Genomic DNA, 288,358 nt, shown 5'->3' on the forward strand with positions numbered 1-288,358 from the left:
AAATATATTACTAAAGCATGGTGTGGTATCACACTGCCATTTACAGACAACACATTTTCCATTGAAATGACCTCTAAATTGGCAGATATATAGTTTTACTGATAAAACTATATAGTGAACAAACGATAATGTATGGTAATTAGGTTTCAGCAAATATTTGTCATTTGCACCTCATCAAGTAAAGTATTTTGATGTTTGTGTCCATCACTCTTCAGAATTAGGAAAACGGGCATCATTTGTGCTTTCCTAACTATTTATTTTATTATGAAATATTTGTACTGGCCATTTTTTGGTATTTACATTTTGTTGTGTGTTAGAAGAAAACTACAGCCTACAACTTTTCTTTTCACACCAGCAAGATTGTCAGTGTTCACTTTATAAAATCCTCACACTTTGCAGTAAGAGAAAGAAAACACTAAAATTCAATGTTAAGAGAATAAGGAATAATTTGCCAGAAGACTAGACTGACATTTGACCTCTGTGTTTGAACACACAGCAAATGCAACAAGATGAAAACACATTTTAAAGCCATCTTTAATGCTCATTCACCTTTGTAACTCCAGCATGGTTATTTTAGTGTCAATGGCTCAAAGGACTGTTGTAATCGGGCCCCCTTCCACCTCTTGGCCCCCATGCATTGCACTGGCTGCTCCCTTGGTAGCTTATATCAAAGACCCAAAAGGCAGCTAGGAGCTACTAGAGTCACAAAATTAGGACTCATCCGAGGTAATCAGCAGAAGAAACCACCACTTGTAGCAAAGACCCAGCACGGACTGCAGACCTGAAAGGACAGGATATTCAAAGAAGGCATCAGAACTGCAACACCAGGAAACTGAAAGAGCAGGTGGTAGCCTGCAGAGGGCACACACCCTAAAAGAGGGACAACCCAGAGGCACCAATCCATTGTAAAAGGCCCCCACATACAAGAGGTGAGGTGTTAACGGAGCAAGAAGAAAAATTATAAGATAAAGAAGCCTACATCATACTGCACATCCTGAGTCAAAGAACAACAAGAGGAGGAAGCAAGAACAAGCTATAGTGCCCAAAAAGGCGAAGCCCCAAATTCCAGGGACGCCATAGTGCCCCAAAACCCCAACCTCAAGGAAGAAACTCATTCTCGTACCGCAGAGGGGGTCCCAAGCGAGCAGCCTGCAGGATAGCGTCTCTGTCTCTGAAATTCAACACCCTGGCAATCATTGGACGCGGGGGCACGCCAGACCTAGGTCGCCCTCCCTGGACCCTGTGTGCACGCTTGATGGTAAAGAAGTTGCCCAGTCCCTTGGGCTTGAGGTGTGTGAGGATAAGTTCTTCAACAAACAGATGTGGGGCCGGGCCTTCAGACTTATCGGGCACTCCCAGGATACGTATGTTATTGGGCCGGGCTCTTCCTTCGTACTCATCCAGTTTACTCTTGGTCAGTTCTTGGAAAGATTTAAGTTCCCGCACTTCCTGTTGGACCAACGCCAGGTCATCGGTCAGACTGGCAGTCTTTATATCTAGCGATTTAACCTTTTAATTAACTTTAGTGAGGTCTGCGCGTATAAGATTAACTTCAATGGTGACTGTGTCCAACTTGTTGTCTAGCGACTCCATTTTCTGTCCCAGTGACGATTTAACCCCGTCTATTGCTGCCATTACATCGAGCAACGTCGGTTCAGATGATGGGCCCGAGGAGTCTCCCACCGCCAATTGAGTGTGTAGGAGAACCCTTGGGCATCGTGTAAGAGTCTAATTTGTTGGTCTGGACCTGTCTCGCCCCTTTAGCTGTCCTTGGCTGGTGCCTGTCAACATCTGGTTTGGTCGCCTCTGGGGATCTATTTTCGGGGCACGCCGGCACTGCTTCCCCCTTTATCTGCGCTATTTCGGAACCCGGACGGATCTTTCGTGGCAGGCTTTCTGTGTCTCCACTTCTCTGCCGGAGTCAATTCGAATGGGTTTAGACTGGGGGCACACAGCGCACCTTCGCAGTGTTGCTGGTCCGCCGCTACCACAGTGTCCGAGACTGTCCGATGTGTGACGAAACTGGTGTCTCCCTTGATCAGAAGCATCCCCCTGAGACTCCATGCCCCACAGTAGGTCCAATCAGCAGCCGCCGAGCAAATTAGCAGGCCGCTCGGGAACCGAAGCCTGTCCTCCCTGTCAATGATATGCAGGTGGAAGGAAGGGGAGGGGGGCCAGTACGTAAATAACAGCTCCCTACTCACCCCCAGACCTCTTCAGGATTGCCTTGCTCTGGCTTCTCCGCCACCCCGCAGCCCGCACCAGGGTCACAGCGCCTCCTTCGCTCTGCCCGCACTCCAGAGACCATGCTCGAAGGGAAAGGGAGGCCTTTCTAACGGGCCCCCACTTGTCCCCTCAGCCTTCAATGAGCCGCCGCAACTGCTGCCGAGTCGATTACCGGGGAATGGGGCAGGACCGGCGACTTCCAGTCCGCAACCCCGGTGTTGTTGAACTTTTCCCCAGCCGCAGCCCATGTCCGAGTCCCCGACTCCGGACTCGATGGATGCCGCAATGTCTGACTGCTGTAGCTCCGGCCCCCGATGTCACAGGAGGGCTGGAGTTGCCGCAGGGAGCGTCACCTTTCCTCCGCAGTCGAGCGGTGATTTCAAAGGTCAGGATATTTTACAGGATCTCGGGCTGGGATATGGCTACTGCAGAGCCAAGTTCTTACGCGGCCATCGTGAACTGGCGAGTGGCTCCTGAAGTTTTCCCGTTCTTTAGGCTAGCAGCGTTGGCAAAAGCAGCCCATCGATCATTTAAAAATGTGTCCTACCTGTGGGATATGACCAGCTTGTATTTCTGTCTGACCTACTTAATTAAAAAGGGGCACCTTGGGTTGGTTGATAGGGCCTTCCGTTGATATCTTTTTAGCGCTGAACACTCTCTATTAAACCATCTGGGTCCATGCTGCTGAACGGCAGCAGGGTTTAATCCCTTCCATGCTGCCGTCGGCCATTGGCCAACGGCAGCACTACCTGCCCAGTGCTGCCATCGGCCAATGGCCGGCGCCCCCCGTTTTGCGGAAGTGCCGCACTTCCACAAAATCACAGGCGCATGAAACAGGTTAATAGAGCAGATCTTACAACCTCACAAAGTTTAGCAAATGCGCTGATAACCTCAGGATTGGGTTTCCATCCGGTCGAACTAGAGTAAAAAAGTTCCAGGTTATCTCTGACCACCATGTGGAACAGATGGGTGCTATTAATCCCTCACCACACTAGTCTTAATTTGTCTGTTGAGGGTACCACATCCCTAGCACCACATTCTATTTTATACGTCAGGCTCGTGGACAGTTTACACACTGTGGGAACGGCCAAGGCTTACACTAAAAAGTCTTCGAGGGCATGGGAAATAAAAATATAATTGGTGGTGGTTGCACTCCCCCTTCCTCTGAATGTTAGCGCAGGTGGGTTGTTATCATTAGTTACGGCGGCAATGTCCATTACATTACTCAAAGCGTGGTTCCGCCAATGTTCCTTTAACTCCACACCCCTGAGGCAGATTTGTCCTCTATTTCTTAGCCTTCGGGCCACTGTGTCTTCACTGGGAATCTTAGCATTAAAGTCTCCACCCAGACAGATACCAGCTTTTGTGTCAGAGCAATGGCAATTCTTTAGGGTAACAACAAAGTCAAATAGATGAGTAAAATGTATGTTAGGTGAATTATATAAATCATTGTTATAGAAATTAAGTAAATAAATAGATTCCCCACTTTTGTATGATAAAGCTTAGAATTTGTCGCTATAAGTGTGTAGGACCTTAATGCTGCCCCCTGTGCCAATGTTTACCCAAATAGAGAGACCACCAGATGGTCAACCAGATTTAGGAATTGGGGACAGGACATTAAAGCATTCAAACCCTTCAAGGTATATATATTTTGTAGCCCAAGTTTCTTGGAACACCAAAATGTCCTGCTGTCTAACCTATTCCAGCCAATCTACTAGGTCTATTTTTGATTGTAGGCCGCGACGTTTCAGCTGAGTATAGTCAGATCTCGATTGACACAAGCCTTGAGGATAGTTGTAGTGATGTGATCGTATAACTCAAAACAAACAGCGCTCAAATAATTAATGTTCCCAATTCCAGTACTCTGTCTTAAGTAAGTTTACTTTCTTTTACTAACCACCATCATCTGTCCCCCACCCGTCGAACAGAGTGCAGTGATTACTGTCACTGCCTTGTCTTTAGAAGCCATGCATTACCATTAGCATAACTTATTTTTTTACCTCTGCTGACAGCATGCAGCCAGGCCGAATAGTGTTCTCTGCCGTTACAAAAGTGAGCATGCTCACTCCTTGCCATTTGATGCATGTGCAGTGAGACCTGAGCAGTCCGCCCGCAAGTGCTTCAGTGGATTCTGCTGCACAGAGTCTCACTCCTAAAGCTGAGAGAATTCAGACAAGACTAACAGCAAGCTTTTGATGCTGGAAGAGAGCCTGTGTCCTAGTAGGCAATGGTGGTGGAACATCTTTCCAGAATGGGGGTGCTGCCATCAAAGTTAGATCACTGAATTCACAGGAATTCTGAAAAATCCAAGCATCAGACAGAGGACAAATGCTTCAAGTAAGCCACGCCCATTGAGCAGGTGTAGTGCTAGAGGCACGCCTATGGTCTGACACCACTTGATGACATTTGACTACCATTATTTTAATTGTCTTTTGACCCTAGCCTGAATGTACGATGTCCTGCATATGCCTTGTTTCTCTTGAAGATTTCTTCTCGTAGTTTTGAAGTGGAAGCTGTCAAAATAGAACAACCTTGCCAAGAACAGAACTGTGGAATGTGCATTTGCAAGCATGAGAGAGAAAGAGAGGAGTGGAATGTACTTTTTGGTCTCAAAGTGCAGTGTTATGAGCAGTGGTGCACACATGTGCATTGTGTTGTACATTGGGAGATGAAGTGTGTGATGCTATAAGCCGTGGTGCACAAATGTGCATTATGTTGTACATTGAGAGATGAAGTATGTGGTGTAGGCAGTGGTGCACAAATGTGGGCAGTATTATGAAGTTCTTACTATTGGCTTTGACATGGCCTCAGGTCAACCTGAATTCTGACTCTGCCTTGCTTGAGCTTTTCTGTGCGCACAGACAGGCCCCCAGAATATTTGCAAGTTGCTTGGCTTAATCACATTCAAGGTTTGTTTTGTGAGAGATTGTTTAATGTACCCTGGAAGGCTTTTGTAAGCTTCTTCAAGATAAAGACTGGAACATGTGAGAATGTAGAGAGAACGTGGGAACTCCTTTTGCACTGGAATGCTTGCATGGAAACTGGCCAGTTCCAGTAAGTTTCCATGACGCAGAGGGAAAGACTCTCCAACCTTCTATTGTGTTTTGAGACTATAAAGCTGAGGGTTGTTGACTTAGAAACCGGGCTTTTGGAATACGAATGGGGACGGACTCGTCTACTTCAGCATAGCAGTACCCCTGTTGGCGAGGCTCTTATCCCTGGCTGTTGAATCCCCCGGTCTGGATTGGGCTAAGATGTAGGGGCATATTATCAAGACAATTATCGCCGCCTTAGCGGCTGTTTTTGTCCGAAAAGCGGCAATAATACTATTGCAGTATTAACAAGGACACGCTAACAGGCTTTAGCGTGTGTTTCCTTGTGTTAGCACCCGTTTCCCTAACGCCTTGCATCTCATCGCTAATGAGATGCAAAGTAGGCGTTCCTCACATTCGCTACATAGGAAAACATCGCTAACGCAGCTTTGCATTATTTACAACGGTGGACCATACCCGCATAGCGACAATGAAAATCGTGCTAAGACCCCATTAACGCTAGATTCTAATGTCAGAAAAATGTCTGACTTAGCTATATTATCCTATTGGAGGTGGATTGTCAGGCTAAGTCCACCATGGTTTATCATCTAGGAATTCCATATCGCTGAAATGTTATCGCTGGATTACCAGCGATATTCCAGCATTTAGCCGCTATCGCTGGAATTTTTATCGCTGTGGAGATAGCCGTTGAAAATAACGCACTATCTCAGCGATAAATTCCAGTGATAGCCGGTGATAACTAAAATCGTGCTAAGCACGCTTAGCTATATTTATCGCTGTCAGTTGATAATATGCCCTGTAGTGTTTGCACCAGGTGAGGTGTTTGAGTTTAGATTATTGCCATTTTAATGTGTGGCCAGTGGCTGTGGTCATTTGAGGTGTTTTCTTTGTGATGTGTGAGAGAGTCAGAGTGCACATCCAAAGTAATCATTTGATGTATTTAGTGTATATATCTTTCTGATTTCTTGCAGGACGTCCAGTATTATTTGCTGCTTGTTTATTCATTATTATTATTCATGCATATAACTATTGCATTTACCAAGTGTGTTATCATTGTTTGCATATAACTATATATATCTTTATATACATTTGAATGTTATTCATTTGACATCTGGGAAAGCCTTTCTGTTAGAGAGCATTGCATAAATAAAACCCCAAGCCTCATTCTAAAAAGAGAGTCTATGATGTGTTTCATTTTATAAAGTGAAACACCTTTTCTAGGTGGTGTTGTGTTTTATGTCTCCTGCCTCGTCGTGTTTGAGCCACCGTGTGGGAGTGGTATTTTGTGGAAATCTGTATTATCTCGAGGGCGAGGCAAGACAGCAGGAGGGTGTTAAGGGTGTAGTAAGAACATGATGTTGCATTTAGAAACATACTGTCACAAATATATTACTAAAGCATGGTGTGGTATCACACTGCCATTTACAGACAACACATTTTCCATTGAAATGACCTCTAAATTGGCAGATATATAGTTTTACTGATAAAACTATATAGTGAACAAACGATAATGTATGGTAATTAGGTTTCAGCAAATATTTGTCATTTGCACCTCATCAAGTAAAGTATTTTGATGTTTGTGTCCATCACTCTTCAGAATTAGGAAAACGGGCATCATTTGTGCTTTCCTAACTATTTATTTTATTATGAAATATTTGTACTGGCCATTTTTTGGTATTTACATTTTGTTGTGTGTTAGAAGAAAACTACAGCCTACAACTTTTCTTTTCACACCAGCAAGATTGTCAGTGTTCACTTTATAAAATCCTCACACTTTGCAGTAAGAGAAAGAAAACACTAAAATTCAATGTTAAGAGAATAAGGAATAATTTGCCAGAAGACTAGACTGACATTTGACCTCTGTGTTTGAACACACAGCAAATGCAACAAGATGAAAACACATTTTAAAGCCATCTTTAATGCTCATTCACCTTTGTAACTCCAGCATGGTTATTTTAGTGTCAATGGCTCAAAGGACTGTTGTAATCGGGCCCCCTTCCACCTCTTGGCCCCCATGCATTGCACTGGCTGCTCCCTTGGTAGCTTATATCAAAGACCCAAAAGGCAGCTAGGAGCTACTAGAGTCACAAAATTAGGACTCATCCGAGGTAATCAGCAGAAGAAACCACCACTTGTAGCAAAGACCCAGCACGGACTGCAGACCTGAAAGGACAGGATATTCAAAGAAGGCATCAGAACTGCAACACCAGGAAACTGAAAGAGCAGGTGGTAGCCTGCAGAGGGCACACACCCTAAAAGAGGGACAACCCAGAGGCACCAATCCATTGTAAAAGGCCCCCACATACAAGAGGTGAGGTGTTAACGGAGCAAGAAGAAAAATTATAAGATAAAGAAGCCTACATCATACTGCACATCCTGAGTCAAAGAACAACAAGAGGAGGAAGCAAGAACAAGCTATAGTGCCCAAAAAGGCGAAGCCCCAAATTCCAGGGACGCCATAGTGCCCCAAAACCCCAACCTCAAGGAAGAACCTCATTCTCGTACCGCAGAGGGGGTCCCAAGCGAGCAGCCTGCAGGATAGCGTCTCTGTCTCTGAAATTCAACACCCTGGCAATCATTGGACGCGGGGGCACGCCAGACCTAGGTCGCCCTCCCTGGACCCTGTGTGCACGCTTGATGGTAAAGAAGTTGCCCAGTCCCTTGGGCTTGAGGTGTGTGAGGATAAGTTCTTCAACAAACAGATGTGGGGCCGGGCCTTCAGACTTATCGGGCACTCCCAGGATACGTATGTTATTGGGCCGGGCTCTTCCTTCGTACTCATCCAGTTTACTCTTGGTCAGTTCTTGGAAAGATTTAAGTTCCCGCACTTCCTGTTGGACCAACGCCAGGTCATCGGTCAGACTGGCAGTCTTTATATCTAGCGATTTAACCTTTTAATTAACTTTAGTGAGGTCTGCGCGTATAAGATTAACTTCAATGGTGACTGTGTCCAACTTGTTGTCTAGCGACTCCATTTTCTGTCCCAGTGACGATTTAACCCCGTCTATTGCTGCCATTACATCGAGCAACGTCGGTTCAGATGATGGGCCCGAGGAGTCTCCCACCGCCAATTGAGTGTGTAGGAGAACCCTTGGGCATCGTGTAAGAGTCTAATTTGTTGGTCTGGACCTGTCTCGCCCCTTTAGCTGTCCTTGGCTGGTGCCTGTCAACATCTGGTTTGGTCGCCTCTGGGGATCTATTTTCGGGGCACGCCGGCACTGCTTCCCCCTTTATCTGCGCTATTTCGGAACCCGGACGGATCTTTCGTGGCAGGCTTTCTGTGTCTCCACTTCTCTGCCGGAGTCAATTCGAATGGGTTTAGACTGGGGGCACACAGCGCACCTTCGCAGTGTTGCTGGTCCGCCGCTACCACAGTGTCCGAGACTGTCCGATGTGTGACGAAACTGGTGTCTCCCTTGATCAGAAGCATCCCCCTGAGACTCCATGCCCCACAGTAGGTCCAATCAGCAGCCGCCGAGCAAATTAGCAGGCCGCTCGGGAACCGAAGCCTGTCCTCCCTGTCAATGATATGCAGGTGGAAGGAAGGGGAGGGGGGCCAGTACGTAAATAACAGCTCCCTACTCACCCCCAGACCTCTTCAGGATTGCCTTGCTCTGGCTTCTCCGCCACCCCGCAGCCCGCACCAGGGTCACAGCGCCTCCTTCGCTCTGCCCGCACTCCAGAGACCATGCTCGAAGGGAAAGGGAGGCCTTTCTAACGGGCCCCCACTTGTCCCCTCAGCCTTCAATGAGCCGCCGCAACTGCTGCCGAGTCGATTACCGGGGAATGGGGCAGGACCGGCGACTTCCAGTCCGCAACCCCGGTGTTGTTGAACTTTTCCCCAGCCGCAGCCCATGTCCGAGTCCCCGACTCCGGACTCGATGGATGCCGCAATGTCTGACTGCTGTAGCTCCGGCCCCCGATGTCACAGGAGGGCTGGAGTTGCCGCAGGGAGCGTCACCTTTCCTCCGCAGTCGAGCGGTGATTTCAAAGGTCAGGATATTTTACAGGATCTCGGGCTGGGATATGGCTACTGCAGAGCCAAGTTCTTACGCGGCCATCGTGAACTGGCGAGTGGCTCCTGAAGTTTTCCCGTTCTTTAGGCTAGCAGCGTTGGCAAAAGCAGCCCATCGATCATTTAAAAATGTGTCCTACCTGTGGGATATGACCAGCTTGTATTTCTGTCTGACCTACTTAATTAAAAAGGGGCACCTTGGGTTGGTTGATAGGGCCTTCCGTTGATATCTTTTTAGCGCTGAACACTCTCTATTAAACCATCTGGGTCCATGCTGCTGAACGGCAGCAGGGTTTAATCCCTTCCATGCTGCCGTCGGCCATTGGCCAACGGCAGCACTACCTGCCCAGTGCTGCCATCGGCCAATGGCCGGCGCCCCCCGTTTTGCGGAAGTGCCGCACTTCCACAAAATCACAGGCGCATGAAACAGGTTAATAGAGCAGATCTTACAACCTCACAAAGTTTAGCAAATGCGCTGATAACCTCAGGATTGGGTTTCCATCCGGTCGAACTAGAGTAAAAAAGTTCCAGGTTATCTCTGACCACCATGTGGAACAGATGGGTGCTATTAATCCCTCACCACACTAGTCTTAATTTGTCTGTTGAGGGTACCACATCCCTAGCACCACATTCTATTTTATACGTCAGGCTCGTGGACAGTTTACACACTGTGGGAACGGCCAAGGCTTACACTAAAAAGTCTTCGAGGGCATGGGAAATAAAAATATAATTGGTGGTGGTTGCACTCCCCCTTCCTCTGAATGTTAGCGCAGGTGGGTTGTTATCATTAGTTACGGCGGCAATGTCCATTACATTACTCAAAGCGTGGTTCCGCCAATGTTCCTTTAACTCCACACCCCTGAGGCAGATTTGTCCTCTATTTCTTAGCCTTCGGGCCACTGTGTCTTCACTGGGAATCTTAGCATTAAAGTCTCCACCCAGACAGATACCAGCTTTTGTGTCAGAGCAATGGCAATTCTTTAGGGTAACAACAAAGTCAAATAGATGAGTAAAATGTATGTTAGGTGAATTATATAAATCATTGTTATAGAAATTAAGTAAATAAATAGATTCCCCACTTTTGTATGATAAAGCTTAGAATTTGTCGCTATAAGTGTGTAGGACCTTAATGCTGCCCCCTGTGCCAATGTTTACCCAAATAGAGAGACCACCAGATGGTCAACCAGATTTAGGAATTGGGGACAGGACATTAAAGCATTCAAACCCTTCAAGGTATATATATTTTGTAGCCCAAGTTTCTTGGAACACCAAAATGTCCTGCTGTCTAACCTATTCCAGCCAATCTACTAGGTCTATTTTTGATTGTAGGCCGCGACGTTTCAGCTGAGTATAGTCAGATCTCGATTGACACAAGCCTTGAGGATAGTTGTAGTGATGTGATCGTATAACTCAAAACAAACAGCGCTCAAATAATTAATGTTCCCAATTCCAGTACTCTGTCTTAAGTAAGTTTACTTTCTTTTACTAACCACCATCATCTGTCCCCCACCCGTCGAACAGAGTGCAGTGATTACTGTCACTGCCTTGTCTTTAGAAGCCATGCATTACCATTAGCATAACTTATTTTTTTACCTCTGCTGACAGCATGCAGCCAGGCCGAATAGTGTTCTCTGCCGTTACAAAAGTGAGCATGCTCACTCCTTGCCATTTGATGCATGTGCAGTGAGACCTGAGCAGTCCGCCCGCAAGTGCTTCAGTGGATTCTGCTGCACAGAGTCTCACTCCTAAAGCTGAGAGAATTCAGACAAGACTAACAGCAAGCTTTTGATGCTGGAAGAGAGCCTGTGTCCTAGTAGGCAATGGTGGTGGAACATCTTTCCAGAATGGGGGTGCTGCCATCAAAGTTAGATCACTGAATTCACAGGAATTCTGAAAAATCCAAGCATCAGACAGAGGACAAATGCTTCAAGTAAGCCACGCCCATTGAGCAGGTGTAGTGCTAGAGGCACGCCTATGGTCTGACACCACTTGATGACATTTGACTACCATTATTTTAATTGTCTTTTGACCCTAGCCTGAATGTACGATGTCCTGCATATGCCTTGTTTCTCTTGAAGATTTCTTCTCGTAGTTTTGAAGTGGAAGCTGTCAAAATAGAACAACCTTGCCAAGAACAGAACTGTGGAATGTGCATTTGCAAGCATGAGAGAGAAAGAGAGGAGTGGAATGTACTTTTTGGTCTCAAAGTGCAGTGTTATGAGCAGTGGTGCACACATGTGCATTGTGTTGTACATTGGGAGATGAAGTGTGTGATGCTATAAGCCGTGGTGCACAAATGTGCATTATGTTGTACATTGAGAGATGAAGTATGTGGTGTAGGCAGTGGTGCACAAATGTGGGCAGTATTATGAAGTTCTTACTATTGGCTTTGACATGGCCTCAGGTCAACCTGAATTCTGACTCTGCCTTGCTTGAGCTTTTCTGTGCGCACAGACAGGCCCCCAGAATATTTGCAAGTTGCTTGGCTTAATCACATTCAAGGTTTGTTTTGTGAGAGATTGTTTAATGTACCCTGGAAGGCTTTTGTAAGCTTCTTCAAGATAAAGACTGGAACATGTGAGAATGTAGAGAGAACGTGGGAACTCCTTTTGCACTGGAATGCTTGCATGGAAACTGGCCAGTTCCAGTAAGTTTCCATGACGCAGAGGGAAAGACTCTCCAACCTTCTATTGTGTTTTGAGACTATAAAGCTGAGGGTTGTTGACTTAGAAACCGGGCTTTTGGAATACGAATGGGGACGGACTCGTCTACTTCAGCATAGCAGTACCCTTGTTGGCGAGGCTCTTATCCCTGGCTGTTGAATCCCCCGGTCTGGATTGGGCTAAGATGTAGGGGCATATTATCAAGACAATTATCGCCGCCTTAGCGGCTGTTTTTGTCCGAAAAGCGGCAATAATACTATTGCAGTATTAACAAGGACACGCTAACAGGCTTTAGCGTGTGTTTCCTTGTGTTAGCACCCGTTTCCCTAACGCCTTGCATCTCATCGCTAATGAGATGCAAAGTAGGCGTTCCTCACATTCGCTACATAGGAAAACATCGCTAACGCAGCTTTGCATTATTTACAACGGTGGACCATACCCGCATAGCGACAATGAAAATCGTGCTAAGACCCCATTAACGCTAGATTCTAATGTCAGAAAAATGTCTGACTTAGCTATATTATCCTATTGGAGGTGGATTGTCAGGCTAAGTCCACCATGGTTTATCATCTAGGAATTCCATATCGCTGAAATGTTATCGCTGGATTACCAGCGATATTCCAGCATTTAGCCGCTATCGCTGGAATTTTTATCGCTGTGGAGATAGCCGTTGAAAATAACGCACTATCTCAGCGATAAATTCCAGCGATAGCCGGTGATAACTAAAATCGTGCTAAGCACGCTTAGCTATATTTATCGCTGTCAGTTGATAATATGCCCTGTAGTGTTTGCACCAGGTGAGGTGTTTGAGTTTAGATTATTGCCATTTTAATGTGTGGCCAGTGGCTGTGGTCATTTGAGGTGTTTTCTTTGTGATGTGTGAGAGAGTCAGAGTGCACATCCAAAGTAATCATTTGATGTATTTAGTGTATATATCTTTCTGATTTCTTGCAGGACGTCCAGTATTATTTGCTGCTTGTTTATTCATTATTATTATTCATGCATATAACTATTGCATTTACCAAGTGTGTTATCATTGTTTGCATATAACTATATATATCTTTATATACATTTGAATGTTATTCATTTGACATCTGGGAAAGCCTTTCTGTTAGAGAGCATTGCATAAATAAAACCCCAAGCCTCATTCTAAAAAGAGAGTCTATGATGTGTTTCATTTTATAAAGTGAAACACCTTTTCTAGGTGGTGTTGTGTTTTATGTCTCCTGCCTCGTCGTGTTTGAGCCACCGTGTGGGAGTGGTATTTTGTGGAAATCTGTATTATCTCGAGGGCGAGGCAAGACAGCAGGAGGGTGTTAAGGGTGTAGTAAGAACATGATGTTGCATTTAGAAACATACTGTCACAAATATATTACTAAAGCATGGTGTGGTATCACACTGCCATTTACAGACAACACATTTTCCATTGAAATGACCTCTAAATTGGCAGATATATAGTTTTACTGATAAAACTATATAGTGAACAAACGATAATGTATGGTAATTAGGTTTCAGCAAATATTTGTCATTTGCACCTCATCAAGTAAAGTATTTTGATGTTTGTGTCCATCACTCTTCAGAATTAGGAAAACGGGCATCATTTGTGCTTTCCTAACTATTTATTTTATTATGAAATATTTGTACTGGCCATTTTTTGGTATTTACATTTTGTTGTGTGTTAGAAGAAAACTACAGCCTACAACTTTTCTTTTCACACCAGCAAGATTGTCAGTGTTCACTTTATAAAATCCTCACACTTTGCAGTAAGAGAAAGAAAACACTAAAATTCAATGTTAAGAGAATAAGGAATAATTTGCCAGAAGACTAGACTGACATTTGACCTCTGTGTTTGAACACACAGCAAATGCAACAAGATGAAAACACATTTTAAAGCCATCTTTAATGCTCATTCACCTTTGTAACTCCAGCATGGTTATTTTAGTGTCAATGGCTCAAAGGACTGTTGTAATCGGGCCCCCTTCCACCTCTTGGCCCCCATGCATTGCACTGGCTGCTCCCTTGGTAGCTTATATCAAAGACCCAAAAGGCAGCTAGGAGCTACTAGAGTCACAAAATTAGGACTCATCCGAGGTAATCAGCAGAAGAAACCACCACTTGTAGCAAAGACCCAGCACGGACTGCAGACCTGAAAGGACAGGATATTCAAAGAAGGCATCAGAACTGCAACACCAGGAAACTGAAAGAGCAGGTGGTAGCCTGCAGAGGGCACACACCCTAAAAGAGGGACAACCCAGAGGCACCAATCCATTGTAAAAGGCCCCCACATACAAGAGGTGAGGTGTTAACGGAGCAAGAAGAAAAATTATAAGATAAAGAAGCCTACATCATACTGCACATCCTGAGTCAAAGAACAACAAGAGGAGGAAGCAAGAACAAGCTATAGTGCCCAAAAAGGCGAAGCCCCAAATTCCAGGGACGCCATAGTGCCCCAAAACCCCAACCTCAAGGAAGAAACTCAAAACCCTGGCATAATCCGGCTAGAACATCAGGAGCAGGGAAAGATAAGATGTAGCATCCAGTAAAGCAACATCTTTTGTGAGAAATTGAATTGTCTTTTATGCCTTTGTAGCAGAGGGTTTCAATGACTGCTAGACCATGTGTTTTGGGCATAATGAGTAAAGTGGTTTGTATCTTCTTTCATTGTAACACATACTGGGCAGATTCATTGATGGCCACCTTTCCACTAGCTAGAAAAAGCTTAGTTGCTCCCTTTAAACACAAGGCTAACACCTTTTGTGTCAGCATTACGTGCACCAGTGCCATCCAAATGGAAAAACAAAAACGTGAGGTTGGAATGCTTGAATTGATTGCAGCAACTGGTAATTACTTAGGCCAGCTTTCCAATCTATCAATTTTTTGGCCAGCAAGCTGCCTCAAACAGGAACCAGCTGTATGCAAATCATCCTTGGCCCCACTCCAATAGGAACAGTCCAGTCACAACTACCAGACCAGGTCCCCTCTGTACTGGAACCAAGATGATTGTCAAATGGCCAGTTCCAGTCAGAAGTGGCTGTTCAGCATCAGCAAAAAGAAAACAAAATAGCTGCAGATGCTGAAGAGCATTTGCGAAAAAAATAGTCCCAACTTTCTCAAGGTACAATTGTGCATGCATCATCGCACATGAAATTGTAGGCATCATGACGTTAAGGTGACCCAGCATAATGATATATGTGCACATGCACATGCACAGACACAGACGTGCTACCACACAAGCGTGTTCTTACATCATGACCCAGCAGCCATTTTTTTCTCATTTACCATTCCAATATATTGAACGCCAGTCTTGGAGTGGCAAAAATATAAAATGCATGTGAAAGCTGATTTAGGGAGATGATCAGCTCAGTAGCAAAACCTTCCCCTCTGCCGAACACCTGCACTTCCAGATCCAGACCACCCGAAAGCTACACCGCGAGGAACCCTCGTCTACAGGCCCCCCGGCCCCAAGATACCCTTTGCCACCACCATCACCAACTTCATCGGACCCCACGCCATCGCCTCAACAAACGACATACTCATTGGAGACCTGAACTTCCACCTCGACAACCCCAGCGACCCCAACTCCCCCACCCTTTGTGACAACTTCACCAGCATTGGACTCATCAACACACCAACCCACAGAGCAGGACACACCCTCGACCCCATCTTCACTGCAGGAAACAGCATCCACTTGAGCCACACAATGCAACCACCATGGACCAACATCACTGTGTACACTTCACCGTCGACAAACCCAAGGCACCCAAACCAGCCCCACGCCCACCACAAAGAAACTGGAACAAGGTAACAGACGAGCAACTTAACTCCATCCTCACCCGAGATAACCACACCTGGGCATCCCACACAAACAACGCAGCCAGTGAACTCCACACCTGGATCTCCAACTGCACAGACGATCTTGCCTGCTATGCAACCCCGACATACAACGCCCCAGGAAAGCCGCCTGGTTTACCACCACTCTCCAAGAAGGCAGGCGCACCTGCAGATACCTGGAGAAGAACTGTAGAAACACCAAGATAACCGAAAACCACACCCCCTACAAGGATGCCATGACGGATTTCCACAACCAAATCAGAGCCACCAGGAGGAACTTCATCCACAACAAAATCCTCATCAACTCCACAAACTCCAAGGAACTTTTCAGCATCATTCAAGAATTCACCAACCCACGCAGCGAAGCCACAGACATCACCCCATTCCAAGACCTCTGCAACACGCTTGGAAACTACTTCCACCTCAAAATCAAAAACCTCTACGACAACTTCGTCAATTATCCACCAGGCACCACAGACAGCCCCCGGCCCCCTAGAGACACCACCCAGCCCACCATCTCCAACTGGACACCGATCATGGCCAAAGACACCGCCTCGACCATGAAAGGCATCCACTCAGGGGGCCCCCACTGACCCCTGCCCCCTGCCCCCTCACATCTACCACAGAGCCACAGCCGTCATCCCACCCGAACTACAACGCACCAATCAACGCCACCTTCAAAACAGGCACCTTCCCAGATGACTGGAAGCGCGCAGAAGTCAGATCTCTGCTCAAGAAGCCCACAGCTGACCCCACCGACCTCAAGAACTATCGGCCCATATGGCTCCTCCCCTTCGCAGCCAGAGTCGCAGAGAAAACAGCCAACAGGGAACTGACACGATTCATCGAAGACAACGCCGTCCTCGACCCATCCCAATCCGGATTCCGAAGCAACTACAGCTTAGAGACCACCCTACTCGCCGCAAAGACAACATCTGCACCCTCCTGGACCAAGGCCAATCCACAGCCCTCATCCTACTCGATATATCAGCGGCCTTCGACACCGTCTTCCTCTGCACACTAGCCACCAGACTACCCAACGCAGGCATACAAGGAACAGCCCTGGACTGGATCCGATCATTCCTCACTGGAAGAAGCCAACGTATCAGGCTACCACCCTTTCACTCCGACCCCACAAAAATCACCAACTGAGTCCCACATGGGTCTTCACTGAACCCGACCCTCTTTAACATCTACATGGCCCCCCTCATAGCCATCATCCGACAATACGGCCTAAACATCGTATCCTACGCTGACGACACCCAACTCATCCTCTCCCTCACCAAAGACCCCACCACAACCAAACTCAAATTCCAGAAAGGAATGCAAGGCGTCGCAGCCTGGATGACCTACAGCTGCCTGAAGCTCAACGCTGAGAAGACAGAAGTCCTCGTCTTCGGTACCACCCCCTCAGCATGGGACAGCACCTGGTGGCCGACCACCCTCGGCAGCCCGCCTACCCCCGCAGACCACGCCAAGAACCTCAGCATCGTACTCGACTCATCACTCACCATGAACCGACAGGTCAACGCCGTCACTTCCAGCTGCTTCAACACCTACCGCATCCTCTGCAAGACCTTCAAATGGATCCCACCTGAGTCAAGGAAGATAGTCACCCATGTACTTATTACTAGCAGACTGGACTACGGAAACGCACTCTACGCCGGCATTAACAAGTCCCTACTCCGCAAACTCCAGACAATACAGAACACCGCCGCCAGACTCGTCCTTGGCATCCTCCGGCAACAACACATCAGCTAGCACCAATGAAGACTCCACTGGCTCCCTGTGGAGAAAAGAATCACTTTCAAAATCCTCACTCACGCCTACAAAGGCCTACACAACAACGGACCCAAATACCTCAACAACAGAATCAACTTCCACGTACCCAAAAGAAACCTCCGATCTTCCAACCTCGCACTGGCGAAACCCCGTGCATCCACAGAGACAGAGCAGGCAGAAGATCCTTCTCCCACATTGCTGTCAAGACCTGGAACGAGCTACCAGCAGACATCAGGCGAGCCGCCTCCCTGAACACCTTCAGGAAGACCCTTAAGACTTGGCTCTTCAGCTAGACAGATCTACGGACCCTCCCCCTCAGCGCCTTGAGATCCTCACAGGAGAGTAGCACGCTTACAATTTCCCTGATTTATTGATTGATTGATTAAATGTTCAAAACTGCCCAACTTGCAAACATTGGCAACCATTTTAGCTAGCTAAATTTCTGATGGGGCCACTTTTATTTTGGTACCAGGGCCTATTTTCTGTCCCAGTCCGACCCTAATCAGAAGTGTAATGTTTTATTGTCTGTGCCATTAGCATCACCTCTATAACAACCAGTAGCTTCACTGTGTTCAGGATGCCCAGCTCTCTTATTGTCTTGATTTTGGAACAGAAGGCATGGACTCTGATATTGTCACCAGCACACTTTATGTGGATGAATGGTTGTGCACTTCATACACTGACCATCCCAGACCATCCAGACCATCTAGCTATGCTTTCTGTTCCTATAGATCACATACTGTCTCTCTCCGCTCATCATTACCTGTCTTTGTTAGCAAACGGAGCCAAGCATCTTCCGCTTCCTCTCGTCACTTCCTCCAGTGAAGCAGCTAGCCGAACACCCCCTCCTCCCTACCCCCACTCTGACTATCTGTCAAACTGGTCTCTGCCTCATATTACTTCACCCCATAATGTTGTGACATCTGTCTTTTCCTCCTACCTGGTCAGGGTCTATGTAGAATAAAGAGCCATGTTGTTGAAGCCAGCTGGTTCAAGCCAGCTTAAACACCCCAAAGTCAGAACCACCAAGCACAACTGCTGCCAACTTGAGAAGCGATTATTCATCACTAAGAACCCCATCGACAGAGCTGCTCACAACACAGCCCTCTGCAACTACCCCCTGTGCATCAAGTAAGCCAAGAGAGCATCCATCACTGCCTGCATTGATACAGCGTCAACCACATGAAGGAAGTCTTCAAAATAGTCTTTGAATTCCCCAACCTGACAGTCACAGAGAACACCATCCACCCCTCCCAAAAACTATGTGTTATCTTCTCGGACTACTTCCACAGCAAGATTGCCATCATCTACAATAACTTCGACCCCGACTCACCACTCTCAGCCTCTACAACCTCAACCAATCAGCGAACACCAGCCAAATTAATATCTCCAGGTCTCCGCTCACCACTAAGACCACCACAGCCATCATGTTGTTCATCCACTTGGGGCTCCCATCAACTCCTGCCCCACCATCTCTTCAACTTCATAACCAACCCAATAAGCAAGGAACTCACCAGCATTCTCAATGCCTCCATCTCCAGAGCAATCTTCCCGGACAGATCCTAACATACAGAGGTCAGACCCACTCCTAAAGAAACCCTCTGCTGACCCCAGCTATCTAAAAAATTACCGACCCATCTCCCTGCTCCTCTACCCAGCCAAAGTACTTGAGAAAGCCGTCAAGCAACAGCTCACTGAATAACTGGAACAAAACCAGCTACTCGACGCCTCACAATCAGGATTCCATGTCAACCACAACACTCATCAACAGACTCTACAACATCAGCATACAGCAAAATGATGCCCTCAAGAGGATTGCCTCCTTTCTTACAGGATGTACCCAGAGCATCCAACTTTCTACCTTCACCTCCGCTTCCCAAGGACATCATTTGGGCGTTCCCTAAGGATCCGCACTCTGCCCCACCCTATTCAACATCTACATGACTCCCCCTCGTAGATATCATCAGATCCCATGGACTCAACATAGTCTCCTACGCAGAGGACACTTAATTAATCCTGTCACTCACCGAGGACCCCTCCAACGCCAAGACCAACTTCTGCAATGCTATGACCAACATAGCCAAATGGATGAGTCAACTGCCTTAAACTGAACTCCAACAAAACAGAAGTACTGATTTTCCGGATGAACACTTTCACATGGGACCATTGCTGGTGGCCCGCAGAACTCGGACCATCACCCACAGTTACAGACCATGCACGCAACCTTGGCATCATCCTCAACAGCCAAATGATCATGAAACAACAAGTCAACGCAGTCACTTCCTCCTGCTTGCACACCTTCGCATGCCCCACAGAATCTTCAGATAGATCCCAATCAACACCAGAAAAACCATCACACAGGCCCTCGTCACCAGTTGCCTCGACTACAGCAACACTGTCATTGGAATTTCCACCCAGCTTCTCAAAAGATTCCAGACCATATGGAACATTGCAGCTAAACTCATCCTGGACCCCTCCAAATGGACACACATCACCCCACCTCAGAAACCTCCACTGGTTCCCCATTCAGACGTGATGTTGGTTCAAGATCCTCAAGCGCACCTACAAAGATGTACATGATCAAGAACCATCCTACATCAACCATCGACCTAACTTCCATCTGCCCGCAAGACACCTGCGCTCCTCCTCACTCGCACTCACCCCCCCTGCATCCATCGCAGCAACAGCAGAGGCCGTTCTTTCTCCTACGTCACCGCGAAGACCTGGAACAACATGCCCCTCCACCTCCGAACAGCACCCTCCTTGGCGGACTTCAGAAAGAAACTCAAGACCTGGCTTTTCAACTGAGACATTGCACCTTCAGCACCCAGATACCACCAGGGCAAACAGTTCTGTGCTTTACAAATGCTAATTGATTGATTTATTGAAATAGGAAAGATGCTTCTGTATTAAACTCCGCTTTACCCTTGTCATAGCTTATGGAAAAGATAGGCTTTGGTTTCAGAGACAATACAGTGCTTAATTTGAGCCAATGCTTGCAGGTGCGGCCGACTTGCACTCTTTTTTGGGAACCTGGACATATTTTTAATCTTCAGAGTTCGACCCAGAACAAGGAAGAGAAACGCAGCAAAGTGTGAAAAGAGGAGGAAGAGAAAAAGAATGAGAAAGCGGAGAAACAGTAATGAAAAAGAACCTGCAGGAATGAGATAAAGGAGCAGGAAGAGTATGTTGGTGGAAGAAAGAGGCATGGGGTGACCTATAGCATTGGTGTCCTCAATCCTGCCATTCAGCAGCATTGCCTGTGGACCTCTGAGTAAAATTTTGGCCCGGCACTTATTTTTTTACAAATTAAGCACTGTTTACAGATAAAGTCAGACTACTAACACGATCGTAGATGTACTGTTTATTTTGTGTAATTGACATGCTATCATGTCATTGGATATCAAATAAAAAGGGTTTCATGATAGGTTGCCGGAATACAGGTTTCAAATACAATCATCACAGGGGATGGTGGTCGACCATAAAATGTTATACTCTTCTGCAGAAAACACAACAAGGAGCAGGCATCAAGGAAGTTAACTGCGGGTTGTAAAAGAAAACTTTGTTCTTTTATTCCAGCCATTTAGAGTGTAAATCTTGCACAAAGTGTACTGAATACCTGCACTAAAGTTACATAATTCAAACCCAGCCAAAGTACTTGAGAAAGCCATCAACCAACATCCCATCAAAACAATCTCTATCAGCCTATTTTACATTAGCTATTCAAACAGAGCATCCTTGTAAGTGCAACAATTGACAAGAACTGACAAAACAGATCGTTGAACTGTTTCCGAAGCATCAGAAAATTCTAATTCGTTCCGATCTCCAAAAGTGTAGTGGAAGTTGTGCATCTTGCTGCTGTCACTATGCATCAAGTGCCTCATTTACTTATTTTTGGCGTAGGTTAGAGCAGCAAGCCTTCCTGCTGCGCTGCCCTACGTCAAAATAAAAGGGCAGGAATGCACTGTATTTATGAGATACTGCGCATTTCTGTCCTCTTTTACTGAGCTGGTGCACAAACGACTGCCTAGCACCAATGCGGGCACCCATGCGTCATGGTGCAAGGGTGCCTGCATTGAAATCAAGTTGTTTTCTGCAGGAAGGAGCACCTTCCTTCACAAAAACAACTGTTATGCCACCCATGGGGGACATAGGCTATTGGCGCATTCCGAGGTTTACAGCATGTTGTAAATCTGGGAATGTGTCAAATGCAATGGTTGTTACATGTGAACACCCACCATAATGCCCATAGCATGCCTACCTATAGCAGTGTGAGGCAACACAGCGACTTCCGCTGCGTTGCCTCACACCATTTCTACAAGGCTATGAAAAGCCATGCAGGATGGCTTTACATGACCTCGTAGATATGGCTTTGAAGTGTGAACAGCCGGAGTGACGTTCTGGCGGCGCCTACGGCTGGTAAATGAGCCCAGGAGTGCACATGTGTGCTTTCTATTGCACCCACAGCCTTTTATTCCCTTACTGTCTCATCCCACTCTCATTCAGTCCTTGAGTGTTAGGCACCAAGCACTGCTGTGGCTCGATGCAGCTCTCACGTTCTCCCCTTCTTTGCCTCTTGCTCCCCTGTTCCAACTTTCACTTCACTTCCCCCAGCTTTCACACACTTTCCTAAACCTTTCCCACCACCTTTTTTTTGTCCACTCTCTCCCTTTACTCCTTCCATTCTGAATGCAGGCCGTCTCGATTGCTTTTGCCAACGACTGATGCTTTTAAAATTGCTTGTATTGGGCAAAGCCATTAGCAGAAACCAGCCATCTTGAAAGACTATTTTGCAAGCTTTTTTTCATGGTTGCCATGTTGCTTTATACAAGGTGGTGACCATCTTGAAAGTATAGAACACAATATTTTCTTATACTCTAGACAGTTTCCATGTTGCGTAACGCAACCACCTACCTGCCTTCTTTAAAGTATAATAATGTATTCATACTTTCAATATGTGTCATGTCACATTCAGTCACATAAGCTGGTGACCATCTTCAAAATACAAAAACATTATCTATACTTTCAAGATAATGGCAACCACCTTGAAAATAAAAGTTATAGACTTTGCCTATACTGGCCCTTTTTAAAAGCCAGGCAAAGCCAAAAATGGTGGCCACAAATCGTTGGCAAAGCAAGACCAATTCCCTTTGCCAATGCATGTTTGGAATATGTGGAAGGAAGATGGATAAACTGCATGACCTGTGGGACAGATAACAAGAGAGCGAGCCATGGAGAGATAACTGTGGCCTGTGGACCATTCCCCACAGCGCACAACCTTCCTTGCTTCCACACAATATTCTATGTGTTAAACAGTTTCTACTCTTTAGGTATTTGACAAAGAGAAAACATTGTGCAGAGACCCGATTTCAGGTGATGCTGATCAAGGGAGTGGGCCTGTGAAAACCATCCCTGTGCCTCAGGAAAAAATAGAAGGCACCTTTTCTGCAAAGAGCTGTTTTGTCTAAGCCAATGATTTATAACCAGGGCCACAGCAATTATGGCATTGTGTAGCTCTGCGATGTCCGCATAATTAATAATTTGCCACATATGCCATCACCTGACACATAAACTGCAGATTTTAACCCCAAAAATGTGTTTCTAGCGCAAACGGTTAAAAAGTTACTAGAAATGCAGCAACACTTGTTGCCACGTAGTGGAAGGCCCTTTGCACAGCTGGACTTGTAACCTTTCTGTTGCTTATTGCTAAATTTGAGTGTTAAACTTGTATGAACGAGGTGCAACCAATGCCCAGATAGTGTTATCAAATTTAAAAGTGACAAAATAATGAAGTATTACTGTTACAAAAGGTGTCTCATTATGCCGCATAATTTGCCTTTTCCTGCCGCATTATTTTCTCAATCCTGCTGAATAATTTGGCCCTCTCCTGACGCATAATTCCAGTGGTCCTGTTCATAACCTTATTCTTTCACTTGTTTGCCCTTTGTATGATAAAGGCAATCGATTAACCTGTTTCTCACACACATATTCCATTCCATTCCTCTCCTCTCCTCTCCTCTTCTCCCATTCCCTTTCCAATCTCTCACTCTCATTCCCTTTCCAATCTCTCACCCACACCCACTTTTTTCTCTCCTCCGCTTTATCTGTCTCTCCTTTTCTGTCTCTCTCTTTCTATCTCTGCTTCTCATCCTATCTTTCTTTCTCTCTTTCTGTGTCACAAATGATTCTTGTTATGGCAAAGTCGAGTCCCCAAAGCCAATGCAGTTGGGCCGCTGCAATAGCTATTGTTAAAGATGGGAGGAATTGAAACCCCACCCCACACATATTTTCAAAAGGTCTGTTGTGACAGCTTGGTTTTAGGCAAAAATCCATGAAATCAGAAAGTACTCCCCAAGCCGTTCAATGTCTCATTGCTCATCCAAACAAGCAATCGTCAGTCCATTTATTTGTCAGGCGGTGCCCGTTACATTTTTAGAGGATCATTTTCATTGGTTACTAAGGCAACCAACTCCTTAAAGAAACTTTAGACTCTGATGCATGACTTTTTTTTTGCTGCATTCTCCTGCTCTTGGCATAGCTCTTTTGTGTGGAATATAAAACTCATGAGCAAGTGGCCGACATATTCCTTTACAACCCTCCTGACACCCCTATACAATTGAGTGCTATTCAAGGGTGCATATATTTATTATAGGAATCCGAAAACATCGTCTACAGGTTTGGAATCACATTATCTGTAGATTTATTCTTGAAAATATTAATGTTAGTAACCTTTACTATGTATCTCTTAAGACTTGAAAAATGTGTCATATCGCCTTCCTTCCATATTTGAGATTCGTGCATCCATATTTATAAGATGTATTGGCTGTTTAAATGAGAATGGGTATTTTTTCCTTGACAAAAAGATGCATTATAATGATTTTAGTTGTGAGTATGTTTTGCATGTTATTAATCATGTGCTAGATTTTTTGATAACTCATTTCTTGTACATGGACAGACCGGATGTATTCCTCATTAAGACAGTATCCTATTGTCTTTCCATCCTCCTCATGTTTTCAACTCCTTCTGTTTTCTCCTCAAGATATAGGGTTCCGAGGTATGAACATTTAGCAAATTGCTAACCAGTGGTAAATTGGTTTGCAAATGCAAAAACAGTAGGATGCTATTTTCCAGGCCTAAAATAAAAAAGTTTGCGAATTCTGCATAGCGAACCAATCAAATTGCAAATTACAAAAAAAAACACATAAAATAGAAATTACCTAGTGCAGGAAAGTGCCCCTTTTTGCATGGTCGCCCCCCACTTTTTGCCTAATGTTGATGTACTTTGACCGAGTGTACCTTGGGTTCCTGCCAACCAGGTACCCAGGGCCTATGTTCTTTCCCTACACTGTACTGTTGAAAAACCCAATTGGCAACTCTTTGGCCACATGTACACCCCTTGTAAATGGTGCCATAGGTACCAAGGAAACAGTGATCCGGGAAGACCTTTAAGGGCTGCAGCACTTATTGTGCCACCCTTAGAGGCCCTGTACCTTTACACCTACAAACTGCCATTGCAGGCTGCATGTGTTGGTGCAGAACAAAGTGAAGAGTCGGCATGGCACACATCCCTGTGTGCCATGCCTACAACCCACTGCCCATGCATAGGTAAGCCACCCCTGTAGCTGGATGCAGTATCCCAGTGGTGAGGGTACATGTGCATTAGCCCTGTACCCCTACAGTGTCTAAGTACATTCTTAGCCATTGTAAGTGCAGTAATGCCATAAAGAGTACACAGTGCTGGGAGTTTGTCATTACGAACTCCACAGCACCATAATCGCTTCACTGAAAACTGGGAAGTTTGGTATCAAACTTCTCAGCACAATAAACCCAAACTGATGCCAGTGAGGGATTTAATGAAAGATGCACTCAGAGGGCATCTTAGAGATGCCCCCGAAAAACAACCAAATTCTAGTGTCCTGACTGAGTGGCTGCTCTCCAGCTGCCACCACCAGACATGTTTCTGGACCCCTGGGTCAGGAGCCTGCTCTCGGGTCCTGAAACAGAGCACATCCTGGGACGAGGAGCCAAGCCTCCTCCCCCAGGATGGACAGGATCCACAAAGGGGAAGCTTCAAAGGCTTGCTGCCTTTGTGAGCTCCCCAGCCCTTTGCTGCTCCCAGCAAATGGTTCCCACCTGTCCTGACCCCAGCTTAGGGTTGGAGAATCTGCTAGAAAACCAAGTTAGGATGAGAGGTGTTCTCACCTTTGCCAACCCCATCTCACAGGTAGGGGTGGCGAGGTGAAGCACAACTCTCAGTCTCTGACATTTTGCAGATGGGGGACCCAACCAACCAGAGTGAGGCTTATGCTCCCCTCCCACTGGAGGGTTGCATAATAGGGGGTGTACCCACCCCAAGGAAGGGACCCATTGTTCCCAACCTGTACCTGTCTATAACACCCCTAAAATCCCTATTTAGGGACAACCCTGACCCTTGCCTCCCCAAACAAGAAGAAACAAGAAGAAGAAGGACCGAAGAGCTGTACTGAAGAAGAGGAGGACACCAACTGACATGGCCCCAGCCCTACCGGCCTGTCCTGACCTCAACCTGCTACGGCTAAATCCCGGTGTGTCCAGCAGCCTGCAGTCCCCATGAACCTGCCCTGTCTTCCCAAACCAGACTTTGTCTCCCGTAGGCACCGGATTTGCTCACCTACAGACTCTGGCTCTGTATAAATTGCGAGTCTGCACTCCTCTGCACCCAACACACATGGCCCGAGTTCGAATAGTCCAACACCACAAAGAGGTCTCCCCAGTGATCCTGACCTGGTATCTGGTGATCCCTGACCTGCCCCAAGTCCCCAAACGACGCCGGCAGCCCCTTTCTGGAGGATCACCCCGATCGCGACCGGAGCTGGTAACCCCTGCACCTTACGTCCCACGGCCTTAGGTGGCCCAACTGATGGTGTCCCAGCATCCCCAGGCATCCCAACTTACCTCTCCAACCAGTGGTCACCTCCAGAAGATGTTCGCCCCAAGCCTGCAGAGTTTGTTGCAACCGGAGAATCCCCATTGAAATCAACTGGGCACCTGAAGCCAAAACAGCACCCTGCACCCGGCCGCTCCTGTACCTCTGTGGCTGCATCTTGTATGCTAAATCGGTTCCCCTTTGCCATGTGCCTAACACCAGGAGCTTTGCTCCCACAACCTTGTGGCCTGCTGGTGAGCAGCCACCAACCAGATGGCCCTATCCCCCTTCTGGACAACATTGGGCTTCAGCACTCTGCACTCGGCTGCCCTAGTGGCGCTGAGGATGCTTTGAGAGTTCATCCTTGACCCTGGGGGAACCCCAGAAACCCAACTCCTACAACCAAGTACTTACCTGTAAACCGATGATGTCATTTCCTCCCATAGGATTGCTTTTCTGAGAAAAATCTTCAAAGTGTGGGGTTTGTTTGTATGAAACCTTGAAAAACTGTAACTGTGTAAAAACTGAATTACATACTTTTTCTCTAGGAAATGATGCAGTGTAATATCTAGGCATATTACACTGAGTAGAAAAAGTAATTTATAAAGTAATCAAAAAAGTAACTGTAAAGTTCTTTTGACTGTTGACTTACCTGTAAACAGACCAGCTGCATCCAACTGCATTTCAATTGTATTTCACTGCATACCTTTGGGGTTCCACTGGACCCTGTGCTCACAATACCTTACTTTCGTATAGTATATGCAGAGCCAGCTTCCTACACTTAGTTCCAATCTGAGAATGTGAATTATGATACATTCATAATTTGCGGAGTCACTAAATGGATTTTGTATTTACAAATTACCACCAAGTATAATATGGTGGCAACCAACTGCAAACTATAAAAGCTGTGCCAGAAAATAGGGAGAGACATGCACCCACTCACAAACGCGTAAGTCCAATGCTCATCACAAACTACACTTCTTCAGTAACTACAGCCAAAAAGCATCCCAAACAGTCATAAATATGCTCTAGCCCATACCTGGAGGGAGCAGCACCACCCTTGGCCCCTCCCAGGTATTGCAACGCTGTCCCCAAGAAAATATTGGAGGGAGGGATATAAATGACAACTCCATGGTACCTAGAGTTTGAACGAATTGATTATTTAAACTGTTTAAACATATAATCAAATTTTAAAGAAAAAAATTCTAACAATAAAAGCTATTTTTTTTTTATTGTTATTTTAAACTATTATATCTTAAAAGAATTAAGGGCCTTAATATGATGGCGGTGGGACGCCACCATTAGGCTTTCGGTGGGAGTCCCACTGCTATCCAGCCCATTTGATCCAACCGCCGTATCTGGTTGCAGGTGGTCGGATCTCAGCTGGCAGGGAAAAGACTACTGCGTCCGACAGGATCAAGGATCCCATCAATGCATTGGTTGGACTCTTATTCCCTGCATTGGTGCAGTGCCTGCTCAGGCACTACCATAAGGATTAGGATGTCCCTTTCCGCCAGCCCTTTCATGGCGGTTAACTCACCATGAAAAGGCAGCGGACAGTGAATTTACCCCTGCCCCAATGCTTTGGGCCCTGGGGGCACCTATTGTGCTCCCCTAAACATCCCTGCACCATATGGCAGGCACCACATGATGCCTGCCACATAGTGCAGGGCTATTTTGTACTGTGGCATGTGCTGCAGCCGGCAGTACATGCCGCAATGCAAAGTATACACATTGCGACCTCCGTGAAGGTGGGAGCCTCGTAATGCGGGCAGCAGGACTGCCAAATTCTAGATGGGCAGTCATGCTTCCGCCACGGAAAGTCCGACCAGCATCGTAATCAGGCCCAAAGTTGCTGGTCATTTTTCGGTACACCACATTGAATAATTTTAACTGTAAAATTAAGTTAATAATAATGTAGCATTGTATTCTATTATTCCAGCTTGGCAGTCATTTCTAAATATGGTGGGCAGAGTAGCTTCGACCGGGCGGACAGGAATTCCTCTGCCAGGCCAGCGGGATTACTCCATTTGCCAAAAATTTAAACTGGCCCTTAGTCTTCACACATTGTTTGTTTGGACTGTAAGTGGACAGAAAGATTGAGTGAACCCTGACATTTCTGGATTCTCAAGTAGATTTCCTCATGACTAAGGGTAGGAAGTTACAGAAGGAGAATGGCACTTTCCTAAACCACTTGCTTTTGGCACGTTTAATCGCAAGCAGGTTCAGGCTGACTTTTCCAGAAGTCCTTTGCAATCTAGGCATACAGGTGCTTGGTGAAAAGCTGTAAAATAGCTGCTTCTTCTCTGCATGTCCAGAAGCATTGGAAACATCCATACTTTACCACAATTGGCGATCTGGTGTAACTGATCGAAGATGCCGTTGCCACTGGATCAGAGCACAGCCCTTTGGACCCTGAGTGGCTTTACAGTTTAGCACCATTACCATCACTCTCTTGTGTTGTCAAGGTGGTCATTGAGAATAGGCAGGCTCCAAAACAATCTCCTTGCCCATGGTCCCTTAAGCCTTAAGATGGTGAAAGAACTCAACAGGTGTTTAAACTTTTAAAAAAATGCAAGTTCCCATCAGCATCCCACTGGAAGGGGTATAATGGAAGTTGTTTTCTTCTCCCGGCACACCTTGGGTTAGGTTATAGACAGGATGTCACAATAGAGGCTTACAGATAGATTCATGAAGCCAAATTGCGCTCGCAATGGCTGCGAATTCGCAAATGCGAGCGCAATATGAAGGAAAGGAATTCTTGATAGCGAAAATTCTATAATTGCGAATTCGCTAAAGAAAAATTGCGAGTTCACAAATAAAATCGCAGAATCCTGGAAGAAGCCCATTAGCGATTCGGAATATGCAAGATACCATGGATTCTGCGAAAAAATTTGCGAAATCGCAAATTAATCGCTAACGCTATTCAAGAAAAATCACAAAAAGCGAAAATCCCAAAAATCGCAATTTGCGAGGCGCTATTTAAGGAGAACCCAAACCAGGTGGTAACCATTAAGGAAAAAAAAAAAAACTTTACCAAACTACCAAACAGGTGCAGCTCTGACCAAACACACATAAGGGAATGCAGCTGGAGCATGACGACTCTCACAATGCCAGGACTCTACATGGTGGTCAGGCGGCGAAGGCTACAGCGAGCAGCACAGAATAGACGCAGGATCCAGGAGCGAATATTCCGCCAGCGGGTCACCCTTCTGGGCCAAACTGATGAGCAAATTTACTTTAAGTACAGCCTGAATGGGGCAATGATCATCAAGCTGATCCGGGATCTAGACCCCCTGATGCAGCACCCAACAAGGAGGACCAATGCCGTGCCCACCCATGTGCAGGTATTGTGCAGCCTGCACCTACTGGCCTCCGGAAGCTTCCAGGGGATAGTCGCTGTTGCAGGGGGGATATCCCAGCCCACCATGTCCCGCTGCCTAAGGAGTTTCCTGGAAGCAATGCTGACCCAGCTACACCACTACATCTCATTCCCCACCACCCAACAGGACTTGAATGACACCAAGCTGAAATTCTACAACATTGCACAATTCCCACATGTAATTGGATGCATTGACTGTACTCACCTCCACATCTGCCCACCAGCACAAACGGAATACATGTACCGCAACCGCAAGTCCTACCACTCCCTCAATATCCAGATGGTGTGCAACGCCAAGACTATCATCACGGACATAGTGGCACAATATCCGGGGAGCACATCTTACGGCACAGCGGCATGCACACACGACTGGCCAGGGGAGACTTTGTCGAAGGACACCTACTAGGTAAGTACACATGCCCCCAAATAATACACTGTGATCATGTATCTGCGCAGAACAGGCACTCACCCTGTGCTTCTTACCTTCAGGTAACAGCGCCTACAGTCTACGTGAGTACCTCCTCAATCCATACCTCAACCCTGCCACACCACAGCAACGGCGTTACAATGCTGCACACATACGCACAAGAAATTGCATTGGGAGGACATTTGGCCTATTGAAGAGCCGTTTCCGCATACTGCACAAGACTGGTGGGGCCATCAAATACACACCTGAGGTCGGCTGCCGCATCGTGGCCGTGTGTACAATACTCCACAACATTGCTACCAAGCGCAGGATACCAGTGGGGATATCTGGCAGTGAGTCGGAAGGGGACAACCGCCCACCTCCACATGTGCGTCATGCACGCGGAGAAAATCCTGCTGAAGGACACAGGCGCCGCAACCGCATCACTATTAACTGTTTCTAGTGCACCCATTCCCCTCACAAAACACTGCACTCATGCATGACAAATGTAATAATGACATGAGTTTGATTCAAGTCAGACCATAAATCTTTATTATTAATGCACAATAAATTGACCTTTTGTTATTTTGGTGTCAGATGAAGAGAGTATTTCTTCATACCTCCCCATGCTGGGGTAGAGGGCTTGCAGGGGTGTCCTGCATGGCCTCCCTGAGAGTGTCTAAGTTCTCACTGTCGGTTGCGATGAGACGCGCCAAGTCGTCTATCTGGGTCCAGAGGGACGGTGTTGGCCCGAGTTAATGCTGTCGGCCTGCTGCAGCGGCGACGTACAGGCACAGGCGGCAAGGATGCGCTGCTGTTTGTCGACGCTACCTCGCTCACATCGTCAGGCCCCCCTGGTTCTCCATGGGCAGTGGGCTGGCTGCCGAGCACTGCTGTTGTTAGCAGATCTACTGACCTGGCCACATGGAGAAGTGTGGCTCACCGGTTAGAGGCGGAAGACCCAGAAGCAGAGGTCGGCCCGGGACCAGGGTTCAATTCCCGACGCGGCAGGGTACGGAACCAATGTCAGCGGGCTCGATAAATCTCGCCTCGGTGCCTCTCTAACCATGGGTCCCACGCTGCAACTCTGGGCAATAGCTTGCTTAATCTCCACAATGGCCCCCTCGCTGCTGGGGATGCCTGGCTTCACCTTGGGGATGCCCAACAGGGACCATCTCACAGGGAAAGCCAGGACGAGTTCCCCAGCGGCACACAGCGCCAAGAAACCATGCGGTGAACGTGCGCTCTACAAATTCAGACTAACATAACATAGCATAACACATCCTGGCAACAGTGTACCATCTGGCCCTGCATGGCAAGTGACCTGCGTGCCAGCTGTGATGTTGCATTACCAACAATGTGGTTCGACCTGGTGTAGGCCGACAGGCGGGCCAGTATTTGGCGGTGGCGGCGGTGGGTCATGTCCTGCTGGGCTACCAGCAGCTGGCTGTTCTCTCTGACAGCAGCGGTCATCTGGGCGATATTTTGGCCAGTCGCATGCAGCTGTGAATTGCTGCCAGGTGACGCGCCTGGGTACAGTGCACCGCCAGCATGCGGCGTTCAATGGCCAGGCCAGGATCAGGAAGTAGGAGTGCCCTGCCCGTGCCTGCTGAGGCCTGACGCTGCTGGCGCCTCAGTGCGCTGGTGTGTGCTCTTGCTCCAGGTGTGCGCCTCGTCTGCCTCCTAGGCGCTGGTGGTGGGGTCTGTACCACTGCTGTGGGTGTCTGTTGGGGTGTTGGCTGGACACCTGTGGCTGCAGGGGTGGCCCTGTCCACACGGGGTGGTGGTGGTGGAAGCACTGCAGGTGGCTGTGATGGACCAGGTCGTTGGTTGGACTGGCCCTCACCCTCAGTGTCCTCCTGGGTCTCGGCGATGTGCAGGGCCTCGCTATCTGTGCGGGTTGCTCAACAGCACCTGTAATGTAAAAGGGTGCATGATTAGTGTTATGTATCTTCCACAAGCCTCTGGCACCCTCCGGGAGTCTTTGCCGAAGAGGCGTGCATGGTCCTTGGTGACCCCCTCAATCAAATACTCGAGTTCAAGTTCTGAGAACTTGAGTTTTCTCTTCCTCTCCTGCCCACTGCTCCCTGCTGCATCCTGGGACATGTTGAGGATTTGTGTCCTGCTGGGGTGCTGCACAGTCAAAGGTTTGGAGCTCTTCAGAATCCTGCTTCCACTCTCTGGCTCTGTGTTCTGTTTGTGGGTGGGGAAAGCCTACTTCCTGGTTGTGATGTCATCAGTGGGCTCGAAATGCGACTTCCCGTTTTTGCGATCTCGCAATTAGCGAGATCGCAAAATGCGATTTCGCTAATTGCAAGATCGCAATTTCTACATGGAAAAATGCCGATTATGCGAAATTTAAGCGGTTGTGGCAAAATCGCAATCGGCAATTGCGACCGATAGCGATTCGCTTTTTTCCATCGCATTTCTACATGAATGCCTTTCTGCGATTTTCAAAATGCGAATCGCAATTTCTCGCAAATTGCTAATCGCAGAATGGCACCTTCATGAATCTGGGTGATAGAGAGGTAGTGAGAGAAGTATAGAGAGATGCCAACTACACAGAGAAAGTGATGTGTTCTGTGGGGAAGAGAAAGGTAGAAAGAGAAGTGTGAAGGATAGATGAGAAAGATGTGTAGAGAGGAAATGTGAAGTAGATTGACTGCAGTGAGGCAAATAAATAGAAGTGAGTTAGATATAGAAGTAGAGAGCGAGAGAAAAAGGTAAGTAGAGAGAGGTGCAATAGAGGGAATTTAGGGAGAAAATTGAGAAGAGCGAAAACGAGGTGAAGTAACACACTACTGGTGAAGTAAATTGAGTGGACACGTGTGGAGAGAAAGGTGGAGTAAGTCAGATGAGGTATTGAGATATATTAGGTAGATACAGCTGAGGTAGAGAATAGGGAGTTAGGTAGAAAGCTCTGAGGGAGGTGGAGAGAGATGGAATCCAGAGAAATGGGGACGGGGTTAACAATTGAGGGAAAGAGGGAAATGAGTTGTAGAGAGGGATGGTGCAGATGGGGAAAAAACACCGGGAGGTGACATAGAAACAAAGCACTGAAGTGCAAACAGAGCGGTCAGGTAGGGAGAGAGGCAGAGATGTAGAGCTTAGCCCAGGCAGTGTAAGAGACCGCGAGGTTAGACTGATAGGGAGAGGTGTATCAGTAAGAGGTGAATTGAAAGAGGGGTAAGATGGGCGTCGGAGTGTGGTATATAAATAAATAATACCGGATCTAGGTTTGACTGGACATAGTAATAACAGATAGCTCAATAAATAAGAGTCAAGATTCGAGGTAGTAGGAGTTTGCAGGTTTAATACAGCATAAGGACAGGAACAGGACAACCTGCACAGGAATAGGATGGCAGCGCTGCCGGGGGCAGGATCGGAATCGGCGTAACATTTAATAACAGTGCACAAGCATATATACTAAAACAATTGCACTACAATACATACGATAGGCGGAGCAGTGGGTGTGATCAATAGCAGTCGCGAAAGATAAGGGTGAAAGTGGGTGTAACAGGAGGCGTATACATAGACATGTGATGTAAACGTAACAGAATATGTCATAAATGGGGCGGAAACATGGAGGGGGCTACCTAAGGAGCCGGGACCTCTAACCTAATGGTGCGCGCAAACTGACAATGACGTGTTACTAGGAGAAGCTGGGGGCTATGACTTCTGCGCTAGGAGCAGAGACTGAAGTCTGGAGAGTCAGGGCGACATGTACCTAAACACTATCTAGTATCTGATGTTTAGAGAACATGTTGATATAATCCAAAAGTTATCAGGGTAAAGGCTAACAGACTCTAAGACTGGTGCATGCATTATTCTACATGTAGTGCGTGTTGAAGAATATTAAATGACCATTAATACAGTATTTCTCTTACATGGAGACGTAAAGACTAGACGATGACGGAAACTATTGATGCGATTCAGTAGCTTAGGAATGCAGAGAAGGAGGGCTGGACTGATAACTAGAATCATAACATACTTTTGGCAGACTCAGAGGCAGAGCCAGGCTGAGCCGGGCACTGTGAGGCAGGAAGTAAGTGAAGGGTCAGGAATAAAGGTGGGGGCTGTATCGCTCCTCAGCGAGGGCTCAGGAGACAGGAGCTGAATCTGGTGTCCGGGCCCTTTTGAGGCCTAGAAACGGGAACTTTTCAATGAAATAACGTGCACACTGGGAAACGTGGCAACGTAACTTTACATAGGCCTAATACTCGTAGCTTTCACGAGAACTGGGAACTGGCATACTAGAGATGGACACAACTATAATTGCGTCTTTAATCGAACATGGGGAATACATATGCATATTAATCATGCACACATAACATAAGATGGGGAACACGTAGGGACACAGAACATGGCAAAATTTACTTTTCCACATTCCCTCCTTGTCACTACGTTTCCATCAGGAAACATCAATATTCATGATACCATCTATCATTTCATACAGTATCATTTGCTCGTCTCGAATTTTCTTGGAACGGGATTTAGAACGGGACTCGGGACTAGGAATACAAGAGGTAGCACAAATGCCGCAAATCGCAGGGCCACATTGTATACAGAGGCAGCAACTGAATATGATCGCTACTGCAATACCTAGAAAGGACAATACTTTCCATCCCCAGGCGGAAATTATATTCCAGAACCAACCGGACCATGTCCAGGTGCCTGGATCTTGGTGTAACAGATGGGCAATTTTATGGAGTCTGGTTATAGCTGAATAAACAGACGGCGCGTTATTTGGAATGAAAATGCAGCAACTAGATCCGATGACTCTACATGCCCCGCCCCTATCGGCCAGTATGACGTCAAGGACGAGACGATTCTGGAGCACGACAATTCTCATAAAGGATTGCTCTTCGGTTAAGTTACCTAGAGCAGAGGTAGTCTCAATCACTACTGCTTCAAGTGTTCTGGTTAATCTACGTATCAGTTTACTATTCACGACAGTACCTAGATAGGGAAAGACACCTTTATTGATATCTATGTATTGTTCTAGAGCAGTTTCAGTATAATCGACAATCGGGAGGTCTCTCTTGTGTCTAGTATGTACTAGGTGGGAATTCCTATGATAGTCAGGTGGGGCTAGAAAAACTGGTGGCAGTAGGAAGGCAATGTAACAGGTTCCCTCCCAATCGAGGGGCAGACGAACATATGCGGTCTGACCACAAACAAAATAAGAATGACGTGAAGCTTTGAAAATAGATTTCCCACTGTCACTATACTTGACAATAGTAGTACAATCACTATGTCCTACATGTACGGAACCATTCTTTCTGACACATAATTCACCTTTGACTGGTAATACTGACATAGCAGGTAAGTCTGGAGTAGTATCAGACTGAACATTCAGGACCATGAAATTCGAAGAATAATTACCTAAATTATAAACTTCATTTTCTAGATCTAACCCTGTTCTGTGGGGAAGACCTTGCTTGTCTGGAAAACATGTACTGTTAAGAAAAGACATATCTGTTGAGGATGACGTTAACGTGGACCATGCTCCACATGAACCATTATGTGAAAATGGATAAGGAAAGAGTGGCAGAACTCCCTTCGGTGTCTGGAAAGGGGGGAGTCGACCACACACCCAACAATTAGTGGCATTGCTGGTCTGGTGTGAATAATGTAACATGCGGATAAATGAATTATTTCGCATAGCAAGACGATAAGAAAGTTCATGAGGAGGCAGATCACTAAACGTGTGCTCTACCGTAGTATTAGAAGACTTATTTACATGAGAAATAGGAAAACACAAATAAAAAGCATAACTTGTGCAGGTAATCATAAGGCTGAAAAACAATATGAAACTTAGAAAAACGATATATCGGATTGAGTTTTGACTAACTCTCTCACTATGGGGGTCTATTTCATACATGTCAGAAACCGGTCTAACCGTTTCACCTAGGGGAGGACTTAGACAATCAAACTGGCTGACTTATTTTACTAGACCTTAATTTTAACTTATACTCCTGTTGCGGAGTTTTCTCTAACAGGGAGGGATTTGTATCATTGTCTTTTGCGGGACAGTCCTTGAGAATAGTACTTTGGCAGTCTTTAAAATCCTCGGGAATGTTCTTGGAAACAGTCTTTAGTCCATAAAATTTCTTTACATGCGACAAATGCACCCAGCCCTTCCTGCCTTCCAGCTTGACGGCAGTACGGGTGGCCAGGAGTACTTGTTTTGGCTCCTTCCAGCGAGGCTCCAGCGGACTTGAACGATCAAAGTTCCTTACAAGAACCAAACTTCCGGGAACGATGTCATGCGGTGCCACCTCGGTATTGTCTGGAAATGCGGCGGAAACCTGTGAACGACAAGAGTGTAGGGCAGACATCAAGGAAGCTAGGTAATCTGTCAGCATATTACTTGAAACATCTGTAATACTTCGGGGTCTAGGTGTACCCCACATATTAGGGGGGCGGCCGAATACGACCTCGTACGGGGACAGACCTGATCTGGAATGTGCGACCATGCGCATATAAAACAAAGCGACTGGCAGAGCTACTAACCAGTCTACACCTTTTTCTTGACAGACTTTGGCAATGCGGATTTTCAGGGTCTGGTTATGTCTCTCTACGAGACCGGCTGCTTCAGGATGGCGTACACAATGGAACTTTCACTGGTACCCTAACAAAAGGGAAACGTGTTTCATGAGCTCAGAAGAGAATGGCTGGCCGTTATCAGAATATACGACCCTAGGGAGTCCATAACGGGGGAAGAATTCACGAACCAACTGTTTGGCAGTGGTCGCGGCTGTGTAATCTGGGACTGGATATGCCTCTGTCCACCTGGACAAAGCGCATACAACTACAAGGACATACTTGAAACCTCGACATCGCTCCATCTGAATATAATCCATCTGGAGGACTTCAAAAGGGTGGTCAGGGGGCTGGAATCCACCTTGTTCCACCGGGACACTTTTACCTGGATTAAACTGGCAACATATCATACAGGTACGGACTTTCTGCTTGGCTGCAGCTCGTAAATGCTTGTTGAACCAAATGTTCTGGATACTGTCTAACATAGCTTTTTCTCCTAAATGTGCTGGACTATGTGCGGTATTGATAATGACTTGAACCATTGAGTCGGGGAGAAACCATGTGGCTCTACCCTTCCTTACCCATCCCTGATCTGTCTGGACCCCTCCTTGTTCGGACCATTTCTTGATTTCATCAGGAGTAGCATGTAACTGGATATCTATGACATCTTGAGTAGGGTCCTTAACTGGCATACAGGTAGTCGGATCTGGAATATGTGTCTGTGTCGGGTTAACTGACATGTCTGGAGTCTGTGCTGTAAGCTTGGCTGTGCGATCTGCTAGATCATTACCTTGGGAAATAATGTCAGTAACTTTCGTGTGTGCTTTGCATTTCATGATAGCAATAGATGTTGGTAAATGTATGGCATCTAACAGAGCTTGAATAAGGAGACCATGCTGAATCTTGGTTCCATGAGAAGTCATGAAACCTCTCTCCTGCCAGAGCACTCCAAAGTCGTGTACGACTCCGAATGCGTAGCGTGAATCTGTGTAAACATTAACTTTCAGGTTCTTGGCGTGTATGCAGGCTTGAGTCAGAGCAACTAGCTCTGCTGCTTGAGCAGACAGGGTGTCAATACGGTGTGTTTCAATAACTTCAGTGTCAGTGGTCACTGCATACGCGGCTACTAGTTCTCCTGTACTTGTTCTCATACATGAACCATCCACGTAAAGTGTCAGGTCAGGATCTGGTAATGGAATATCTGTCAGATCTTGTCTTGGCTTAGTCATAGTGTTAACTACTTCCACACAGTCGTGTGTGGCAGGATTTGAAGTAACTGACGGTAACAGTGTAGCAGGATTTAGAACGTTGCAGCGTCTGATTTCTATGTGTGGCTGGAACAGTGTCAGTTCATAACCTGTTAAACGTGCAATTGTCAAGTGCTGAGTCTGTGTTCGGTTTAAAAGAACTTCCACGGAGTGTGGAACTTGTACTGTCAGGGAGTGTCCTAATACTATGGAATCACTTTGTCTGATAGCTAGTGCTGTGGCTGCAACTGACTTGAGGCACGCAGGCAGAGCCTGGGCTACTGGATCTAATGTGCTCGAAAAATAAGCACAGGGCTTGTATTGTCCTGCTTGATCTTGTGTGAGAACAGATAATGCTGTACCATCACGTTCTGTGACAAAAAGTGTAAAAGGCTTACTGTAGTTCGGTGTAGCTAGAACAGGAGCTTGGCATAAAGCTTTCTTTAACTCATTGAAACTAAGTGTATGTTCAGATGTCCAAGGGAGGACAGTCGATACGGCTGCCTCCTGTGTCGTTAACTGTATCAGTGGTTTGGCTAGAAATGCATACTGAGGAATCCATTGTCTGCAATAAGAAGTAAGGCCGATAAAAGCACGTACCTCCTTCTGGGTCTTGGGCTGAGGAAGACTCGCTATTAACTGGATACGGTCGGGTGTCAACTGCCTACCCCACTTGGACAGTAAGTGGCCTAAGTAGATCACTTGCTGGACACAGAATTGAAGCTTCGAAGGGGACACCTTGTGCCCCATCTCGGCAAGGAAATACAAGACTGTAAGTGATGCTCGCTCGCAAGCACGTTCAGAACGGGCTGTGATCAGTAGATCATCGACATACTGGAGCAGGGCAGTGTCTGTTGGCATGTGAATGTTGTCTAGTTGTCTCTTAAGTGCTTGACTGTAAATACTAGGACTTTCTGTGAAACCTTGAGGAGCTCGTGTGAATTTATAGCTCCTTCCATTTAAACAAAATCCGAAAAGAAACTGGCTGTCTGGATGAATGGGGACACTGAAAAACGCGTTCTTGAGGTCTATGACTGTGAAAAATATTGCCTCAGAATCAATGGCTGTCAATAGGGAAGAGATATCTGGGACAACAGGGTACTGGGGAATAATACATTTATTGAGTTCTCGAAGGTCAATCACTAATCGATATACTGGAGGTGCATTTGGATCAGTACGTTTCATGACTGGAATGATCGGAGAATTACATACATTGGAGTCAGTTTCTACAACTACTCCTTGAGCCATGAGCTCGTCAATAATTTTGGATAAGGCTGCTACAGCCTCAGGTGGTAATCTGTACTGTCTGATTCGTGGTAACACTACACCTGGTTTGAGAGTCACACGATGGGGTGTGATTTGCATGAAGCCAACATCAGTTGGACCTTGCGCCCATAGATGCTGCGGAACATTAGACAATCTCGGATCAAAATCTCGTAATACATAGTGACCCTTGAAGTCACGTAAAAACAAACGTATTCCCTCGGGGGAACAACATATGACTGCACCTAATTCTTTCAATGTCTTAATGCCTAACAAATTTTCTGGACATGACTTCGTAAGTAATAGATCAGTAGTGCGGGACAATGGACCTACTTCTAGAGTAACTGGCTTAGATATCTCGTTTACAATAGGCTTTCCTGAAAATCCAAGGGAAACATTTCTAGAGCCTGAGAGCGGAGCCCCTGGAACTTCGGCGTGACTTATAGTGGTCCTACTTGCCCCTGTATCAATCAGAAACTTTCTGTCTTTCCCTAGTACTTGACTATGAACATAGGGACCTTCTTGATCTACAGGAATCTCGATGAGAGGCAAGCCTACCTCCCTCTCTAGGCTGTTTCATGAGTACTGTTGATACTCTGGATACTCTGTCTGAGCATACTGGTACATCTGCTGTGTAACATGCTGTGTTGCAGCAATAGGCTGCGGTGCTGGAACTGTCTGTTGTGCATTCTGTGACTGAGAAGTCTGTGAAACTTGTTCTTGTCTAGGCGGACGTGGTCTTTCTTTAGTCTTACCAGTAGCTATATTGTGTTTCAGAACTGCACACTCGTTTATGAAATGACCTGGCTGTTTACAATAATTGCATGTCCCTTTAACGGGAGCTGCAGGATGACTGGCTTGATTCGGACCCCTCTTCTGACTGTCTTGAGGAACAGATTGTGCAACTAGTACTTTCATTTTCGTGTCTTTCATACGTTTTCTCTCGTGTTCTTGCTCTTCTCTGATTCTATTCTGGTGGTACTGGAGCATCTGTAACATCTGGGACGGGGTACTAGCTTGCCATGTACTTTCGACTTTCAAAACTCGATTCTTAACTTGTGGACTTGAATTCTCGACTAATTTAGTAACAAAAAGATGAGGGTATGACTCGCTACTCGTCTTCAAGCCACTGTTTATAATGAAACATTTCTCGAATCTAGAATAAAAATCACTAGTATCTTCATCTTGTTTCTGTTTACAGGCTGAGATTGCATCCCAGTCTTCCTTTTTAGTGGCTAATAATCTGGGCAAAACTTGTATTAACAGTTCTGGTAATTCTTTACATTTCTCTCCAAGACCGGTACCTGGTACTCGTATCTTATCTTCAGCTTCTAGAACTGCCCAATCGATCTTTTTTTCTCCCACCTCCCATTCTTTTTCCTTGAGTTTTTCGTATACCCCTGCGGGCAATAGGACTTTTAACATTTTAATAATATCTGGATACGTGTATTCTCCCATACGGAGCATGTCTTTTAATTCTCGGTGGAACCCTGCTGGATCTTTGTCATGACAAGGAATTAATTTCTTCATCTCTAAGAGTTCCATCTTTGTAATCGGGGTGTAAACAAATACTCGTTGCATTTCACCATCTGCTGTCCTGACTGGGTGTACTTCTCGTAACGGATTCTGTCTATCTATGTAAAACGGTTTACTTTCTGGAGGTGAGACATGAACAAAATGCGGATTCAGGAACGTTCTACATTTATGGCGCTGTTCTAGAATGACACTAATTAAATCGGTACCTAAACCTTTCCATCTATACTGGAGTAACTCGTTCAGGACATCATGTAACGGACCTGGATCAGAATGTTGACCCTCATACAATGTGATGAGGTGCTGAATCATATACATACCCACCAGTCGCTGCTCGGCTGGGGGCAATTTCAGAAACATTTGTGCCACTATTTCATCTGGAAAAGTGGTAGAATCAGTAGTCCATCGGACTGCTGATCGGGCTAGTTCTTGTTCATGCATAGTACTTAACTCACTATAACCGATTCGTGATTTCAAAATGTGATCGGTAGCTTGAAATACTTGTTCTAGAGAGCCTTGTTCTGGTGCTGGATGATGAAAAATGTTCTTGTGTTCTAGGCGTGAATGGCGGTCTGGAAATCTAGATTTTCCTACATACGCTATTCTGGCGGGATTCTCGTCCTCTACCTCTTCTGTAGGAGAGTCATTCTCTTTCTCGCTTACTTGTGCTGCTTTACGTTGTTCGTGTAACCTTATTATTTCCTTACGAATTTTCTTGTACATACTCTCTATACTACTGATAGTTCTGTGTTTACCCTCGGCTATATTATCACTCCACCTTGTCAGGATTCTCATTGCTGTCGGATCTTTGGTCGGATAATCTTGTTCCCTTATTAAACAATTAATCAGAAACTTTAATATCATGAGCTGGATCTCAGCTTTCCTTTGAGACATGGCTTCGCCAATACTTTCTGGATCATCCCCTGTACGGATGAAACAATATATTCTGTCTAGATCTTCTTTCATGTCTGGTAGGGTGTCCAAATACCCGGTCACCCGTCTTACACGTATGGAGTATAAAACCGTACTATCATCGCCTATGACTGGATCATAGCGGCATTCAGTAAGAGCTCGTCGGATGTCTGCAACGGACTTATATTTGGGCGTACGCTGTAACGCACGTTCATGTAACTCGACTGACGTTATACGTTGGTGTGGTGGCGGGGTACCAGGAGGACCTCCTCCTGCGGCCCCTAAACTGGAATCGTCGACTGATACTCTTCGTGCTGGCAGAGTGGCTGATGTGGCGGGAAATTGTAATGTAGGCTGGACCGGGTGTACCGTAGCAGGTACTGCAAAGGGTGCCCCGGTGTCTGGAGGAACAGGTATTGCATGATTTACAGGGACTGGCGGAACAGGATTTGCATATTCTGGGACTGTGTCGTCCAAATAGGACGAAATAAAAATATCAGCTGCGGTCGGTTTGTGACGTAGCTTGGTCGGAACTAATGGTGGCGGAAAATTACTGGATGCCTCCGGGGTTGCTTTTGGCAAGCCCTCGGCAAGAAGAGGATACATACCCTTTATGAGGGCATTCCTCTGTCTGTCTGACTGTTCGGTTTTAACTCGCTCACCTATCTCGATTAATTCCCTTTCTTGGGCTCGTTCTAAGGATTCTCTACTTAATTCTGACTTTCTGATTTCTTTTTCGGTTCTTTTATGAGATTCTTTGCGCCATAACTCGATGGCATCTTTCTGTGACTGTCTGGCTTTCTTTTTCCATAATGCTTCTTCTACTCGCATGATGCACTCGGCATCCCACGTACCTGATACGGGCCATCTATACTTTTCTTCTAACTGTTTGGTGTACTCCACCCATAAATCTAGATATAATATGGCACTTATGCCATGCTTCTGATACATAAAATGACCTGGACTGTCCCTAGGCGGGACAGGAACTGCTTCTTCTAACAGACCTTTTCTAGTTCTTAACTGACGTAGTTTGGAAAACAAAGGCATGACTGGACTGTAATCTAGACACAATACAATACACAATGAACACGATAATTACACCACTTTCATACCACGACATAAAAATACATGAATGATATTTAAAATAACAGTTCGAACAGAATACTACCTGGAATACTGAAAACAGAATACATGAACTTTCTCGAGAACAGAACTGACTAGAACAGAGACTAGATGCACTGCTGAAACAGTACGAAACTTACCGGTCTCATAAAGAGACACGTCAGGACCCGCATCCACCGAAGTGGACACTTCGTTTTGGGTCTGTGTACCACCAAACCCACGGACCAGAGTCAATTAAATTGACCCTGTCTAGATACTACCCCAGCAACGGTACTCACCGGGCAGCAAGAACGGAAGGCCTCGGACTGGACTGGACTGCTTCGACGCCGGACGGACGAACTTCGGACTTCTGTTACGGGTGGGCCTCCGGATACCTCGGACATTGGACTCTCGGCTTGGGCTCTGGTCGGGACTCGCCGCGTTCCTCCACCGCCTCGTCTGGATGCTGGACCGCAACCTCCGTCTCCTCCGTGGGCCTGAGGGATACTTGAAGCAGAAATATCTGCCGGTGCGCAGAAGAGTTCCGTCACGGCTGCAGAGGGTCAGGGGGCATACGTGGCTTCACCGGCGCGTGGGGAAAGGGCAAGTCCCTATTCGGGCGCCATTATGTGGTATATAAATAAATAATACCGGATCTAGGTTTGACTGGACATAGTAATAACAGATAGCTCAATAAATAAGAGTCAAGATTCGAGGTAGTAGGAGTTTGCAGGTTTAGTACAGCATAAGGACAGGAACAGGACAACCTGCACAGGAATAGGATGGCAGCGCTGCCGGGGGCAGGATCGGAATCGGCGTAACATTTAATAACAGTGCACAAGCATATATACTAAACCAATTGCACTACAATACATACGATAGGCGGAGCAGTGGGTGTGATCAATAGCAGTCGCGAAAGATAAGGGTGAAAGTGGGTGTAACAGGAGGCGTATACATAGACATGTGATGTAAACGTAACAGAATATGTCATAAATGGGGCGGAAACATGGAGGGGGCTACCTAAGGAGCCGGGACCTCTAACCTAATGGTGCGCGCAAACTGACAATGACGTGTTACTAGGAGAAGCTGGGGGCTATGACTTCTGCGCTAGGAGCAGAGACTGAAGTCTGGAGAGTCAGGGCGACATGTACCTAAACACTATCTAGTATCTGATGTTTAGAGAACATGTTGATATAATCCAAAAGTTATCGGGGTAAAGGCTAACAGACTCTAAGACTGGTGCATGCATTATTCTACATGTAGTGCGTGTTGAAGAATATTAAATGACCATTAATACAGTATTTCTCTTACATGGAGACGTAAAGACTAGACGATGACGGAAACTATTGATGCGATTCAGTAGCTTAGGAATGCAGAGAAGGAGGGCTGGACTGATAACTAGAATCATAACATACTTTTGGCAGACTCAGAGGCAGAGCCAGGCTGAGCCGGGCACTGTGAGGCAGGAAGTAAGTGAAGGGTCAGGAATAAAGGTGGGGGCTGTATCGCTCCTCAGCGAGGGCTCAGGAGACAGGAGCTGAATCTGGTGTCCGGGCCCTTTTGAGGCCTAGAAACGGGAACTTTTCAATGAAATAACGTGCACACTGGGAAACGTGGCAACGTAACTTTACATAGGCCTAATACTCGTAGCTTTCACGAGAACTGGGAACTGGCATACTAGAGATGGACACAACTATAATTGCGTCTTTAATCGAACATGGGGAATACATATGCATATTAATCATGCACACATAACATAAGATGGGGAACACGTAGGGACACAGAACATGGCAAAATTTACTTTTCCACAGGAGAGGTAGAGAGAACTAAGATCGCCTGTGAACTTGTAGGTGTCTGAAGATGGCAGAAATATGTTGAGGGAGATAGAGAGAGAGAAGTAAAGATATAAGGGTGATGGAGAAGATGTAAAGAAAGATGAATCAGATAGAAAGATATTTTTAAATTTCGTTGCTGCCGTATGCCTAGGAGTATGAAAGTAAAGTTTGTGAGTTCTATGAGGTTTTCATGCCCAGCAGTCAAATTACAAAATAATCTATTTTATGCACACTGTTGTTATAGCAAGACTTCTGAATGTCCTGTTCACATTTCCACCAGATCCATTGAAAATGGGGTACCTGAGCACGTGCCCATTTTGTCCATGCCTTAAAACTGCTTTGTGATGGTGCCTGGGCATATGAGGCTGTGTTCTCCTATTATTCATCAATTGCTATTTTGTTTTAGTACAAGCTGAAAAGACAAAGACTACACCTGTAGAGAAGGTAAAACTACAATACCCCAAAGACCTGGGTCAAAATGACTGATGTACATAATACTGGTGCATTTTTAGTCCAGTATACTTTTTGAACTAGTCCAGTCAAGAGATTCAACAGAAAATTCTCCCTATTTGTTGCTGCACACAGCAGTTTCATAAGAGCATTTTCCTTTATTTAATTTCTATTGTTTCTAAGCATTGAATATTATATTAGGTCTTTTGTACATAGTTTGTCACTTCATTGATATACCTTTTATTTCTTTTTTGGGAGATATTGGGCTGTTTTTCCCTCCAAGCTGCTAAACTATTTTGAGTTTGCGTTCAGCCTTCGCCAGGGCAGTTACACGTGCTTGTTCATGATTGAACCTAGTTGCACTTCTCAACAATCTTATTAGTTTCAAATTATTACAAATTCATACCATAGATGTTGAACATGCCCATTCCGAGTTCTGCCTTTCTTCAGTTCAGGTTGCTTGTGTGCACACATCCTTCGATAACTTGTCTCATGCTGTTGGAGTCTCTTTTTTTTTTTTAGGACTGATAAGTCTACCGGTGTATTTTTGTCTGAAAACTTTATTGATCACTGACTCTTGGTTATTGTTTTTTTTTATATCCAGTTTACAATTGTTATAATGAGTACACCATTACATTTGTTTTCTCAGGAAGATGTGGGAGCAGATATTGGTGTCAGTGGAGAGGTTTTTAAGGGAAACCTCAGACAATTTATACGTAATTCATTAGAATTAGCTTTTTCGGTCCCAATGTCCAATTTGAAATTGTTATAATGAGGGAACCTATACATTTGTTTTTTTCCCAGGAAGATGTGGAAGCAGATATTGATGTCCATGAAGAGGTTTTTTAAGATAAACCTCATACCATTTATAAGTAATTCAGTGCAATCTACTTACTCAGTCTCAGTGGGGCTATATTACTCAAGGTATTTAAATAAATGTCAAAGACATTATTGAGGAGCAGATCCAGCCAGATGATAGCAGCTGGCCTTTCTATGTACAGGAAAGGTCTGAATGTTCTGAAGAAAAATATGTGGTGGAGTTTCCAAGAAAACATTTAAAAAATATTTTAAGCACCAGAGAAAATTTAAGCACATGAATTCTGGTTTAGCTTATCCTGCTGTTGTGTTGAATTCCAACTCTATCAGAAAGGGATCTGAGAGAACACTTCTCACAGTTGAAGTTGACTGCCGGCCAGAAAGCAGACCTTCTTCCAAAGTAAAGGCTTACATTCTAGAAGGAGATCTCATACAACTTTGATCAAAAGGATGCTGATTCACATGTCATCATATGTTCAGCAGATACAAATGCGGATCACCAGGATGGCTTTAATCTAAACTCGTTGGCCCTTACAAATGCAAACTGCATCATACATCGAAATGTAGCAATGGGGATACTTCTCCGATACACATTGTAAAAATTTGTATCAAAATGTTTGGAACCTTTTTTTTAAACAATCTTAATTTTTTCACTCTTTATCAACTGGATGGTCCACAATACCTCATGTAGTGAATTTCATACGGGCAAGGATAGGAGTTGCTCTAGAAAAAACAGGTTGGAGCTGATTGAAGACAAAGTTCCCTGGATTTAGGATTCTTTCTTCTTGACTACTCTATCTGTTGATAAAAGATAGTAGGGTTTTTCAGAAACTATGGCAAGGACAGAAAAAAAGGAATAGATCACGCTTGGGCCTCCTGCCAAGATGAGCTTCTCAACAATATGGGTCCTATTGCAAAGAGTTCTGAAATGGTGGAACAAGCCAGTGAGAGTCATGTAGCAATTTATTGGACTGAACTATCAAACTGGGCTCAGCATGCTTTCTGTTTATGAGCATGTCAAATGCTGCTATCATGCCGAAAAAGATTACTACTAAATTCTATCCAAATTTGGCTGAATTGCCCTCTTTCAGAATTAGATCCTTAAGCCCAGGGTATCCTCTTTGAAGACAATACATTTACTTTGATTGATAAAGAACAGTATTTTTACAAAAAGGTTTTCAGCCCACCTGTTTTGTCCAGGACTGGCAGAAAAGGAGGCCTATCTGTTGGATGCTTCCAGTTCTATAACAGGTCCCAGATTTAATGCAAAAAAAGGAATATTTGCCTATCAAGTGCGCTAACCAACCTTTTCCCCTCAAAGACACAGGGATTTCCACGATCAATTTTCCAGTGGTCAACCAAGAGCCAGCATTTCTAATGGTGAGTGTTTTACCCGTTCTGCCAATTCTAGAGGGCGGCATTGCTTTATTCACAAACAAATGGGGAACCTATGTCTTTGGATCCTTGAATATTACAAACAATGACAGTCTATCACAATCTTTTTTTTTGGTGCTACAGTTGAAACGTCTTTTCCAAGCTCTTTTCTTCTTTCTCAAAAGGGGAAACTATTAGTTAACCTAGAAATTCACAGTCTTCTTTCAAAGGGAGATGTAGAACTCTCCAAACTATAACAAAAACATTTCCTCAGCAATAAACCTGAGGCAACTGAAAGCATTTATTTAATACCACCACTTCAAGATGGAACCTATCCCACATCTCAGAGATCGCATGCAATATCAGACTGGCTAGTCCATCTAGTTCTAAATGACACGTACTTCCAGTTCCATTACAATCAACACAGAAAGTTTCTCCAATTTTATAAGCAGCAGAGTCACTGCTTTACTATTTGGTCTTTCTTTGGCTCCTTGATGTTTCATCAGAATACTAAATTTACTCAAATGCTGATATACTTAGACATGTTAACAATGGCAGAAAATAATAATTCGGATCCTGTCCCATCTTCAATCTCTCTTCTAAAAAGTTTAGATGATTGTTGTAAAACAGTTAAAATCTTGTCTTACTGCAGTTCGGTCTTTAAAAATACAAGGTTTTATAGTGAACATCACATCTTGTACTTTACAGCGTCCAGATTACAAAAAATTTGAAAGAGCTTTTCTACCTTCAATACTGTTCTCATCTATCGCTAACAACTTGCAAGGGTAGGAGTTGTATTGGCTTCTTTTATCCAAGCAGAATTTCTGAGTCCTCTCCATTACAGCAGCCTCTAAAAACTAAAAATCTCAGAAAGGTCTTAGTTATTCAGATTTTATCCTTTGTATATAGAAACCAAAGGAGAATTAGATTAGTGTCTGGAACACATTCACATTTGGATCTGCAGAATAATTTTCAATTTTGCCGCAGATCTTCTTTTAGAATCATATTCCTGTTTGTCCAAGAAGTGGTTAACGAGTTTAGTAGCCACCTTAATAACCAACTAACTAAGATAGGTACGAGCCCTACCCTGTCAACTCATGAGGTAGATCAGTAAGATCTCCGGGTGATATACCTTAATCTTCACTCCCTAGTAAAACACCAGGCTGACATTTTCTACCTCCTGGAGTCCCAATCCCTGGACATATTGTTACTAACAGGGACATGGCTCTCGGAGGAGTCCTCACCAGACATACTCTAGGCAATTCCCAATCAGTATTATATTCTGTTAACTAACAGGACCACCGGAAAGCGGGGGGGGGGGCGTTGCAGCCATTATTAAGAAAATGTGTTGATTTGTTAAAATGACGCCTCTCGCTTTACCCTTGGTGGAGAACTTGGTCATCAACCTGGAGTCCTCAACTTTGTCCCTTACATTGGTACCATTATATAGACCTCCTAAGTACATGCAGGAATTCTCTCAGGCCATTGCAGGATCAATTACACCTCTAATTATAGATAAGGCTAGTGTCATTCTGATAGGAGACTTTAGTTACTGGGCTAATGAGGAAAATGGGGGCAGCAAGCTAAGGATCTTACCGTGGCCCTTAGCGATTTAAACCTGGAACAACTAGTAAACCTCCCAACTCACATCAAAGGACACATCACGGATCAGATGTGGACCACCAGGTTCACCGTGAGGGACTTGTGCATAGCTCCATGTGGTTAATCTAATCATCATCTGATTTCCTTTTCTTTGCTTCTGCCTAACTGTAATAGCCACCACACCGGACCGGCCATTATTGCAAGAAATTGGGCTCGGGTCAACCTCTCGGCCTTCTGCCAGGAACTAAGAAGGTATTTGCGTGGGCCTAAGGAGGATATTGAGGTTTTTGAGCATGATATCATGAGCTGGCTGAGGAAGGCCAGCAATTAACATGCTCCACTCTATAGAACTAGATCATCAAGAACACATGAGGCCAATAAATGGTTTTCGGACGATCTGAAACTAGCTGAACTAAAGCTCCAACAAGCAGAGAGGAAATGACAGTCTAAGTACTCGCCAGACCTTAAAATTAAGTATATTCAACATCTGAATACTTATAAAACCCTCCTAAGGCAAACCAAAGTGAGCTTTTTTACAAACAAAATAATGAACGCCTCTAATTAATCTAAAGAGATATTTAAGATTGTCTCAGACCTATCTAACCCAGGCAGAGTTCCCTCTTGGTCACTCCTACCCAAAATCTGTGTGACTCTCTGAGGATATTAAAAATAGCATTCCTATCGACCCCTCACACAATAGCTTACCATCAGGCAATGGGAATAGCCACACAATCTTTTGCTTCCCTCACATATTGCAAGAAGATATAGGGAATTTACTGACAAAAGTCAAGTCAGGTTCACATACGATATCTGCACCCTGAAGGTCCTGAGGGCGGTTTGTACCCGCTTCTTTGACCTGGTAATGTTACTACTTAACCAGTCTATCAATTCTGGGTTGGTTCCTAGATCGTTTAAGAGAGTGATTACTGTTCCTATCCTAAAGAAACCTGGAGCAGATCCTACAGCTATGAAAACCTATCTCCCGGTCTCCCTCTTGCCATATATGGCAAAATATTTGAGGCTCATGTAGCTTGCCATCTTTGCTCCTTTATAGAAGAGTCAGAGTTCCTGGACTCAAGTCAGGCATGATTTAGGCCGGTACACTCCACAGAGGGTGAGAAAGCAAAAGACAGAGGCAGTGATTACGTCAGTCGTGGATGACATGCGGAAGGAAGCTGATAACGGCAACACTCAAGCCTTGGTGCTACTGGACCTGTCTGAGGCTTTTGACACAGACTACCATATCATTCTGGCTGACCAGTTCAGGGCCACAGGTTTCCAGGATTTACCTTTGAACTGGATTATTTCTTTTTTGAGTGAGAGATCACAATCGGTTAGACTGCCCCCCTTTGTTTCCTCTGAGGTACAGCTGAATTGTGGGGTACCACAGCGTTCCTCTCTTTTTCCTCACCTTTTTAATATCCATATCCGTCCCCTGGTCAATTCCCTTAAGAACAAGGAACTCAACATTTTTAATTATGCTGATGATATGCAATTACTATTTATGATTTACGATAGACCCACATCTAGACAACAATTTCAGGACACCATGTTGTTCATCCGGGATTAAATGACCAGTAATCAGTTGAAGAGGAAATCCGACAAAACGGAAATAGTTATCAAAACATGTAAGGTGGACTATTTGACCCCCTCATTTTGGCACAGAGAGATGGGTCCCCCTCCCTCCCCATAAAAGGCGGTAAAAAGCCTTGGGGTCATCATTGATGGGGAATTATCAATTAAGCAGCAGGTAGGAACCCTGACCTCAGTAAGCTTCTGCCAATTACGACTCATAAAAAAAGATAAGTAAATTCCTCACTAGGGAGGCTCTGACCCAAGTAATATTACCTCTAGTCACGTCTAGAATTGACTATACCAATTCTCTTTACCTCGGTCTTCCTAAAGTCCTGTTGCGCAGACTCTAGCTAATCTGGAACCAGGCCACTAATTGATATATTATCTGCCCAAATGTTGCCACATCACCCAAGTGATGAAGGACCTTCACTGGCTGCCAGTCACACAGAGAACAATGTTCAAGGTATGCTCTATGATCTTTAAGGGCTTATAACTGAATTGCCCTGCCTTCGTTAAATCACAGATCATCAAACATTGCCCTACCAGAGAACTGAGATCCAGCCCCCTATATTATTTGGTGGTGCCCCCTTGCAAAAAACTTAGGACTGGAGGGCGTTGATTCTCTATCATCGCCCCTCGAGCATGAAATGCTCTACCATTGGATCTGAGGTCCACTTCGAACTACACGAGATTTAGACAACTCGTGAAGACATGGCTATTCAAACTGGCTTACCAATAACAGTGGAACAAGGCCGTATCAGCAACTCAGTGCCAAGAGACCATCTGGTGAATGTGTGCTCCAGAAATTAACCTTAACATAACATAACATAACATAACAAAGGGCAATATTATCAACTGATTGTCTTGAGAAATGTACAGCTTGTGGCATGGAAGGTGCAGTGCCATCAAGGATTGTCTCATGTTATTGATAATCACGGTCATAGAACAATTAATGCTCAAAGACAGAAATTTCAGTAAATCATTTCCACATATGAGGTAAAACAATGAGCAAACCAATGCCGCCCAGCACTGATTGGGGTTGGCAGGGCAGGGAGGTGTGGGTAGCAGTGGTGGCAGGGGGAAGGGGGTAAATAAAAAATTACATACACCTTACCTCCTGTCCTTGTTGCCACGTCCTCATCGTTGCGTCTCTCCACTCCTTCCTCTGGCCAGAACAGGAAGGAAGCACCCAGGCTCCCCTGAGCCTGCAGCATTGTGATTGGTCTGGGCGCCGTGGTTCGGTTCTCAGACGGGGCCTGGGCATGTTCTCCATTCAGGCTGTAATGCAGCCTGGGTGGATAACATGATATGTGCGCATAACTGTTTGGCCTGCCCGAGAGGGCCAGCCAAACATTCATGCGCAAACAGGGATTGAAAACCACTCCACCCCTCCCCCGCTCTTTCAGCAGAGCAGCCCTGCCCGCAAAGCTGCCGCTCCCTTAACAATCAAAAATAAAATGCTAAAAACATTGAGCTATTATTATTTTATTTTTTATTACACTGCTGAAAAGCAGTGGGTGACGCTCCTCCGCCTTAGTGGAGGAGCTACCACTGGAGAGAACAGCATTGATCTGCAGATTACTCTGGGGGATTAAGTTGAGTATTCCTCAATCTGCAAAATACTCCTCTTTATGTGACATCCATATAGCGTAAAGTTGTTTGAACCATGGCCAGATCATTGTTGTCTCAGTCTAAAGGCTTTTCCTCTTAAAATTACAATGTTTATTTCGTTTCATAAATTCAAAAGAGTTTCTGATATAAATGCACTGGGTTTATCAGCAAGACATTTAACTTCTTCCGGGTTTTTTCCATTTCTGTGTCCAGGAGTATCACTGTTTTTGCTACCATGCAATACTCTGTGCTGTGCAATGTCTCAAAGAACAAGAATCACAGACATCTGGAATTAGAACATCTTCATTTCAGCTCCTCATTTCCTTCAAGAAAACTCACTTACCAGTTTCTTCAGCCATGTTAGCCAGATTGGTTAAATGAGTTGTGTCTCAAGCTGGAGTTAATACTCTGCCTTTTGGGGCTCATTCTTCTAGAGGAGCGTTGTCCTCCAAGGCCTTCTGTTTGCAAGCTAGATTAAAAGTTATTCTAAGAGCAGCTGACTCATCTTTGAATTAAAGGTTTACATCATTCTACTGCAGATCTGTTTCTAATCCTTCTTTTTTGTTGTCAACATGCTCATTCATAACAGGACCTTGTGGTCTTATCATAAAAGGCAAATAGCCCAAGAATTAATGAAGGACGTTTGTAATTTTATGAAGAACATGGAGGCAAGTATTATCCATTCACTTTACCGGATACCTTTTTAATATTTATCTTTTCTTTTATACCTTCCTCATTGTTTTATTGTAGTTATCCAAGCTACAGTTCCCCAGACTACCTGAGTATTTATCCAAACATTAAGAATGGTCAGCAGTTTTTCTGGTGTGTTGTCCTCTGCATTGCCTTCGTTCTGTTAGTTTCTTTGCTAATTTGGATAGGTAATTCTCATTAATATAGATGAGGAACTATCTGTTCAGACTACTTATACTGGACTAATGATAAACCAGTGTAATGTACTTTGGTAGTTTTGACCAAGGGCTTCTGAGCATTGTAGTTTTCCATCTCTATTCATTTATTCTTTATGTGTCTGCTGTGAGCACAAAATACCAAGAAAGTGATGCATTTCAGCGCCAAGATGCACATGTTTTGTTCTGGTATAATTCGTGCCCCTGTGCTCTTAATAACATTTGGACTTTCCCTTTATTAAAACTCGGGAAATTCTCATTATCAAATTAGTATATACCTGCATTTACTAACAGAGTGTCAAATGTATTTGCTGTTTCTATACAACCATTAAACATAAGATTCCAGTAAGTTACAAGTCTCTTAGGGGCATATTATCAAGGGAGTTTATCTCCGCTTTTTTGGCTTTAAAAGCTAAGAAAGCGGAGATAAAATTATCTCCCTATTACCTAGCTGTCGCTAACACCAGTTAGCGACAGCTAGTAGGAGATAGCGACCATCTTGGGCCCCGCTTTGCATGTCAGTGAAATTTATCACTAATGACATGCAAAGTGGGCGTGCCAAGATGTTAGCGACTGGAAACAGTCGCTAAAATCGCTATCTCCTATTACCAACTTTTGGAGATATTCGCGCTGAGCGCGAATATCTCCAAAAGCTAACACCTGCCCCTGAGCAGTTCTTAGCCATGTTATCCAATGGTAGGTGGATAACATGGCTAAGAGCATTAGCTCGGTAATGCATGGATATCGCTGACTTTTCAGCGATATTCATGCATCTCGGCCGATTTTTATCGCTTAGGTGCTTGATAATAGCAAGGTTCCTAAGTGATAAAAATCGCCGCAGCACGGCGATAAAAATATTGCCGCTAAGCCAACATAGCGATCATTATCACTAGTTGTTGGTAATATGCCCCTTAGTTACTACTGGTCAGAAACATTTCACCAAGGGGAGCTATCTATGCCTCCAGTTCTGCACAGGGGCTTGACATTACTCCTCTGTTAGATCATGAAGATTTAGGAGAAACATTTTAGCTCCCTCCTAACAATCCACTCTGGACAGAAAAATAAAAAATAGCAACAAAGAGACAATGTATCAAGGAACAAAGATCAAGGCCTGATAAACAGTGGTACAGCTGTTTGCCAGCCTGGTCTATCTTTATTATCTAGGATAGATACCTGTGGTATACGAGTAGAAAGTCTATGTCCTGAAAACGTTGTCAGATGAAATTTCAAGTGCGCTGAAAAATTATGTTGTTTACTGTATAAAGCTTAAGTGTACAGGCTGGCCAAATGCTGCTCGGGAAGCTGCGGGAGGAGGAAAGGAGCAAGCAAGTGCAACTTGGCCTCAGCTGTGGGAGCTGGAGTAGTTTGACTCTTATGTCCCATAATCTGTCCTACTGTGGGACTCAGAAATGGGCCAAGTACAAGCATTTCAGCACTTGAGTCTCAGTAGTTGCAATGATGGGCAGTCATAGGCTTCTCATGGGGGGACTGTCAGGGTGCTGAAACCTATAACTCAACAACCTCCTAGCAGTGCAATAAATGATTGCCAGTTTAGTGTATTACTTTAGTAAAAGAAAAGTGATTTAATCTGCACACTTAAAACTTAATCCTCTACAGAATAGGTAACAGGCAAAAATAATACATTGGCAATTGGGCTACTAAATCTTGGATTCTGCCCCACCTTACCCCCCTCTCCCAGGTGCTCCCCTCTGGGAATTCTAGGCAGGTCTCCAATGGGGGTTTAGAGTTTCTACTGGGTGTATAGTAGGCTGTGGTGCCTATCTTCCTTTTGACCAGTACATATTGAGCAGTTACTCAAAATGTTTCACTTTAAGCACATTCTAACCACAGCTCAGAAAACAGAGTTCTTTCCCGGCAGCACTCGCATCTTTCTTTGCTCCTGCTTCTGGGATAAGATATGCCAGCTGGATGTATGGTCCACAATCCAGAGGAGGGCCACAGTAGAACAATTGCAGCGGCCACCGTCTGACGTCCTCACAGACGGGCGCTGAGTTTGGATGGGTGGAGATTTGTGGCAGTAGTCCTGCTTCTGTGTCTCAGTGAGGTGCATTGGATGGGGCCACTAAGGTCAGGGGTAACAGGAGCACAAAGGTAATTGCAACAGAATCTTGGTTGAAGCACAATCCTTGGTTGCATTGGCACAATTAGCATTTGGCACAGTTCTTGGTTGCAGACACACAGTCTGTCAGGATCCGACTTTGTGCGCCTGCCATACGCTCCCAGTCAAGGGAAAAGCCCAGGAACTACATGTCTCAGAAGGCCTGATGGGAGGAGCCACATAGTTCTTGAAGCAGAATCGCACGTTAGCCTGCATGCGTAATTCTGATAGTGAGGAACGACGTTCCTCACGGCTACAGGCATTGAAACCTTTTTCGTATGGAGAAGCAGGGAGCGGCGGTTGCTGTTGTTGTTTCCCACGGCCTCCTGCTGGTTCGCTGGAGGAGCCATTTGTTTACTGTTTACCAACTCATAGTTTGGAAATAAGACTGGAGTTTGCAGGTCCCCCTCTGGAGACGACAAAAGAGGCTTTTCGCTGCCTCCAGCTTGGATTGGGTTACAATGGATGTGGTGCTTCGACTAGTGGAGCCACTTCACCTCCAGCTTGGATTGGATTACAACGGCTGTTGGAACCATTTGGCTGCTCGGGCCCGAGTGGTCGTTTGTTTTGGAGACAGCGCTGGGCAGGACCAGACTTCCGGAGAGGAGTTGCCCAGGTAGGTACTGTTTGTGGGCGCACTGCTATTGAAGCCAATTAACTTTGTGTTTGAACTTGCAGAGTGTGGGAGTCAAGACACCTACATGTCCTGGTATTGGTAGCTAGAACAAAAGTTGCTGCAGCCTTATCCTTATGGATAAGGCTGTTGGATTTCGCTTCTTACCCACCTATGATGACATAATAGGGTGGTGACACTTCTTTATGACTTTCCTTTTGGCTGATGCTTTTCTTTTTCTGGGAAATCGTTATCTAGGGTATGTATGCATAAGGGAGGCGGTTAATACAAGTGAAGGTGGATTGAATGTGGTGTTAACCTGTGTGCTTTGTGTTTTAGGGATATCCTCCTCCCGTTGTGAGTAGTATCATTACTAGATAGGCAGTTGGATAAAGGAGCACCGCGGCAGGTGGAGCCAGTTTCATAGGTAACAGTCCCATTTGTATGATTGTATGAGAGTATCAAGGAAAAGTAGACATGTGTTAATCTATGTGTTTTCTGTTTGCAGATATCCTTTTCCCCGCTGTTCCTACCCTAATACCAATTCCCTCGCTTGATCGCCTCAATACTCTGTACCTTTTATGGTAGAGTTGGTGATATTGAGAGGTGGACCCCTTTGAGCATCGCCTGTGAACATTGCACAGTCCACCTTCCACAGCTCTTATCTACAGCAGAGACAATCACTGTCAGCGATTCCCATCTGGGATCAGTAGGACAGAGAGGTTGTGCCCACTATGCTCATGACAAGCGGATTGCAGTCTTCCTTCTTCTGACAAAACCACACATCACCGGGAGTCAAGCTGCTTCTGGAGCTCCCTGAACAGTCACTCCTTCTGCAAGGTTGGCAGGATCTTTCCCTCTCTCCTCAAGCAGGTTGACTCATAGACTCTCCAGGTTGGAGGAACAGCTTCTGCCACTAATGCAAGACATCAGTTTTCCCCCTCAATTCTTGGACACTGGTTTTCAGGCAAATGCCAGATCTAGTTGCACAGCAGCCCAAAGACTACTCTGCAGAGAGCTCCTTTCCTTGGTCAAATAGAACTTAGAACTGGAAGAACAAGTGCATCAGCGGCTCTCACTTTTGTACACTCAAAGCAGACAGGAAATGTGTCCTTCCCAGGCTGCTACGTAGCCTTTATGTAAAATGATACTGATCACAGCAGGGTAGTCTCCAGCCTGGACTACCCACAAGAGAGGCACAAAGAGGAGTGACCTTTTGGACTGCACCTATTTATCAACAGCCAAAGTGAACAGTGATCAGTAAAAGACAAAAGCCTGGCCTTTCCCAAGGGGGTTCCTTTTACTTTAACAACAAAGACTACAGTCCCACTATCGAAAGGAGCCTTGTGTCCCCTGTCTCCCTCCCAGTGTATAGGTCTCCTCCCTCCAGCTTCAGAAATTTCAGCAGTACACTTCCACTATCTGAAACAACCTAACCTCGGGTTTGTGCACGGGAACAAGCCAGGGACTTCCGGAATGGAACTCACAGGCCACTATTACTCTGGCTTGAATATTTGTGCAACGCAGGCCACATATACAAGAAACTCAACATTCATTTTGGATGTTAGTGCTAAGATTAGGGTTACAACATAGAAGTGGAATTTCACACAATCGGTCGAGTAGGCCTGGTCACCACTATGAATTCACCAACCACACATCACACTGCCACAGCTGCTCTACATGTTAAACCCATTTTGGGTTCAGAGGTCCACTGCCAATAAATTGAACGTACACCTGGTGCATCCCTCCAAATCACAGGACATGCCCAGGACCTCACTCATGTCAAGGGATAGGCTTAGGCCTCTGCATGCACAACAGATTAGTGTGAGGCTAGCTCCAAAATAAAAAAACAGGATGCCAGATTCTTGCAGTCTGCACTCAGGGCAGGGGAACATGTCTGTAAGCTATGCAGTGTTCATTCTCACCCCCAAAAATTCCTTTTGTTTTAATATTATGCAAGCTGTTAAACAATGTAAACTAAAAATAATTTATTTTCATACCAGTAATGAGATAAAGTTGTAAAATGTCTTGCTGGAGAGAAATGTAAGTGAGTCTACTTTATAAAACACCAGTTCTTCAGCAACTGTCACATATCCAGGAATCCAAATCTGCCCAGCAAACATCTGGGATCAGTGATACTTGAATAAAGTTCCTTAGGGTGGTGTTCCCATCCATGTTATATCCTTGAAGTCATAGTGATTGTGAACATTTTAAGAGCCACCCAAAGAAAAAAGATAGCAAATGAGCCATGACCGTTCAGAAGAGAGTGATAAAGTTGTGGTATTTAGCTGGCGGCACATTTTGGAGCACATTGTCCCAAATATATTACTATAGCCTGGCCTTGCAGCACACTGGTATTTTCAAAAAGCCCATTTCCACTGAAATGACCACAAATATTCACATTCACATGCAGTTTTACTGATAAAATTATATGGAACAGAAACAATAATGTGTAGAAATCTGGTTTCAGCAAATATTTATCATTTGCACATCACCAAATGTCTTGATTTGTTTTGATCCTTTATTTCCATCACACTGTCAGATTACAAGCAAATGTGCTTCATTTATGCTTTTGTAACTGCTGATAGGTTTACAAATATTTGTACAGTTCATTTACAGGAATTTCAACGTTTAAATGTATTAGAAAAAATGAACACCCTACCTACAGCATTTCCAGCATTACTCCCTGTACTCTTACAAGATTGCCGGAGAGTTAACTTTACAAAATCCTCTAACTTTGCAGTCAGCAAAAGAAGAAAAATACACACCAATCTCCATGTTAAAGGAATAAGCTACAACTTGTTACTAGACATAGGGCCTGATTTAGATTTCCGCGGACGGGTTACTCCGCCACAACAGTGAAGGGTATCTCGTATGCCAAAATATAATTCTCATAGGATATTATAGGATTTATATTTCCGCGGATGGGATATCCGTCACCATCATGATAGAGTAACCAGTCTGCCGAAATCTATATCAGGCCCATAGCCTGACATTTGACCTGTCTTTGAACGCACAGCCAATGTGTTTAGATAAAATCTAATGTAAAGGCATCTGTATTGCTCATTCGTCTTCCGAACTCCAGCTTGACTATTTTTGGGGTGGTGCAGCACCCCCAGAACCCCTACTTACAACGTATATGTCTGAAATTCCGAGATGGAACCCACTGATGCAGTAATGACTGCACATGAATGTAAAGCAACACATATCTCCCTTCATTATAACCAACGATTTTAATAATAGAGAAGGAACTAACATAGTATGAAACATAAAGTGGAAGAAGTTTTCAACAACCTGACAGCCTACAAGTAGAAGATTTCATAAAAGTTATTGAGAAAAAGAAATTGAAAACAATTGCACAGATTTATCCACTGACATATTCATCCAGATAGGCAGGCCTTTTACATATTCTCATACTCCACAGTATCATCAGTACGAGAACATTGTTTTTACCCATATTAAGATTCTCCTTTGTAGGACACATGTCACCATTTCTGGATACATCAGAATCAAAAAACACTGCACGGTTTTTTGTCCCAGATTCTTCGGTCATCATTCTTAATAGCAATTTTAAACACCTTCATGACCCTTTGAACCTTGCTAAACGGAGACCACTGAGCACAACCAACTAAAGCTCTTATCTTCATACCCTCACCGACATGAACACCAATATCATTTACATGTTTCCCTGAATCAAAATTAATCCCGGGCAGAATTTCAGTTATGCTGGAGGAGTAATTGGAGTAATTTTGGTAATTCCACATTACTCTTTGAGACAGAATTCCCGATAGTTACACAATCACTTCTGCTTGCGTTATTTGGGGGGGGGGGTGCGGGGGGGGGGACCCACAGCGAGAGCACATTAAGCTAGCATGAATGGCTGCTCACATTCACTATTTGTGTACTGTTGCACTTAGCACTTTTTTTAGAGCAAAATGCATCCTCAAGTCCACTTTGGATGTGAGGGCGCATTTTGCACAAAAAAAGCACTAAGTGCTAGGAGTAAATTGAGGCAAATATCCTACCCCAATAGCATATTTTGTTTTGTTGCATTTAGCGCTCTTTCTTACCACAAAATGCACCTTTGTGTCCATTTTGAATGTGAGGAGGCATTTTTGTGCTAAGGAATAGGCTAAACGCAAAATTAATCTTCTCGCGTAATTCCTCATAATCTTGCAGAATTCTAGGGTCATTCCTCATGATTACGCTACATAGAATTATGTGAGTTACACCCACACCTAGTTAAAATACTCTTTTCTCTTATGTTGTAATTCAGTCTGACATTTCCTCCACACAGCCACATCATTGTACTTCACACCTTTTCCCCAATCCATCAATACTGGACTCAAAACTGTACTGGGAGTTCTACCTTTAAAGAGCTCAAATGGACTCTTAATAGTGCTGGAATGAACAGCCATCCGATCCTCTGCTATAGCACTTTTGTTAAATCAAGACTATTAACTTTACCTAACTCTGAACACTCTTTTAGTGTTTTATTTATTCTCTCAACAGCACCATTCATTTCAGGGTGATAAATTGAACTTTTCTTATAAAGAATGTCACAAGAAGCAAAGAAGTTCTCCTTTTCATTGGAACAACACTGTGGTCCATTGTCTGAGAGTACACACTTGGAGAAACTCTCTATTTTAAACATCACCTCAAAAAATGGAATAACCCCTAAAGAAGTTATGTCTTGCACACAAGGAACTTCCACCGACTTAGAGTATAAATCCATCAATACCAGTAAATAGAGTGTATGCTGTTCACATCTAATCAGTGCAACTATGTCAATAGCACAGATGATCAGGAAGTTGCCTACAAACCATGGGTACTTGCAGAGAGGGTAAAATCTTATCATTATTCTTAAAATCCCAAAACACACGAACAGACCTTTCCACTTTCCACATGAATATCCTTACCTGGCCACCACAAATCAGCTTGCAACCTTTCCTTGGTTTTATCAATTCCTAGGTGACCAAGAAGAGCTTATGCCACCAATCTACATCTCAAATCATAAGGAAGAACAAAATGAGTATCTGTTAGAAATGGGATTTCTGGTTGGCTAAGGCCCTAATGCCCTCTGTCCACAATGTCAGGGTTCGGCTGTCGCTGCAGCAACATCAACAGTGCGCAATGGTGCAGGCCTAAATGCTGCAGCTGCCCACTAATTGCTGGGCAGCTGTGAAACTCTCTGTAGGCATGGGCACTACGGGTGCCCTCTAAACAAATATGTCCACTCGTTGCAGCTGCCTGCGCCCTCGCAGGGCAACTGGGCTTTCCAATCGCCTCTGGCACCACCTTGCCTTCTGGACCCCCACTGGGGCTTTAAAAACAATGTGCCCCACTTTGGAGTGGCCCGCAATGGCGGGTCTGCTCAGGTGCCGATTCTCCAGGTGGCATTCTCTGTTTGTGGCACCAGGAGGAGCCCGGTGAATGGGGCTCTCCCAGGGGCACTGTTGGTGCCAAGTTGGTGCCATTACCTGAGCGGAACCACTCAGGTAATGGCACCAACTTGGCACCAACAGTGCTCCCTGGGAGAGCCCCATTCACCGGGCTCCACCTGATGCCACAAACAGAGAATGCCACCTGGAGAATCGGCACTCACTGTGCCTGAGGAGTGATAACACGGCTCCCCCTGCAGCCCCCACTCACCGGGGCTTTGGTTTGGTGACTCTGCTCCTCCTGGACGTCTCCCGGTCAGCCCTCCTCATTCACCGGCTCTTCAGGACTCCTCCGGCCTTCTCTGGTGACTCCAGCACGGGGCGCCTTCTCTCGTGACGCTACCTCCGGATCCGCCCACAGTCAGGCGGGCATTTTTCTGACTTCTTGTTTTGCTGGGCAGCCTGCACCGCTGAAGAAAGCGAGTCAGCAATTCCTCCCGATCCCAGGGCCCAAGGCGGTGATCCCTCTTCTAAACAAGTGGGCACCCGCTTCAGTAAGCATAACAGCGGGGTGGGCTTCCTTTGCTTACAACAATGGTAATTGCGGGGCGGCTCCCGCTAGAAACACCGAATGCGGGGTGGGCACCAGCTCCAAAGGCACTGCTGCGGGGTGGGCTCCCGCTCAGTGTTTGAGCATAAATCAGCGGGGTAGGCTCCCACAAAACAGCATCATAGACGCGGGGTAGGCTCCCGCTCTCCTAAACAAAGCGCAGAGTGGGCTCCTGCTTTACCAGTGGAGCACGGGGGAATACCACACGTTGGGTTTCCCTCGCAGCCTCACGCTGCCAACGCCAGCTTCTCTCCTCTGCTGGCAATTTAAAGATAGCGCTCATGAGGCACTAGGTATCCTTACAGTCCTTAAAAAAGGTACAATTAAGAAGTCCTTGGTGCTGGGGAGACCACAGCGCAGCCAGGCAGGCCAGCATGCAGGGACCCCCAGGAGACAGGAGCTGGGTTCCGCGGCAGTTCCTCCTGGCAGAGGGTCCCCTCCAATTAAGCACAGAAGCTTGATGGGGTCACAGCCCCTACATTTATAAGACATTTTCCTTTGTAAGCACTGGGCTTGGGGAAACCAGTTCCAACTGGTTCTGGAGCACTCTGTTTACCAGGGTCCTCTTCCCTATTGTGAGGTGGGGGCTTGGTGATCAGACACACCACAGGGGGCGGTGCCAGCATTGTACAGGCCAGGCACTGACCTCTTCAGGGACCAGGGACTTCTCCTCCCACTATACCAAATGCAGATGTCCCTATTCAGCCTATCACTGACTCAACCTGCCCCTCCTAGAGCAGCACACACCTCCCAGCCCCTGTCACTCAACAGCCAGACATGCAATTCTCATCAGGCAGGCAGACACATAGCACACAGAAATGCCAACTTCTAAAAGTGGCATTTCTAAAATGGTTTTAATAAATCTCTACGCACACCATTGCGTAGCATTTATTATCACTATTCCAAACATACCAAACTTGACTACGCTGCTGCTCTCATAACAGGAATTACCACTGAAACACTTATAAGGGAATCCCCAATGCATTCCTATGGGATGGCAGCCCAACAGTAGTGAGAAACTAAAATGGCTGTTTGTCACTACCAGGACATGTCACACACTTAAGGTACATGTCCTATCTTTACCTACAATGCACCCTGCCCATAGGGCTAGCTAGGGCCTATCTTAGGGGTGACTGACATGTAATAAAAGGGGGGTCACAGACATGGCACACACTTTAGGTCCCACGTCACAGCGGCAGTCACATTGCACGCACAGGTCCTGCAATGGCAGAGGCCTGAGATAGGTTTGCAAGGCTACTTTGGTGGGTGGTGCAATCAGCGCTGCAAGCCCACCAGTAGCATTTAATTTACCAGCCCTGGGTATCTGAGGTACCACTTTACAAGGGACTGACAGGTAAATTACATAGGCCAAACAGGTGTAGACCAATCTTACCATATTTAACACAGAGAGCGCACACACTTTACACTGGACAGCAGTGCTAAAGTGCCCAGAGGCCTAAAACTACCAACACCGTGTCAGAAAAAAGGCTAGGAGAAAGGCAAAACGTTTAGGGATGACCCCGCAAAAAGGGCCAAATCCAACAGTATCCCTAAACAACATTCCTCTTTCTAAAGTTAATTAATCTTTCATCATGGCCAATGGTTTTTCCAACAAACTAGTATTATCATTCCGGCAAACTTTTATCGCCTTAATTAAACCATTTACCAACTATTCTTTACACATCTCATGAGTAACAACCTCACAGACATTTATCTCCTCTTCTAAAAATATATCCTGGATCTCCTGCATGTCTGTACTGTTGAGTAGTCTAGACAAACAATTAACCGATACATTCTTGACACCAGTAATATATTCCACCTCAAAACAAAATGGCTGGAGGGCTATCACCCATCCCCTTACCCTTGATAAATGGAATCCAGACCTTTCTTCATAAAAACCTTCTTCAAAGGCTTGCGATCAGGACAGATCTTGAAAATAGGACTACAAATCAAATGTGGAACTTCCTCAAAGCCCAGAAATTTCAAAGGCTTCCTTTTCGATAACAGAGTAATAATTTTCGGAATCCTACAAATACCTGGAGGTTATCAAAACCTACTACCCCGTCTCTTTTATGCAACAAAGCTGCCCCCAATCCTCTATATCTAGAATCTGTGAAAATCATGGTCTCCTCACCCAGAAGAACCATCTATGACCATCAAAGCATCAATTTCCTCTTGGTATGCTTGTCTCCACCTAGATTCCTAATTTTCCCCAGAAGGGATCTCAACTGTGCTGATTTGTCAGCATAATTGTTAATGACCTTCCCATAATATTCAACCATGCCCAAAAAGGAGAGCACCTCCTCCTTGGAGCATGGCTCTTTCAATTAAACAGTTGTTTGAATCAACTCTTTTTTCAACCACTCTGTGTCCCCAACAGCTTCAATCACTCCAAGGTTCATTAATTTTTGCAATTCCGAATCAACACTGTTTTTGAAAACTAGTTTTTTTTTATTGAGCAGAGCCAAAAGGAGACAGCCATTATGTATATATCACAAAAATTTGCACTGTGAACAAATCGCCTCCTGATTCAGCAAAAAAAAAAAGACCATTATCAAATTAACAATCAGCAAAATAGTCCCAGACCCTCGAAAAGGTCTTAATTGCCCCTACCCGCTTAGCATAAGCTTCTTCAAAACATTTTGTACGTTTCATTTTACTCAGCCATTTCTCAAACAAAGGTATTTCCAGTGACCTCCAGTTTTGTAAAATCAATGAACGGGCAACCAACATAGCGATAGCGAGAAAAAGTTCCTGAGAATCGGAAAGTATAACCTCCCTAATACCTATACCGACAGAGCAGCTTCTACTGAAGGTTCATACGTTTTCATGATCGCGCCACTAAAATATGCAAATATTTTTTCCCCAAAAACGTTTAACTTAGGACAGGAAAAAAAAAATATGTCGCCATCCCCCTTCTGCTAATGTGCCACAGCGGAAGCAGCTATTTATCACCTCTGGATATATTTTATTTAATGCTTCTGGAGTGTAATATACCATCCAGTTGGCAAAAAATGGCATTCTTTTATAATCAATACAAAAAGGGGATGATGGACGGAGCGTTTGAGCAAATCAAACACTCACCCCCAGTCAACTGATCTGGGTTTAATCCATCACCATTCTTTAGCCCACTCAGCCACCCCAGTTCAGACATGGCCATATGCAAATCAGTCTGACCCTGTGCCCCATGGGAACAGTCCAGCCCGAACTGCCAGGCCATGTCTTCCCTGGACCGGAAACAAGCATCCTGGGACCAGTTTCGGATTCATAAACCTCATCAGCCAGGCTATCTTGAATCCAGTGGCTAAGTGAGCAAGGGACTCACGTCTGAGCATACCCTGCCACACCTAGGGCGAACAAAGCGGTACAAAAAGGGGATGATGGACGGAGCGTTTGAGCAAATCAAACACTCACCCCCAGTCAACTGATCTGGGTTTAATCCATCACCATTCTTTATCCCACTCAGCCACCCCAGTTCAGACATGGCCATATGCAAATCAGTCTGACCCTGTGCCCCATGGGAACAGTCCAGCCCGAACTGCCAAGCCATGTCTTCCCTGGACCGGAAACAAGCATCCTGGGACCGGTTTCGGATTCATAATCCTCATCAGCCAGGCTATCTTGACTCCAGTGGCCAAGTGAGCAAGGGACTCACGTCTGAGCATACCCTGCCACACCTAGTGCGAAAAAAGCGATACAAAAAGGGGATGATGGATGGAGCGTTTGAGCAAATCAAACACTCGCCCCCAGTCAATTGATCTGGGTTTAATCCATCACCATTCTTTAGCCCACTCAGCCACCCCAGTTCAGACATGGCCATATGCAAATCAGTCTGACCCTGTGCCCCATGGGAACAGTCCAGCCCGAACTGCCAAGCCATGTCTTCCCTGGACCGGAAACAAGCATCCTGGGACCGGTTTCGGATTCATAATCCTCATCAGCCAGGCTATCTAGAATCCAGTGGCCAAGTGAGCAAGGGACTCACGTCTGAGCATACCCTGCCACACCTAGGGCGAACAAAGCGATACAAAAAGGGGATGATGGATGGAGCCTTTCAGGAAATCAAACACTCACCCCCAGTCAACTGATCTGGGTTAAATCCATCACCATTCTTTAGCCCACTCAGCCACCCCAGTTCAGACATGGCCATATGCAAATCAGTCTGACCCTGTGCCCCATGGGAACAGTCCAGCCCGAACTGCCAGGCCATGTCTTCCCTGGACCGGAAACAAGCATCCTGGGACCGGTTTCGGATTCATAATCCTCATCAGCCAGGCTATCTTGAATCCAGTGGGCAAGTGAGCAAGGGACTCACGTCTGAGCATACCCTGCCACACCTAGGGCGAACAAAGCCATGAGGCACAGGGTCAGACTGATTTGCATATGGCCATGTCTGAACTGGGGTGGCAGAGTGGGCTAAAGAACGGTGATGGTTTAAACCCAGATCTGTTGACTGGGTGTGAGTGTTTGATTGGTTCAGATGCTCCGTCCATCACCACCCCCTTGTGTACCACTTTGTTCGCCATAAGTTGGCAGGGTATGCTCAGACGTGAGTCCCTTGCTCACTTTGCCACTGGATTCAAGCAAGCCGGGCTGAAGACGGCTGAAATGCCAGAAACCGAGCCTCCGAAGCTTGTTTCCGGTCCAGGGAAGGCATGGCTTGGCAGTTCGGGCTGGACTGTTCCCATGAGGCACAGGGTCAGACTGATTTGCATATGGCCATGTCTGAACCGGGGTGGCAGAGTGGGCTAAAGAACGATGATGGTTTAAACCCAGATCTGTTGACTGGGTGTGAGTGCTTGATTGGTTCAGATGCTCCGTCCATCACCACCCCCTTTTGTACCACTTTGTTTGCCATAAGTTTGCAGGGTATGCTCAGACGTGAGTCCCTTGCTCACTTTGCCACTGGATTCAAGCAAGCCGGGATGAAGACGGCTGGAATGCCAGAAACCGGTCCTCGGAAGCTTGTTTCCGATCCAGGGAAGGTATGGCTTGGCAGTTCGGGCTGGACTGTTCCCATGAGGCACAGGGTCAGACTGATTTGCATATAGCCATGTCTGAACTGGGGTGGCAGAGTGGGCTAAAGAACGGTGATGGATCAAACCCAGATCTTTTGACTGGGTGTGAGTGTTTGATTGGTTCTGATGCTCCGTCCATCACCACCCCCTTTTGTACCGCTTTGGCTGCCATAAGTGTGGCAGGGTATGCTCAGTCGTGAGTCCCTTGCTCACTTTGCCACTGGATTTAAGCATGCTGGGCTGAAGACGGCTGGAATGCCAGAACCCGGTCCTCGGAAGCTTGTTTCCGGTCCAGGGAAGGCATGGCTTGGCAGTTCGGGCTGGACTGTTCCCATGAGGCACAGGGTCAGACTGATTTGCATATAGCCATGTCTGAACTGGGGTGGCAGTGTGGGCTAAAGAACGGTGATGGATCAAACCCAGATCTTTTGACTGGGTGTGAGTGTTTGATTGGTTCTGATGCTCCGTCCATCACCACCCCCTTTTGTACCGCTTTGGCCGCCATAAGTGTGGCAGGGTATGCTCAGACGTGAGTCCCTTGCTCACTTTGCCACTGGATTCAAGCAAGCCGGGCTGAAGACGGCTGGAATGCCAGAAACCGGTCCTCGGAAGCTTGTTTCCGGTCCAGGGAAGGCATGGCTTGGCAGTTCGGGCTGGACTGTTCACATGAGGCACAGGGTCAGACTGATATGCATATAGCCATGTCTGAACTGGGGTGGCAGAGTGGGCTAAAGAACGGTGATTGATCAAACCCAGATCTTTTGACTGGGTGTGAGTGTTTGATTGGTTCTGATGCTCCGTCCATCACCACCCCCTTTTGTACCGCTTTGGCCGCCATAAGTGTGGCAGGGTATGCTCAGACGTGAGTCCCATGCTCACTTTGCTTCTGGATTCAAGCAAGCCGGGCTGAAGACGGCTGGAATGCCAGAACCCGGTCCTCGGAAGCTTGTTTCCGGTCCAGGGAAGGCATGGCTTGGAAGTTCGGGCTGGACTGTTCCCATGAGGCACAGGGTAAGACTGATTTGCATAGAGCCATGTCTGAACTGGGGTGGCAGAGTGGGCTAAAGAACAGTGATGGATCAAACCCAGATCTTTTGACTGGGTGTGAGTGTTTGATTGGTTCTGGTGCTCCTTCCATCACCACCCCCTTTTGTACTGCTTTGGCCGCCATAAGTGTGGCAGGTTATGCTCAGACGTGAGTCCCTTGCTCACTTTGCCACTGGATTCAAGCAAGCCGGGCTGAAGACGGCTGGAATGCCAGAAACCGGTCCTCGGAAGCTTGTTTCCGGTCCAGGGAAGGCATGGCTTGGCAGTTCGGGCTGTACTGTTCCCATGAGGCACAGGGTCAGACTGATTTGCATATAGCCATGTCTGAACTGGGGTGGCAGTGTGGGCTAAAGAACGGTGATGGATCAAACCCAGATCTTTTGACTGGGTGTGAGTGTTTGATTGGTTCTGATGCTCCGTCCATCACCACCCCCTTTTGTACCGCATTGGCCGCCATAAGTGTGGCAGGGTATGCTCAGACGTGAGTCCCTTGCTCACTTTGCCACTGGATTCAAGCAAGCCGGGCTGAAGACGGCTGGAATGCCAGAAACCGGTCCTTGGAAGCTTGTTTCCGGTCCAGGGAAGGCATGGCTTGGCAGTTCGGGCTGGACTGTTCCCATGAGGCACAGGGTCAGACTGATTTGCATATAGCCATGTCTGAACTGGGGTGGCAGAGTGGGCTAAAGAACGGTGATGGATCAAACCCAGATCTTTTGACTGGGTGTGAGTGTTTGATTGGTTCTGATGCTCCGTCCATCATCACCCCCTTTTGTACCGCTTTGGCCGCCATAAGTGTGGCAGGGTATGCTCAGACGTGAGTCCCATGCTCACTTTGCCACTGGATTCAAGCAAGCCGGGCTGAAGACGGTTGGAATGCCAGAACCCGGTCCTCGGAAGCTTGTTTCCGGTCCAGGGAAGGCATGGCTTGGCAGTTCGGGCTGGACTGTTCCCATGAGGCACAGGGTCAGACTGATTTGCATATAGCCATGTCTGAACTGGGGTGGCAGAGTGAGCTAAAGAACGGTGATGGATCAAACCCAGATCTTTTGACTGGGTGTGAGGGTTTGATTGGTTCTGATGCTCCGTCCATCACCACCCCCTTTTGTACCGCTTTGGCCACCATAAGTGTGGCAGGTTATGCTCAGACGTGAGTCCCTTGCTCACTTTGCCACTGGATTCAAGCAAGCCGGGCTGAAGACGGCTGGAATGCCAGAAACCGGTCCTCGGAAGCTTGTTTCCGGTCCAGGGAAGGCATGGCTTGGCAGTTCGGGCTGGACTGTTCCATGAGGCACAGGGTCAGACTGATTTGCATATAGCCATGTCTGAACTGGGGTGGCAGAGTGGGCTAAAGAACGGTGATGGATCAAACCCAGATCTTTTGACTGGGTTTGAGTGTTTGATTGGTTTTGATGCTCCGTCCATCTCACCACCCCCTTTTGTAACGCTTTGGCCGCCATAAGTGTGGCAGGGTATGCTCAGACGTGAGTCCCTTGCTCACTTTGCCACTGGATTCAAGCAAGCCGGGCTGAAGACGGCTGGAATGCCAGAAACCGGTCCTCTGAAGCTTGTTTCCGGTCCAGGGAAGGCATGGCTTGGCAGATCGGGCTGGACTGTTCCCATGAGGCACAGGGTCAGACTGATTTGCATATAGCCATGTCTGAACTGGGGTGGCAGAGTGGGCTAAAGAACGGTGATGGATCAAACCCAGATCTTTTGACCGGGTGTGAGTGTTTGATTGGTTCTGATGCTCCGTCCATCACCACCCCCTTTTGTACCGCTTTGGCCACCATAAGTGTGGCAGGGTATGCTCAGACGTGAGTCCCTTGCTCACTTTGCAACTGGATTCAAGCAAGCCAGGCTGAAGACGGCTGGAATGCCAGAAACCGGTCCTCTGAAGCTTGTTTCCGGTCCAGGGAAGGCATGGCTTGGCAGATCGGGCTGGACTGTTCCCATGAGGCACAGGGTCAGACTGATTTGCATATAGCCATATCTGAACTGGGGTGGCAGAGTGGGCTAAAGAACGGTGATGGATCAAACCCAGATCTTTTGACTGGGTGTGAGTGTTTGATTGGTTCTGATGCTCCGTCCATCACCACCCCCTTTTGTACCGCATTCTTTTATAATCAGCAGCTCTCAAAGCCTTATTACCTAAAGATGAGATCTTTTGGCATTCATGATAAGAAAAAACGCATTGTGTATGAGCTTCGACTTTCTCCAACATCTTTAATACCAAAGGAGATTCATCTTGATAATTCAATAAACGGTACCAATTGCCCACTCCAGACAATCTCGATACATATAATGTGGAAGCAGTTTTACCAGGGGGGATGTTAAAAATAAAATTATATTTTTTCAAGAAATTATTAATTTGTATACATTCAAAGAAAGAAGGTTTATTGGGACTCAAACTTCTAGCCAGAACTTCTTCCCAAGTAATCAGCCTGCCCTGGATGCCCAATTGATTCAAAACCCCTAAACCAGAGTCATTCCGCTTTTTCAATTGAGTAGAATGAATATATAAACCTAAATCTCGACACTCAATTAATTTTAAAGAAAAGAACCCCGAGAGATCCTTTTATTTAAAAACCATACACAGTTGACTTGAAAAATCTAATAATGTTTTATATCGAGTTCTCTTTGGGTGTTTCGCAGTCTTTAAGAAAGTAGGGTGTTGAGGGAGGAGCCTAGCTCGAGGACGGAATGGCCGCCTTTTAGCTCGGCTCCGTCGGCCCTCCGGCTAACCTCGACTATCCTGCAATATATCCTGCACTGCTACGATACTGCAATACAGAATTTGAAATTTAAAGATCCACTCTTACTCACCGTCTGGTCCGGAGGTTCCTGTGTGCTGTGGGTCCGCAGCTGTGCCCTCGGTGAGATTGGGGCCTCCGGGCACCCGAGACCGGGACCTCGCCTGAGGGACCCGACCGGCGGAGAAGAGATTGCCGGCCCCGGCCGCGACAGTGAGCCACTGGTGGGAACCGTTATGCGTGTGCCCCGGAGATCCTGAACCGGCCCCGACGACTGGGCCGTGCAGCTGGAGGGGGACGAGATGTGTTGGGGGCTGACCGTGTGAAGGGGTCCCTTCGCCTTTGTCCTGTCCGGCGGCCCTGAACCTCGCGCTTGGCTCTCGCTTGTGGGGCCTGCCACTGTTCGGAGGGGGGACCCGACCCCCCCCCATCGGGCGCTCGCCCATCCTGTGCCGGTGAGGCCGTTGTTGGGAGCCTCCGGAGGTCTGTAAAGTCCTCCATTTGGGAACTGTTTGGGGGCCCACGGTGGAGTGTGGGGCGGCGAAACTCACAAGATGGCTACCGACAACGCGGGGGATGCTCCACTCTGCATCGGCGCTCCTTACCGGCCGGATTGTGCAGAGGCCTGGGTGTGTACTCGAGCGCCCACGCCCGGTGATGTCCTGGACGCCTTGATGTCATTGTACGCTGTCTTGGCCCCCGGTGCCTCTGCCGACCCCATGCGGCTCGCCGCCATTTTGGGCCGCCGCTCTTCCATGCACCCCTATCGTCCTGCTGCCGCCATTGCTTCGCCCCCTTCGGCTGCGCCAGGAGTTGCTGTTGTTGTTCTTCGGCCGATTGATGGGCCGGTGACTTTTGACCCTCTGCCTCCTCACCGCCTGGATTTCGAGGACTTCCACACGCTGCGGAGATCTGCTCCTTCCCGGATGCCTGGGTCTTATGGTGGGCAGCTGTTTGATCCCGCTTCGTTGGACTCGAACTTTTGTTCTGGAGGGGTACCTTTGTATTGTCGAATTGCGCATCTGGACTTCGGCTTGCCTTTGCTCGCCCTGTCGTTGCTACTACAATTGACTTGCTTTATTGACTTTTTGTATTCCCTCCGTACGAAGGCTCTCCCTGATTTATACCATGCCGTGACTCTGGAAAACATTACGATTATTTTGAGCTGGGTGGTCCGCTCCACATTCCCCTTTATTGGGTTGGTTTCGTGGTTAGGAAGGGTTGGGGGTGAGTTGTAAGACATGATAGTTTGCTGGTTTACCTGCCCGTTGCCCTGATGTATGTACTCCCTGACACGGTGAATCGTTACAATCTCTTCCTCCTCCCCCTCCCTGTGATTTTTGCTATATGTGAAGACGTAGTATTGACTTGATGTTTATTCATTCGTTGGTCGGGGGGGGGTCGCGGCCGAATGTGTTTGTTCATATCCTCTGGCTCCTCCCTCACATTTATTTTTGTTTTGTATTTCTTCTCCTCCTCTTTTTGTCTTCTTCCTCTACTTTCCTTTTTTTCACTATATTTCGGGTTTCGGATTAGGGCGACAGGCACGCTGTTTGGAGGGTAGGCCGTAGCCTTCTGCAGGGGTGCGGGGTGGGACGGGTGGGTGGGGTCTTTCAGAGATTTTCTTTTGGTTCTATGGCCCTTTTCTATCCCTTTATAGCGGTGCCGCTTCTGTCCTCGCTTCTCAGGCATGAGTGGGTTGGGGTCTGTTGCTATGCCACTTTTATCGGTTTTGATGCTTCGTCGCGACTGCCATACCCTTCTTTTCGCCAGCTCTCCACTTTCTTCTGCACTATTAGCCGCGGGTTGACTGACCCGGGGTGGCGCCCATCTTGCACGATTGTGTTTCTCCTTTTATATTTCTTATTTTGCTCTTTCTCCCTCCTTTCCCCCCCTTTTTGTCCCCCCTTTTTGGTTTCCTCCCCTTTGTTTCCCCCCCTATTTTCCCCCCTTCCCTCCCCTATCCCCTTTCCCCCCCCCCTTTTTTCCCCCCCTCCCCCTTTTTCCCAGGCTCGTATTGTTAGAAGTGGGTTCGGTTCGTACATTTTATCCGTTCCCCTTGCCTCTGTTAGCTGTTATTGGGTGGGGGACATAAGATCTTGGTAGCACTTGTATGCTTCTCCACTATATTTTACGTTTATTCTGTGCTGCGATCGACTCGTGCCCTTACATCCTCCTTCCCCCCCCACCACCCCCCCTCCTCTCGTTTCAGCATGGGTGTATTCCTGTCTCTGGGTTATCCCGTATTTGTGAGTCAGTCATGAGCCTTGTCCCCTTATCATAAAATGGACCTCATTGATCCTGAGATTGGGCCGTTATTGCCGCTTATCCCATTTCTAGCACTGTTTAATTATGTTTGCTTGCCTGCCAACTGGCCTTGTGTCGCTTATTTTGATTTTTGATCGTCTTTGACTTGTGGCCGGCCGGATTGGTTGTAGGCCCGCACATGTTTATCCTAATGATGCAAATAAAGGTTTTCAAAAAAAAAAAAAGAAAGTAGGGTGTTCAGTTCCAGTCTCTTGGATCATCTTGCTGATGAATTATCAACCTGATGAGGTTTAGACAACAAACATGCTACATAATCAAAAAGTGATGCATCATAATATAAACGAATATTTGGAAGTGCCAACCCACCCAACTGAGTATCTAATTGCAGAATTGGAAGCTTAATTCTAGCAGTCTTTTTATTCCACACAAATGATCTAATCATAGCATCGATCCCTTTAAAAAAACTGACGTTGACCTTAACCGAAATATTTGTAAACAAAAAAATCAAAAGAGGTAAAATATACATCTTAATTAATGCCACTCGACCTATCAAAGTCAAAGGAAGATTGGACCATTTATTCAACAAATTCTGAATCGTAATACTAGTGGCTTCGTAATTTTTCTTAACCAATTCCCCATAGTGTGCTGCCCAGTTCATAGCGCTTGTAAGGTCGTGCCCCAATCTCGTCCTGTTTCGCTTTTGGCTTGCTGCCATTTTGTTGTTTGTTGTTGTGCCTCCCAGCCCGGCTCTCCACCCCGCTCCCGCCTCCAGCTGCTCCTCCCTCGCCCCACCCCCCTCCACTATCCTCTTATGACAGATGCTGCTACGCGCAGCGAACGCGCCCCATGCGCGCCGAAGGTGCGCCAAAGGTAAGCCCGTCTTCGCCCGTCCGCGCCGGGACTGCGCCCAGCGCCATACCCCCTGGCCCCCGCAAAATCCACCCGCCTGCATAATGTACAACGCCGCTACCCTCTCTGCACTTAACCCCGGCCGACTCCTAAACTGCTACCAAGCTGCCCCAGGACACACCTATGGACCCTTCACCTGCAACTCCTGCAAGTTCGACTGCACTAAGACCCAAAGCAAATCCACATACTCCAAACAGAGCTCTAACACCAACCACCTGAAGTGCATCCTGCTCAACACCCGCTCGGTCCACAGACACGCCATTGAACTCTGGAACCTACTCGACACCACATCGCCGGACGTCGCCTTCCTTACAGAAACCTGGATGAACACCTCATCAACGCCCGACATCGCCATAGCCATCCCAGACGGCTACAAAATCATCCGAAAGGACCGCACCAAGCGAACAGGAGGAGGAATCGCCATCGTCCACAAGAACACCATCCACATCACAACCAGCTCCGAAGACAACCTAACAACCGCCGAACACCTTCACTTCCAGATCCACACCGACCCCCAGACCACACTCAGAGGCACCCTCATCTATAGACCACCCGGTCCCCGCACACAATTCAGCGAAGACATCACCGACTTCATCAGCCCTCACGCCCTCCCCTCTGAGGTCTACAGTCTACTGGGAGACTTCAACTTCCACCTGGAAAAGAACAACGACAGCAACACCACCACCCTCTTGGACAACCTCGCCAATCTCTGACTCAAACAACTTGTTGATACCCCCACCCACTCTGCCGGGCACACGCTCGACCCAATCTTCACCTCCAGCAAGCACATCTCCTTTAATCACACCACAGCTCTCCATTGGACGGACCACAGCTGCATTCACTTCAACTTCAAAAAGACTACGACCCATAACCACCCACAACCAATTCCATGGAGAATCTGGAACAAAATTACCTCCGACCAACTCTTCACATCGCTTCACCAAAACCCTCCTGCAAAATCATCGGACCCAAACCAAGCAGCCACCAACCTCACACAATGGATCACCCACAGCGCTGACGAATTAGCACCCTTGAAAAACCATCAAGCAAGGCAGCAAAAAAGCCCCATGGTTTAATGATGACCTTAAGAAATCCAAGAAGATCTGCCGCACCCTCGAGAAAGCATGGCGAAAAAACCCTACCTCTGACAACCTGGCCACCTTCAAGAACGCCACCCGCAAACACCACCAACTGATCCGATCCACCAAGAAATCATCATTCAAGGATCGACCGGACAACAACGCCCACAACAGCAAAGAACTATTCAACATCGTCAAAGAGTTTACCTACCCCACCGCCGGCACCAATGACATCACTCCCTTCCAAGACCTCTGCGACTCTCTAGCCTCGTTTTTCCACAAGAAAATTGCTGACATACATAACAGCTTTGGAGACCAATCCACCCCACCCACCTCCGAACTTGAACCCCCCCCAACAACCTTTGCGCCTGGAACCCAATCACCACCGAAGACACCATCCGCCTGATGAACACCATTCACTCAGGATCACCAACCGACCCATGTCCCCACCACATTTTCAACAAAGCAGACTCCATTATCGCACCCCATCTCCGAGACGCCATCAACTGCTCCCTCAACTCCGCTACCTTCCCGGAAAGCTGGAAACATGCCGAACTCAGCGCCCTCTTGAAGAAACCTACAGCAGACCCCACTAAACTTAAGAACTACCGCCCCATTTCGCTCCTCCCATTCCCTGCCAAAGTCATTGAGAAAGCCGTCAACAGTCCACTCTCCGCCTTCCTCGAATCCAACAAATCCCTCGACCCTTCACAGTCCGGCTTCCGAGCCAAACACAGCACCGAGACCGCCCTCATCGCAGCAACAGACGACATTCGAACCCTACTGGACAACGGAGAAACAGCTGCCCTCATCCTACTGGACCTCTCCGCAGCCTTCGACACAGTCTGTCATAGCACCCTATACAACGCCTCAGCAACTTCGGAATACAAGGAAAAGCATTGGACTGGATAATCTCGTTCCTCTCCGGAAGAACCCAGAGAGCCCGCCTCCCCCCTTTCAGATCAGAGGCCACAGAAGTCATCTGCGGCGTACCCCAAGGATCTTCACTCAGTCCCACCCTCTTCAACGTATACATGAGTCCCCTCGCATCCATTGCGCGCCAACACAACCTCAACATTATCTCCTACGCAGATGACACCCAGTTGATCCTCTCCCTCACCAAAGACCCAAACACCGCCAAAACCAACCTACACGAAGGGATGAAAGAAGTAGCCGAACGGATGAAGAACAGCCGTCTAAAACTGAACTCGGACAAAACGGAAGTCCTCATCTTAGGAACGTCCCCCTCCGCCTGGGACGATTCATGGTGGCCACAGGCCCTGGGAACCCATACCAACGGACCACGCACGTAACCTGGGCTTCATCCTAGACTCCTCCCTTTCAATGACCAGACAAGTCAACGCCGTCTCATCATCATGCTTCAACATCCTACGAATGCTCAAAAAAATCTTCCGCTGGATCCCCACCGAAACAAGAAAGACAGTTACCCATGCACTGGTCACAAGTCGACTGGACTACGGAAACACCCTTTACGCCGGAACCACAGCCAAACTACAGAAAAAACTCCAACGCATCCAAAACGCCTCAGCCAGACTCATCCTTGACATTTCCCGCCAAGTTCACATTTCTGGGCACCTGAAAGACCTCCACTGGCTCCACGTCAACAAGAGAATAACGTTCCGCCTTCTCACCCACGCACACAAAGCCCTCTACGACCTAGGACCCGAATACCTCAACACGCGCCTGTCCTTTACACCCCCACCCGCAAACTTCGATCATCCAATCAAGCCCTCGCCGCAATCCCACGCATCCAAAGATCCACCATGGGGGGAAAATCCTTCTCCTACTTAGCAGCCAAGACCTGGAATTCTCTCCCCACCCACCTCCGCCTTACACAGAACCACCTCTCCTTCAGAAAACAACTAAAAACTTGGATATTCGATAAGTAAAGCTCCCCCCTCCCTCAAGCGCATTGAGACCCTCTGGGTGAGTAGTGCGCTATACAAATTTAAACTTGACTTTACTTGACTTGATAGTGACCCGTGACGTAAATTCCCAAATACCTAATGGGATCAGTTTTTCTTGTTGTTTTAACTCTTCTGGAAGGCAAGCCGGCCCAGAGTTTAACATTAAAATTTTAGTTTTGGAAGGATTAATTTTATAGCCCCCTATCTGTTCGAATTTCCTGAACTCGGCCAATGTTGACTGTAAATTTACCTTTTCTGGATCTAGATATAAAATAGCGTCGTCAGCAAAAAGTTTCAGTTTTGCCATTCCTTCGATTGGGGCTCTAATATTCCTGTTAGCTCGAAATCTAATAGCAAGAAGTTCGATAAAAAAAAGTAAACAAAAGAGGTGATAAGGGACAGCCTTGCCTGGTCCCACGGTTTATCTTTATTAACCCTGCTTGATCACCGTTGAGTATAATCTGAGCTTGTGCCCCCTGGTAAATATTTTTAATCATAGTTATTACTAATTGTGGAAAACCAAACCTAGAAAGTGCATAAAATAATGCATCCCAATTAACTAAATCAAAGGCTTTTTCTGTGTCTACCATCATGATACAAGCAGGAGTCTTATTCATATTTAAAAAGTCAAGAGCTTGAATAAAAAAAGCGGGTATTGGTCGACATCATTCGGCCTGCAATAAACCCTGTTTGATCGACATTAATCACTTCCTTAGCTGCAGAAGTAAAACGCTGTGCCCAAATCTTCATGAGAATTTTATAATCGGTATTCAATAAACTGTAAGAATTCAAATTGTTGGAGGTTTTACACTTTTTTACAAAGCTAACTACTATCGCTTTTTTAAATTCAGGAGACACCGCCCCATCCGTTTTAATATAATCAAATAACTGTATCAAAAAAGGGGTCAACTCCTTCACAAAGCATTTATAAAGTTCACTCGGGAACCCGTCCTCGCCACAAGCTTTAGCTCTCGCTAAAGATTTAATAATGGCCGCTATCTCGGCTTCTGTAATTTTCATCTGCAGCATCGTCACTACATTCTGCGGTATTTTAGGAACTTGAAGTGAGACAAAATACTCCTCAATCAACTCGAAATTGACCGAATGATTAGTAGTATAAATTTGTTGAAAATGATTGAGAAATATTCGAGGAATATCAGCTCTATCAGTAACTACTGTATTAAATTGGGGATCTATTATTTCTAGAATGCAAGCGGATTCTTGTGTAGCCTGAGTTGACCAGTCGAGCATCTTACCCACCATTTGACTCTCTTCATAGACCTTCTGAGAATAAGTCTGGGAGCTATTTATTTCTTCCAAAATGAAAAAAATCTCTTAAAGCCTTCCTAGCCTGTTCCAGCTGAGTCCAATTTAAGGGGCCCCCAGATTGGCAGCATGGATTAACGACTGCCGGAGCTGTACTATTTTATCTAAATATTCCCTGGTTTTCTTAGCGGAGGCTGCAATTATCTGCCCACGGGCTGCAGCCTTAAAACCCCCACAGACAGAAAACATATCAGCAGTCCCTTCATTAGTAAAAAAATAATCTTTTATCCAACCTCTAAATTCCTCAAGCCAAACTGGATCTTGCAGAAGTCCATCTGCCACTTGGACCTGCGCTTTTTAGAGGAGCCCACTTCTATACATACTTGAACATAAGAGTGGTCAGAGAAATCGTTGACAACGATTTCTGCATCTCTAAAAATCAGTGAGCGTGACAATAGGAAATCAATTCGAGATGCAGTTTGATGTTGGCGTGAAGAACAAATGTATTGAAGAACGAATTGATTAAGAAAACGCCATGCATCATCTAACTGGAGGGCATCTACCAATGCATCAAAAAGTTTCTTCGTTTTGGGTTTCAATTGTTTTTTCCTGCTATTTGAAGTATCCATTTTCAAATCCTGAATATAGTTAATATCCTTCCCTGTGGATCCCTTTGCTCCTGAAGAAACACCCAATCAAATTCACGAGAAAAATATATAGCCACCCCCCGCATTGCAACACCTGCTGAAGTGAAAAATACCCTTGAAAACATTCCTCGAACATAACATTTTGGGGTATTAGATTTTAGATGAGTTTCCTGCAACAAAAGAATTTGATGTTTTAAAGTAACTAGCCACCGAATCAACCCACCATATTTACGTCTGTTCAGAATTCCATTAACGTTGACAGAAAGAATTTGGCAATTACTGGGTGAACTCATTCTATCAAATAAAAAAAGATCAAAAACTCAGGGTACTGCAATTCTATTCTAAATTGATTCCTGCGCCATTTAGCGCCTTCCTTATAGCACCTGCTCATTTCTCCAACTAACCCCGACCACCCTAACCCTCCCTCAGAAAAAACCCTCCACCCCTTAGGAAATGTTGCTGTTCCTGCTGACCACATACTCCCCCCCAAAACACATGCTGGTGCCCTGATATTGCACCACAGAGTGAGCCCCCCCCTCTAAAAAAAAGCAAATCTTGAAGAGACTCAGCGGAAATTTAAGACACCAAATCAGAAATAAAAAAAAAAAATCAATTCTTACAAAAAAAGACAAAGAGAGTAACCAGTCAATGATCTTCCGGCATAGATTGTCTTAAGCAGCTCCTGCGCTTCTTCTAGATGAGGAAATAAATGAAATTTTCCATGGGCGAGGACTTTAAGTTTTGATTGTTGTGCAATTGAAGCTTGTGCCCCTTGAGCTTTGAACAAATATAGTAACTTAACAAACTCTTTTCGTCTTCTGCCCGCCGCTGCCGACATATCAGAAAATATTCTGCATTTGACTCCATTTTCAGTTTCAAACTGTCTCGACTGAATTGCCGTAGTCAGAATTTTTTTCTGTATGCGATAATCCGCGAAGTTGACCAGTATCGTGCGGGGGAACTTTTCATTTGGGGAAAGATTGGCAGGGACCCGGTGAGCCATAGTTAGTGTTAAGTCCCCCGAAAAATCAGGTAACACAGCCTTCTTTATAAATGTTTCAACCCACTTGAGAGTGTCACCCCCTTCAAGCCATTCCGGAACGCCAACTATCCGAAGATTAGAGCGGGGGGAAACATTCTCAAGTTCCTTTATCTTGTTCTCCATGATTGTTTTTTCACGGGACACTGAATCTACTTGTTGAAGAACACCAATCATTTGGTCCTCAAGGGAGGAGAACCTTGACTCAGCCTCATGGAGACGACCCGGAAGACTAGCAACTGCCTCCTCTATTTTTCCCAAACGTTGCTGAATCTATAATATTTCTAACTGCTGTGTTTTCTTCATATCTCTGATTTCTTCAAGAAACATATTTAACATAGTTTTGATATCCATCTGGCATGCGATAGCCTTTTCATCCTGAAATACCAAGACAGGCTCTTTGGATCCTTGTTGATGTCTGCCATTATCCAGATCTGCCCCAGCATCTAATAAAATAGAGCTACTTTCCGACAAGATTTGGGACCCTGGGAGAGCTGAGAGCATTACCTGTTCTACCAGGAGCTGCTGACCTTGCTTGTCTGACTGACCCTGAGCCTGGGCCACGGTGGTGCCATTTGATTGCATTTGAAGAACATTAGAGCTGGTATGGAGAAGAGAGGCAGGGACTGAGGGAGTGGGGTTGCAGTGGCCATTGCCATAGTAGCCGCATGAAGTAGGATCAGAGTCAAGGGGCCTAGGGAAGGAGCCCGTACCTGCACCTGTGGGGGTATCCCCCTGGAGAAGGCAGCCCTTAAGATGAAGAGAGAGCCTCCAAAGAAGGTACTGGTTCCGCTGGAGAGGCTCCTGCTGTTGGATCCCCTGTGCCCCCCACAATATCCTGCACAATATCCTGCACAAGAACATCGTTTCTCGGTTTACCAGACAAAGTAATGGGGAGTACCGTCTTCTTCACAAAAAGAGGAAAATCTCTGGCATTTTTCAGCTCCTGATTCGGCCGAACATCAGACATCCCTGACTGAAAATTTGGATCCTTAGGAGCAACTGCTGCAGGCGCCACCGATCTTATCTCTTATAAAGGGGAATCCTCAATTCCTGAACTTTGAGAGCTGAAGGAGGACTCAGCATGAAGTAATTTATGTCTCCCCTTAGACTGATTTAGTTTAGCTTTTGCTGTGGGCAATTTATTCTTTGCGGCAATCACAACGTCCGCTTTTGCTGCTGCACCCACCAGCTTAAGCTGTTTCCTCATTTTGTCGCTTATTAGATTGACCTCTGTAGTCTAAGATCCAATTTCTACTTTCTTCTTGCAGAGGATTGTAATCCTATTTTCCCGGCCTCCTGCTCCTTCTACTCCTTCCGTAGACAATTTTTTATTTTAAATATTAACTCATTGTTTCTTTTTGTTTTTTGATAGCCTCCCAACTCCTCCAGTATAGTTCCAAAAATTCTATGGTTTTCCTAAACAAGTCTTTTTAATCAGCAGTCCCGAATATACTCCACATCAAAACTTTAATAGTTAACACCACTCTCCCAGCTCTCACCTCCTGAGTGAATTCTTATACAGCCACCAGTTGTCAGCAGACTCCCCCGTTGTACTCACTTATTCATGCTGTTGCACAAATCGCTTTAAGTTTCAGTCTTAGTAAACTTCTCATGTAGCACTCATGTAGCATTCTCCCGTGATTCTCGCAGCCCAGTCTTCTTATTTGAGCCGCACTTCTCTGTACGTCTGCCTGCGAGCACAAACGCCAACTCTATAGCTGCCGCCGTCATGAATGAAAAAAAACGGAGAAAACCTCGGATCTCGTCGTGGTCAGCGGTATCCAGAACCTGAGCCGACCTCCACGCCGTGCACCATCACCGTCTCCGCTAGCCAAAATCACCACACAGATAGCCACGTGGGTGCCGGGGAACAGCTGGGACCGCACTCGGTGAAGTTTTTCTGCCTGTTTTCGACCCATAGCTCCTTGGCGTCTTCTCATGCAGCAGCACACCAAACCTCAGCGGCCGCCATCAATCGAGGGGGAGGAGCATCACCTGGACTCACGCTGTAGCGGGAAGCGCCATCCCATCTCCTCTCCTACAATAGGCCCTGTTTTTGAAAACTAATCAGTTTGTGTCTGTCTTTAGCCTTTTCTAAGGCTAATATGATGTTTGTAACTCTTAAGGTAATGTAAATCATCAAGAATCTGGTCATATTCCTTAACAAGATCTGCTGTATATGAATCCACCTCTTGTATCTGTACCTAGAGAGTAGCATTAGGATTTAAAGAGACCCAAAGTAATTTCTGTTGTTACTAGCCTATTCCATTCGGGCATCCTAACATCTTAATTGGTTCCCCACGATAACCCCGGGCTGCATATCCATTAATACTCAACTTAAATGTACTATAAAATATTTGATCACATGTTCTCTTAGAGATTTTAATTAAATGTGAACAGGAGTCAAAACTCATACGTTTCTCAACACCATCCACATTCACCACATTGCTCGGATGATCTTTACATGGACTCTTGATCTGAAAATAATCTGTTGTTACACCTCTTTCACTTCATTTTTTCTTCCCCTTTTTCCCTGCAGCATTTTACAAAATGACCTTTCTTTCCACATCCATTGTAATACGAATTAAGAGCAGGACACGCTCCTGCATTAGTGCTGTGTCCAATTAGCCCGCACCTTAAACACTCTCCAAACACACATCCAAAGATCTTATTGCGTACATTTTTGTTTGACCTTACAAACAACTTATTCAACTTTCTCAGGTTGAGAGTGAATTTTTTTTTGTATTATTACTCAAATCATTGACACACTTCGGCATATGGTCTGCTCGTTTTGTTACTATCAAAACCTCTGGCAAGGGTGGCTCATTCTTATATCACAACTCCTCTCTCATCTTGATAATCCCACATTTGGTTACACAGAGCAGCCAACTTCCTTATACTTGTAATGCATTCTTCTACTGTTTCCGCTTTTCCTTGTTCTCTAAGGCCTAAATGATACAGCTCCATGAAGCAATTACACATGATAGATAATGTCGATCTAGTTGAAGAAAATGCATTTCACATTCAATGAGGTTCCTCCTTTCTACCACGCTCAGTTCAGGCAAAGTCTATAATGCTTCCTGATCCTCTCCTCCACCGTAATGCATCATCAAAGATTATTACTTTCCACACTAAGAAGATTTGTTCCGCAAGCCCTAGCATAATACCCAAACATTTTTTCCAATTACTCCATTTTATAGGTGGATCACCACGGCTGCTCACGTAAAAAGGTGGAGGCGTTACATTCTGCATTTTTAATCTAACATGTGGTAAACAGCCTACCCGATGAGACTACAGAAAAACCTGTACAAAATATATTGACAACATAAAATGTCTACTGCAGAAAGAAGGCTAATAATAAACAAAAAATAAAAAGGTATCGAAACAGTTAGTCATTGTTAAATATTTACAATATATCCAATCAAGCCTGAAATGCCACAAAAAATCCCAGTCACTTTATAACTGTAGACAATACTCCCACTAGGTGTGACAATAACCTTTAACATGCACACTTCCGACAATACTCAGAGTTTTGGTATGCCTGTCAATGCACTGAACAGGCAGGTAATGCCCTCTCAATGTATATCTGTCCCAGTTAACAGCTGCAATATGGTAAACCTTCATATACTGGTGCACCTGTCATCAGGTTGGACAGACAAAGAACTCTCAGGATGATATCTTCAATTGTACTGAAACAACTCCTTGAATTCCTCTGGTGTCAATGGTGATTCTCCCAGCTTCCTACGATTGCCACTGTTGTGTCAATTTCTGTCATTTCTACATTTAATGTGATCTGTTTCCAACAACACCCATGCTCTCCCAAAGTTGCTCTGACCTGATTTTTAAAGCTGATAAGGCAGATCTCCACACTGGAACCATGTGGCTTCACCAGCGGCATATGCCACTGTGCCATTATTCTTTACAGGTGATGGAGTGGACTTCGCTTTATAAACAACAGTGCCTATGCCGCCTTCCACAAACCTTTGCTCTCCTTACCAGGTTAAATCTTTAAATATATTGTGATCTTTCTCTTCACAACATCCCCATAACCCACAGACTAAACATCACATGCTACTCCAACGACACACAACTCATTCTCTTCGCCTCCCTCTGTGTAGTCACCACCAAGACCTACTTCCACAACTGCATGACAGACATAGCCAACTGGATGAAGGACAACTGCCTGAAGCTCTACACGGACAAGACAGAGGTACTGATTTTCAGAAACAAAAGCTCCCCATGGGATGCATCCTGGAGGCCCTCAGACCTACTCCTACCCCCACTAACCACGCTAGGAACCTGGGCATCATTCTGGGCAACAAGTTTACCATGATGGATGAGGTCAACTCTGTATCCTCCTTGTGTATCTTCATCCTCTGCATGCTTCTTAAAATATTAAAATGGCTGCCCCAAAGCTCAAGATGCCCCATCATCCAGGCCCTCATCTCCAGCCGACTGGACTATGGCAATGCTCTCTAGGCATTGATCACAGGTCATCTCCTCTGATGACTACAGACCGTACAGAATGCCATAGCCAGACTTGTCCTGGACCTCCCTAGACAAACCCACGTCACCCTCTATCTCAGGGAACGCCACTGGCTCCCTGTACAGAAAGGATGCCAGTTCAAGCTCCTGTCCCATGAATGCAAGGCCCTGCATAACTAAGGCCTGCCTACTTAAATTGCCACCTGAACTTGCATCAGCCACCAGACACCTCTGCCTCCCATCCCTTTCTCTAACCCTCACCCTCGCAGATGCTGAGGTCTCTCCTTCTCCTACCTAGCAGCGAAGATACGGAATAAACTTCCTTTTACAGACCTCCCCATTTCTTTCAGAGTTCCGAAAGTCACCGAAGACATGGTTATTCCATTAATCAACTGGACCCTGCCAGCACTTTGATACCCTCACGGGTGACAATAAGTGTGCTACTGATTGTTTGATTGATTGATTGACAGTGTTGTGTAGACCTCAATTAAAATGCTCAACAATAGTGAACATCTGCACAGAACTATCCATTACTGCTGATCAGACTCCGGGACATCTCCATGTTGAGGTGTGCATTCTGATGCCGAGCTCTTCTCCGCTTGTTGCCAGTGTAACAAGCTGAAGTTGTAAAAGACCAAACTGGAAAGAATTTGAGGTAAGTTTGCTTTATTAAACACATTGGCCCTGAATTCCATAGCAAATGCCGCATATCCAGGATTCAAAATCTCCTCAGCATACATCTGGGATTCCAAGATGGAATCTGCTGATGCACTGATGACAACACATCAACGTAAGATTTCACAGTACCTCCATATACTTTTAACCCTTACTGCCCACCACAATTCTGACATCAGTTTCAGTCAGAGATTTAAGATCCTGTACAATTCAGTTAGAATGGGAATGATAATAAGCATAATCACAGCGATACATGTGAGTTCAACCAACCGAGGCCTGGGCTTCTGATGTTGCCAGTGAGTCAGAGGAAAGGGCAGAAATCAGCTGGTGCGGTCTTAGCTCAGTACTTCCTCCATATAGCCTGCTGTCTCAGATCCTTGACATATTTATGGGTCAGTCCCCAGAGGCACAGGGGAGTTTTGGCCAATTTGTCCTGAGCTGTCAGGAGACAACATCAGAGTGGAGTGCCCTCATTATCTTAGTGCAGTAACTGATCAGGGTCAAGTAGATGGTCTCATTTAACTTGTAAAAAGATGCAGCCTCCCACATCTAGATTTCCTCTTAGACAAGGATATAAATTAGTAAGCCCAACATCCCACAGTGTTTCTCTAACAGGCAGCAGAATTACTCCATATGGAGCTCACATAAAGTGTCTATAACAAGGATTTCTGTGCTCACCTCCCACACCCCATGGGCTTAAGAAAAAGTGTTCTGGAAGTGGTAACAGCATGTACCACATTTCTTCTAGCCTCTCCGCAGTCTCTGCAAAGATTGAGGAACCCTGGCGTAGACCATTGTACCAAGATGCTGACTGTCTCCATTGCTAGATGACAACAGACCCCAGGATAAACCCACTACTCCAGTTTCCTCCCCCAGTCTTTCTTTGTCTTTCCCTTGCATTGGATGGTCTACATGGAGAAGATTATGATGGGCAGTATCTTCAACCTACCACACGAGACGAGATGATGCAGGAAGACATTGAGAAGCAGAAGGATGTGTCAGAGGGACTAGACTCCCTCTCTGTAAGTAAGGCACCCACACTGTTAATCACATGGGATCTCATAGAAGTGCACCATTGATCAAGTATATGGGTGCACTCATAGCACCACAAACATAAATGAACATGTACATACATACACCACTTCTTGCAGTACTTATTCTATGCATCTCACCTACACTTTAGAACCTACTTTAAAACCAACTCGAGCTCAGTATGGGGTATCTTCTGTAACCTGACAGCACTGCTTTCCAAAAAGAGGCTGCCTGATCGTGTTGTGCATTAAATATACATTAGGAATTATGTAAATGACTCACAATTGAAAGGAGATGGTAAACTTTTGGAGCTTCTGAATTCCGAATACATTCTTGAAGCACCTGCGACATTATTGAAACTGTGATGTAAACATGAACTGGCATTAAGTGGGGAGTAAAACATTTGCATAGCAATGGATGGATCATTCATTGCACTCTACTTGAAATATATTTAAATAAGCAATGTGTTTTAGATGTGGCCTTTGAGACAGCTTTAGCTGTCTTGCCAGACTATTGCTTTCAAAACAAATCATACATAATTTACATACATATGGAGGTTTTTGGTCAGCTGGATAGACCCATTGGTTTGTTGAATTGTCATTCAAATTCTGCTTCCTCCCACCACAGCATAAAGCATGGGAGAGGAGTAATCCCACTTTACTCACTGTCTTTATTTACTTAGAGTGACTGAAAAAACTTATCACACATTGTTACCTTCCGCTTGCAAATATTCCCTCCTTTTCCGTGACAACGCTCATTCAAAGTGTCGTTTTTAATTTTATTTTTTGTTTTTGTTCTTTTAAAATGAGTATTTATTTTGCTTGCCCTGCAGATGCCCTGTTAGGTGGTGATTTATATACCCTGCCTCCTTTTTAAAGTTGCTATTAAATAGAGTTTAAGTAACATTGTAACATTGTTTCAGGGTTAAATTCGAGTGCTTGTTTGGTGGAAGGTTTGTTTTGTTTCCTTCACAAAACAAATGCTAAATTGCATGGCACAAATGAAAAGCTTGTTTAAAAAGTAATCTTTTGGAAAAAAATGTCACGCCAGTGGATGCTTTATTTAATTGAACATTTTTATTTCAAGCATATTATGGCCGTATTAAGGTGGTAGTCTATTTTTCTTTCGTTTTCTTTTTGTAGTATATTCTTGCAATAAAACATGTAAAAAAACACGGTACTATTACACCAGCTTGCCATGGCCAGTTCTATTTGCTTTGCTTATTACTGTTTTCACTGTTGTATGAAAAACACATGCCTCAATCCATCCATTAGATAAATTAACACTGCCAGGATGAATTTCAAACCATTTCTAGTATAAGAAGAGTATAGCAAGGACCAGGAAAAAGGTAACCGAATAACTTTTTACAAATTATCAGCAGGCGTGGCTGCTGCCTAGAAGCAGCAGTGGGGCGGGTGGGGAAGCAGGAGGGATGGGGTAAAAAACAAAACCTTACCTCCCCGCTGGCCGCCTGGCCGGCTGCCACCACCTCTCCTGTGTCCCGTCCTCTTCCTGGATTCTTTTGAGGAAGCACCAGGGCTCCCACGTGTAAGAACGTGAATTAGCACTCTAGTAGTTGGTGGGAGGAGATGTGGGAGGGACAGGAAAGGGAGGAGCGGGAAGTAAGGAAAGGGGCAGAGTAGAGTAGAGACCGTTAGAGAAGGGTCACTGAATAAAGGCTGTACAATTAGATAACTGCGTTTGGTGTCCTTATTTATATGGAGGACACTACAACTGGCAACGAGGGTGGGATCATTGATTGCGCTGTGCAACTGCGCTGATTCCTGAAGCTAGTGACCCTGTTCTCGTGGTGGCGCGCGCCTGAAGTCGCAGGTGCGACGAGCGTGTCCCCCTTAAGTGCGTGCCGCAGCAGAGTCGGAGCTGATGTCATTGCGTCCCTGTGAACGGAGCTCCATGACCTGGAGGTCGTGTGGAGTGTGCCTTGCCAGCGCGGTCGGGCGCTGAAGTCAGGGTGCCCACCCCAGCTGTGTGCGCTGTACGCGCGAAAACGCTGGCATCAGGAGCTAGCCCGGTCCTACCTGATGCCTGAAGCATTGCCGGTTGAAGACGGGAGACCACCCCGATTTCCGCTGCTATCCGGGTCCAGGATACAGCGTGGTGACCTGCATGCCGGGTGAGTGCCTGTCTGCCTGCGGTGGAGCCGGGAGAAGTGAACCGGAGACAAAATCTTGAGCAGAACGAGATTTCGAGGACGGTGCCATCTTAGGGTCAGGCGCCTCCTCCTATCCCCTGTCAGGGATAGCAAGCGGCCATTTTGAGGCCAGCCAACTGGGGTTTGCAACAAGCACGAGCAAACCCAAGCCCTGAAGTTGCTGTTCAACATAGTTTGAAGCCCAGCAGTTGGTGTACAGTGCTGCAAGCCTGCCCAGAGGCAACTGGGGATGTGAGAAAAAGAAAATAAATGATCTAGAAGTGGCAGCATGACGTCCCCTTGGAGTGAGACGTATGGGTGGGAGATAAGATAAAGCGACCGTGAAACCGTGCAGTGGTGAAAGAGGCTGGAGGACCTAGACTGGCAAAACGGGTACTCCATATCAGCACGAGGCAGTGAAAGAGGCAACGGAACAGAACACCCTCAAAGGAGATGGTCTTACGGTACAAGGCAAACGAGGAGGAACCGATTCACATACAACAGGGCCAGTGTGGCCATAAAAGACGCACAGTTACACAGTTGATTGGGAAATAAATACATAAAAATGGATACAAAATCATTAAAGACACTGATGAAAGAGAGGCAGGCATTGGTTGCAGAAGACCGGGTTATCAATAATTAATTAAGGAGATCAGACTGAAAAACGTGGTGTGCGACAAGCCGTAAAACAGTGGCAGGTGTACTGGCGAACTATTGACTGCAACAGTAATGGAAGTGCCAGTTACCCCTCTTCATGTTGTATATAATTTTTCCAAATGACAAGCTAGACATTAGAGGTGGTCAGTGGCAGAGACTCGAGTATTGGACAAGAGGATGTTGGTGGTTGAAAATGACTAAACAAGATCAATCTGGCAATAAGTGGTGAACAACAATACGGATGAGTGACGCTGGGTGGAGGATAAGAACAAGCGCCACTGAAAAGGTGGTAGTTTCTACACAATGAGCTATGCAGAAGTGGCTCTTGGACGGTAAGGTTAGAGTGCTTGTGCTTTAAACCAGAGCGGAGGGTTGTGACTAAACCAGTTCTGACAACGTAGCTCACAATAAAGGCTCTGGCCTTTCAGTGGAGGTTGTAAAACCGCTGTTACAAACTCCCTAAATGTCGAGACAGTAGTGTCAAAATAGCTGTTTGTAAAGAAGCTGCCGGAAAGAAAGTCTGTTATCACGAGGCAGTCAGCAGAAGTGAGAGAATTGTGGAAAGTCTACTTTGCTAATATATACTAGGAATAGAACGACCAGGCCCAAAAGCCACTTAGTCCAAGGAATAGAGGCCTCCATGCAGACTCTGGAACACAAATGATAAATGTTAATTGGGAACACTAAACTAGGTTGGTCACAAGGGGATTGTATAACTCTTGTGCCAATACAAACTGAAAATACAACTGGTGGATCTATCCAAAAAGGTGTGAAACTCAACTGTTTGTAATTCTTCATCTACCCGTACACTCAGCCTGGGTAGCAACAGAAAGTGTTTCTATACACAGTTTTCCCAGCTACAAGTCCACTTGCAGGCTTTGTGATGCACTGTAGAGCACCAGCTTCACAACTATTTGAATGGTAACCTGCATAAGCCTTGAAAAAAATACAAGAGCAAGATGTCAACATCGCCAAGCATCAGTGCTGAGGAAGCACAAATCACCTGCAGCTAGCATGCAGCAGTAAAGAAAGCAGGAATACTCTGAGCCACAAGCCATGCATGCTGCAGCTGAGTGACGGCCACTTTGAACTCAGGCAATCCAAGCCTAACTTACGGAAGCCTACTAAGACAGCCATACTAAGAGCGGACACTAAGCCAGGTTGGCTTTTGAAAGGAATACGCATAGCTGGGGGCATAAAAGCTGGAACATCTCTATAAGGAAAGGTGAAGCTGGTGGACAAAATACAGTGGTCACCTGTGAGTGAGTTTTCCCAAAATCAAAGGAAAACAACAATACGCAAGATCTCGACCGAAGAGGACCAGCAAATAATACAGAAAGCATAGTGAGCATTTCTGTGACATTATCATCTCAGAACCTTCCTCCATCATGTCGGTGGGAAAAGAAACACAAAAATCTAACCCCTGCATTGAAGTGCCACCCCCAGTGACACAGGCCGGCATCCAGAGGTTGGGTCCCAAATGGAACCGGTGGCTGGCGTCACTGGATGAATTTCTTGCAACAACCGGTGAGCGAAGAGATGGAAAACGTCTGCTACTACTACTTCAGCTGGTGGGTCATGAAGGCCGACGCCTAATCAGAACATTTTCAGCAAAGGACACAGAGACATATGAAAAACTCAAAGGGACACTACATGCCCATTTCAACACAAAGAAAGACGTGGATCATGAACGCATCATCTTCAAGGCAGCATGGCAGGAACCAGGGGAATCATTACCAAACTTCATTACTAGGTTACAAAGTCTGGTACAATACTGCCATTTCAATACATTCACAAATGAGGAGGCAATTCGACTCCGGGTAATTGAGGGCTGTTCAACACCAGACACTAAGAGCAAGATCCTTCAAAAGCAGCTCTCGCTAAAGGAAATCATCAGGAGGGCCGAAGCTGGAGAGTGGGCCAAAGCAAGGGAATTGCACCTCAATGCAAGAAAAGAAGACAAGAGAAAGGAGATGCTTCTCATGTCAGTGAATAAAGCCCAAGAAAAAAAAAGCCAGAAAGAGTGAGGGCAAAGGCAGACCAGAGACAAGACATCATGATAGACAAAGTGACATGAAATACTCAGATTCAACAACTCAAAAGGCAGTGGAGGATGGCAAACAAAAGACCGGGACAATCCGGGATTGTGACAGCCAAACTGATATAACTTCTAGGAGTCATTCAACAAACTTTCCAAACTATTCGGAAGAAGCATCAAGCAGTGGGACAGACCACACAAATGGAACAGATGACAACATGCCCAACAAGTGTGAAGAAAAAACTACAGAAGATTGGACAAATCACGCCAACTCTGGAAACCGGTATACAAACACACCCAAGCAACTCACTGTTCATCAAACTTCCTAGACTTTTCCGAGGAAGCATCAAACAGTGGGATACATCACACACCTGGCACAGACGTCAGTGCGCCCAACGAGTGAGAAGAAGAAACAAACCACATAGGACTGGGCAATTCACTCATACACCGGAAGTGGGAATGCAAAAGCACTCAAGACACCCATCACAATGAGAAAACTGAGAGGAGACAATTAACATCACATGAGAGGGGCAAAGACAAACTGCCCCGGGACCAAACAAAAGAAATAAACACTTGGCTATCAAACAATCCCTTCATTGCAAGAACACATAAGACACTTCGAGAGATGTACCCAAAGAAACGTCCCAAAGATAGCTCCGACTCCAGGAGCAGGTCATCCCAGTCTACCAGCTCAAGAGATTTACCAGTCAAAACACACCCAAAAGAACGTCATCAAAGGAAATCAGTAGAAGATTCCTCCGATTCAGAAAGTGTGTCTGTACAATAACTCGGGTCAACAGAATCAAGATCAAGAAAACGCCCATTGTGTCAATTACCCGAATGCACAATGGAATCAGAGAACGTTCTCCCTGTCCAGAGCAAAATATCACATGCTGATGACTCAGAACATTCACGTACCCCACCACGCAACATGTCATGTCAGTTACATTCATATCAAGACATGAATAATATACCTTCACCCCTGATGGGGTCAGCTAGGCTGACTCAAAGGGCTTGCAGAATGAGAACAAATGTATGGGACATTACCCAAAAATGTTGGGAAAAGGCTGTCTCATCACTCTGTAAGAAAGGCGAGAACTCAGAAGCTTACTGGAAACGTAAACATGTTCACACCATCACTGAGGTAGCAAGCTGCTGCCAGCATGATTGACTTTTCAATTTGTTCAAGAAGAGGGGAGATGTAAGAACATGAATTAGCACTCTAGTAGTTGGTGGGAGGAGATGTGGGAGGGACAGGAAAGGGAGGAGCGGGAAGTAAGGAAAGGGGCAGAGTAGAGTAGGGACCGTTGGAGAAGGGTCACTGAATAAAGGCTGTACAATTAGATAACTGAGTTCGGTGTCCTTATTTATATGGAGGACACTACACCACGCTCCGTGCAGCCAGGAGCGTTGTGATTTGTCTGAGCGCCGTGACACAGCACTCAGCCAGGGGCTGGAGGGATGGGCATGTTTTTCATGCATGCTGTAATGCAGCCTGCTTGGAGAACAGGAAAGTGTGCATGACCGTTTTGGCCAGGCGAGAGGGCCGACCAAACAGTCATTGCACACATGAGTGTTCTACCACTCCTCCCCTGCTCCACCCCGCATGCACTCTGCCACAGCAGGAGGACAAAATAAAATGATAATAACATTACGTTATTATCATTTTCTTTTGCTGCTTCTTGGCAGTGGGGCAATGCTTCTCCGCCTTACAGAAGAGTCACCACTGGTTATCAGGCACACCAGTGCATTCCAAAGCCATAGTACACTGGGCTTGCTGGGAAAGAACCAATAAATGGGCACTGTCAGAATGGGAAGGGTAGATGAGCATGCTCTACCAAGGGGAAGAAGCATTAGCAAATCCAATACTTCTGGTTCAATGTTCTAACGCAGGGTTCTCCAAACCGGTCCTGGAGGGCCGGATCCATGCCAGATTTTTTGCATATCCCCATTTAGATACATGTAGTTATTTTTAAAATCTGGCATGGATCCGGCCCTCCAGGACCGGTTTGGAGATCCCTGTTCTAAACGCATGGAGCATTAGGATATTAGAGTGGGACACATGGAAAGAATGAAGCAGAGTGGACAGCAGGCGTTAACAGTTAGTTATAAAGCAGCCCTCTCATGCAGTTCAAAGTGAGCACTTGAGTGGAGGTGGAAGGATACACCCTAAAAGCTAATAGAGGGATGAATACTTCACTAGGATGAGCCAGGCCATGATTGACAGTGTCTCAGACCAATGGCAGGAAGAGACTGATTGAAGAAAGCCAGTAGATGAAAGGGGTGGACCCCAAAGCCAACTCTATATAAATAGTTAGCAATAGGTCAGTTTCTTAGTTGCACTGTCAAAACCAGGCCTAAAAATATGAACTGAAATACACCATAATGTGAACCAGAATACAACACAATCATCCTTAGTAATAGAAAATGATCTATGTCATACTGTACAGCATGTTCTAAGAACAAAATGAACATGACCTAAGCGTTTGGATCATTTTGACAAATTGAAAAAAACGTGGAGCAATATTTTTATATAGTTTCAAGCAACATAATGTAGCCTTAATGAAGCTTATTCTTGAAAATGGTTTCTTCTTTTATTTTTCTGGCTCAAATGTGGAATGGCAGCTGGGCACTGCTCCAGTCCATTCCCCTTTTCAGACAAAGCTATAAAATGAGGTCAATGCGTTCAAGATAAAACCTCAGGCTAGATGCTACTCCATTTGTTTTGTTTCTCTTTCTGCCTCACCCATTAGCTAAATTATGACATCTAGGTAGGTCTCCACTTCAAGTGCAATGATGTATTATTCCTTTAAATAAGCTATGAGTCTCCATTCTTTTCTTTGCAAACATGATGACAAAGGAGAAAATGTAATGCCCGCTTTCAATTGTATACATCCTTAAAAAAAAAAGAAAATTGCTGGCTTCTCATAAATTACGTTGAAAATGGGTTCTAATTTTGAAATGTTTTATTGAAATTTATCAGACCATACAACATTTACTAAATATATTGTGGTGTGCAAAATGTTTGCTGCTTAATCTAGGTTTATTACCTACAAATAAACAGTTTTGTCAACTTGCTTTGTTATCATACACATCTGGGTGTGAGCACCCATGCACTAACCCAGAGGTCTAACAAAGGTGTTACGGGTACTACCGCAAGCCAGGAAATGGGCTCCTAGTCCCCTGTTGTGTTGTAAGAGACAGTCATATAACATTAGCAATGCCCCTGAGAAAACAAGGTTGTTAACTATGGGCCTGATTTAGCATTTGGCGAATTGTCATTCCTTCACAACCAGGGCAGATATCCATTGTGCCATATTATAAGCACCATAGGTATTAATGCACTTGTAATAAGGTGGATGGGCTATCCATCATGTTTGGGATGGAGTCACCTATCGCCAAGCTCTAAATCAGACCCTTTGTTCTTAAAACATCAACACATCCCTTCAATAGCCATTTCTACCTATGCTCCCACAAGTTTACCCCCTCTCCGTAACCCTAACACCCTCAAGCCACATGCGGAGCTCCCAAAATGTATCTTATCTATTATTAAAGTAGAAACTTAAAAAAAATGATATTTGAGTCTCGAAGTACAATATAAAATGAGCTGATTTAGGTTTGGGCGGTAGTTTAAGATTCTCCAATTTGCGAACAAAATGCTGAAAGCAGAGGAATGTTTAGTGGTGGAATTTCTTCCATCCATTCAACGAAAATTTAACACAAACATTCACTCCAAATGTACAGCTTCTTTCAGAAACCTGAGGACTATGTATAAGTAATTTTTGGTCTTAGTTAGCATCTTAAGTTTGATGTTTGGTCCATACATTGCACCAATGCTTCTGGTACAGGGTGGAATTTCTAACAACATATGAGGCCATTGTGACTTTACTCACCAAGTAAGGATACATTATCAGCACCAAGATGTGAAGTGTAGAACAATTTTCCTTTCAGTGTACAAGTAGCATGCATATTGTGTATTTCACATGTGCCATGCTTCTGCACTTCCCTGGGCATATGCCAATACCTCAGGAGAAACACGTTGGTCCTGATTTTGGCTTTGGTGGATGGTAGTCCATCCAACAGGGTGGCCCAGCAGCCATCTCTGTACCTTGTACGTTGCGGCGGTTCCCTTAAAGGTAGAAAAAGTTTGGTTGATAGCCGCTATAGGTTTTTACGGACATTCACCAAACTTTTACACTGTACTGATTTTCAGAAACAAACTCCCACAGAAGGAATTTATTTGTGAAAAAAAATGTAATGACCTCGCTACCAGGTTGTACCTGACAATGAGGGAAAGTAAAGAAGGACGTTATACCATGCACCCTAACATAGGCATGTGGTGTAATGCAGTAATGCCCAGATCTGTCAGGCTGTTGGAGGAAGCTTTCTATCAGTGGAGCCAATGGTGGCTCTGACTGCAGAAAGCTTATGTTTCACCCATCTCTCAATGAGGAGGGCTGCCTGGGAGTTTGGCCATCAAACACTAAATCAGACCCAGGCAGTGGCTGTATTGTGGGAGAACATTCTCAGTAAAATTCTAGAGATATTTGTGTGTAGATTTCATAGATAATGCAAAGAGCTTAGAGGTGATCTGCCTTTGGGACAACCCTGGGAGGCATGGTCCTGCTGTACCAGTTACTAACTATTGAAGAAAGAAGATCTCACTTCAGGGAGACCTGGTATACGAATTGGAACCCCTGTTTTAGGGCACACTGATACCGGACGGACTGAAGGAGTGGATGTGGTCGGCCACTAGGTGAGGTGTGAACCACAAGCAGTCAGAAACCTAATACCAGTAACATGGTTCTGTGCTGCCTGGCCGCTAATTGTGTATATGTACCACTCCATGGCAGGTGGATGACAATTTTGGGCTCCAACCGGGAGGGCTGAGGTACCCTTGCCATTAGTGTAGAGAAAGATTGAGAATAATACCTCATGTATAAGAGTGGGGTTCAATGACTTGAATTATTGATGCAGATGACACATATTCCCAGCTTGAATGAAACACGATAAGGTGTTAATATGACTCTCCTGCATTATCATGGTATTTTATATAGATGACATGATTATACTTCAATGTGTTCGATAGATGGGGAAGTGTGAATACAATTCCGATCATAATACCAAGTGTGCCAATGTTTTTTGCACCTTGCACATCTATTACTTCAGAATGCCAACTTTTACTGTGCCAATTCCATCAACCCCCTCCACCCCATCGCTCACCCGCTCCGAAATGATTAAGCTCATCTTCTATAACTTTTCCTTGTGAGCCATGAAACTGAAAGTGGTGAAGAGCTATAGATGCATCTGAAAGGACTTTGTATTCATCCCAAAGGCTGATGAAGGAACCTTTAAAAAAACAGAAGTAGTTGTGCATTGTCATGACTTGCAAAAGGACAAATCACTTGCCTATCACTTGAAAAGTATTCAGGTTCATGTACCATTTATTGCATGGAAATCATCTGAAATGATCCACCACTGTATCTCTATTCTTGGTAGAAAACTTAGAAAAAAGTAACATTGTTTCTGATTAAAAACCAAAGCAATATTTTTGATCCACCAGAGCAAGAAAACTATTTTTGCCATGTTCAGTGCTGGCTCTACAGTAAAGCAATTCTTAGCGATTTCCAAGGGCCTCAACAGCAAAAAGATGCTAATGTGTCCCAATGTGGCTCCAGAGGCAAGGGGTGGGGTGGCAAGAAGTTACTATCTAGGGATGACAATTATTATATTCATATTCATGTTAGCCATTGTGATTATGGCTTTGCACTATGACTGCCTGCCTTACCCAGCATATGATAGCCTTGAGACTGACATTCAATAACTACTATCCTTAGGCTCATCTCACTGATCTTAACTTAGGGAAACATCCTTTACAACACGGTGTTTACACCGCGCAACCTTTACGACGCAGCCATTACAACGCAAGTCATTACTACGACTTGCGCTGGATGGCGCTCTTGCTTAAGGAATAGTTTGATTTTCTATTCCAACACCTTCTCTACTGTTACGTGGGCTGGAGTTAGAATAGAAAATTAAATTAATCCTCAATCCAGCGCCCTCCAACGCAAGTCGTTGTAAAGACTTGCGTTGTGAAAACCGCGTTGTAAAGTACCGTGATCAAAATGATCGCGTTGTACTGACGTACATCCCTTAACTTACCGAACATATGTTGTTGGAATTACAGACCCAGACACCTGAATCAGTAGTCTGAAAAAGATTGTCCCCACCATATGATCCTACCTCAACATTAATGCATAGAAGAAGAAAATGAACTACTTCTACCACCTTGATCCGTGCTTTGCTGTAGCCACCTCACAAGTTAACATTTAACACATGACGCATTCTAATAAAATTGTAGTAGACGTACAAAGTCATTTAGGAGTTGCAAACCCTTCAATTCTCTAAATCAAATGGTTTGCAATTGCTAAATGGCTTTTTTGTAATGTGCTACATCTATTTTGCTATTCAGTAAGAGGTTAATGAATGGCAAAAGGGCCTTATAAGTGCATAACAATTTGCTATTGGGAAGGGCCGTATCTAGGTCGTCCCTTCCAAAAAGCGATTTGTTATGGTATGTATCAATGATTTGGGACCAAAATCCAGTTGCAAAACATTGAAATTTACAGACTCCTCAAAAGGGTTTGTTAAGCTATTCATAAAAGAGAACAGGTTCTCTTACGGCCCCTTTCCATTTGTGAAAGTAAAAAGAAGTTTGTTGGGTAGTGGGCAGTAGTTCAGAGGACCACTGTCTACTCTCTAACAAACATTTAAAAAATGTAAAACTTTTTAAACGCTGCCCCTTTTCCATGAAAATGGTATGCCTTTACAAAAAAGGTATTCAAAAAGCAATCATATACATGGTGCTCTCCTAATCCCAGCAGTTTTCCATTCCTGTGATGGCTACCAAACACAATAAATCACAATTTGCAACTAAACTCTTTGCTGAATATTGTTTAATGTAGTTTGTATTGCAACAGTTTAAAGAAACGGAGTATGCAGGTCCTAGAGAGACCAGGAGTGGAAAAATGTGCAGACAACTGTCTATCAGGAAGAAGGATGGGGAATTTCTCCTTTCGGATTAGTAATTTTTACCCCTACGCTATCCAACACTTTCCCTACTGTTGCACTCTCTGGAGTGGGAATAGTAATTGTTACCCCTACGCTATCCAACACTTTCCCTACTGTTGCACTCTCTGGAGTGGGAATAGTCATTTTTACCCCTACGGTATTCAACACTTTCCCTACTGTTGCACTCTCTGGAGTGGGAATAGTAATTTTTACCCCTACGCTATCCAACACTTTCCCTACTGTGGCACTCTCTGGAGTGGGAATAGTAATTGTTACCCCTTCGCTATCCAACACTTTCTCTACTGTTGCACTCTCTGGAGTGGGAATAGTAATTTTACCCCTACGCTATCCAACACTTTCCCTACTGTTGCACTCTCTGGAGTGGGAATTGTAATTTTTACCCCTACGCTATCCAACACTTTCCCTACTGTTGCACTCTCTGGAGTGGGAATAGTAAATGTTACCCCTACGCTATCCAACACTTTCCCTACTGTTGCACTCTGTGGAGTGGGAATAGTAATTTTAACCCCTACGCTATCCAACATTTTACCTACTGTTGCACTCTCTGGAGTGGGAATAGTAATTTTTACCCTTATGCTATCCAACACTTTCCCTACTGTTGCAATCACTGGAGTGGGAATAGTAATTTTTACCTCTACGCTATCCAACACTTTCCCAACTGTTGCACTCACTGGAGTGGGAATAGTAATTTTTACCCCTCCGCTATCCAACACTTTCCCTACTGTTGCACTCTCTGGAGTGGGAATAGTAATTTTTACCCCTACGCTATCCAACACTTTCCCTACTGTTGCACTCTCTGGAGTGGGAATAGTAATTTTTACCCCTACGCTATCCAACACTTTCCCTACTGTTGCACTCTCTGGAGTGGGAATAGTAATTTTTACCCCTACGCTATCCAACACTTTCCCTACTGTTGCACTCTCTGGAGTGGGAATAGTAAGTGTTACCCCTACGCTATCCAACACTTTCCCTACTGTTGCACTCTGTGGAGTGGGAATAGTAATTTTAACCCCTACGCTATCCAACATTTTACCTACTGTTGCACTCTCTGGAGTGGGAATAGTAATTTTTACCTCTACGCTATCCAACACTTTCCCTACTGTTGCACTCACTGGAGTGGGAATAGTAATTTTTACCCCTCCGCTATCCAACACTTTCCCTACTGTTGCACTCTCTGGAGTGGGAATAGTAATTTTTACCCTTACGCTATCCAACACTTTCCCTACTGTTGCACTCACTGGAGTGGGAATAGTAATTTTTACCCCTACGCTATCCAACACTTTCCCTACTGTTGCACTCTCTGGAGTGGGAATAGTCATTTTTACCCTTACTCTATCCAACAATTTCCCTACTGTTGCACTCTCTGGAGTGGGAATTGTAATTTTTACCCCTACGCTATCCAACACTTTCCCTACTGTTGCACTCTCTGGAGTGGGAATAGTAATTTTTACCCCTACGCCATCCAACACTTTCCCTACTGTTGCACTCTCTGGAGTGGGAATTGTAATTTTTACCCCTACGCTATCCAACACTTTCCCTACTGTTGCACTCTCTGGAGTGGGAATAGTAAATGTTACCCCTACGCTATCCAACACTCTCCCTACTGTTGCACTCTGTGGAGTGGGAATAGTAATTTTAACCCCTACGCTATCCAACACTTTACCTACTGTTGCACTCTCTGGAGTGGGAATAGTAATTTTTACCCTTATGCTATCCAACACTTTCCCTACTGTTGCACTCACTGGAGCGGGAATAGTAATTTTTACCTCTACGCTATCCAACACTTTCCCAACTGTTGCACTCACTGGAGTGGGAATAGTAATTTTTACCCCTCCGCTATCCAACACTTTCCCTACTGTTGCACTCTCTGGAGTGGGAATAGTAATTTTTACCCCTACGCTATCCAACACTTTCCCTACTGTTGCACTCTCTGGAGTGGGAATAGTAATTTTTACCCCTACGCTATCCAACACTTTCCCTACTGTTGCACTCTCTGGAGTGGGAATAGTAATTTTTACCCCTACGCTATCCAACACTTTCCCTACTGTTGCACTCTCTGGAGTGGGAATAGTAAGTGTTACCCCTACGCTATCCAACACTTTCCCTACTGTTGCACTCTGTGGAGTGGGAATAGTAATTTTAACCCCTACGCTATCCAACATTTTACCTACTGTTGCACTCTCTGGAGTGGGAATAGTAATTTTTACCTCTACGCTATCCAACACTTTCCCTACTGTTGCACTCACTGGAGTGGGAATAGTAATTTTTACCCCTCCGCTATCCAACACTTTCCCTACTGTTGCACTCTCTGGAGTGGGAATAGTAATTTTTACCCTTACGCTATCCAACACTTTCCCTACTGTTGCACTCACTGGAGTGGGAATAGTAATTTTTACCCCTACGCTATCCAACACTTTCCCTACTGTTGCACTCTCTGGAGTGGGAATAGTCATTTTTACCCTTACTCTATCCAACGATTTCCCTACTGTTGCACTCTTTGGAGTGGGAATAGTCATTTTTACCCCTACGCTATCCAACACTTTCCCTACTGTTGCACTCTTTGGAGTGGGAATAGTTATTTTTACCCCTACGCTATCCAACATTTTCCTTACTGTTGTTTTTTTGGAGTTGGAATACTATTTTATTCCCTCTGTTATTTAATATTATTTGTATTGTTTTAGTTAATGCATTATATAATTAATGTTAAAAATATTAAAAGTAAATTTTTTTTTTATTTGTTTCGCATAAATATTTTATTTTATTGATGTTATTAATTTTATGTGTGTAGATGTATTTGTAATTTATAATATTTTTAATTATTTATAAGTTATTACAATAAATATTAAAACTAATTATCAAGTAAGTATATATATATTATATGTACATGTTTAATTAATTTTTTATTAAGTTATGTATATTACTTATTAATTTCAAACAATATAAAAAATTTAACTATGTTTATTATATTTTTAAGTGTTTTTTTATTAATTTTACATATATATATATATTTTTTTAAATCTTTTTATTGACAGATTTTTTAGATATTTTTCCACCCTCTGGAACCCAGAGGGGGTGAGGAACAAGTGAAAGTATCTATAAACAAAAAAACAATGATACATAATCATAAAGAATGTCCGCCATATGGCTCGTTATAACCTAAACAGAAAAATCCTTCTTCATATCTAAATATTTACAACAACCAGTCTTATCGGAATGAAGTCACTCTCCTTATGCTTACATATTGATACCAATTATACACAATATATACATTATACATTATATACAAATTATATGCATTATATATACAATTCACCCTTCTTCCTTCCATTTCGTTATTGGCTCCCATATTTCCAATCCTAATTTCCTTGCATTTTTCCCTCTCCTTGAGTAGATCGCTCTTTCTAAATTATATATACTCAACAACCTAGCTAACCATTGCTGGAATGATGGTGCCAATTGATCTAACCATGCTGAAGCGATACATAGTCTATAGACTGCCATGGCAACAAAAATAAAGTAGTTTCCTACCCCACTTTCGTTGCTTCCGTCTACCCCTAGCAGAATAGTCGCAGATGTTAAGTTAATAGATAGTTTTAATGCCCTTTGTAAGAACACTTCTATCTCCTTCAGTATTGTCGCTAAGCATGGACATGTTGCGAATATATGAATAGCATCTGCGTCTATACCCGTGCACCTAGGGCAGTTTATTCCGGTTATCGCCCCCCATTGTGCTAGTTTCGCAGGGGTATAATATAGCCAGTACATGGTCTTATAGTGCTGTGCCTGTAAAGACGCAGAGCATAAAATATTCTTCCCTAATTCTAATGATATATTAAAACATTCCTGTTCTATGCCCAGCTTCGCCGACCAGGTTTCCCCCCATTTAGCCATATCGTCTGGTCTTTGATCATTTAGCTCAGCGTAAAACCTTTTAATTGTGCAATCTACTCCAGTATGTATTATCTCTAGTATGTTGTTTTTCTCAAATCCTCTTAGTCCCCCCCTTTTATTTTGTAGGAAGCTTCTTATTTGTAAATATTTGAAGAAGTGTCTTGTTGACAAATTAAATTCTGTCTGTAAAGTTGCAAATTGTTTCACCCCTTGTGACACCATAAGGTCCCCCAATTTTATTATCCCTTTCCGATGCCACTCTGTGTATACTGAGTCGGAGAATATATCACCCGGAAATAACGTATTCTCATATATCCTCGTATATCTATTAAACTTCCCCAGTCCAAATTTCTTCATAAAAGCCTTCCATAAATTATATGCACCCAAAATAGTCTTGAAACGTGTTCTTTTAAAGTAAGCCGTATCAAAATTTTCCCAAAAAATATTTTTAGTTCCTTCTCCCAACAGTATGCCATATATTGCTAGTGATCCCAAATGGTCTTCTCCTTCCACTTCTGCGCCACCTATTAATCCTACCATATATTGCAGGGCTGCGGCCCAGTAATAGAGCTTAAAGTCCGGTAATGCCCATCCTCCTCTTTCCCGTGGGAGTGCCATGAGTCTTGCTGCTCTCCTAGTTTTGCCTTTGGACCAGATAAATTTGTTAGTCATACGTTCAATCCTTTTAAACCACAAATTATCAAACCATAGGGGAATTGTTCGAAAAAGGTATAAAAATTTCGGCATTATTAACATTTTTACAATGTTCACTCTTCCAACCAGTGTGAGATGGAGATTGTTCAATCTGTCTAATTCTCCCCCTACTTTTCGTACAATTGGGTCAATGTTTAATTCTACTATCTTTTCTAAGTCTGAGGTTATAGTTATGCCCAGATAGGTTCCCGTCTGCACCACCCGTAAATCCTGACATATAGCCTTATTATTTTTTATAATTTGTGTTTTTCCAGTATTCAAAGAATACCCAGACACCTTCCCAAATTCTTTTGCCTCCTGTTCCACATATCTTATAGCCTCTGTGGGTGATGATGTTATAACCGCCACGTCATCAGCATAAGCCAAGATCTTACAATCCCCCCTAAGTGTGGAAATTGGGGGAATATCCCTATTTGACTCCAATCTCCGAATTAACGGATCTAAATATACTGCAAACAGTAGCGGGGAGCATGGACAGCCCTGCCTGGTGCCCCTATTAATTTTTACTTTTTCCGTTGAACCTGCATTAATTCTAATTGTAGCAACTGGATCTCTATACAATGTCTTTGTCGCTGTCAGAAAGCCATTTCCAAATCCCATTTTTCCCAGAACACTCCACAAATATACCCATGATACACGGTCGAAAGCTTTTTCAGCGTCCAATAGTAATACCGCAAATGGATCCCCGCTAACCTCAGTTTTGTCCATAAGGGTTATTAGCTTCCTTACGTGATGCGTAGTCCCCCGTCCCGGTATAAAACCATGTTGGGTGGTGGTAACTAGAGGTGTTATTACACTGGCGAATCTTATTGCCAGTGCCTTTGAGTATACCTTTGTATCTGTATTCATGAGAGTGATTGGTCTATATGACCCAGGATCTGTTGGTACTTTTCCTTTCTTAAGGATAACAACAATTTCAGCCCCAGACCAGGTGTTTGGTACTGAGCATCCCTTCTGTGCCTGTTTGATAGTATAAAGCATATCTCCTCCTAGCTCCTCCCAGAACACCTTATAGAACTCTAACGGGATCTTATCAGGACCGGCCGCTTTTCCCGAAGGTAGACTCTTCAGAGCTGCTTTTATTTCCTCTATATCTAATGGATTATCGATCCTCTGTTTCTCTATTTCATCCAGCTGACTCCCTTCATAATGATTCAGATATTCCATTATATCTTCAGGATCTTTTATATCACTTTCAAGATATAGATTCGTATAAAAACTCCTGAAGACTTCCCTAATTTGTTGTACATTAGTTACAATCCCCCCTGAGCTATCTTTTATTGCTTTTATCTCTCCAAATGATGCCTTCTGTCTTGTTCTGGCTGCTAACATTTTGCCAACTCTTTCACTCATCTCGTAACAATTCTCTCTATTGACCGTATATTGTTTAGCTGCCCTCTCTGCTATATATTCTTCTGCTTCCATTCGTAGTTTTGCAAGTTTAATATATGCCGGGTCTGTTACAGCTCCATTACTAGTTCGGTCTGCCCTATTATTTAATTCCTCCTCTGCTAACAGTAGTTCCCTCCTTACCCCATCACTTCTTTCTTTCTCCTGTTTCCTTTTCCTGGCCCCAAAACTAATAGTCTCTCCCCTCACACCAGCCTTGAAGCAGTCCCACACTATCCCTACAGGTGCTGTATGCCTATTTATATTCAAGAATTCAGTTATCCATCTCTTCATGTGTTGGATATATGCATCGTCCACTAACAATGCCTTTTCAAATGTCCACTCCGATACCTTCCTTTCAGCTGTCATTCCCTTTAAGGTGGCAATAAGGGGGTTATGGTCCGATAAGATCCTTGGTATTCTCTCAATATCTGCACCATCGATGCCTTGACTACTAATTAAAAAGTAGTCTAGTCTTACACTTATTCTATGGGGTGCTGAATAATATGTAAAACCATCTTGGCCTGGCTTAAGGGTATCCCATACATCAAGTAGTCCGTTATTTCTTGCTAAATTATAAACTGCTTTGAAAACTCTTTTCTTCCTTCCCTTATATTTGACTGGGGGTCCTAGCCCCAAACCCAATCCCCCTGCTCCATTGATATTAAAATCTCCTCCTATCAATATGAATGGAGCCCAGGTCGCCAACTCAATGTCGATCTCTTCGAAGATTTCCGGATCATCTCCTGTGGATCCGTAGATAGAACCAAGGGTGACCCATGTTTCTCCAACCAAGCATTCTACTAGAGCCCATCTACCCCAGACATCCTCCCATTTTTTTCTAGTAGTGATGTCTCTTTGCCTTGCCATTACAGCCACCCCCCTATTCCTGGTTCCCTGCCTAGAGTATGCTATGACAGTGAGACCTAGCTGGTCTAGCAGCCTAATTTCGGACACCTGTATATGAGTCTCTTGGAGTATTAAGAAGTCTAGTCTTAAATTTTTGATCAAGAATGCCACTTTCTGTCTTTTTACCTTGTCGTTAAGGCCACACACATTCCACGTCATTATTCGAGTACTCATCCTGGATTTTTAACAAATATGCCCTTAATTTTGCTCATTTCAGAAAAAGACATACTACATATTGGGTCCGCAACCTTATACAGCTCATATATTTCTTCCATTTTATTAATCCTCTTGTTCCAGAATATTTCCTGTCTGCTATATTTCCAATTTTTTCTGTGTTCCTCACCCCCCCCGTGCCCCCCGCCCTGAGCCCCCACCCCGACTATCCCACCCCCCCTACAGGCAAATAGGTCCGAGGGACCTATGTGTGACAGCTGTGTCTGCTTGGGCCCCGCGCCCCCCCCCCCCACTCCTATTACCTTCCTACCTACTAACCAACAATGCACACTTAGTTATACCTATATACAAGTTTACATTACAATACAGTACAATTCTCTGTTCTTGTGCTTCTTCTCTAATTCCAGCGTCCGCATACATACTTTATATCTTACTACCTTTAGCCACCAAAGCTACCGCTTGTTCCCTATCAGCCTGTGTCTGAGAGTGTGGATGGTTCTGTGGATTCCTTTCTTTTAACCATGCCAAAAATTCAGCCGCTTTAATTTCAGAATGAAAGATTTTAAATTGGCCATCTTTTACCACTTTCAGTCTACTGGGGAACATTAAGTATGCCTCACAACCAATTCTTTGAAATGGTGCTATTAGTTCCCGCAGTCTCCACCTACGCTCTACCGTAGTGTGGCAAAAGTCTGGTCTAGCAAAAAACTCCACCTCCTTATATCTACACTTTGCCTGTGGCCTTGCTTTGGCCATTATCTCCTCTCTCAATAAATAGTTGCCCACATAGATTAATATTGCTCTAGGCTTGTTTGAGACATCCCCCTTCCTCTGTGTAAATGGGAATCTATGAGCACGCTGAATCTCTGTTTCCCAGTCCCAGCCTTTTAGATCAGGGAGTGCGCCCTTGAGAAGTTCTATAGCGTAAGCTCTAACATCCTGCCCTTCTCTTCCTTCCGGAATACAGTGGAGTGGGAATAGTAATTTTTACCCCTACGCTATCCAACACTTTCCCTACTGTTGCACTCTCTGGAGTGGGAATAGTCATTTTTACCCTTACTCTATCCAACAATTTCCCTACTGTTGCACTCTTTGGAGTGGGAATAGTCATTTTTACCCCTACGCTATCCAACACTTTCCCTACTGTTGCACTCTTTGGAGTGGGAATAGTTATTTTTACCCCTACGCTATCCAACATTTTCCTTACTGTTGTTTTTTTGGAGTTGGAATACTATTTTATTCCCTCTGTTATTTAATATTATTTGTATTGTTTTAGTTAATGCATAAAAGTAAAAAAAAATTTAAATTTGTTTCGCATAAATATTTTATTTTATTGATGTTATTAATTTTATGTGTGTAGATGTATTTGTAATTTATAATATTTTTAATTATTTATAAGTTATTACAATAAATATTAAAATTAATTATCAAGTAAGTATATATATATTATATGTACATGTTTAATTATTTTTTTATTAAGTTATGTATATTACTTATTAATTTCAAACAATATAAAAAATGTAACTATGTTTATTATATTTTTAAGTGTTATTTTTATTAATTTTACATATTTTTTTTAATTAAAAAAGACAATATTTTTTTTAAAACGATATTTTTGACATCGATATATTTTTTCTATATTTTGTAATAGATCCCTGGTCCAGTGTTGCCATGAGTTTGCATCTGCCCTGAGGTCTGCTCCAGGCATGCCCTTACCAATATATGGCCCCTAGATCTGAAAGGGCAAAACATGAAAGTGGCAATATTAGCCACAAACTGTAAGACCCATGCTCATGAAAATGTTCTTCTTGTGCTCTCTAATTAAAACATCTGCTACTAAAATGGTCAGGGAGATGGAGACTAAATATAGAAATCAGGGAAACAGTCATTACAACATGGTTATTACAACATCGTTCTTACAAACGCGTCTACCATTATCACAGATGGCCTTTACAATGTGTGATTTTATAACGCATATGCCTTTACCATGGATGCCTTCACAACGAATTCCGTCATAAAGGTATGAACAGTAAGGACATATGCGTGGTACTGGTGGTGTGGGCATATGTGTGGTACAGGTGGTAAAGGCATATGTATGGCAATCAGCATTGTTGGATGAGACAAAGAGACCCTTTCACTTCCTCATTAGCAAAAAACAAACTGCGCGACAAGAGCTGCCTTGTCATGAGGTAAGGGGAATTGAACAGGGGGCCGTGGGAAGTGGGAGGTTTTAAGTGCCGGGTCTGGTTTTAGGGCTTTGGGCGTGGGGTGGTATTTTTTAGGGGGTGGGCCTGTTTTAGGGCTTTGCACTAGGACCAACTTTCTTTTTAAGGTCAGGGAGCCAGGGTGGTTGTGCTAGGGGTCTGGTTTTAGGGCTCAGGACTGGGGCCTGGTTTTTTAAAGGGATGGTTTTAGGTCTCAGGTCTGGGGCAGAGTTTTTTTGTTTTTGAAATGGGGGACAGTGGGTTGCGCCGGGGGCTGGTTTTTGGGCTCAGGGCTGGGATCATGGAAAACCTTTGCTATGCATATGCCTTTAGCATTCAGGCTTCTACAACAACATTTGTTTTAAAGGCATGCGTGGAAAAGGCTTAATTGTTGCAAAAATAGGCATAGAGGAGGTTATGCGTGGTAATGGCATTCAAGTTATAATGGCCGCATTGCAACAGCATGCGTTACAATGGAATCTGTTGTTCCATCGAACGTCCAAGATAACATGTTCTTCAGTGATTTAAGGTTGGACATTGTGGACAACAGAAAATAGTAATACCACGAAAGAAACTAGTAAGCGAGTAAAAAGTAACATATATTGCATCTTTTGTAGCTACCTTCAAGATTAAAATGTTACACAATAGTGATAGTTTTACTGAGTATAAAGCAGCCTCAAATATATTAAGTACTCAATAAACAAGTCATCATTGTATGTACTGAACTGGGCCTTTCCTTTTGAGGCTTAACTTAATGTTGGTTAGATGTATATGTGAAGATTTAGAATGGCAGTAAAATATTGTTTGTAGTGTGAATGATGGGGATTTGAGCCTGTCAGATTTAATTTACCTATAGTTTATGGCCTGGGGCCAGTGCTTAATTTTAGCAGGTGGTTTCCGGTACTCAGCACCTGCACTTAATTGTCAATACCGGCGCTTATGATAGTCTGCCACATGGGGGAGGTGTTTGCCTAAATTAGAGACTAGCGCAGTAACAGTTATTTGTTAATTCAATATACCGTAAAATGACTAAAACCTGCCTTCCAAGCCATTCTTATAGTTTTTGTTGCCTGGAATAGCCTTAATTGTTACACTTAGAAGAGTGTCATGGTTAGTTGTTGTGTTGTTACTATCACTGACAGCTCTGGAGAGGACAATGGGTGGTGCAAGCTGCAGTGGCCTCCTGACAAGTGCCCCAGCACTTATTTTCACACACATTAAGCACTGCCTGATACTGAACCCATGAAAGTTCTAGGGGTTGTGTTCAATGTTTCCGCTAATTTTTTTGTGTGGTCCAACAGTATATTTGCCAGCCTGTGCGTGCAATCGAGAGTAGTGTGGATACATTATGCCAGAAATAGTGGTGAATGAGCTTCCATGTATGAGGTAGTTGGAGATGAGGGGAGCTGATCAAAGATAAGAGGCTGAAGACACCTAGATGAAGATTCCTATAAAAGATTTCCCCCCAAAAAATCAAGCATGCCCTCTACTGTTTCTATCCAGTTGCACAATGTTAACAATTATTATGGTAAAATAATCTTACTGTAAAGGAGTTCATGTTTTTTCTTGCTCAAATATGTGCAGATATGTTGGAAGTTCAGACGGTGGATTATTCACACGCACACCCCCCACACACACACACTAGGACTCACAAATGCATTCCCATGCACAAGCACACATGGATTGTCGCATACAGAGAACATATAACAAAGTCACAGTTGGGTAAGCTCACCCCTCTTTCTCAAACACACACACACTCACACATACACACAGAACAAATCCAGGGAAGGGAAAAGGTGTACAAGCCACATTCATACAGAAAAAGCAGGCCCAATCAATTAGCAATGCTATCTTTCTTTTCACACATTGTCAAAGTAGTGAGTAGAGCTAGCTTACCTCAAAAAAAAAAAAAAAAAAAAAAAAAAAAAAAACCTCAAACAGGCAAAATGTAGGTGCAGCTGAAATCTCACTCCCCACTCACTAAGGATGATAGGTATAGCAAACTGATCGCTATGCTGGGACAAGGACAGGTGAAATATGAACTTAATGACCGATCAGAAATCGTCATTAAAGTGTGTTGTAAATTTCTGTCCCACGAGGCAGAAGAGGGAACTTAGTCCACTGATCGCTGATGGACAAGGGTCTGATTTTACATAGCTATTCTGTTAGTTTTAATCAAACCCCTTGTTTGAGTGATTACATGGGATATCACCTGGAGATGGTGTTGGGCGTTAATTGGCATGCAGACTAAGCTGTAATTGTACATGTCAGCAAACCTATCTATTGAGGCCTCTCTTACTGGTGTTCATGGGTAAGGAAGCATGACAATACTAGTGAGGGGGCATACGCAGGTGACAGAACGGGCTGAACTCAAGCCATTCAGTACCCCCAGCGGGAAGATGGGTATTTACCTCTTTCAGTGTGAAGAAAAGATCTTTCCTTTACACCTTTATTAACCGCTGCCTTTTAGAGGGGTGGGGTTGAGGGATGGAGGATTAAGGGTGCCCATTGACAGAAAGAAGGCCCTATAGCTATGTGTATGAAATTCGTGTATGTTCTTATGGATTGGTTGTTGAGTACATTATAAAACGGATCACATGTTCTGTTCATTGGGACCCATTTGTATTCTATATAGGTGAAACGCAGCTATGAGCAGCATCCCCCGGCTGGCACACAGTGCCAGTACAGCATAGATAGCAGCATCCTAAGTTTCCCTCTTTCTTCACACACAACAGGTATGGTAAAAGCATCATCAGTCCCCAGATTTTCTTGAATAAGTAATTCTATAAATCTTCTTACAGAAGCCTATGTTTAGACTGTTTGCCCATAGAGGTGCATAAAGTGTTTCTTGTGACTTAATGTGACATGATTGCCCATGTGTGTCACTTGTCTTGTTATATATACTGTACACAAAATGTTCTGCATGCTTGAGGTGCAGATATTTTATTGCAGGTATCTGTGCCTAGATTCTATTGTCCGTCACAACAAATTCGGGACCTAGAGCGCATAAAGGTCCAACATACATGCTCCCCTGTTAATTCTCAAAAGAAAAATGTATGCTGTTCCTAAAGGGAACAAAGGACAAAGGGGAGTAGGTCAGAGAAAAGTAATTCCTTTTTGGAAATTTGGCCCTCACACACCCTTGTGGCTGTCATTCTTCATAATCGGGCTTGCTCCATGTCGGGCCAGCACTACAATGCCTGATGGGCACCCTCAAGGGGGCTCTTTATCGGAGAACTTTTTCCAAAGCTGTGATGTGAAGCACAGGTTAAGGGCCCTTTGTGTAGTTTAAGGAAACGTAGGTGTCAAAGTAGTGATTAGTGACTTAAAAAAGGCTAGGCAAATCTCCAATCAAATTTTAATCTATGAATATGCCTGACGTATTAAAAATGTGATGTCACCAGTGGAGACAATGATCCCTGGTGTATTTTAAGGTCAGTAGGATTATCCTGCACACGCATCCACATCTACATACCTTGAAGATGTATAGATATATATTGGTCTCACTGATTTGACTGAACTTTTCCTCAAGATACAGATTTTCTGTTAAGTGGTTCATATGTTTTTAAATGTTTAGAGATGTGTAGCTACCTATAGTTTTGAATTTTATATCACTTTTACTAAAGACATGCAGGACATCTAGCTTGTGTTGGCAGGGCAGGGTCTGCATTGCCTACAGATTTTCCTGTTTTTATTGCTATAGTTTTAAAATCACTGTCAGTAAATATTATTTAAATTTCAATATATATATGAAGAATCGAAGAAAGTCTTTAGAGTGACTGAAATGTGCTTACATACTGGCAGGAGCTGCTGTACCAATTTGTCATGCAATGAGGCAACAGCTTCATCTATAGAGATGCTAATGAGGTGAAATGTGATGACATGCAGTCAAGCAGCTCTAAAACACACTGGGATCTGTTACGAGAGCTGAAACTCTAATATGAAGGAGAGACAAAAATAAAGAAAATCAAACCAAGGAGCCAATAGGAATGGTAATGACCTACAGCAAAGAAAGCTCCAAAATCTGACACTCCGAAAAAGAAATATTGGAACATCTTAGTGAAGGACCCGGACATTGGCAAACAATTGGAAAATTGGAACCAAATATCATACAGGAAAGCCCTGTCGCTGTCAGGCAAACTGGTCAATAGCCATTTTATAAACAAACACCCTGAAACATGGCTACAAGGACTACATAAGGGATTCACCAAATGCAGCCAGTGTCAAGCCTGCAAAATGGGCAGAAATACGAAAACCATCCTAGATCCACGGGGAAAGGTTTTTAACATCAACTGCATCATTATATACAACACCACGTATGCGGTGTACTGCTTGGAATGCCAATGTGGCAAACGTTATATTGGAAGCATAATTTGCCCTCTAAAAAAGAGGATCCTTGAACATACATGGGCAATCCAGAACAAAGATCTAACCTATGCCATGTCGAAACACATGCTAACCCATGAAGGAAAAACATTGAAAGATATGAACTACTTTGGATTATCGACGGTACACGAGAGAGGGGGAAATCGAACCCTTGAACTGCGAAGATTAGAATCAAAACTAATCATCAGATTTAGGACCAAGTTCCCAACAGGGCTAAACGGGGACGAAGAGATGTATATACATCTGTAAGAGACAAAAAGTATAGTGGACATTGATGGTGAGAGAAATTGTGAAATTCACAAAGAAAATCCAAGCACACCTCAAGGGAAAGGCATTGTAAACAACCTAAGTAGGGAGAGGACCGGGGCACTGAGCCTCAATAACGAGTGGAAACTAAGGCACTGTGCCGGAACAATGGAATAAATAAGAACAGAGAGTTTGTTAACAAGACGCACTAGTGGCTGTTAAAAATGGGAAAAACACTCTCTGAAAAAGAACATCCAATGGTTGAAATACAGTCACTAAGACATTTAATGTGTCCATGAGAGACATATAAAACCATAAACGTTCTTGTTTCGTCCTAAAAAGATCACCCATAAATCTCTGGTCTCAATGGTAACCCTAATAAGAATTGGTTGTATGGCTAACAACAGCGTGTTGAATAAATAACATTTTATTTCAGAAATTGGGTGAAGGAAAAAAGTTAGGATGACCTAACCCAGAATGCACCATAATGTGTCTATTGGGTGTTTGGTATAAAATACAGAAACTGTGGAGGGACTAATGTTTTGTTGCACCCTGATCAAGCCCAGCAGGGTGAAACGCGTAGGTGATGGAGGAGGAATGGTTCTGCTAATGTAAAAATAAACCATTAATTTCACCAATCTGGGAGAGTGTTGCGTGTTTTTCAACTTTGGTGAATTACATATATATGTGTGTATATATATATATATATATATAAATATATATATATATTCCAAATTTCTCAATGCTGTTAAGCAGTGCGCACTCAGAAGCAGGTTGCTTTAAAGTTGTTCTTTATTCCCAAATACGCTACGCGTTTCGACACTAGAATGTGTCTTGGTCATATATATGCGAAAAGGTCCAATCCAAGAGTAAGAATAGGTGGCACACCAGTCAAGTGTCAATAATTTTATTCCAAGTGAATTAAAATAAACCGAACAACGCGTTTCAGCCGGAACGGCATTTGTCAAGTTTAAAGGGTACCGGAAATGATGTGCAATATATCCGCCCATACAATAGTTAACAGTGAAGAAATACTTCACGATATCGGTCTTTGATAGTTTTTTTACAATTAAACATGATGCATTTAATTATAGTGAATTAAATAAATCCTGGATGGCAAATAGATGGTAAAATGAAAAACACGAATAATGCATAACATTTAATTACTTATAGAGTGCCGATAGATATACGCCCTGAGTGTTTCCTGCTCTTAATATCGTAGCAGCAAAACAATAACATCAATGGGTTACAAAATATAGTGAGGCAAAATTTCAATATGCTAGGCAATGATAAAGTAATGGTAAAAATTACCATTCCCAGTCCAGTGAGTGCAACAGTAGGGAAAGATTGCAGAGGAGTAACAAATAATATTCTCGCTCCAGTCAATTCAAAATTAAAAAATAAACAAAATTTTAACAACAAAAATATTTTAAAAACAAAATAAATTAAAAATATATAAATATGTTAAAAATTAAAAAACAAATATATTTAATATTAAACAAATGTTTAACAGCTTATTATAATGTTCAATACATATGACAAATACCTAAAAATATTATATTAGATAAAATAAAAAGAATTTCCAAACAAATACATATTTTTAATTAGAAAATATGAAGAAAGAAAGAAAGGGGCATATGTAGGTAGCCGTTTGCGGTTCGCAAACGCCGAAATTCTGCGAATTTCGGTATTTGCGAACCGCAAACGGCATTTTGATATGTAGGTGCCACTTAGCAAAATAAGGAATCGCAAAAATTGTGATTCCTTATTTTGCTTATAGCATTTAAGGAATCGCAATTTTGCGATTCCTTAAATGCTATGTAGGGGTGCTTTAAAAATTGCGATTTTTGCATAAGGAATCGCAAAATACCACCTCTTCAAGTAGATGGTATTTTGCGATTTTTTGTACTTACAGGCACATTCCAGGGGTGCAACAGGTGTCCTTTGGACGGGAAACAACCTTTACAAAGCAACTTTTACAACGCACATCCATTACAATGCATGCCATTACAACGCAACCATTACAACGCATGACACTACAACGCATACCACTACAACGCATGTCATTACAACGCAGTCATTACAACGCAGTCATTACAACGCATACCATTACAACGTATACCATCACAACGCATAGTACCCTTACACTATCCAACACTTACCCTACTGTTGTACCCCCGGAGTTAGAATAGTAATTTTTACCCCTACACTATCCAACACTTACCCTACTGTTGCACCCCCTGGAGTTAGAATAGTCATTTTTACCCCTACACTATCCAACACTTCCCCTACGGTTGCACCCCCCTGGAGTTAGAATAGTAATTTTTACCCGTACACTATCCGATACTAACCATACATACAATGTAATGGTATGCGTTGTAATGGTATGCTTTGTAAAGGTAGTAAGCGGTGTAATGGAATGCGTTGTAAAGGTAGTTTTTAAAAATGTGTTGTAATGGCATGCGTTGTAATGGAATGCGTTGTAATGGATGTTGCGTTGTAAAAAATGCATTGTAAAGGTATGCGTTGTAAAAGTATGCGTTGTAACGTCATACATCCCCTTTGGACACCCTGGCACCCTTAGAATTGTGATTTTCACACAGAAAATCGCAATCTGAGAATGTATCCCCATTCATTCCTATGGGCCTGTTGGCCCATAGGATGAATGGGACACTCATTCCTTAATTGCGATTCGCAATTTGCTAATCACAAATAAGGAAAGTTAGAGATTCGCAAAACAATTGCGAATTTTTACCTACATTCCATTTTGCTATTGGAATCGCAAAATGGAAATTACCTACATATGCCCCATAAACATTAATTATTACTTTTTTTTATTATTTCCTACCCTATAATACTACACAATTTACAAGCCACATCTAAATTTTTTAAAAATGTACTTCCATAACTAACATAATTAATTACTAAGTAAAGAAATATTATTAATTAAAAAACAAATTAAAACTTATAATAAATGTTAACTTCCCACACTTTACCCCTATAATCCCCACAACCCACTTCTAAAATTAAACTGTAAAAACTGTAACTGTAAAACTGTAAAAAAAAAATCATTACACAATTAAAACATATTTTTAATTACAAAACGAATAGTTTTTAATAACTAATTATAAAGTAAGTAAAATTAATTTACTACCCACACTATAGCCCTATAACAATAAAACCCACACAAAAAATATAAACAAATACCCTCATTAAATATAAATTAATTATTTAATTTTAATTGACAGCTAAATCTTAATTAATTAAACATAAATTATTTCCCACCCTTTACCCATACACCACAAAACCCACACATTAAACAATTCACACAATTACCATAATTAATTATCAATTAATTAGTTAATATAAATTAACGTTTTATTAATTAAATAAAAATAAATTACTTCCCACCCTTTACCCTATAAACCCCACTACCCACACCTAGAAAAAAATCACACAATTACCATAATTAATTATCAATTAATTCTATCTATATAAATAAAAATGTAAATGTTCATTTGTTCAAAATCGTAAATCTCCGAAAGTTCTTCACCGATTGCTTTGAAATTTTGACACAACGTTGGATTCGAATACACGCGTTTTTTTATACACAACGTTGGATTTGAATACGCGCGTGTCGAATACCCACGTATTTTTCATCCAAAGCCCGAACAGACACATAAAAATGTCAATGTTCGTTTGTTCAAAATCGTAAATCTCCGAAAGTTATTCACCGATTGCTTTGAAATTTTGACACAACGTTGGATTCGATTAAGCGCGTGTTTATATATACACAACGTTGGATCCGTATACGTGCGTGTCCAATACGCGCATGTTTTAAATCGAAAAGAGACTATCGATTTGGTTGCTGCGCAACAACTACAAGGGACGCATAGAGACAATAGTCTACATATATTAGGATGGACAGTTGGTGTCAGGATGGCAGACCAGGAAGTGGGTGGAGGGAGGGGGGAGGAGTTGGTTCACTTTGCAACATTAAGAAAGGACGCATAGAGACAATAGTTACATATATTAGGATGGACAGTTGGAGTCAGGTTGGCAAACCGGAAACTGAGTGGAGGGAGGGGGGAGGAGTTGGTTCACTATGCAACATTAGCGCCTGTTTATATATATATACACAACGTTGGATTTGAATACGCTTGTGTCCAATACGTGCATGTTTTTAATAGAAAGGCCGAACAGACCCTATTGAATTGGTTGCTATTCAATACTGCTTTCTTGATATATTTTACAATTTTCGATTTTACAAATGAATTACTCCTCGAGGGCTGAGGAGATTTGTCATGTTACTATTTTCTATATTTGTGGTTATATATAATGTTTAATTTATATACTCAATTTATATATATATTGAGTTAACCTATGATTGATTCTTTAAGACTTTTATATCTCTTATATATGGCGCTTGCATTATTTAAATATTTAATGTTTCTCACACCATATTTATTCAAATGTATACTTCACTATTTATCTTTATAGTTGTAAGTATTATTTATTGGTGCACAGTATTTATCATAAATGCATTTTCTCTTTTTCTTTCCCATATATTCCGTATATTTATTCATATCATTCAAATTGTAAATTATTATTAACTTTATTGTTCTTATGATGCAATTTTCTCAAAATGTCAATAAAAACAATTATAACACACAAAAAAAACAGTGTGCTATGCTCCTGCCTCTCTTCGTGCCGCAGGTCAAAAAGGAGAGAGAGAAACACAGCCTCCTCCGATCCCTGTGCTGTGTGACTTCAGTGCACACACTTTCAGAGGCCCCTAGCAACTACCATACCGCATATCTCTGCCAATCCAGATGCTGCTTCTGCTGTTTCAGTAGCTCCTGGATTGGCTGGGGCAGACAATCTCACCACTCATACTGAACCTGGGAGGCTGCAACTTTGAGTCACCGCTGGCTCCAGCATTAGCAGGTGAAGAGACACTGAGCAGTCTCTACTGCGCATGTCGAGTTGGCCGGAGAGCTGCAGCAGTCCAACCTGCAGCGCACTTGGGCCCCAGGTGTGCTGCAGCTGGCTAATTCAGTCTCTACACCATCAGTGTGTCAATATCGTTAGGTTCCATCCCCTCCTCCGGCCTTCTTCAGGATATGCCCAGGTTTCAATGCCGTAACTGGCCCAGCTTCCACAAATTAATGCAGACAAAACAGTTTTATTGTGGGCAAAAATATACACAGGGTAGTGTTCCAAGGCTCTAATGGAGGCACTGCCCTGGCACCCTTTTAGGTGGAAGCCTTGTGCTACTCTCAGGTTGCACAAGACTTCCTTGTGACACTCCGAAAGCTGACCTAGGAATGCTCTCCGCCCATTGCTTATCATTGGCTTTTCATTTGTCATTCACTTTTGCGAGTATAACTTGTGTTAGTTCCTCCCTTAGAGCACAGCTTAGTTATCACCTGTCTAACGGCTGTTTCTGTGCACCCACCAGTGCATACATTTTGGGAACTATTTGTTCCTTTTTTTTAAGCACTTCCTGAGAGTGCATGTGTTTTCCATCCATTGTGTGCTTTTCTCCCCTACCGGTTTCCTTAGTCTCCCATATGCTTTTATTTTCCAACTGTAATTCTCTCCTGGCCCGCCCTCCCTGCTATGCTCCCATTTGGATTTGTTTGCCTGCCAACCCTCCCATTCTTCCACCATGCTTTCACAACCTCCTGGCCTACAAACTGCTCCCATTATCACCTCTCTTTTTCATTTTTTAAGGTTCTTTAGAGTTTTCCATTAGTCTCATAGGCGAGACAATTATACCTAATTATACCTATTGGCTTTGTCATTACCTGTTCACGTTACAGTCCCACGCTCCATTTCATCCATGTTCATTTCAATGTGGAACATTTTGTGAACTATGCTGCACATGGTATTCGCAGAGCAGAGAACACAAAGCAGCACTGGCAGTCTTATAGGACCGGTTCCAGAGGGGTGCTGGGGTAGGGGAGGCGAGGGTGCAGGTGTGAAGCACTGCTGCTTAACTAAACAGGCCACAGCACCTCTGCTTTTGTTGTTGAGGAACAATATTGCAGCACTGTTGCAAAACTGGCCCTCAGTAACAAAACCACCCCTCCAGCCTCCTTAGGGAACTCCTGATGCTCGCTATGGCCAGTCCGGCACTGGGTATTCACAGAGTTTGTAAATTGCAGCCAGTATTTCATTGTTGTGGGAAAGCTTTGGTAGTGGTCCATGGAAGGAGAATATTTTTGTTCTACGATAATTGATGACTTTTCAAGTTCCATAATTAAAAATACAAATCAGAGGATTTTTTTGGGTTGGTTGTTCTACTATTAAGTGTGTTAGGTTTTTAGGGGGTATTGAACATTCATTCTTAAGGTGACAATCCCCTCCCTGGAACTTGAGCACACTAAGGGCCTGATGTCGGGTGGAATTGCATCCGCCCGACACTGACTCAGTCCTGGTTCTGACCGACACCAGGTCAGCGGTCCCGACAGGCCCATTGCAATGCGACCTAACACTGTTCGGTCGCATGCTCCCTTTCCTCGATGAGATCTCATGTTACGCCCGTAAACTGGCCGTAACACAAGCTCCCATTGAGAAAGGGGAGGTGCAGTTCATCCCTGCACTCTATGGCAGACAATGCAAGGTACCTGCCACAAGGTGCAGGGATCAACAGGGGGCAGTGCCCCCTCGGCCTCCAATCAGAGTCCGCGCACCAAAGAGGTCCTGCTGGGGGCCCCCAAACACGCTTTCCAACGTGGTTTCCATGTTGACCAGGCTGGCATGGAAAACCCGTGCATCGTAATCTCAAGGGTGGAAAGGCCCGCCCTTGAGATTACTGGCTAGCTTCTGACTGGCAGACTGGCTCTCCGAGCCCATCAGAGGTCAGCTGGATTGACTGACTGGTTTCCTTTCAGACTTCCTCCATCATAATGAGGCGGTCGGAAAGCAAACCACGTGACCCATTACGATGGGGCCCTGAAGGGTCCGACTGCAGGCCGGAGCTTTTACGGGCAGCATTGTAATCAGCCCCAAAACTCTCTTCAAAGGTGTACTTCCGGTTACTACATAGAATCATCTATTTATTATTAAATCTCACATTCACCCCAGGGTCTCCTGTGACTGGTAACATGTTTATTGTTGCTTAAGCCAATGGTACTTAGTTTTCGGCCTTGCAAGCAGCCGCGGGCTGTGGAGGGAGTTACGGTGGGGCAGGGAGGCGGGGAGGGGGCTGGGCAGGGTGGAGAGGGCTAAAAACCGGCACCTGGATAATTACAGGTAAGTAAACAATGTAAATAATAAAACAAATTTCGTAGCGCGCACTGCATCGCAAAATGCGATGCAGTGCGCACTACGAAATTCGTTTTATTAATCAAATTGTTTACTTACCTGTAATTATCCAGGTGCCGGTTTTTAGCCCTCTCCACCCTGCCCCGCCCCCTCCCCGCCTCCCTGCCCCACCGTAACTCCCTCCACGGCCCGCGGCTGCTTGCAAGGATGAAAGGTAGTGTAGGTCGTTGGGATTCCATTTAAAAAATAAACTTGGCACTCAGTATATATTAGTCAAAGCAGTCATAAATCACTGAGGAGAAAAAAACAATACGTATATGTATGAAAATTAGTCTTTCCACTTTAAGCAGATTGCTAGAAGATGTGATGTGGGAATATAACCAATTCTTTCTTGATGATTCATCTGTACCTGAAATCCATTTTAGCCTGAGCAAGTAATCTTTTTGCTGTAGCCAACGCGTTAAATTTGACTCAACCTCCTTCAGGACTTTGAAACTCACATGCTCTCATTTATTCCATACAGACATACGGTTTATACCTTTTTTATATTTTACCTACCAGACAGGGCAAGCTGTCTCACAAAGGCAACAGTTGAAGAGCCATCTGCTGCACTCAGCTGGCATCTGAGTTGGAAGGTGTACCTAGCATGAAACTTCTCCTTGAGGCTCAAAATCTGCTCCCTGGGCTGCTACAGTGGACCAAACGGCTGAATTCTGTGGAACCTAAATTAGCCTTGCAAGCATTTTCCTTTAGATTTGGACACTTTAAAGGTTTGTTCACAGTTTCCTGAGTGAAAAGTATTCGAAGACTAAACCATTCCATTGATAAAGATTGAAAACAATGAATTCAATGTACTGTATTGAGATACCATGAATATGTATTTGCTTTTTTCTTTAGTGTTTTTAAATGTTTTTTCTTTAACTTTTTAAACCAATGATTCACAGACAAACATTGGCAAAGAGACCTGTCCTATCATTTTTATATGTGGAGTTCTCTGTCCCGACTGAAAAGCCCCTGTAGTCATAAATGTACTATTACCTTGTAGTTTGTGAATAGCAAAAAAATAGTAAACTTACTCAAAAGTGCAAGTTTACCTTTGTGAATCAGGCCCATTATGTTTATCGATCCTCATTGGTAGAAAATTGGCAATCCCATATTGTGTATAGATGTTTGTTTTAGGCACACCCCTTAAAATAACAGCTTCATTTTACATAAAATAATTGGCTTCCATGCTTTATGTGATAAGTAGGTGTCCATTACAGTGTGCTTGTTGTCAATAAATTAAGCAGTGTACTGATCTCAATCTGGTTCTCTCAATACCTGTGCCACTGCCAAAAGGGTACTTACCTGTAGATGGAAGACCTGGTCTCATTATTGAGTGCAATGGGTGAAAAGAGACTACCTGAATTGGGCGTTATGTGGAGTCCAAGGAGAGGAAAACATAACAGACTCTGTTTTGCATTAACACTGGAAGTCACTGGGCAGAGTGGGAAAAACATTGCTTCCTGGTCTTAGAGGACACATCCTTTTTAGGTCTAGTCTAGAAACATCTTTAACTGTCAAAATAACTTTTAAAATGAAGTAAAGTAACACAGATTAAAAATAATACACAGGGATTTTGGTTCAGCCACTTGATCAAGCAGGGGTCTTTAAACCACAATCTCTTGGTATAATCATCAAACAGAATCCCCCACTGGTCATATGGACCTTTGGTAGTAAACTTGAAGCGCTGAAGGAGAGCTAGCATTCAGAATTCATTTGCATTTAATGAAACCAATATAATTCTTTAGTAACATCCCTGTCATTGATGGTATGCAACCATAAAGGTTTATTTCCCAATTATTAGTTCATTACAATCAGCAAAGTTGTCAATGATTAATGAAATATATAATCACAGAAAAATAGTAAAACATTTAAGCACTCTGAATTTAAGTTTTTTTAAATTGTATTTATTAGGTTATACAGTAAATGAGAAACATGTCACGCTTCAGCAAGTTATACAATAAATAGGACTTATTACAAAGAATACATTCTTGAATCCTTAACATGAATATATATACCATCAATAATGTAATATAACCCATTTTTTCTTAAATAAAAACACAATCAAACAAGAGCCACAGTGAAAGCATTCGATGATCATAACAGGCACATCTCCTTATCTCCATATTACAGTTCAGTCAATAGATTATATACACAGCTTGATCACAGGCATCCGTGACTCATTAATTAATACTACTAACATTTATCCTACATTGTCCCCCGTGACAGAGGTTGTGTCCATGGTCAAAGGGTCCCTACCAGCCAGGTATGTTTGGTATAACACCCAAAAGCTTTTAGGGCGACTTCGGGGGGGCTTTGAATTTAAGTACTATGAAGCACAGAATGCAAATAATCAATATGTAAAGAAAGCTAAAAATCCAAACTGAGTGTTCCATAAAGAAACTAACCCTAGCTAAATGAAGCAATGAAAGTATGAAAGGGATTTTAAAAGGGAAAGGAGTAATGTGTCAGCATCATGTGAACCTCAGTAGAAGTTCAGAGACGATGAAAAGAGTATTAAGCATGGAGCTTCACACTCGTGGAAATCAGAAAGGTAGAGAGACCTGCTCTTTTCGAAGTCCGCAAAAAGTATCTTCTCTTACTACTATAGAACGCCAATTAAAAACACAATTGAAGGTCCCAAAATATCCATATCTTTCTCCGACAGTCTGGAGCCAATCCCATGGCGGCATTTGCCAGGAGCTGGTTACCCCCTAAATTCCCATCTCACCACAATTAGGTGCACATCTTCTCATCTTTGACAATGGTAACTTCCTAATACACCAGGTACAGGAGACTCCTTTATTCGTCATTTTTCTGCATCCGCTGCCAACATTTCGTCTTCAAGCCTCACTGTCAATCTAATGCAAAATAATGAGCCTTTCTCTAACAAAGGACTTGCCCTGCTGGGTAATTTTTCATTGGCCCTTTACATTGTGATGTGCAAATAAGAGCTGTAACAGCAGTAAGGTGGGAAGAAGAAACAGCTGGAGAAGTTCTGAACAGTACCTCCCACATTTGAATCTCCAAATCAAAATCAGTCCCCTGATTTTGGAACCAGAGTGACTGTAACTGTTTCACAAAAATTGATCAGATCTCAGTAGCACTGTGGATTTTACCCTTTCATTAATAGGCCTTTTCAAAATAAAGGCTTTTGTAAGCTGTCTGCTGCATTTTCCTTTATGGTGACATGATTTGTGTGTCAGCATTTTACTTGTTTATACTTTACAAAATGAACAGCAGCAAGACAAGCCTTTAACAGGTGTCTGATTGCTACCATATTTATCATTCCCCACAGCTTTTGGCGGGCGAGTTTGCCCTGGTGCTCCTTGATATAGAGCAAGCCTTATTTGTGGCAGGTGTTCCGGAAAATAGGGCTGGGTCCTCTTGCTCTATTCTGTGCCTTATGCTAGGTGCAATCGGTTTCAGTCTTCGAAGTGTTTATGGCATATCCCGATAAACCCACAAAACATGATACCAGTTGCTCAATTGCCGAGAGGGATGGTCGCAAATCTGCTGTATATATCGTCAGATCGGCCACAAACAGAGACATTTTTTTTTTATCCAAATTTTGTGCTTAAAGGGTCTTACCTTATCTTACTTTCACCCCTCAGCTTCCTTGCAAGTGGTTCAATATGTAAATTAAACAGCAGTGGGGAAACGGGGCGTGGCTTGGCTGGCAACAATGGCGGTCGTGCCTTAGGCTCGTTCCGGCCAGCCTACATTTATCCTGCCTAATTATCCTACCCTGAGCGCCTAAAATCACCAACTGGCTGTCGGAGGTGCTGCTGTACAGCTAGACGATCCTCCGATAGCGCTGGTGGCCCGCAGAGTGTGGCGGCACAGCACGAGGTGGAGGGGTGGCCTGGCGAGTGACGGTGAGGACGGCGCCGGGGCCTTGCGTGGAGCGCCTGGCCGGCGGCGTGGTTCCTGAGGCCGGCGCAGAGGAGTTGGTGTGGCGGTGGAGCGGGCGCTTCCTCTATTCAAAAGCCGGGGGCGGCTCGCGTCGCTGAGTTGCGCCTAGCTTCAGATTGCTCTGCCTGGCACTGCCGTGAAGCCCTGGGGAGGGCGGGTCCGGAGCTGCCGGCAGGCAGAGACTTTGTCCTGGGCCGAGCGGCCCTGTGGAAGGCGGCGGCCATTTTCTGTATCCCGGGCCGGCGGCGGTGAGTCCCGACAGCCGCATCTTGAAGGTGGCCTGCTCCTCCCCTACGAGAGGGGTACAGGGGGAGTTGAGCAACGCCACCGGGTGATACTTGGCGAGGTGGCCGGCCGGCTGGGTCGGCCTGCGTGGACCCATGGATCGAGAGAGACGCGGGGGCCGCTGCGCCACACCCTCAGTTGGACCACGGTGGGTCCCTTCTCTTTGGCAGCGGGGATGGCCCTCTCCCTCTCACTGGCAGCGGCGTGGAGGGGCATGGAGTGACGCCGCCTAGAGACCCCCAGAGAAGTGATTAGCAGGGGCTGCCAGCTGAGACATCTTGCCTGGCCTGGGTGCCCTGGATGATACGGAGGCCAACTTGCCCGGCCCGGGCCCGCATCGGTGAGTCCGTTTCATCCTAGTGCGGGGCTGTGGGTTGGGGGAGCCTCGGTGGTGAGAGCGCCCCTCCCCCTCTCCCCCCCTGGACATAATTTCTGAAGTGGTGGTGGCCCTGGATCTGGTGTGCGCGGCAGTCCTGTCGGTCCGCGGCGGTGGTGGAAGTGGTGGCTATGGAAATATGATGCTGCTGTGTGTGTGACCTGGCCCTGGTGGTGCTCCCTGGATGGTGGTGACCCTACAGCTGTGCTGCGAAGGGCCGCAGGTGCTAGTCGGTGGTCAGTGCGGGCCACGGGGCAGGAGGGCGGGGTGTTGCCTTCCGGCAGCGAGTTGGAGTTGCCCTTCTAGTGGCCTGAAATCCTAGAGACAGCTACAGCCTGCTTGAGGTCCGCGAGGGGGAACCTGCTGTTCTAGGAGACGCCTGTTTATTTCCTGTGCTGCGGTGTATGATTGCCCCTAGGGTTGGTAACCCCTGCAATAGTCGGGACACGACTCTCCCGGATGACCCGTGATAAGGGGAGGTTGGCGGTGCCAAACAGGGCACCCTCGACAAGTATACTGGTGCGAGGGGCGCTGCCGGGACTGCGGGCTCGCAGAGTCAACTGCCTGATAATGCGGCGCTCATGGCGGCCATCACTCAATCCCGAGACATGCTGGACGCCAAGATCAGGGCTGTCGGGTCCAATGTTACCCTGCTGCGACAAGACCTGCGGAATGCCGTAGAGCACATTACTGAAACAGAGACTCACGTCTCGGAAGTGGAGGACGACGTCACGGCTCTGAAGAAGAAAGTTGCGGCTATGGAAAAAGTACAAAAGGGTCTGGCCCTGTGGGTCGAAGATGCGGAAGGGCGCGCAAGTTGGAACAATCTGCGCTTTGTAGGGTTTCCAGAGGGATGCGAAGGAGACAGCGTGGAGCACTTTCTGACCCGGTGGCTGGAGGGATGGATCCCTTCTGACGTGCTCTCCCGTTACTTTGTCATAGAACGGTCCCACCGTGCCCTCATGCAGAAGCCCCCCCGGGTGCTCGCCCAAGACCAATCATAGCTAAATTCCTTAACTATATGGATCGGGACACCATCCTGCGACAGGCCAGAGCTAAGTCCTCCCTCACTTGCGACAATGTCTCTATACCTATCGTTCCGGACTACACCCGCATGGTGCAACAGCAGCGACAATCTTTCCTGGCAGCCAAAGCGCGCCTTCGAGACCATAAGCTTCAATATGCGCTGCTGTACCCTGCCAGGCTGAGGGTCATTTATCGGTTCCGCACAATGTTCTTTGACTCCCCGGAAGAAGTCTTTAAAAGGACTGATGAAACTGTGCGGTTATGTCCCCATACGCCACCGGACATTGACTCTGAATCCTCTTCCAGTGATGCGGCCCGTGGGGGCTCCCGGGGCCAGAGGGGTGGCAACAGGAGGTCCCGCTCCAGGCGTCGATCCAGGTCCGGTTCTGTCCTCCGCCAGAAGGGCGCGTTGCCGGAGAAGCAGCAGTTGGAGGAATGACTTTGTGACTCGATTGTCTAGGCGTTCAGTTAGGCCTGTTCGACTGGATCCCGCTCACGCAGTCGTGGACGGGATGGGGTGTGGTCCTTTCCCCCGAAAAGTTATGGGTGTTTCCTTGGGGTTCCGTTGGAGGGGGTGGTGTTTGTCCCCCTGTTGGGGACTGGACCATGCTCCGACCGTGACAGGTACTTCCATGTTTGGGAGGTATGGGGGGTGGGGTGGGTTCGAGGGCGTTGGGAGTTTGGGGGGTTGCTTGATTGTGTATTTGTGCTGTATGTTTGTCAAAATTCAGGTGCGCTGAGCCGGGGAGGCACCGGTGGGAGGAATGGGTACTCTTTATCATGTCTGACACTGGGGGAGGAGGGCGGGTAGCCCCGGGTTCCCTGTGCGTAGTTAGTTGGAATGTGTGCGGGGCGCTGGACAAAGTGAAGAGAGGGGCCATGCTGCGATTTGCTAAGAGAGCTGGGGCTGACTTGCTGTTGCTTCAGGAAACACACCTACTGGACACGAAGGCTCTTTGTCTACAACGGTTTGGATTTAAGCAGGTCTATCACTCCGGGTTCACAAGGGGCTCACGGGGTGTTGCAATTTTGATCCATCGTAGGGTTTCTTACACACACGAGAATATATGGTCTGATACCCAAGGTAGATATGTTGTTATACAGGGCAGGATTGGGGCGACCTCTTGTTGATTAGCAGTGTATATGCTCTGCCGCCACTACAGTGGTCTTTGGTGGAACGGCTCTTGATGCTGTGGGGGACCATGCCAGATACCCTGTCCATAGTGGGTGGGGACGGAATGACGTGATGGAGCCCGGGCTTGATAGGTGGAGAAGCGGGGGGATTCCCTTGGTGGGAAGTTCCTCTACCAAACTTCATTCCATGGTGATGGGACTTGACTGGGTGGATGTGTGGGGCCATATGCATGGACCTCTTATGGAGTACACTTATTTTCCCACAGTACATGAGTCCTTCTCTAGGCTAGATTATATCTTTGTTCCCAGGGGACTTGCATATAGGGTATTGTCGACTACTATACTGCCTAGGGCCCTGTCCGATCATTCGCCTGTAGCGCTCACGCTCCAGTTAGGCCCAGGGCGGCAGCCGCTTCGGTGGCGCATGTCGGGGCGGTGCCTCCAAGGGGAGGAGTACAGGGAACACCTGACTAAGGCCATAGCGGACTATTTTGTAGCTAATGCGGGGTCCGTGGACTCTCCCGCGATTCTTTGGGAGGCTTTAAAACCGACGATGCAGGGTGTCGATATCTCTTGGTGCGTGGCGGCAAGGAGGGAGTGGCAGCGAGATTTGGTGCGTCGGGAGGCCGACATTGAGGCGTTAGATCGCAGGGGCCGGGAAGCCCATGGAGGTTTGGCGAGGAGAAAGCTAATATTGGCCCAACAGCAATACTCCACGATTCTAATGGATGAGGCGTGTCAGGCCTGGCTGGCTACACGCAGTCGGGTACATCAATGGGGGGATAAATCCAGCAAGATGCTCCACCGCTTGTGTCAGGATTCCTTACATGCCCAGCCGCTGCCTCGGATCCTCCATCTGGAGGGGGCGCCTGTTGTTGAGACCTCGGCTATCGCTGCGAGCTTCGCGGCGTATTATGAGGGTCTCTATGCACCCCAGGAGTGTCTCCCAGAGGAGACCATCCAAAAGTTTATAGACGATCTTCCCCCCCGGGCGGTATCGGAAGAAGGTGCGGGAGAGGTTGGATCGACCCCTGTCCGACAACGAATTGAGTACAGCCTTGGGGGAGCTGCGCCCGGGGAAGGAGCCGGGTCCCAGTGGCTTCCCTAGTGGATTTTTTTAACGCTTTTCTGTGCAGTTAAGCCCATACTTTAGACCAGTGATCGAGGAGGCCCAGGAAAGTGGCTCGCTCCCTCCGGACTGGGGGCATGCTGAAGTGGTGGTATTTCTTAAACCAGGGAGGCCTCCTGAGCGACATGATTCCTATCACCCTATCTCCCTCCTTAACATTGAGGCCAAGGTGTGGGCTAAGGCTCTGGCCAATAGACTCAGGCCATATATCACAGACTTGGTACATCCGGACCAGGCTGGATTCATGCCTCAGAGGGATACCCGTCATAATATCAGACAAGCGCATGTTGCAATATCGGCCTGGAGGCACCTCGGAGGGCCAGAGCCTTTACTTTTGGCAGATATGGATAGGGCATTTGATTCCCTGAGTTGGGTGTATTTGTTTGCATTATTGCGCCATCTTAACTTTGGCCCACATTTTTTGGCTTACCTGCGGTTGCTCTATACAGATCTTACAGCGTCGGTGCGGGTGGGGTGATATCTCGCTCCTTTAAGATCCAACGGGGCACGCGTCAGGGGGGCCCCCTCTCCCCCTATCTGTTTGTGCTTGCTATGGAACCGCTGGGGGCGTGGGTACGTTTTGATGCTCAGCTCAAAGGCTTCAGATGGGACCCTGTTGTTGTTGATAAAATAGCGTTGTATGCCGACAACGTACTATTCTTCCTCACTGATATTGATAGGTCGGGACCGCGCATACTGCGAATTTTGCAGATCTTTGGCGAGACCTCAGGGCTCTATATGAACCCGGGCAAATCCACACTATGGGTTCTGGACGATCAATACAGGGCAGGGGACTGGGCCTCCGATCTACAACCCGCATCTGGGGGGATGAAATATCTGGGAGTATATCTCTCGGCTTCACCGATTGTCTATAGGGAGCAGAACTTGGCCTTGGTGTGGGACCGCACGCAAGAGGATCTCAAGGCGTGGTCTCGCATGCCCCTCACAATCTACGGTAGATCGGCTATTTTTAAAATGGTGGCGCTCTCTCGTCTACTATATCAACTGCAGAATCACCCCTATTTGATTTCGCCGTGTTGATTCCAGCAGGTAAATTCGGCTTTGGGTGGGTTTCTGTGGGAGGGGGGCAGTTTGCGTAGCTTTACGTACGTTCTTCCTCTCTACATACACTGAGGTGCTTGCGACGTCAGATGTCCTCTCCTATTATCAGGCGGCGCACCTGTTGGTGCTTAATGAATGGTGGTACGGGGATAGGGGGTATCCAGCGTATGCGGTGGAGCGACACTTGATGGGCACTAGGTCGCTACACACGCTGCTCTATTCAGCGCCGTTGCGACGGGGCCTCCCCACGGCCACGCAGGTGGTATTCCATGTCTGGTGGCGGACTCTGCACAGGATGGGGTGGTGGAATGTTTTGACCCGGGAGACGCCTTTGTGGAATAATGGGCGGCAGAATCAGCTGGGGGCGCTGCGAGGTTTCCAGGGATGGGACTCCATAGGGATCTTGTCCCTGGGCGACGTGATGACTGATCTGACACTTAAATCCTTTCAGGAGCTCCGTAATGAATATGGAATGCCATGGTCCCAATTCTTTCAGTATTTGCAGTTCAGACACGCACTGTCACCTCATTTAGTGGGGCTGGAGTCCCTTCCTGAATTTAGCCCCTTGGAAGCAAAGGTGTTTATGGGTGAGTTGCCAGACCGTAAGATCTCACGCCTATACCAAACATTAGTTCATCATTGCTCTACTGATTTACAGCGCCTCCGGAGAGCGTGGCTGGGGGATGTGGGTGACCTTGAAGAAGAAGACTGGGACGGAGGCTCTGGCAAGTCCGCGTGGAGCTGCTATATCCACACGCCTGTGGTTAGTACAATTTAAATACCTACATCGTGTGTTTTGCGACTGTGGAGGGTGGGAATTATAGGCTCCCCTGAGTGTCTCCGATGTGGGACGCATGAGGGCACACTTCTACACACAGTCTTGGGTTGTCTTGCGCTGCATACATTTTGGAGGGGGTTGTTCTCCTGTTTGTCGGAGGTGTTGGCCTGGGAGCTTCCGTACACACCAAACATTAGTTCATCATTGCTCTACTGATTTACAGCGCCTCCGGACAGCGTGGGTGGGGGATGTGGGTGACCTTGAAGAAGAAGACTGGGATGGAGGCTCTGGCAAGTCCGCGTGGAGCTGCTATATCCACACGCCTGCGGTTAGTACAATTTAAATACCTACATCGTGTGTATTTCACCAGAGTGCAACTGTGGAGGGTGGGAATGATAGGCTCCCCTGAGTGTCTCCGATGTGGGACGCATGAGGGCACACTTCTACACACAGTCTTGGGTTGTCTTGCACTGCATACATTTTGGAGGGGGTTGTTCTCCTGTTTGTCGGAGGTGTTGGCCTGGGAGCTTCCGTACACACCGAGACTGGCATTGTTGCATGTGCTGGAGGGTATTGGGGGCAATAGATATAAGCGCCACCTGTTACTGCTGGGCCTCACGCTGGCGAAGAGGGATATAGCCAGGGCTTGGAAGGCTAATCAAGCTCCGCCGCTGGCTGCCTGGCGATCTGGGATGGACTTCTGCATGGGGCTTGAGCTGCCAATATTTCTTGCTAGGGGATGCCCCCATAAGCATTTTAAAATTTGGAAAATATGGGCGGACTATAGGGGATTGGAGCTTGACCCGCCGCCAGACGACACATCCATTGTACCTGTTTGATTTCAATCAATCAATCAATCAAGCATTTGTATAGCGCCCTTCTCACCCGGAGGGTCTCAAGGCGCTTGGGGAGGGGGGTCCGCTACTGCTCGAAGAGCCAGGTCTTGAGCTGCTTCCTGAAGGCGAGGTGGTCTTGGGTCAGACGGAGGTGGGTCGGGAGGGAGTTCCAGTTCTTGGCGGCCAGGTAGGAGAAGGACCTTCCTCCTGTGGTGGCTCTTCGGATGCAGGGGACGGCGGCGAGGGCGTGGTTGGCCGATCGGAGCTGGCGTGTGGGAGTGTAGAAGTTGAGGCGGCTGTTGAGGTATCTTGGGCCTTGGTTGTGGAGAGCTTTGTGAGTGTGGGTGAGGAGACGGAAGGTGATTCTTTTGTTGACTGGGAGCCAGTGCAGGTCTCTCAGGTGTCCGGAAATGTGGCTCTGTCGGGGGATGTCGAGGATGAGTCTTGCTGAGGCGTTCTGGATCCGTTGGAGTCTCCTCTGGAGTTTGGCGGTGGTTCCGGCGTAGAGGGAGTTGCCGTAGTCCAATCGGCTGGTGACGAGGGCCTGGGTGACCGTCTTCCTGGTCTCGGTGGGGATCCACCGGAAGATCTTACGTAGCATGCGTTGAAGCACGACGAGGAGACAGCGTTGACTTGTCTGGTCATGGAGAGTGAGGAGTCCAGGATGAAGCCCAGGTTGCGTGCGTGGTCTGTGGGTTTGGGTGCGCTGCCCAGGGCGGGGGGCCACCAGGAGCTGTCCCAGGCGGAGGGTGACGAGCCCAGGATGAGGACTTCCGTCTTGTCTGAGTTCAGTTTCAGGCGGCTGTTCATCATCCACTTGGCTACGTCTGTCATCCCTTCGTGTAGGTTGGCTCTGGCGGTGGCGGGGTCGTTGGTGAGGGAGAGGATCAGCTGGGTGTCGTCGGCGTAAGAGATGATGTTGAGGTTGTGTTGGCTTGCGATGGCCGCGAGGGGGCTCATGTAGACGTTGAAGAGGGTGGGGCTGAGCCAGGAGCCTTGGGGAACGCCGCAGATGACTTCGGTGGCTTCTGATCTGAACGGGGGGAGGCGGACTCTCTGTGTGCTTCCGGCAAGGAAGGAGCTGATCCAGTCTAGTGCCTTCTCTTGGATTCCGACGTTGCTGAGGCGCTGCACTAGAGTGCGGTGGCAGACAGTGTCGAATGCCGCGGAGAGGTCCAGGAGGATGAGGGCCGCAGTTTCTCCGTTGTCGAGCAGGGCTCGGATGTCATCGGTGGCTGCGATGAGGGCGCTCTCGGTGCTGCGGTTGGCCCGGAAGCCGGACTGCGAGAGGTCGAGGGAACCGTTCGTCTCGATGAAGGCGGCAAGCTGCTTGTTGACGGTCTTCTCGATGACTTTGGCTGGAAATGGGAGGAGCGAGATGGGGCGGTAGTTTATGAGTTCGGTGGGATCTGCTGATGGTTTCTTCAGTAGGGCGCTGAGTTCGGCGTGCTTCCAGCTCTCTGGGAAGGTAGCGGTGTTGAAGGAGGTGTTGATGATGTCCCGCAGGTGGGGTGCGATGATGGCGTCGGCCTTGTTGAAGACGTGGTGAGGGCAGGGGTCGGTTGGGGATCCGGAGTGGATGGAGTTCATCGTGCGGATGGTGTCTTCGGTGGTGATCGGGGTCCAGGCGCGGAGGGTGGTGGTGGGGGTCGGTGGTGCGGTCATGGGGTGCATCGATTGTGTGCTGAAGCTGTTGTGTATGTCTGCGATCTTGCTGTGGAAGTAGGAGGTGAGGGAGTTGCAGAGGTCTTGTGATGGGGTGATGTCGTTGTTTCCGGCATTGGGATTGGAGAGCTCTTTGACGATGTTGAAGAGTTCCTTGCTGTTGTGTGCGTTGTTGTCCAGTCGGTCCTTGAATGCGGTTTTCTTGGTGGTGTGGATCAGTTGGTGGTGTTTTTGGGTTGCGAGCTTGAGGGCGGTCATGTTGTCTGATGTAGGGTCTCTGCGCCAGGTTCGCTCGAGGGTCCGGCAGTTCTTCTTGGAGCTCTTGAGTTCGTCGGTGAACCAGGATGCTTTCTTACTGCCGGGTGTGCTGGGCGGGGTCCTCAGTGGGGCGAGGTCGTCTGCGCAGTTGCTGATCCACTTCGTGAGGGTGTTGGCGGCCTGGCTGGGGTTCGCGGAGCTGGCGGGGGGGTCTTGGCTCAGGGCTGCGGCGAGGTGGTCGGTCGTGATCTTGTTCCAATTTCTGCGTGCGACCTGTTGCTGGTGGTGGTGGGTCGTGTTCTTTTTGAAGCTGAAGTGGACACAGCTGTGGTCCGTCCAGTGGAGTCCGGAGGCATGGCTGAAGACAATGTGCTTGCTAGATGAGAAGATGGGGTCGAGTGTGTGTCCGGCGTAGTGGGTGGGGGAGGTCACCAGCTGCTTGAGTCCGAGGTTGGCGAGGTTGTCCAGCAGGGTGGTGGTGTTGGGGTCGTTGTTGTTCTCCAGGTGGAAGTTGAGGTCCCCGAGGAGGATGTAGTCAGCGGAGGGGAGGGCGTGCGGGCTGATGAAGTTGGCGATGTCTTCGCTGAATTGTGTGCGTGGTCCCGGGGGTCTGTATATGAGGGTGCCTCTGAGGGTGGTTTTGGGGTCGGTGTGGATCTGGAAGTGCAGGTGTTCGGCGACTGTGAGGGTGTCGTCGGTGTTGGTCGTGATGCGGATGGTGTTCTTGTGGACGATGGCGATGCCTCCTCCAGTCTGGTTGACGCGGTCCCTCCGGGTGATCTTGTATCCGTCCGGGATGGCGATGGCGATGTCGGGCACCGAGGAGGCGTTCATCCAGGTTTCCGTGAGGAAGGCGATGTAGTGTCGATCAGGTTCCAGAGTTGGACGGCGTGTCTGTGGACGGAGCGAGTGTTGAGCAGGATGCACTTCAGGTGGTTGCTGCTGGTGCTCGGTTTGGTGGGTGCTGGTGCCGTGCAGGTCCGGATGCAGGTGAACTTGCAAGAGTGGCAGCTGAAGGGTCCGTGGGTGCGTCTCGGAGTGGCACAGTGACATCCGGGGATCCGGCCGGTGTTGAGTGCGCTGAGTTCGGCGGCGTCGTAGGTCCTGCGGGTGGGCTTGCGACTGCGGAGGCCAGGGGGTCTGGCGCAGGGCGCGGTCCAGGCACGGACGGGCGCAGACGGGTTTACCTTTGGTGCACCTTCGGCGCTCAATCGGTGCTCCCGCTGGGCGCGTCCGCTGCACGGTCGCTCTGGGGGCGTCATAAGTGAGGAGCCGGGAAGGCGGGTCAGCTGGGTGGCGGGAGCGGGGCGGCCAATGGGTAGGAGGGGGGCGGAGACGCCGGAGGGCAGTGGGGGGAAGGAGGACCGAGGGCGGCTCAGCGGCGGCTGGGTCGTCCGGCGGCTGGAAGGAAGCTCACAGGAAGGGGTACAGAAGGCAAAAGGGGAGAGGGGAAAACAAAGTTAAATACACAAGGCGAGAGGCAAAAGGGGAAACAAAGGCACAATACAGACGGCGGAATGCAGAGGGGGAGAGGGGAAATCAAAAGTTAAGTACACAAGGCGAGAGGGGAAACAAAGGCACAATACAGACGGCGGAATGCCGAGGCAAAAAGAAGGCAGCAGCAGGAAGTGCACAGCAGTCAGCAGGGCAGAGTGCTGGCAAACAGCGGGCAGGAGCAGCGGTGTGGGGGCGACCTCGCCTGGAGCAGGCTCAGCGGTCGCGGATGATGATAGTGATCTGGGGGTGCTGGACGGACTCAGTGTGCTATATTGGTCATGTAATCATTTAATTGGGATGGCATATACGCAATCGGGGGAGGGGGGTTGGGGGTTGTTTGTTGATATAAAAGTCTACTGCATTATTGTAAATTCATTGATGTGTGCTGCAGTCTCCGGGTAACGGAGCTATGCGATATATGTGACCTGTGACAAATAAAATCTGTTTTTAAAAAAACAGCAGTGGGGAGATAGGACAGCCTTGCCGCTTCCTTCTCATGATTTTGAACTCTGCTATTAGCCTACAGTTTATAAGGATTTTGGTTGATGGGTTCGCGTATAACTATATTTATTGAATTACTATCTGAAAGTTCTCTCCTAGATTATATACTTTAGTACAGTATTTAACCAATTTTTGTACTCTCATTTGCCTACCCTATGACTTAGTTCACATCCACCTACCCACTCTGCCCACCTCAACAGTCGTTGACTCATCCATTCATGCAAATGTATGTTTTCTTGCCCATTGAGTAATCAGCAGTTTCTTTAATAAAAACACACACTAAGGGGCCCATTAGGATGACGGGCAGACTTTGTCCGCCCGCCATCCCACCGTAGAAAGTGACCGCCCGCCATAAGGGCAGGGGTCCCGTGCCTGCAATTAGGATGCGCCCGCCACAGTGGCGGGCGCATCCAGCATTCCTGACATTGTGGTGGGCGGTGCACTCAGCACCGCCCACCACAATGCCAGGAAGGTATGCTGTGCACTTCCAGGCACAACATGGCAGGCACCGTGCGGTGCCTGCCATGTTGTGCATAGAACTGCTGGGAGGTACCATAGGTACCCCCCATGTGCACCCCTCACCCCCCGGAGTCCTTGGGGGCCCGCAACGGGCCCCCAAAGCAAACTCCGCTTGCCTTTCCGTGGCAGAAAGCATTGTAACATGCCCATTCTAATATGGCTGGCGGTATCTGATAGACACCATATAGAACCCTTTTCCGCCCGGTCGACATGTCGACCTGGCCCAAGAGCGGCAGACGATCTTTCTGTCGGCCGCGGACCCCCCTGCCATGATAATATGGCGGGGGTCATTCCGGCACGGATGGCGGGCAGATCGCCCCCGCCAGGCCGGCGGTGGCTACCGCCGGCCTGGCAGGGCGATCCGCCCGCCATCCTAATGGGGCCATAGGTGACTTTGCTAACTCTTAATTTATCTCCCTTGCAGATCATATTTATATCAGGGGAAGGTGGGCACTGGGGCAGTAGCAGTTGAAAAAGAGATAGACCTGCACTTAGCAAATGAGGAAGGGAAGGGATGGCAGAAAGTGGAAACAATTTTTCTTTTTTTCTACAATGAAGTTAGTTTTGAACTTAATAGTATGTACATAATATTTTTTCTGGCAGTACGCTGCTCCAGCTGTGGTGTCTGAAGCAGGCGTCTTGATAGATGGAGGTCACATCCAGAGGTCATATTCTTGTCTAACTCATGGCTGATTAATGGAACAACATAACACAGACAAATGTCTCTTCAAAATAACATCTATTTTATGGTGCTGGCTTAATCTTTTAACGTTCTGGGGCATGATAATTGCACTGAATTATAGTCAATGAGCTAAACAAGTAAGAGGCTTCCCTCCCCCAAATATTATTTTTAAGAAAGGGATTTAATAGTACATTTCAATGCACAATTTTTTAACATAAATTTGCTAAAATGTCAAAGGGTTTGAAAGAAAATTAATGATACTTTCAGTTCCTTTTATGGTGTGCCAAGCCAATGCAACCTGGCACTCCCTGGAGTTGACCCCATTTTTTTGAAAATGTACTATGGATGCATTAATATGTCACAACTTACAGCCACTGTGCCAAAGCCTGCATTTTTTCTTGGGTGCCCCATGCCAAGAATGTCCTCAAATATGCCAGAATTTTTACAAGGTACCCCATGTAGGAAAGTAGGAGCTGCTTCTTATGGTTACCCCCACTTTTTCTTTGATGTTGCACTGTTTTTGACAAGTCTGACTGGGATCCTGCTAATCAGGACCCCCGTCTATCTGCTTTCTCCTATAAATTGCCATGCATGTACTTTGGAACACTGCGGATTGGATACTGGAGTACTCTTATAAGTCCCTAGTATATGGTACCTATGTACCCAGGGAATATGTACCCCAGAGGCCTCCCATGGCCTGAAACATGTATTATGTCACCCATGAGAGGCAATGGAATATGGACCTACAGGTCTGCTACTGCAACCTGTGTAGGCTGGTGCTTGCACCACGTACTTTAGATATGGGTTCACTATATCTATTGGTCACTACACTTAAAGCTTACAAGTCACCCCTATAGCAGGCCTTATCAATCTTGAAGGCAGGGTGTTAGGTTTTAGGTGAGAGGGTGCCCCTGCATGGGCAAGGCCTCTCTGCAGCCTTCGGAGACCATTCTCCTGGGTTGTCAGTGACTCAGCTGGACATATAGGTAGAGGTGCATTATAACCTTGTGGTAAATGCTATCTCGAAACCAGCTGCATAGAAACATATCATGTTTGGTATCAAACACCTTGGAATCATACCTGCACACCAGTAACTGGTGTGGGAGGTATGATTCCACCCTTCAGAAGCGAGCTTTGTGGGGTCACTGGTCTATCCTTTGCCAGTCATATTGACCCGGACAGCACAAAAAAGATGCTGCCAACCAGAGACACATTTCTGCCCTCCTGCTGCTGAGCCAAGCTCGAGCAGGGAAGGCAGCACAATAGGCATTATGTCACATGGAGGTGTGATCACCTCCCAGGCAGGATTAAGTGTATTGGGGCTGGGTGGGTGCACTGTGAGAGTGCCTGAAAGTCTACAAGAGGAAACCACTGACCTTTGAACAGCTGGACACTCTGGATTTTGCTGGACTTTGATTGGGCCTTACTTTGTTCCCCTCTCCATCCAAAGCTTTGCCTGTGGCCCTTGCTCCTTACAGGCTCCCTGCAGGACCTGTGGTGCACTAAGGATAACTGAAGAATCTCCCTTGGGGTAAAGCAGTCACTCCCCTGCATTTGCAGGCACTTCAACACAACTGACCCGTTTACTGCTCCTGTGGACTCCAAAGATTTTAGCAACACAGGAGGTGGGTTATGAAGGTCCCTGAGGTTGATCTGCACTCTCAGCAAGTTTGAGGCCAGTTTTTCTTGTGGGGACTGCATAACCCAAACCCCTGTGCACCGCATCCATTTGCAGTTGCATATGCTTTTTGCCAATTCCCGAGCTTGAGCATTGGACTCCGTTTAGTCCTGACCATGAGCAGTATTTGTAGCAAAGTACTCCAGCCTCCTCATACCGAGTGCTCCCTGGGCTGGTACTTTGCAATCTTGCTCGAGGTCCCCTTGCAACTCCTGGTCATTCCCCCTGTGGGTCCTCCTGAGGGTCATCTTGATTTCTGTTGGGATTTCCTGGTTACTCCAGATGTGCCCTGACTCACCATTGCTTGGTGAGTCCCCTGGACCTTGCTGGTCCACACCGTAACCTGCTTGACCTTCCTGCGTAGGTTGCTTTTGCCAAAGCTCGTTGGTGCTCCCGTCAGGCACCGACCCCTCAGCACTCGACATCCTTCGTGGGACTACTCGCATCAGGCTCCTGGTCATCGTCGACATCTCCTGGTCCTTGTGGCTGCAGAGTCAAGCATGCCTTCGCACCTGAAGCACCCGACATCGATGTGCATTCGTCCACTGAGCCCCTGGTTACTCTGCAGTGACCCAGACTCTGTCCCCTCTGCTGTCAGGTCCCTTCCTTCCAGAATCAAGGCTTAGATTCCAGCGGACCCGTTTCACCTTCACGGCATCAGTTCTTCTTCACAGCCCTCCATTGAGAAGAACAACAGTGGTTTCCGACACCACTTCAGACCTATGCACCCAGCTCCTCTGGGATAGATAACTCTGGTACTACGGTATTCACAGGTGGGGTAGCTCTCCAACCTCTTAAGTTCCAAAGAGTTTGTTCGAAGTCCTCCTAGAAGGGTCCTTAAACTTTAAAATTGCAACCTCGACTTCCCCATAGAATTGTACGGAGCCTGCGGTCGTGTTAGCACACTGCACCCATACTCCGTGGGGTCCTTATCTACTCACCTTGGGTGGTTCCTTGGGTTCCCAGTGATTCTACATTGTCCAAGCCTTGTCTTGACTTGAGTCGTGATTGTTATACCACTATTTTAGTATATGATTTGGTCTACCCCTGGAGCCCACTGTGTATTGTGATACTTAAAACTGGTCTATCGATCTCGTATTGTGTGCTTTGTGTTATATCATCTTGTAGAGGATAGTAGAGTGTTATATTAATAAATACATATTTTTTATATAACTACTGTGTGGTTCTCCTTCATTTAATTAATTCAGTAGGTGATATTCTGGTAAAACAAGCTGCTTTACATTCCTTCACGATTAAGCCAGAAGGCTGCTCTCCACAGCTACCACTAGGACAGCTTTCTGAAGGTTATCTTTGACCTCATCCATCATAAGGGTCGTTTGGACTCGTGCAATGTGCCCAGTTTAATTAGTGGACAACATATACCAGGTCAACTTCTCACACCCCATATTCAATAATTACTCTAAAGTACCAGTACCAGTATTTTACCATAGGTGCCCATTATGCCAAAAATGACTGCCAATGCCAGTATTTTGTCACAGGTGTCTCTTACGTTAAAAATTGTGTCATGTATGCCAGCACCAGTATTTTGCAATTTCTCCTAACTCAAAAAATTATGAAGATCTAAAATATTTGGACATGAATGTAAAATGAAATATTTGTGATTTTGCAATAGGCCATCATATTATGATATATTGGATATAGATCTACCTAGACACCTCCCTAGATAGGTCTTCATTCGAATCCATATCTTGACTGCATCAACTCTAGAAGAATGAATGTGTAAGTGTGAATGAACATTTATGCGTGTTTTTCATTAATCTGTAGAAGAAGTCATACATTGCCGCTCCATCAATAATGTTTGAAATCATGAACAATACATTTTGGATCATGCATTTTATTGAATGTATTTTCAATCATTTTTGTATATAATGTGTATTTTTGAAACTATTACATTGTTTTTGCTACAGATCTTGATCTTGGTTCGTCCATTCATTATTTTAATTGTTTGCCCATATTATCAATTGTTCCCTAAGTATTTATATATGCATTTATTGTCCAATCCCTGACGTAGGAATGCATCCAGCTACAAGGGTACCCTCTTTTTTTATACACTTCACATTCATATGCTCACACTTTCTAACACTCTCATACACTTATTCATTCTTACATGAAGTTGCTTTTAATCACACTCACTCATCGTCACTCACTCTGACTCACTCATACTTATTGACTCTCAATCTCAAAGATTCTCACTCACTACCTGTCACTGACTAACTCACTTTTACTTACACATACATGCTTACACAGACACACATGCTTACACATACACACAAGCAAACACATAGATACATATGCTCACATATGCACATCCTTACTCTCACATTTACACACTCTGACCAGCAAGCATAGACACAACATTCATTTAAATAAATGTTTACCTACCTAAGCTGGCAACGGTATGCAGTCATAATATCGAGTTGTTTATTTCGACTGGACAGAATATCTTTTTTTTTTTTTTTTCCTTCTTTTTTTTTTTCTTTTATCCTCATTTGTGTGCATAGCTCCAATCTATCAAAACCGAGAAGAAAACCACCACAGAGCAAAGAGCCAAAAGGTCATGTACTGTGCCAACTCAGCTATATAGCTGGTGAGGGGATTTGTCTAACGAGAGGTAGGGCCAGTTCCCATTTGGCACTAAATACTGCGACCAGTCTTGGACTCGCTTAGAATGGTACCTCAGTTGATAGAGCCCGAATCATTGAGACCCCTTGAAATGTAGACTATTAGTCTTAATAGCCAAGGTAGGCAATGCTCACATTAATCATAGGACCTGGGGGAAAAAAAAAAAAAAAACCCAGGTGAGGTCACGACTAACCAAGCATTGCCCAGAATGCTCTAGTATTCGGGTTTCCTACCCTGGCAAGGTCGAGTTTAGAAATTTGGAGGAGTGATGTTCGCCATTCATGCACTGTAGGTGGTAGAGCGTCTTTCCAGTGTCTACATATCTCCCTACGTGCTGCAAGGATAGAATAAAATATCAATCTTGTTGCTGCATTGTGGGTTTTACTTCTCAGACCAAAAATCACAAGCGCGAGGTCTATTGTAATGTGTTCGCCCACAGAATGCGACAACTTATTTTTAATGGCTTCCCAATATTCTGATAAACTTGGACAATCCAAGAACATATGTGTATCCGTGGCAGCAGTTAACCCACATCTAGGACATGAAACTGGGCCTGTTAATGAGAATTTTGTTAACCTGTGGGGAGAATAGTATGCTCTATGCAAAGTAAAGAGGTGGTTCCGACGAAGCCACGATGGTTTAACTAAATCCCAAAGCAATGAACAGGAAGCACTCCAGAGCTCTTCCACATCAAGCCCCGGCATTAGTTCTGCCCATAAATTTATTGGTAGTTGAAAACTAACATCTATTTCATCTAATATTTTGTTATACCACCGAAAAATTTCTTTTTTTGCCACTGGGTTGTCTAATAAGGAAGTTACCAAGTCACTAATGCCACCTATAGGCTGCTTGCTACGTCTCATTAACTGACCATTATATGTCTGAGCCCAGCTAGAAATCTGAATATATTTAAATCTTGACAACTCAGGGCCGACTTTGTTAATAAGATAATCCCATGGGAGTAAAGCCCCATCCATGAACAAGTCATCCCAACAATAAATACCAGCTTCTAGTAAGGGTCTATTAAGTGCATCTGTTGTCCATAAGGGGGGGGGCAGGTAAGTTCCATATCGGTGCCCTAGCAGAATAGTAGCCAATCTTTATCGCTTGTTTTATTTTGTACCAAGTAGATACACAACCTTTTAGAACTTTCAATTTGATTTTTTTAAAGAATTTGGGGTCACTGAACTTAAACAAGAAACCGGCATGATTAACTCCCTCACTGTCCAATAGAGTAGAAAAAAGAGGGCCCATCCCAGTAGATAATGGAGTTTTAAGCAACATACGCATGTGCGATAATTGGAAGGCCCATGCGTATATTTGAAGGTCTGGTCCAGCCAGCCCTCCCTTCTCCCTCCGTCGTCTAATTTTTTTCCACGAAATTCTGGCACTTTTATTATTCCAAATAAAACTAGTAATAACACTCTGTAGTTTAGAAATTAGTTTTGAGTCAAAATAAAGTGGAATTGAATTAAATAAAAAAGAAACTTTCGGTAAAATGCTCATCTTCACCAGATTAAGCTTACCCAGAACAGAAAGCGGGAGATGAGACCAATCTCTCATGAGTTTCCTGCACTCTGCAGCGACTTTATTAAAGTTGAGAGAGGCGATTGCATTGATATCCTCAACTATATTCACTCCTAGATAACGAATTTGACTTTTAGATGTCCCATTATTGTTAGTTCTGTTACAATTCCAGGACATTGATTCTGTCTTGAGAGCACTGATCTCATACCCTGAAACTTTCCCAAATGTATGGGCCTGTTCTATTATTTCTGGGTACGCCTCTTCATAATCTGTGGAAAAAATCATAATATCGTCTGCATAAAGTGCCACCTTCCTATCCCAGCCACCATAAACAAAAGGTTTGATGAATGTATTGTCCCTAAGAATCTGAGCGAATGGCTCTATATATATGTCAAAAAGAAGGGGGGACAGGGGGCAACCCTGTCTGGTTCCTCTCATGACCTTAAAGGGTTCTGTCAGGCCTCCATTGATTAGCAGGGAAGCAGAAGGGTTACGATATAGAAGCTCAATTGTCCTCCGAAATCCATCCCCAATGCCAAAGCTCTTCAAGGCCTCCGATAGATACAACCAATTCACCCTATCAAAGGCCTTGGTGGCGTCTAGAGTGAGAACAACCAATGGAATTTCTTCCTTTATAGCAATGTCGATTGAACCAATCAGTTCGTATGTAAGCTCACAGAGCTGTCTTCCTTTTATAAAACCCTTTTGGTTCGGAGCTATTATATCCGGAACAACCCGCCCCAGCCGATTTGCTAAAATTGATGTAAAAATTTTATAATCGGCATTTAGTATAGAGATGGGCCTGTATGAGCCACAATCAGAGGCGGGTTTACCAGGTTTCAGAATTAGGGTTATAGAGGCACTATTCCATGACTCCGGTGGTGTTTTGCCCTCTCTAAGAATTTGGTTAAACAGAGTGGCCAGCACTGGTGAGACTTCCGAGATAAGTTTTTTATAGATCTCGCTAGGCATGCCATCTGTGCCAACCGCCTTTCCGTTTTTTGATTTCTTTATGGCCTCCTCCACCTCCGCTATAGTGATTTCCCCATCTAAGTAGCAAGACTGTTCTGTTGTTAGGGACGGAAGAGGTATGCCCCCCAGCCAATTAATTACGTCACAACGATTGGGCCTAAGATCGTCTTGATATATGGTTTCGAAGAACTTTCTAAAAACTGCTCTAATTTCCTCATCCCTGGAGAAAGTACCTTCCGCTGAAGTAACTGAACAGATGTTATTACGTGCCCGATCAGATTTTGTTTTCCAGGCAAGTAGTTTACCTGCCCCCTCCCCATATTGAAAATGGGAGAGCTTACTTGCTTCCCATCTCTGCATGACCCGCTTCTCCAAAACTGCTGACAGTAAAAGTTTCAGCCTGTTCAATTCTGCTTGTCTAAGATCAAGGGTTGGATTTCCTATGGGATCAATGTTATCTATATCGTTTTGTACTCTCGAAATATTTCTCTCAATGGAGGTAACTTCATCTATATATTGTCTACTGCGGAAGGCTACTTTATTTTTAATAAGGCCTCTTAGAGTACGCTTGAACGCGTCCCAAATTATCCCTATTGGGGCCGAATCCTTATTAGTGCTAAAAAAGTAGTTTGTCTCTGATTGTAAAAATACAATGTCCTCTGTTGAAAAAATAAGAGATCTATCAAAGGACCATATTTTAGTGGGAGGTGTCGTGGCTAATTTTAGTACTAGTTCAATTGCAGAGTGGTCAGAAAGATGTATTGGGGTGTATTGTATTGAGATAGTATTTTCAGCAAAAGCTCTACTTATAAGAATAAAATCAATTCTAGACCTGTGTCTATATTTATGATTTCTAAATGAAAATTCTTGCCTTTGACCCTCTTTAAACCGCCAAATATCTAAATAGTCATATTGGCGCATCAAACCTAACAGGCAGTTTCTAGATTTGGAAGTTATTTTCTGCCTACTGTTAGGGGTTTTATCTAAGAGTGGATTCAAGGTTATATTAAAGTCCCCTGCTATTATCACTGGGTCTGGGAAACTAAGCAAGTGGCTAAATAAAGTTTCCAGTGTTGAGGGATCATCTATGTTAGGACCATAATATCCCACGAGTGTTAACTTTGTGTCTCCTAATTCTATTGCCGCAATAACCCATCTACCTCCGGTATCTACTTTCTGCTGCTTAATTTTGAATATGACAGATTTTTTGAAAAATATCGAGACCCCCCGTGTGTTAGAGCCTTGTGTTGTTGAGATTGATGATTCTATCCTTCTGTTCCTACGGACCAAGTCAAGTATCTCGCTCTCGACTAAGTGAGTCTCCTGGAGGATAATGATTCCCGCATCGGTGTCCCGAAGATACTGCATGATTTTATTAGCTCGTGGTTTGGTGCGGAGACCATTAACATTCCAGGACAATATTTTTAGTTTACTCATTAGATTGTATAGTTAAGACATTTATTAGGGCTGGCTGTGACAGGAAGATGATAAACAACTCAAACGAATTGTTACTTTGTATCTTAAGATGAGAAGAAAACATTGTGTTGAAAAAGAAGCTATTTACATATAAAGATTGGAGCTCTTTACAGGACAGAATATCGAGTAAAAAATATAGAATGGACATAATATCGACTAGACATAATATAGACAACAAAAATATCGACTAAAATGGACATAATATCGAATCAAAAATATAGAATGGACATAATATCGACTAGACATAATATAGACAACAAAAATATCGAATTTAAGGTAAGTTAATAATATTTTTAATTTTTTGTGTAATATTATTCTGTAGCGGGTTGTGGGTTTATAGGGGAATAGGGTGGGAAGTAATTTAAATATAATTAATTAAATCTGTAATATAATAGTAATTGTTAATTAATTATTAATTGTTAATTAATTAAAATATAATTGGTAATTAATAATAATTGATTAATTGATCAATAATTATATTTTCGTAAAATATTTTCTGTAGCGGGTTGTGGGTTTATAGGGGAATAGGGTGGGAAGTAATTTAAATTTAATTAATTAAATATGTAAATTAATAATTGTTAATTAATTATTATTTGGTAAATAATTAAAATATAATTGGTAATTATAAATATTTAAAGAATAAATAAATAATAAATAGTAAATTAATTTCTGCAGTGGGTTGTGAGTTTATAGGGGGATAGGGTGGGGAGTAATTTAATAATAACTAATTAAATATGTAAATTAATTAAATTTGTTAATTAATTAATAATTGACCATTAAATAAAATTTACTTCGTAAATAAAAGTAATTGGTTTTGGAAATTAAATTAAGTTTTGGGTTTTTGGGTAAAGGGGTATTTTTAGGGTTCAGGGTCAGTTTTGGGTTTTTGGGTAAAGGGGTATTTTTAGGGTTCAGGGTCAGTTTTGGGTTTTTGGGTAAAGGGGTATTTTTAGGGTTCAGTGTCAGTTTTTAGTTTTTGGGTAAAGGGGTATTTTTAGTGTTCAGGGTCAGTTTTTAGTTTTTGGGTAAAGGGGTATTTTTAGGGTTCAGGGTCAGTTTTTAGTTTTTGGGTAAAGGGGCATTTTTAGGGTTCAGGGTCACTTTTGGGTTTTTAGGGGTACAGGGGTACAGTGTAAAAATAAAGTAAAATTAAATTTAAATTAAATTAATTTAATGAAATTAGATTTCAGGGTCAGTTTTTAGTTTTTGGGTAAAGGGGTATTTTTAGGGTTCAGGGTCAGTTTTTAGTTTTTGGGTAAAGGGGTATTTTTAGGGTTCAGGGTCAGTTATTAGTTTTTGGGTAAAGGGGTATTTTTAGGGTTCAGGGTCAGAGTTCAGTTTTTGGGTAAAGGGGTATTTTTAGGGTTCAGGGTCAGTTTTTAGTTTTTGGGTAAAGGGGTATTTTTAGGGTTCAGGGTCAGTTTTTAGTTTTTGGATAAAGGGGTATTTTTAGGGTTCAGGGTCAGTTTTTAGTTTTTGGGTAAAGGGGCATTTTTAGGGTTCAGGGTCACTTTTGGGTTTTTAGGGGTACAGGGGTACAGTGTTAAAATAAAGTAAAATTAAATTTAAATTAAATTAATTTAATGAAATTAGATTAAAATAAATTATATTATATTAATATGTTTATTTAATATGTTTTTATATATATATATGTATTATTTTTGGTGATATAATTTTTTCATTTATATTAATTATTTATTTATTAATATTACATGTATTTAATAATTATTTCTAAGTTTATATTAAATATATTTATATATATTATTTTTAACTTAATTTTAAGACATTTAAAAAAATCGATATTTTGACAGTCTATATTTTTGTAAGTCGATATTTTGGAGTCGATATTTTAGTACTTACCTGTTTGAAGATAGGCAGTCGATATTTTGTCCCTCGATATTTTATCCTCGATATTTTGGTATCTCGATATTTTTGAGGTCGATATTATGTCAGTGATCCGCTGGCAACAAATGTCCTGTTCCAGCAAATGAGGCTCTTTTTGTATGACACTAATAGACAATAACTACATATTATTCACTATAATGAAAAATGAACAAAAAATAAGGAGTGCCTAGATGCCCCTGTGTTTTTGGCACTGATTTGCCACCCCTGGTGCCAGGGGTCACACGTAACAAGCAAGGGGTCAAACTCAAAGCTGTGACTCCTGGTGACCCCCAAATGATGTCCGTGGTATAAATGATCTGATCAGATTTACCGAGGCTCTGTATTGTGACTCCCAGGATTTCTTCAGGGCACAAGCACCAACAATTAAACCCGAAAGTTCATGCGGCCTGACATCATAATCCATAACGTCAGGTCGCACGGTATTTAATATAATCGTATCCTGTCTTATTACAGAGTGGGGTGTGGCAAATGAGCTCCCTTGTTACTCGCCACCCTGTGATGAGATAGGAGACGGTGAGGAAATTATTGTAGAATGTTACATGCAGCATTGTAATGCCTGGGCTGGAGAGAGAAATGCCCAACGTCAATATCTGTGAGTGCCAATTAGAGGTGGAGGAGTCTAGCAAGAGGCGGCACCTGTGCTACAAAAAATACCAAAAACCACATAAAAGTTGCAATACGTCTAAGCCCTGGCAATTGCTTGGGGAGCTTTCTAACCCATCGTTCTTTTGCCCGCCATGCCAGTTTTGATATCAGTTTACATTGTACAAGTTATAATAATCGGGCACCCTGAAATTGCCAAAAAACAGCAACATGTGTATGGTGGAAAGCCTCCAGCAAAACAAATTATAAGAAAATACAGTTGATTCACCTTTAAATAAAGAACAGGCATGGAAAGCTTGAAAACCACATTTTCATGTCTGAAAAAAAGAACATTTATGCATGGTCTAGAAACAAGTTGTTAACAGCATCTTAGCTAGTATTAATGTGTGGGTGTCGCAAGAAACAGATGAAAATATAATGCAGTAAACTAAGAAAAACAGACAACACAAACATCGCTGGTGAGTCATGGAATTATAAAAGATAGCAAGCATTTAAGATGCAAATCAAAATCGTTCATTCTAAAACATCAGAGATTCCAAATTGTGCTCATTAATCATTCTCTTATTGTGGCACATCATTTGCAAGAGTGTCAGGTTTTTCAAACATAAGCAGAAACTCATTCCACAGAGCACCTCTGGATGCCTAGGGCATGTTTTTCATTCTAGTGAGTGCTGTACTATAGTTTCACTATTGCAAATAAGTTTGACATTGTCGTGCTATGTGTCATAGGGAGGAGGAGACTGCGCCTTCCGATGCATCTCAATGCATCGATTTGCCGAGCTCAGCGTCAAATCAAGAAACTTATTGGCAGCTTTTATTCACTTTGGTCACTTAAATTTCACCAAAAAGCAAACAACAGAGGCTGTATTATAAATTATGCCCCGGGGGTCCAATGGGCATGTGTGCCTGCTTTGTGCATCCCGGCGGCACAATGGTATTACAGAGGGGGCTGCAGATATTTGTGCATCTCCTTCTGCAATACTGATAGCCCTGGTGCACATGTTGCACGAGAGCTATCATTAGAAGGCGTTCTGTCATTTGCATGGGTGTGTGGCCTCATGCAAATGAACGGAATCACTTCGCCTTTGCACCTGTGCCATATTATGGACTCAGGAGCAGAGGCAAACATGCCCTTTGAAGGCGCACTGAAAGACTGCCACAAAAAGGTAGTGCACTTTCAGTGACGTGTCCATCATTACACGCTCAAGGGGGCATATTTACAATAAGTGAAACATCTCGGCATATCAGCAGGGATGCGCCACTTATTGTGCGCCATGCCTCCGCCACAATGGATGCGCCGCATTTACAATGCGGCGCACCATGAGGCAAAAACGGCACAGATGCGTCACGCATCTGTGCCGTAAAAGTGGCGCATTGCTGGAGTTGCATCGTAAGTGCGACACAGCTCCAGCAAGGCTCTAGGGTGCCCTATCCTTCAAATGCTGCGTCAATCCTTACGCCTGCTTCAAGCAGGCGCAGGGTTTTGACGCAGCATTGGCCTAAAAGTGACTGAGTGAAATCTTGTAGATTTCACTCAGCCACTTTTAGGAGGCGTTCCTGCACAGGAACGCCCACCCCCTGCGCAGGAACGCCTCCTTATGGTGCAGGGCTTTACAACGTGACGCATTTCCCAGATGCGTCACGTTGTTAATACCCCGCACCATGGCGCATCTTTTGCACCGCCACTGCATCACAAAAGTGTCGCAACGGTGGCGCAAAAGAGGCGCAAGGGGCTTGTAAATCTGCCCCAAGGTGTCTGCCAGTGTTTTTCCCCATTCCCGCTCATTGGGCACCTGGCTGGGCCCTATATGGCCCAACTGGTTGTTGAGCACTAAAATCATTCGGGCCTCTTTGCATTACTATTCAGGTGTCCCCTCTCCTTAGGTCCTGATTAGAGCCCCCATTGCTCAAGGGGTCGCACGCTGTCGACTCGCATTGTAAACAAACCTTTCCCAGTCTCTGTGATATTGCCAGAAGGCCCTCTCCCCACACCACCACCCAATAAAACCATTTACGTTGCATTCGCTGCATCTCCAACTTGGCAATGCAGTGAGCGCAAGGCAAATAGTTGTATTTATTTATTTACTTACTTTGCTCCTGCCCATTGTATGTCCGTCTCCACTACCCCACACCCAGCCCTTCCCCTGCCCCGCCGTACCGCCTCGCAGCACTCCCTCTGCGAGCCGCCACTGCTCAAGACTCATTTACATATGGCTGGGTCCAAACTAAGGTGGCATAGTGGGCAAAAGAACGCTTGGTTGGAATGCTACACAAGTGATTGCCAGTAGTTAGACTCATTGCAAGTATTCCTCTCATCACTTTTTGTGCGTTTGTTTTACAAAAAACGCCAAGTCTGTGGGTAGGTAAGCCCTTTCAATGCTGCAGCAAGAGATTTAGACACACCTCGGAAATGTGCACTGCACCTAGCAAAAGTGCCTGACGTTCAATCACGGAGGAAGGATATTGCAGTCATGCACGACAGAGGTGTTTGATCTATGCATATTTGTCCTTCATTTATGAACTAACAAGTTAAGCTATCCCCTGAACTGGGTAGTGAGATCGGGAAACATCCTTTACGACGTAACTTTTACCACGCAGTGCCTTTACAACGCAGGTTTTTTAACGCAAGTCATTACAACGCATTGCACTGGGGGGCGCTCAAGGATAGGTAATAGTTTAATTTACTATCCAACACCTTCCCTACTATCCACGGGGACTGGAGTTGGAATAGTAAATTAAACTATTCACTATCCAGCGGCCACCAACGCAAGTCGTTGTAACGACTTGTGTGGAAAAACCTGCGTTGTAAAAGCATGCGTGGTAAAAGCATGCGTTGTAACAACGTACGTCCAGTGAGATCTGCATCATAGTCAGGCATTTCGAGCTGGTTGAGTAGCTGCAGAGTTGGATTTGAAATTGTCATGAAATGAGCGCCGCACTCCGACTACAGGGCTTTCCTCGAATGGGCTGCTTGTAAGCGAGCTGTTGATCCTGATCTCGCTGACAGGAGGACGTGGGAACAAAACGAACCTCAGCTTAGAGGTCTGAGGTCTAAACAGCAGCTTCTCAGATTACTTTTATGTGACTCGTCCAATTCTGAGCCAAGCGATTTTGGAACTGGAAAGCTCAGATGTGAAATATGAGATTTCTGAGACAAGTTCAACTTACAATGCCTCAACCTCGTGTCATCCACTGCCATCACAGTTCCTGAAGATGTGACTGAGGCACAGAGGCTGTCAAAGGTAGCTTCAGACGCAAATCATGTTGTCAATTCCATAGAGCGCAGCATCTCAGTACATCCTTCTGCACTCCATCATAGAGAGCTTGACAGTCCTTCGAAAGAGTAAGAGAGGAATAGGCTGTAATTGGCAGAGACATTTTAAGGATTTTGGGGCCCTGGGCCAAACGTATTTTGGGGGCACCTGTTGGGGACAATTTTTCCATGATGAACCAATTTCAACTCTTTCCTGCGCTCTTTGGCCAAGTCATTGAGGGCGCAAAGGCACACTCCTCCGAATTCAATATATATTTACATCTAATATACAGGGATAGCGCTGTTTGTGTTTTCAATATTGTTACACAGCAGCAGCTCACTAATATTACTGGAAATAATTTCTGGACACCATCCCTTTTTTTCTCATATGTGTGGTCCTGTTTTGCTCTAAAATAAGCTTTTATATGGATGCTGCATGGAACATAAACACAACATTTCTCTGAAAAATGCATGTAATAGACTCTCACACATCACCCATATTAAAAGTAAATGAAAGGAAAGCTCTATATTTAAAACAATGGGGCATATTACCTACGATTAGCGATATTTATCGCTAACGAGGCTTAGCAACGAATTTTTTTATGCTAAGCATCGCCGGAAATTATCGCAGCGATAACTTGCTATTAGCAAGGTTTATCTCAGAAGTGATAAAACTGCCAAATGAGAAATTATCGCTGGAAAACCAATGATAATCTCTCGAAGTTTGGCGTTAGCTTGATGATAGGGGCTCACAAACTTAGCCATGATATCCACCTTCCATAGGATATCATGGCTAAGTCAGGAAAATACCAGGTGTAAAAAAAGCAGCGCTAACCGCGGTTAGCGCTGCTTTTTTTTTATCACTAACAGGGTTAGCGAAATCCTTGATAATAGGAGAAATGTTGCTTAACAACATTTCTCCCATTATTTTTCTCTGGAACGCCCCCTTGCATCTCATTAGAGATGCAAGGGGAAGCGTAGAGAAAAAGGGTGCTAACATGCGAATTTGCGTGTTAGCACCCTGTTGCTGATAGGGAGATAATTTTATCTCCGCTTTCTTGGCTTTTAAAGCCAAAAAAAGCGGAGATAAATCTCTTGATAATATGCCCCTCTGTGTTCAAGAATTATTCAGGGTAATCAGGGCAAGACTCTGCAGAACAGATCTGGCTCTATCTGCGGACCCCCTGAATGGCGGGGTCCTGGGCCAAAGCTCACTTTGCCCATGCCTTAAAGCATCTCTGAAGAGTGGAAAAGGAAACTGGAAGCTGCATGTGCCATCTTAAAGCTCCCACCACTTTTTTGTATACGGGATCATTAGACAGACAATCTTCAGTGGCCAGCGAAGATTACACACTCGCCAGTAAGCAACAGACATTAACTGATTGGGACACTGTGTTTTGCACCCTTCAAAAGTATACTTTTTTTGTTTAGGAATCTCAAGAAGCCATTTTTGTCGATATCCTTCCATTCCTTCTCCAATACACTCTTGATGGATTTATGGAGGGGTTAGCAGATACCAATGGGAGGAACACAGTTGCTGAAGACATTATCCGGCTAAGAAGTCATAGGTTGTGCCTGAAACCCTAAACACTCTCTCATTTGAGCAATGATCTTAGTAAGCCAAGCCCCCTCCGAGGCTCTGAGTCGGCCCCATCAATGCCACTCAGATCTATTTGCTCCAATGTAGACTGTTTTGCTTGAGCGCTGAGAGCATCTCACACAGCCTTATTTACGATGTCTTGCAGATCATTATTCTAGAGAGATTCTAGAGAATCCAGATGATTCCCCATCCTCCTCAACTCTTAATGTCTTTTAGAGGCATGTTCACCCTCCATGATGTTTTTTGTTCAATGAAACCCTGCTCAGCACATGTGTGTATGTACTCCCAGGGCATGCAGGGGAAGCTCATTAACCTTCTCTTTTGTGTTTTTTACTACAAATATCGTCCTCCTCCTGTTAGTGGTGCAAATATGACCATCTGCTAAGAGTGAAGAACCCTGGTAACAGCAGGAACCACTATGGAACTGTCCTTCACCGCTTAGAGTTCTACCCTCATGCCATAGCTGGCAAGACATTTTAGTGAAGGGGCGATCAGGCCTATCAGGCGGAAGCACCACAGCGGACACTCCAAACACTTTCAGGAGATTAAGAAAGATAATATTGCCATGTTACAAGCACCCAAGAGCATGGGACTTCTAAATAAACAAATGAACCGAATGGCATAAAATAACTACATATACATATCCCGCTGCAGCTGGAATAAGATGCAACTATAAAAAAACATACACCTCAAAAACTCAGGGGCATTAGACAAGGATGTCCTCTCTCCCCTTTTCTTTTTAACCTTGCTCTAGAACCCTTTTTATCTAAGTTGCGTCAGAACCCAAACATTCAGGGCTTCCCTCTATCTCATTCCCAAATCAAGTTAGCTGCCTATGCTGACGACATTCTACTCTTTATTTCAAACCCATCTGTATCCATCCCAGCTTTCCTTGTTGAAGTGACTGCTTACTCCCATCTCTCTGGTTACAAACTAAATCATGATAAATGTGAGATTTTACCCCTCACCAAATTCACCTTCAAGCCTGATTTTGCAACATCCAACTTTAAATGGAGTCCGACCCATATTAAATATCTCGGTCTACATATCACTCCTTCTGTCCCTGATACTATTTCGTTGTGTCTGACTAAATGCACTCAGAAGATATCTGACCTTACTTCTAGATGGCACCCCTTATACCTTTCCTGGTGGGGTCGTCTCGACACCATTAAGATGATGCTCTCCCCAATTGTCCTTTATACCATCTCTAATATTCCTTTGCCTATTCCTACTAAATTTTTGGCTAAACTCAATACTACATTATCCTCCTTCTTATGGTCGGGAAAAAAACCGCGTATGTCCCTCTCTCGCCTGCGCCTCCCCAAATCGGAAGGCGGAGTTAACTTCCCTAATTTTCCCGCTTATCATAAAGCTTTCCTCCTGAAACAGGCCGCTATCTGGCTTAGAGATCCTCCCGATTCCCTTCCCCTTTGGGCTGAACTTGAACGACTTTCTCTTTCGCCATTTTCCTTTGCCGAATACCTCTCCTTTTCGCGCAAACCCCAATTTTTGTCCACCCCCATTCACAAATATACTGCGAAATTACTCCTAGCCTCTGCCCCAACACCTCCCTCTTCTACTGCCGATCTCCTTGCCACCACTATTTGGTATAACCATAGTATTCTTATTAAACAGAAACCTTTTTATTGGAAAACTTGGAGGCAGCGAGGTTTAATTTGGGTGTCCCAACTCTTTATTGGCTCTGTTTTCATTTCTTTCCCTGACCTCCGCCGCACCTTCTCTCTCCCCTCCTCCTTTCTTCGCAAGTACATTTTACTTAAGACTGCAGTTTTATCTGTATACGACTCCCTCTCTCACTCGCCCTCTCCCGAGGTCTCTGCTAATCTTACTTCCCAACTGCATCTTCAATTGCGTTCCAACCCACCCGCATCTTCCATTTATCACTCCTTTCATAACCCTCCCTCACCTCGGCCTAAAACCATTGTGGAAGAGCAGTGGGAATCTGATCTCGTCGTTTCTTGGCCCTCCTCCCTATGGGATAAAATATGGATTAAGATCCGCAAATCCTCTAGAGCTGCATCTCTTACACAATCGCTCTTCTTTATATATAATAGACTTCTTTTCACGCCCTCTCTTCTTCACAAAAGATTCCCTTTGACTCCAGACCTTTGTTGGTCTTGTGCTGTACCTAATGCAACGCTTTTTCACATGCTTTTTCTATGCCCTCTTACACACGCATTTTGGACTAAGGTATGGAACCAAATCAATTCTATCTTTCAAACTTCTATCCCTTTCTCTTTCACTGACCTCTTTCTTGGCTCTATTTCTTCCTCCTGGGCCGCAGTTGAAGCAAATGTTCATATTGTTGACTTGTTATTAGCTGTTGCGTTTCAACAGATTACTGTTAATTGGAAAAATTCCAAGGATATCACTTTCAAAGCTTGGTGGTTTAATGTATGTTACAATCATAGATTGGACACTGCATTTGTTCATCCCCTCACCCTAGCCCCAAAACGACTTGAGTTATGGCTTCCTATCACCCTTTACCTGGATGTTTGTGCTAAACGCTCCTTTCACCTATCCCCATCTCAGCAAGAGGTTTCGAAACCTCCCTGAGCTGCCTTTAGTTCCGGATTTTTCATTAGCTTTTAAATTCCTGCTTTTAGTTGCATTGTTTTTCCTTGTTACCAAACCTCTCCCAATGTATATTTTGCATTTTCTAGCCTCATCCAATTTTTCCGTTTTTTTTTTTTCTCTTCTCTTTTCTTTTTTCTTTTTATCCCTGCATTTAGTATCCTATGCTATTTATTGTATTGCCTTAGCTTATTGACCTTTTTGATGATGATGTGTTTCACTTTGTTCTTTGTAATGCCTACCTTCTCTATTTCAATAAAATTTTCTTGAACTAAAAAAAAAAAAAAAAACTCAGGGGCAGATTTACAAGCCCCTTGGGCCGCCGGTGCATCACATTGCATGACACACTGGCTTGGCAACCTGCTGCATGACATTTACAAGCACACATGAAGCCACCCAGCGTGGCTTTAGCTGTGCTTGTAAATATCGCCCATGTTCCTGCAACGCTTTGCGTGTTAGGGGCATGACATGGGTGTTGCTGTGGGTGTTCACACGCAACACCCATGTCCACTGATGCATTTCAAGATTTACAAGCAATCGTAAATCTGAATATTGGTCAGAATGCTACTCCACCCTAGGGGTGGAGTAGCGAGGTGCAACGAGGATATTTTTTTTCATTCCTCCCTGTCTTTTTCCTCGTTCAATGAGTGCTGCATTCTACAGTACGCATTGGAAGACTAAATCACCACATGGTGCAAGTGCCTGTGCCGGAGCATGGCAGTAGTGTGGTCAATATGTCGCATCCCTGTGCTTCAAAACTAACGCAGCGCAGCAAAATGTCTTGCGGCACCGCGCTGCATTAGTTTCTTGTAAATCTGCCCCTTTAAGTTCATGTTCCTCAAGTCAAGACAAGAAAAAACAGGACATTTCTCAACATGGAACAGGATATTTCGGAAGGGGGTGGTAGTGGGTTTATAGAAATAGTAAAAGAATGTTCAAATTTTGTGAGTGTTGTGATTGGGGAATTGGAAGTAGAAATCCTGTCTCATGAGTAGGATAACTTCATATTGTTAGGACTTGAACGTGGAAGTGGAGGTAAAATCTGTGATTCATCTGGGTATGCAGCAACAGTGAGGGGGCCTTAACCCTTGCCGCACATGCATCCCTAATCCAGTGATTTCGTGATTTCTCAACAGTTTGTTGCAAGTTCAAGTGTAATAGATCGAGGAAGTGTTTTTTTTGGGGTAGACATCTTCTTTTAGCTCTAATTCTGCCTGCATTGTAGTTCTTCACTTTCTGTTTGTCCTTCTCGGCTGTGAATTTTTGAACCTGAAGTGAAAGGCCCTAAGCCTGGTACTGCCAGTAATTGCATGTGTATGGTTGGACCATTTTTTGAGTTCCACCAGATTGTATCTGAAAAAGTTTAACATTGTTTAAATGAATCTACTAGTTTTTCACACATGGCAGTGCAGGAGATGGAGGAAATAATAGTGATACAAAAGGGCCTGATTGCACAAAGGAACTTATATCAGTGTAGACACTCCAATTAAATAATTAGATAATTACGAGTGTTGAGATGTATAATTGGGTCTATCTGAGTCCTTGTAAGACCTTGTGTCTCTTCGCAAGACTGAGTCCAAAGCTAATTCAAATAACTTGTGCAACACAGGATTCCAGGTCAAACCTTCTAGGTTTATTAAAAATTAAGATCATTACAGAAGACATAGAGTAGTCAGTTAATCAATTATAAATTAGCTAGACCAAAATAGTCAAAGTCACAATCGCCTATAGGACGAACTTTGAATCAACCTAAATGTAAATGTACAGGTATTTATATAGCGCAAATCACCAAGCGGTTTCTAAGCGCTTGCTTAGGGAACCCGTCCTGGTATTCCCCTGTGAGATAACCCTGGAAGGGTATCCGCAAGGTGAAAGCCAGGCATCCCGCCGCGAGGGGCCGTTGTGGAGATTAAGCAAGCTATTGCCCAGAGTTGCAGAGTGTGAACCCGTGAATCGAGTAGGCACCGGAGCGAGAATTGTCGAGTCCATGGATATTTTTGGACTCAAGACCCCGCCGAGCCGGGAATTGAACCCTGGTCCCGGGCTGATGTCTGCATCCAGGTCTGCCTCCTCTAACCAGTGAGCCACACTTCTCCTAATAGGCGGAGCCAAATTTAATGCAAATGAACAGACTATCAGAGGAAATGCAAGTATACATCAATAGAGATTCTGACTTAGTTTACTTTCTAAGCAAGTGCAAAATGCTGTAAGAATAAATCAATTGATAGACTAGCACAACGTTTGCACAGTTCAAAATTCATCTATTATAGTGGTTTCAGACAATAAAAACGCATAAACTAATATCATGTCATAAAGTAAATGTGGGTTGTACTAACATGTTTGCATAGTAACCAATCAAAGTATTATTTAGCAACAACTAATGACATCACCTTCTTCTAAAAACAGTAAAATGGGTGGGATTAGTTAACTTAACAGATGATCTAACAACCAAAGCAATCAAACATGAAAAGAAACATTACATAACGAGCTTCTTTTGCAGGTTCATGACCGTGGACATCACCTTGCAAATTATTAGTTTGTTCCATTGGGAGGAAGCAAGCAAGCTACTAGTTAACAAGTACACACAAACCGCCTGATTCATCAAGCTAAATTGCACTCTCAAAGGGCAAGATTCTCAGAATCTTGCCTTTTGCGAGTGCAATTTTTGCATTTGGGATTCATCATCCCAAATGCAAAATTCGCTATTTAAGAATTCGCACATTTGCGAAGAATTGAATTTAAGGAATCTCTATTTGAGATTCCTTGAATGCAATTCATGAAGCATTTTAAAATTGTGAAAATGCAATTTTGGGCCGCTATTTACCGAGAGGTCAGACCTCTCGGTAAATAGCAAAAACTTAGAAAAATGCTTTTAAAAGCATTTTTCTAAGTTGCATGTTGCACACACACATGTCCTTTGGACATGTGTGTGCGCAACACCGGTTTCAATTTGCATTTAAGGGGTGCTACAGGGTGTCCTTTGGACACCCCTGGCACCCTTTAAATCGCTATCTTATTTGCGAGTAGCAAATTGCTAATCGCAAATAAGGAATACTCCCCATTCATTCCTATGGACCTTTTGGCCCATAGGAATGAATGGGGAGTTATTCCTTATTTGCGATTAGCAATTTGCTACTCGCAAATAAGGAATGTGTAGGAATCGCTATTTATTTAGCAATTCCTACATGAATACCGTTTTGCGAGTCCTTAATAGCGATTCGCTATGAATCGCTATTAGGGGCTCGCAAAACGGCCCGTTGATGAATAAGGCTGTTTGAGACTATTATTTGCATCTGAACCAAAATAATTTTCTGATAGAGACAAAACACGTACACATGCTAAGCGTATGCGCAGCTAGTTCAAATTTAACATAACATTTACATAATGCAAAATAAAGTGGTCAGATCATCAAATAAATAGTCTTTATGACCAGTTTGAGCAACAGCCTTGAATGTAACAAGTCTAAAACCACCTAAGCTTGGCTTCCTAAGCAGAACACAAATTAATACATTTTAATTATTCAGAGACCACGAATTAGACTTTTATTTCATTGATCATCTGAAATGGAATAGCACACAGAGCACATGAACATAGAGAGGCTAATTCACTTAAAATCAAAGTGCAACTTTCTATCGCAAGCGGGAACAGATGTCAATGCAGACCAACTAACGTCAGACTACCTAAACCATGTCTAAATTAGGCATAATTTATCTGATTAAGAAAAACGGTTTCACATCCATCAAATGAATTACATCCATCAAATGAATTACATGAATTACAAGCAGGAGCTATGAATGTTTTACAAAGCTGTCATATCATGAGACTGACTTTCAGCTGGCCCTATGTTTTTCAACCAACAGCACTAAGCATGCTGGTAATTGTGATTACTTTTTCATAGGCCCGCAGGTCATAACATGCTTAGTGATGCTGGCCTAAATTGGTCTAAAAAAAAAGGTCAGGGCAAAATGCTCCCGCCATAGAACTCTTGAGAGCTATGGTATTCCCTCACTGCATTTCACCATGGACTCCGTTTCAATCCTGAGCTTTCCAGTAACTGCCTAATGCATTCTGGGTGCTATTGTCCTTATTTGCTGCAATGGAAGAAATTAATGTGAAACACCTCATAGCAATTATTTACATATTACAATGTCGGGAGGTAAAATGGCATACTTAATCTATTCATCTATGCATCTTACATTTAGGGGCTGCAGAACATTTAAGCTTCCAAAGTCCTTGTATGAGTGGCTCATCCAGACCAGATTTGTAATTTGTCTTCTTGGACCAACATAATGGGATAATCTGGACTTTAAATCCCAGAAGTCCCCGTCTGTTTAGGTTTTTGTATGCACATGCTTATTTTTAACCTACAATAATTTGTTGCCCGTGGGGTCGATTAGACTGTCTTGGGGCCCACCAGTAGGGGGGGAAGGAGGGGGAAGGGGGGGGGGGGAGCCGTGACCACAGACAAAGTCATAGTGGGATAAAGGCCACTTTATTGGAATCAGGTGCACCCTACAGATTTCCATCCTTGGCCTGTGCCGCACAAAACTATAACTCACCAAATAAACAACTGCCTGACAACCCCCACCCCTAAAGCGGATCTCCAACATTGCAACACCATACAACAACCCATCTGCAACATCCCCCCTACCCCCTACCTACCAACTGTAAATGACCTCAGTGTCCCCCACCACCTACCAACAGTCCAGGCCTCCTGCAAATACCTCCCTTCCTTAACTAGGAGAAGTGCCCCCACGAGCCCCGCACCAGCACCTGTTCCAGCGACACCACCAACGTCACCTTGTGACCAACCAACCACTGTTTGCACCATCTTCCAACAAAACCCCTTCAAAACTAATCCCAAATTACCACAAATACCCAAGAAAAAACCCCTAAATAGGGAGGGTGGGTGGGAAAAACGCTTGTTCCCCCAACTGCCTAACCGGCTGCTGTGTCACTGCACACCAAAATGGTGGGTAGTGAACCAAAATGTCCGGTCAAATACCCTCCCAGCCCAAACAGAGCCCAAAAGCAGCCCAAAAGACCTCCCCAGCCCAAAAACCTAATGCTGTTTACCAGCACCCCCCTCACCCCTACAGCCCCAAAACTACCCAGGGGGGGGGGGGGGCAGGCCTCCCGCTGGTCGGCTGCCCCCCCCCAAATCCCCATTCTGGAGCATAAACGTGTTCCGTTTCCCCAAGTACCTGTCTTATATACCTGGCTGACCGACAATGAGGAAAATGGATACATAATGGTATTGCTCCTAGTAGAAAGTAGGAAATACCCATAACTAAGTCCTATAAAGGACAGCATTGGCTTTTCCCTCCCTGAGTGGAGGAAGAGACAATCGCAACTGATATGGTTTGCATAAAGTAAATGGGAAGGGAAAAATTTAAATATATGCACTTGGTTACTTCTTGGAAAAGAAATAGGGGTCAAGCTGGAAACCTGTGCTTGTAAAGTATGTTTTACTGTTTCATTGTGCGACAAATGAGACACCGTGAGCCATTGTGTTGTCTTTCATAGATTCATAGACTTCATGTGTGGCAGGTCTAAACTTTAGCGTTAGACTTGATTTTGATGCATTGAATTGGTAATTGTTCTAAAGGGTTAGATTCTTCTTGCAATTGTTAGACAGGCATCAGATAAAGAAGGGAAAAAAAGGAACTAAATCCACAGTGTTGGAATTTTCATGGTGCTGTCCATGGAGCCAAGCAGAGAGGTAAGCATATTTCGCCTTTTTTTTAGGGGTGTATTTACCCAAGTAAGGCTTAACTAGCAAACCGATGTTCAATTGGAAGTGACGACATTCTACTACAAGGTCAATTGCGTACACTTATTTTGATGACTAGGTAAAGGGGTAGCAGGAATGTTCTTGCCCCATTGTGGTACTGAATATCTCTGTACATAGCAACTCCTGTTATTATAGATATGTGCATTATGTGTTTTGCTGCAAACAGAGCACCCCTGCCACTTTTCCCAGGTAAATTTCGACAGGTCAAACCTACAGTACTATACTGGGCAAAAATGTGGAATACATTCAAAAGCATGGAGAATTGGTACGCAAATCCCCATTTTTCTGAGAATACTGGGAATAGGTGCTATTTACTGCACCTGATAAACACCTCACTTCTAAGCAATTGCATTTACCAGGTGCCCCATTCTGCCGACATTTTTGCATTCAAATTACTGGCTTACACTTTTTTCAATGGTCAGGTGCAGGCATAGCATTCAGCCCCCATTATGGCACTTCCAATTTGTGCACTAACTTCTGTTACTGCACATATCGTAATTCTGAGTTTAGTAGCAAATTTCCACGGGTAAATTTCGGCAGGTCAAACCTACAACTATTTACGGTGTAAAATTGTGTGGGTAAATTCTAGTACTTGAGGAAGTTGGCATGGAATGCACCATTTCCTCATATAAGGCCCCAATGTTCTGTTGAGTGCTGGGAATTTAAAACATTAATTATCATCGTGAAATAAGGACCATTGTCTGTATTGAATGTTAAGTCATTCTCAGCATTGTCAGTAAGCCATTGATTGCCACACTGTCCACCACCAGCTGCCATTACTATTTGTCATTAATCATCTCATCAAGTTTCTATGGCATAACTCAGGTGTTGTAAATTGGTGGTTGGCAGCCAGATCACAGCTGCAAGCTGTTCTTTTTAATTTGGCTTGTTGTTGTGCAGCCCTTCCAAGAAATACGGCTGCCTCTGGTGATGTATTTTCATCAGGCCAGGAGTAGGTCTCATCTGTTATTTTCGTTATAGAGATGCTCTCTTATCTTCAACATTCAGAAAGAGGAACATTTTCCAAAGAAGAGCCATTCACTTTTGCGAATGAAATACCACCTCAACTTGGTGATAGGTAAACTTTCTATGGGTTATGACCTCTATTTTGACCCTAAACAATTGATACATTTGAATAGGAGTTTCGATTTGGAAGGGAAAAGTATATAAAACGCCTATTACAAATAGTATTTTATTATCGATTTCTAAAACAATTTTAGAAGTCAGTAAAACTTTACTGACTCCTAAAATGAATTTGGTACCTTTGGAAAGAGGGTTTTGTTGCTGCGAGCATAACAACTTTTAGGACATCTAGCTCCAAATGATGTGAAACACAACAATGAACGCTGTATTTCAGGAAGCGTAATGCCAGTTAAAAAAGAAGAGGATGTAGAAATTCTTTGCTCAGATTGATATACAACCCAAGTTAAATCTTAAAAATATAAAACATTTTATTCAGGTCTACTTTAAAAGCATTTCTTTCACTTTATTGAAAAAACATCACGTTAATGCTAGAAATGCATTACCAGCTCTTCACTGACATTTCCTCTTATAGTGGTAAAGCCCATGGTTGATCAGGGTATCACATAGCACAGGTCTGTCCTGTAGGACAGAGCCTCCCCATCTTTGGTCAGACATAAAGAGTGTCTGTCAGGCTGAGCAAAGGTCAGTCTGACACACTTTATTTTCAGGTCAGGTAGCCAGAAGCTAGATATGCACTAAATGCATAGGCGCCTGGTTGCCTGAGGTGAAATTGACCAGGTTGAAAATGTCACAGCCATGGAGGCGTGACATCTTCAGCGTGGTAAAGCACCTCGAGGCCCTCACCCTCATAATGAACCTCTGACCAGGGCCCTTTAGTTTTAACCCCTGAAGTGCCCAGGGCTGAGTGTCCATCATTAACATCTTGCAACAGAGTGGGGGTGGGGTTAGCAGTCTCATTGACCCCAGCCCACTTTGTGACGAGGTAGGAACTGCAGCTTCAGCTCATTGGCTGACCAATGAGAGGAGGCGACAGTCCCAACTCTTCTGGGCCCATTGCAGCTTCCGTTCTCGAGAGGCTGCAGAAGGTAAGGTTTATTTATTTTTAGGTCTCGCCTATTACATCCCCAAGGGATGATAGGCGAGATTATAGTAAGCGGTCAGAAAAGTCTACCTAGCTGCGGATCGCGTACAGTTCATGTGAGCCAGGCCCGTGCACATCATCGCCAACCACATCACACATCACCATTTGTCTGTGCCTCAGCATCAGACTTCAAAGGCTGCCGCTCCTCCGCCCCCGCATCAGACTTGAAAGGAATGCACTCCCCCGCCCCCGCCACAGCAATGCCGAATGCTTGTTTTTATTCTCGTGGTTTTTTTCTGTTCTTTGCGGCCCGGCCGCGCTGCCAATGCTTGTTTGTTAAGCACTCCACAAGAGTGCATGTGTTCCCGCTGTCTCCCCCAGGGCACTGCTTTTTCACTCTCTGCTGCCCCCAATTTTCTCTCTTCATGTGCTTCTTCCCACCGCTCCTCAGTGTTGTGTTTGCCCTCACATGCTTCTCTCCAGTGTGCTTCCCTAACATCTACATTCCTTCTATCCCTTTTGCCTCGCTTCCCCACTGGCATCCTGCGTGCTGCTTTACACTAAGCAGCAGTCACATTTCTCGTTAAATGGCACGAGCACTCTTAATTTTTTTTAAATAATTTTTTATTGATTTTATACATGTCAAGCATTTCAACACTTGATGGTAAAAAAAAACACTCATGAACAACAGAACAAACTGTTTGAGGCATACCAGCTCGGTTATTGGTACAATATTTCTGTGCCATACTACATACCAGTAGATGGGCGGGCATGTGTCCTTACAAGGTGCTTCAGTGTAAGAATCTACTCCTTGCTCCGGGCCCGGTATTACCTTTACTCCTCCCCTTTGCCAAGCCCAGGATCGTCTAGTGAAATGTTGAGACTGCATCCTCAGTGGGCCCTAGTCCATGGGTCACATATTTTCGCAAATGTTCTGGGCAATCTTGGCCAGGTCCTGGTTCACAAGTTTTTCAGCCCTCCTGCATGAGTCCATACTGGACTCCCACTCACTCACCATGAGACCTGTAACACCAGGGCTTTAAGTGGGTTAAAAAACTGGGGGTGTCTCTCAAAGGGGCATGGCCAATGTAATTAAGGGCTTGGCTTACAAACACACAAGCTAAAAATCTGTGCTTGGCATTGTGTGCCGCCCGAATTGTATTGTGCTGTTTCCGACATTGCATTCAGATATATGATACAAGAAACATCATACCTACAACAAGTCAGGACTATTGGCTTTGTCAATGGTTGTTAGTTGCCTAAGATAAATAAGCTGCAACTATGGCTTGTGTTGTTTTCTTTCGGTTTCATGATGGGGCTCTGGTGCACTGTCCGCCCTTCCTTCTATCATTTAATGCTTGCCTCCTCCGTTCACTGCTGGCAGAGCCGCACTCTTCCATAAACATACGAAAACCTCTTAAAACTGTAGCTCATTTCTGACATCTAACGTTTTCCGTGTGCAGACTGCAGCTCAGTCGCTGGATACTGAACAGACACCCCCAGTAATATCTGAACTGCTGCAACAGGGAAGCACTATGCGTGTGCACCACTCTGTGTGTTGAAATGTCTCGAGACACACTCTGAGCTGATGCTGACTCTAATTTATCACAGTAATGTGTGAGCCGTCCTGCCGTAACAAACCATTTTCCACAGCCTGGCCTGTAAACGCACCTCCCTCCAAATGCTTGTTAGATAAACCATCAAAACTGCGTCCTTCAGAAACCTCTGGAAATGGTAGCCATCACGCGTGCAATAAATTGGCCTATTCTGTGTATCCAGGTTTATGGTGCGTCCACGCACCCAATTAAACTGCGTGTTCATTATAATGATTACAAACCTAATGCGTGCGTGTGGGAACCACACAGCAATCGCAACAGAAGGGGCGCGCTGCTCGTGAGTCACGTGCTGTGTATGTTTGCGCTTGACTGCTTATCTCTCCAGCACATATCACCGGCAGTGTTCCGTGTGTGAATAGAGCCGGTTAATTGATTGAAAGATTCCTCCTTTATTGGGATGGTTTAGCAGCTCTTATCACAATAACCCTCCCAGATGTTCCTTCCTACAGCGCACTTGCGTCCCCACAGCAAACCTTCCGGAAATAAATCAACGCTCCATTGAGGGGCGCTCTCAAACTAGGAGGACGCATAAATGGGAAGCTGATAAGCAGCGCACACAGCAATTCATCAGTTGGCCAGCAGCATCACACGCCCATTGACGACAGTGATGACATCACAGAGTTGATCCTTTCTCCCACCCTTAGCCTCTCCCAGCCTTCTCTCCCGAGGAAGTAGGGCAGCCGAAGATGGCACTCTACACAGAAAGCAATCAGGGATAGTACAGTTCTTCTGACTTCCTGTCCCTTTTGCGACCTCCTTAATTTGGGCCGGGACAGCTGAGGGACCACAGTGCTATTTAGGGTTGGTGTCAGCCACCAGTAATTTACGTTCATTTTGATAACGGTGGGTTAATTAGTAGAAGCCCTTCAACTTGGTTTCAGAGGTCGTTATTAAATTAGCGGACCGGCAGTCACATGACGTAATTACCAGCAGCTATTTAGCCTCATGGGGCTTCCCCAGACAGGGCGCATTTAACAGTGGATGGGGCTGATCGCTTTCTTATTTGCCGTGTTCTCTTCTCGGAGAGGTGTCAACAGTTTCTACTGCAAATACAAAGCTCGCTGGGGCCGGCGAACGTCTCAGGGCGGCGCTCGTTAGAGAAGTTTCAGTTGAGGCCCTTCTGAAAATCTGTTTGGTGCAGGTCTCGCCTATTACATATTACAAATAATCTTCGCTGCGGAAATACTAGATAGATTGAAAGACTGGTGCTTTTCGAAGGGAATAATACCTATGTACCAAGCCGGGTTTCGCCCCAACCACTCAGTAACAGATAATATCTCTATTCTTCAAACTATACTTGACAAATACATTGGGAGGAAATCGCAACCAGTGTATGCTGCAATTATAGACTATTCCACCGCATTTGACCGCGTTGATAGGTCAACATTATGGAGAAAATTGAGAAATCTGGGGATTTGCGAAAACTTATTACAATTAATAATTATGTTACACACTAATACCTGGTCCCAGGTGCAAATGGGAAGTGAGAAAGGTCTGACGAAACCAATCAACACTATGAACGGTTTAAAGCAAGGATGCCTTCTGGCACCAATTTTGTTCTCGCTTTATTTGAGCGATTTACCATCCTGCCTACAACAATGCAATAGCTTGCCCCCGAAGGTTGCTTCTCAGAGCATACATGCGCTGTTGTATGCAGATGACATAGTTATGTTAGACCTTACTCCCTTTGGCCTGCAAAATTTATTGGATTCCTTAAATGTTTATTCGAAGGATCATTTTTTAGTTCCGAACTTATCAAAAACTAAAGTGGTAGCGTTCTCTGGCCGGCAAAAAAGTGCCAAGTATTGCTGGAACCTTGATGGGACAAGAGTGGAGGAGGTAGAAGAATACACCTACCTTGGGAGGATTTTTGCAAAGAATCTGCAAAATTCTAAACAAATAACCAATCTAAAGAAAAAAACTGAGATCCATGCTGGGGCGCTCTCTAGGTTGTATACTGCCACAGGGAATAGACATTTCTCCTCTCTGCTCAAAGTGTATAAAGTAAAGATACCTGCGGTCCTGTCATACGCAACAGAACACTTACCAATATCCCAATGGTCTTTTATGAATATAACAGAAGGAAAGATTTTGAAAAGAATATTAAAGGTTTCAGTATCAACACCTGTACAGGCTATCAGACTGGAATTTGCACTAACAAGCTCGTACGCCACAGCTGTGGCAAATGTCATCCGATGGGCGTATAACATCTTGCATGCGAAAGAAGGATCACTTAGATTCTTGTTAAAGACTGAGATATTTAACCTAGACTCTCGGTATCTTAATTTTTCCAAGAATATGTCTGAAGCATTTAAAATTGCAAACCTTACAAAAGAGATCTTGTTATCCTGGTCAAAATCTCAGCTAAAACTCTTTTTGAAATGCTTTACTCCAAGGTTAAGTTATGATCTTGACTTTATGCACTGTAGTAAGCTATCTACGTATAAAATGTTCATAGAGTCACTGGAATATAAGCAATTGAGGCCATATTTGGGGCTCTGTCTCACTCATGGAGCTAGAAGGTCCATAACTATGTTGCGATTAGGCATCTTACCTGTTTCTGCCTTTACATCGAAATGGTCACCAGGTCACTCTCCTTTATGTAATCTCTGTTTAGGTGGTGATCAAGACATTGTACATATTTTATTTGTTTGCCCTAACGCAAGTGTAGTTAAAGCGCGGATTAGATATCTTCAACCAATATATCAAAAATGCAACATTACCACAGTAAATAGTTTAATATCTTTATGTAAACATCCAACAGAAGAATGGGTTTGCTATCATTTCTATAAATTTTTAAAATCTTTTCTAACATTATATTGATGTGAATGCATATCTGCTGTAAATGTTTATTTTTTATTTTTGTGGTGCTCAGCTGAGTACCAAAGCAAATAAAAACTTTTTGACTTTGACTTTTTTTGACATATTACAAATATGTTCTCTCAATGTTTCAAGCTTTATTACAAATGTCACAAAAAGATGTTAATATTTCACTTCTGTTCTTGGATGTTCGTCACAAAATACACTGAACATAATCTTCACAGAAGTTATTTACAAAAGTTTAAGCTATTGCCATTATAAATTACAATAACTTTTATTTAAGTATTAATTATTTTTAAAAAAACATTGTTATTTGTAATATCAATACATCTAAGTCACGTAAATACAACACATATTGCATTACAAATGGTTTAGGTGTAACATTTGCGAAAGTTAAAACTATTGGCATTGTAAATGACAAAGCTATTAATTTCGCTATTTTCAAAACCAACACATAAATAAAAAATGTGTCATTTACAATACCAATAGCTCAATCATTCTAATGCAAGAAGTATTGCATTGCAAATGCTTGTTTAATGTTTGGTGGGTGCTTGTGTGTTTGTATGAATGTATGTGTAATTGTGAGTGTGAGCTGTGAATGGGTGTGTGTGAGCTGTGAATGGGTGTGTGTGTGCTTGTGAATGGTCGGTGTATGTGTGCATGTTTGCGAATGCATGGGGCGTGAGCAGGTGTGCCCGAAGAAGGGGAGTGTGTGTGTGTGCGTGTGGTCCAACTGCTTGCTAGAATTTCCGGCCTCCACTGGAATCACATTAACAAGTTTCAAACCGAGTCATGGCTATACCTATTGTTTTTATACAGGCAACCTGATAAATCCATATATATATGTATTCACTGAAAAAAACATAGGTTATAGACCATATATAGTTAGGAATTAGCATTTACAAAACCTTGAAAATTCACTGAAAAAACCATAGGTTATACACCATATATAGTTAGGAATTAGCATTTAAAAAACCTTATTTTACTCACACAAAACCATTGAAATTCCATATATAGTTAGTTGCACTAACTATATATCGCGCACCCGCAATCCACTGCTGATCATGTCACATATTACATCATTCATGACATGGTCAGTGACATCACTGATGACATCACTGATGACATCTCAAATGACATCACTGATGAGATCACTGATGACATCATCCAGTGACTGTGTGTTTCTGTAAAGTTTAAATATGTTTTACATATTGAAGAATGAGTAGATGTATAAGTGTCTGGACGAAGGATTTAGTAGGTGCATGACTGAATGTATGAGTGAGTGATTAAATGTGTCTCACTGAGTGCATGGGTTAGTGAGTAAACTGTCTTAATTTGTGCATCATTATGTCTGTTGTTCTGTAAACTGCTGCATGTGTTGATCAGTAGCTATATGATTAACTATATGGGTTATTGATTGATTGTCCAAGTATTTGTATAGGAGACTGAGTGTGTGTGTGGCTGGCTGGGAGGTGTGTGACTCTGTGCAGATCAATGTGTACTTGTATCAATGATTGTATAAGAAAGTAAGTATGTGTTAGTATATGTTTGAAAATGTAAGGTGCTCTATGTTTAACTGTATAGACAAGAAAATGGAAGTGTGATTGATTCTTTACAGGACTGACTAGGTGTGTGAGTAACTCCATGGATGAGTGGCAGAGTGTAAGTGTCTGTATAGGTGTATGAGTGCATATGATAGTGTTGTAAAGATGAGTGATTGTATGTATGAATGATTGTATGGGTGAATGAGTGAATGTGTGTGTAGACGTAGGAATCAGTGAGTACGTATGTAGTAACTAGTATTGGTGTGTCAATGGTTTCAAAAATTATACTCTGTATTTAACACTGGGTGAAACAGAGGTTATATTAAAACGTGAGGAGATGCATTGTATTGTCACATGAATGATATCATCAGTGATGTGGTCATTGATGTCAAATGAGATGTCATCAGTGATCTCATCAGTGATGTCATTTGAGATGTCATCAGTGATGTCATCAGTGATGTCACTGACCATGTCATGAATGATGTAATATGTGACATGATCAGCAGTGGATTGCGGGTGCGCGATATATAGTTAGTGCAACTAACTATATATGGAATTTCAATGGTTTTGTGTGAGTAAAATAAGGTTTTTTAAATGCTAATTCCTAACTATATATGGTGTATAACCTATGGTTTTTTCAGTGAATTTTCAAGGTTTTGTAAATGCTAATTCCTAACTATATATGGTCTATAACCTATGGTTTTTTCAGTGAATTTCAATGGTTTTTTAATAGCAAATATCATAAGCTGTCGAATGTCAAGTACGTGGTAAGTGAAAACATTTTCGTGTTTATGCACACTGATCTGCTTTGAATGGTGCCCCCCCCCCCTCATTTCTATTAGGAGTACTCTCTCTTTGCAGATAGTGAAAGGTAGTTAACGCAGGCCTTTGCCCCCGTTGTAATCCGTCGTGCCTGCTTCTCTCTCCATTTGATTGATTGTTATCCAAGTATTTACTGTTTTAGAATTAGTTCTCTTTGGTTCATTCTCTATTTACAAACAAACACAGAGTCGCAATACTCTGTTTAGTCTTTGCAGATAACGAAAAATCGTGTAAAAAAAAAGAAAAGGAATCGAGCAAAATCAGTAGGCCACTAATGGGATCTCTTTTTGACCTCGCTAAAATAGAAACATTAGGAACAACCCCTCATGACAAATACAAAACTAGTGAGATGAACTGAACTCCACACAATGATGGCTGCAAAACAGCTCGGCTCCGCCACCCACCCCGCCCAAAATAACGATAAAGAGCGGCTGCCATGATTGGTTGCGGAATGGCCACAACGGAGCTACGAAATGGTGCTGCTCTCATGCTAACCCCAGCTTCGGTCTGAAACATCCAGAAACACTGTAGACTACCAATTCGATCAGTTCCGGTAGCGCCCCAATGTAACCCGGTAGAGAAGAACTAGCCCTCCCCTCTTTGACTGATGGTTCTTGTTGCCTGTCCTTTCTGTTGTCATTTAACAGAACTATTTAGCCTGCTGAAAGGGGTTGTGTTTCGACCGCTGGTTGGTGGAGACATTTTGACTATATTCTGGACCTGCGTTGTCGCGTAATGCGTCATATGACGCGCCGCGTTAGCGCATCCGGAAGTCATCCGGGGCGCGCAGCGCGTAACGTAAGCATAACAAGTCATGTGACTTGTTAATAAAACTTTTCATTGGTTCATTTTACTTTTCTTATTCTAATGATGAAAGCCTTGGTCATATCACCTAAAAATTACGCTTTTAATTACTTCCGAACATTATTTTCTCTTAAATATATGTTATAATGTTCCAGGCTAATGTACTTTCCCGGAAATTTTACAACTGTCCTGCAAGTAAAATATATTCTTTTTTCGAGAAAAAGAGCGTTTCTTCGTCCCATGACGGAGCCGTTGAGCAAAAGAGGGTCGACCTGCTGTCTTAGTCGCCGATACGCCTGAATATGAGATTCTTATCGATCACTTTATGTTGCAGGAATAGAAAACACAACAGCCCTTGACCATTTATCTTTACTGCGTTCCTTCGTATTATACCTTTTACCCTTCATGTAATTGGTCTGCTTTATTTCACTTGCCTTTTAATGATTCTAAAACAGTGAATATTATTAAAAACTTTACCAATGTATACACTACTACCATGTTTTCTTTTAAAAACCTTTATTGTGAAAATTTCATTATACAAATACGAGCCTATAACCACGTGGGCCTGCCACGGAGCAAACTGTAATCGTATATGATGAATAGACATTTACACTGTAGAGGAACGTAACGGGCGGGCCATTAGGTTGCAAAAACTAAGGTGTCTAACAGTTACGGAATCGGTGGACGTACATTTTATAATTAAAATACGACAGGGCCAGTTACAATAAAATTATCTAGATATACATTTGCGGGCAAGTACCATGGGTGACGTTAATTCGAATTTTCAACAGTACAGTAATCAATAACACATCAGAACTTAATATCAATAGGGATGTCGAAATATTCAATCAATTCTCGTCCCCGCCCGCCATGTGCTTCAAAACTGCATACGTATCTCGTGATTTCAAGGTTCTGCAACCAGTACACAACAAGGAGTTACGAGTCCCATTTATTCCGGCGCCATTTTGGGCGAGGACGGGCAGGTCCAGGATATAGTCAAAATGTCTCTACCAACCATCGACTATGATGATGTTCATATGCTGTATTTATTAGAGTAACACTCATCTGCCCACATGAAATTAATTTACCACAATCTAAACATGTCATTTTAATCTTTCCAAAGTTCTTCTAAATATTTGGGACCGTTTCCCTTGCCTCTGAAGCTCTCAGTGCCACTTCTTTGATGAATGTACTAGCAGGTCAGGGGTTCTCCTCCAAATCTCTCTTTTATGCAGCACTATAATTAATTGGTGCCACCTCTCCATATGACGATGCATGGTATAGTTACCACAACTATATATTTTTTCGGTTCCTCTGGAGAGTTCATCGTGGCAGATGAAGCGTGTAACATACCGGGCATTTACCTTTTTTTGCATGTACAGGAAAGGAAAAAAAAATCGAGCGTTCGAGTTCTTAGGTGTCCCAGGGCCATTTTAGTGGACCAGGCCCAAATCCAAAGAACAGCTATCTCACAGGCTAATGGGGCGACCCACGCCGAGTTTCAGCATTGTAGGATGACCACACAAGTACAGCAACTTGCTAGACATCACCTCGGTGCCATCCGGATCTCGGCGCCCCACTGCAGATGAAGTGCCTCTCAACTATGAAACCACCACGGTGACATCCGGATCTTGGCGCGTTGTGCTGCCTTCGGCCTATTCGCACATCGGTCCGCTACTGACGCCATCTCACAGGCTAATGGGGTGACCCACGCCGAGTTTCAGCATTGTAGGATGACCACACCAACTTGCTAGACATCACCTCGGTGCCATCCGAATCTTGGCATCTCAACGCCTAGTGGTATCTTCCATACAGAAAATATTGTTACGCTGCCTTTGGCCCCATTCGCACATCAGTCCGCAACTTAGACATCACCTCGATGCCATCCGGATCTTGGCATCTCAGCGCCTTGTGGTGTCAGTCAGAAAATATTGTTGCGCTGCCTTTGGCCCCATTCGCACATCAGTCCGCTACTGACACCATCTCACAGGCCAATAGGGCGCCCCACGCCGACTTTTACCATTGTACGATGGCCACACCAGTGGCACAACTTCCTAGACATCACCTCGGTGCCATCCGAATCTTGGCATCTCAACGCCTAGTGGTATCTTCCATACAGAAAATCTTGTTACGCTACCTTTGGCCCCATTCGCACATCGGTCCGCAACTTAGACATCACCTCGGTGCCATCCGGATCTTGGCATCTCAGCGCCTTGTGGTGTATTCTCTTCAGAAAATATTGTTGAGCTGCCTTTGGCCCCATTCGCACATCCGTCCGCAACTTACACATCACCTCGGTGCCATCCGGATCTTGGCATCTCAGCGCCTTGTGGTGTCTTCTACTCCGAAAATATAGTAGAAAATATTGTTGCGCTGCCTTTGGCCCCATTCACACATCAGTCCGCTACTGACACCATCTCACAGGCCAACAGGGCGCCCCACGCCGACTTTTACCATTGTACGATGGCCACACCAGTGCCACAACTTGCTAGACACCACCTCGGTGCCATCCGGATCTTGGCATCTCAGCGCCTTGTGGTGTCTTCAAATCAGAAAATATTGTTGCGCTGCCTTTGGCCCCATTCGCACATCGGTCCGCTACTGACGCCATCTCACAGGCCAACGGGGCGCCCCACGCCGACTTTCAACATTGTAGGATGGCCACAGAAGTGCGACAACTTACTAGACACCACCTCGGTGCCATCCGGATCTTGGCGCGTTGTGCTGCCTTCGACCTATTCGCACATCGGTCCGCTACTGACGCAAACTCACAGGCCAACGGGGCGCCCCACGCCGACTTTCAGCATTGTAGGATGGCCACACCAGTGCGGCAACTTACTAGACACCACCTCGGTGCCATCCGGATCTTGGCGCGTTGTGCTGCCTTCGGCCTATTCGCACATCGGTCCGCTACTGACGCAAACTCACAGGCCAACGGGGCGCCCCACGCCGACTTTCAGCATTGTTGGATGGCCACACCAGTGCGACAACTTACTAGACACCACCTCGGTGCCATCCGGATCTTGGCGCGTTGTGCTGCCTTCGGCCTATTCGCACATCGGTCCGCTACTGACGCAAACTCACAGGCCAACGGGGTGCCCCACGCCGACTTTCAGCATTGTAGGATGGCCACACCAGTGCTTCAACTTGCTGGACACCACCTCGGTGCCATCCAGATCTTGGCGCGTTGTGTTGCCTTCGGCCTATTCGCACATCGGTCCGCTACTGACGCCGCCTCACGTGCCAACGTATTTTCTCCTAATTTTACACCCTATGCCGCATAACAGGTCATGTGACTTGTTTATAAAACTTTTCATTGGTTCATTTTACTTTTGGTTTCCTAATGATGGAAGGCTTGATCATGTGACCTAAAAACAACACTTTTCATAGGATGAAAACTTTTTTTTTTCCCCAAACGATGAAAGCCCCACCTTGTTTCTGGATGTTTCAGACTGAAGCTGGCGTCAGCATGAAAGCACCACCATCTCGTAGCTCAGTCGTGGTCATTCCGCGAGCAATCATGGCAGCCGCTCCCCACCAGAAGCCTGCAGGAGTCGGAGCCCCCAAAACGTTTGATGAATTCTCAAGGCGGAGGGGACGCTTTCGAGAATGAGGTCCAAGACCTAGCAGACAAGCGTCCGATTTCCAAGGTGTCCCAGGGCCATTTCAGTGGACCAGGCCCAAAAAGGAAACAGCCTGCCGCCATTTTGAGAGTCCTGTGACAGCCGCCTATCGCTGCACCGCAAGAGTGGGCGCAACTCAGCTGAATTGCGGCTTTTGACACAGTGGACCAAAAACGGACGGAATGGCAACTGAAACGGTAAAGGGGCGCCCCACTACAACAGATGACACTCCACCTGGAGAGGCCCGTTCACGCCGCCTCCCCCGGGGCGCTCCACGCCGTTATTCGGAGCAGCATTGTAGGATACCAAAACCAGTGCGGCAACTTACTGGACATCACCTTGGTGCCATCGTCCTGCTGCCTTGGAACTATTCACGCAACAGTTTGCTACTGATGACCCACCCCCCGCGACGCCCCATGCCGTTATTTGCTGGGTGGCAACTTACTAGACATCACTTTCGTGTCATCTAGATTTCAACGCGTTCTGCTGCCTTGGAACTATTCGCACAACAGTTTGCTACTGATGACCCACCCCCCGCGACGCCCCACGCCGGAAATCTGGACGTTGTGCTGCGTTGGGACTATTCGCACAGCCGACCGCTACTTCGTTGTTTTTCCCTAAAAATGTTTATATGTTATTACTATTTTTGTTTTCTTGTATATATTTATAAATTATTAAAGTTTTATAATCTTACTACTTTGTCGGAGTGCTATATATTTTTAATGTGACACATAATTGTAAAAACTTTGATGTACAAACAGTCATCCCTGGAATCTTCCGCTTCAGGCTCGGTCCCCTCCCCAATCACAATACAGGATGGTTTTCAGATAATAGCAACGCTTCTGCTGTGACGAATCTCATCGAGTGTGGGCCTTGATCTACTATAACTCCTTTGAAGAGGGGTGATTCTTTACAGCTGTGGCCATAAACTACATCTGCAGGGCTAGCTGATACCCTAGGACCAGCCTGGACAATCGGACACAGAGGAAAAGGAGTGTCAGAGGGTGCGGTAGTGAATAGGGCGAAAGGGAGGTGTCGGGCGGGCACAGGGTGTGATTCTCAGGGAACAGCAGCGCAGATGGGGGAGGTTTATTACCCATGCATAAGACAGAGAGCGGGGGTGACCACTGCCTGGGGGAGATGTTTGCGAGGGTGGGGAGCCATGCTAAGGATCGACAGCGTGCACAGAGTGGGTCTGGTCAAGGCATCTAAAATGGCTGCCGTGCACGACAAAAGTGTGGCATTTGAAAAAAGACAAGATGGCGCAGACAATGTTTTTCAACACTTCCTGATTTCCTTCGAATCGAACGTTAACAGACGTTGGGGCATATTACCAAAGTTAAGCGATATTTATCCCTAACGATGCTTAGCAACGATTTTTTTACCGTCAGAAATTATCGCAGATAAACCTTGCTATTATCAAGGTTTATCGGAAATACGATAAAAAACGACCGCAATGCATTAATATCGCTGAAAACTCAGCGATATTCATGCATTACCGAGCTAATGCTCTTAGCCATGTTATCCACCTCCCATTGGATAACATGGCTAAGAACTGCTCAGGGCAGGTGGTAGCTTTTAGAGATATTCGCCCTTATCTCGAATATTTCCAAAAGTTGATAATAGGAGATAGCGATGTTAGCGACTGTTTCCAGTCGCTAACATCTTGGCATGCCCACTTTGCATGTCATTAGTGATAAATATCACTCACATGCAAAGTGGGGCCCAAGATGGTCGCTATCTTCTACTAGCCGTCGCTAACTGGTGTTAGCAACAGCTAGGTAATACACATATAATTTTATCTCCGCGAAGCGGAGCGCTGTTACAGATATATATCTTGTTTCTGAACGTTAATTTCTCAAAATGCACTGAAGCACATATATTGAGACCTAGCAAAGGCACATCGGGCTACCAGTCCCTACAATTTTGCCAAGTTTCGTGCAAATCCATTCAGCTGTTCGATCCTACCGAGAGACAAGATGGCGGCCGCTACGGACTGTTTGGAATGTTTACAGACACCGGAGAGCCAATCAGCTTCGCTTCGCAAAGCTCCGTAACCCGAAAAGTACGCGAAGCGGTGCGCTGTTACAGATATATACCTTTTTTTGAACGTTAATTTCTCAAAATCCACTGGAGCACATATATTGAGATCTAGCAAAGGCACATCGGGCTACCAGTCCCTACAATTTTGCCAAGTTTCGTGCAAATCCATTCAGCTGTTCGATTATTATTATTTTTATTTTTTTTTGCCCCGCGGGGCCCTTTTAAAACCTCCACATCAAACCTAGGGGGTGAGCGACAATGTACTATGCCCCCTTATGGTCATTTGCCCCTTCGCTTCGGCCTCCTCTTGTCTCTCGATCCTACCGAGAGACAAGATGGCGGCCGCTACGGACTGTTTGGAATGTTGACAGACGCCGGAGAACCAATCAGCTTCGCTTCACAAAGCTCCGTTGCGCGAAAAGTCCGCGAACCTGAGCGCTGCCCGGTCCGCTGTTACAGATATATATCTTTTTTTAAACGTTAATTTCTCAAAATCCACTGGAGCACATATATTGAGACCTACAAAAGGCACATCGGGCTACCAGTCCCTACAATTTTGCCAAGTTTCGTGCAAATCCATTCAGCCGTTCGGGCTAAAAGTGAGGCCAACCGCCCTATGGAAAACTCAATGTTAAAAACACGTTTTGGGACCCCCCTTTTTTCTCGGCCCCCACTGGACGAACCCCCCCCAAATTTTCAAGGGCTGCTCAGAAACAAAATGTGCCATTTTCCTGAAAATTTCAGCCAATTCCGTCCACAAACGCCAAAGTTATTAGACATAGAATTTTCAAAAAACCCATAGAGAAAAAATCCTAACTATATATACCTACTGGCGACCGCCAGTAGGTAATATATATATATATATATATATTCTCAACTAATGACAGAAAATAGCTGCCGATGGTATATATTAGAAGTCAATTTCAATCAAGTCTAGCTGTAAACAATTCAAATTAAATTGAATAATTATGAACAAACACTTCATTGACAAGAACAGGCACTGTATGAAGGCTAACGATTTAATGGCATAAAGTTTCAATCTTCAAGTTACAGAGTCAGCCACATTCTCAGAATCACAGAGTTGGACATTTCTTGCAATATTTAAGTAATTACCAACGAGATCCATATAATCGCATAATATTTTTTTTAAGTGTCAAATTACATGCATAAATTAGACCGATCCTTTATAGAAAATAAAAGTAGCTTGGCTCCTGATTGATTATTTTGGAAAAAATTCGTGGAAAAGCTCTATGTCCATTTTGTCCCTCCCTGATTCAACTTCACTTCTTTTTGCACATTATAATAGTCGTAAATTTTCAATCACAAAAAATCTGAGAACCATGACATTTTTATTTTGTGTTTCATAGAAGTGCTGCGGTGTAAATCAATGCGGTGGTGGATTCTAGAAGGGGTGAAGCATAAAACTACCAGATTGTTCTCAGAGCGGCTATGGGTTAAAGGGTTCTTTCACCTTCTATTTCGTGATTTTCAAGAGATCAGATCGCCTCTGTTTAGGACTAGGGCAGGGGCGCTCATCTGCAGGCTCGTGTGCCTGAGTTTAAGTTACAGGTCCAGTTTTAAAGCAGTCATTTATATAGCACAGGAGGTTAACTCACTTATTTTGCGGATCTTTGGGCTTTCTGAAGAAGGAGAGACATTAAACACTGTGGCTGGCATAATCCTTTGAATGTACACAAAGGAGGCTCGCATTGGATGTCTCAATGCTGTTAGATTTGTCACACACTATCATTGGGAAAAAACGGAGGGGCTTTTATTTACAAACCCACTCTGTCGCTTTTTATGATTACCCTGGCGGCGAATGCCTCCCCATATTTACCACATAAAGCCACCCTCCATGGCTTTTTATGGCCGTATATGTATGGCCCCCTTTCACGCTTTACTCTGTGTGAAAGGGGCGTTCCGTGGATGTTGCTGTGGGTGTTCCTATGCAATATTCATGGAACCTGACGCATTTCCAGATTTACAAGGTTTTGTAAACCTAGGACTGGGTCAGATTCCTACGCCTCCCCAGGGGAGCAATAAGGGAGGCAGACACCTCTCATGATTGTTTTTGTGCAGGAAGGTGTCCCTCCCTGCACAAAAACAATTACCCCTACAATGCAGACACCGTTGCACCATGGTGCAAGGATCAATGGCGTAGTAAGACAAACTGCCACTTGGGGCAGCCCCTAAGTTTATCCGATGGGTGCCGGTAAGAGTGGGGGTGGGATTGGTGGGTGGTGGAGGTTGACGGACAGCTTGTTCAGGTGGAGTGGAGGCCGACGGACAACTTGTTGTCGGACCGGCAGGATGGTGGTAGTCAACAGACACGACTCCTGCAGCCCCCAAAAACAGTGTCGCCCGGGCGGACCGCCGTCCCCTAGCTACATCACTGGCAAGGGTGCCTGCATTGGTGCATGGCAGCCCATTGTGCCGCAAAGCAATGGAAAAGGACAGGAATGCACTGTATCTTGTAGATACGGCGCATGCTTGCCCTTTTCTTTTGACACACGGCATCATAGCAGGAAGGCTTGCTGCGCTGCTGTGTCAAAACATTGTAAACTAGGTCCTGAATGTTGCAGTCTCAGGAAAAAATTTACTTTACTTTGTACTACTATTTGTGACTACAGCTCATAATACATGAATTACACGTCACACTACAAATAAAACATAAGATGTAATTTGAAAATGTGAATAAATGCATTCTCGTCTTCCACCAATTTGCGTGGCTGTATCAACCACGCAAATTATATCAGTATCTGTGGCCATGTTTATCACCGTGATGTTTGCCATCACTACACACCGTGAATGTTTTAGAGATAAGACACCAACTGATCCATAAAATAATACTAACAAATGAAGTAAAAATGTTATGGGATATGATGCTGTCTTACTTTTCCCCTGTCCTAGCACACAGTCAGGCTGCCAACACCACAAACTCACCTTTGCATCATAGTGCAAGAATGTGTGCATTAATTCTAGAATAGGTTTTGTACTGGAAGGGTATGCTTCCAGTACAAAATACTATTCTGAGAGTAAGTTTTCAACTTTTGTTACTTTGTATGTGTGTTCTAAAGTGCAAAGCACAGCAAATCTGCAAAACATTGGAGAAATAATAACAATTCCCCTCGATAACATCAATGTCAAAACTGTGTTAGTCTTTTCTGCAAAATCCTGACTTTTTTAGTAGTTTGGGTTTTGTGTCAAACACCATGAATGGTTGCATGGGAATGCCCATATACCAACCATGGAACGTCCCCTTGATGCTAAGTAATGCAAAGCAGCACAAGGCATTGCTGTGGGTTACTTTCAAGAGACTTTCCAGCGCAAAGCAAGATTTGCTCTGCGAATACATTTCAAATAAAGATTTTGTTGGTGATGCAAATCTGGTGCAAAATATTCGTAAATATACCCCTTGTATATGTTCAAATGCAATTGAATTTACCTTGGAGGTGCAAGGTTGGCAGTCAGCACCTACTTTGGAGCCCTAACACTAATATTCAAGTAAAACAACTAGCAGGTCACAGGCCCCACAAAGGCAAACAGAGCTTCAGTCAGATGTGCATGTTCTCATCGGGATGCATGATGAAGCAGTCCAAAAGCTTTCTATTATGCTGGGACATTTTCATATGCCCCTCATCCCACTTACCCTTTACCGTCTGGGAGCTGCAGATTTTGGGCCCTAGTTCAGGCACCACCTAGAAACTTGAACCTCGCAAAATGTAAGTCTTGTCAATGAAAGGAAAGAGGAACACTGTGCACAAATGTGTGGTAATGTATATGTAGAACAGTGTTTTAGGTAACTGTCAGAAGAGAGCTTCTTGAAAGACGGGAACCCTCATTCACACGAAGATGACATGCTTCCTCATTTGGTTCCCTCCTCACATCAAGTCCACAAGGTCCTTGGTGCAGGCTACAGCTCCCTAAAGAGAGAGGAGGAGCTGAGATGTTTTGGATTACTGATAGTGAGTAAAACTCTCTACAGAAGGCCAAGTATCCTTTATGCAGTGGTCCTCTGGGACAGGATTAAAAAATAGAGGACTAGGGTATATCAACAAATATACCCCTACAGATGGTCAACATGTTTCTGCCCTTGGATGACTTCAACAGGGGTTCAGGGACATGCATTCTACAGGACCTACACAAATAGTCACTCTGGTCAAAACCAACAATTGATAGTAAATCAAAATATACTGGCCACCAAATGATTAACCTGTTAGATAACTTGATGGTCTGCATATGTGGTGGGTCTTCCAGCTGTCTGAAAGGAATACGACAATACACATTTTAATAATGTCAGAACAGCAGTTCTCACATAACACACTATTCAAAACATTTCAAATATGGTACCAACTTATACTGATATTGAACGTGATATACTTAGTGTGGATCACACTCCAAACTAGTGCCGAGAGAGTGGACTCTTGTAATCATCTTACCTATACTGGGAAAGAGGAGAACCCACTCTCAACCCACTTCCCCTCCTCTACAATTTTGGAGTATTAATTGTAGATCGCTCCCTAAAAATAAATTTAATTTGTTTGATTTTATAAATGAAGAGTCGCCAGACGCACTGTTTCTGATTGAGACCTGGCTCCACGAAAGCTCTGGACCTGACATTGCCATAGCCGTTCCTAACAACTACGTGATGGTACGTCAGGACAGGGCCTCCGGGAAGGGTGGGGGGATTGCAATAATTTTTAAAACCATCTACCAATGCAAGTTGGAGTCCTTTCCCATTCCTGGATGTGAGGCTGCTCTATTTAAACTAACGATTGGCCCTCAATTAACGCTTTCCGGTCTTCTAATATACCGCCCCCCGGGCAATGCTGGTCCCTGTATATCGTCATTGGCCGATACTTTATCCCCTGCACTACTTAAAACGGCTAACTTCACCATTCTTGGTGATCTTAACATCCATCTTGAAGATGTTGAAGGTACTCTCAGTCAGTCGCTACTGTCTGATCTTGAAGTTTTTAATCTCTTACTGCGAAATTCTGGTACTACCCACTCGGCCGGTCATTTGTTAGATCCGATCATTTCTAATCTACCTTATGACTGCTCCCAAAGGGCCCGCCCATTAGGATGGACTGACCATTTTGCGGTACACTTCATGTTACCTCTATCCTTACCCAACGCTAAGTCTTGTGTTGGTAAGGGTAAGCCGTCTTATCGGTGGGACAAGCTTAACATGGTGGCATTCAATCAACATCTCACTGAATCCATTCCGACTTTGGAAAAATCGGGATCAGAATCTAATGCTGTAGTCTCCCAGTGGTTAAGGGATGCTGTAACTGCACTCCTTCCTCCTGCATCTAACAACCTCAGATCCCTTCATCCTCCTGCATCTTGGTTCTCCGAGGAGTTAAAATTACAACGCGCCAAGTGCAAGGCCTTGGAAAGGAAATGGAGGCTCTCGTATTCTACCCCTAGCAAGGCAGCCTATAAAGAAGCATTAAAAAGCTATCATGCTAACTGTAAATTGGCAAAGACCACCTTCACGGCATCCACGATTACCCAGGCACAGAACTGTCCGCGGACTCTTTTCACAGTGGTGAAGAGGCTAACGGGAGCAGATACAGTACCTTCTCCTCCGGCCCTGGATAAACCACAGTGTGATGCCATTGCAGATTTTTTTATCTCTAAAGTGGAGCGTATTTATGAATCTCTGACTACTCCTCCGCCATCTGTTGAGTCCTTACCGGCGACCACTCCTGGTAGTCTTCTCCCTCTCCCTTCAATGTTCATCAACGATTGGTTACTGTTTGATGACACTACCTTTCTATCGTGCCTGAACAGTATTAGATCAGGCTCCCCTCGGGACCCTGTTCCTATGAAAATTCTAAAACTGTTGGATCTCGAACCTCGGAGAGTCCTAATGAGACTTCTGAATACATCTCTCACAGAGTCTATGGTGGCACAGGAGTGGAAGCATGCCATGGTCGTTCCCTTGTTAAAAAAAGACCGGCGCGGACATCACTAATTTAGCCAATTTTAGGCCCATATCCCTGCTGCCTGCATGTTCCAAAATTTTGGAACGTCACGTGAACACCCAGCTTAATTCATTTGTCGAAAACGTGGGATATCTCCATCCGTCCCAATCCGGGTTCCGCGCTCATTATTCCACTGAATTCGCACTCCTCGGGGTGACGGAGAGGCTTCGGCACGGCATCGATCGCGGGGAGACCTTTGCACTCATCCTTTTGGATTTGAGTGCAGCGTTCGATACCGTGTCTCATTCTATTCTTCTTGACTCTCTCCGCTCCCTTGGTGTTGCTGGATATGCGCTGGCCTGGATTGCCTCCTTTTTAGGTGGACGTACCTTTCAGGTGTTTTCGACAGAAGCTGAATCTGCTGTCTATGCATCGGCACACGGCGTCCCCCAGGGGTCGATTCTCAGCCCTTTGCTGTTTAATATCTATATCAGACCCCTTGCTACCATCGTTGAGGAGGCCGGCCTGACAATTTATTCGTATGCTGATGACACGCAGATTATGTTCTCTCTTTCTAGCAGTGAGGGCCATGAGGTCTCTGCCTTGAAATCTGGCCTGTCACGCGTTGCTGCTTGATGCACGACCATCTGCTCAAGCTCAACGGTGACAAGACCGAGGTCGTCATCTTGGGCAAGAATAAAGATCTGTGGGGCCCTCGACATTGGCCCTCCGATATGGGTCCTCTGCCGAATCCAGCCCCCGTAGCCCGCAACCTCGGTTTCCTCATCGACGACAGGCTCTCTCTATGAGACAGCAGGTAACAAAGGTCGCTGCAATCTGTTTTTCCATCCTGAGATGGTTGCAGAAGATCCTATGGATGTTGCCTTGCTCTACTCGGAGAACTGTCGTCCAGGCTCTTGTGATCTCCCGTATTGACTATGGGAATGTGCTTTATCTCGGGCCGATAAGGCCACAATGAATAAGCTTCAGGTGGTGCAAAACTCCTCAGCCCGCTTACTGTGTAATGTACCCCGGAGATCTTCCGCAGCTCAGGCTCTGCGCGATCTTCACTGGCTTAAAGTCCCGAACCGCGTAAAATTTAAAACCTTATGCCTTCTTTTTAAAATCCGGCAGAGTTCTGCCTCTAAATATCTGCAGAACCTGGTTCAAGTCTACAAGCCTGGTCGTACTTTAAGATCCTCCACTAGTGGCAATTTCCTGGTCCCTAGAATAAAACTGGCCAAAATGGGCGGCCGTTCGTTCTCTTATCTCGGTCCAAAGATGTGGAATGCTCTTCCGCCGGCCCTGAAAGCTGAGACTGATCTCCTCCCCTTCCGAAAAAAACGGAAGACTTTGCTGTTTAACTGATCCCTCTGCATTGTTGGTTCTATTGGGCTTTGCTGTTTCCTTTCTTTTATCTATCCCTGGCGCCGGGAAACCCATTGAGGGTAGCTGTGCGCAATACAAGTTTAATAAATAATAATAATAATAAAGCCACAAGGGTGATACCACCCATAAGGATGGTCCCACTGGATTCTGATCTGGACGCTTTCGCAGTGCCATAAGGATGAACTCTTGTGGGAGGATTCATGGGGAATATGCAGGAGTGAGCCCCGGCTCCATTGTTATTTCCCTTCATGTCACCATGTCCAGTTAGTGAGGAAACCTTTGGTAATTTAACTGCTTAGTCTTTATGTTTTGTCTATGCCCTGTTATGTATAACCTTGGTTTTGTTTTCAGACCACAAATGGGTGCTGAAGTGCCCGCAGGGGCTACATGTCTCATCAGGCTATGAGTGGCAGCCATATTGGGAGGGTCTCTTACCTATAAATGGAGCTCTGCCCTAAACTACACTCTTGCTATTCTGACGATGTCATCTGGAGTGATTGTGGATGGCTCACTGTGTGCAGCGCTGTGTCGGATGAGAGTCCAGCAGCGGTTCGATCGCTCTGAGGGAGAGAAAAGCAGCAGAGATCAGGGCTCAGCTTCACAGCCTATAGTTGAGCATGCTGTATTCCTAGTAAGGGGGCCTGATGGGCCTTTCCGGTAAGAGCGCCATAGCGATTCAATTGCTATAGTTGTAGAAAACAAGAAGTGTGCTAATTTTTGAAACAGTGATTCTTGTCATATTGTCAAGCGCAACAGTGCATGCAATACTTCTTTGACTTTGGCGCAGCAGCACGTTATTTTGTACAGTACAAACAGTGAAACATTTGCTTGTATGTGAGGCTGGTTTTGCAATATTTACATTTGGAACCTTCTAAAGAACTGCTGGAAGAGGGTGTCGATCAATAGCCATAGGTATTGCTCACCTTTAACCCCTTCCATGCTGATGACAGCCCCCGGCCGTCATGCATCACTGTGGGCGTGTGCTGATGACGGCTGGGGGCCATCATGAACGCGCCCACTGTTTAAAAGTGCCGCGCAGGTGCAGAATCGCGGCTGCGCCCAAGGTGTTAATGCTGACCTTCCGCTGCGAATAAACACCACTGCACAAACAGTGCTGTAGTATGGTAGGTATAACTTAACAGTACATCCGATGCTATTTCAGTGCATGTGGGTGTATACATGAATGCCATTGGTCTAACTAATAGTGTGTCTTTCCCACTTTGAAGTTCAGAGTATACTATCAGCTATAGAAAGACACCAGTTAAAGACAGGTGATTATATTTCTACCACAAAATCTATATGATAGGGGATTCAGAAGTATTGAGCCACTATGAGTCTTTGACATTTGTTTTTTCAGGTCTCCCTCCCCGCAGTTTCTTTCCCACACACTTTCCCTCACCTGGCCACTCCAATAGTCTGCACTATTACGTCATTTAGACTTAGTGGTTCCTGGAGGTGAACCCTTTTTGTCGTCCAGCAAGTTCTGAGGAATTCCACAGTCCCCTTTGACAGTATTCTTCCTTGCAGGATGGCAAACCCCTATGCACACATCGTTTGGTAACCAGCATTCACATAGCATGCTCATCTTCTTCACTCTCACTCAGCAGTGAGGTTGATGAACCTCTCGATGAAGAATTACATGACAATCGGCCTCTTTCTGATTCAACTTGCCTCAACTGATGTTGCCATTTACCTCGGTGGGCATGACTGGAATGCTTCTGGAACTTTCCAGCAGCCATTTTGTCTTCATGACGTGACACACTGGCAGCCATTTTGCCTTCACGGCATGACACACTCGCTTTTTCTCTCGCTTTGCAAAGTGTTACAAAATGGTTCTCTTTCCCACAGCCTTCGCATATCTGCCCAATGGTGGGACAGTTACCTTCATTTGGAAAGGAAAAGCCACATAGAAAACACAACTTCTTCCTCGTTGGAAACATAATTGTGTGTGCTTCTACCTTGAGCCTTTTCTTGCTCCACACATACAATGCTGTTTCACTCTGGGCCCCTCCTGTCTCCATGTCAGTGACTTGTTTGTCAGCCCATTCTTCTGCTCTGGCCGCCACGATCACACACTCCAGTCTGAACGTTTTTCTCATCATTCCATGTCTAAAGGAATCGGAAAGGCAACCATCTATGACTCTGAGACGAATGGCTTCTTTTCATTGAAATGTTTGAGATTGCAGTGTTGATGAGCATTTCAAGTCTTTCAGGAAAGTCATCCATCCTTTCAATAGCTCTCAGTCTCTCTTGATTGAAGATGTACCTTTCATAGTCAACATTCTGCATTGGATTGAATTTGTGGTTCAGCACTTCTTTAATTTGATGGTATGAAGTTTCTTCGACTCTTGGAATTTTCTTTATCACTTAATTCACCTGCTAAGTTTTGGAGATATTTGCTGATCTTTTTGTCATCTTCTTCTTCCAGTGCATCAATGAAGTCATCGAAAGCTTCGATCCAGAAAGTCCATCTAACGCCAATATTCTGCTTCTTAGCAACATTGAAAATGAACAGTGGTTTAAGGAAGGCGACAGCTGTACAAAAAAGTGTGGTACTTACTGACATTGAGAATGGAATTCTCTCCAATACTGTTTGCTGTCTTTTAGTACCTGTCTCATTCATACCATCTCGACGGCCTGGTGATGTGCTGGCCTCTGGTTCACATCCAACAGGTTTTGTTAACATGGCCTCTTTATTCTCAGCCATTGGAACTTTCCATCATTGAAGATCTTTGGAGTTGTACAGAGCCCTGCCCGCTGATTCTGTGGGGCACCTCATCAGGTATCGACACCTCTGTAGGTACAACCTCGGTGCGTTCACTTGGACCGCTGCACACACAGCTGAGATATGATGACTATCTTTAACCCGGTTCTGGGGAGTGAAATTGTATTTTATATATTCAGGGCCTAGCTTTCTAACACCTGGTTGATCACTTCCTTTTACCGCTTCCATGCCTTTATCGACTTCTAATCACGGTGTTAATTTCCACTTTGCTGGCGCTGTTTGTTGCGTGTTCTGTACCTGATTATCACTGCCTTTAGCGTTATTGTACGGTATGAATTATGGCTCTGTGTTAGATTGTGGCGTTGTACCTCTTATCTCAGTTGTAATATCCAGTGCCTGATTTCTTCTAAAGTCTCGTACTGGCAGGAGTTGCGCTTTGACTCCACACACGGCAACCGTTGAGGCGCACATGGCATGTACGAGCAGCTTGCTTGACCTCAGCAAACCCTTTGGGAGAGTACTCTTGACTCTTTAGGTTGTGGGTGTATGTATCCCCTATCTCGTCACCAGTTGTAGCTTCCTCCCCAACATGTAAATCAGGATTCTCCAGTGTCGGCCCTGGAGGGACGGGTTAATGCCAGATTTCTAGCATATCTACATTTAGATAAATATAGTTAGCTTAATAATAATAATCAAAACTGACATTGGAGAACCCTGATGTAAATGAGCCACGCCACACACAGAGTTCAGTATTACACATCTTTATTCTTTAGAGTGTAACCATTAACTGGAATGTTCTGCGTCATGACTTTCATTAACCACTCCCAATCACTTACATCACTAGTCTATAGAGTACGCTAGAGAACATAGGGGTCCTGCGCTCTATAACACGCAAGCAACTACACTCTCTTGTATGGGTGGGCCTAACTGCCATAATAGGAAAATGCCCAACATGTAACAATTTTTTATTTATTTTGACACACCCAGCCTGGAAGTACTGAGCGGTCAGTGTTTTTGTCTTTGATTTATTTTCTTTAATTTCGAAAAGACTTTTTACATTTCGTTTTTTGTATGCCATAAAAAAGAGACAGTCATCAAACAATAAAGAACGCATTCAAAAAGCAATGTGCGCAATATATACAAGTGGTCGATATATATACATCATCAATACAAAATTTGCAAACACACCAAAGAATTAAATGACAATAAACAAATTAAATGAATGAGATGCCTAAGTATAATATTTCAAAAAGATAGGCACCAGTCCTTCAGATTTAGTAACAAAAGACAAGCGGACAACACATTTGATGGAAACTGCCTGCTAGTCTTATTGAGCCAGTGATTAGATATTATTACGGTTACACAACTAGGTACAGAGAGTGTTGTTTGATTTTAGTCTCTAGTGGCACCCTTCTTCTTTATCCCTGGCTCAGGGTCAACGTGTTTCGAACCACAAAACGATTGAGGGTTCTCCTCAGGACACGGACTGGATATAGCCGTAACTGTAAATAATCATATTGAGAACTGGTGTGAGTATTGGTTGCAAGCACAATCCAATGGACTCAGAGACTCGCGAACCGGTGATTGTAACTACCTGAATGAAGAATTCATATTGGAGATGTGTGTGGGCAGCGGCCTCACAGGGTGTTCCTTGTCTGCAGAGAAAATGATAGAGAGTGGACTGTCACTACCGAGAGCCATTGGCAGAATGGGGGGCCGAGGCTGGCTTGTAAAAGAGCATACCTGGTTCATTCTGTGGCCTCCAAGATATTAATCTGGACTGGAGGGGTCGGGTCGTGCAGAGTGCGGTGGATCTGGAAGCGAAATAATTACAGCCGCGTGTGAGTCTATATTACCAGGACACTGTATGGATTAGACACCCGGCTACAGGTGGAGAGGAGGACGTACCTGTCTTTAGTGCGATTGATCGCGAAGAAGGGCAGTCTGGCCGGTCGGTCCAGCGAAGTTTACAGGAGCGCTGTTGGTGTATTAGAGGAAAAGGGGTTACGTGAGGCGCGAGAGCGAGCGAGCACCCACCCATGGTCTTCCGAATGGAGCGGCGTATAGCATAAGTGCACCGAAACTGTGGCGTGCTGGGGGGCTTGTACTTACTCGTAGAACGAGCGTTCTCCTCCACAGCGGTCCCTCCAGCGTCTGGCATGCGAAGCGGCCGGGCCGGTTCCGATAGTTTAGAGGCGGTGGGCGGCCATATTGACTGGGCGTGGTTGAGTGCTATGAATGCTGGTATTGGTAGTTCAATCTTTTCTCATGTACGCTAGAGACATAGTACGCTAGAGGGCTGCCCTGTGCGGGCCAAGCAGAAAAACAGTCACAGATAAACTCAAGAGGGGGATAATTATTGCAGATTGCTGACTTCAGACATTTCATTGAGCCCTGAGTTGGTTGTATCAAATTTCAATATTAAGTAGGCTTCTTTTTGGGACAGTCGTACCTCAGGGTCACCATTTCCACCTTTGATAACTGACAGCACAGTCCATTTCAGATCATTTACCGAGTGCTTGTATTGTAAGAAGTGCGACACTAGTGGTGCTGTGAGGACTTTGTTGTTGATTCGGGAGCGGTGTTGTATGAGCCTTTGTCGGACCTCTTGTGTTGTCTTATCTGATGTACACTTTGTCACACGGGCACTGAATGGCATACACTGCGTTTTTGGTTTTACAGTTCGTGTGATCTTCATGGCGCCAAAATCTTTTTCCATCGGAAAACAGTGAACCTCCCATAGTCAGATTACAGACGGAGCATGTCCCACATTTTCGGTGTCCTTTAACGGGAGTCATGCCAAAGATGGTGCTATGGGTGTCCTTTTTCGGTTGGGGACGGGTTGATGTGATCAACTGTCCTATGCTGCGGTTCTTCTTGAGGGCGAATAATGGAGAACCCACCTCGGGCATAATTTCCTCCACCAGGTGCCATTTTTTTCGGATGATCTTTTGAAGGGGATGGGTGTGAGGTCCAAAGGTGGACACACAGACCATTCGCTGTGTGGGCGATCTCTGCCTCTTTTCCAGTAGATGTTCCCTTGGGGTCCATCTGGCCCTTTTCATGGAATGCTTCAGCAGCTTGCAAGGATATCCTCCCTCTTGTAGTTTCTTTGTCAGCGCTTCACCATGAGCATCAAAATCTTGCACCCTTGAGCAGTTCCGTCTCACCCTCAGGTATTGCCCGTAGGGCAAGTTATTTTTGAGACTCCTGGGGTGGTAGCTCGAGAAGTGAAGGGCATTGTTTTTGTCCGTTTTTTTCTGGAAGAGGGTACATGCCAGTCCTTCAGGTGATGTCTTGACTTCAACGTCCAAGAATGGTAAGGCTTTGGCATCATAGCAGAGACTAAACTTGATGTCTGGACTGCGGTTATTGAGCCAGCAGTGGAATTCCTCCAGAAGCTGTGGTGTACCGCTCCAGATGCACCACACGTCGTCTATATATCTTAGCCACTGGTGGATGTGGTCTTGATATGGGTTGTTGTTGTATACATATTTTTCTTCATATTGGCCCATATATAGTATCGCCATTTCTGGGGCAAAAGGGCAGCCCATTGCTGAGCCCTTGATTTGTAGGAACATTTCCTCCTCAATCGTGAAAAAGTTTCTTTTTAGCGCTAAAGATGCGAAAGTGACTATCAAGTCGATAGGCACTCGATGTGGACGGGGCCTTTTGTCTAGTGAAATTTCGATGACATCCTGTTGCGGAATTTGGGTGTACAATGATGATACAGCCATCGTGACCATCAGCTGTTCATTAGGGTCAAATTGCCGCCCTTCCACTTTGTTAATGAAGTCCATGGTGTCCCTGAGGTATGATGGAACCTCAACTACCAGTGGTTTCAGGAACACGTCAACGAACTGAGAGATTGGTTCAAGGACCGAATCCCACCCGGACACGATGGGCCGTCCGGGTGGTTTGTTGGCGTCCTTATGTACTTTCGGTAGAAAGTATAGGTGAGGGACCCGAGGATACTTTTTGACGAGATATTCGGCTTCTTTGGGACCAAGTATCCCTTTTTCCTTTGCGTCATGGACAAGTGTGGAAATCTCTTGTGTAATTCGGCGGTACCATTCCTGGTTGTACACATGGCTTCTACCTTCAGCTCTGTAGAGTTCCTTGGACCATAGCACAACGGCTCCTCCCTTATCTGCCGGTCTTATGATGGCATCTTGCTGGTTCTTCAATTCCCGGATGGCTTCTTTCTGATCTTTCGTTAAGTTGGTGGGAACGAACTGACGTTGTCTCTCCAGTTGATTCAAAGAAGACATGACCACATGCTCGAAGGCAATGATATTTTTAGACGTATTGTGGTTGGGGGGGCAAAATGTAGATTTGTTCCTTAGACCGGAGGCCTCAGTTTGTAGTTGATTTGGTGAATCCTTGAAGAACCATCTCAGGCGAACCTTACGGAAGAATTCCAGAACTTCTAGCTTGATCTTGGTGAGGTCAGTGGCTGTCCCCGGTACAAATGATAGGCCAAATTCTAGTACTTCTTTTTCCGCTTTCGAAAGTATCTTGTTGGACAGGTTAATGATGGGGGATTTACTTATGACTTGTAGTGATGTTTCCGTGTGGTTATTTCCCATTGGGGTTTGAATCTGGTGCGCTTCTGCTGTTGGCCCTGTCCTAAAAAAGGCCTTTTATTGGGATTTCTGTTCGAAGGACCTTCTCCCGCGTCTGAGTCTTCAGTGGATTCTGAAGACGAAGTCTCCGAAAATGTTAGGAACTTCTTTCTGGACCGCCCCTGATAGGTGTTAAGATGCCTAGTTGACTCAGGGCGTGTGTAGAAGTCCTCTTTGAGATACGGGTAAACCGTCTCAAGGCTGAAGTTCTTCAGGTCTTTTTCGAATTTGGAAGTTTTGAAGTTTATTGTATGGTCCTTAAAGATGGACAATTCCTTTTCAATCTTGTCCAGAAGAATTTTAGCTTCAGTTTAAGTGTGATTGTCTTTAATAGCTTGGAGTTGTTGTTCAATCTCCTCTTCTTCTTTTTTGCAGATTCGGTGGGCTGTTTCAACGGTGTGGACCATCAGGTCTCTGCTGCATTTAGTGCTTATGCAGCTGAACCCTTTTCTATATATCGTATCATCCGTGAAGATGACCGGGATGTTCTTGATCTGCAATCCCCAGGGTATTGTATCAGCTTTTAGGTTGGCAAGTAAGAAGTGCCCATGGAGTTCAGTTCGGACATTTTTTTTTGGAGTCTGATAAATTTATCTGTGACGTTTAGCTGCTTGGCCGTGCTGCTCAATTTAACAGATGAAAAGAGTGTCGAGTCTGAGAGAAGCTTCTGGATATGGTCCTCACTAAATGACAGCGTGTCCCTTTCAGACATACCTGTTCCTCCGGGCAGGGCAAGCCCAATGACAATGAATGTATTCTTCTGCCACCTATTTGTGTGTAAACCTTGCGGGCATGCGCCCGCTCTAAGAACGGGGCAAAGGGAAAGGTTTGGGTCCTGTCTCTGACTAGCTTGGACCACTCCAATATTCTGAACAAAGGGATGGCTAGTCAGGTTTTACTTGTTTTTTATTTATTTTGACACACCCAGCCTGGAAGTACTGAGCGGTCAGTGTTTTGTCTTTGATTTATTTTCTTTAATTTCGAAAATACTTTTTACATTTCGTTTTTTGTATGCCATAAAAAAGAGACAGTCATCAAACAATAAAGAATGCATTCAAGAAGCAATGTGCGCAATATATACAAGTGGCCGATATATACATCATCAATACAAAATTTGCAAACACACCCTTCACTTCTCGAGCTACCACCCCAGGAGTCTCAAAAATAACTTGCCCTACGGGCAATACCTGAGGGTGAGACGGAACTGCTCAAGGGTGCAAGATTTTGATGCTCATGGTGAAGCGCTTCAGAAAAGGGGGTGGTGATGAACAGAGTGTCTGAATTTAGCAGACCACTCTTACCCAGTCCAAAGATCAGGGCTTGATCCATCACCATTGTTTAGCTCACTGCCCCATCCCAGCTCAGAACCTGGCTATATGCAAATTAGTCTGTCCCTGGCCCAGTACATCATGGGAACAGGGCAGACCAAACTACCAAGCCAATTCTTCACCAGAAAGGAGACAAGCTACCGGGGACCGGTTTCTGGCATTTCAGCCTCGTCGGCCCGGCTTGCTTGAATCCTGATGGAGCAGTGAGCAAGGGACTCATGTCTGAGTATACCCTGCCACACCTATAGTGACCAAAAACGATTCAGAAAAGGGGGTGGTGATGAACAGAGTGTCTGAATTAACCAGACCACTCTTACCCAGTCCAAAGATCAGGGCTTGATCCATCACCATTATTTAGCTCACTGCCCCATCCCAGCTCAGAACCCGGCTATATGCAAATTAGTCTGTCCCTGGCCCAGTACATCATGGGAACAGGGCAGACCAAACTACCAAGCCAATTCTTCACCAGAAAGGAGACAAGCTACCGGGGACCGGTTTCTGGCATTTCAGCCTCGTCGGCCCGGCTTGCTTGAATCCTGATGGAGCAGTGAGCAAGGGACTCATGTCTGAGTATACCCTGCCACACCTATAGTGGCCAAAAACGATTCAGAAAAGGGGGTGGTGATGAACAGAGTGTCTGAATTAAGCAGACCACTCTTACCCAGGCCAAAGATCAGGGCTTGATCCATCACCATTATTTAGCTCACTGCCCCATCCCAGCTCAGAACCTGGCTATATGCAAATTAGTCTGTCCCTGGCCCAGTACATCATGGGAACAGGGCAGACCAAACTACCAAGCCAATTCTTCACCAGAAAGGAGACAAGCTACCGGGGACCGGTTTCTGGCATTTCAGCCTCGTCGGCCCGGCTTGCTTGAATCCTGATGGAGCAGTGAGCAAGGGACTCATGTCTGAGTATACCCTGCCACACCTATAGTGGCCAAAAACGATTCAGAAAAGGGGGTGGTGATGAACAGAGTGTCTGAATTAAGCAGACCACTCTTACCCAGTCCAAAGATCAGGGCTTGATCCATCACCATTATTTAGCTCACTGCCCCATCCCAGCTCAGAACCTGGCTATATGCAAATTAGTCTGTCCCTGGCCCAGTACATCATGGGAACAGGGCAGACCAAACTACCAAGCCAATTCTTCACCAGAAAGGAGACAAGCTACCGGGGACCGGTTTCTGGCATTTCAGCCTCGTCGGCCCGGCTTGCTTGAATCCTGATGGAGCAGTGAGCAAGGGACTCATGTCTGAGTATACCCTGCCACACCTATAGTGGCCAAAAACGATTCAGAAAAGGGGGTGGTGATGAACAGAGTGTCTGAATTAAGCAGACCACTCTTACCCAGTCCAAAGATCAGGGCTTGATCCATCACCATTATTTAGCTCACTGCCCCATCCCAGCTCAGAACCTGGCTATATGCAAATAAGTCTGTCCCTGGCCCAGTACATCATGGGAACAGGGCAGACCAAACTACCAAGCCAATTCTTCACCAGAAAGGAGACAAGCTACCGGGGAACGGTTTCTGGCATTTCAGCCTCGTCGGCCCGGCTTGCTTGAATCCTGATGGAGCAGTGAGCAAGGGACTCATGTCTGAGTATACCCTGCCACACCTATAGTGGCCAAAACGATTCAGAAAAGGGGGTGGTGATGAACAGAGTGCCTGAATTAAGCAGACCACTCTTACCCAGTCCAAAGATCAGGGCTTGATCCATCACCATTATTTAGCTCACTGCCCCATCCCAGCTCAGAACCTGGCTATATGCAAATTAGTCTGTCCCTGGCCCAGTACATCATGGGAACAGGGCAGACCAAACTACCAAGCCAATTCTTCACCAGAAAGGAGACAAGCTACCGGGGACCGGTTTCTGGCATTTCAGCCTCGTCGGCCTGGCTTGCTTGAATCCTGATGGAGCAGTGAGCAAGGGACTCATGTCTGAGTATACCCTGCGACACCTATAGTGGCCAAAAACGATTCAGAAAAGGGGGTGGTGATGAACAGAGTGTCTGAATTAAGCAGACAACTCTTACCCAGTCCAAAGATCAGGGCTTTATCCATCACCATTATTTAGCTCACTGCCCCATCCCAGCTCAGAACCTGGCTATATGCAAATTAGTCTGTCCCTGGCCCAGTACATCATGGGAACAGGGCAGACCAAACTACCAAGCCAATTCTTCACCAGAAAGGAGACAAGCTACCGGGGACCGGTTTCTGGCATTTCAGCCTCGTCGGCCCGGCTTGCTTGAATCCTGATGGAGCAGTGAGCAAGGGACTCATGTCTGAGTATACCCTGCCACACCTATAGTGGCCAAAAACGATTCAGAAAAGGGGGTGGTGATGAACAGAGTGTCTGAATTAAGCAGACCACTCTTACCCAGTCCAAAGATCAGGGCTTGATCCATCACCATTATTTAGCTCACTGCCCCATCCCAGCTCAGAACCTGGCTATATGCAAATTAGTCTGTCCCTGGCCCAGTACATCATGGGAACAGGGCAGACCAAACTACCAAGCCAATTCTTCACCAGAAAGGAGACAAGCTACCGGGGACCGGTTTCTGGCATTTCAGCCTCGTCGGCCCGGCTTGCTTGAATCCTGATGGAGCAGTGAGCAAGGGACTCATGTCTGAGTATACCCTGCCACACCTATAGTGGCCAAAAACGATTCAGAAAAGGGGGTGGTGATGAACAGAGTGTCTGAATTAAGCAGACCACTCTTACCCAGTCCAAAGATCAGGGCTTGATCCATCACCATTATTTAGCTCACTGCCCCATCCCAGCTCAGAACCTGGCTATATGCAAATTAGTCTGTCCCTGGCCCAGTACATCATGGGAACAGGGCAGACCAAACTACCAAGCCAATTCTTCACCAGAAAGGAGACAAGCTACCGGGGACCGGTTTCTGGCATTTCAGCCTCGTCGGCCCGGCTTGCTTGAATCCTGATGGAGCAGTGAGCAAGGGACTCATGTCTGAGTATACCCTGCCACACCTATAGTGGCCAAAAACGATTCAGAAAAGGGGGTGGTGATGAACAGAGTGTCTGAATTAAGCAGACCACTCTTACCCAGTCCAAAGATCAGGGCTTGATCCATCACCATTATTTAGCTCACTGCCCCATCCCAGCTCAGAACCTGGCTATATGCAAATAAGTCTGTCCCTGGCCCAGTACATCATGGGAACAGGGCAGACCAAACTACCAAGCCAATTCTTCACCAGAAAGGAGACAAGCTACCGGGGAACGGTTTCTGGCATTTCAGCCTCGTCGGCCCGGCTTGCTTGAATCCTGATGGAGCAGTGAGCAAGGGACTCATGTCTGAGTATACCCTGCCACACCTATAGTGGCCAAAACGATTCAGAAAAGGGGGTGGTGATGAACAGAGTGCCTGAATTAAGCAGACCACTCTTACCCAGTCCAAAGATCAGGGCTTGATCCATCACCATTATTTAGCTCACTGCCCCATCCCAGCTCAGAACCTGGCTATATGCAAATTAGTCTGTCCCTGGCCCAGTACATCATGGGAACAGGGCAGACCAAACTACCAAGCCAATTCTTCACCAGAAAGGAGACAAGCTACCGGGGACCGGTTTCTGGCATTTCAGCCTCGTCGGCCTGGCTTGCTTGAATCCTGATGGAGCAGTGAGCAAGGGACTCATGTCTGAGTATACCCTGCGACACCTATAGTGGCCAAAAACGATTCAGAAAAGGGGGTGGTGATGAACAGAGTGTCTGGATTAAGCAGACCACTCTTACCCAGTCCAAAGATCGGGGCTTGATCCATCACCATTATTTAGCTCACTGCCCCATCCCAGCTCAGAACCTGGCTATATGCAAATTAGTCTGTCCCTGGCCCAGTACATCATGGGAACAGGGCAGACCAAACTACTTGACTGGGTGTGAGTATTCTGCTTAATTCAGAAACTCTGTCCATCACCACCCCTTGTTGTTAAATATTTTGTCCACCCTAAGCGTGGAAGGGTATACTCAGATGTGAGTCCCTTGCTCATTGCACCATCAGGATTCAAGCAAGCCGGGCCGACGACGGCTGAAATGCCAGAAACCGGTCCCCGGAAGCTTGTTTCCTTCCCAGTGTAAGAATTGGCTTGGTAGTTTGGTTTGCCCTGTTCCCATCATGCACTGGGACAGGAACAGACTAATTTGCATATAGCCAGGTTCTGAACTGGGATGGTGCAGTGAGCTAAAAAACGGTGTTGGATCTAGCCCTGATCTCTTGACTGGGTGTGAGTATTCTGCTTAATTCAGAAACTCTGTCCATCACCACCCCTTGTTGTTAAATATTTTGTCCACCCTAAGCGTGGAAGGGTATACTCAGATGTGAGTCCCTTGCTCATTGCACCATCAGGATTCAAGCAAGCCGGGTCGACGACGGCTGAAATGCCAGAAACCGGTCCCCGGAAGCTTGCTTCCTTCCCAGTGTAAGAATTGGCTTGGTAGTTTGGTTTGCCCTGTTCCCATCATGCACTGGGACAGGAACATACTAATTTGCATATAGCCAGGTTCTGAACTGGGATGGTGCAGTGAGCTAAAAAACGGTGTTGGATCTAGCCCTGATCTCTTGACTGGGTGTGAGTATTCTGCTTAATTCAGAAACTCTGTCCATCACCACCCCTTGTTGTTAAATATTTTGTCCACCCTAAGCGTGGAAGGGTATACTCAGATGTGAGTCCCTTGCTCATTGCACCATCAGGATTCAAGCAAGCCGGGCCGACGACGGCTGAAATGCCAGAAACCGGTCCCCGGAAGCTTGTTTCCTTCCCACTGTAAGAATTGGCTTGGTAGTTTGGTTTGCCCTGTTCCCATCATGCACTGGGACAGGAACAGACTAATTTGCATATAGCCAGGTTCTGAACTGGGATGGTGCAGTGAGCTAAAAAACGGTGTTGGATCTAGCCCTGATCTCTTGACTGGGTGTGAGTATTCTGCTTAATTCAGAAACTCTGTCCATCACCACCCCTTGTTGTTAAATATTTTGTCCACCCTAAGCGTGGAAGGGTATACTCAGATGTGAGTCCCTTGCTCATTGCACCATCAGGATTCAAGCAAGCCGGGCCGACGACGGCTGAAATGCCAGAAACCGGTCCCGGGAAGCTTGTTTCCTTCCCAGTGTAAGAATTGGCTTGGTAGTTTGGTTTGCCCTGTTCCCATCATTCACTGGGACAGGAACAGACTAATTTGCATATAGCCAGGTTCTGAACTGGGATGGTGCAGTGAGCTAAAAAACGGTGTTGGATCTAGCCCTGATCTCTTGACTGGGTGTGAGTATTCTGCTTAATTCAGAAACTCTGTCCATCACCACCCCTTGTTGTTAAATATTTTGTCCACCCTAAGCGTGGACGGGTATACTCAGATGTGAGTCCCTTGCTCATTGCACCATCAGGATTCAAGCAAGCCGGGCCGACGACGGCTGAAATGCCAGAAACCGGTCCCCAGAAGCTTGTTTCCTTCCCAGTGTAAGAATTGGCTTGGTAGTTTGGTTTGCCCTGTTCCCATCATGCACTGGGACAGGAACAGACTAATTTGCATATAGCCAGGTTCTGAACTGGGATGGTGCTGTGAGCTAAAAAACGGTGTTGGATCTAGCCCTGATCTCTTGACTGGGTGTGAGTATTCTGCTTAATTCAGAAACTCTGTCCATCACCACCCCTTGTTGTTAAATATTTTGTCCACCCTAAGCGTGGAAGGGTATACTCAGATGTGAGTCCCTTGCTCATTGCACCATCAGGAATCAAGCAAGCCGGGCCGACGACGGCTGAAATGCCAGAAACCGGTCCCCGGAAGCTTGTTTCCTTCCCAGTGTAAGAATTGGCTTGGTAGTTTGGTTTGCCCTGTTCCCATCATGCACTGGGACAGGAACAGACTAATTTGCATATAGCCAGGTTCTGAACTGGGACGGTGCAGTGAGCTAAAAAACGGTGTTGGATCTAGCCCTGATCTCTTGACTGGGTGTGAGTATTCTGCTTAATTCAGAAACTCTGTCCATCACCACCCCTTGTTGTTAAATATTTTGTCCACCCTAAGCGTGGAAGTGTATACTCAGATGTGAGTCCCTTGCTCATTGCACCATCAGGATTCAAGCAAGCCGGGCTGACGACGGCTGAAATGCCAGAAACCGGTCCCCGGAAGCTTGTTTCCTTCCCACTGTAAGAATTGGCTTGGTAGTTTGGTTTGCCCTGTTCCCATCATGCACTGGGACAGGAACAGACTAATTTGCATATAGCCAGGTTCTGAACTGGGATGGTGCAGTGAGCTAAAAAACGGTGTTGGATCTAGCCCTGATCTCTTGACTGGGTGTGAGTATTCTGCTTAATTCAGAAACTCTGTCCATCACCACCCCTTGTTGTTAAATATTTTGTCCACCCTAAGCGTGGAAGGGTATACTCAGATGTGAGTCCCTTGCTCATTGCACCATCAGGATTCAAGCAAGCCGGGCCGACGACGGCTGAAATGCCAGAAACCGGTCCCCGGAAGCTTGTTTCCTTCCCAATGTAAGAATTGGCTTGGTAGTTTGGTTTGCCCTGTTCCCATCATGCACTGGGACAGGAACAGACTAATTTGCATATAGCCAGGTTCTGAACTGGGATGGTGCAGTGAGCTAAAAAACGGTGTTGGATCTAGCCCTGATCTCTTGACTGGGTGTGAGTATTCTGCTTATTTCAGAAACTCTGTCCATCACCACCCCTTGGTGAAGCGCTGACAAAGAAACTACAAGAGAGAGGATATCCTCGCAAGCTGCTGAAGCATTCCATGAAAAGGGCCAGATGGACCCCAAGGGAACATCTACTGGAAAAGAGGCAGAGATCGCCCACACAGCGAATGGTCTGTGTGTCCACCTTTGGACCTCACACCCATCCCCTTCAAAAGATCATCCGAGAGGGGCGCGGCCAAGATGGCGATGGAGTGAGACGTGCCTTGCTGTCCCTCGGAAAGGAGACAACGGAGCGGCACGGCCAGCCGACGCTGCTAGACGTTCCTTGAGCGCCCTTGCTGCGCGGTGGGGGCTGTGATCCCCGGCGGGACCTGCGGAGAGCCGACCGAGCTGCCGGACGGTAGGGTATCACATCGCCTGCGCCCGAGCCTGTGAACTCCGCCGCCAACTGCGCGGAGGCGGGGCCCCGAGGCCGAGGAGACGGCGCCTCCCGGTCGGACCGGTGAGCTACGCGAGGCCGGGGATTGTGGCCTAGCCGCAGCCGGAGGTCCTGTTCGCTGCGGTTTGCGCTAGCGGCGCTGCCTGGGGCGGAGTGAAGGCCTTCTACCTGAGCCGGAGAGCTGTGGTGGTGTGGAAGAGGCGCGACCCATGGTGGGGGCAGCATAACCGCCGGAACTTTGGCTATATCCGGGCAGATCCATCTGGGGCACCGGAGCCGGGTGTAGCCACTCCAGATTGTGGACCTGGGCCCTCTGCCGGTGTGACGAGCGCACTTCCTGGGCTGGGACCCCACCGGGTGCGTGGAGCAGTGAACCCGGAGACACGAGCACACGCCGAGACTTCCCTGCCCACGTGTGGGTTGCCGGGCCAGTCGAGGGACCGGAAAAGACACGCTGAGGCTGTTCAGAGAGGGACATCAGGGCCCCCCAGAAGACGATCTGCTTGAGCGGTCAGGACCCCATCGATGCCTGGAGGCAAGCCTTGGCCAGGAGGCTACGCTTCGGGGCCCTGACCGGACCTAGCTGCAGGCCCAGTGGGAGTAGACAAGGGGCGTCTCGGTCGGCTCCCAGGACCGGTGGAGCTTAACCTATGCTGCAGGCCTCAGACGGGATAGCACTTGCTAGGCCACCGCGCACTCCCCTGTTTTGGCGCAACACGTCTATGTACTGGAGCTAAGGGGATTATCGGCCTGAAGCGCCTGGATCTTCTTGGCCACTGCAGGGCCGGGGGGCTGCTTGTGACCGCTGGGCAGCATTCCTAACCTGGACCTAACAGCTGGACCTGGGCGGGCTCCGCTCTCCTGTGCAGTACTTTCTCACCTTTCCACCGGGCGGAGTGGTGCGACAGCGATGGCCTCCACGCAACGCAAGGGGAAACCTGGTAAGGAGGGGACATCCAAGAGCTCCCAGCCACCGGCCTCCCCTGGCCCTAGTGCTGCGCCTGGGAGAACAGATGATGAGGCCCCGGCCACCAAGGCCTTCATGATGGAACTCTTCGCCTCGATCAAAGAAGATATCTCCGAGCTCCACGCCCAGCTTGCGTCGGATCTCCGCGAGGTGCGGAGGGCGTCGACGGTCTCGGAGAGAGAGTGGCCACGCTGGAAGACCACGACCTTAGCATGGCCAATGACGTCCACCTACTGCAACAGGACGTGCTCCGTCTTATGGAACAGAACATAGACCTACAGGCTCACGCGGAGGACCTGGAGAATCGTTCCCGTCGGAACAACATCCGCATACGGGCGGTACCTTGGGATGGCGAAGCGGGAGACCTCCGAGGCTATGTGCAGGCGCTCTTCCTTCAAATCCTGGACGATGAAGACTTGCAAGAAATCAGGATGGATAGAGTCCACAGAGTGGGGCTGCCCAGGCAAAATGGTGGTCCTCCTCCTGACATACTTGTATGTGTGCAAGACTTCCAACTCAAGGAGCGAATCCTTAGGAAGGCACGGGACATTCCCTCCTTGCAGTTCCGGGAACATCGTCCTCAGCTCTATCAAGACTTGGCAGCCACGACGCTCCATAAAAGGCGCGAATTTCACCCGGTCACAGCTTATTTGCGAGAGCACAACATCTCCTACTCCTGGGGTCACCCCTTCCGTATAGTCTTTCGATGGCAGAATAGACTGGCACAGATCCGGTCCCTTCGGGAGGCGAAGGAGCTTCTGGGGATTGATGACGAGGCCCCTGCGCCTGGCCCTCGCAGTCCTTCACCGCGGAGGAGACGACGTTCCTCATCTTGGCACAGAGTGGGTCCAGAGACGAGTCGCAGGAGACCTGATCGCACGACTAGCCTCAGGGCCGGCTCTAGGCTCATGGTGGCCCTGTGCAGGGAGCGTAGGTGGGGGCCCCAGAAGAGGGGGTCCGGACGGGGCGGAGCTCAGGAAGGTGTTTTAATAATACGTCCAGAAAAGTCGTTAGATGATTGACCAGTACCTGTGGCTGCTCCTACCCTTCCGAATTCGTCTCAGAACGATACAATTTAGGAGGAGGTGGGCATTGTGACACACGACATGAGGGACTGGGCGCACAGACAGCCACTTTAGATTGCTTTGCAATGACTATACTATACTTTTTCTGATAGCACAGTTAGAGTACAACCATAGCCCTTAACGAGTCCCATGACTTTTTCAGGATCAGTTGCGTAGCCTGGTCTTTTGCCACCTGTGGCGGTTCCAGTATTTGTCACCCTGTGGCGGCCTTAAGAGCGCAGGAGAAGTCCGGGCGATCGATTCCGCGTTTGCCCAAATGTGGCCACAGGTACGAGCAGGGGAGAGGCCATCGCCCCAAAATGTATGCCCCACCCCCCTTGCTACACCACTGTCCTGGATTGTGGAATTGATCAGACTGATGAGAAAAGCAGGTGCTCAGAGACCAGACAAAATACTCATCTCTATAATGGAAAGTGACTCAGAAAGCAAGGGAGTAATTTTGACCCCACTAGATAAAGAATATATGATATCAGGGCAGACCCCAAGCTCTTGGAGGGGAAGCATATTGATGCCACTGTTTGAAAGGGACCTTAAAATGACCCAAGTAATTATCCACATGTCACACCTCGCAATGCCTCTGGCAATGTGTTCACAAAAACAGGTGTACACTCCCTTTCAGACTGGGTAAGAAACTCAACATCGTTCCAATAGAGCAATCAAAATGTTGCACGCAGTCTTCATACTTAGATAACCTGACAGCGTTAGGTGTCATTTTGAAACACTACGTAAGGCATAAAAGGCAGTCTATTCACGCAGCCTATATCAGTTTCTCTGCCACTTTCGATAAAGTGGATAGACTGACATTGTTGTGCCAACTGACAGCATTAAAAATCCCATATTGTACTTTAAAAACTCTAATTCCTTTATATACTGAAACTGGTGCTGAATTTTACAAGCACCTGGAGGCGGTCTGTTGAAACAGATTGACATGCCAAAGGGGTAAAAACAGAGGCCTATGTTAGCACACGTTATTTTGGACAAAACCCCAAGTAGTCTCCCCTTGAAGTCAACAGGCATTCCTTCTTTATGCTGACATGAGAGCCCAGAGCGCCGCATGTCTCTGGTGGATTTTCAACTGGTGCGAGGCACTGAGAGAAGCAGAAACGAAACCCTGTCACAATGTGGCCTATCAACGGTCAGGCAGGACGACCTAATGACCCCCTATTGCGAACAGATGGGCATGTAATCACATATTATATTAAAAAAAGAAGAAATCCACTTTTTAAAAGGTCTGTGTGGCAAGCAAATGCTACAAATTTGTTTCTCCCAAGTGAACAATTCACTCACATGTCGGGGATGATGCAGTCACCTATGAATTGAAGACACATTTACAAGGGATTTAGAGATGTCTTACTGACAGACAGAGTCAGACTCTCACCGTTCAATTTGAAGGGTCGGACTCGGGGAAGAATCGAGATAGTGCCGGAGTCGGACTGTACTCTGTACTGCCTGGGCAACTGAGTGAAAACAACAATGCTCACGCTGCCCGGAGGCCGCCAAATCCTGCCAGGGGGCCGCCAGTGATCCTTCAGCTTCCGATCCGATCCTCGTCGTGGCGGCCCCTGGGGTTTGGCGGCCCTGTGCAGGTGCACAGTTTGCACATGCCTAGGGCCGGCCCTGCTAGCCTACAGGAGAGAGGGAGTGCGGTTGCCTCTGTGGCCTCCGCAACGCTGATGTCCTCTCAGCAGAGTTCCGGGGCAGCCTGATCATCGGACAGCTGGCCCAGGGTGCCGGAGGGACACGTATACTCAGGTACCGGGGATATGTATGTACTTTCTGAGAAGACGTCCCGGTCTTCGGTCCTGGGAGATCCATTGTTGGGTCATCCAGGACTATTTTTGTTCTTATTCTGGGTTGTTGGGGTGTTGGGGTGGAGGGGGGACATGGACAGGAGGGGGGGATGAGGGGAGGCTCGGTTGGGGTGGGTGTTGGGGTGGGTTGGGTGGTGGTGGCGACTGCTGGATGCTTGCTCTAGGTGCTGCTCATGTGGGGGGTTCAAATGACTGGTCCCTGATGGCATTTGTCTCTCCGTATTGTGCTCCGAGGAGCGGTTATCTGGTAGACTCCTTCCCCTATGACCGGGGGAATTGGGTGCAGGGGGCTTGGAGCGGGGACAGACGGTGGTTGGGGAGGGGTCTGCTCCGGTGTGAGCGGGGGGGCTGGCTGAGGAGGGGGAGGTTGGGTGTGTGGAGTATGGAGTGACTGGAGATTTGTGGTTCTGGCTATTGTGAAGCAGTGGGGTCTGAAGTTTCCTCATGACTCTTAGCATTGGCACATGGAACGTGAAAGGGCTCAACTCCCCGCAGAAATGCCAAAAGCTATGGAAATATTTGTTGGACCATCATCTAGATGTGTTGGGCCTCCAGGAGACCCATCTAGCACGCAAGGACGAGCTCCGGCTCCGACACAGGCAATATCCCCTCATCTATAGGTCTTCTGCCTCTACTAAACACAGGGGGCCTCATTTATGAAAAGTGACGCATCGCTGCGTGAAAACAGCGATGCGTCACTTTTCACTGCGCTCTCCCTGCGACATGATTGATGCGTCATATTTATAATATGACGCATCATGTCGCAAGGAGTTACAGATACGTCAGTATTTCTGACGTATCTGTAGGCGCAAAAGTGACGCATTGCTGGAGTGTGTCACAAAAGTGACGCAACTCCAGCAATGCTTCCTTTCACATGGGGAAAGCCCCATGTGAAAGGGCTTGCGTCAATCTTACGCCTGCTGTGAGGCAGGCGCAAGATTTTGACGCAACAGCGTCCTAAAAGTGACGCAGTGAAATCTCATATATTTCACTGCGTCACTATTACGAGGCTTTTTGCGGGTGAACGCCCCCTCTGCATACATTATACCTGACGCAGGTATAATGTGGCGCAGGGGTTTAAAGAGTGACGCATCTACCTAGATGCGTCACTTTTTAAATATGGCGCAACAAGGCGCGTTTTTTACGCTGCTGGTGAGTCACAAAAAGTGACGCACCGGCGGCGCAAAACTGAAGTAAGGCCTCATAAATGAGGCCCAGGGGGGTGGCGCTTCTCTTCCGGGCATCCATCCAATTCCAGCCTATGGGAGAGTGTTGTGACACAGAAGGCAGGTGGTTGATGGTCAAAGGGGTGCTTTATGGCCGTCTATGTACGTTTGTGGTGGTGTATGTGCCCATTGCCCAACAGAATAGCTTTCTTCAGGGACTGATGGATAGGGTGGGAGGTTTTGTGGAGGGCCATCTGTTTGCCATGGGGGATTTCAATATGGTGTTGGACCAAACCCTAGACAGCTCCCGTGCCCAGAGGACGGACTCAGGTGTTTTCTCCACCGCAACGAAAGACAAGATGGGGGAGTTGGGGCTGATAGATGGCTGGTGCGCCGTACACACACAGGCCCGGGACTATACATTTTTCTCCCACGTGCATCACACCTATTCCCGCATAGATCATATATTTTTGAGCCAGGCGCTTAGAGGGGATGTCCGCGATTCCACGATCTTTCCGCTCTGTGTCTCAGATCATAGCCTGTTGGTACTCCTGCTACAGTGGTCAGTGAGGGGGGATGGCTTTCGGAAATGGTACTTCCCGGCGGCTTTAGTGCGAGATGATACCTCCTGTAAGGAGCTAAGGAAAGCCATCAAGGAGTTCCTGGCGCTCAACCCAGCCTCAGACACGTCTGTGTTCAACACTTGGGACGCCTGTAAGGCCTCCTTGAGGGGCACCTGCATAGGCCTTAATGCGGCCATTAATCGATTGAGGAGGGAAGAACGGGAGAAATTGGAGGCTGAACTCGAGGGCCTGGAGCGGGCTCACAAACTGAACCCTTCTCGCGCGACACTCCGCCCGCTGACGGCTGTCAGGGGGAAGCTGAAAGCCCATTACAACAACCGTGCTGAGTTTACCCTCCTGAGACTGCGTTATGTGTCGTACGCACAGGGGAACAAGGTGGGCCAACATTTGGCCCGTCAACCTCGAGAGAAAAGGGAGAAAGAATATATAGGGGGGATTCAGGACTCGGGGGGCTCAGTGCATCACCGGGATGGGGATAAAGCGGACATCTTTGGCCGGTTCTACGCGGCACTTTATAAGGGCGACTCCCTAGATCAGAGTGCGCAAGACGCATTTCTATCGGGCCTTTTCTTCCCGCAGGTCTCTAATGACCGGAACGAACAGATGACGGCTCCTTTCACCAGGGTGGAGGTGCTCGAAGCGATCAAGGCCTTGAAGCCTAATAAGGCTCCCGGCCCGGACGGGTATACCGCTTATTTCTACCAATCGTTTTCTTCTGAACTGGTTGATTGCTTGGTCTCCCTCTTCAACGAAATGGCGGCCACTGGGGAGACCTCTGGCACTATGGCCGAGGCCATGATCACCGTGATCCCCAAACAGGGGAAGGACCACTCCAGATGCGCCTCTTACCGCCCGATAGCCCTCTTGAATGTGGACGCTAAATTATATTCCTCTATCATCGCCCGCCGGCTACAAGATCTGATGCCGGCTATTATACATCCGGACCAGTCCGGTTTCATTAAGGGACGGCAAACTCATGACAACTTATGGAGGGTGCTGCATTTGATAGAGAAGGCTACCAGATTCCGCATTCCGGCAGTGCTAGTGGGGCTAGATGCAGAGAAGGCGTTCGATCGTGTCGATTGGGGATTCATGTTTCGCACCCTATCCGCCTTTGGGTTTTCGCGCCAATTCCTCACGATGATTCATGCAAATTATAATAGCCCTACCTCGAGGGTCTTGATTAACGGACATCGGTCTGCTTGCTTCCCTCACTCCAGGGGTACGAGACAGGGATGCCCCCTTTCCCCTCTCCTCTTTGCCTTGAGTATCGAACCCCTGGCCCTGGCAATCCGGGAGAAGGATCAAATCAAGGGCCTTTCCTTCAGTGGGGAACAGCATAAAATATCCCTTTTTGCGGATGATGTACTGTTGTCATTAGGGGACCCGATTCAGTCCTTGCCGCATGTTCACGAGGAGCTCTCCCGGTTTGAAGCAGTGGCGGGATTCAGAGTCAACTTCGACAAGTCGTACATCCTGAACCTAACCCTGTCCCCTGCGGAAGTTGACCGGTTGCACTTGCTGACGGCCCTACCATGGTCTCCTGCCTCCCTACTATATCTGGGAGTGCATCTGACGCCTACTATTGGATCCCTGTTCGCGGCTAACTTTCCTCCCTTGCTGGCCACGATACGGAATGAACTGGATCGGTGGAAACCTAAATTCCTCTCGTGGCTTGGCAGGATATATGCTCTTAAAATGGTCCTCCTACCTAAATTTCTTTATCTTTTCCAGGCCCTCCCTATTCCTATTGACATGGACTTCTTCCGCCGATTACGGACGTTGATGCTGAAGTTTGTCTGGCAGGGTGGACGGGCTCGTATTCCCTTTACGACGCTGCGACGACCGCGGAAGGAAGGTGGAGTTGGGTTCCCTGATATGCTTCTATACTATAAGGCTGCGCAGCTATGGGTGATAGTGGAATGGTCCCAGCAGCTCTCAGAGAAACACTGGCTGCATATGGACAGGGCCGTGGCGGGGAGGTCAATTTGGGATCTGATCTGGAAGCTCAAAGCGGACCGACCTAAGAATGCTTACGTTAGCACTCCTACTAGCACGGTTCTGAAGGTGTGGGACACGGTCGCTGGCGACGACCGTTGGACCACGTTTCCATCTCCCTTCACCCCCATTCATTTCAACCCGGCCTTTCCACCGGCCTTACAGGAGGGACCCTTTAGGCTGTGGCGAGAGGGAGGTTGTAGGGCACTTACGCACTTGTTCCACGGGAGGGCTCCCCTCACATTTCACAACTGCATGCGTGACTATGGGATTCCGGTCACTGAGCGCTTTCGCCATGCCCAGCTGCTCCATTGGGCGACATCGGCGGAGATCGGCGAGGCCGCTACACGACCGCCTTCCCCCTTCGAGTCCTTTCTGCTCCGCACTTCTGCAATGCGGGGGAAGATCTCCTTCTTGTATGGGCTGCTTCTGGCCACTGCGGTTGCCCCGCGCCCTCGATACATGGAACAGTGGGAGGTCCTTGTGGATCGAGACATATCTGACGCTGAATGGAAGCACCTCTGGAGGGACATAGCGACGCACAACCACTCAGTGAACCTTAGGGAAGCCCACTTGAAAACCATGCATGACTGGTATTTATACCCGGCCAAGCTCCACCGTATATTCCCCACTTCTTCGGATAGATGCTGGAGAGGGTGTGGCCTATTGGGGGACTTCCACCACATCTGGTGGGACTGCCCGATCATTCGCCCTTTCTGGACGGAGATACTCTCCCACATCAAGGAGATACTGGGGTATCCGATCTCGGATTCTGTGGCTCATGTCCTGCTGGGTCTCCGAGATCCATAATTGGAACATCAGACTAAGGCGGACAAGCGCATTTAATGGCTCTGCTTAGGGGCAGCTAAGCTTACGTTGGCGGCAGCTTGGAAGAATCCACATGCCCCAGCTATATCATTGTGGCATGCGAGACTTTGGGGCCTACTGAGTATGGAGAGAATGGCGGACATCTTCCTGGGCAACTTTAAAAACTGTCTATTCCGTTGGGGACCACTGGTCCGTTTCCTGTCATCTGGGCTGCCATCTGCGGTGTGCCCACCCACACTCCGTGCACTCCACCTGTTCCAAATATGACCAGATTGCATGCCTCTGCAGCTTAGTACGGTGCGAGAGTGTCTGTGTCGTCACCACTGGGGGGTTAGGGGGGGGGGAACCAGTTGGGTGCGGGTTTTTGTTAATTGTTGCGACACTGTTTAGCTCCTGGGGATGCAGGGCTTCTGTATTACTTTTGCACTCCTCTTCTGCTGACTCTCGGACTGCGTATGGGCTTCGGCCTGAGAACGTTCGAGCTGGCACTGGACTTCTTTCTGGACTTTGCTGCTGTGCATGCCAGCTCTCTCAGCCGCTTCACGCTTCTATTCTTCAGTACTTATTACAGCTTCCCCTGTGAGGGATTTGTGGCGGAATTGTCGCCTGTATGTTTTTTTCTTTCTCCCTTTTCTTTCCCCCTTCCCTTCCCTTTTTTTCTGCAAAATTTTGCATAAAAACACATTTTACAAAAAAAAAGATCATCCGAAAAAATTGGCACCTGGTGGAGGAAATTATGCCCGAGGTGGGTTCTCCATTATTCGCCCTCAAGAAGAACCGCAGCATAGGACAGTTGATCACATCAACCCGTCCCCAACCGAAAAAGGACACCCAGAGCACCATCTTTGGTATGACTCCCGTTAAAGGACACCGAAAATGTGGGACATGCTCCGTCTGTAATCTGACTATGGAAGGTTCACTGTTTTCCGATGGAAAAAGATTTTGGCGCCATGAAGATCACACGAACTGTAAAACCAAAAACGCAGTGTATGCCATTCAGTGCCCGTGTGACAAAGTGTACATCGGGAAGACAACACAAGAGGTCCGACAAAGGATCATACAACACCGCTCCCGAATCAACAACAAAGTCCCCACAGCACCACTAGTGTCGCACTTCTTACAATACAAGCACTCGGTAAATGATCTGAAATGGACTGTGCTGTCAGTTATCAAAGGTGGAAATGGTGACCCTGAGGTGCGACTGTCCCAAAAAGAAGCCTACTTAATATTGAAATTTGATACAACCAACTCAGGGCTCAATGAAATGTCTGAAGTCAGCAATCTGCAATAATTATCCCCCTCTTGAGTTTATCTGTGACTGTTTTTCTGCTTGGCCCGCACAGGGCAGCCCTCTAGCGTACTATGTCTCTAGCGTACATGAGAAAAGATTGAACTACCAATACCAGCATTCATAGCACTCAGCCACGCCCAGTCAATATGGCCGCCCACCGCCTCTAAACTATCGGAACCGGCCCGGTCGCTTCGCATGCCAGACGCTGGAGGGACCGCTGTGGAGGAGAATGCTCGTTCTACGAGTAAGTTCAAGTTCAAGTTCAGGAATTTGTATAGCGCACTACTCACCCAGAGGATCTCAAGGCGCTTGGGGGAGGGGGTGCATTATTTATCGAATAGCCAGGTTTTAAGTTCCTTTCTGAAGGAGATGTGGTTCTGGGTAAGGCGGAGGTGAGTGGGGAGAGAATTCCAGGTTTTGGCCGCCAAGTAGGAGAAGGATCTTCCTCCCATGGTGGGTCTATGGATGCGTGGAACTGCGGCGAGGGCTTGATTGGAGGATCTTAGTTGGCGGGTCGGTGTATAGAAGGACAGTCGTTTGTTGAGGCATTCGGGTCCTAGGTCATAGAGGGCTTTGTGTGCGTGGGTGAGGAGACGGAACATTATTCTCTTGTTGACGGGAAGCCAGTGGAGGTCTTTCAGGTGACCGGTAATGTGAGCTTGGCGTGGGATGTCCAATATGAGTCTGGCTGATGCGTTTTGGATTCGTTGGAGTTTTTTCTGTAATTTGGCTGTGGTTCCGGCGTAGAGCGTGTTTCCATAGTCCAGTCGACTAGTGACCAGTGCGTGGGTGACAGTCTTTCTTGTTTCGGTGGGGATCCAACGAAAGATTTTTTTGAGCATACGAAGTACGTTGAAACAGGAGGATGAGACGGCGTTGACTTGTCTGGTCATCGAGAGGGAGGAGTCTAGGATGAAGCCTAGGTTACGTGTGTGGTCTGTGGGTATGGGTGCCGTGCCCAGGGCCGATGGCCACCATGAGTCGTCCCAGGCAGAGGGGGATGATCCTAGGATGAGGACTTCCGTTTTGTCTGAGTTCAGTTTTAAACGGCTGTTCTTCATCCACTCGGCTACTTCTTTCATCCCTTTGTGTAGGTTGGTTTTGGCGGTGTTTGGGTCTTTGGTGAGGGAAAGGATCAGCTGGGTGTCGTCAGCGTAAGAGATGATGTTAAGGTTGTGTTGTCGCGCGATGGATGCGAGGGAACTCATGTAAATGTTGAAGAGGGTGGGACTGAGTGATGATCCTTGTGGTACTCCGCAGATGACTTCAGTGGCCTCTGATTTGAATGGGGGGAGTCGGACTCTCTGGGTTCTCCCGGCGAGGAACGAGATGATCCAGTCCAAGGCTTTTCCTTGTATGCCGATGTTGCTGAGGCGTTGTATGAGGGTGCTATGACAGACTGTGTCGAAGGCTGCGGAGAGGTCAAGTAGGATGAGGGCAACTGTTTCTACGTTGTCCAGTAGTTTTCGGATGTCGTCTGTCGCTGCAATAAGGGCGGTTTCGGTGCTGTGTTTGGCTCGAAAGCCGGACTGTGAGGAGTCGAGGGAGTTGCTGGATTCAAGGAAGGCGGCGAGCTGGCTATTGACGGCTTTCTCAATGACTTTGGCAGGGAATGGGAGGAGGGAGATGGGGCGGTAGTTCTTAAGTTCAGAGGGGTCCGCTGTGGGTTTCTTCAAGAGGGCGTTGAGTTCGGCGTGTTTCCAGCTTTCTGGGAAGGTAGCGGAGTTGAAGGAGCAGTTGATGACATCACGGAGATGGGGTGCGATGATGGAGTCTGCTTTGTTGAAGATGTGGTGGGGACAGGGGTCGGTTGGCGAGCCTGAATGGATGGAGTTCATTAGGCGGATGGTGTCTTCAGTGGTGATTGGGTTCCAGGCGTTAGGATGTTAGAGGGCGGTTTAGGTTCGGAGGTGGGTGAAGTGGACTGTTCTTTGGAAATGTTCTCAAAGCTGTTATGTATGTCGGCAATTTTGTTGTGGAAGAAAGAGGATAACGAGTCGCAGAGGTCTTGGGAGGGAGTAATGTCGTTTGAGGCTGAGGTGGGGTTGGTGAATTCTTTGACAATGTTGAATAGTTCCTTGCTGTTTTGGGCGTTGTTGTCGAGTCGATCCTTGAATGCTGATTTCTTGGTGGATCGGATCAATTGGTGGTGTTTGCAAGTGGCTGTCTTGAAGGTGGTCAGGTTGTCAGTGGTTGGGTTTTTTTCTCCATGTTTTCTCGAGAGTGCGGCATAGTTTTTTGGATTTCTTAAGGTCCTCGTTGAACCAGGGGGCCTTTTTGCTGCCCTGATTGGTTTGGTGGTTTTTCAAGGGTGCTAGTTCGTCAGCGCTCTGAGTGATCCATTGTTTGAGTTTGGTGGCCGCTTGGTTTGGGTCCGATGATAGGGCGGGAGGGTTTTGTGTGAGCGATGTGAGAAGTTGGTCGGTGGTGATTTTGTTTCAGTTTCTTCGTGGAATAGGTTGTGGGGGGTTGTGGGTCGAGGTAGTTTTGGAGCTGAAGTGAACACAGCTGTGGTCCGTCCAATGGAGAGCTGTGGTGTGATCGAAGGAGATGTGCTTGCTGGAGGTGAAGATTGGGTCGAGCGTATGTCCGGCTACATGGGTGGGGGTGTCAACAAGTTGTTTGAGACCGAGATTGGCCAGGTTGTCCAGAAGGGTGGTGGTATTGCTGTCGTTTTTCTTTTCCAGGTGGAAGTTGAGGTCTCCCAGTAGAATGTAGTTCTCGGAGGTGAGGGCATGTGGGCTGATGAAGTCAGTGATGTCTTCGCTGAATTGTTTACGGGTTCCTGGTGGTCTGTAGATGAGGGTGCCTCTAAGTGTGGTCCTGGGGTCGGTGTGGATCTGAAAGTGGAGGTGTTTGGCGGTTGCAGGGTTATCGTCGAGGCTGGTCGTGATTCTGATGGTGTTCTTATGGACGATGGCGATACCTTCTCCTGTTTGGTTGGTGCGGTCTTTTCGGATGATCTTGAAAGCGTCCGGGATGGCAATGGCGATGTCGGGCGCTGAAGAGGCATTCATCCAGGTTTCTGTAAGGAAGGCGATGTCCGGTGAAGCAGTGTCGAGTAGGTTCCAGAGTTCAGTGGCGTGTCTGTGGACCGAGCGGGTGTTTAGCAGGATGCACTTCAGGTGGTTAGGGTCGGAGCTGTGTTTGGAGTTAGTGGATTTGGTGTGGGTCTTGATGCAGTCGAGCTTGCAGGAGTGGCAGGCGAAAGGACCGTGGGTACGTCCTGGGGCAGCTTTGTAGCATTGTGGGGTGCGACCGGGGTTAAGGGCTAGGAGGGTGGCGCCGTCATACGTTATGCGGGATGAGTGCCGTTTGCGGGGGCCAAGAGGTCTGGCGCTGGGCGCGGTCCAGGTGTGGACGGGCGTAGACGGGCTTACCTTTGGCGCACCTTCGGCGCGACCGCTGCGCGTGGACGCTGCACGAAGGTTCATCTGTCTTACATGGAGAGTGTAGGGGGAGGAGCGTGGGAGGGGCAGCTGGGAGGCGGGAGCGAGGTGGAGGGACGGTCTGGGACGGCACAACAAACAAAATGGCAGCAACAAAAACAAACACTGCGACACAGGGTGAGCTAGGGGAACAAAGCGAAAAAGCTAAGTGAGCAATGGAGCGCTATGGGTGAATCTTAAGTCTAGGCAGCAGTGGTGTAGCGCTACTAGCAAAGCAGCAGTCGATCAATATTACACTCTGCAAAACAAACCACAATGCGATACAATATCCTGCAGTCGAGCGCGTGATCAGCAGTGCTAGCACAAAGTGTATTTTGAGGAGTCAAAGCGCTACGATATTATAATGGGGCACTGGGCTTATCAAAAGGAGGCAAAGCGCTACTATAATGGGGCACAAAGCGAATCAAAGGAGGTAAAGCGCTACGATACCAGGATGCACAAAGCGTATTCAAAGGAGGCGTTGCGATACCAGGATGAGAGGAGGTGAGTGGAGCGACCGCTTCTGTACAGGACAGGACGGTCACAGCTCTCCACGAGGGCGAGGTCGGCAAGTAGTATCCGTGGGTGGGAGGGGCAGATGGGAGGCGGGAGCGAGGTGGAGGGACGGTCTGGGACGGCACAACAAACAAAATGGCAGCAACAAAAACAAACACTGCGAAGCAGGGTGAGCTAGGGGAACAAAGCGAAAAAGCTAAGTGAGCAATGGAGCGCTATGGGTGAATCTTAAGTCTATGCAGCAGTGGTGTAGCGCTACTAGCAAAGCAGCAGTCGATCAATATTACACTCTGCAAAACAAACCACAATGCGATACAATATCCTGCAGTCGAGCGCGTGATCAGCAGTGCTAGCACAAAGCGTATTTTGAGGAGTCAAAGCGCTACGATATTATATTGGGGCACTGGGCTTATCAAAAGGAGGCAAAGCGCTACTATAATGGGGCACAAAGTGAATCAAAGGAGGTAAAGCGCTACGATACCAGGATGCACAAAGCGTATTCAAAGGAGGCAATACGTTGCGATACCAGGATGAGAGGAGGTGAGGGGAGCGACCGCTTCTGTACAGGACAGGACGGTCACAAGCCCCCCAGCACCCCACCGTTTTGGTGCGCTTATGCTGTACGCCGCTCCATTCGGAAGACCATGGGTGGGTGCTCGCTCGCTCTCGCGCCTCACGTAACCCCTTTTCCTCTAATTCACCAACAGCGCTCCTGTAAACTTCGCTGGACCGACTGGCCAGACTGCCCTTCTCCGCGATCAATCGCACTTAAGACAGGTACGTCCTCCTCTCCACCTGTAGCCGGGTGTCTAATCCATACAGTGTCCTGGTAATATAGACTCACACGCGTCTGTAATTATTTCGCTTCCAGATTGACCACTCTCTGCACGACCCGACCCCTCCAGTCCAGATTAATATCTTGGAGGCCACAGAATGAACCAGGTATGCTCTTTTACAAGCCAGCCTCGGCCCCCCATTCTGCCAATGGCTCTCGGTAGTGACAGTCCACTCTCTATCATTTTCTCTGCAGACAAGGAACACCCCGTGAGGCCGCTGCCCACACACATCTCCACTATGAATTCTTCATTCAGGTAGTTACAATCACCGGTTCTCGAGTCTCTGAGTCCATTAGATTGTGCTTGCAACCAATACTCACACCAGTTCTCAATATGATTATTTACAGTTACGGCTATATCCAGTCCGTGTTCTGAGGAGAACCCTCAATCGTTTTGTGGTTCGAAACGCGTTGATCCTGAGCCAGGGATAAAGAAGAAAGGTGCCACTAGAGACTAAAATCAAACAACACTCTCTGTCCCTAGTTGTGTAACCGTAATAATATCTAATCACTGGCTCAATAAGACTAGCAGGCAATTTCCATCAAATGTGTTGTCTTTTGTTACAAAATCTGAAGGACTGGTGCCTATCTTTTTGAAATATTATACTTAGGCATCTCATTCATTTAATTTTTTATTGTCATTTCATTCTTTGGTGTGTTTGCAAATTTTGTATTGATGATGTATATATCGACCACTTGTATATATTGCGCACATTGCTTCTTGAATGCATTCTTTATTGTTTGATGGCTGTCTCTTTTTTATGGCAAACAAAAAACGAAATGTAAAAAGTCTTTTCGAAATTAAAGAAAATAAATCAAAGACAAAACACTGACCGCTCAGTACTTCCAGGCTGGGTGTGTCAAAATAAATAAAAAACAAGTAAAACCTGACTAGCCATCCCTTTGTTCAGAAAAGTTTCGAGTGGTCCAAGCTAGTCAGAGTCAGGACCCAAACCTTTCCCTTTGCCCCAACATATAACAGTGACACATCAAATGTTTCCACTCAAAAAATAAGATTGTAGATAGGGGTTATAGCGCACCGCCTGAGTGTTTCATACGTGTTTTAAGTCTTGTTATGGGTGCTCCGTGGGTGGCGGCCAACCTCCCTAGGCGCCTTCAATAAACTAGAAAACTGTGTCTTTAGTGGGACACTAAGGACATCCCTTTGGGCACACCTTCTTTCCTCCGCTTGTGAACAGAGGATTCCATACACAACAGTTCATTTGATTGTATGTGTTATTTTATTTTTCTTCCATCATTATAGTTCTTTCAAAATTGCTTTAATTTTGCTTAATTGTTATAGAATTATTTACTGGCGACAATGTTATATAATCCAATGCATTTCGCGCGTGTACATGACGCCCTTCATCAGGGAATCAACACTGTAAATACAAACATAAAAATGAAAATCATAAATGTGTTGTGTGTGTCCTCTCTTCTAATACAACATCTTGTTTTTATAACATCAAAAGATTGTGTGACCCAATATGTGTATCGATCAAAAAACACTATGTACAACCATGCTACCGGTAACAAGCGAAAAGACATTTCTTATGCCACTTACATGCCGCGTATGTACAGCCTCAGGTGCCGTTTTCAACTCTCTACAACAAAACATAAAACCGGCTATCAGAATACGCATTCTGCCACTGTTGTGGTCTCTCTTGTTTTCTAAAAAATGTAAATCCGAACTTAACACTGGTCCGAACTAACCTTTTGTTCGATATCTCAATGTCTTCGCGTAAGCTTCCCACCAAACTTTTCAAAGCATTCCATTGTGCTCAACCTTTCGGTTTAACCACCATCCTAACTTCCTATTGGATTACGCTCCGATCACATGATCAAAATGAGATAAACAAGAACATTATGGTGTATCGTCGGGGAATATTGTCTTAGCGTCCCATTCCTACTTAGTAAAACATTAGTTTGTTATTCACGCTAAGTCTCTACATTTTTTGCAACAATGAAAATTAACAAATGATAATGAGAACTCAGGTTCCCGCGGGGAACCGAACCTTCGTATGCTGTAGCTTAAAAAACGGTGGACACCTCTAGTGTGCTATCTACATGTCTTCCTATTGCGTGTGATACACGGTTAAATACATTCTCTGGGTACAGAAAAAGTAACTCAAATAACAATGAAAATTGGAATTAAAAATTGAAAAAATGAAAAAATGAAGTACATTACATAAAATGCAAGAATCCCTTTGCTGGTCAAGGAAAAAATATGTTCACAAATAACAAGATAGTTCCATGCGTTCATTGAGCCCATTTGGACTCTGTGTTCCAAGTTTGTGTATCCAGAAATGTTCTCTTTGGAGCATATGTTTCGTATTGTCCTTTCCTTCAATTTTATTCACCACCTCCAGTATCATTAACTTTAACTGGGAGATGTTGTGCTGCGCTTCCATAAAATGTGTAGCTATGGAAGATTTTGTGTTCTTCATGCGGATGTTTGACTTGTGTTCTGTTAGTCTAACCTTGATGCGTCTTTCAGTCATGCCGATGTATAGTTTTCCACATGGGCATTTCAGTGCGTAGATTACGTTACTCGTGTCGCATGTCGCATTGACTTTTATCTTGATCTCATGGCCTTTCGTGGGATGATTTATTTTATTGCCCTTTATTATGTTGTTGCAGTTTCCACAGTTTAAGCATGGTTTGGTACCTTTGTAATTTTTTGTTTCCAATTGTCGCTGTTTCAACATTTCCCCCAGGTTTTTGGCTCTTGTGTAGGCAAATAAGGGTAATTGATCAAAAATGTTCTTGAAATCCGGTTCCAACTTAAGTATACTCCAATGTTTGGTGATGATTTTCCTGAATTTATGGCTTTGCGTTGAGTATTTAGATACTGCCACAATCCGGCCTTCTTCTCGTTTGTTGGTGGGTTTTAGGAGTTCTCTTCTTTCTATGGCTTGTACCCTTTCCTTTGCATTCTTTACGATTTCTGTGGGGTAACCTCTATCCTGGAACCTTGTTGACATTTCCTCTAGTGCTAGATCGATCTTTGTATTGTCCGATGTGATTCTTTTTACTCTTGTCATTTGTGAGAAAGGTAAATGTTTTTTCAAGCTGGGTTGGTGGAAACTGGAAAAGTGCAACATGTTGTTTCTATCAGTTTCTTTTCTGTACATGCTAGTTTCAAATTTATTATCCCTGATTGAAACTTTGACATCTAGGAATGTTACTGATGTTTCTGAAATTTCCCATGTTAACTGAATCCGGCTGTCTGTTTCATTAAATTCACATAGGGCGGATTCTAACAGATCTTTAGACGACTTCCAAATGATGAATATATCATCTATATACCGCACCATGAGTTTCACATTATCTTTCCATGTGGTTTTTGAGAAGATGTTGGTTTCTTCATATTCCTCCATAAAGATATTGGCGTATACAGGTGCCGCCGAATTTCCCATGGCTGTCCCTGTTAGTTGTTGGTACCACTTTTCTTTGTACTTAAAGTAACTCTGATAAAGTGTGAATGTCATCAGCTCCATTAAAAATGTTTGGAAATTGTGACTCAAGTCCGTGTTTAATAGAGCTTTCTCTATTGCTTCCATCCCTAGGGAGTGTGGTATCGAAGTATATAAGGAACGTACATCCGCTGTACACATGATGAGAGTTTCTTCCAGTTCTATGATCATTGTTTCAAGTTTCAATAGGAATTCTGTAGTGTCCTTCACGTAAGATCTCATTTTTCTTACTGTGGGTTGCAAATGCCTGTCTAACAATTGGCCAATTGGTTCATGTATACTCCCTATTGTTGAAACGATTGGACGTAATGGAGGAGCCATTAGGTTCTTGTTTATCTTTGGTATCATGTACAGTACCGGGCTTTTCGGATTGGTTTTGTACAGAAATTTTTTTGTCTTCGAGTTGATGGTTCCCATTTCATAAGCTTTATCAAGAATGGTTCCTAAAACACTTAAATACTCCATTGTGGGGTTTCCACTCAACTCCATATATGTGTTTTTGTCCGAGATGTGTTCCATGACTTTTGTTTCATACATGGAAGTGTTCATGATTACCAAGGCACCACCCTTGTCTGCTTTGGTGAACCTTAACTCTGTTTTGGAGGCCAATCTCTTTAAACAGTCCAGATCTTTTTGAGTGATGTTCTTCTTGGTACGAGTGTTAAATTTCACTTGGGCTAGATCTTGTTTCACCATTTTTTCAAAGATATCCAAGGATTTGTGACTAATGGGGGCTTGAAATGAACTTGTGGCTCGTAGTCCACACAGTTGGTCTTCTGATTCTCTGTCTTGGTGGGGAACATCATTCGTACCCACGACCAACACAGATGCCTTAGAATTAGAGGTGAGTTTCTTTAAACTCATACGAAAAATGAGACTCCGTCTTTTTTTCGACAACATACTTCCTCACCAAGACAGAGAATCAGAAGACCAACTGTGTGGACTACGAGCCACAAGTTCATTTCAAGCCCCCATTAGTCACAAATCCTTGGATATCTTTGAAAAAATGGTGAAACAAGATCTAGCCCAAGTGAAATTTAACACTCGTACCAAGAAGAACATCACTCAAAAAGATCTGGACTGTTTAAAGAGATTGGTCTCCAAAACAGAGTTAAGGTTCACCAAAGCAGACAAGGGTGGTGCCTTGGTAATCATGAACACTTCCATGTATGAAACAAAAGTCATGGAACACATCTCGGACAAAAACACATATATGGAGTTGAGTGGAAACCCCACAATGGAGTATTTAAGCGTTTTAGGAACCATTCTAGATAAAGCTTATGAAATGGGAACCATCAACTGGAAGACAAAAAATGTTCTGTACAAAACCAATCCGAAAAGCCCGATACTGTACATGATACCAAAGATAAACAAGAACCTAATGGCTCCTCCATTATGTCCAATCGTTTCAACAATAGGGAGCATACATGAACCAATTGGCCAATTGTTAGACAGGCATTTGCAACCCACAGTAAGAAAAATGAGATCTTACGTGAAGGACACTACAGAATTCCTATTGAAACTTGAAACAATGATCATAGAACCGGAAGAAACTCTCATCATGTGTACAGCGGATGTACGTTCCTTATATACTTCGATACCACACTCCCTAGGGATGGAAGCAATAGAGAAAGCTCTATTAAACACGGACTTGAGTCACAATTTCCAAACATTTTTAATGGAGCTGATGACATTCACACTTTATCAGAGTTACTTTAAGTACAAAGAAAAGTGGTACCAACAACTAACAGGGACAGCCATGGGAAATTCGGCGGCACCTGTATGCCGCAATATCTTTATGGAGGAATATGAAGAAACCAACATCTTCTCAAAAACCACATGGAAAGATAATGTGAAACTCATGGTGCGGTATGTAGATGATATATTCATCATTTGGAAGTCGTCTAAAGATCTGTTAGAATCCGCCCTATGTGAATTTAATGAAACAGACAGCCGGATTCAGTTAACATGGGAAATTTCAGAAACATCAGTAACATTCCTAGATGTCAAAGTTTCAATCAGGGATAATAAATTTGAAACTAGCATGTACAGAAAAGAAACTGATAGAAACAACATGTTGCACTTTTCCAGTTTCCACCAACCCAGCTTGAAAAAACATTTACCTTTCTCACAAATGACAAGAGTAAAAAGAATCACATCGGACAATACAAAGATCGATCTAGCACTAGAGGAAATGTCAACAAGGTTCCAGGATAGAGGTTACCCCACAGAAATCGTAAAGAATGCAAAGGAAAGGGTACAAGCCATAGAAAGAAGAGAACTCCTAAAACCCACCAACAAACGAGAAGAAGGCCGGATTGTGGCAGTATCTAAATACCCAACGCAAAGCCATAAATTCAGGAAAATCATCACCAAACATTGGAGTATACTTAAGTTGGAACCGGATTTCAAGAACATTTTTGATCAATTACCCTTATTTGCCTACACAAGAGCCAAAAACCTGGGGGAAATGTTGAAACAGCGACAATTGGAAACAAAAAATTACAAAGGTACCAAACCATGCTTAAACTGTGGAAACTGCAAAAACATAATAAAGGGCAATAAAATAAATCATCCCATGAAAGGCCATGAGATCAAGATAAAAGTCAATGCGACATGTGACACGAGTAACGTAATCTACGCACTGAAATGCCCATGTGGAAAACTATACATCGGCAAGACTGAAAGACGCATCAAGGTTAGACTAACAGAACACAAGTCAAACATCCGCATGAAGAACACAAAATCTTCCATAGCTACACATTTTATGGAAGCGCAGCACAATATCTCCCAGTTAAAGTTCATGATACTGGAGGTGGTGAATAAAATTGAAGGAAAGGACAATACGAAACATATGCTCCAAAGAGAACATTTCTGGATACACAAACTTGGAACACAGAGTCCAAATGGGCTCAATGAACGCATGGAACTATCTTGTTATTTGTGAACATATTTTTTCCTTGACCAGCAAAGGGATTCTTGCATTTTATGTAATGTACTTCATTTTTTCATTTTTTCAATTTTTTATTCCAATTTTCATTGTTATTTGAGTTACTTTTTCTGTACCCAGAGAATGTATTTAACCGTGTATCACACGCAATAGGAAGACATGTAGATAGCACACTAGAGGTGTCCACCGTTTTTTAAGCTACAGCATACGAAGGTTTGGTTCCCCGCGGGAACCTGAGTTCTCATTATCATTTGTTAATTTTCATTGTTGCAAAAAATGTAGAGACTTAGCGTGAATAACAAACTAATGTTTTACTAAATAGGAATGGGACGCTAAGACAATATTCCCCGACGATACACCATAATGTTCTTGTTTATCTCATTTTGATCATGTGATCGGAGCGTAATCCAATAGGAAGTTAGGATGGTGGTTAAACCGAAAGTTTGAGCACAATGGAATGCTTTGAAATGTTTGGCGGGAAGCTTACGCGAAGACATTGAGATATCGAACAAAAGGTTAGTTAGGACCAGTTTTAAGTTCAGATTTACATTTTTTAGAAAACAAGAGAGACCACAACAGTGGCAGAATGCGTATTCTGATAGCCGGTTTTATGTTTTGTTGTAGAGAGTTGAAAACGGCACCTGAGGCTGTACATACGCGGCATGTAAGTGGCATAAGAAATGTCTTTTCGCTTGTTACCGGTAGCATGGTTGTACATAGTGTTTTTTGATCGATACACATATTGGGTCACACAATCTTTTGATGTTATAAAAACAAGATGTTGTATTAGAAGAGAGGACACACACAACACATTTATGATTTTCATTTTTATGTTTGTATTTACAGTGTTGATTCCCTGATGAAGGGCGTCATGTACACGCCCGAAATGCATTGGATTATATAACATTGTCGCCAGTAAATAATTCTATAACAATTAAGCAAAATTAAAGCAATTTTGAAAGAATTATAATGATGGAAGAAAAATAAAATAACACATACAATCAAAGGAACTGTTGTGTATGGAATCCTCTGTTCACAAGTGGAGGAAAGAAGGTGTGCCCAAAGGGATGTCCTTAGTGTCCCACTAGAGACACAGTTTTCTAGTCCACTCAAAAAATACCCTTTCTTGCAAATAGGGTAGCTGTGGATTTTAGGCCCAGCTCAGCCAGCGCCTAGGGAGAATTCACATTGACCCTGGTTTTGATTTATTCCTGTCATGGGCACTAGCCATATACGTGGTGTAGTGTTTTTATCAGGACAAGTGAGGAAATGATGGCTGGTGTGAATTTTGTGGATTATGTAAGTTTGCATGATTTCAGGTAAAGTCCCAGGTTTGTAGAGGGTTTTAGGACATTGTGGACTCCTCCCACTGTCAAGATTTCAATATTGTCAAGATTTGGTAGATTTTCCCAAGTGGAGGGTGAACCTGGGACCGATTTCCATCCTTACCTAAATTGCTGATATTTTGGGGACTTTTCTGTTGTTGGCACTAGGCCAAGCCACACAAATGGGGTAACGTTTTTATTGGGACAGGTGGGGGAATGGTGGGTGGTAGGAAATCTCTGAATTGCATATGATTTCACAAGTTTACATCATAAAAATGCTAATAAAAGGTGTGATTTTAGGCAAAGTTTGAGGTTTGCAGGGAATTGGTTGTAAAGATAACTTAATCAGATCCATAGAAGGTGTACCACCATGTACTTATCTCGATATCTAGTTTTCATTAATGTCTAGGGTTGGTAGGTTTACCCAGGGGGCATCCGACCCAAGCCCGAAAAGTTCACCAATTCAGCATGGCAAATGGGCTTACATTGGAATTTAGCCTCATTCTGCTGGCTCATTTGTAAACAGAACACCCAAAACAAACAAAAAATCTAAATTTCCTCTCGCTTGGCATTGGGATGGGGATGCTTTAGTCCTAAGGGGAACAGAAAGACTAATGAGGTTTTAGGGTTGGAGGTGGGGCCTGATGACAGGATGGGCCATACCTAACCGCATTTATGTATATAAAATAATCAAGACATCCAGTGGGCTTTCTGATCCCTCTCTCCTCCCCCAGTAGGGCAAATTGGGGAACACCCCTCCCTCTGACCCCCAGGTGTGCAGAAAGACAGGTTTGTCATTTTAGAGTGAGATATATCCCAATGGTAGGGTGGGACACTCACACTCCTTTCTTTTGTCCCATATGCAAAATCAGGGGCAGATTTTGGGCAACCTTCCCAATCAGACAAAACCTCCTATTTGAACCCTGGGTAGCACAAAGGCACTATAGCCCCATCTGGGGTGGGAGTATGGCCCGATTCCAGGGTAGGCCAACCCCATCCTTATGTTTTTTTTCGCGCCATGTTGAAATCCATTGTGTCTGGTGGACTTTCTACCCTCCCAGGGGCAAATTAGGGTAAATCTCTTAATTGCTCAGGGGGGCCAGAAAGCCTGATTTGCCCCTTTTGGGAGGCAGGTATAACCTAATGCCAGGTTGGGACGCCCAATCCATTTGTTATCCCACTGTAAAATCCCTAGTGTCTAGTAGGTTTTAGCCCTGCGGGGATGACCCTGTCCCTTAATAAAAAATTGCCTAGTGTCTAGTAGGTTTACTCCCCATCAGAGGTGGCAGATTGAGGACAAACCCTCAAATCTTCCTCCAGCGAGTCAGAAAGACTGTATTCTCCACTCTGGGGTGGGGGCATTTAGAGAGTACATGTGAAAGGGCTCTGTACTGTTACATAAAATAGGAAGAGACTAAACATTCATTGAGAGTTATAGTTAAAGACGGTGTGTGGCGTACCGGTGCCCTAACACCCTCATGAACCGTTTCGAAGATATTTTCATTTCCACAGATCTAACATGCTCTGCAATCCTGCTTTTAAATTGATGTATCATATTGCCAACATGAATCATTTACAAAGCCAGCTGAAAGCAAATTGCAAAGATAGGCAGACAATTCAGAGAATAATATAAGGAGTAGTTGAAAATGACAATATAGACTTATTTACATATTGACAGATCTTTCTGGGTCCACATGAGAAGAAGCCATTTGGTATTTGAAGTAGTAACTACATTTCCTGGATCTTTCTTGAGAAAAATTGGCGGCTTGGTAATATGCTAACTCAATTAGACAGTTTGCTGTCAGCTTTCAGAGGGGGATTCAGAAAGATTGAAATCAAAATCCTGCATCAGCATATGCCAGTCCTTCTGCAATATCCTACGGATTTGCTGTGATCAGTTCTTTATTCTAGTATAATTCTAGAAAGGTAAATAGGGATGCACAAAATGTGCATAATTTGCATTTGCTTAATTTCATGATTTTTTTGATAAAATGAGGTGAAATTACACATAATTATGTGAAATGCCAAACCATCATTTGGTGGTTTTTTATTGTCAAATTCACTTTTGCTTCGTAGTTCATGCTAAAAAAGTAGAGCAAAAAACAAAAGCATTGCAAACAGAATGGGCCAGATTCCAAATCCCAAATATATCGTCAGTGAACTCCAGGCAGATGTTGTATATAGTCCATGTCTCAAGTCAACTAAGAATGTTTCACCTCCAACCATCCCATCATTGGATTTTCACATGCTGGTACAAATCTATAGCCCACCACCATCTCACAGGTTTGTACATAGAACTAAACATCAAATACAAAGTAATTATGGATCAAGAAAAATTGGATTATTTTAAGCAGCATTTGTGTCCACCATAACTCACTTCCGGGGTATTCAGAAGTATATAACAGCTCGAAACCCATCATAATATCTGATGAACATGCACAATGCGGTTGCACTTCTCTTCACCATCCCCACTGATCCCAATAAATAACCACGTAAGTGCTAAACAATTCAGGAAAAGTTGTTGTATTTCCTATAGTTTTCTCAAAAAATGACAGGATTGTTTTGGAAAGGATGACAGATTTCGAGCATGTAGTAAGAGGAAGTAGTCAACATATGTGAATGGATGTTTTGCTAAGTTTCCAATATCTAACACAATAGGTATCTTACCGGTAGTCTTGTGGATTTGAGCATCTTTGGAAGTAATTAAAAGTAGGTGCCATTGATTTGTCCTCAAATAAGTATTTAAATTCCTCTCTAGTCAGTAGCCCCATCTGAGCCAATGGTGTAATAATGAAAGAAATTCTGAGATAAGCCAATTGGATGACTGGATAATATCTTAACGTGTTTGTTGTTTGAATTTTCAGGAAAGTGCCCTTTTTGTATGGTCACCCCCACACTTCTCTTTCCAATGCTGATTGTTTTCGACTCAGAACATGTAATGTTACCTTCCTACTAGGCCCCAGTGCCATTGCAGACTGCAGGAGCAGTGCAAACTGCTAAAACTCAACTTCACCTTAACCATGAGTGACAAGGTCACAGCACTATCTTTAATATTTACCAGTCACCTCTTAGATAGGCCTTGTGAGTCCCGGAGGCAGGGCGCATTATATTAAAGGTGTAGACATATGAGTGCAAGCTTATATGTCCCTATAGTAGTCTTATTATAATTAGGGGCTGGTATAAGTGCTCAGGGGGGTCATAGGATAACATGGGCTGCACCCAGGCACCCCAGTTTGCCAGCTCCAATATGGTCCCACTGAAAAGTGTCATTTTTAGTATCAAACAACTTATTGAATCAAATCTGAATCTTTCCCAAATTTGAATTTAATGTGACATGCACTCAGGTGGCTACCTTCGAGGTTGCCCACCTGATTGCCCCATCCTCTCCTGTACCCTAGCTGATGGCCTGCAGCTGCTGCCACCAAGACAGGAATCTGACCCCTTGCCAGGATGTGTGATCATTCCCAGGAGTCAAAAACAAAGGCCTGCCTGGGTGGGAGGTGTCACCTTCATCCCTGACAGGATGGCTAGTTAAGTGACAGATCAAGGAGATAAGCTTTTAAGTTCCAACTGCCTCTGATATGCAACCAGATCTCACCCCAGAAGAGGAAAAAGTCAATGTCCCTGCCCCAGGTCCAATTGCAACCCATTCAGGGAGGGAAATTAGATAGTCAGGAGGCGTACACCCACAGACAGCTAGCCACACCCCTGAAATGTCCTGCCTAGTCTGTACAGCCAAAGAAGAGTTCTGTCATCATTTTTAAAAAATGGCAGAATAAAGGCTTCTGGGTAGAAATGTCACCACACTCCCCATTAAGTGGTCACCTAAGGGGTGGATTAGACTCTGGGGCTAGTAACCCTTTGGCTACCAGCTCCAACACCCCTAACACTCCTAAATCTAGAATTTAAGGGACTCTCCTGCACCAGAACCTCAGATCTGATCGACTTGCAACCAAAGGACAAAGAAAAGTCCTGAATTCAAGACTTCGGGACCTGCACAAAGAAAAGGCACCAAGTCGTGGGATTCCTACTGCAACTGCACAACTGAAACTTGTCCTGGACTAGAGACCAAATCCAAAGGAAAGGGGCATATCTCTGCAAGATAAAGGCAACTCCACAACTCCCTTGGACTAGAAGTACTAGTCCTCTGCAGTCATCGGGCCAGCTGAGGGAATCATCCAAAAGTAAATGGTTTAGTGCATTGCACGAAATGTAGTCCTGCCCTCCAGCAAGTTTCAGGCAGCTACCATTTTCTCCCAGACTCCAGGATGTCAAAGTGACCGAAGGCTGAGCTTGCCATTACTAAAGGCTTGCTGGTAGCCAGTTGGGTTACCACTCCCTTTGTTCAATGTAGGGCCTCGAGGGAACGATGCAGAATCTTTGACCTTATGTCTCTCTGGCCCTGTTGCTGAGATTTTTCACCTCCTTTCTCACCAGTAGTCTCTAAACAGTAAAACAAGCACCATCAGCTCTCACTTCAGCACCAGGGACAGCCAGGACAACTCTGCACTGAGACCCTACAAGCCAGCTAAAAAGCAATTGACTGCCCAAGCCTGGTCCTGGGACCCGCCTCAACTTCACCCTAACTGGATTCCACTGACTTGAACCTGTAAGTGACCTATTGTCACTAGTCCATTTCCCCTTTGACTGCAATGTTAAAGTTTCGCAGGAGTAAAATGCACTGATTTATTTGTTCTTTAAATCCGGTTATATTCATCTGATTATGCTTGTCTTGATGCTTTATTTTTCTAAATTAGTGTTGGTGTTCATTTGAGTCATCTCATTAACTTATCACTCATGTTCAGACACTGAAATGCTTAGCACATGTAACTCTAGTAAAGCCTGACTGCTATGTGCCACACAACCAGGACTGAAATAGGAATTTATCAGTGTGAATCCAACGGGCCTATCTGGGGAAAGTGAGATATTACATACTAAAGCCCAACTAGCTTCACTGCATAATATACTACTTTCCGACAGAATGATTATATACTTCATGCACTTACTCGGTGGTATTTTAAATAACCAGATTGCCACCAGTATCAGTACTGGTGTGTGAAATTCACATTATTTGCTTTTGTGTAATAATGCGAAATTTCATCACAATTTGGTAACATTTTACATAATTACACAAAATACAAATTCATCATTTAGGGCCATATGTATCAAAATCCTCTTTTGCGATTCTCAAATAGCGATTTTTTGCGAATCGCTATTTGAGAATCGCAAGATGCTATGTATGTAGGATTTGCAATACATTTTGCGAATCCTACATATTCCTTAATTGTGAATCTCAAATTGCGATTCGCAATTAAGGAATACCTCCCCATTCATTCCTATGGGCATAGAGGCCCATAGGAATGAATGGAAGACATTCTCAGTTTGCGATTAGCAATTAGAGAATCGCAAATTGAGAATGCAATTTCAAGGGTGCAAGGGTGTCAAAAGGACACCCTGTAGCACCCCTGAAATAAGCATGGTTGCACATGTGGCGCACATACATGCCCTAAGGGCATGTATGTGCTTCACATTGCACTTTGAAAAATGCAAAAAAGTGGATTTTTCAAAGAAATCGCGAATTACCACCGACTTGAAGTTGGTGGTAAATTGCGATTCCTTAAGGCCAAATTGCACTTTTTTGGTGCTTCTTACCTTGCATTTAAGGGATCGCTAAATTTGCGATTCCTTAAATGCAATCGCAAAATAAGGAATCGCAAATTTTGCGATTCCTTATTTTGCATGCAGATTTGCCTTCAAACATACCATTTAGCAAAATTGTGATCGCAAAACGCAGAAATTCTGCGAATTTCGGCATTTGAGATCGCAATTTTGCTTGATACATATAACCCTTAGGGCCAGATGTAGGTAATTTTATTTTACCACCTCTTAAATACCGATACATACCAACTCGGTATTTAAGAAGTGGTAAAATGTAAGTACCGAGATGTAGGTAAATACAGATGTGCATTTACCGAATCGGAAATATTCGGTATTTACCGATGCGGTAAATACCGACCGGTAAATGCCCATTCATTCCTATGGGCTTTGAAGCCCATAGGAATGCTTGGGCATTTACCGGTCGGTATTTACCGCATCGGTAAATACCGAATGTCACAAGGGTGCAGGGGGTGTCACTTTGACACCCTCTGGCACCCCCAAAAGAGGCTCGGGTGCCATGTGGCAGGCATACCTGCCCTAAGGGCAGGTCTTCCTGTCATATGGCATAGGTGTACATGCACACATGTGCATGCACACCAGAATCGATATTTTACCATCAAATAGTATTTGATGGTAAAATACCGATTTTTTAATGCTTCAGGGACTCAGAAGAGTCCCACCTACATATCAATTTTCCCGAATCGGTAAAAATACCGACTCGGTATTTTACAGAACCGGTAAATTTACCGATCGGTAAATTTACCGATTCTGTAAAATACAGGGCCCTACATCTCAAATTGCATTTACCGGTCGGTAACGGCCGAATTCGCCCGTTACCGACCGGTAAATGCCTACCTACATCTGGCCCCTAGTGCTTTATTTTACCACGAAATGCATCTTTGTGTCAATTTTTTACATGAGGTCAGCTTCTTGCTTAGTGTTGTTTCCATACATTCCTAAGAAGCATTACACAAAATTCTCGTAATGACACACATTTTGCGGCGGTATTTTAAATTTCATCCAGGTCTAGTTATCACCCTCGGGCTAGTCTTCTAGAAACAGATCATTCATCTTCTGTTAAGCTGAACATTTCTTTTCCTGAGTTGATTAGCACTTAGGCAAATACTTAAAGTTTGGCCAACAGGGTAATACACCATAATCATGGTGCAGTAACATGTTGTTAGAACTGGGCGTCACTAGTTGGCTGAGGTAGGTACCTTAGACCAAGTAGGGACCCTTGCTTCTACGTCAGAGTAAGAAAGATACATGCTTGTCGATAACCTCCACTCACCCCCTCGATAGCTTGGCTCGAGCAGACAGGCTTATCGTGAAAGGGCAATGCGTAAAGTATTTGTACGACCACTCACAGTTAGATAGCGATGACACCACAAACGGACTCCACACGGGTTTAGAAAAATAAAATGATTCAGAAAAGGGGGTGGTGATGGACAGAGCATCTAAGTTAAACAGAACACTCATACCCAGTCAAAAGATCAGGGCTTGATCCATCACTGTTTTTTAGCTCACTACACCATCCCAGTTCAGAACCTGGCTATATGCAAATTAGTCTGACCCTGGCCCAGTGCATCATGGGAACAGGGCAGACCAAACTACCAAGCCAATTCTTTACTGGAAAGGAAACAAGCTTCCGGGGACCGGTTTCTGGCATTGCAGCCGTCTTCGGCCCGGCTTGCTTGAATCCTGATGGTGCAGTGTGCAAGGGACTCATGTCTGAGCATACCCTGCCACTACTATAGTGGCCAAAACGATTCAGAAAAGGGGGTGGTGATGGACAGAGCATCTGAGTTAAACAGAACACTCATACCCAGTCAAAAGATCAGGGCTTGACCCATCACCGTTTTTTTAGCTCACTACACCATCCCAGTTCAGAACCTGGCTATATGCAAATTTGTCTGACCCTGGCCCAGTGCATCATGGGAACAGGGCAGACCAAACTACCAAGCCAATTCTTTACTGGAAAGGAAACAAGCTTCCGGGGACCGGTTTCTGGCATTGCAGCTGTCTTCGGCCCGGCTTGCTTGAATCCTGATGGTGCAGTGAGCAAGGGACTCATGTCTGAGCATACCCTGCCACTACTATAGTGGCCAAAACGATTCAGAAATGGGGGTGGTGATGGACAGAGCATCTGAGTTAAACAGAACACTCATACCCAGTCAAAAGATCAGGGCTTGATCCATCACCGTTTTTTAGCTCATACACCATCCCAGTTCAGAACCTGGCTATATGCAAATTAGTCTGACCCTGGCCCAGTGCATCGTGGGAACAGGGCAGACCAAACTACCAAGCCAATTCTTTACTGGAAAGGAAACAAGCTTCCGGGGACCGGTTTCTGGCATTGCAGCCGTCTTCGGCCCGGCTTGCTTGAATCCTGATGGTGCAGTGAGCAAAGGACTCATGTCTGAGCATACCCTGCCACTACTATAGTGGCCAAAACGATTCAGGAAAGGGGGTGGTGATGGACAGAGCATCTGAGTTAAACAGAACACTCATACCCAGTCAAAAGATCAGGGCTTGATCCATCACCGTTTTGTAGCTCACTACACCATCCCAGTTCAGAACCTGGCTATATGCAAATTAGTCTGACCCTGGCCCAGTGCATCATGGGAACAGGGCAGACCAAACTACCAAGCCAATTCTTTACTGGAAAGGAAACAAGCTTCCGGGGACCGGTTTCTGGCATTGCAGCCGTCTTCGGCCCGGCTTGCTTGAATCCTGATGGTGCAGTGAGCAAGGGACTCATGTCTGAGCATACCCTGCCACTACTATAGTGGCCAAAACGATTCAGAAAAGGGGGTGGTGATGGCCAGAGCATCTGAGTTAAACAGAACACTCATACCCAGTCAAAAGATCAGGGCTTGACCCATCACCGTTTTTTAGCTCACTACACCATCCCAGTTCAGAACCTGGCTATATGCAAATTAGTCTGACCCTGGCCCAGTGCATCATGGGAACAGGGCAGACCAAACTACCAAGCCAATTCTTTACTGGAAAGGAAACAAGCTTCCGGGGACCGGTTTCTGGCATTTCAGCCGTCGTCGGCCCGGCTTGCTTGAATCCTGATGGTGCAGTGAGCAAGGGACTCATGTCTGAGCATACCCTGCCACTACTATAGTGGCCAGAACGATTCAGAAAAGGGGGTGGTGATGGCCAGAGCATCTGAGTTAAACAGAACACTCATACCCAGTCAAAAGATCAGGGCTTGACCCATCACCGTTTTTTAGCTCACTACACCATCCCAGTTCAGAACCTGGCTATATGCAAATTAGTCTGACCCTGGCCCAGTGCATCATGGGAACAGGGCAGACCAAACTACCAAGCCAATTCTTTACTGGAAAGGAAACAAGCTTCCGGGGACCGGTTTCTGGCATTGCAGCCGTCTTCGGCCCGGCTTGCTTGAATCCTGATGGTGCAGTGAGCAAGGGACTCATGTCTGAGCATACCCTGCCACTACTATAGTGGCCAAAATGATTCAGAAAAGGGGGTGGTGATGGACAGAGCATCTGAGTTAAACAGAACACTCATACCCAGTCAAAAGATCAGGGCTTGATCCATCACAGTTTTTTAGCTCACTACACCATCCCAGTTCAGAACCTGGCTATATGCAAATAAGTCTGACCCTGGCCCAGTGCATCATGGGAACAGGGCAGACCAAACTACCAAGCCAATTCTTTACTGGAAAGGAAACAAGCTTCCGGGGACCGGTTTCTGGCATTGCAGCCGTCTTCGGCCCGGCTTGCTTGAATCCTGATGGTGCAGTGAGCAAGGGACTCATGTCTGAGCATACCCTGCCACTACTATAGTGGCCAAAACGATTCAGAAAAGGGGGTGGTGATGGACAGAGCATCTGAGTTAAACAGAACACTCATACCCAGTCAAAAGATCAGGGCTTGATCCATCACCGTTTTTTAGCTCACTACACCATCCCAGTTCAGAACCTGGCTATATGCAAATTAGTCTGACCCTGGCCCAGTGCATCATGGGAACAGGGCAGACCAAACTACCAAGCCAATTCTTTACTGGAAAGGAAACAAGCTTCCGGGGACCGGTTTCTGGCATTGCAGCCGTCTTCGGCCCGGCTTGCTTGAATCCTGATGGTGCAGTGAGCAAGGGACTCATGTCTGAGCATACCCTGCCACTACTATAGTGGCCAAAACGATTCAGAAAAGGGGGTGGTGATGGACAGAGCATCTGAGTTAAACAGAACACTCATACCCAGTCAAAAGATCAGGGCTTGATACATCACCGTTTTTTAGCTCACTACACCATCCCAGTTCAGAACCTGGCTATATGCAAATTAGTCTGACCCTGGCCCAGTGCATCATGGGAACAGGGCAGACCAAACTACCAAGCCAATTCTTTACTGGAAAGGAAACAATCTTCTGGGGACCGGTTTCTGGCATTGCAGCCGTCTTCGGTCCGGCTTGCTTGAATCCTGATGGTGCAGTGAGCAAGGGACTCATGTCTGAGCATTCCCTGCCACTACTATAGTGGCCAAAACGATTCAGAAAAGGGGGTGGTGATGGACAGAGCATCTGAGTTAAACAGAACACTCATACCCAGTCAAAAGATCAGGGCTTGATCCATCACCGTTTTTAGCTCACTACACCATCACAGTTCAGAACCTGGCTATATGCAAATTAGTCTGACCCTGGCCCAGTGCATCATGGGAACAGGGCAGACCAAACTACCAAGCCAATTCTTTACTGGAAAGGAAACGAGCTTCCGGGGACCGGTTTATGGCATTGCAGCCGTCTTCGGCCCGGCTTGCTTGAATCCTGATGGTGCAGTGAGCAAGGGACTCATGTCTGAGCATACCCTGCCACTACTATAGTGGCCAAAACGAATCAGAAAAGGGGGTGGTGATGGACAGAGCATCTGAGTTAAACAGAACACTCATACCCAGTCAAAAGATCAGGGCTTGATCCATCACCGTTTTTTAGCTCACTACACCATCCCAGTTCAGATGCAATGCCTGAAACCGGTCCCCGGAAGCTTGTTTCCTTTCCAGTAAAGAATTGGCTTGGTAGTTTGGTCTGCACTGTTCCCATGATGCACTGGGCCAGGGTCAGACAAATTTGCATGTAGCCAGGTTCTGAGCTGGGATGGTGCAGTGAGCTAAAAAACGGTGATGGATCAAGCCCTGATCTTTTGACATGGGTAGGAGTCTTCTGCTTAATTCAGATACTCTGTCCATCACCACCCCCTTTCATGAATCGTTTTGGCCACCATAAGTGTGGTAGGGTATACTCAGATGTGAGTCCCTTGCTCACTGCACCATCAAGATTCAAGCAAGCCGGGCCGAAGACAGCTGCAATGCCAGAAACCGGTCCCCGGAAGCTTGTTTCCTTTCCAGTAAAGAATTGGCTTGGTAGTTTGGTCTGCCCTGTTCCCATGATGCACTGGGCCAGGGTCAGACTAATTCGCATGTAGCCAGGTTCTGAGCTGGGATGGTGCAGTGAGCTAAAAAACGGTGATGGATCAAGCCCTGATCTTTTGACATGGGTAGGAGTGTTCTGCTTAATTCAGATACTATGTCCATCACCACCCCCTTTCATGAATCGCTTTGGCCACCATAAGTGTGGTAGGGTATACTCAGATGTGAGTCCCTTGCTCACTGCACCAACAGGATTCAAGCAAGCCGGGCCGAAGACGGCTGCAATGCCAGAAACCGGTCCCCGGAAACTTGTTTCCTTTCCAGTAAAGAATTGGCTTGGTAGTTTGGTCTGCCCTGTTCCCATGATGCACTGGGCCAGGGTCAGACTAATTTGCATGTAGCCAGGTTCTGAGCTGGGATGGTGCAGTGAGCTAAAAAACGGTGATGGATCAAGCCCTGATCTTTTGACATGGGTAGGAGTGTTCTGCTTAATTCAGATACTCTGTCCATCACCACCCCCTTTCATGAATCGTTTTGGCCACCATAAGTGTGGTAGGGTATACTCAGATGTGAGTCCCTTGCTCACTGCACCATCAGGATTCAAGCAAGCCGGGCCGAAGACGGCTGCAATGCCAGAAACCGGTCCCCGGAAGCTTGTTTCCTTTCCAGTAAAGAATTGGCTTGGTAGTTTGGTCTGCCCTGTTCCCATGATGCACTGGGCCAGGGTCAGACTAATTTGCATGTAGCCAGGTTCTGAGCTGGGATGGTGCAGTGAGCTAAAAAACGGTGATGGATCAAGCCCTGATCTTTTGACATGGGTAGGAGTGTTCTGCTTAATTCAGATACTCTGTCCATCACCACCCCCTTTCATGAATCGTTTTGGCCACCATAAGTGTGGTAGGGTATACTCAGATGTGAGTCCCTTGCTCACTGCACCATCAGGATTCAAGCAAGCTGGGCCGAAGACGGCTGCAATGCCAGAAACCGGTCCCCGGAAGCTTGTTTCCTTTCCAGTAAAGAATTGGCTTGGTAGTTTGGTCTGCCCTGTTCCCATGATGCACTGGGCCAGGGTCAGACTAATTTGCATGTAGCCAGGTTCTGAGCTGGGATGGTGCAGTGAGCTAAAAAACGGTGATGGATCAAGCCCTGATCTTTTGACATGGGTAGGAGTGTTCAGCTTAATTCAGATACTCTGTCCATCACCACCCCCTTTCATGAATAGAAAAATAAAATATCTTTACTAAACTTTAACAAGACCAAAACGGTAAAAAGGTTTCACATAAATAAGGTTACTTGGTTGAAAAGGTTCTTCTTGGAAAGTTCATTGCAAATCAAGATTACGTAGTAGACACTGTTAGCTCCAACGGGGCTACCCCTGCGTCAACAACACTCATGAATCCAAAGTTTATCACGGCCTGCGGTACTCACAGTGGCCGGAGCAGAGTCCCATGGACATTCAACAACAGTACTTTGGACAGAGATGGTGATGACGGTGCACGGCGTCAGAGGAGAGCGATGTCGTCTCCAGCCACTTTTGAAAACAGAAAGCGGATTCTGATCCTCTCGTGCTTGCACAGCTCCTCGATGACAACACAGCCTTACTCTCAGCTTCAGGCCCTGCTCACAACTGGAACCCCCAGCAAGGGAGTTCAGGGATACTGGCGGTGAAGTCCTTTTGGGCCTGGGACTTTGTAACAGGAGACCAGCTCTATGCTGGTCCTTGGAGACGCTTTTCCTTCAGCCGGGCACTGCACTTTGGCAAAGTCCGACTTCAAGTAGAGGGACACAACTCACAACCAAGTCCCTTCGTCCACTCCTCAATGGCAACAACAAACTGCAGGCCAACCCCAGGCACACAGCAAGGGCAGTCTTCTCTTGAGTCTCTTCAGCTGTTCCTTTTCGGCAGGGATTTCTCTCGATTGGAGTACGGTTTCGGTTGGAGTACTTATACCCCATAAAGGCTTTGATCTCTTTGTGTGAGGGGTCTAGAATCCAGTTTGAACCAGTTCGGGGTGCTCTCGGCCAGGGCCCATCATCGTCTCTTTGTGCAGGTGTGCCAGGGTCCTCAGACGCACCGCAGGACGTGGAGCCAGCTCGAGGGGAGGCAGGCACACCTCTTTTCAGGCCCGGGCACTACTCCTCCCACCACTCTAGGTTTCGATCGGCCTATTCAGCTCACCACCGGATCACCAGCACTCCCAGGGGTCATGCACTTCACACCAGACCCTGTCCCTCACAAACCCAGACGGTCAATACACACAACAGGCCAAGGCACATGAACCGGTTGAACACGAGAATAGCCACTTTCTAAAAGTGCTGTCCTCAACCATAGAATTAAAAACCATCCAGCCTAAAAGATACGTTATTGAGTTCCGAGTTCAGGGGTACTAGACTCTGACCCTGTATCTTGCTCCTATGGGAAGATCGACAGGTAACCATTATACGCAGCCTTCCCCTTTCTAACCTATCGGGCAAGATAGCCCCTCATTAGTGAAAAGATGGTTTGGTGGTCTTTCACTATCAGGACCAGTCTCCCACACTTAGGACAGGTCCTGCCTTCGTCACGCACTGCACCCTGCCCAGGTGGGTACCTTGGGCCTACTATAGGGGCGACTAATGTGCACGAGAAGGGAGGGTCACGCATGGCGGGTGTCGTCGGTGAAGTCGACAGACTGCGCGCGGGCACGGCGGTGGCTGGCCCGAGACATTATTTCTGCGCTACTCATGTGGGCGGCACAACCAGTGCTGCAAGGCCACTAGAAGCATTTGAGTTACCAGCCCTGGCACAGCTAGTGCACTTTACTAGGGACCTATGGGTAACACAAATCTGCCAATCATGGATAATCAATTACATACAATTTCTCCAGGGAGAACTTGCACTTTGGCACTGATCAGCAGTGGCAAAGTGCCTGAAGATGGTTTGGTGGTCTTTCACTATCAGGACCAGTCTCCCACACTTAGGACAGGTCCTGCCTTCGTCACGCACTGCACCCTGCCCAGGTGGGTACCTTGGGCCTACTATAGGGGCGACTAATGTGCACGAGAAGGGAGGGTCACGCATGGCGGGTGTCGTCGGTGAAGTCGACAGACTGCGCGCGGGCACGGCGGTGGCTGGCCCGAGACATTATTTCTGCGCTACTCATGTGGGCGGCACAACCAGTGCTGCAAGGCCACTAGAAGCATTTGAGTTACCAGCCCTGGCACAGCTAGTGCACTTTACTAGGGACCTATGGGTAACACAAATCTGCCAATCATGGATAATCAATTACATACAATTTCTCCAGGGAGAACTTGCACTTTGGCACTGATCAGCAGTGGCAAAGTGCCTGAAGGGTCTAAACCAGCAAAAATGTAATCCGTTACAGTGTCAAAAATACAGGAGGTAGAGGCAAAAAATGTGAGGTAACCACGCCAAAAGATGCCAAGTCTAACACCTGTCAATCACAACTGTAAGCCCACTCTATTTAGAAATCTTCAATGAAACATGGCACACATTCAGAAACCTTACAGTGCTTTCAGATGCTCCACTGCCATGGCAAAGGCGTTTCTGAAGACCCTTAGACAGAAAATCAATATCCTAATTTGGGGATGTGGGCTATTAAGATTGTTTAACTACTGCAGACAGTGGATTGGGGACATCACCTGCTGCTCTCAGCAAGGGAAGGGGGATAGCATTTTGTCCAATAAAGCGTATTCTAATCATGTAATTCCTACTCAGGATTCAATATTTTATTACCAGAGGTATCCAGAAAGGAGAAAATGGGCAACAGGGGGGTCTAGGAACAAAAGAAACTTTAATAATCATTATGCTTTGTTATCACCCAAGCAAAGTTACGTGTATCTGGGAGTTGGGATGGGTGGCGAATTTAATTCCCTTACATGTAGTAGAATGGCAGTATGACACATTTATTCAAGTGACCTTTTGATTATACTGAGACAATTGATAAACATGCTGGATATTGCCACTGATGATATTGCATTTGTTGTATGAATGCCATCAATTCAACGACTAAAGTGACATTTAATGTATAAAATGTCGGGATTTTCCAAAGTATCTTTAGGATTTATAAATTGTTTTAAGTTCAATTATATAGTTTTGATTTGTAGAAGCATTTTCTTTAAACATATTTGTTTAATTGTGTTTTCTTTTATAATGTTACCTCCTGTTTCAAGTTGATCTTGAATTTCATACCTTCCAAACAGGATACATTTGGGCAGGGGCAGCTGCTGCGTCAGTGTTTTTCACCCTTGCAGTTTTTAATGTTATGTGGATGGTAATTGCTAATGGTAATTATCATCCACCTTGCTTTTAAAATAATGGCAATACAAGTACAAAGAAACTGCGATTGCAAGTGCCTGGCTGTCCCAGCCAGGCACTGGGGGATTTCGTGTTTGTATTGCCAGCCAGGCTGTCACAACATTCTCTTCTTTCTGCAAGGGTGAGGCAGCCAAACACTTTTCGCATGCATAGGCACTAGGGCGCATGTGCCTGCCATTTTCAAAATTTTTTAATAGACCTAAGAGCTTACCGTCCACCATCCTGGCCTTCAATTTTTGGGCAGTCTTGCAGGATTACCTCAATATGATGCCTAGAATTTTCAGTTTTTAAGGCATGCCTTGGTGTGTAAGGCAACAGTCCTGTACTTCCTGGACTTGCATGTCACTCATCCACGCCTCACCACTCCAACCCTTTCTCAAGTCGTCACAGGATGGGGTAGGGTCTGCAAATAAAGCTGAACTGACATCACCCTGTGACAAATTGGAAAACAATTGAGTTACAGTGCACATGAGCAAGGTGAGCACAGGACTTGACTTCTTATGTATTCAGTAAGCAGATTTAAAACAGAAGCCATGGGGGAGGTTTGAAGAGGCCAAGGGTCCTTGCAGCCGCAGGGCTATAACTGTAAGCTCCTGGGCCAGCCAGGCGAAAAACAACCAAGTGGAGAAAAAAATGTCCTAGCGTGTTGTGTAACTAAGTCAATAACATAATTTCAACCTCAAGGAATGCAAAACTTGAATTTATTTATCTCAAAAATTTCTCTCTTTCGAATCCTTTGCTGTTTGTTTGTTTGTTCCAATAGCTATGGAAAAGAACCTGAGGTGGAAGGTGAAGATGCATGTGGTTTTACAGTTGAGTATACTACAGGGATTCATGGTCTACATATTTGCCTCACCTGCCAACACAAATGTTTTGACCCAAATCCCACTCTCCATTCAGTTGGTTAAGAGCTCTGCAAATGTAATGTGTGTAAAGGTGCTTCTCAAAGGTCTGCTGGTCAAGGAAGGCCCCAGCAAGATTGCATCAGTCAGAATTCAGATGAGAACATAAACGATATTATGGAACCACGTTCAGGAAGGACCTCAAGACCTGGCTTTTCAACTGACTCTGGAGCCGCCCCACACCGACCCACCACGTTGAGACATTCACGGGTGAGTAGCGCGCTTTATAAGCCCCTGATTGATTGATTGAACCAGTCTCCAGTTCAGACTTCCCCCTGCTACCAATGACTTGGAGTTATACACACCGTGACCTTACAGATGGAAGGTGGTTGAGACTTACAAAGGACTGCTGGAACAGATGCCGAGTATTGGGGTGACAGAGAGCTGTCTGATGCCCGTTTTACACACATTGTGATTGGCTGTGTTGGCAACTGCCTCAGAGAAGTTCTTTGCATGCCTCAGTTTCAAGAATGGTAAGACATGGAACAGCAAAAATTAGTGCTCCCTTTTTATTACTGAACTACGTGTTATACTGAGAGAAAATATTAATCCACATGTTAATATGTGGCAGTATACACATATATAAAGAAGCCACGTGTATATGGTCTAAGTCTAATCATTAGACTGTGATGCATTCCTATTCATCAAATTGTATTACTATCATAGGCCTTACTGCGAGTTGGCCTCAGCGATCCAATGTTTTTTTACATTATAACATTTGATGCTGCTTTCAGTATGCTTTCACGTTTCTCTTTCTGTTGCAGGTGTCTAACAATCCATGATAACTGGAAAAGTAGCTCTTTTTTTTTTTTTTTTTAGAAATGTTAGCTTAACTAAGAGGATACTTGTTATGATTTACTCTGTGTTTTGAGATGGGAAAGATTCTTCTACACTAGGAGAACTGGACTGTTGATATCTTCAAGGCCGTGCAGTTGTGTTCGCCTGTGTTCGGTGGTGAGAAACAAGGGAGCCTACCTGCTCCGAGAAGATGGTACAACCTGATTGGCTACATCAGATGGGAGTAGTGAGAGAAAGTTCCAGAAGAGCTTTGTATGATTAAATTGTATGTTTCTCAGAATAGTTAGCAGATCCTAACCTGACTTTGTTGAAGCAACATCTTTCCCTATCTCAGCTGGTTCCCCCTATACCTTACTCTTGAAGTTGTCTCTTAAACATCTCTGCTTATTTCAATGAACCTTAACTTGGTTAATTCGACACTGACACCTTCTGCATGGAGTTTACCACTGCCACTTTTGATACTTCATTTAGATTAGGGAAGTTCCTTTATGGAACTGATATTACCTTTATTTTGCCTCTTGTATCTTGTGATGATTTGCAATGCCATCTACATAATATATAACTGCAAATTGAACAGTACCTTCCATATATATGTTTCCTTGATAACTTGATTTACTGACTCACAAAGTATTGTAACCTTGACAAATTCTGCTGATAAACCTACATGGTTTGAAAATCATCATCTCTGTCATTCTTATGGAGCCAAAGTGGTTTCCCTGTAATTTTACTTTTTGGTGCTTATGTTAGCTCCCACGATAGTCTTACAGTCAATAACAAAAAGCCCATATGACCAGTGGTGCATAAATGAAGAAACCAGGTACATCGCTCCCCCTCCGCACAGCACCGCCTGTGTCTACCTGCCCCAGCTGCCGCTGCTGAGGAAGTTCGAGGCCCTCCACCACCCACAGGCTACCACCTGCGCCTCATCCCTGGCGGCCAGTGGTAGGCCCTAGGTAGGTTTGTTCATCCTCTGCTTTATTGCTTTTATTGTATTGTCTGTATTTTCATTGTTGTGTCTGTGACTGCTGTTGTCTGTCTTCCCCCGCTGCCTGTACGGGGTCCGTGCCCTTCTTTCTTCCCTCTGTTCCCCTCGCTGTCCCCATGCTCTCTCTTCCCGGTCTTTCCTTCTGTACCCCTCGCTGCCCTCGTGTCTCTGCCTGGTTTTCCCTTCTCTTCCCCTCGCTGCCCCCGTGCTTCTCTGCCAGTTCTGCCTTATGTTCTTAGCTGCCCCTGTATTTCTGTATTCTGAATTTTGCCTCTGTGCCACTAGTTTTCCGGTATTTCTGTGCCCTTTTTGCCTTCTGTGCCACTCGTTTTTCCCTCGTTTTTGTGCTCCTTTTGCCTTCTGTTCCACTCGTTTTTTGTGCCCTTCTGCCCTCTGTTCCACTCATTTTTTTGTGTCCTTCTCCCTCTGTGCCACTTGTTTTTCCCTCGTTTTTGTGTCCCTCTTGCCTTCTGTTCCACTCCATTTTTTGTGCCCTTCTGCCCTCCATTCCACTTGTTTTTTATGCCCTTCTGCCCTCTGTGCCACTTGTTTTTCCCTAGTTTCTGTGCCCCGTTTACCTTCTGTTCCACTCGTTTTTTGTGCCCTTTTACCTTCTGTGCCACTCGTTTTTCCCTCGTTTTTGTGCCCCTTTTTTTCCTTCTATTACCTTCGTTTGACCCTAACAGCCCTTGACGTTGCGGCCCCGCCTTTGACTGCCCACAGCCCATTCGCTACGCCGCCTCCCACCTCCCAGCTGCTCCTTCCTCCCACCTTCCCATTTATGCCGCCCGCTGCACGGCACTCTGCACGTTTTCAACTCCGGACGGAGCCACACCTGCTTCGAGGCCACCCCGAAACGCACACACGGCCCCTTCACCTGCCAGAACTGCAGCTACACCAGCCTCAGAGCTGACGAACCACCCGCCAAGAAAGACCCCAACCACCTCAGATGCATACTACTGAACAACGCTTCCACACGCAAGCATGCCGTCGAGCACTGTGACCTGCTCAACACAACATCCCAGGACGTCGCCTTCCTGACAGAAACGTGGTTTAACGACTCCTCCGCACCCAACATCGCCATAGCCATCCCAGACGGCTACAAGATCACCCGCAGAGACCGCACCAACGGAGTCGGAGGAGGAATCGCCATCGTCCACAAGAACAGCATCAGGGTCTCGACTAGCACCGACGACGCGCTCAGCACCGCCGAACACATGCATTTCCAGATCCACACAAACCCTAACTCCACCCTCAGAGGCACCTTTGTCTACCAACCACCCGGGACCCCGCCCACGGTTCAGCGACTCCATCCCCGACTGGATCAGCACGCACACCCTGACCTCCACCAACTACATCCTCCTCGTAGATCTGAACTTTCACCTTGAGAATAACAAAGACAACAACTCCACAACCCTGATCGATAACCTCGCCAACCTCGGACTGAAGCAACTCGTCACAACGCCCACCCACTCCGCCGGCCACATGCTCGACCCTGTCTTCTCCTCAAGCCCGCACATCTCCGTCAGCCACACCACCGAACTCCTCTGGACCAATCCCTGCTGCATCCACTTCGCCTTCCAGAAACCCACCAGACACCACCGCACCCAACAGATCTCCCGCTGCTGCTGGAGCAACATCACAGAAGACCAACTACACGCAAACCTCGCTCTCAGCCCACCCACCGAACCCTCCAACACCAACGATGCTGCCCACAACCTCAGACGCTGGATCGAGGACTGCTGAAAAAAAAAACACAGAGGTACCAGCAAAAGGGCCAGCTGGTTCACCCCAGAACTTCTAGCCTCCAAGCAAGCCTGCCGGAAACTGGAGAAGAAATGGCACAGTGAACAAACTCTGGACAGCCACGCAGCACACAAGGACGCCAACCACCACCACCTCATCAGGTCGGCCAAGAGGACCTCCTTCAAAGAACGCCTCGACAACGACGCACACAATAGCAAGGAACTCTTCAACATTGTGAAGGAACTCTCCAACCCCAGCTCCAACACCAACAACATCCCGCCGTCGCAGGCCCTGTGCGACTCCCTCGCCACCTTCTTCCACCACAAGATAGCAGACATCCACGACAGCTTCAACACCCAGACAGCCCCACTGACAGCAACATAACAGACCCTCCGCACACAATCGACCATGACCCCCTGCTAGCCTGGGCCAGCGTGAGGATCGATGACACCATCTAGACCATACGCACAATCCACTCCGGCTCTCCGTCAGACCCATTCCCGCACCACATCTTCAACAGAGCAAGCAGCTCCATCGCACCCCACCTGCGCAACGTCATCAATCTCTCCCTCGAAACTGCGACCTTCCCAGAGATCTGGAAACACTGTGGTATATAAATAAATAATACCGGATCTATTTTTGACTGGATATAGTAATAACAGATAGCTCAATAAATAAGAGTCAAGATTCGAGGCAGTAGGAGTTTGCAGGTTTAATACAGCATAAAGGACAGGAACAGGACAACCTGCAAGATCTGGGATGGCTAGCTAGCACGGACAGGATCGGCGTAACATTTAATAACAGTGCACAAGTATATATACTAAAACAATTGCATTACAGTACATACGATAGGCGGAGCAGTGGGTGGGGTGCATAGCAGTCGCGAAAGATAAGGGTGAAAGTGGGTGTAACAGGAGGCGTATACATAGACATGTGATGTAAACGTAACAGAATATGTCATAAATGGGGCGGAAACATGGAGGGGGCTACCTAAGGAGCCGGGACCTCTAACCTAATGGTGCGCGCAAACTAACAATGACGTGTTACTAGGAGAAGCTGGGGGCTATGACTTCTGCGCTAGGAGCAGAGACTGAAGTCTGGAGAGTCAGGGCGACATGTACCTAAACACTATCTAGTATCTGATGTTTGGAGAACATGTTGATAGAATCCAAAAGTTATCGGGGTAAAGGCTAACAGACTCTAAGACTGGTGCATGCATTATTCTACATGTAGTGCGTGTTGAGGAATATTAAATGACCATTAAATGCAGTATTTCTCTTACATGGAGACGTAAAGGCTAGACGATGACGGAAACTATTGATGCGATTCAGTAGCTTAGGAATGCAGAGAAGGAGGGCTGGACTGATAACTAGAATCATAACATACTCTTGGCAGACTAGCAGGCAGAGCCAGGCCGAGCCGGGCACTGTGAGGCAGGAAGTAAGTGAAGGGTCAGGAATACAGGTGGGGGCTGTATCGCTCCTCAGCGAGGGCTCAGGAGACAGGAGCTGAATCTGGTGTCCGGGCCCTTTTGAGGCCTGGAAACGGGGACTTTTCAATGAAATACCGTGCACACTGAGAAACGTGGCAACGTAACTTTACATAGGCCTAATACTCGTAGCTTTCACGAGAACTGGAAACTGGCATACTAGAGATGGACACAACTATAATTGCGTCTTTAACCAATCACGGGGGATACATATGCATATTAATCATGCACATGCAACATAAGATGGGGAACACGTAGGGACACAGAACATGGCAAAATTTACTTTTCCACATTCCCTCCTTGTCACTACGTTTCCATCAGGAAACATCAATATTCATGATACCATCTATTATTTCATACAGTATCATTTGCTCGTCTCGAATTTTCTTGGAACTGGATTTAGAACGGGACTTGGGACTAGGAATACAAGAGGTAGCACAAATGCCGCAAATCGCAGGGCCATATTGTATACAGAGGCAGCAACTGAATATGATCGCTACTGCAATACCTAGAAAGGACAATACTTTCCATCCCCAGGCAGAAATTATACTCCAGAACCAACCGGACCATGTCCAGGTGCCTGGATCTTGGTGTAACATATGGGCAATTTTATGCAGTCTGGTTATAGCTGAATAAACAGACGGCGCGTTATTAGGAATGAAAATGCAGCAACTAGATCCGATGACTCTACATGCCCCGCCCCTATCGGCCAGTATGACGTCAAGGACGAGACGATTCTGGAGCACGACAATTCTCATAAAAGATTGCTCTTCGGTTAAGTTACCTAGAGCAGAGGTAGTCTCAATCACTACTGCTTCAAGGGTTCTGGTTAATCTACGTATCAGTTTACTATTCACGACAGTACCTAAGTAGGGAAAGACACCTTTATTGATATCTATGTATTGCTCTAGAGCAGTTTCAGTATAATCGACAATCGGGAGGTCTCTCTTGTGTCTAGTATGTACTAGGTGGGAATTCCTATGATAGTCAGGTGGGGCTAGGAAAACTGGTGGCAGTAGGAAGGCAATGTAACAGGTTCCCTCCCAATCGAGGGGCAGACGAACATATGCGGTCTGACCACAAACAAAATAAGAATGACGTGAAGCTTTGAAAATAGATTTCCCACTGTCACTATACTTGACAATAGTAGTACAATCACTATGGCCTACATGTACGGAACCATTATTTCTGACACATAATTCGCCTTTGACTGGTAATACTGACATAGCAGGTAAGTCTGGAGTAGAATCAGACTGAACATTCAGGACCATAAAATTCGAAGAATAATTACCCAAATTATAAACTTCATTTTCTAGATCTAACCCTGTTCTATGGGGAAGACCTTGCTTGTCTGGAAAACATGTACTGTTCAGAAAAGACATATCTGTCGAGGATGACGTTAACGTGGACCATGCTCCACATGAACCGTTATGTGAAAATGGATAAGGAAAGAGTGGCAAAACTCCCTTAGGTGTCTGGAAAGGGGGGAGTCGACCACACACCCAACAATTAGTGGCATTGCTGGTCTGGTGTGAATAATGTAACATGCGGATAAAGGAATTATTTCGCATAGCAAGACGATAAGAGAGTTCATGAGGAGGCAGATCACTAAACGTGTGTTCTACTGTAGCATTAGAAGTCTTATTTACATGAGAAATAGGAAAACATAAATGCAATGCATAACTTGTGCAGGTAATCATAAGGCTGAAAAACAATATGAAACTTAGAAAAACGATACATCGGATTGTGTTTTGACTAACTCTCTCACTATGGGGGTCTATTTTATACATGTCAGAAACCGGTCTAACCGTTTCACCTAGGGGAGGACTTAGACAATCAAACTGGCTGACTTATTTTACTAGACCTTAATTTCAACTTATACTCCTGTTGCGGAGTTTTCTCTAACAGGGAGGGTTTTGTATCATTGTCTTTTGCGGGACAGTCCTTGAGAATAGTACTTTGGCAGTCTTTAAAATCCTCGGAAATGTTCTTGGAAACAGTCTTTAGTCCATAAAATTTCTTTACGTGAGACAGATGGACCCACCCCTTCCTGCCTTCCAGCTTGACGGCAGTACGGGTGGCCAGGAGGACCTGCTTTGGCTCCTTCCAGCGAGGCTCCAGCGGACTTGAACGATCAAAGTTCCTTACAAGAACCAGACTTCCGGGAACTATTTCATGCGGTGCCACCTCGGTATTGTCTGGAAATGCGGCGGCAACCTGTGAACGACAAGAGTGTAGGGCAGACATCAAGGAAGCTAGGTAATCTGTCAGCATATTACTTGAAACATCTGTAATACTTCGGGGTCTAGCTGTACCCCACACATTAGGGGGGCGGCCAAATACGACCTCATAGGGGGACAGACCTGATCTGGAATGTGCGACCATGCGCATATAAAACAGAGCGACTGGCAGAGCTACCAGCCAGTCCACACCTTTCTCTTTACAAACTTTAGCAATGCGGATTTTCAGGGTTTGGTTATGTCTCTCTACTAGACCGGCTGCTTCAGGATGGCGTACACAATGGAACTTCCACTGGTACCCTAACAAAAGGGAGATGTGTTTCATGAGCTCAGATGAGAATGGCTGGCCGTTATCAGAATATACGACCCTAGGGAGTCCATAGCGGGGGAAGAATTCACGAACCAACTGCTTGGCAGTGGTCGCGGCTGTGTAATCTGGAACTGGGTATGCTTCTGTCCATCTGGACAAAGCGCACACAACTACAAGGACATACTTGAAACCTTGACATCGCTCCATCTGAATATAATCCATCTGGAGGACTTCAAAAGGGTGGTCAGGGGGCTGGAATCCACCTTGTTCCACCGGAACACTTTTACCTGGATTGAACTGGCAACATATCATACAGGTACGGACTTTCTGCTTGGCTGCAGCTCGTAAATGCTTGTTGAACCAAATGTTCTGGATACTGTCTAACATGGCTTTTTCTCCTAAGTGTGCTGGACTATGTGCGGTATTGATAATGACTTGAACCATTGAGTCGGGGAGAAACCATGTGGCTTTTCCCTTCGTCACCCATCCCTGATCTGTCTGGACCCCTCCTTGTTCGGACCTTTTCTTGATTTCTTCGGGAGTAGCATGTAACTGGATATCTATGACATCTTGAGTAGGGTCCTTAACTGTCATACATGTAATCGGATCTGGAGTATGTGCCTGTGTCGGATTAACTGAAATGTCTAGAGTCTGTGCTGTAAGCTTCGCTGTACGATCTGCTAGATCATTACCCTGGGAAATAGTGTCAGTAACTTTCGTATGTGCTTTGCATTTCATGATAGCGATAGATGTCGGTAAGTGTATGGAATCTAACAGAGCTTGAATAAGGAGACCATGCTGAATCTTGGTTCCATGAGAAGTCATGAAACCTCTCTCCTGCCAGAGCACTCCAAAGTCGTGTACGACTCCAAATGCGTAGCGTGAATCTGTATATATGTTAACTTTCAGGTTCTTGGCGTGTATGCAGGCTTGTGTCAGAGCAACTAGCTCTGCTGCTTGAGCAGACAGGATGTCAATACGGTGTGTTTCGATAACTTCAGTGTCAGTAGTCACTGCATACGCGGCTACTAGTTCTCCTGTACTTGTTCTCATACATGAACCATCCACATAAAGTGTCAGGTCAGGATCTGGTAATGGAATATCTGTCAGATCTTGTCTTGGCTTAGTCATGGTATTAACTACTTCCACACAGTCGTGTGTGGCAGGATTTGAATTAACTGACGGTAACAGTGTAGCAGGATTTAAAACGTTGCAGCGTCTGATTTCTATGTGTGGCTGGAACAGTGTCAGTTCATAACCTGTTAAACGTGCAATTGTCAAGTGCTGAGTCTGTGTTCGGTTTAAAAGAACTTCCACGGAGTGTGGAACTTGTACTGTCAGGGAGTGTCCTAATACTATGGAATCACTTTGTCTGATAGCTAGTGCTGTGGCTGCAACTGACTTGAGGCACGCAGGCAAAGCCTGGGCTACAGGATCTAGTGTGCTAGAAAAATAAGCACAAGGCTTGTATTGTCCTGCTTGATCTTGTGTGAGAACAGATAATGCTGTACCATCACGTTCTGTAACAAAAAGTGTAAAAGGCTTACTGTAGTTCGGTGTTGCTAGAACAGGAGCTTGGCATAGAGCTTTCTTTAACTCATTGAAACTAAGTGTATGTTCAGATGTCCAAGGGAGGACAGTCGATACGGCTGCCTCCTGTGTCGTTAACTGTATCAGTGGCTTGGCTAGAAATGCATACTGAGGAATCCATTGTCTGCAATAAGAAGTAAGGCCGATAAAAGCACGTACCTCCTTCTGTGTCTTGGGCTGAGGAAGACTCGCTATTAACTGGATACGGTCTGGTGTCAACTGCCTACCCCACTTGGACAGTAAGTGGCCTAAGTAGATCACTTGCTGGACACAGAATTGAAGTTTCGAAGGGGACACCTTGTGCCCCATCTCGGCTAGGAAATACAAGACTGTAAGTGATGCTCGCTCGCAAGCACGTTCAGAACGGGCTGTGATCAGTAGATCATCGACATACTGGAGCAGGGCAGTGTCAGTTGGCATGTGAATGTTGTCTAGTTGTCTCTTAAGTGCTTGACTGTAAATGCTAGGACTTTCTGTGAAACCTTGAGGAGCTCGTGTGAATTTATAGCTCCTTCCATTTAAACAAAAACCGAAAAGGTACTGGCTGTCTGGATGAATGGGGACACTGAAAAACGCGTTCTTGAGGTCTATGACTGTGAAAAATGAGGCTTCGGAATCAATGGCTGTCAATAGGGAAGAGATATCTGGGACAACTGGGTACTGGGGAATAATACATTTATTGAGTTCTCGAAGGTCAATCACTAATCGATATACTGGGGGTGTAAACAAATACTCGTTGCATTTCACCATCTGCTGTCCTGACTGGGTGTACTTCTCGTAACGGATTCTGTCTATCTATGTAAAACTGTTTACTTTCTGGAGGTGAGACATGAACAAAATGCGGGTTCAAAAACGTTCTATATTTGCGACGCTGTTCTAGAATAACACTAATTAAATCGGTACCTAGACCTTTCCATTTATACTGGAGTAACTCGTTCAATACATCGTGTAACGGACCTGGATCGGAATGTTGACCCTCATAGAGTGTAATGAGGTGCTGAATCATATACATACCCACCAGTCGCTGCTCGGCTGGGGGCAGTTTCAGAAACATTTGTGCCACTATTTCGTCTGGAAAAGTGGTAGAATCAGAAGTCCATCGGACTGCTGATCGGGCTAGTTCTTGTTCATGCATAGTACTTAACTCACTATAACCAATTCGTGATTTCAGGATATGATCGATAGCTTGAAATACTTGTTCTAGAGAACCTTGTTCTGGTGCTGGATGATGAAAGACTTTCTTGTGTTCCAGACGTGAATGGCGGTCTGGAAATCTAGATCTACCTACATACGCTATTCTGGCGGGATTCTCGTCCTCTACCTCTTCTGTAGGAGAGTCATTCTCTTTCTCGCTTACTTGTGCTGTTTTACGTTGTTCGTGTAACCTTATTATTTCCTTACGAATTTTCTTGTACATACTCTCTATACTACTGATGGTTCTGTGCTTACCCTCGGCTATATTATCACTCCACCTTGTCAGGGTTCTCATTTCTGTCGGATCTTTGGACGGGTAATCTTGTTCCCTTATTAAACAATTAATCAGAAACTTTAATATCATGAGCTGGATCTCAGCTTTCCTTTGAGACATGGTTTCGCCAATACTTTCTGGATCATCCCCTGTACGGATGAAACGATATATTCTGTCTAGATCCTCTTTCATATCCGGTAGGGTGTCCAAATACCCGGTCACCCGTCTTACACGTATGGAATATATAACCGTACTATCATCGCCTGGAACTGGATCATAGCGGCATTCAGTAAGGGCTCGTCGGATTTCTGCAACGGACTTATATTTGGGCGTACGCTGTAACGCACGTTCATGTAACTCGACTAACGTTACACGTTGGTGTGGTGGCGGGGTACCAGGAGGACCTCCTCCTGCGGCCCCTAAACTAGAATCGTCGACTGATACTCTTCGTGCTGGCGCGGCGGGAAATTGTAATGTGGGCTGGACCGGGGGTACCGTAGCAGGTACTGCAAAAGATGCCCCGGTGTCTGGAGGAGCAGGAATTGCATTATTTACAGGAACTGGCGGAACAGGATTTGCATATTCTGGGACTGTGTCGTCCAAATAGGACGAAATAAAAATATCAGCTGCGGTCGGTTTGTGACGTAGCTTGATCGGAACTAAGGGTGGCGGATAATTACTGGATGCCTCCGGGGTCGCTTTTGGCAAGCCCTCGGCAAGAAGAGGATACATACCCTTAATGAGGGCATTCCTCTGTCTGTCTGACTGTTCGGTTTTAACTCGTTCACCTATCTCGATTAGTTCCCTTTCTTGGGCTCTTTCTAAGGATTCTCTACTTAATTCTGACTTTCTGATTTCTTTTTCGGTTCTCTTATGAGATTCTTTGCGCCATAACTCGATGGCATCTTTCTGTGACTGTCTGGCTTTCTTTTTCCATAATGCTTCTTCTACTCGCATGATGCACTCGGCATCCCACGTACCTGATACGGGCCATCTATACTTTTCTTCTAACTCTTTGGTGTACTCTACCCATAAATCTAGATACAATATGGCACTTATGCCATGCTTTTGATACATAAAGTGACCTGGACTGTCCCTAGGCGGGACAGGAACTGCTGCTTCTAACAGACCTTTTCTGGTTTTTAACTGACGTAATTTGGAAAACAAAGGCATGACTGAACTGTAATCTAGACACAATACAATACACAATGAACACGATAATTACACCACTTTCATACCACGACATTAAAATACATGAAGAACATTTTAAAATAACAGTCTTGACAAAATACTACCTGGAATACTGAAAACAGAATACATGAATTTTCTCGAGAACAGAACTGACTAGAACAGAAACTAGATGCACTGCTAAAACAGTACGAAACTTACCGGTCTCATAAAGAGACACGTCAGGACCCGCATCCACCGGAGTGGACACTTCGTGTTGGGTCTGTGTACCACCAAAACCCACGGACCAGAGTCAATTAGATTGACCCTGTCTAGATACTACCCCAGCAACGGTACTCACCGGGCAGCAAGAACGGAAGGCCTCGGACTGGACTGGACTGCTTCGACGCCGGACGGACGAACTTCGGACTTCAGTTACGGGTGGGCCTCCGGATACCTCGGACCTTGGACTCTCGGCTTGGGCTCTGGTCGGGACTCGCCGCGTTCCTCCACCGCCTCGTCTGGATGCTGGACCGCAACCTCCGTCTCCTCCGTGGGCCTGAGGGATACTTGAAGCAGAAATATCTGCCGGTGCGCAGAAGAGTTCCGTCACGGCTGCAGAGGGTCAGGGGGCATACGTGGCTTCACCGGCGCGTGGGGAAAGGGCAAGTCCCTGTTCGGGCGCCATTATGTGGTATATAAATAAATAATACTGGATCTATTTTTGACTGGATATAGTAATAACAGATAGCTCAATAAATAAGAGTCAAGATTCGAGGTAGTAGGAGTTTGCAGGTTTAATACAGCATAAAGGACAGGAACAGGACAACCTGCAAGATCTGGGATGGCTAGCTAGCACGGGCAGGATCGGCGTAACATTTAATAACAGTGCACAAGTATATATACTAAAACAATTGCATTACAGTACATACGATAGGCGGAGCAGTGGGTGGGGTGCATAGCAGTCGCGAAAGATAAGGGTGAAAGTGGGTGTAACAGGAGGCGTATACATAGACATGTGATGTAAACGTAACAGAATATGTCATAAATGGGGCGGAAACATGGAGGGGGCTACCTAAGGAGCCGGGACCTCTAACCTAATGGTGCGCGCAAACTAACAATGACGTGTTACTAGGAGAAGCTGGGGGCTATGACTTCTGCGCTAGGAGCAGAGACTGAAGTCTGGAGAGTCAGGGCGACATGTACCTAAACACTATCTAGTATCTGATGTTTGGAGAACATGTTGATAGAATCCAAAAGTTATCGGGGTAAAGGCTAACAGACTCTAAGACTGGTGCATGCATTATTCTACATGTAGTGCGTGTTGAGGAATATTAAATGACCATTAAATGCAGTATTTCTCTTACATGGAGACGTAAAGGCTAGACGATGACGGAAACTATTGATGCGATTCAGTAGCTTAGGAATGCAGAGAAGGAGGGCTGGACTGAAAACTAGAATCATAACATACTCTTGGCAGACTAGCAGGCAGAGCCAGGCCGAGCCGGGCACTGTGAGGCAGGAAGTAAGTGAAGGGTCAGGAATACAGGTGGGGGCTGTATCGCTCCTCAGCGAGGGCTCAGGAGACAGGAGCTGAATCTGGTGTCCGGGCCCTTTTGAGGCCTGGAAACGGGGACTTTTCAATGAAATACCGTGCACACTGAGAAACGTGGCAACGTAACTTTACATAGGCCTAATACTCGTAGCTTTCACGAGAACTGGAAACTGGCATACTAGAGATGGACACAACTATAATTGCGTCTTTAACCAATCACGGGGGATACATATGCATATTAATCATGCACATGCAACATAAGATGGGGAACACGTAGGGACACAGAACATGGCAAAATTTACTTTTCCACATTACGCCAAGATCAATGCCCTACTCAAAAAACCTAAGGCAGACCCAAGAGACCTCAAGAACTTCCGGACCATCTCTCTGCTCCTCTTCCCGGCCAAGGTCATCGAGAAAAACGACAACAGACAGCTAACCGGATACCTCAAAGAAAACAGAATCCTGGACCCTTCCCAGTCAGGGTTCCACAGCAAACACAGCACCGAGACTGCCCTCATCACCGCCACCGACGACATCAGGACCCTGCTGGACAATGGCGAGACTGCAGCACTCATCCTCCTAGACCTCTCTGCTGCCTTCGACACCTTTTGCCACCGCACACTACGTGCACACCTCCACGCCGCAGGGATCCCAGACAAGGCTCTGAATTGGACCACCTCCTTCCTCTCGGGCAGAACCCAGAGCATCCGCCTCCCCATTCCATTCCAAAGCCTCCGAGATCATCTGCCGCGTACCCCAGGGATCCTCCCTCAGCCCGACGCTGTTCAACATTTAAATGGCGCCACTCGTACACGTAGCCCAACAGCACGACCTCTCCATAATCTCCTAAGCCGACGACACTCAGCTGATCCTCTCCCTCACCAAGGACCCCATCACTGCCAAAGCCAACCTCCACAAAGGAATGAAGGCCGTCGCTGACTGGATGAAGACCAGCCATCTGAAGCTGAACTCGGACAAGACAGAGATCCTCATCCTCGGCTCCAACCCTTCAGCCTGGGATAACTCCTGGTGGCCGACGCCACTGGGGGCAGCCCCGGCACCCACTGACCATGCACGCAACATGGGAATCATCGTCGACTCAACGCTCTCAATGACCAAGCATGTCAACGCAGTCTCCTCCTCCTGCTTCAACACCCTCCGGATGCTCCGCAAGATCTACAGATGGATCCCGACAGATACAAGAAAGACAGTCACCCAGGCCCTCGTCAGCAGTAGACTCGACTACGGAAACACCCTCTTCGCGGGAGCCCCGGCCAAGCTCATCAAACGACTACAACGCATCCAAAACGCCTCGGCACGACTGATCCTCGACGTACCATGCCACGGCCACATCACCCCCCACCTGAGAAACCTGCACTGGCTCCCCGTCAACAAGAGGATATCTTTCAAGCTCCTCACCCACGCACACAAGGCACTCCACAAGACCGGCCCAGCCTACCTCAACAGACGCCTCTCCTTCTACATCCCTAACCGCCAGCTACGCTCCACCGACCTCTCACTCGCCACCATCCGGCGCATCAGAAAAACAACCACCGGCTCACCGCCAAGACATGGAACACCCTCCCACTGAGCCGCCCAAGACCTGCTGACCTTCAGGAGGATACTCAAGACCTGGCTGTTCAATCAGTGTGCTCATGACGCCGCGGATCGCCCACGCAGGGCTAATTCCCCTCCTGTGCGGGCATTCTACAGGAGTGGGCAGAGTTGTGATGAGCTCAGCTCATCATGAGCACAGCTCCACTGTTCAGCATGATGAGCTGAGCTCGTCACCACACGCGTCCCCCGTCCCCCGCACTGCGGGGGTATTAGCCCCACGTGGAAGGTGTTAATGTATTTTGCCACCTACCCACAACTGATTCCATGTTTAATAGACTTTATTTAGTTCAACAATATACAGCATAACACAAATTGATATAATAAATAATCAATCACCAACTAATATACTGTATTGCCAACACTATTAAAGCATTTCTAATTTTGCAAGAGGAGGGAAAGAAGAAAAAAGAGGGTGGGGGGCATAAAAAGGGATAGAGAAACAAAAACATATATATGAATATACTGACCAAAAACAACAACATCCTCATTTAGAAAACAATATAAATAAGCTTAGCAGTAACTTTATAGTTAGAGCCATAAAATTGTATTCAAATGCAAAATAAGGACTGAGAGATAAAATGTTAATGGAGGATAAAAGTTAAAGTAAACGTTAATGGAGGATAAAAGTTTACAAGAACAGTCTTCAATATAACACCACCAACCTAGTTAAGAAATGTAATAAGTGGTAACCATAACAATTGGGCATTATGAGAGGATAAACACCGAATAGCATACATAGTATCCAACGTATTATGTGAACACACAGAATCCCACCACACCTTGGGGCCGATTATGATGGCGGACGGACCTGAGTCCGTCCGCCACCATAGAGTAGGAGGGACCGTCCGCAGGGGCTGCGGCGGTCCCTCCGTGCAGATTAGGATGTGACCTCCAGGGTGGCGGTCACATCCTCAATCTTTAACATTGCGGCGGGTGCAGCTTGAAGCTGCACCCGCCGCAATGTTAAAAATGCATACATTGCATTTTTATGCAGAAAGCGGCAGGCACCACGCGGTGCCTGCCGATTACTGCATACAAATGCAGGGGGGGTCCATAGGTACCCCCCATGTGCACCCCCCAGCCCCCCCTTCACCCAGGGGGCCCGCAATGGGCCCCCGCAGTGAAGCTCCTTATGCTTTTCCACGGCGGAAAACCCGCCGTGGAAAAGCATTTCTTTTTGGGCATCCTAATATGGCTGATGGTGTCTGGGAGACACCGTCACCATATTAGTGCTTTTCCGCCGTGGTTGTAAGCCAACCGCAGCGGAAAAGCTGCGGACGTAAACCTGGACCCACCAGCCATCCTAATGTGGCGGTGGGTCTTTGGTGGGCCCGCTGGGGTTTTTCCGTATCCTCCGGGCCGGCGGTGGCTTCCGCCGGCCCGGAGGATATGGAAAAAACAGTATCCTAATCTGCCCCCTTGTATGATATTTTAGATGATGGTTTCCAAATAAAAGAAAAAAATTCTAGATAGAAATTACTAGTAAAATATCTAATAATTTATCCTTAGGAAAAAATGGAATGGAGTTGGTTAATGTAAATAAAAAAAGATATTGGCCGTTAAAAGAGAGATGTACATTAAATATCTTTGTGATTTGGGACCAGACTATATGCTAGAAGGAATGTATATTGGGGCAAATAAATAACATATGCTTAAGAGTTGCCTTAGGAAAATCACAAGACTAACACTTAGCAGAGATATCTGAGGAAACTCTAGAGCATTGTATAGGGGTAAAATGAAGGCTATGATAAATGAAAAATAGGGATTGAGTAATGTTAGCCGATCTGGACATTTTGTAAATGCATACCCATATCTTATTCCAAATGGAAATATTCAGAGTATCCCCCAAATCCTCCTCCCATAAATGCTCAGACTTGGACTTGGTTCTAGAGGGATCCAGAAGAGAAAGACACTGATGAATAGCTAATGCTCTAGAACCTGTTTTTAGAAAATCAGTAAATCCAGACGAGGAGTTAATTAAATTAGAAGAATGTTGTAAAAAAAAAAAGAAAAGAAGTATCTAGAACTACATTCATTAGTAATAACAAAAAAAGAATAAACTGATTTGGAGCAATGATAAGTATGACAAAATTGAGGGAAAGAGATAGGAGAAAATGTTGGAAGACCCACATATGGCCCATATCCTTCCAAGTACGCCAAAAGAGAGATCGATTATTAATTTTAATTAAGGAGTTATACCACAGCAGCATCACTAGCAACAGGGAAGGAGTTAGGTTAATTAGGAGAAAAGTAAATTTGACTATTGAAACCCTCTGTTGTAAAACAGGAGAATGGAGAAATGACTTTCTAGAAGAGAAAGACAACACCACTTTAAAAGTAAAGGGAAGAAAAAAGTTTTTTCAAGCTCCATCCACAATGAAGAAAGAGATGAGATCAAATCAGGGGTTTAAAGGGCAGCTTGACGTAAGCAAAGGTTCTATGGTAGCAATACAAATTCAGAAAATGAACTCCCTCAGCTAATTTTGACTTTGGTAAAGTAACTAAAGCTACTCTTGATTTTATTATGCCATAAACATGTAAAAAGTATTGAGTTGATCTTTTATAAAGAAAGCTTTTTGGAATATAAACTGGCAACGTAGAAAGAAGATATAACCAAAGAGGGCAAATCGTCACTTTAATAGGATCTAAGCGCCCCTAGCATTACAGAAATAAAGGATTCAAAGAGGAAAGAATATTTTCAACTTTGGTGCTTGGTTCCTTTAAATCTATTTTAATGGTTTATGAAATAGAATTTGTAAATCAAATACCCAAATATTTAGGATGAAGTAGACTACTGATAACCAGTAATACGATAGGAATGGCTCAAAGTATTATTTATTAAACAGATTGAATTTCTATTTTATCTTTATTGATTTTTTTGCCAGAAACACTCAAAATCAAGGACAATTCTTGCAAAAGAGGAGGCAAAGAGTTCCCAGGTGAAGACATAAATAAAAGAATATCATCTGCATAAGCAGCAAAATGTAGATGACGGGCACCATAAATAAAGCCAGAAATAGAGGCATTATGATGAATCCGGGAAAGAAAAGGTTCAAGTGCCAGAACAAATAATAAGGGGGAAAGTAGACGACCTTACTCATCCATGGAGGGAAAAATAAGAAGAAACTATACCATTAACTAAAACTGACGCACATGGAGCATGACATAAGAGGGAAATAACAGCTATATATTTAGGACCAAATCCATGCCAGCTTAGCAATTGGAGCATAAACTACCAATTTATTTTATCAAATGATTTCTCAGCATCTATTGTTATAGCTGCACTGGAAGATTTAAGAAAAGAGGCCTTACTAAGAATATCAAGAAATAATCAAGCATTATCTGATATAAGTTTACCTTTGATAAATTCTGATTGTATAAGATAAGGAAGAAAGGAGTCCAGACGAAGTGCTAAGAGCTTGGCGAAAATCTTATCATAAACATTTAACAATGAGATGGGAATACTTTCCCTCTTTGTGAGTAAGACATATTATGGCTTCTTGAAATGTGCTAAAAGTGAAAGAGGATTCAATGAAATGATTAAACAAACGATATAAATGAGGATGAAGAATATTGGGAAAATGCATATAAAATTCCATCGTGAAACCCTTGGGCCAGAGGTTTTCCCCAACTTTTATGCTCATAACACTTTCAAAAATTTCATCAGAAGATTATTTTCTAGAGATTGGAAATCCAAATTTGGGGGGATGTGATGTGGAATTTGACCTAAGTAATCTACAATGTTGGAGGACTGAGATGAGGATTCAGGAGTATATGAGGATTCATTGAATTTAATAAATTCTCCAGAAATATCTTTATGATTAGTAACGGAGTGCCCATGTGGAGTTAACAGCAAGTCAATAGTGCATATTAGTGAACGCTACAAGCTTATGTTTGTACATGATCTTAAAATAAGGCACGTTGCATCCCGCACTTTTTTATCACCGACGGAGCAATGAACGGGGACCTTCACGATCGCCGTCATATCTTTTAACTATTGTATGGTTGATAACTGTGATGTACGCCCATTATGCATTATGAAGTTCAAGATTGCCTATATCTGCTACATGAACATCCGTATGCATGTGGCTTTAAACAAATGCTTTTGTCACCATTAGTATGCCTTACAATGGTAGTTTTTAAACTACACCTTATTGCTTGTGCACAATACTCTGTAGGCCCTTAAGGCGGCACGTAATGTCACTCATGCCTTATTTTAAGATCATGTACAAACATAAGCTTGTAGCGTTCACTAATATGCGTCCTCCCTTGGACAAAATTCTCTATTTTTTCTCCCTTTTCCTTTAGGCTATCATGGCTAGGAATTTTTAGGCTTCATTTAGTCCTGATGATGATCCCGGTAACCATTTAGGGGATCGAAACGCCGTCGACAATTACTACACCATATACTGTGTTTTGTATCAATCACTATAACTCCAGTAACGGTGTGAATATAAATTCTGTTATTGCTATATGCACAGAATATAATAGCTTTTGCCTAAATACTTCTCTCTACTTTCTATCCACTCCGCTAACCATGACAATTTGTAAACGTTCGGGTACAGGCTTGTGCCCATTTCCAAGAAATTGTTGAAGGTATTTTTCTAAAAATTGTGTTCAAAATTAAATATTGGACCTCTGCCCGGCTGGGCAAGTCAATATACAATATAGTTTCCATTGTGTCTATATTTATCCCTTGTCTATATTCCCCCCTTGCATAGGACCACTGTTGTTTTCACTAATATGTTCCCCGAGGTCCTGTGTTGACTCGACTGGGTGCCCTTGTTGTGTTTTATATATTGAAAAGCAATGCAGTATGTTCTTTAGTGTGACTTGTATTTTTCCTAGATACGTAGTTTAAAATAAAATCCTGTGCTGATGCTTTAAATGTATCCCATAGTAAGGAAGGGTAACTATCAGTTTCATCATTCAATGAAAAAACTCAGAAGTAAAAGTAATAAAGGAGCTAGAAAATTGAGCATCCTTCAAAAGAGAAATATCAAATCTCCAATTATGCGTTGTAGAGCAGGGAGAAACCAAATCCAAGTCTGTTATAACCATAACATGAATAGAGAATACTATTGGAGTGATATGAGATTTGATAATGCATTGTGAGCGAGACTTGGAAAGAAAGATGTGATCTAGTCGTGAGAGTGTACCATGAGACGATGAATTGTAAGTGTAATTACAGGCTGTAAGGTTAGAAATTGTCCAGGAATCTACCTAAGCAGTATGGAATTAGTTCTGCATTCTATGTGACAAAAATGGAACCATGGATTGTCTGTCTAAAAGAGCATCCTTAATTTGGGTACAGTCACCACCAAAAATAAAATATGAACTATGGTATTGTGTACAATTTCTTGCCTGGAGGGCCAAAAAGTATGGTCAGGCTGTGTAGGAGCATACACATTCAATACAGTAAGAGGAACATTATCTATGAGAAGATCCACAATAATCCATGCCCATATTATCTTTTTCTTGCAAAATCATAGTAAGATTAAAATACTTTTTTCACAATACAGCACCATTCTTTTTCTTTGATGCTTGTCCCACCCAACTCCATTTGAGTTTCAGTGCTTCAGATTCAGCAAGGTGAGTTTCTTGGAGAAGAATCAGATCAGGATCAGACTTACCTGAATGGGATAATTCTCGCTGTTGTTTTAGCCGATTAAGAGACCCTTTAATTTTCCATAATTTTACTCAGAATTATGCAAAACAAGTAGAGAATCAGCTGCCTGAGAATGCTAAGATAAATAAGAAAAATCCAATTGAGGTTAAAAGATAGAAAAATAATAACTAAAGAATCAGAAAAGGAAAGAATATGCAAGGAGAAAAAAGGAAACAGAAGGCGGCAAGAGAGGAGGAAAAGAAAGACCATATCTGGCACCTTAAAATCGTAGAGAAGATAGAAGGTTGAGAAACTCTTTCCTTCTGGCGGCAACTGCAGTTCACTCATAGGTTTTGAAACATTGTCCAGAAAAGCATACCTATAACACTGCTGTACTAGAATATATTTGACTAGCCGACTACAAGAACCATATATTCAATTATTGTGGTACACCTTCAGTCTCTCAGGCGTCAGAGAAAGGACCCACGAAAATATTGCACCATGCAGAAATAGAGAGATGTCAAAATATTAAATTAAGTATCCACTTTTCCTGAAATGTTTGAGGGCAACAGCACAGAACCAGTCTGTACCACTTCCATACACGCTCATAGTACATTGTTTTACTTGCATGTGACGTTTTGAAGAAAGCTCAAAATGGCAGCTGCCCCTGAAGCACCGCCTACAGCGGCAAAAAAGAAATGCTGAAAATCGCTGTATCTCTAAGGAGAGCTGTGCTACACCCTCCAGCCGTATTCCGCCATCTTTTCATCTGCATTTCTCCAAATAATCAGCTCTACAGATGCCGGAAAAAGCATTGGCGAGTCCATGACGGGCAGAGCTCCTCTCTCATGCGGCCATATTATGTGGCGCAGAAGCTACCCCCCTCCCCACAACTCATTTCAAATATCAGAAACTCTTGTTCCTTGAAAGTCATGCCCCTGCAAACTAACAATACCTAATCTTCTGTAGAGCCTCTATTAACCCCGCCAACCTGTACTAACGTAGCATCTCTCCCCCATCTATGATCATGCCTAAATCCTATTAATTAAATCTAATACAAAGAAACAGAAGTGAAAACATGGAATGATTTCCTTGAGCGTGCAAGACTAATCTCTTTAAACAACAATAACCAAGGCAACTGGATTAACCAGTAACCTTGGTTTCCATGGCAGCCTGCTGCCTGGAGGAAAGGGCAGCAATGCCTTAAAGGATGGTAAGTGCTATATACATACAATTACAATTATGTTTAAAGTCAAAAAGTTAATGTTGCTATTTAAATGGCAAAACACAATCCAGCTTGTTTGAGTAGTGTAAATAGTTATTATTATTATTAGCAGTATTAGTAGTATAATGACAGTGCCATTAGCTAGGGCTGACAGATGGCTAAGTAGAACAAAATACCCTGCATCTATTTTATTGACATTTCAGCTCCAGGTAAATGCATACAAAATATAGCACATCCACCATTAAATTTAAATAAGTTCAGGCTAAAGTAATAATGGGAAATGCACTCTTTTCAGTTATGAAATCTTAATGTGATCAGGCCAGATGGATGTGTGTTTGTGTGTGTGTAATCATCAAGTCACCTAACTGAATCCTGTTTAGCATATTGGGGAATAGTGTGTGATGTGCAATTATAGTACTCTGAGGTCCCGACCTCTGACTGAAACTCTGGGAATATGCAAGTCATTATTTTTATTTTGACACACTATAATTTAGTGCAACCTTGAGGTGCCTCTGGTTGATAGGGACGGGGTATCAAAGATGCATTGCTTTTTAGGGATAATGCAAGGGGGATGTACGTTGTTACAACGCATGCTTTTACAACGCATGCCTTTACGACGCAACTTTTACAACGCAAGTCGTTACAACGACTTGCGTTGGGGGCGCTGGATAGTGAATAGTTTAATTTACTATTCCAACTCCAGTCCCCGTGGATACTAGGGAAGGTGTTGTATAGTAAATTAACCTATTCCCTATCCTGGAGCGCCCCCCAGCGCAAGTCGTTGTAATGACTTGCGTTGTAATGGTTGCGTCCTAAAGGTACTGCGTTGTAAAAGTTGCTTTGTAAACGCTGTTCCCCATGCAAGGGTGCTACCGGCTGATTTCTGGAGTTTGTCCCTTTAGGGAAAATGTATAAAAAAAGTTTCCACTGGGTCGAATCTGATTGCAGATTCCTGAAAACATATATTTTGCAAGCACGTGTTTATCTCAAACAATTAGGGGCAGATTTATAAACATTTTGAGTCTGGATCTGCCAGTTTTCGGAGCAGCCATGACGCAAAATGTTATTTGTGATTTACAAAGCCACACCAATCAGATTGGTGTGGCTTTGCATGGGATTTTTGCCAAAAATAAGCACTGACTTGCATTACTTTACTTTAGGGAGGAGATCTATGGGTGGGGAATGGGCGTTCCCATGCATCCATTGATGGATTTTGGCGCATGCGCAGATTTACTAATGCTAGAAATGCATCAAGATGCTACCCCTCCCTGAACCAGGCGTAAAGATCTTTACTTTTCCTTCATACTTAATCTTTCTATGCATGCTGCATTCTGCCACACACATAGAGAGAGAAAAATGCATTTAAGGATTGCTTTTGTGAAGGAAAAAATCCCTTCCGGCACAAAACCCATCCTGCTTTAACGCAGACATACTTGCACCATGGTGCAAAGATACCTGTATTGCCTTGAGGTAGCACACTGAGCAAGCACTCGGAGACAGCAGAAGTGCCCTGTATCTTAGCTAACATGGTGAATTCTATTTTGCTTGCTTTTTGTGAAATGCCAGAACATCTGTTTCTAAATGATTTAGCACATGTTGTGCCCACTGTGAGAAGTTGGCCTGGTATATGCTGTCCACTAATTAAAGTGCGCTCCTTGCACCAGTTCAAACAACTCTTATGATGTATAAGGTCAAAGATAACCTTTAGAAAGCTATCCTAGTGGTAGCTGTGGAGAGCAGCCTTCAGGCTTAATCTTGAAGGAATGTAAAGCAGCTTGTTTTACCAGAATATCACCTCCTGAATTAATTAAATGAAAGGAGAACCACACAGTAGTTATATAAAAATATATATTTATTATTATAAGACTCTATAGTATCCTCTACTTGAGGATAGAACATGAAGCGCACAATGCAAGATCAATAGAACAGTTGTAAGTTGCACAATACACAGTGGACTCCAGGGGGAGACCAAACCATATACTAAAATAGTGGTATAACAACCACAACTCGGGTCAAGACAAGGTCTGGGCACGTAGAATCATTGGGTCCCCAAGTAACCACCCAAGGTGAGTGGATAGGGACCCCAGGGAGGATGGGTGCAGTGTGCTAACACAACCGCGGGCTCCGTACAATTCTATGGGTAAGTCGCTGTTTCAATTTTACAGTTGAAGGACCCTTCTAGGAGGGCTTTCAGGAAACTCTTCTGAACATAAAAGGTTAAAAAGCCACCCCACCCATGGATACCAAAGTACCAGAGTTACCTGTCCCAGACGAGCATAGGGCTGTAGTGGCGTCGTAAACCGTTGTTGTTCTCTATGGAAGGCTTCAAAGACGTACTGCTGCCATGAAGGTGAAGAGGGTCTGGTGGAATCAAAGCATGGATTCTGGAAGCAGGAACCTGAAAGCAGAGGGAACAGAGTGACTGGGGGCTCGGGAGACGAATGCCCACTGCTGTCGGGTGCTTCAGGTGCGAAGAAGGGATGCTTGACTCTGCAACCACTAGGACCAGGAGACGTGAACGATGACCAGGAGCCAGATACGAGCTGTCCCACGAAGGGTGTCGAATGCTGAGGGGTCAGTGTCTGGCTGGAGCACCATCAAGTCTTGGCAAAAGCAACCTTTGCAGGAAGGTCAAGCAAGTTACGGTGTAGACCAGCAAGATCCAGGGGACTCACCAGGCAATGGGGAGTCAGGGCATGTTTGGAGCAACCAGGAAAGCCCAACAGAAATCAAGATGACCCTCAGGAGGACCCACAGGCCGAATGACCACGAGTCGCGAGGGGACCTCAAGCAAGATGGCAAAGTACCAGCCCATGTTGCACTCGGTGCGAGGAGGCCGGACTTCTTTGGAGCAAATACTACTCAGGGTCAGGACTACACGGACTCCAATGCACAAGTTTCGGAATCCCCAACAAGCATATGCAATTGCAAATAGACACGGTGCACAGCGGCTCTGTTTATGCAGTCCCAACGAGGGACACTGGCTTCAAACTTGCTGACAGAGTAGATCAACCTCAGGGATCTTCGGAACCCACCTCCTGTGTTGCTGGAGTCTTCAGAGTCTGAAGGAGCTTGGGAGCAGCAGACCAGTGAGTTGCGTTGAGGTACCTGTGAATGCAGGGGAGTCACTCCTTCACCCCAAGGGAGATTCTTCAGTTGTCCTTAGTGCACCACATGTCCTGCATGGAGCCTGTATGGAGCAAGGGCACAGACAAAGCTTTGGACAGAGAGGGGGGATGAAGTCGGGCCCAGTCCAATTCCAGCAAAGTCCAGAGTGTCCAGACAGTCGAAGGTCAGTGGTTTCTTCTTGTAGAATCTTGTCCACGTAAAATCTAAAGAGCTACAGTCATGTAAGCCCTTTTGTACCCACAGGAGAGGGTTGACAGATTCAGGGGTCCCCCCTAGGGGAGGCGCAGGACAGAGGGGAGGTGTGATAAACTGCATTTTCCTCTCTATAACCTTTATCCTTTCTTTCCCCTCCTTGCTTTAATACGCTTCCCTACATCATAAGTTGGAATGTACATATGTCATAAGGTTGGTACTGTGTACACAGCTGGTGGATGGGATCCTTTAGGAAGAATAAACCTGATATACTCAACTTCTTCTGGTTTGAAGCCTTCTTCTTCAAGAATACTACACTGGTGGAGTCGGCAGTCCAAGAGGATCTCAACCAAGAAGGATGTTGTCACAATAAGTGGTGAGAGATATCCTATCTACTTTTCACCTCCCGGGGTTATTCTAAATTCATAATGACTCTCCACATATCAATCAATCTCCATTGCTCTCTTCAGGACTAGGAGCAGACCCGCCTTATCCAAGTTTTAATGGGTTGGAAGATTGGAGCACGCTCGGCCTGTATTCAGTGAGCAGAGTGGGGACTTCAGAAAGTGGAGTGAGGTCCGGCAAATTGTCATTTTGGTGTCTGGGATTAGTAAAGTGTTATTTTACGGTCCTTTAACCCAATAGTGTCCATTGACATTCAACGGTTCTTCTGAGACACGGTACGAGTAGGAATTTTAAACTTAAACAAGTACCTTCACTACCTCGAGAGTCCTGTGCTCGCTGCACCATTGTCTCTACATTCTCTTGTCATTCTACAGTTGTCAAGGCATCACGTCTCCTGTTTGCTCGCATCGAGTCACCACGTAACGTAGAGTGGCCATCTTGAAAGGATTGTTTTGGGAACGTAGCTTGGGAGTCTGCATTCAATGTCCACATCTACTTGATGTGTTGCGTCACCGCGAAACGTGAGGAAGCCATTTTGAAGGTTTACCTTTTGCATGTTACTTAGGAACCTAACAGCAGCACCTTTCTTTTTAGCTAGCCCTGGTGATTCCCCTATCAAATGGAAGAAAGTTTTTGAGAGATATGTAAGGGTTTGTGGGGCTACTTTGAGTGCAGAGAGGAAGACATTGCTACTCCTTCACTGCCTAGGTGCAGAAGGACAACATGTCTTCAATCATCTTCCTGATCTGTCAGCTGCAGAATCAGATGGGTTGAATGATTATGAAATAAGCTTCCACAAACTGGATAAACAATATCTTCCTAAGGTAAGCACTGTCTTAGAAAGGTACAATTTTGGTAAAAGAATGCAAAAGGAAGAGGAAACTGATTTAAGGAAGCTTGCTTCATCCTGCAAATTTGAGAATTTAACGGATGAGCACATTAGAGATCAATTTATGCTAGGGTGTAACATTGAGAAAGTAGGAGAAGATTTGTGGTTACGAGATGAACCTACATTAGAGGAAGTACTTTCTTTTGCTAAAAGAATAGAACATTCTCTAAAGTGCGTAGCTGTCATAAAGAAAGAGAGTCTAAAAGATGTCAAGGTTCTGGTTATAAATGAGGGGAGTGTGAAAAGCAAAATTGCAGAGAAAGGGAAATATAATTCAGATACGAGAAAATCCAATGAAAATACTATGCGTTGGAAATGTTTTAGATGTGATAGGCCTGGTCATCTTGCCAATGATAGAAAATGTCCTGCACTAGGTCACATATATAACACACAAATTAGGGAGGGCCTGAGGGACATTTAAAGACCTGCATGGGTTATAGCCCCCTGTACTGATATATGAACAACCTAACAAACCTATGGGTCAATCATCTGAGAATTTAATCAGGAATGCATATTGTATCTCAGCAACACATTGGTGTAATGAAGGGAAATCAGAGACAAGGATTCTGACTCATGGCGTCATACAGCAGATGGTTAACCCTGTGTTAGCAAAGTGAAAAACTATATTCGGATTCCCATCAATATCATGTGTGATCAATATTATCATATGGTCCTCCGTCCTGGGTCTTGTGTCTCTAGATCACCGAGACAGCTATAGTACCCTCCACGGACTTATAGTTCACATGTACCAACATTTGGGCAACCATAAGAATCTGATCTGACGGGTAAGTGCAGTGCAAAAACAGAAAAGTGCGTGAAATTTAAAATAGGATAGAGAATCTCATATATAATTTTTATTCAGCCAAGATCCCTTCCTAACTAAAAACCAAGAACAGCGCAAAACATTACTACTGGAGTTTAACAAATATCTGCATAGGGGCCAACATGTTTCAGCCTTAACGGGAAATGGACCCTAGGCTTTCTTCAGGGCCTCTGTTCTTATATGTAATGCGACTGCAAAACTAGTGTTGGTGAAAAAACTCAATTAAAAAGGAAATATTGCTGTAATACATTATTAACAGTAAAGGATATAAATCTCCATAAACTGTAAACTTCACTCCTTCGGCACCTGGTACCTCTGTTGGACCTGTAGCGGAAGAAGCAAAATAAATGCACAAAACACGGAAAAACCACCTGTAAGTCAAGGATCATTCCTTCACTCAATTGCCTTTATTATATGTCTGACTTAAGTACATATATTATTTACAACAAGGGGTGGTGATGGACAGAGTCTCTGAATTAAGCAGAGTACTCTCACCCAGTCAAGAGATCAGGGCTAGATCCAACACCGTTTTTTAGCTCATTGCACCATCCCAGTTTCAGAACCTGGCTGTATGCAAATTAGTCTGTCCCTGGCCCAGTGCATCATGGGAACAGGGCAGACCAGACTACAAAAGCCAATTCTTACACTGGGAAGGAAACAAGCTTCCGGGGACCGGTTTCTGGCATTTCAGCCGTCTTCGGCCCGGCTTGCTTGAATCCTGATGGTGCAATGAGCAAGGGACTCACATCTGAGTATACCCTTCCACGCTTAGGGTGGACAAAATTATTTACAACAAGGGGTGGTGATGGACAGAGTCTCTGAATGAAGCAGAGTACTCTCACCCAGTCAAGAGATCAGGGCTAGATCCAACACCGTTTTTTAGCTCATTGCACCATCCCAGTTTCAGAACCTGGCTGTATGCAAATTAGTCTGTCCCTGGCCCAGTGCATCATGGGAACAGGGCAGACCAGACTACAAAAGCCAATTCTTACACTGGGAAGGAAACAAGCTTCCGGGGACCGGTTTCTGGCATTTCAGCCGTCTTCGGCCCGGCTTGCTTGAATCCTGTTGGTGCAATGAGCAAGGGACACACATCTGAGTATACCCTTCCACGCTTAGGGTGCACAAAATTATTTACAACAAGGGGTGGTGATGGACAGAGTCTCTGAATTAAGCAGAGTACTCTCACCCAGTCAAGAGATCAGGGCTAGATCCAACACCGTTTTTTAGCTCATTGCACCATCCCAGTTTCAGAACCTGGCTGTATGCAAATTAGTCTGTCCCTGGCCCAGTGCATCATGGGAACAGGGCAGACCAGACTACAAAAGCCAATTCTTACACTGGGAAGGAAACAAGCTTCTGGGGACCGGTTTCTGGCATTTCAGCCGTCTTCGGCCCGGCTTGCTTGAATCCTGATGGTGCAATGAGCAAGGGACTCACATCTGAGTATACCCTTCCATGCTTTGGGTGGACAAAATTATTTACAACAAGGGGTGGTGAGGGACAGAGTCTCTGAATTAAGCAGAGTACTCTCACCCAGTCAAGAGATCAGGGCTAGATCCAACACCGTTTTTTAGCTCATTGCACCAACCCAGTTTCAGAACCGGGCTGTATGCAAATTAGTCTGTCCCTGGCCCAGTGCATCATGGGAACAGGGCAGACCAGACTACAAAAGCCAATTCTTACACTGGGAAGGAAACAAGCTTCCGGGGACCGGTTTCTGGCATTTCAGCCGTCTTCGGCCCGGCTTGCTTGAATCCTGATGGTGCAATGAGCAAGGGACTCACATCTGAGTATAACCCTTCCACGCTTAGGGTGGACAAAATTATTTACAACAAGGGGTGGTGATGGACAGAGTCTCTGAATTAAGCAGAGTACTCTCACCCAGTCAAGAGATCAGGGCTAGATCCAACACCGTTTTTTAATTCATTGCACCATCCCAGTTTCAGAACCTGGCTGTATGCAAATTAGTCTGTCCCTGGCCCAGTGCATCATGGGAACAGGGCAGACCAGACTACAAAAGCCAATTCTTACACTGGGAAGGAAACAAGCTTCCGGGGACCGGTTTCTGGCATTTCAGCCGTCTTCGGCCCGGCTTGCTTGAATCCTGATGGTGCAATGAGCAAGGGACTCACATCTGAGTATACCCTTCCACGCTTAGGGTGGACAAAATTATTTACAACAAGGGGTGGTGATGGACAGAGTCTCTGAATTAAGCAGAGTACTCTCACCCAGTCAAGAGATCAGGGCTAGATCCAACACCGTTTTTTAGCTCATTGCACCATCCCAGTTTCAGAACCTGGCTGTATGCAAATTAGTCTGTCCCTGGCCCAGTGCATCATGGGAACAGGGCAGACCATACTACAAAAGCCAATTCTTACACTGGGAAGGAAACAAGCTTCCGGGGACCGGTTTCTGGCATTTCAGCCGTCTTCGGCCCGGCTTGCTTGAATCCTGATGGTGCAATGAGCAAGGGACTCACATCTGAGTATACCCTTCCACGCTTAGGGTGGACAAAATTATTTACAACAAGGGGTGGTGATGGACAGAGTCTCTGAATTAAGCAGAGTACTCTCAACCAGTCAAGAGATCAGGGCTAGATCCAACACCGTTTGTTTCCTTCCCAGTGTAAGAATTGGCTTTTGTAGTTTGGTTTGCCCTAGACATGAGTCCCTTGCTCATTGCACCATCAGGATTCAAGCAAGCCGGGCCGAAGACGGCTGTAATGCCAGAAACCGGTCCCCGGAAGCTTGTTTCCTTCCCAGTGTAAGAATTGGCTTTTGTAGTTTGGTTTGCCCTGTTCCCATCATGCACTGGGACAGGAACAGACTAATTTGCATACAGCCAGGTTCTGAAACTGGGATGGTGCAATGAGCTAAAAAACGGTGTTGGATCTAGCCCTGATCTTTTGACTGGGTGAGAGTATTCTGCTTAATTCAGAGACTCTGTCCCTCACCACCCCTTGTTGTAAATATTTTTGTCCACCCTAAGCGTGGAAGGGTATACTCAGACATGAGTCCCTTGCTCATTGCACCATCAGGATTCAAGCAAGCCGGGCCGAAGACGGCTGTAATGCCAGAAACCGGTCCCCGGAAGCTTGTTTCCTTCCCAGTGTAAGAATTGGCTTTTGTAGTTTGGTTTGCCCTGTTCCCATCATGCACTGGGACAGGAACAGACTAATTTGCATACAGCCAGGTTCAGAAACTGGGATGGTGCAATGAGCTTAAAAACGGTGTTGGATCTAGCCCTGATCTTTTGACTGGGTGAGAGTATTCTGCTTAATTCAGAGACTCTGTCCCTCACCACCCCTTGTTGTAAATATTTTTGTCCACCCTAAGCCTGGAAGGGTATACTCAGACATGAGTCCCTTGCTCATTGCACCATCAGGATTCAAGCAAGCCGGGCCGAAGACGGCTGTAATGCCAGAAACCGGTCCCCGGAAGCTTGTTTCCTTCCCAGTGTAAGAATTGGCTTTTGTAGTTTGGTTTGCCCTGTTCCCATCATGCACTGGGACAGGAACAGACTAATTTGCATACAGCCAGGTTCTGAAACTGGGATGGTGCAATGAGCTAAAAAACGGTGTTGGATCTAGCCCTGATCTTTTGACTGGGTGAGAGTATGCTGCTTAATTCAGAGACTCTGTCCCTCACCACCCCTTGTTGTAAATATTAAGTACATATAACCACTCACCCAGTGTGCCCGAGGAAGAGACCTCACCTCGTCCTGGACCTGGCTCAGGCGTAGTGAGACCCCGCTCTGAAAAGCAAAAGGACACTGGTACTAATCATGGGTTGCAGGACTCATTAGTCCTGTATGATCCCACTTATTACATGTACTAGTGTGTATACCTCGCTTTACAAGCAAACTCTGTGCTACTTAGATCCTGCTCTCTGGGACCTCACCCTACCCCTCACATCAAATACTCCTCTCATTGTCATAAACTTAGTAAATCAAGGAGATAGCCAGTAAACCTACAATAAGCACACAAGGTAGTGTGTCTCTGTCAATTTATTCCATCAACTAAGTGTGCTATACTGGCTTCAAAAGTATAGTTAGTAAAGGCCTTAAGTGGCTCCTTACCTGTCCGGCGTTGCCTCTGGCCGTGGCTGAGACAGGGGGAGGCAAGGAACCCTCCTGTGACACTCCTTATCATTGGTCACAGGGTGGCCTATCCACCAATCCGGAATGATTAATTGGCGGTCGAACAAATGATTGTATCTCTGATATAATCTATTTCTAGAGTCGTGTCTCTAGTTCCATCTTGTTGTCATAGTACTCTGATCCTCACTGTGTGCGTAATTTTTCAAAAGATCGAAAAACTCCTCATTGGTAAACCTCGATCGCATGATCTCGCGATATGTCTTTGGACTACAAAATGACGTCATGGCGTCATAATTTGTAGTTTTGTTAGCCGTTATACTTAATTATGTTGTCTTCGCTAATCCTGTAAAGATGTAGTGTGTCTTATGGGCCATTCAATGTCCACGAGACTGCCGCTTACGAGTTAACAAAAACGGTCAAAACCACAAAGTCAGTGCCTGCCGGTGGAAATCTAGTAGTATCGCGAGACATGTGCCACTAGACTTGTCAGAACTACATGATGACGTCACCACGTCTATTCATGTAGTTCATTCTTCTTTGAGACCCAATCATATCGCCAGGCTTGGTTAGAGGCCCGCGTTCTCAAAAATATCATGACAACAGAAATACAGTACATTCCCCACTCAGAGGACCCGGTGCCTCATACAGATGGAAATTTGAAGTTTGAAGTTCTTGCACTAATCACATACAGTTCTGATAGTGTCAGTGGGCAAATTACCTAGTATGGTCACTTCTAACTGAGTGTGGGTGTAATCCCTAATTTCACCTAAGGCTTAGCCAGGGTATGTCATCATTAAGCCCCCGTGTATCGGTACATAATTTAAAAACCCATTTTTGTTCCTTCCTAAAAAGAAAATTAGCTGCTACGTCTGTGACATATGATGGTATGAAGGGTTTTTCAAGTACGGTCCATGTAAAGTCTGTTTCTCCATGGTTTTTTACCAGGAAATGTCGTGTCAACTTGGAGACATTCTTCTTACATCGAAATGTGCTTTTGTGCTCTAGCATGCGAGTCCTCACTTTCCTGGTCGTCATCCCAATGTATTTCTCATTACAGGGGCATGTGATTTGATAGATTAGGTTCTCACTATTACAGTTGGTAAATTGCCGCAATTCCCATGGTCTCGTGGTGCCGATGTCAATACTGGTGGTACTACACGTGAGGGCACACATCGAGCAAGTGCCACACGGGTGATGCCCTGTAATCGCAGGTAGGTCCCACAGGGTCCCTAACTGTCTCTTTGTTTGTTCTCGTGGACGAGTGTGCACTAGACAGTCTCTCAAACTACTAGCTCTTTTAAACGCAAAGAGCGGATACTCTATCTTCTCTCTACCACTATTGAGTATCCGCCAATGTCGTCTTATGATCTTCTGCACACTGTTGGACTTTGTATTGAAGGTGCTGACCAGGGTTAATCGATCCTGAGAGGGTGCTTTAGTGGAAGCTTCTAGTAGCGCCTCGCGGTTATTGTTCGCCGCTCGTTTCCATGACTGCTTAATCAGCTTCTTGGGATAATGTCTCTGCATCAGTTGCCGAGATAGAACATTAGCATGAGTATTGAAGGTCTCTGTGGTGGAACAATTCCGCCTGAGGCGCAAAAATTGGCCCACAGGCAAATTGTCCCGCAAAGACTTGGGGGGTTGGCTTTCATATAGAAGAAGAGAGTTCCTCGCCATGGGCTTGCGGTAAAGTTCGCTTTCTAGTCCCGTTTGTGTGGAGTAGATGGAGAGGTCTAAAAAAGAAATTCTCTCTTTACTGGTTTCAATAGTGAATCGCAAAAACTCATTTTGTGCATTCAGCCACTCATGGAATTGGAGTGCTGTATCTGTGCTGCCTCTCCAGATTAGTAAAACATCATCAATATAGCGTTTCCACCACAATATTGATGCGAGAAAGGGATTAGTTGCTGCCAGCACAGTTTGTTCTTCAAATTTGTGGACATACAGATTTGCCAGCGAAGGGGCAAAAATGCTTCCCATGCTGGTCCCCGAAATCTGTAGGTATAGGGTCTCCTCAAATTTGAAATAGTTTTCCTTCATCGCCATGGTGGCTAGAGCCATTATGAAGGGGATCGGGGTAATGGAGTCGATATCAGTCTCCCCCAGGATGGATCTGATGGTATCTAGAGTCTCATCCTGGGGGATAGATGTGTATAAAGATTCAACATCCAATGAAATCAAGAGATCTGTTTCCTGGTTAAAGTCTATATCAGGGATTACCCTCAGGACATCAGCAGTGTCCTTTAGGTAAGTAGGCATGGTGTGCACTAGAGGGCGTAAAAAATGATCCACAAAAGCAGAGAGTGGCTCAAGGAGAGACCCTTGGCCTGAGATGATTGGCCTCCCTGGTGCTGGTCGCTGTGGCTTATGCACCTTGGGTAAGGTGTAGAAATATGGCGTAACTGGTGCTTGTGCTTGAAGGAATTGGGCTTCTAAGGGAGTTACCCAACCCTCAGCCAATGCCTCCTCTACCATTAATTTAATTTCGCTAGTCAATCTTACTGTCGGGTCTGTGGTAAGCACTTGGTATGCGGTCCTGTTGTTGAGTTGTTTCAAACATTCAATCCTGTAGTTTTCAACATCTTGTATTACAATGGAGCCCCCTTTGTCAGCCGGCTTGATAATTATAGTTTGATCTTGTGTCAAGGTCTGAAGAGCTTGTCTCTCTTGTCCTGATAGGTTTTTGAAACCTTTAGTGTTGTTAGACCAAATTTGTTCTATATCGTCCTTAACAGCCTGCTCAAACGTTAATACTTTGGGTGGAATAGAGTGAATGGGAGGACAAAAAGTGGATTTTAACCTTAAGCCTGTATTCACTTCTTTTTCTCGATTAGGATCATCAGTGTCTTTGTTCATAAAGAAGTAGTGTAATTTCAATTTGCGAAAGAACTGAGCTAGTTCTGTTTGCATCAAAAAGGGATCTCCTTCCTCGGTGAAGACAAACCCTAGGCCTTTGTTCAAAATACATTCCTCTGTCTCTGTGAGGATCCGATTACTCAGGTTCACCACTAAGCTCGATTCGGATGTGGTTTCTACTCCTGTGCACCTCTCCTCTTCTGGCTCCTCGTGCCAGCATGAGGTCCCTCTGACTCGTCCCAATGTACCTGTGCTTGTGCTTGGCCTTGCACCTGTGCTTGTGCAGGTCTTCTTTTTCCCCGAGACCGTCGGGGGCCAAACCGAAAAATTGGCTGGTTAGGATATTGGGGTAGCCCGGAAAATGCTGTTGAAAGGGCTGTTGAAAGCTAACAGGTGGCCCCCATGGAGCAGGTGGCCACCATGGTTGTCCTGGCATCATCTGTGTTCCCCCAAAATGTTGGTATCTTTCAGCTCTTCGTTGACCACGACCAGCAAAAGGGACGGGTATAGTCCCTGAATCACTGCCTGAGTCTGAGCTAGATCCCGAGTAATTGGACCCATACTTTCTACCATTCTGGTTGTAATCTGGTGCTTTGTAGTTGTCACTGGTGTATGGGTACACTCGGTCCATTTTAAATTTTGCCAGATCTTTCTTAAATTTATCCAATTTGGACTGGAGAATAGTATCCCCAAAGTCCTTAGTATTCTTATCTGATTCGTCTTTCTGTTTCTTAAAAACAGTTTGAGTGACCGTAGCCTTAATTTGTCCTTCTAGAACTTGTATTTCTATCAGTAAAGTGTCTGCTACCCGCTTGGCTGTGCTGATGATTAATATCAGCCAATCGCGGGTGCAGCGCCAGTCTATTAACGACCAATCTTCCAAAAATGATTTGTCATTTAGAAAAAGCCGGGGTGCATTTGTCACTATGAGTCCAGGTGGACCACAGCTCGCTCTTAAATACTCTGCCATGATTATGCCGTGGGTCTGAGTACGGGAATGTACTTTTTTTAGCGAGAGGACCTTGGTCCAATCGTCAGTACCAGCCACAGGCGGAGCTGGTAAGGTCTCAAGAACACTGGGCATATTGTCTAGAATGGATTGATAGACAGTATCATCATATGCTATACCTCTGCGTTCAGACATGATTATGATAAATGGTCGGAGCAACCGAAACAGAGGGAAAGGGGAGTCCCTGAGGCAAGCTCGGTAACACAAAGAAGATCACTGCTATAACTAGTGACCTGTTGTCAACTGTCTCTATGGGTACAGTTGTTCATTGGCCCGCGGCAGACCTGCCGCTCAAAACATATATAACACACAAATTAGGGAGGGCCTGAGGGACATTTAAAGACCTGCATGGGTTATATCCCCAGTACTGATATATGAACAACCTAACAAACCTATGGGTCTATCATCTGAGAATTTAATCAGGAATGCATATTGTATCTCAGCAACACATTGGTGTACTGAAGGGAAATCAGAGACAAGGATTCTGACTCATGGCTTCATACAGAAGATGGTTAACCCTGTGTTAGCAAAGTGAAAAACTATATTCGGATTCCCATCAATATCATGTGTGATCAATATTATCATATGGTCCTCCGTCCTGGGTCTTGTGTCTCTAGATCACCGAGACAGCTATAGTACCCTCCGCGGACTTATAGTTCACATGTACCAACATTTGGACAACCATAAGAATCTGATCTGACGGGTAAGTGCAGTGCAAAAACAGAAAAGTGCGTGAAATTTAAAATAGGATAGAGAATCTCATATATAATTTTTATTCAGCCAAGATCCCTTCCTAACTAAAAACCAAGAACAGCGCAAAACATTACTACTGCAGTTTAACAAATATCTGCATAGGGGCCAACATGTTTCAGCCTTAACGGGAAATGGACCCTAGGCTTTCTTCAGGGCCTCTGTTCTTATATCTAATGCGACTGCAAAACTAGTGTTGGTGAAAAAACTCAATTAAAAAGGAAATATTGCTGTAATACATTATTAACAGTAAAGGATATAAATCTCCATAAACTGTAAACTTCACTCCTTCGGCACCTGGTACCTCTGTTGGACCTGTAGCGGAAGAAGCAAAATAAATGCACAAAACACGGAAAAACCACCTGTAAGTCAAGGATCATTCCTTCACTCAATTGCCTTTATTATATGTCTGACTTAAGTACATATAACCACTCACCCAGTGTGCCCGGGGAAGAGACCTCACCTCGTCCTGGACCTGGCTCAGGCGTAGTGAGACCCCGCTCTGAAAAGCAAAAGGACACTGGTACTAATCATGGGTTGCAGGACTCATTAGTCCTGTATGATCCCACTTATTACATGTACTAGTGTGTATACCTCACTTTACAAGCAAACTCTGTGCTACTTAGATCCTGCTCTCCGGGACCTCACCCTACCCTTCACATCAAATACTCCTCTCATTGTCATAAACTTAGTAAATCAAGGAGATAGCCAGTAAACCTACAATAAGCACACAAGGTAGTGTGTCTCTGTCAATCTATTCCATCAACTAAGTGTGCTATACTGGCTTCAAAAGTATAGTTAGTAAAGGCCTTAAGTGGCTCCTTACCTGTCCGGCGTTGCCTCTGGCCGTGGCTGAGACAGGGGGAGGCAAGGAACCCTCCTGTGACACTCCTTATCATTGGTCACAGGGTGGCCTATCCACCAATCCGGAATGATTAATTGGCGGTCGAACAAATGATTGTATCTCTGATATAATGTATTTCTAGAGCCGTGTCTCTAGTTCCATCTTGTTGTCATAGTTCTCTGATCCTCACTGTGTGCGTAATTTTTCAAAAGATCGAAAAACTCCTCAGTGGTAAACCTCGATCGCGTGATCTCGCGATATGTCTTTGGACTACAAAATTACGTCATGGCGTCATAATTTGTAGTTTTGTTAGCCGTTATACTTAATTATGTTGTCTTCGCTAATCCTGTAAAGATGTAGTGTGTCTTATGGGCCATTCAATGTCCACGAGACTGCCGCTTACGAGTTAACAAAAACGGTCAAAACCACAAAGTCAGTGCCTGCCGGTGGAAATCTAGTAGTATCGCGAGACATGTGCCACTAGACTTGTCAGAACTACATGATGACGTCACCACGTCTATTCATGTTGTTCATTCTTCTTTGAGACCCAATCATATCGCCAGGCTTGGTTAGAGGCCCGCGTCCTCAAAAATATAATGACAACAGAAATACAGTACATTCCCCACTCAGAGGACCCGGTGCCTCATACAGATGGAAATTTGAAGTTTGAAGTTCTTGCACTAATCACATACAGTTCTGATAGTGTCAGTGGGCAAATTACCTAGTATGGTCACTTCTAACTGAGTGTGGGTGTAATCCCTAATTTCACTTAAGGCTTAGCCAGGGTATGTCATCATTAAGCCCCCGTGTATCGGTACATAATTTAAAAACCCATTTTTGTTCCTTCCTAAAAAGAAAATTAGCTACGTCTGTGACATATGATTCAAGTACGGTCCATGTAAAGTCTGTTTCTCCATGTTTTTTTACCAGGAAATGTCGTGTCAACTTGGAGACATTCTTCTTACATCGAAATGTGCTTTTGTGCTCTAGCATGCGAGTCCTCACTTTCCTGGTCGTCATCCCAATGTATTTCTCATTACAGAGGCATGTGATTTGATAGATTAGGTTCTCACTATTGCAGTTGGTAAATTGCCGCAATTCCCATGGTCTCGTGGTGCCGATGTCAATACTGGTGGTACTACACGTGAGGGCACACATCGAGCAAGTGCCACACGGGTGATGCCCTGTAATCGCAGGTAGGTCCCACAGGGTCCCTAACTGTCTCTTTGTTTGTTCTCGTGGACGAGTGTGCACTAGACAGTCTCTCAAACTACTAGCTCTTTTAAACGCAAAGAGCGGATACTATATCTTCTCTCTACCACTATTGAGTATCCGCCAATGTCGTCTTATGATCTTCTGCACACTGTTGGACTTTGTATTGAAGGTGCTGACCAGGGTTAATCGATCCTGAGAGGGTGCTTTAGTGGAAGCTTCTAGTAGCGCCTCGCGGTTATTGTTCGCCGCTCGTTTCCATGACTGCTTAATCAGCTTCTTGGGATAATGTCTCTGCATCAGTTGCCGAGATAGAACATTAGCATGAGTATTGAAGGTCTCTGTGGTGGAACAATTCCGCCTGAGGCGCAAAAATTGGCCCACAGGCAAATTGTCCCGCAAAGACTTGGGGTGTTGGCTTTCATATAGAAGAAGAGAGTTCCTCGCCATGGGCTTGCGGTAAAGTTCGCTTTCTAGTCCCGTTTGTGTGGAGTAGATGGAGAGGTCTAAAAAAGAAATTCTCTCTTTACTGGTTTCAATAGTGAATCGCAAAAACTCATTTTGTGCATTCAGCCACTCATGGAATTGGAGTGCTGTATCTGTGCTGCCTCTCCAGATTAGTAAAACATCATCAATATAGCGTTTCCACCACAATATTGATGCGAGAAAGGGATTAGTTGCTGCCAGCACAGTTTGTTCTTCAAATTTGTGGACATACAGATTTGCCAGCGAAGGGGCAAAAATGCTTCCCATACAGGTGCACTAGGTCACACCTGTTCCAAATGCAAAAAGAAAGGGCACTTTTCTTCTGTGTGCAAAAGTAAATCTGAAACTAGAGTATAAAGGGTTGGAATTTATGAAGAAAGCAATTCTGATGTCAGTCCGGATGATTTTGAATGTGGACAAATTGTTATCCAAGTTCAAGTTCTGAATCCATCTTGCAAGAAATCCAGTCCCTCTGATGATATCCTAGTTGAGGGAGAACGTACTTGTGTTCTGTTTGACTCAGGTGCAAAAATTACATTGATCTTGAATGCATTTTATATCAATAAGCTCAAAAGTAAAGTTAAACTTATTAAGCCGGATATTATTCCATTAGCTTATGGTGGTGAACCCATTAGTTGCATGGATATTTCTTAGGACTCATAGAGTATAAGGGTAGGATGATTTCAGGAAAAATTTACGTATCTAAAAAAGGAGATAGTATTATTAGTTGGCCGCATCAAGGTGATTTGGGGGTGTACCTTGATCCTAATTCAAACCCATCCATCCTTTTGAAGGACAATGTGTATGCTGTGGGTAAGCCAAATGATGACAAGTTTGTTAATGATCTTGTGAAACACTTTCCTGAAGTATTCAAGACAGGTTTGGGATGCTTAAAAGGCTATTGGCATAGAATTAAATTAAAGAACAGTTCTGTTCCAGTTTGCTATAAAGTTAGGAATGTACCGTTGTCTGTCAGTACAGATATGGAAAAGGAGATTGATAATCTTAAAAAAGAGGGAATAATTGAGGAGGTTGAGGGTACGGAATGGTTGGCTCCGTTGGTTGCCGCACGTAAGCCTAATGGTGACTTGCATTTGTGCATTGACCTGCACCAGCTAAACAAGAATGTCATTGTGGACAGGTATCCCCTTCCTAACATAAGTGAACTTCTCACATTATTGGGGGAGCAAAAGTGTTTAGCACAATAGATCTAACATCTGCGTACCATCAAATTGAATTGGAGCAGTCTTGCAGAGATCTGACAGTATTCATAGGCCCATTTGGCACATTTAGGTTCGTACAAATGCCTTTCGGCTTAGTTTCGGCCTCTTCTGTATTTCAACGTGCTATGGAAAGTGTTTTGAAGAATTTGGATGGTGTATGCATTTATCAAGAGGACATACTAGTTTTTGCCAATAGTGTGGAGGAACATGATATTAAATTAAGTTCGTTCTGTTCTGTCCAAACTTTGTGAATGCAATCTTACCATGAAAGTGGAGAAATATAGTTTTCGATCTGATGCCATAAATTATTTGGGACACCACATAACTGGAGGTGGTGTTAAACCTAAACAAGATCTAGTTACCACCATTCAAAACATGAGTGTCCCTTCTAACAAAGAGGAGTTAATTACATTTTTAGGCATGGTGGAATTCAATGCTAAGTTTGTCAAGAATTTTGCAAATCTAACAACAAACATGAGGTCTCTTTTGTGCAAAGGAGTACGTTTTGAATGGTCTGATAAGTGTGAAAGCGAATTTGCTGATGTTAAGAAAAGTTTGAGTAGTGCCCCCTTCCTTTAGAGTTTTTATACCAGACTAAAGCCTATTTTAACCATAGACGCAAGTGATAGGGGTTTAGGTGCAGTTCTTCAACAGCTAACCCCATCTGGGATGAAGACCATAATGTTTTTGTCCCGCAGTTTGAAAGACCCTGAAACTCGGTATTCAGTGGTCGAGAGAGAGTCTCTCGCTGTCTTTTGGGCTGTGAAGAAGTTAAAAAAGTTTTTATGGGAGGTGGATTTTGAAGTCAGAACTGACCAAAAACCCGGAGTTTAAATTTTTGAAAAGAAGGGGTTGGATTCGATTTCTAGTCGCATCACCAAGTGGATTATAGGCCTTCAAGAGTATACCTTTTCTATCAATTATATCCTCGGGGTTGAAACCAAATTGCCGATGTTCTTTCATGCCTTGTTTTCTTGGAGGATTCTGATGCAGATGAAGTTCATACGAGTAGTGATTGGGTGTGTGTTGTAGACCATGAACACATAACGGAAGAGAGATGGTGTGAAGTAATCGGTTTGGATGTCACTCTTAAAGAAGTGATGTCTTTGTTGCAAGGGAATCGGACAAGTGCCAAGCTGGGCTCAGAATTGACAAAGCCATTTTGGTGTGTGAGACATGAACTGTCTGTTGACAAGAAATTGTTGTTTTGAGGTACTAGATTGGTTCCACCTTCTAGTCTCAGGAGGTAGTTGGTGACCTTAGCTCACTCCACTCACCCTGGTGTTACCAAGAATACAGAAAGATTGTGTATGTCATACTGGTGGCCAGGGATGGACAAATTGGTTAAGAGAGAAATACGTGAGTGCATTCCGTGCAACCTGAGTTACAAAACTAAATGTCTCAGGGTCCAACCCATGACTTTGAGAAGAATACCCACACGTCCTTGGGAGGATGTTGCCTTGGACATCCTGGGTCCTATTCATAATAATGGTACCCAAGTATTCCTATTAGTATTGGTAGACATGTATTCACGCTGGACTGAAGTTTTATTTTTGTCCAATATTGATACTGGACAAATTATTCAGTGTTTGAGAGATTTATTTCCCAGGGAAGGCATTCCTGGTTCCATCCTTACAGATAATGGTGTCCAACTGGTTTCTAAAGATATGGAGGAATTTTTGTCATCCAATGGAATATCTCACAAGAAGTGTGCTCTCTATCATCCCGAAGCCAATGGAATGGTAGAGTTTTGAAAGAGACTATCACCCTGGCTAAATCTTTATTCCTTGATTGGAAAGGTGAAGTTTTGAGGAAGGTAGATGAGTATAGAATAACTCCCCATTCCACCACGGGGAAAACACCTTTCTTACTCTTTGGAGGTAGAATTCCTAACACTAATCTTGAACCTTCGTGGGTTAACAACTACTGTGCCTCCAAGGGTAAAGAATACATTGCAAGTAGTGATGATGTGAAATTAAGAGAGGAACGTAAAGCTTTAAAAAGAAAAAATTACTTTGACTCAAAAAATCTGTAAAGAAATTACAAGTTAATGTTGGAGATTGGGTGGCTATAAAGCGCCCTGGTTTTACTAGAAGCACGAACACCAAGTATTTTAAACCTATGAGGGTTAATAAGGTTTTTCCTAATGCTGTGAAGACACACAATTATCATGTTTGGAACCTCAATAGGGTGGTGGTGTTGAAGGGTAAATTTGATGTTTGTGAGTTTGAGAATAGTTCAAATAGTTCAAATTGTTCCAATTCTCGAAAGAATGAAGATACTGGGGTTGTTAGACGATCTTCTAGACCAATTATACGACCCAGGTATCTTGATGATTATGCTTGAACTGTATAATTGTTATTACAGATTATGTATATAGTTAGTGGAGGAACAAGATCTGTACTGTTTCCCCAGGAAGGGAGAAGTGTGATAACCTGCATTTTCCTCTCTATGACCTTTATCCTTTCTTTCCTCTCCTTGCTTTAATGCTCTTTCCCACATCATAATTTGGAATGTACATATGTCATAAGGTTAAGTGATCAGTCAAGCTGGGGCTTTGAAGACAGTTGGTACTGTGTACACAGCTGGTGGTTGGGATCCTCTAGGATGAATAAACCTGTTATACTCAACTTCTTCTGGTCTGAAGCTGTAGTGTAGTTCCTATATTCCCAATAGGCTCTGCGCATTGGAATGACATAAACAGCAGTTTAGACGTAGGACTGAGGTCATCTAGGTCTCTACTGACTATGTTAGACTTAACTAGTTTTGCCAGCTAGCTCAGATTTCACTAGAAACTTTCTCGAATCTTCAGGAAGGAGTTAACTTTCCTGATTAGACAAGAAGGGATTAGTTTCTGACAACCGCATAAACATGACAACTTTGCTCCCTCAGAATAAAGAGTATATCTCTAGAGTCGTGTGAAAACAATAGACAACAATTTCACTCAGTCAATCGTGCATACTTAGTTTCACCAGGAGTGCAGGGAAATAGAGAGACGGGCGTTTTCAATAAAAAGTGTTATTTATTGAGCAGTCTTCATTCTCATGCAAGAGAAATGAATTGCCACAAATGCAATACTTATCATGAAGTAAAGTGCGTACAGTAAAAGGAGTATTATGAAATAATACTGTAAAAGCATTGATATGGTTTCTGAGCCATATGATACTTTAAAACGGATAAAATATATACATACCTAAAATCATTGGCTAAACGTACTCAACTGGTGCTTCTAAGATACGCCTACCCCGGTGTACCTGACCTAAGCCTAATACGTGGGAAGGAGTAAGTAAGTTGCAGTTTAAGTTAAGTTGGGTTTTGCCAAGAATCTGAATCAAGAATTCTCTCAAGGTTTTAGTCAGCTCCGTACCTTGGTTCTAGAATGAAGGAGGTCTTGTATCTCTCTCTCGAGACTCGATCTCCCAGCAACCCGCAAGGGTGACTGGAAACACCGGAGCTGGAATTTCTTGGCTGGAGAAAAGACAGCCTCTCTCTCAGTGCGTCAAATGGGAGGGTCGGCTTCCTTCGGCACTCGCATCAGCTGGGCGTCGGGCAAGTAGATAGCCGCTCAGCTCCAAACCACTGTGTGTTTGCTTAAGGCAACGTTGGTATATTTATACCTGAAAGGTGCCGAGTTTGACGTAAGGTTGGACATAAGACGTCACTAAGAGCTAACAGTTCTTTCTGGACTCCAGGAGTTCTTGTTCAAATCAAAACAAAAGCAGGGGGATTTCCCGGGCTGCTGGAGACTTGGTTTGTTTAAAGAGCGCGTTGTACTTTCTAGGAGTCTATGGGAGTAGCCTTGCCGTATTTGGACTGCATTGGCTATTACTAAATATGGACATGATTCTTATGCCTTTATAAGGATATGTTTTATTATAACCACATAAGGGCATGAATCGGGGATATCTAATTTAGGGTCCTAGATAGATTCACAACACCCACTCCACATATTAATGTCCATCATTACTAAATACTAAGCAATACTAAACATATAATGATGCATGTGTTTTCCAACTCACCCCAAAATACATAAATTGCATTTGAAATGGTGTATGGTATATACACGAAAATTAGTATTTATACTGTACGTTTTTCAAGCAGTGTTATCATTCAGGAAATGCATATATAAATATTGGCTGAATGAATTGCGAAAATTACATTTATGAAATGGCTCTTAATACAGAAAAGAAAGTGGAGACCATTTCATCACATATTTATACAATACTGTACATGTGCTAGAGGATGAGGTAAAATATTGTCTCTAGTGTCTCTAAGAATAGAAGCTCTGTTCTCTAAGAATAGTTCTACTTTAAGCAAAGTACCATGTGCCAGAAAAAAGTTAATATTTGGAAATGGAAAAAAAAAAATTTCTCTTTCAGGGGAAAAAATAGTTCCAAATGTTTTCAGTAGGGTTGTTTATCAAAACTGAAGGCCGAATTCAGAGTTCAGGGAACGCTGTGTGCTCGTTGTTTTAAAAGTTATTCTCGTTGTTGGGAGAGAAAATTAAATCAGACAGGCTTGCAAAAAATTGGTCTACAACATCAGGCGAAAGTTCGACCAAGTTCGAAAAAGCCGAAACAGTGCATGTGTGAGAATGATTGCCATCATCGATGTCTGGATCAGCAATGCTCACAGAAGGTTGTACCTGTGTGGTGCTGCTTTCATCTCGTACTTCACCGCCACCTTCTCATAATGGTGAAGTCTCAACGAATGCCGTCATCACAATAGGTAGCCGCTGGGGACAACACGTTGCATGAGCCGTTACCGAACCAAGCAAAGTATCGATATCCGTTGGTACTGCTGATGGTAGTGTAAGACAGACGTCCAACACGCATTCTTCTCCGCATAGCAGACATCGAAGCACAGGTAAGATGCAAACTTGCCAGATTGGTCTGAATGAAAGAAACCAGGTTGTATTCAGATCTCTTAGCCGGGCTAATCCGAGGACTTTAGTGATTCGGTCTCTGTAGCGAATTGCTAGGATCGTTTCTTCCATCCTAACTGGAGTTTTGTCTGTGGCTTGGCTTGCCATATCGGAGCAGAAGGATCAAAAATAAAATTCCTGCTACGAGTCCTAAAAGAAGAGGCAGGCCACCGAATAAAGAATGCACAAAATTCGGGAAAATGCCCAGAACTGTTTCAAAGGGTGCTAACAGTCCCGAAAAAATTGTCTTAAATACATGTGCGATGCCACTGGTATCAGACATGTTTAAAATTTGACCTAACATTTCTACGAAATGCACGGGGCAATTTGTTGATAATAGGGTATGTATCTCTGCCGCTGTCCTTGCAACTTGCAGATCATACGTCTCTTTGGACGAGGTTAAAGGCACATTTGTCTGTAAAAGAATAGACTTCATTCTGCTTAAAGTATCAATTCGAATAGAAGAGATATTCAAAGAAGGCCATATTGCCGCCTCCATGTCTGGATTGCTGTTTGGATACAATACTTGCATACAGCAAGTGACCCTGGACGTAACGGTTATGAGATAGGCTTTTCCTGGCACCATGCCACAACAGCTGTGGTCATTTATTAGAACGTAGCTGCCGTTGGAAAGCTGTCTGAAAAATGGCTCTATCTGTGTTGCAGGAGTGCCATGCAGGTGACATGAAAGGTTATTTGATGAACCTTCGCAGGCTCCATGCAAGTTAATACCTTGACACAGAAGTGTACCGCTTAGTGATTTTTTACAATTTCTACCACTAAGAAATATCTCCTTTTTCCCTTGACTATAACATTTGTGTGTATAAGGTAAATTCCAGGTTGACTTGATGTATCCTTTACCCAACCTTTCATACAGGCCTGCTGGTATATATTTTTGGCAATACTTAAACTGGAAAGTTGTTATCGGAATTGTAATTGTTCCGTGTATTATCAATTCAATGACAGGTCTCTCTGACATTGTCAATGGTAATCTCTCAAGTTTTTCAATGCTCAGAATCGTATAGTCTGCTCCTTTTTTGTCCCAAACTGATTTGTTTATCAGTAAGGTTAAAGATAGAGAATAATGACGTTGTGTTGATTAAACGCCATGGCACGTGGCCTGAACGCAAGTTTTGTAACGTCCAGCCTAGCTGTACAATAGAACGTAATTGGGACTGTCCATGTTGTAACATTAGCAAGTCCTGCTCTATTATATCAATAGCAGATGATACAATGCTGTCCAGTGAATATATTCTGGAGGACAGAGTCGTTAACCCATTGTCCACTACAGAAAGTGATTTTTCCAAATTAATACGATCAATTTCTCGTATTTTTTCTGCAGTTTCAATTTGCGTTACTTTCCAAGCTTCGTTGTAAGCAGCATATATACCGGCGTATATGAAACGTTTTTGGCGCTGTTTGCGAGGTCCCATTATGAAATCTCGCCAGTCAGCACCTTCTTTAAGTAAAGTCAAGTGTTGCTTAATTTCAGCCAGTGTGGATTGCTGTAGCCATTCGAGGCATAGTTTCCCTACACTGTATGTTGTAACTATCCCTGGATGTTGTCTCTGGGAATATCTTGGGTCTGGCCTGGTCTGTTTGAACCCCTGTATTTTGTTCAGGAATCTATCTTGACAGTTATTTGAGTCTGTGGGCCAGATCAACCATTTTTTCCAATCAGGATTTGTTCTGTTTTGGTGTAAAATATGAGATACGTCTATCTCCACATCTGTAGTGCTGTTACTATCAGGTATGGGCTTTGGAATAGACGGTTTGTTTAAGTCTTTTATCTTGGCTAAACCAAGACAGTTTGTTTGCTGAACGGTGTCATTCAGGAATATTATCTGTTCTGGGATCATGCAGGCTCTAAATAATGCTTCTAGACCTTGTACCTGCCATTCTTTTGTACCCCAGATGGTTTTTGTTTCAATGTTTTTTTTCCAAAATTCAAAACCAAATGTAACCATTTTTTCATAAAGTGTTTCAGAATAAATCAATTTAGTATTTGTCAACATTGTTTTCATTCCTGTCTTATTTAACATTTTAAAATAAAACGTTTCTGGATCAGTGTTGTTAAACCCTGAGAAGTACGGGAATTTCTCATAAAAGGTTTTCGAGCTGCCTTTTGGCGGTGTAGGACAATGTTCCCATTGGTTATAAGTAAAATCATTTCTAGGATTAGCAGATTTATGCAAATAGTGATGACCATAATGATTATAACAGTACATTTCTTCATAGTTTGCTGAACCCTGCAAATAATCTTGATCTGTGAATTTTGCTGACATTACTAAATCTGACATCATATTATTAATATTTTCATAGTCCCAATCATCAGAGAAAGTACTTGGTTTTACAAAGTCACTTAATGAAACCTTGAACTGATGTGGATATTTCAAGAGCTCAATCGGGCCATAGATTTCGTAATCCGTTTTGTCCCATGCTACCCCACCGGGTATTGGATTGGCTGTGATGTTCACTGATGACAGTTCTCTTTTGTTGATGTGTGAGGATTTGTGAGGCTTTAGGACCAAGTTGATGTTCTGACTTGCTGTGTCCATTGTACTATATTTTCCATCAATAAATCTACCCAAAAATAAGACCATGATGAGTCAAAGCAGGAGGAAAAGTACACCTAACACAATCCAAAATTCAATCCATGGTGAAATCAGATATGTTTCTTTTAGTTGATGAACGAGTTCAGTCATTTTTTGTTTAAAAGTTTTTATTGCTGGCGTTTCTTCATGTTCACTTGGATCATCAGAAAAGTCATCGAAATTGATGAAGTAGCCAGATGCAGTTCTGTCAATTGTTGGAATTGCTTCCGGATTTTCCTTAGTCTTTTAATCTTCTTTTGTCACGTTAGTATACTCTGAAGCTACATCATTGTAGACAGGTGTTTCTTGACGAACTGTTGCAATTTGGGTTTCAAGAGGCACAAGTTCCATGGCTTTGTTGCATAGTCCTTTTTTATATACTGCAGGTTTATCAAAAGTGATTAGTCTCTCAGTTTGAACCTCTTGGATTGTAGCAAGGTTTGGTCTTTTGCTACTTCTTGGGAGTCCACTGGGCCTACTACTTATTATTGGCCACATGATTGTGGGTTTACCAGGTCGATTGATACAACTCTGTTCTCCTTTTTACCATCAAGGGGCGGTAGTACTACTGATCTTGTTCCGCTGACAGCTAAGACAGGTACTGCTTTTCTGTAAGAAGGGCCAAATTCCTTCTTCACCGCGATCTTCTCTCTGACTAGATCCCCAATCTTTGGAATCTAGACAGGTCTTGCTGGGACAGGTGGTTTTGCTTCAGTGGCTGTTGGCTTTAACTTTGTGTTACTTAGACTTCTTCTTGTTTCATTTAAGTCCTGTAAAACAGCCAAACGATCTTTGATTTCAAAGGCTTTTTCTTTCACCACTGAAGTCTGACAATCTAAGTCCTGGATTTTCATTCTAGTACCGAACAATAGTTCGTATGGAGTGATACCTTTTAGAGAATTTCTTGGCAGATTGTTAAGACTACGTTGGACACTTGTTAAATGTTTGACCCACCCATCACCCGAACCTAACACCCTCGCTGTTATAGATTGCTTTATGTCACGGTTTTTTCTTTCCACTACCGCATTTCCCTCAGGATGGAAGGGAGAAGAGTATCGCAATGCAATGCCCATGCTGGCCATGGCCTCTTTGTAAGCTCGAGAGCTAAACGCAGGACCCTGGTCAGAATGTAGCACGCCAACTGCGTATGTGCCGATAAAGACTCGCAAATCTTTTATAAAAGTTCTGGCGTCAGCCGAGCGCTGGGGCTTACATCTTAAGTGAATTTTGTCTTAATAATTATGGGACCGCCTTTTTCCTTCTGGATTTTTTCGTATAGATAGCCTGATGCTTTCTAATAAAGGTATCTGGGCAGGTGTCTCGTCCGGTTCCCTACTGCAATCTCTATTGCAGTTCTGACAATTAGTTGCAAAGTTGTAAATTTGCACGCACATCCCCGGCCACCAGTATTGTGATTGTAATTCTATTACAGATGTCAAGATCTCTTGGTGCCTCAGACCCTATCCCATATGTGCTTCTTGTATCAAGTAAGCCCTCCGGTTCGTGTTTGGAATTACTCTATCCCCCACTCCAGGGATTTGAGCAAAAGGAACGGAGTTTGCATCAATTATGTATTTATTTCCAAGTGGATAATTTAGAGGTAACGCCGCATAGTTGCCTTTCATTGAGGCTTTTACTGCTAGTAGCGTTTCACCGTCTATTTGTTTTTTAGTACGCTTTTTTGTGACTACGGAAGCCGGTTGAACCGCTGCCGCTGTGGCTCTGTTAGCCAATGAATTCCCTGCAACGTGAACGCCATCACGCTGATGACTCAGTGTATGTATCACGTGAGTCTTTTGTAGTTCTTTCTCTAAAAGAACTACTTGTTCCCAAAGCTTTTTATGCTTTATTGTGGCACCAGTCTCATCTTTGTAACCGTTTTTGATCCATGTCTGTATGTCATTATTGTAAGACTGGACGCAATAATGCGAATCGCAGGCTTATAAAATTCTACCCACTAAAAGAAACAGGTTTCCACTTGGAGGTTATAGCCAACTAATCACCACCTTAGTGAACATCGGACCAACTAAGAGAGAGATCTCACAATGGTACAAACTTTTACTCGAGGAAACGGATGGGGAATTTAATTTGCCAGTCCAGCTGTGGGGCTCCTCGTTAGTTGATCAGGATGTGCAAGAACTTTGGTCCGCCTCATTTGAGCTCTTAAAGAGTATTGTAAAGCCTTCATGGCTACGTAGAAATCACCTCTATACCCTTCATAGGACGTATTACTCTCTCCTGAGACTATCTAAATTTGCCATAGGTAATCCAGTTGCATGTGCCAGGTGTGGGTTGCAGGCAGCATCAGACACACACATGTTTTTTGAATGTCCTCGGGTAGCTAATTTTTGGGAAGCAATCGGTAATACCCTTTCAACAGCATTGGGTTTCCCAGTTATCATTGATCTATCTCTAGTGATTTGTGGGATCCTAGCAGGAACACAGAACGCAGCTAGAAGCCTAGTGTTTTATACTGTTCTCTTAGCAAGGAGGGAGATTTGTAGGAAGTGGAAGGACCCCTTACCTCCCTCCCATGGTGACTGACTGGCATCTATTTTGCAGACGGCACGAATGGACCTCGCTAGGCCGGGGAATCAAAGCAAAAGAGCTTTTTGGCACATGTTTGTTTGGCACAATGAAATATCCGGGTTTTTTTAGTTTTTTTTATTTGTTATTTTTTTTTTCCCCCGGGTCCAAAGATTACACTACTATGGTGCCTTTTTGGTGTGTTCACCATTTGCACAGCAGTTATCCGGTCATAGCCCGGTCCATGCCTTGCTGTAACTATCCCCAATGGTTGCCAAGTATGAGGCTAAGCCTGAAACAGCTGAGGGATGGTTGGTCCCCTCACTACGATTGCTCCCTTCCAGTTTTAATACTGAGACAGCTGATTTAAGGCTTGTTCTGTATGGCACTTCTATACCATGGTGGAAATGAGGACAAAAAAATAAAATAAAAAATAATGCGAATCGCACACTATTAGTGTCAGGTATGCACGATCGGCATTTTCAGGCGCCATCTTTAAAGATCTTATTTCAGCTCGCTGAGCTGTACAGTTTCTGAGTGATTCAGTTTTGGTGATTATCGGTCTGAATTTACCTAAGCGCCAGCGACCTTAAACAATTGAGCACGCTGCATTGTAAGATTTTTTATCCACGTCGTAGTGTTGTGCAAATCTATCCATGTAGATTACACAAGTGTACTGTTCTAGAGGCAGAATTTCGATTGGCAGAGGATATTCATGTTCGTATTCCAGATTTTCTAGTTTTTTCATTTTCGGATCAAATGCGTGTTTCACGTCTTCTGCAGCAAGAAAATGTCCCCATTGTATCCATTTTGAATCTAATGCCACAGTTTTCGGATTGCGTGAACTTGTTACTGCCTCAAGGGCTGATTCTGCTGTTAATACAGATATGTTTCTCCCTTGGACTAGGGCTCTTTCTTATGCTACAGCAGTTTGAACCGCTGTTAGAATTTTTTCAGTAGAACTGAATTTCCTTTCAGCTTGTGTGTACAAGTGTGATTTGTAAGCTATTGGTACCGTTCCTCCCTCATTAGAGGTCAGGTACGTGAATCCGCATCTTCCTGGGATGACTCTGATTACAAGGTTGCGTTCGTTTGCGCGTGTTTGCAGTTTTGTTTTAGTTAGCATGTTTGTTTGTAATGATCTTAAAATTTCTGTGTGTTTTTGAGTCCAATTGATTTGTTTGAAATCAGGTTTTATTAATTCATAGAGAGGTTTAACCCTCTCTGCATAATTTAGAATGTATGTTCTTCCGAAATTCAGGAAACCTAGTATTGATTGTAAGTTCTTCAGCGTTTTTGGTGCTTGGAGTACAGCACCTTTCTCTAAGAAGTTGTCTGCTAGGCTTTTTGCCTTCACTTGATAATTCATATCCTAAAAACAGGACAGTTAGATGAGCAATTCGTGACTCTTTGAAGTTGAATTTGTACCCTTCAGCTGCGAACCCAAGTATTATGGTGTTCACTCTTTTCAAGTGTGTCTCCAGGTCATCATCTGTGAGATAGATGTCATCGACATAAGATAATGCCTCATCATCATATATTTGTAGTAACTCTGTTACCCTTGCTGAGAATAATCCTGGTCTGTTCTTGAATCCCTGTGGGAGTCGACAGAATTGTTTTTGCGACCCCATTGTTGAGAAAGCGGTCAAATACATGCTTTCAGGTGCTATGTTTTGACAAAAGAAGCCATTTGAGATATCTAATGTCGCTTTATATTTTTTGCGCACGATGTTATTCATTAGTGCTGCACTGTGTGAGTTTTGTACTGCAAATGGAGTTTAATGTCTGTAGTCCAAAACTAGACGATATGAATTGTCTGGCTTGGAGACAGGAAACAAAGGATTGTTCATTTGTGAGGTGCATGTTTCAATCACCCCCGATATTCAAGTTGATCTAAGATCTCCCTGACTTGTTTTTTAGCTTCTTGCTTAACTGGATACTGCCTTTGTGCAGTAGGTTGATTTTTTAACTGGATTTTGTGGGGAGGAGAATCCTCATCCCATCCTACATGATTTTTATATAATGAAGGAGCTTGGGCCACTGCCCATTTTCTTGCAAATGTGTATTTTTTATGAATTGGAATGTGATTTGAGAAGGCAGGCATAATCATTTATTCGCCATGAGGGCACTCCCTGACAAACTCTGGTGGCCAGTCTTTCTCAGTTAACAGGATATCATAGCCTTTCGAAAGGTTATCCCAAAAGAGACCCTTTATTTTCCTAGTTGTGTCCCCCTCTATACGCAATGTTATTTCATATAATTTATGGGGTTTGCTAACTCTGGTGTCTGCAGTTTCCACCTGAATGTATTCATTCGTGTCCACTGGCTCCAGAAGATTCATCAGGATCTTGCGAACTATGGTTACTTCTGCTGCGCTGTCTAGCATTGTCTGGGCCCACTCTCCGTTTTTCAGTTGTGTCCCCAGAATCCTCGGCATGTTTTATTTTAATACTGGCTACCTTCTTTTTTGCAAATTGTAATTTTTTACTTTGATGAGCAGGTTCCTTGTCTTTGGACTTGACGTGTTCTTCTTTGTGTTCTGACCGTCCTCTTCTTTCCGATTTCTGTGAGGAATTCTGAAAAGATCGAGAGGGACGTGTATCAATATCTTGATATCTGTCAGGTTTTCTCAATTTATCCCCATCTCTAAGGTTGTATCTTTTCTCAGAGGGCTCCCTATGGGGGGACTTGATTCCTCGTTCTGTAGATCTATCTCTCCGCTGAGGAGACCTTCCTCTGGACTGAAAACGTTTTTCTCTGTGAGTGGATTGTTTATTACCCTCCCAACTCTTTTTTGGAGTATTCAGATTATTTTTAATAAAAGTTTTTTCAGGGTTTT

Source organism: Lissotriton helveticus, chromosome 10 (assembly GCF_964261635.1).
Source record: "Lissotriton helveticus chromosome 10, aLisHel1.1, whole genome shotgun sequence".
NCBI lineage: Eukaryota > Metazoa > Chordata > Amphibia > Caudata > Salamandridae > Lissotriton > Lissotriton helveticus.